Source organism: Mixophyes fleayi, chromosome 2 (genome assembly GCF_038048845.1).
Source record: "Mixophyes fleayi isolate aMixFle1 chromosome 2, aMixFle1.hap1, whole genome shotgun sequence".
Lineage (NCBI taxonomy): Eukaryota > Metazoa > Chordata > Amphibia > Anura > Limnodynastidae > Mixophyes > Mixophyes fleayi.
This window is the reverse complement of record NC_134403.1, coordinates 189,012,423-189,300,780: the sequence shown is the minus strand read 5'-3', so window position 1 is coordinate 189,300,780 and position 288,358 is coordinate 189,012,423. Positions and strand designations below refer to the sequence as shown.

The window sequence follows — 288,358 nt, the reverse complement described above, 5'->3', positions numbered from 1 at the left end:
CTCTTCCTATTTAAGGCACCTGTGCTCTTTGTATCATTGCCTGATCTTGATTCTCACTTCCTGTGAGTCTCTGAAGGTGTTTCCTGTGTCCTGCCCGTGTCTTCAGCTTCCTGCTGGATTACCCTGCATATCTGTTCTGGACAAGCTTCTCAGCTCAACTGCTGTATACATACAGCTATAGACTATTTGCTGTTACTCTACTTATCTGCACCTGGACAAGTCCTTACCTCCTCGCAGTGGTACAACTTGCTATCTGCAGACCACTGACTCTCCCTGCTACCTACCTGCACCTGGACAAGTCTTCCCATCACAGCAGTGGTACAACTTGCTATCCGCAGACCACTGACTCTCCCCGCTACCTACCACTATAGCTGCAAGTCGCTGACTTTCCTACCACTATAGCTGCAAGTCGCTGACTTTCCTACCACTATAGCTGCAAGTCGCTGACTTTCCTACCACTATAGCTGCACGTCGCTGACTTTCCTACCACTATAGCTGCAAGTCGCTGACTTTCCTACCACTTTAGCTGCAAGTCGCTGACTTTCCTACCACTATAGCTGCAAGTCGCTGACTCTTATCTACTCCATTGACATTCCTTCTCCACCAGTTGTTGTATAGAGTTCCAACTATTCACCCTGCTGCCCAGAGGATTGCTGTGCAATCCGCCCCTCTGGTAAGCATTATCATCTGGTGAATCCTGGGTAGAACTCCTAGTGCCCGTGACACCCGTGTTCCTAGCTGTTTACATTCTCTTACTTTTTGGTAATAAACAAGGGATATTTTTTAATGGGAGTAGGTAATGAACCTGGAAAGTTAAGAGCCACAGCATAAGTTAACTAGCCCTACCAGACTGCTCAAAATAATTGCTCATTAATTGTTAGCTTGTGTTCATTACTAAAACAGAAACAAATGTTCTAATGAATACCTAAAATAAAACATTAGCTGTACATATGCTATGGCATGTGGTGTAACTTAGTATAGGGTTTAATTTGTGTGCATGCAGTTCATTTTCACCTCTTGTTTATCAGGTTGTAAAATAATATGGATAGTGGTTGACTTGATTAAATCTACATAAAATAAAAATAATTGATGTTAATTGTCAAAACACTGTAATAAAAAATGACACACAGACATTAAAATCTCTAAACAGGCTTCAGGCAGCCAACACAGATCAAGCAATTACACCATAGCATGATTGCATTAGCAATTTGAACAGAACAGCAATGAATGACTGTACAAGTAATAGTGGTTGAAACATTCAAATATCACAAATGAACTTTAGAATAGGGAATCATTTTTTTAATCAATTTTTAGTTTGAACGCATCCCCAGGCACGCCTCTTATGAGGCGCATCTCTTACTGTTAGTACTGGAGGGCCGGTGTAAAGATACGCAGTGAGGATAATAACGCTATCTTCTCATTTCTGATTGTCTGCATATTGACCCCCAGCTCCTCAAGTGCCAGCATGCCCTGGCAGCCATGGGTATGCTGGTGCTTGAAGTAACTACAAGCACCAGCATGCCCAAACAGTTAAGCGGATCCTGAGTATGCTGAGACCCATAGTGCACCAGGGACAGGGACAAAATTGATTATTACTATGACATTTTTATTATCACCCCACATGCTGCGGGTTTCCCTGCTATAGTGCCACTAGCCCCAAATGCCAAAGCCTAGTGCTGATAACAGTAAAATCCAATGATATTGCTAGAACAAGCCTAAGCAGGCAGCATTAGGGTTGTTTAAGTCGTTTAGGGGGAAGGGGGCCATGCTTGGTTTTTTTTGGGGTTTTTTTTTTTTTACTGTATGGCCGGCGTTATTGCCGGCTTAAACATTTTAATCCTGTCGAACTAATGAAAATGTAGACATTCTGAATGATGACCTCATAACTGTGTAAACATTCTGAATGTCAACAATTTCATTGTCAACATTTCATACCGAACCCAATAATAATACATTTAAACCAGATGGTTTTTTTTAATGATGCATATTCTGTAGCGTGTGACATAGTAGTACAAATAAGACATACATGAACACATTGGACATAACAAGTACATGGGTACAGAGCAGAATAATACATGCATGGCAGCAATTAACAGAACAAATTCCATGACATACATAAACAATTCAGCATCATACACAACCAGGGGCGGGCAGGCAAAGTTCAGCCTGGGAGGCACACAGGCGGCTGCATCACATGACACGCGATGTGGCCGCGTCATGTAGTGTGGTGGTTGGTCTCCTCCCTCTCTCCTCTGTGTGGCCTGCTCTGTGTCACATGGGACGTGCACCACATGACAGGTGCCGTCCCATGTGTGAAGGGGATGAAGACTCCACAGCTCCTAGAGGGAAAAAGGTAAGTTGGGGAGGGGTAGGGTAGTATAGTAATGGTGTGTGTATTATGTGTGTGTGAGGGGCCACTGTGTGCGTGTATTGTGTGTGTGTGTGTGTGTGTGTGAGGGGCCACTGTGTGCATGTATTATGTGTGTGTTATGTGTGTGTGAGGAGCCACTGCATGCGTGTATTATGTGTGTGTGTGTGAGGGGCCACTGCGTGCGTGTATTATGTGTGTGTGTGAGGGGCCACTGTGTGCGTGTATTATGTGTGTGTGAGGGGCCACTGCGTGCGTGTATTATGTGTGTGTGTGTGTGTGTGTGTGTGTGTGAGGGGCGACTGTGTGCGTGTATTATGTGTGTGTGTGAGGGGCCACTGCGTGCGTGTATTATGTGTGTGTGTATGTGTGTGTGTAAGGGGCCACTGCGTGCGTGTATTATGTGTGTGTGAGGAGCCACTGCGTGCGTGTATTATGTGTGTGTGTGTGTGAGGGGCCACTGTGTGTGTGAAGGGGTGCGGGCCCAAACTGATATCTTGCCTAGGGCCCCATGAGGTGTAAATCCGACTCTGGGTACAGTGTTATAATTAAAAAGTAATAGTTCCTCCCTTCCTTCACTCCTTCCTTATGGTGGTTAGTGGGGAGCCCTGTTGTGTGGGGCGATTACCCCCGTTGACCTGACCATAATCTGGCTTTTTCTTTCCTTTCCACACATCAACCAATGTGATACAAACGTTCAAGCACAAATTCAAATATACAAAAGTGACACATGTAATAAAGACTAGTCTAGATATATCTCACTCTCATTTTTTTATGACCTAAATTTTCAGATGTTTCAGCAAATCCACACATGTAGGGGCAAACTGATTTTCCAGGGGCAGTTCTAGGAGCCTTAAAATGAACGTAGCCTTTAAGCTGATGTAGACAGGCAACTAGATGCACTTGCGCATATATAGAAGCTGTGTGGGTCCATTATTTGCTGTTTATGAATGAACCCCACTATAATGGACCAGTAAATAAACTGATCTATTAGTAGTAATGCATCCAACACCAACCTTTTTTAATATCTTTTTTTTTTTTTTTTTACCTGTATGTGTATCCTGATTTTCCTTATCATAGCATTTTATTTAATTTCAGTACAAATAGCACCATTTAGCCACATAAAGATATATCATTCTGGTCTTCAATCAATAAAAGCTGATATATGCAAATATATTGTTTTACACTTAAGAATAAATGCATCCAATTTAAAGTTACACATTTAATTCCACTTTACATATTTAAGTGAGAGACATACTATATTGTTTCCAAATATGTTCACTGGGGGCAGAATTTTTGTGTTGTGCTGAAACGCTTCCTGTGTGTGATATCAGTGTTATTACAGATTAAGAGTAAAATTTAAAATTATTTGTTTGACATGATTGTTTTTATATTTCCTATTTAAATTAAAGGATTTGTTCATTGTGAAATAAATGTTCTGCCTTGCACATTGTTACTATCGAGATCCAGCACTCACCTGAACCTTTGTGATGTGTATGTGACAAGGGGTTAATCAAAAACAACCACCTGGTCTGTTAAAAAAATATTCAAACTCTCCCTGTCTGGCCCACACACTAAGGTTTTTTGTGAAGCACTGACACTCTTACTCAGGAAATTTTCGGTTCTCCCTTTAAACTAATCTACCACAATTTACTTTCATCAGAGTTATTATAAACCAAATGATCTCCCCTGCTTCACCAGTCAGGCACCGTCCCTGCTGTTCCCCTGTGAAGCGTGGACAGCCGCCTGATACCGGGGGCATCCTGCTGCTAATCAACAGGCATGCAGCGTCCCTGGCCGTCCTCATGCCATTGGGCACATGCGCACTGACACTTCCCGTTGCTAGGCAACGGGACACTTCCTTGTCTCGGCGGTCAGCGTGTCTGACCCTCCTCTCCTCTCCTTCTACCGAAGTTTGGCTGCCACTATTTAAACCTGGCTCTAACAAAATCAAGGTGCCAGAGTATCAGGTCTCCTGCTTTCCAGCATTATTGTATGTTGCTGCTCCTGTTTTGGTTCTGACCCGGCTTCCCTGACTTTTCTTCTGGATTATGCCTGTTTGCCTCTGTTGTGACCTCGGCTTGTCGAACAGTCTTCTGGATTTCGCTACTAGTCCTATCCTTGTGACCTCGGCCTGTCTGACTTTTCTGTGAATCTCCCTTTGGTACCGCCTGTTCCTGTTTGGTTTCTGACCCAGACCATCCTGACCACTCTCAATCACTACTCTGATAACTGTCTAGGAGGACCGCGACCTGCAAATCCTGAGCAGCAAAGCCCAAACCTTCTTGGGGGGGTCCCTTGTGAATACCAGGGGTACGTTAGATTTCACAACTCCTGGTTCAATGGCGCAGTTAGTTGTTTCTGAGCATCTGTAGTCCACAGTGCTCCTCAAAGTCTGACATCACCTATGTAGTGTTCTAAAACCAAGCTAAGTCTAACACATGAATTTGTAAGAACACAGAGACATGAATTTATTAAGTGTAATTTAATATGAAAAATAAATCCAAAGTGCTTAAGATGATTACAATTGATAAAATGACATACTAGGATATAATATATTAGTTTCTTGTAAAATAAAAAGGAATAAACAACAGAAATGGTAAACTCATGCATGATCTGTTTTCTGTCTGCTTGGAGAATGGGAATAATGAAATACTTCTCAATATGAAATTGACTCCCAAAAGTGAACAAATCTGTTTGAGTTACAGCCCCCTTCCTGTGATTTCAGACATAGAAAGTCTGTACATGTAAATTAGTATTTATGACCTTTTTCAAACACCTTTCAAGTCAGGGTTTATTTACACCGGCCTAACTTCTTACCAGAATGTCCTACAAAGCTGATATTACTTCCACACAACAAGTCATAAGTTTGCATACCAAACATGATTTCTGTAAGTATGATATTTGAAAAAAATATGAAAATTGCCTGTGTCCTTATTCCCCTTCATTACAACTTATCCCAGCTGCTCTGTCACTCAGTTGAGGTGTCCTGAGATATCACAGAATCGCCAAGAATGTGAGCGGTCTGTTTTGGGATATTATTGATCAATATTACCTTCAGAGAGAGAGATTTCAAGGGCTTTTACTTTTAGGACCCATGCAATAATTTGATATTGGGTACTTGTGGCTGGATCACTTATAAATAACTTATGGTATAAATTTATTTAAAGGGAATAGCACAGGGCGCTTATTTACATAATTGCAAATGTACTTATTTTGATATTGTGTTTCTTGTGAACATAGAGTACTTAGTTATTTATATGGGTTAACCCATCACATAATTGTGGGGAATAAGGCCTACATCATAACTGCAGTGTATACATGTTATATCAAATGAATCCCTTGATAAGTTGAGCTACTAAAGTGTAAAATGTGAAGACAGAAAGTCTGTTGTATACGTATTTGATGGCTCTGCATATTCCAGTGTGAGAAGATAGGAGTGTCATCTGGTGCAGCTTCAAAGAGCCCCTGCTGTGAGATTTATCCTGGCCTGGGATGGAGTTTTGACACCTGAATAGACTTTTAGGAAACGTTCAGCATGGTGTCTGACTCAAAGAGCCCATGTGCTGACTTGGCTATATGTGATTTAGACAAAAATAATTCAGTTTTAAAATATGCCACTTAAAATCAATAAAAGTAGTGATCAACCACATATTCCTTAATAGCATGATGAAGGGCAGCTCATATGTCAAATTAAGAATTCTGCCACGCAGAGAAGTTAAGGAATGTAGTGTAAGCTCTACAAATATACTGTATTTATTCATGGCTGGTACCAAAAGAGGGACAAATTCATAGGGGATTTATTAATAATAATAATAATAATAATAAAATTAAGTCTTTGACGCTCCACAGAAAAGTTAGTTCACATAGTAGAATTGGGTAGTAAATCAGACAACATGCAAATGGTGATTGAAAAAAGTATCGCAGACCACAACCCCCAGGAGTTGTCTTTAAAAAGCTGAGACCAGTTACAACAAAATGTCAGTCTTTTGGAAAAATCAATACACATTGATAAGCTGTCCATCTTCCTAGTCAATTTCCCATGGCACAGATTATGCAACTCATGTATGTGATGCTCTGAATGTAACCTCTGTTGTTTTAAACTGCTTTGCTTGTGTGTTATATCAGTTGTTTATTAATTGTTTTTCTTTATATCTGAATGTCTTGTACGTTTGTATATTAATTCTATAATTTAATGTGTGATGTCCTTGATATTCTAACAAATCCATTAGCCTTTTAAGAAGAATATAGCTCAACCAAGTTAACCCTTTGAATGCCGCTATGTGATTTGTTAATACATTTCATTAACAAGCTTAGTGTGTGCTTGCATTTACATTTGTGCAACAGTCAGGTAGAGTGAACAGTTAACCCTTTGTTTGCTGGTGTGGGCCTTGTTAGCCAGTGGGTGGTTAGAAGCCTTGTGTGCCAGGATGGGACAGTATATTGGGGTCCTATTGCCCGTATTCAATAGGTGGTGGCAAACCTGATGTGTGTGAAGACATGAGTGCTGTTTGGGGGCGATTCAATAGGTCTATAACCTGTGTGATAGGTAGAGAGAGACTGCGGGCTGGAATCGTGTGCAACCTCATAAGCAAACACCCACAGCACGTGGGTGTTTGGTGTATGCTGTGTTGCTGTGTTTACTGTATGCTGTAAGTCACGTCAGCTGGGCGTGTGTTTGTGACAGTGTGTATGTTGGTAAAGGACATATCTTTATATCTGAGACCAGGGGAGGAAATTAGTTTTGTGTTTAAACTTTGCTAGTGGAAATGCATTTTCTCTGAGGTATATAGCTGATGCAATAAGCATTTGTTTAGGAAGTCTTTTGTGTATTTTGTAGTAGGGAAATGACTTGTTTGGGGTTTTTTAACTTTCTTTGGGAATTCTCAAGTGGAGGAAATGGGCATTATGCAACTGTCTGAAGAAAGGACCCATATTAATCTCATGTTAATTAGACCTTTTGATGCGTGAGGGTCCAGCACCTGAAGGTACAGGAAGTTTTAATTAGACTTGCTGTTAGATTTTATCTGTGTCTAAAACAAGATGAAGCAAGTTTTAGGATATCACAGATAAGTGTAAATATTGTTAGCTTTGCAGTGCATGTAAATCCATGTTTTGGTAAACACAGTGCATCCTGGTGCTAAAAATAGCTCAGATCTCAGTGGGCTGGCTTACCATGATAGGCTGTGTCCAAAAACACTGTAAAAAGCCCTGTTTTGTATTGAAAATTGTTCTTCTTGTTTCATCTGACCTGCTCCCTGGTACCGTCAACCAGGGTGAGCAAATAAATATCACTTGCTTTAAAGACCTGCTTGGAAACTTGTCTATCCCTGTGACCTACAGATTAGACCCAACTCTTATCCGTTCCCGGAGGTTCTGAGATTTGGCCCCAACTTTCAGGTACCACCACTCTGCCCGCTCTGGCCAGTGTGATAGGCCAGGGGGGATCCATCCACAGCAATCCTGATTCATAGGAAGAGGTCAGGGGTACCAGCCCAGGTACACCAGTAATGGGGTACACAGCAGCGTCAGTTACCAGGAAGAATCCCGGTACTGGATGCCGGTAAGGAGTCCAGTGGTGACGGCATTTGTAAGCCCCTCCTACTGCAGTTGAAGGGCGCATTTGGGATACAGAAAGGCAACAGAGGCAAAGTAAGTTCAGCTGGTTCCCAGCAACAACAAACAGGGTGGCATAGGCAGTCCTTCCTATCACTGTACTCATCTGCAACTACGTGTCTGGAGCTCTCTATCCACAAGTACCTCATGGGTAGAGCAGAAGCGTTTAGAAACCAAAGGAAAGAAATAAAGTAATTTAATCTCCCCCTACTCAGTTTTAACCCATGCTGGACACAAGAGTTCATCTGAGTCACACCAAGCTAATACTATTAATTAATTCACAAACACATATTTGCAGTTTTATAGGACTACTAATTAGCTTGCATATGACAGTTATCTATAATGTAGGTTTACATATTTACAAAAAATCTTTTCTGTTGAGTGATACATTAGTGAGTACAGTTTTCTTTTCCTTATGCTCTTGCCTGTTGCCATAGCTGTCATTTGAAATGTTCAGGAAAGTATATTTTGTATACATGCAAAACATGCTAACTAGTTATGTGCTCTGTACACCAGCAGCAGGTCAAGACATCAACATGTAAATTATGTAAGTCTCTCTAGCAAAAGGACATATTGGAATGTCAACCACCTGCGCAAGATGATGGGCATACCTGGGAGCTCTTAGGACTATAACAACCAAACAGATTATAGTTATCATTTATTTAGTACATTCTACAATATGATAGCTAGAATCTGATTGGTTGCTATAGGCAACCAATATATATCACACATGATGATAACCTCTACACTGCAGAAATCATTAAAAGGTCCAGAGTTATAGAGAATTTCCCCCATCCTGGATTCAGGGAATTCAGTGGTACCTTCATTTGAAAGAGGGAAGTCCTATCTTTCAATTTTTGTGGCGAGTTATTGAATGGTGATCACATGGGATCACCAGGCAATAATACCCTACACTACAGAAAATATAATCGATGTGGGAGAGTTTTTGCAATGCCCATCTTGCTTTCAAGAAACAATTGGAACCCCTTATTTGAAATAGGATAGACCTCCCCTTTCCAACTATGTGACCCTTTAGTAATACCCTATACCAGCGGTTCCCAAAGTGTGCGCCGCGGCTCCCAGGGGTGCCGCGGCGCTGTCACTGGGGTGCCATGACCAGCCAGAGGAAAAAGAAAAAAAATTATCAATCCGCGCGGCGCCGGGACCCAGCATCCTCCTCTCTTCTGCAGCGCGCCCGACAATCAATGACAAGCTGCGGGAGAGAGGAGGATGCTGGGTCTCGGTGCCGCGCAAATTGGTAAGTTGTTGTTTTTTTTAGTTTGTTTTTTTTTTCCTCTGACTGGCCGCGGAGGAGGGGGCAGCGTGGCGAAGGAGGGGGGGGGCAGAGTGGCGGCAGAGTAAGAGAGGAGCATAGAGAAAGGGGCAGAGTGGCGGCAGAGTGAGAGAGGGTGGCAAAGAGAGAGTGGCAGAGGAAGAGGGCAGAGAGAGGGACAGAGTGAAAGTGGCAGAGAGAGTGGCAAAGTGAGAGGGGGGGCAGAGTGAGAGGGGGCAGAGGGGACAGCGTGAAAGGGCAGAGTGAGAGGAGGCAGCGTGAGAAAGGGCAAGGGGCAGCGTGAGAGGAGGCAGCGTGAGAGAGGGCAGAGGGGCAAAGTGAGAGGAGGCAGCGTCAAAGAGGGCAGAGGGGCAGCGTGAGAGAGGGCAGAGTGGCAACGTGAGAGAGGGCTGAGGGGCAGCATGAGAGGGCAGCGTGAGAAAGGACAGAGGGCAGCGCTGAGAGAGGGCAGAGTGAGAGGGGGCAGAGGGGGGCAGCGTGACTGGATGCAGAGGGGGCAGAGTGTGTGGAGATGAAGGAGGTCACAGTGTGAGTTAGTTGTCAATTATTCTTTGACAGAAATATAATTGAAAAAAATATATAAAAATATTATTTTTTCCTTGGATCTATGTGTATTATTTTTGCATACAACTAAATAAGTATTTCTGTCCTGACTAAATACTTATTACGTTTTTTTGACCCAACTACTTCTAAAACAGGACTGGCAGATAATTATTTTGGAGGGGTGCCTTGAAAAAATTATGGAGAATCTAAGGGTGCCGCGAACTGCAAAAGTTTGGGAACCACTGCCCTATACTGCAGAAATCATCAATAAATCCAGAGATGGGCAGGTTCTAAAGCTCTGAGCTCACCCATCCTGGCTTCAATAAACACAGGTGTATCGTCTTCTGATGTGTTAGGTTGCCTATTTTGAAACCTGGTCTATCCATGTTATTCCTACAAATTTAATGTGTTTCACTCAACATTGAAAATAAAATGAAATCCTTTTTTCTGTTTTGGAAAGGTGGATTATTGCTAAAGCAAGTACCACAAAGTATTTCTTGTTGGTTTTTTGTTTTTGTTCTATTTTTTTTTAGGGGGGGGAGGGGGAAACACACATTTGCTTATACCTGAATTTCAATTAAAATAAAACACTGTTTTGGGGTTTATATTCTTTGCCTTGGCAGCATGTATAAGCACACGAAAAGTATATTCTGAAAATGTAAAGTCTCATGAATAAAGCAAAATATCATTTGTGTGAGTACTGCATAATCAACTGACTGATATTGATGTTAGAATGTGATCAGCCCAAAGAATGCGAAGATAGGCTTAGCACAGGGGTGAGAAAAGCATCAGGGTTAATTTAAACACTAACAACAATAAAAATCTTAAAAGGTGAAAATAGTTTTTATAGCAGCTAAGCCACAATAAACCAAATAAATCACTATTTATCCATCCAGTGAAGCACAATCATGCAACAAAGGTAGTTAAAATAAGAGTTAAAGTTTTTCTTTTATTACATTACAAGATATTAAAACAAATTCCGTTATATAGCTGTTTTAATAAAGATGACAAAGGGGTATTTGACAAGCTATTATCTTAGTTCCCTGGTTTACTAAGACAATGGACTGCTAAAAGGGGCACATTGACAAGGTTTTACGATTCATTTTTTTTAATTGTTATATTATTGTTACATTATTCAACCTTTTGTATTATTTATGCTGTCTTTACAAGTAAGAAAAAAAGAAAATGGCCCCATTGTTTTTAAGAGGGGTGCTTTTCTTTCAAATGATTTTAAAGAAACAAATATCAACTTACTAGCTGAGACATTAGCCCAAGTCTTGGATCTGAACCTCAACCTATCAGAAGCTTGAACCCTAAATTTAACATTAGACAAAACCTAGGTTCAAGTGCTGACCATAAACCTATCTCAAGCTCTAAAACTATCCAAATCCTTATAAAGCTCAGAACTTGACTTCTCTAATCTTAAAAAAGTAAGAAATCTACTGAATAATATTACATTTTTAGTTTACTTTTTTCTCACTCTCTATCTTTTAAGTGGCAGGGTTTATTACTTAAACAAATAATACAAAAGAGAGCACTAGTTAAAGTGTAACATTTAAAATATTATTTTTATAAACAAAATATATATTAAAACCAGTCATATGCACAATCTCATGCACACTTAAAGTAGCACAACAAATCAATAATTGATCTACAATATACACCTGCCTAAAACATTTGCACGGTATTGTATACTTTATTTTCAAGTCCAGCAAGCCCCATAGGAAACAAATAATCATTACTGGTCTTCAAACATATGAATGCAGCAACCCATCCCAGAAACAATTGTTATTAAAGTTCTCCAAACATTTGAAATGGATAGTTCCTATCACGTGCCTCCTCTCATTATTCCAGATATAATGAGCAAAAACGGTGCTTCGCAAATGTACAGAAGAGGTAACCAGTTCAGTCGTTTTTAGGCAACAAAGAGAAGCCAAATAAAAAGCTGATAATCCTTGTTAATATTGTACAAATTGTTCGCTGTATCTTGTAACAATACGGAATATGTCTCCTGGAGGTGATGGATGCTATGGTTCTCAAGAAAACACAGTTGCCAAGCAAATGTAATTTTTGATCAAATGTGTGCTGAGCTGAGAATGCGTAAAGGGATCTGCACACGCTGGTGTCTCTGTCGCGTTTCTCCGCCTATTTGTGGTCGGTTTCATCACAGCTCTTTTAATATGTTACACTTAAACTAGCTCTCTCTTTTGTATTAGTTGTTCAGGTACAGTACCTGTTAAATGTAGAGCAGCAGAGAAGTGAAGCACCCATATAACTCACTAGCGCCTGTAATCTACCTTTTTTTTCTGGGGTTTATTACTTTCCCTTCAACTTGTGATATCCCTATATATTGTTTCTATCCCAGGTACTTTAATTGTACTTATCCCAGGTAGTAAGCCTCTTTGTTGTGGTTATCATTATTTTGTTATGCACAATTCAATTTAAACATTCATATGTATGTTTTGGTGTTTGGTTATGCATATTTATGTGGATTAATAATTAATGAATACTTTGTTAGTGATATGTTTTATCAATGCAACATCCCATAGCATTATTATTGTTTATTCTCAACCATTTTTTCTAGTGCTTGTAATCTGTAAGAGGCAATTGTTTCAGGGACATTATCCCCTCTTTACTTTCTGTGTTTGTGTCATTCATGAATGTTAAAAGATTATAATGTATAGGTATGTATCGCCTGTACTCCAAGTGCCTACAGCTCTGTCCTCCTAGACAAAGCTTTGGGCAATAGTGTACTATTACAAGGGGTTTTGAATAGGGAGGTCGGCACCCCCATGACCGGGTTGGATGCATACTATTTACTACCATGATTAAATTACAAATAACCAATCCACTTTATTAAATTGTTTTAATTAAAATATATACCCTTTCATTGATAGAGGTCCCAAAGTGTAGCCTGAATGGGTGGGTGACACTTTCCTCCAGCCAGGTGAAGGGCTGAATAAATATTCCCTAAATCTTCTTTCATCAATGATCACTTTCAGATTGAAGACCAACCCTTACAACCTAGCACAATAGACCAACAGATAACTGGCTTCTTCCAAGCTGCTGATCCAGAGACCAACAGTGACATGGTAAGATAGCCTTTACAAGCTGTAAATATACTTTTATTTGGCAGTAAGACAATATAATACTACTTCCTTTTAACAAGGGTAACACAGACCTTACTTTTCTACCTAGCGCCCTACTCACTTAGGGATGATACATGGGTCATACTTCTACACATATAACATTTACAGCCCACACCAAATTGGTTATCATTGTATTTCCTCAGTGCAAATATTAAACTTTAATTAATGTGCTACATGAAAAAACAGAGAGTATTTAACCTATGTGTACAATAGAAAACTAATTTGCATCCCTTGCATTGTAACATGGTTTTGTCCAGGAGACTACTTACTCAATTTTTTTACTTAACTTTCCTTAATGAATTAGGCCCATAAATATGTCTTGATATACTGCATTCATAAAGCCATATAAATATTTAAAATGAAAATTATTCAGTACAGATACTGTCTTTTTTTTTTTGTTATTTACATAAAACTTCAAACACTGTATTTACATAAAACTTCAAACACTGAATGCATGATAGCACAACATTTTCCAGATGCTGCCTATCAAGGTTGAAGCAAAATTGACATGAATCAAAAACAAATATAGATCTCAAATACCGTTCTCTGTTAACTAGAAATACATTTGTGTAGCTGAATTATACTAATTTTTACAGATCACAGTTCAGGCTGCAAATTAAAGACTTGATCCATAGGGGGCAAGAGAAGATAGTAGTGCGTGACGAGAGGATAGTCTCAAGTCATTAATATAATTGTAACACATCTGTCAGCTCAGTCAGGAATAATCATGCTCTCCATGTCAATTACAGCACTCGCATAGCTCGTATGTACACATTTCTATTGGGATCTACACCTACCAATGGAAAACAGATCAATATGCTGCTTTTAATGTTTCTATAGATAAAATATAATATGCACATGCCATTAAATAACAATGTAGACTGGGTTACCATAGAGCCAACATTTCACAAATGCAAAACAACATAAGTGTTTGCATGACACAAGGCTGTTGCAGCAAAGGTGTTAACAAGTGCATTAAAATATCTGAGTCTCTCCCCCCAAAAGAAATTAATTAGACTATGTAACATCTATCAATATTGATAGGTAGAGTTTGTAATTACTGCAGTAGAGGTTTTTTTCTTTATTCATAGAAATGATGTCCCACATATTATTATGGAAGGCAGAGCTGTGAAACCTTGAAATGTCTTTTTTTACTGATAATTTTATAAACATTCACTGGGTACTGCCAATTTTACTGACACAGGGCCGGAGTCAATAAGGAGAGCAAAGAAAACAAGGAGTAACTTTGCACCTTGGCAAAACCATGTTGCATTGGAGGGGGAGGAAAATTTAAAATGTGGGGACAGATTGATAGTTTGGGTAGGGCATGTTCTAAATCACCTTTAAATTTCAATGTAAAAATAAAGCTATCAAGTATTTATGTGCTACATGAAAAAGCAGCCAGTTATCTCCTTACATGCAAAATAATAAATTAATTTGCACCCCTTGCATTGTAACATAGTTTATCCAGGATCAAATCTACTCTTTTTTTTGTCTTGCTCTCCTAATGACTCAGGCCCACAATGTTTACATAACATTGATAGTATACAATAAAATGGGTGTAATTTATAAAAAAAAAAAGCATCCCTAAATCTGTTTGTTTTCTTTTAGTGGTGTCATGTGCATATATTTGTGCACCTGTTTGTGATTTTATGGACATGTGCACAAGTTAACAAGCCAATATGTTAATTGTGAAGAGAGCAACTTTTTGCTGCTTATGATTAGAGGAGATGGCTGGAAAAGCAGATCAGGTTACTCCATGGAAAATGCAGATTAGCTGCAGTAATCATTTATGTACAAAAACAGGATTTCATTGTCAGCTGTCCTAATAAATGTCAATGGGTGAGGCGTGCTCATTGGTGGGTGTGTTCCCATTTTACCAGGTCTCCAGAGAGGGTTTTAAGCTGTGGCTAGAGTTTTACACCACCTTGGACTTAATTGGTCTTCAGCCAGTAATTTAAATAGGATGTATGTAACATCTAGAAGTAGTGGTGTAACAATAGGGGATGCAGTGGCTATGGGACCCAAAGGTGAGGGTTGCATGGCTCCCCTGCGGCCCATGTTCTGCATAGAGCAAAGCAAATACTTATTCTGAGTGGTGCATGTGACGGACCGCAAATGCTCTGAAGATGCCCCTCACACTATTGAGAACAGAACAGGAGGCAAGAAAAGCATTGTAGGACCCCTACTCAGATTTTGCTATGGGGCCCTGTGCTGCCCCCTGTCTAGGAGCATATCATAGGAGAAGCACATTAATATGTGTATATATACCAATTTTATACAAAGCCAAAATATAAAGTTGTGACAACAATCTGTATTTTAGGTGAACCCCACCTCCACCACCACCACCCAGATATGAGGGATGACGGATGCCCTGATAATGTAAAAGAAATCTCCTTCTTATGTACAATTGTGTAAAAAAGTAAAGCCTCAGACACAAATAGGATTGTGGTAGTTTCTATTTAAAGACTAAGGCTTCAAAAATTTTGGATCGATTTGTTATCTATAATGATTTTACCAATGACAGAAGCTCCAATTAGCTTGCCCATTCATGTGTACACACTATACATGTTTTAAACGATTCTTACAATTTAGCGTCCAGGCTGTGAAACAAATTTAAATAAGAAGCAGAACCTCAGCTCACAACACCCACAAACAAAGATTCCGGAAAAGGAAATACTTCATCACCATTCATTCTACTGTACAGCTTTGTGTATAGTGTATGTTCGTTAACTCTACTACTACAAATTATTTTAATACAATGGCATCAATAAATAAACAGAAAGCTTGTGGTTTGTTGCTTCTCACTATGGCAAGAACACTGCAAACATTGACCTGGAGGGAAAGAAAAAGAATAGAACTTGTTGGACCAAGGAGTGGTTCCAGAGGAGAGACTTTTTCACATATGCCCCTGCTACAGGAGATACGAGACAACAACCCAGATGACTTCAGGAATTTCCTTCAGATGAATGATCCCACATTCCAGGAGCTGCTCCAGCTTGTCACCCCCCCGCATCCAGCAGGAGGACACCCGTTTAAGAAGACCCATATCTGCAGAGCAGAGACTGATTGCTACCCTAAGATTTTTGTGTTGGTATAGGAGTGTTTTGCTCCGTCTCCTTATCCGGTTGCTATGGCAACCACTGTAATCCCCAGTGGTCTAGGAGGAAATGGGAAGTTGGACAGGATTCCAATGTCCGATTTGTGCTACTGCGTCTGCCCAGACCCCGCATACCGGACGTTTGGCTTTTGCGCCGTTACTTCCAGTCAGTGCCTGCACGGGGACAGTGGCAGTTCAAATAGCTACGTGGCCACCAGAAAATAAGCCCTAAAAGTACCACACTGTGAACTGGAGGACTCTAGATAATATTAGGGAGTCTGTCTATACATATAATGTGCACCTGCATTAATACATAAGTGTAATACTGCATATAAACCTGTATTGCCTGATTGCTGCAATTGTTGCTACTGTTGAATACTGCTGTACTACAAACAGCTGTGAGTACCTTGCATTCTACTGTGTTATCATCTTTAATAAACAGCAACCTGTTTAAGTTACAAAAGCGTTGTGGCTTAACATCCACATTAACACCGCTGAGCACCTTTATCAACATCAAAAGGTATAACAACCATTTTGGCCACAGGAAGAACACTGGCTGATCTCAATTTTCACATAAAAATGTAATTTTTTAAAAAAAACAAAAACACTTTTTTTTAAATTAAAATAGAAACAGAACATATTAACACATTAAAAACAACTCAAACAAAATATATACATGTTATAAGCACTGTATGCCAGCAGACAGTAGAAGTGTAGCATTGAGTGCTGATTTGGGCCTATAGGCTGTCGGGACATGGACCCTATCTCTGCACATCAAAGATGGGTTAAAGATGGAAAAACTCAAAAGAATATTTATGAGAATTGAGGGCAAACTTGCACTTCCACTGTATGGCAGCATGCAGGGGAAGCGCAGATTAAGGCCTATAAGCTGTCGGGATATGGAACATATCTTTGCACATCAGAGATGGGTTGAAGATGGGAAAAGCAAAACGAATATTTAAGTAAATAGGGCACACAGAAAACATGAAAACTTAAAAACAAAACTTTTGTCTCAAGAAACCATCACAGTTGTCACAGCTGTTCACAATAGTAATCTTCACTATATTTCTGTTGGTATGGACCAGCACAGTGCCGTAACGAGGGTGGTGCGGGCGGTGCCGTCGCCCAGGGCGCAAGGCCAAGAGGGCGCAGCAGGGGCCCGCTACCTGCCTCCAAGAGACTTGTAAGTGAAAATCTCTCTCTCTCTCTCTCTCTCTCTCTCTCTCTCTCTCTCTCTCTCTCTATATATATATATATATATATATATATATATATATATATATAACTTTTAACTGCAGACACACCCTGTCAGTTGGCTGCAAGCTGTGGAAAATATGCTTTTAAACCACTTCAAAATATGATACATCTGTTATCGATGATTGTCCCGTCGAGGAGGTTTCCTTCTAAGCCATAGCTGACTGTGAAATATCACCGGCTTCACGTTTTGAGCTTGTCAAGTTCTCTATCTGGTACGCAGAATCGCTTACATGTGGTGATTTCACCTGGGAATTGATTTATTGCACTTATATTTGTGGTCTGTCCTCCACGATTTGCATTTTGGTATTCACCATTATCACTATAGGGAATCTATTGTGGTGATTCCTACAATTCCTATCTGTATATTGTGTGTGGTAATACACTATGTGGCGCCCTGTTCTTCTTTTTTACTTGTTTTAGATTCTCCAGATTCACCGTCTGAATTGGAACCGGCTGCCTTTTGTCAATTGGACTTTGTATATACCTTGTTAATAGTCTATTATTATTGTACAGAATTGGGTTGAGCGCCCCCTGTGTGGTATCTGTATTTTTGTGTGTATATATATATATATATATATATATATATATATGTGTGTGTGTGTATTCCTACTCTACCATTATATTTTAAAAAAAAATGAAATACACAGAGGTATAGGAAAAAAACATGTAATGTTAATATAATACAGAATTGAAGAGATGGACACGTCACATCAGTAAAAAAATGACATTTTAATGAGAATGTTTTTCCACGTGTGTTAACAATGCATGTTGCATACAGGAACACATAAAAAACATATGGAGCATGTAAAACAGATTTATTATTGCTTCTTCATTAAAAGAACACTATTTCCATCTGCTTGACGTTTTGACACCGCACCACGTGGGAGACGTAGAGACAACATTATAAATTCAAATATACACGCACAGAAAGGCACCGCTTTTTGGAGGGACTATCGACAGTCTGTCGGGCAATTGGTCATGAGTACGTAAATACTGCAGGATTGGAATGACGTAGTTCTAGCGATGAACATGATGTTTAGTCCGGTTTAAAAATCAATCGAAACGATACAATGTGCTTTGTAATGATAATCGTTCATCGATGCAGCGCACACACTGATGTGATATCGGGTGAACCAGACGCTTATCGTCTGATTCACCCAACAATTGAATGAAAACCCTGTAGTGTGTACCCAGCCTAATAAACTAATGACTTAACAATGAACTGCCTGTCAAAGGGAAATATTGCTGGTTAAATACACACACAAACACAAAGAAATTGGCTGTAGTCTAAGTAAATTGTTAAAATAATTAAAAAAGTACACATCAAGCAGTTACTAGTGTAAAATAAGTATGTGATGCCTTTATTATCTAAAATTAATTAAAAATCTCTGTAGATTTGCTGTAGATTATCATACTCAAAACAAGAAATTATTTACTGAGATTGCTAAATACAGCATGATAAACAATTGTTGTCTAGGATAGGTCTTGAGAATAATGTCAGATAAAAAAAGCAGTGGTTAAAATTGTATGAGGAACTAAGATAAGTCCCTCCAGGTATCATAGCCTTGGGATAAAGCCGTTTGTACAGATAGTCCCAATCTCACCGCTTGATGTAATGATTTTCTCCAGCAGAACTAAAATTCTCCACAGAGAGATGCTGAGTAGTTCACGTTGTTTATTAGCTGTCAGATTTAGGAGCTCCTTTGAGGTCACGGAGACAAAGTAGGTCTTTAGTAAGTTAAGAGAAATATATCAAGACATTACGCATTTCTCCGTCTATGCTGAATGTTTCATCAGAATAATACATTCCGCGGTATTATGGTTAATTATTTTAACCATTTTGTTAAACTACAGCCAGCACGGCCAATTTATTTATGTGTGTATGCATGTATCCTGTGTGAATGTCTACCAAAATTATCCTACCTTTTAAGTAGACATGAGCACTATTCTACATAGTTGGTAGCTTACCAAGTTAACCTTAGTTCCTGCCCCTCTGAGTGGCACTAGTTTGCTCTTATCTTGCGCTATGATAACCAGGACTGGCAAAAGGAATTTAGGGGCCAGGTACAGCAACTTTTGGGGCACCTCCTCTATAGATAAGTAGGAGAAGGGATGTGTGGCCACATGGTGTTCGGGGCTTGGGCTGTGGCTGCACCTCTTTAGACATGACATATTATGTATTAAAACACTACCCATTATTGCAGCCTTTAGAAGCTGGTACTAGATTCTTGTATCGATCCTGGAATGTTGGGACCTGTTTGGAAAATGTATACATGTATGAAATGTAGAAAGTGAGCAATAAGTGAACACAATACACAACACAGATAACGGCGCCACCCCGCCAGACACATTATGACACTCCCTCCCCAGACACAGTATCACACCCCTAGCCCACTTTAGTTACCTATGCTGTGCGTGTGCTGCTGACATCCATTAAAGTGGAAATGTCCTGTAGAATGTGCAGGGAAGTTCTTAGTCTTTTGAGATTACCTAAATCTCAGCTTGCTGTGGCTGTTGGTCGTGTGATGTCTCACACTGTCTGGGATCTGGGAGCAGCTATCAGCACATGCCACCCGCTTTTAAGAAAGAAAAACATAATTAAAAAAAGAAATGGAAAAAAATAAATTAACTGGTTGCCTCCAGTGGAGGCATGGGCCCTGGTATTTTGTACCCATCCACTGTCCCCAGCCTTTGTAGGTCTGACCTTGCTAGTTAAATTGTTCAGAAAAAAATAGTCCCCTATGGTATTAGATGTGGTTGTGTTATTTCATTATATTATCCAAGCTGTTTTTACTGTTCTTTGTTATCTGTTTACTTGTTTGTCCCATTCCCCCCTCCCCTCCCCTTTCTATTTCCCATTCTCAGCCCTCCCAACTGCTTTCCCTTTGGGAGCTGAAACTGTATGAAAGAAGACCACCTGACATTCCAAAACCTCATGATGAAAACACTCCAGCTTATTACTTACACTTCATGTAGAGTAAACAGACATCGTGTTTATCCAAGAAACTCACATTGCAAGAGATACATAGATCCCCCTTTATGGAACCACCACTTCTCTCCAGAGGAATGGTGATTCTGTTCTCTAACGGGGTATGCAAGATGAATACATAGCTTAAAATAATAATGTTAAGTCTGTGAAATTCTATGGAAACTTTCTTGGAGTGCAAGACACAGTGGTTTTTGCATGCTTGTTTACTATAGAACTGCAGGAAACACATTACACAGAAGATAGATTCATACATCAACTGTAAACACCACAAAATAAGTTCCGATGTAACCTTCCCCCGAATAAACACACAGCAACAGGAACTACATACATCTCACTACTCCCAACATAGATAAATGCAGACACAAGAAAAAAAATCACAATAATATATATAAGTTACCCCAGAAGGGTACAGATAAAGTGTTTGGGATGCCTTACGAAATCTGGGTAACGGTGGTTAAGTCCCAGAGCATGAAGCTGCTCAACTGGAATCACACTAGAAGGTTCAGGATCATATGTTGCCACTGAGGGAACATCAGGGTCCGTAACAGACTCAGGAACAGTCTTTCTAGCAAACTCAGATGGGTATAAAGTCTCCTAGGTGTCAAATTAGTCTGTTTAGGCCCTGGCCTCAATTATTTGGTCAATGTGGCATTGCCACAAGTCTCCTCCCACTTTAGTCATGTATATCACAGGACCAGTTTTGGAAGAGATACTCCCGGCACGGGCAAATGCATGGTTTATAAAGGGGGTTTTCAAATTTTCCCCAAAAACACGAGGTATTTTTGACTGCACACGTGTGTGTGTGTATGTATGTATGTATGTATGTGTGTATATATATATATATATACACACAAACACAGCAGGGCGGTCAGTAACTCCATGTCAGCAATGTTAGAATATACAGCAGCTGCGACGCTGTCGGATAAATGTTGCGGTGCTCTATATCTGGCCCATGTTTAGCATGTCAATGCATGCTTTTAGTGCCATAACTAAACATTTTAGTGTCCTGGGCCAGACAAAGCACTGGCACCCCCCTTCCCCCACACTTGCGGGAACGCACAGCCAGAGGGAACATTCCTACCTGGTGCTGCTGTCAATGCCTTAACCGCAGTTTCTGCTTGGCTGGATCCTGGAGTGTTGGGGCCCCTGTTTGGAAAATAGATCGTTATTATTCACCTTCTGCAATGTCGAGCACTGACTAAACACTAGACCATCCTAATCCCAACCAGGCCTCCTTGTACCCAATCAGCCCCAGAATTTAATTAATAGCATTCACATTTAATGACTGCTTATTTTCCTCCCATATAGCCTCAACATTAAATTAAATAGCACTTGCATTTAATTATTAAGTCAACCTCCCCCTATTCACCCAACATTAGTGTTTACATTTAATAAATAATGCTCCTTACCCCAAACCAGCCCCATTAAATTAAAAGCATTCACATTTAATAAACTGACCGATTTCTCCCCAACCAGTCACAACATTAAATGAATAGGATTCTCATTTATTTAACAGACTTATTTCTGCCCTCATCATCCGCAACATTAAAATAATAGCATTCCCATTTAACAGACATATCCCTCCTCACCAACCCTGACATTAAATTAATAATGTTCACATTTACTAAACCAACCAATTTCACCCCTCACCAGCCCTGGCATTAACAGCATTGCCATTCAATACAAAGGCCTATTTCTCCCACCAGTCCCACAATCAAATTAATGGCTTACAAATTTCCACCATACTTAACAGAGATTATTATTACTAATAAACACATCACCACCATTTTTTAATATAGTCCTTATTTACTTTTTATAGTTATTTACTTATTATATTAATGTAGTATATATGTATGTACTCCAAATATCCCCCCCTTTCTCCAACCCTCTCCCCCATTTCTCTCCAGCTCCCCCCTCTTCCCCCCTGTTCTTTACAGACCCCTATCTCCTCCCCCATTTTTAACAGCCCCCTCTTTCCCCTCTGTTCTTTACAGCCCCCTTCCTCACCCCCCGTTTTTTTTTTTACAGCCCTTTCTCTCACCACCCATTTGTTACGGCCCTCTCTCCCCTACCATCATTTTTACAGTCTCCTCTCCCCCCCCCCTGTTCTTTACAGCTCCCTCTCTCTTCCTTCATTTTATACAGCTTTCTCTTTCTTGCTCCTTTTCTCCGTGCATGCTCCTCTGTGCAATGCATGCTTTTGCCTGTTCATCTGTGAAGGGGCTTTCTAGGCAACCAGAACCCCCACCCCTGCGTGTGCACCTGCCCGGTTGCCATTTGTCTCCTCTGTAATCACATACAAACACTTCTTGACCAATGTCAAAGTTCCGAGTAGGTTTCTGATAAACAGATTGAAATTGTTTGTCATGCATCTTTCGTCTCGCATCTGGTTTTATCCCATTTGTCCCATTTAGCATAAAGAGCACAGCCGGTGGCTGACTGGTAGTGAAGTGCTCAGCTCTATTTTAAATAAAGAGGAAGTTGGCAATTTTGTGATGTAACGGCACATGTACTAGGTGCGTGGACATTATAGCGTTTTTGAAAGTTTGTACGAATCTCTCAGCCAAACCATTGGTGGCTGGACGGTGTACAGCTGACGTGAAATATTTAATGCCAGTTTCCTTCATGAACTTTTGGAATTCTGCGGACACGAATTGTGGCCCATTGTCACTACACACTTGTTCAGACAGACGTCTTGCAAAGATGGTTCTCAGAGCAGCTATATGTATGTTTTAGCATCCATTGCACTGAGTAAAATCGCTTCTTTCCCTGTCTAATGTTGGTATTACAGTATAGTTCCACTCATTCAGTATATATGAGACCTAGTCCTCAGTAGCACTATCAAAAGCAGCTATTGTGCCAATGTATCCTGACATTTTGCTTTTATGCCCCTTTTCTTCTTTCTTAGCCAATGAATGATATATCTCACATGCCCCTTGATGTAACCTGGGTGATTCTGGAAATCTGCAGGGTGGTCCTAACTCTAAACAATGAGAGTTTTTTTATATGAAAAAAATGTTTTTCTTTTTCCATTTGTTCGTGAGAAGGAATATTATATCTGCACTATTGTATCATACCAAGCAGCGATTTTATCAATTGTTTTTTAACACTCTTATATGGTACTTATGACCTGTTTTGTGTATGTGGGTGTATTTATGTCTGACATAAACCTGGTACATATGCTACAGGTGCAGAGCTGGACATATCTTGACTCAGCATATGGATATGAATACACTATTGTTACGGGTTCAAGTCGGCATCAGGCCCAAGGTGTTTAACTGGTAGCACTTGTTTTTTATTGCTCTTGGTTATTACCAAGCCAGTAAAATGTGGACAGCTCTGTCAAACCTAGTTTTAAAAGAGAGAGGTCAAACTGTGTGAATGTTTCAGACATGTTTGGGTAGTGTATTGTTACGGCCTATTGGCCTAATATATTACTTATATATAATTATATCAGTGTGTGACAAGACATGAAGCTAATACATGATTTGTGTTTCCCTGTCATATTCAGGTAAATGTACATGGACAAAGGATGAAGTAGGCAGCTGTACTTTTGAAGAAAACTGTATTTAGAATACAAGTGACTTAATATAAAGGAGATACAGGTAACAACTGCAAAGATATATGTTAAATGTATTTATCAGAACTAGATATATGTGAGATAACAGCATTCTGTACATGCAATCAATCCCTGAAATTATACTGATTCCATAAATTTAATAATATTTTCAGGACCAATATTTTGGTCAGCTTTTCAAGCAGCAATAGGCTTAAATGTATGTTGTGTGAATTTTGCTCTTTAGCAAACTATAAGACATTGCAAGTTAATCTCATCAAGAGTTACTAATGGCAATAGCTGACTAGCTTGTTTGAGACGTTCTTGCCACACCTCATCCTCCTCTTCTTCATTTTGTACATGAATTGAATTGATTGCTTCTGGGATCATCACCATTATCCCAACATGAAAAGAAAATGTCAGTATATTGCTGCCTCTCTCTTTTGGCACTTGGAAGCCGTCATACATCACCAACAATATTCACCTTCAAACTGCCAGATGTATTATCCAGTGCTTTGGAGGGTCAAAACTCAAATTTCCGGCAATGTATGATGGTTTTCAAACTTCAAAACCACTGTGGGTTTAAGTGACAAGCAGAGTATTTGAGAAATATCATGTTTTTAATTGGCTGTTTTTTAACCACTTTAAACTTCTGCAGTTTTTACCTCAAATCGCTATAAAAGTCTGGCTATCTATAATATAAATGCTTAGTGGCGTGTGTTAGTCTGTCTGTGTGTGTGTGTGTGTGTGGAAAAAATAAAACCAAGCTGCAGCGCCACCTGCTGGGCGGAGTTATACACTGACCTACTAAATTCTTTAGTGTGTGTGGAAAAAAAATTCAGAAAGGGCTGAAATTTGGTATACTAAGATGTTTTTAATTTGTTAATTTAATTTGTTAATTGTTAAAAGTGTTTATAAAGATTTAAAATATATATATATATATATATATATATATATATATATATATATATATATATATTTCTTTAATTAGAAGTGACAGTTGGGAGTGGTTGGTGGTTGCCGGGGGTGACAGTGGGGAGTGGTTGGTGGTTGCCGGGGGTGACAGAGTGAGAGGAGTGTGATACTCAGGACCACTGAGAGAGATCCCTGTGTCTGGATAGATGTGGCGATGAAAATGAAGGATGAGGTGATGGAGAAGAATGATGAGGTGGTGACATGTGGACAAAACCACGTTAAAACAGGGCGCTTACGTCGGGAAGTAACGCTCTTCCCCTGAGGAGGCCTGGCCTAGCCCCAAATGCATGACAAGAACCTTTTTAACACCTTAAGTAGCTTGATTTGACTAGAATGCATGAGTATCATGCACGGGTTAACTTGTTTCCATATATTAGTTGATAGGGGTTTGATGAGCTAAAGAGAGTAGAGGAGAGTGTTTTTTTTTAAGTAAGTTGACTCTTGTTCTTGATATCTAAAATGTTCCAGCCGCAAAGATCAGAGTCAAAATCTAGTAACATTATCTTAGCAGCCAAAGTTTTAACTAGATTGCCTACAAAAGCCATTTTGCCACCCACACAGTATCGGGCAGGTTTGGAGCACTTTTTCACAGGCATCATTGACCCGAGTAATCTGGCGATTTTTGCAGTTTGGCCTCTCATAAGTATCTCTATTTTTCTGACGTTTTTTCTGGCAGTTCCCCGACAGTTTGTTAAACCACTGCTGGATACATTTCACGTTTTGTATTCTATTCATGGCTAAAAGTTGGGGCGGTGATTTGTAATGTGGCGCTTTTGAAAACGTACATTTTCCAGTGGTTTTCTATAATTTAGCTCTTTCATATAACTGTGATTTTCAAACTGTCCAGAAAAAAGTTGATTTTCACCGCAGCTGAATGGCAGTATGGTTAGTAGCAAGAATTACTTTTTATGCTCAAGAATTTTCCCTCTTAGAAAAAAAGAAATACAATACTTTGTAAATATCTCCTATTTCATAACAACTGCAATGATAAAAAGGGCAGCTTGTCCAAACAGAAGGTACATTTTTAAAACTTTTTTTGAGATATGATTTTAAGAATTACTGCAGAACTATGTCTATGCATAAAAAAATTGTATTAAAAAGGGGCAATTCCGAAAATAGCAGCTCAGTGACAATGTCTCGCAGTTGCCACCATGATGAAAACAAGTCTGTGCACTGTACTAGTACTTATAGGGAACGGCACTTCAGTATATGTGCATTCAAACATTATTTTGTTTTTTGCGCGATGACACAATTGAGCTATGAGTAAAATTAAGTTTTGTGGTTTTTTTTTCAAACATTATTTATTAATTTATTTATTAATGCATTATTTAAAGGGGATAGATACCCGGAATGTAGGTGAGAGGCTGGGCAGCAATGACGTGAACCAGATGAAAGAGGGTTTCCCAGGATTGGATATGAGGTGATCACATGACGCAATTATTCCATCCTATGCTCTCCGCTGCAGGCAAACCTCCCAATTAATTAAGATAAATATTACGATGTGACCAGTGTATCTGTCCCCTTTAAAGTTAACATGGGTGGATATTGTATATATGTGAAGGCAATCCTCATGTTACATAACAATGTAAAGATTTAAGTCATATTAAGTGAACCGAAACTTACCTCACTTCAGATTTTGTGAAAAGCAGTACTATTTATGAAATATTAATGGAGTTATCAATAAAGCATGATGAGCATAGACATGTAGAAGTCATACTTCTTTACTTTCATGAGTCACATATAAAATGAATCAGATAGAAATGGACAGTATACAGGGAGAAAATGTTCAAATGTTCATGCTTGAATCAATTATTATTATTAGGGATGAGCGCACTCGGATTTATGAAATCCGAGCCCACCCGAACGTTGCGGATCCGAGTCGGATCCGAGACAGATCCGGGTATTGGCGCCAAATTCAAATGTGAAACTGAGGCTCTGACTCATAATCCCGTTGTCGGATCTCGCGATACTCGGATCCTATAAATTCCCCGCTAGTCGCCGCCATCTTCACTCGGGCATTGATCAGGGTAGAGGGAGGGTGTGTTAGGTGGTCCTCTGTCCTGGTAGATCTCGTGCTGTGCTGTTTAGTTCTGTGCTGTGCTGTTTAGTTCTGTGCTGTGCTGTGCTGTGTTCTGCAGTATCAGTCCAGTGGTGCTGTGTGCTGTGCTCTGTCCTTCTGAGGTCAGTGGTGCTGCTGGGTCCTGTGCTGTGTCCTGTTCAGTCCAGTGGTGCTGTGTCCTGTGCTCTGTGCTTCTAAGGGCATAGTTATTTCCCCAATATTCCCCTGTGTTTAAAAAAATAAAAAAAAGTTTTTTTAAAAAATACCAAAAACTACTTTAATTTTTTTTAATTACCACAAAATTTGCACAACCAATCCTGCAGTATAAGTCCATTGGTACTGCAATATTACCAAGTTCACACATTCTGCAGTATCAGTCCAGTGGTGCTGTGTCCTGTCCTGCTGAGTTCCGTAGTGCTGCTGGGTCCTGTGCCGTGTCCTGTTCAGTCCAGTGGTGCTGTGTCCTGTGCTCTGTGCTTCTAAGGGCATAGTTATTTCCCCAATATTCCCCTGTGTTTAAAAAAATAAAAAAAAGTTTTTTAAAAAAATACCAAAAACTACTTTAATTTTTTTTAATTACCACAAAATTTGCACAACCAATCCTGCAGTATAAGCCCATTGGTACTGCAATATTACCAAGTTCACACATTCAGCAGTAAAAGTCCAGTGGTACTGCAATATTACAAAGTTTACACATTCTGCAGTATCAGTCCAGTGGTGCTGTGTCCTGTGCTCTGTCCTGCTGAGTTCCGTAGTGCTGCTGGGTCCTGTGCCGTGTCCTGTTCAGTCCAGTGGTGCTGTGTCCTGTGCTCTGTGCTTCTAAGGGCATAGTTATTTCCCCATTATTCCCAAGTTTTTAAAAAATAAAAAAAAGTAAAAAAAAATAAAAAATTAAAAAAAAAAAAAAATATATAATAATTATAACCAAATTTGCAAAACCAATCCAGCAGTATAAGTCCATTGGTACTGCAATATTACAAAGTTCACACATTCTGCAGTATCAGTCCAGTGGTGCTGTGTCCTGTGCTCTGTCCTGCTGAGTTCCGTAGTGCTGCTGGGTCCTGTGCCGTGTCCTGTTCAGTCCAGTGGTGCTGTGTCCTGTGCTCTGTGCTTCTAAGGGCATAGTTATTTCCCCACTATTCCCAAGTTTTTTAAAAATAAAAAAAAAGTAAAAAAAAAAAAAAATTAAAAAAAAAAAATATATATAATAATTATAACCAAATTTGCAAAACCAATACAGCAGTATAAGTCCATTGGTACTGCAATATTACCAAGTTCACACATTCTGCAGTATCTTGTGCTACATATAATGGAGACCAAAAATTTGGAGGATAAAGTAGGGAAAGATCAAGACCCACTTCCTCCTAATGCTGAAGCTGCTGCCACTAGTCATGACATAGACGATGAAATGCCATCAACGTCGTCTTCCAAGCCCGATGCCCAATCTCGTAGTACCGGGCATGTAAAATCCAAAAAGCCCAAGTTAAGAAAAAGTAGCAAAAAGAGAAACTTAAAATCATCTGAGGAGAAACGTAAAGTTGCCAATATGCCATTTACGACACGGAGTGGCAAGGAACGGCTTAGGCCCTGGCCCGTGTTCATGACTAGTGGTTCAGCTTCACCCACGGATCTTAGCCCTCCTCCTCCCCCCCCCCTACAAAAAATTGAAGAGAGTTATGCTGTCAGCAACAAAACAGCAAACAACTCTGCCTTCTAAAGAGAAATTATCACAAATCCACAAGGCGAGTCCAAGGATGTTGGTGGTTGTCAAGCCTGACCTTCCCATCACTGTACGGGAAGAGGTGGCTCGGGAGGAGGCTATTGATGATGTAGCTGGCGCTGTGGAGGAACTTGATGATGAGGATGGTGATGTGGTTATTGTAAATGAGGCACCAGGGGGGGAAACAGCTGATGTCCATGGGATGAAAAAGCCCATCGTCATGCCTGGTCAGAAGACCAAAAAATGCACCTCTTCGGTCTGGAGTTATTTTTATCCAAATCCAGACAACCAATGTATGGCCATATGTAGCTTATGTAAAGCTCAAATAAGCAGGGGTAAGGATCTTGCCCACCTAGGAACATCCTCCCTTATACGTCACCTGAATAACCTTCATAGTTCAGTGGTTAGTTCAGGAACTGGGGCTAGGACCCTCATCGGTACAGGGACACCTAAATCCCGTGGTGCAGTTGGATACACACCAGCAACACCCTCCTCGTCAACTTCCTCCACAATCTCCATCAGATTCAGTCCTGCAGCCCAAGTCAGCAGCCAGACTGAGTCCTCCTCAATACGGGATTCATCCGAGGAATCCTGCAGCGGTACGCCTACTACTGCCACTGCTGCTGTTGCTGCTGTTAGTCGGTCATCTTCCCAGAGGGGAAGTCGTAAGACCGCTAAGTCTTTCACAAAACAATTGACCGTCCAACAGTCGTTTGCCATGACCACAAAATACGATAGTAGTCACCCTATTGCAAAGCGTATAACTGCGGCTGTAACTGCAATGTTGGTGTTAGACGTGCGCCCGGTGTCCGCCATCAGTGGAGTGGGATTTAGAGGGTTGATGGAGGTATTGTGTCCCCGGTACCAAATCCCGTCGAGATTCCACTTCACTAGGCAGGCGATACCAAAAATGTACAGAGAAGTACGATCAAGTGTCCTCAGTGCTCTTAAAAATGCGGTTGTACCCACTGTCCACTTAACCACGGACATGTGGACAAGTGGTTCTGGGCAAACGAAGGACTATATGACTGTGACAGCCCACTGGGTAGATGCATCCCCTTCCGCAGCAACAGCAACAGCTGCATCAGTAGCAGCATCTACAAAATGGCTGCTCATGCAAAGGCAGGCAACATTGTGTATTACAGGCTTTAATAAGAGGCACAACGCTGACAACATATTAGAGAAAATGAGGGAAATTATCTCCCAGTGGCTTACCCCACTTAGACTCTCATGGGGATTTGTGGTGTCAGACAATGCCAGTAACATTGTGCGGGCATTAAATATGGGCAATTTCCAGCACGTCCCATGTTTTGCCCACACCATTAATTTGGTGGTGCAGCATTACCTCAAGAGTGACAGGGGTGTGCAGGAGATGCTTGCGGTGGCGCGCAAAATTGCTGGACACTTTCGGCATTCAGCCAGTGCCTACCGCAGACTAGAGGCACATCAAAAAAGCATGAACCTGCCCTGCCATCACCTCAAACAAGAGGTTGTGACGCGCTGGAACTCCACCCTCTATATGCTGCAGAGGATGGAGGAGCAGCAAAAGGCCATTCAGGCCTACACAGCCACCTACGACATAGGCAAAGGAGTGGGGAAGCGCCTCAGTCAAGCGCAGTGGAGACTGATTTCCGTGTTGTGCAAGGTTCTGCAGCCATTTGAACTTGCCACACGAGAAGTCAGTTCCGACACTGCCAGCTTGAGTCAGGTCATTCCCCTGCAGAAGCAGCTGGAGAAAGTGAGGGAGGAGCTGGTAAGCCATTGCGATTACACCAAGCATGTAGCTCTTGTGGATGTAGCCCTTCGTACGCTTTGCCAGGATCCGAGGGTGGTCACTCTTTTAAAGTCAGAGGAATACATTCTGGCCACCATGCTCGATCCTCGGTTTAAAGCGTATGTTGTGTCTCTGTTTCCGGCGGACACAAGTCTACAGCGGTGCAAAGACCTGCTGGTCAGGAGATTGTCCTCTGAAGAGGACCGTGACATGCCACCAGCTCCACCCTCATTTTCTTCCACATCTATGGCTGCGAGGAAAAAGCTCAGTTTTCCCAAAAGAGGCACTGGCGGGGATGCTGATAACATCTGGTCCGGACTGAAGGACCTGCCAACCATTGCAGACATGTCTACTCTCGCTGCATTGGATGCTGTCACAATAGAAAAAATTGTGGATGATTACTTTGCTGACACCATCCAAGTAGACATGTCAGACAGTCCATATTGTTACTGGCAGGAAAAAAAGGCAGTTTGGAAGCCCCGGTACAAACTGGCTCTATTTTACCTGAGTTGTCCCCCCTCCAGTGTGTACTCGGAAAGAGTTTTTAGTGCAGCGGGGAACCTGGTCAGTGAGCGGCGAAGGAGGTTGCTTCCTCACAACGTTGAAAAAATGATGTTTATAAAAATGAATAATCAATTCCTCAATGAAGTACAGCACTGCCCTCCAGATACTACAGAGGGACCTGTGGTTGTAGAGTCCAGCGGGGACGAATTGATAATGTGTGATGAGGAGGAAGTACACACTGTAGGGGGAGAGGAATCAGAGGTTGAGGATGAGGACGACATCTTGCCTCAGTAGAGCCTGTTTAGTCTGTACAGGGAGAGATGAATAGCTTTTTTGGTGTGGGGGCCCAAACAAACCAATCATTTCAGCCAAAGTTGTTTGGTAGGCCCTGTCGCTGAAATGATTGGTTTGTTAAAGTGTGCATGTCCTATTTCAACAACATAAGGGTGGGTGTGAGGGCCCAAGGACAATTCCATCTTGGAACTTTTTTTTTTGCATTATATGACCAATCAACAGTCGTTTGCCATGTTCAAAAAGTAAAACCAAATTTTAAAAAATTCAAGAAATTAAACCAAAAGTAAAATGCCGTGTCATAATTTAAAACAAGAGGTATTGACGTGCTCTAAAACTACTGTATTGTTGTTTATATTTTATAAACACTACACTTGAAAGCTTGAGTCTTTCAATAAAAAAGTAACTGTCCATTGCACGAATATTTGCAACAGGGACAATTTTAGGGTTAAGAAAGTCAACTAATAACACTTCGACGCTGTCTGTCTTTATAAACACTACACTTGGAAGTTGGAGGAGGTATTGTGGCCCCGGCACCAAATTTACTACCGGGGCCACTCCACTGTGCAGTCCATATTTAGGTGTATCAGATATTAAACAACGGTGACAGTTGATGCCCAATTTTTTAATTATATTGTGGCCTCGGTACCAAATTGTGTACCGGGGCCACCACACTACGCAGTCCAGATACTTGTTTGGTGGAATTCAGACCAGTTGAGGGTTTTATTATTATATTGTGGGGACCACTCTATCTATACCACACTACAACTCTATACCACTCTATTTCATACTTTAATTCTATTTAATACTTTAATTCTATTTCATACTTTAATTCTATTTAATACTTTAATTCTATTTCATACTTTAATTCTATTTAATACTTTAATTCTATTACTAATTACCATAAAGAGGAACTGCCGCTTCTATTTAATACTTTAATTCTATTAGTAGTTACCATAAAGAGGAACAAAATAAACCAATTTTACCAAAAGTATAATATGACTTAGACTTACAAACACTACACTTGAAAGATGGTGCCTTTAAATGAAAAAGTCAGTCTTCATTGCACGACTATGTGCAACAGGGACAGTTTTTTGGTTTACAAAGTCAACCAATAACACTTGGACCCTGTCTGTCTTTAACATACTTGATGGGATCTCAATGACGAATTGTCTGTACCATGTTTGGAGGAGGTATTGTGGCCCCGGTATCAAATTGGGTACCGGGGCCACCCCACTACGCAGTCCAGATACTTGTTTGGTGGAATTCTGACACGTGGAGGGTTTTTTAATTATATTGTGGCCTCGGTACCAAATTGTGTACCGGGGCCACCACACTACGCAGTCAAGATAGATAGATGCGTATCATAGATAAAGTACATTCAGTGGTGTGGGGCAAATTGAAAAATATTCAAAATGCACTGACATTATCAAAAACAAGAGGTTGTCACACGCTAAAACTCCAACATGTATATGATGGAGAGGATGGAGGAGCAGCCGTATGTGTAGTGTAATGCAGACCTGTTGAAGGTTTTTTATATATTTTATTGTGGTGCCCAGTGCCCACTCCTCTAGGCAGTCCAGGTACATTTATTGGTGCGATTCATAAAAGTTCAGGGTTTTTAATATATTGTGGTGACCCACTCCTCTACGCAGTCCAGGTACATTTATTGGTGCGATTCATAAAAGTTCAGGGTTTTTAATATATTGTGGTGACCCACTCCTCTACGCAGTCCAGGTACATTTATTGGTGCGATTCATAAAAGTTGATGGTTTTCTTATTATATATATTGTGGTGACCCACTCCTCTACGCAGTCCAGGTACATTTATTTGTGCGATTCATAAAAGTTCAGGGTTTTTAATATATTGTGGTGACCCACTCCTCTACGCAGTCCAGGTACATTTATTGGTGCGATTCATAAAAGTTCAGGGTTTTTAATATATTGTGGTGACCCACTCCTCTACGCAGTCCAGGTACATTTATTGGTGCGAATCAAACAAGTTGATGGTTTTCTTATTATATATATTGTGGTGACCCACTCCTCTACGCAGTCCAGGTACATTTATTGGTGCGATTCATAAAAGTTTAGGGTTTTTAATATATTGTGGTGACCCACTCCTCTACGCAGTCCAGGTACATTTATTGGTGCGATTCATAAAAGTTGATGGTTTTCTTATTATATATATTGTGGTGACCCACTCCTCTACGCAGTCCAGGTACATTTATTGGTGCGATTCATAAAAGTTCAGGGTTTTTAATATATTGTGGTGACCCACTCCTCTACGCAGTCCAGGTACATTTATTGGTGCGATTCATAAAAGTTGATGGTTTTCTTATTATATATATTGTGGTGACCCACTCCTCTACGCAGTCCAGGTACATTTATTGGTGCGATTCATAAAAGTTCAGGGTTTTTAATATATTGTGGTGACCCACTCCTCTACGCAGTCCAGGTACATTTATTGGTGCGAATCAAACAAGTTGATGGTTTTCTTATTATATATATTGTGGTGACCCACTCCTCTACGCAGTCCAGGTACATTTATTGGTGCGATTCATAAAAGTTCAGGGTTTTTAATATATTGTGGTGACCCACTCCTCTACGCAGTCCAGGTACATTTATTGGTGCGATTCATAAAAGTTGATGGTTTTCTTATTATATATATTGTGGTGACCCACTCCTCTACGCAGTCCAGGTACATTTATTGGTGCGATTCATAAAAGTTCAGGGTTTTTAATATATATTGTGGTGACCCACTCCTCTACGCAGTCCAGAAAGATACCTTGTTGCAACGTTTTGGACTAATAACTATATTGTGAGGTGTTCAGAATACACTGTAAATTAGTGGAAATGCTTGTTATTGAATGTTATTGAGGTTAATAATAGCCTAGGAGTGAAAATAAGCCCAAAAACTTGATTTTTAAACTTTTTATGTTTTTTTCAAAAAAAATCCGAATCCAAAACCTTAAATCCGAACCGAGACCTTTCGTCAAGTGTTTTGCGAGACAAATCCGAACCCCAAAAATAACGAAAATCCGGATCCAAAACACGAGACCTCAAAAGTCGCCGGTGCACATCCCTAATTATTATTAATCTTTATATGGCGCCACAAGGTTTCCGCGGCGCCGTAAAAATACAAAAAGAAACAGTAAATCTAAACCGTACAGGGCAAGACAGAGCAAAACAAATAGAGCCAAGACTCCAAAAGCTCCAGGCACAGCAAGTACAGTGATAACGGAGAAGAAGAAATGGAATTGAGACAGAAGGAAAGAGGGCCCTGCTCGTAGGAGCTTACATACTACAGGGAGGGGAAACAGACAGCAGGCATGAGAGGAGATAGTGGAGGGAATCAGGTGCAAAAGGAGACAGGGAAGAGGGAGGTGAGGAGAACAAGACTGGAGAAGTTTAGGTGGGTAGCTGGTAGGCTTTGAGGAAGAGATGGGTTTTTAAAGCCCGTTTGAAAGTGCTCAAAGTAGGGGAAAGACGGATGGATTGAAGGAGGTAGTTCCAGTGGAGTGGGGCGGCACGGGAGAAGTCTTGAATTCTGGCGTGGGATGAGGTGATTAGTGTGGAGGAGAGGCGACGGTCATTGGCCAAACACAGGGAACGGGCGGGAGTGTGAATGGAGAGGAGGTTAGAGATATAAGGGGCTGTTGAATGGGAAAGGGCCTTGTAGGTTATGGTGAGGAGTTTGAAGAGGATGAGATCAAAGTTAGTAGAAGATTTAGAAGGAGGGAAAACAATGAGTTCAGTTTTAGCCATGTTGATTTTGAGAAAACGTGAAGACATCCAGTAGGAGATGGTGGAAAGGCAGTAGGAGACATGAGAAAGGTTACGTGGAAAAGTCAGGAGAAGAGATGTAGAGTTGAATGTCATTGGGGTAGAGGTGGTGCTGGAGACCAAAGGAAGAGATGAGATTGCCCAGGGATGTGGTGTACAGTGAAAAAAGAAGAGTGCCAAGAACAGAACCCTGAGGGACTTCAATGGAAAGGGTGGGGGGAGAGGATGAGTCAGGAGTGGAGACAGAGAAGGAGCAGTTGGCAAAGTATGAGGTGAACCAAGTGAGGACAGTGTCAGAGAGACCAAGAGAAAGAAGGGTCTGCAGAAGGAGGGCATGGTCCAAAGTGTCAAAGGCACAGAGAGGTCCAGGAGGATGAGTAGTGACCCCTGGATTTAGCAGAGAGGAGATCATTGGTTACTTTGGCCAGGGTGGTTTCAATGGAGTGAAGGGGACGGAGAGGGTCAAGGAGGGAATTGTCAGAGAGGTGACTGGTGCTTCAGTTGCAGACAATTCGCTCAAGTAGTTTAGAAGCAAAGGGGAGAAGTAAAATGGGGCGGTAGTTAGCGAGTGAGATGTGTTTTAAGATTAGGATCTTGATTTTTTTAGGATGGGAGAGGTAAGGGCATGTTTAAAGGAGATGGGGACGATGACAGTGGAATGAGACAGGTTGAAGAGGAGAACTAAATAGGAGTAAACAGTGGGGAAGAGAGAGCGAAGAAGGTGAGAGGGGATGAGATCTAGGTGACATGTAGGTGGGGGAGCGGAAACAATGAGAGAGTGGACTTCACCACCCGTAGTAGGGCGGAAGGAGCACCAGGGTTGGTTGCTAGAGGAACTTGGAGCGAAGAGGGTGACAGGAGAGGGAAGGGAGGAGGAGATGTCAAGTCTGATGCCCTCAATTTTGGAGGAGAAAAAGGAGGCAAAATCCACAGTAGAGAGGGAGAGTGGGATAGGAGGGGGGGAGGCGTGAGGAGAGAGGTGAATGTGGCAAATAGGTGGCGGGGATTAGAGGACTGAGAAGAAATGAGGCACTTAAAGAAAGATTGGCTAGGGAGAGGGCATAGCTGTAGGAAGAGAGGATAAATTACAAATAAAGGAAGTCAGCCAGAGAGCGAGATTTCCTCAAGAGGCATTCAACAGCTCGAGAGTACTTCTGAAGGAAGCTGGTGAATTTGGAGTGCCTTGGTCCGCCATCAACGGCGGACTGAGGCAGCAGGGGCGACAGCAACCAGGGCAGTGGTGAGGGAGTGGTTATAGAGAGAGGTCACTTGGTCAGGGCATACTAGGGAGTGAAGAGAGGTGAGAAGAGATTCAAGACAAGAAGAGAAAGAGGTAGGATACAGAGCATCAAGATTGCGCCTAGTGAGGGTAGTTTTTGGCTGGGAGGGAGCAGGGGAGGAGGACAAAGTGAAGGAGAGGAGATAGTTGTCAGAAAGTGGGAAGGGAGAGTTAGAGAAGTCCAAGAGAGCACATTAATGAGAGAAAACAAGTTCAAGGGAATGACCAAGATAGTGGGTGGGGGGGGGAAGAGGTCCATTGAAAGAGGAAGAAAGGGTGAGAAGTTTGATGGTGGCAGGGTCAGTGGGGTTGTCAATAGGGATGTTCCCCCATCAATCAATAATGGGGGTTGCATATTTGCAATCATATATGCCATGCTTAGTGGTGTTATTTTATTTTGTACAAGTGATGCACTATAGAGTCATCTCAGCAAACCACAATGTGAATGTAAACAAATATATGGCTCAGAGACAGTTGCAGTTGCTGCCATGCTGATCTATAAAAGTAGGCACAATTGTACATATATAGGGCCTGATTTATGTATTCACATTTGATAAACATATCTATTTCTCTCCAACCAGCTATGACGTTAAATTAATAGTTGTCAGGTTTTCCCAGGTATGACCACGGAGAGGAGATAAGTGGTTATAATGAGTTTATTAATAAACAGAGATGACAAGGTAACTCATGAGACAGTTCAAAGTGCAGATGAGAAACAGGTAACTGCAATAGTAGATTTCAACAGGCAGCATAGAACTACAAGTACCAGGTATAATGGTTAAAGATGCAGGAGTCCAGGACACAGGTAACAGCAAATAGTAGATTTCAACGAAGAAATATGCAGGAGTCCAGGACACAGGTAACAGCAAATAGTGGATTTCAACGAAGAAATATGCAGGAGTCCAGATAGTAGATAGAAGCTGAGCACAGGGAATGCTCCTCAGAATGACCTGATGATCTGGCCCAGACTGTTTGAAGCAGGCAGGTATAAATAGGCCTCATGCAGCTGAAACCACTCCCAGTGATCAAGGAGAATAATCAAGTAGCACAGTGGCCCCTTTGGTGGGCAGTGGTACTACAAGTGGAAAGCATACCAAATCCAATAGAGTCACTGCAGACAGCAGCTGCAGAGTGCAAATCGTGACAGTACCCCCTCCTTAAAGGGCGGATTCCAGACGCCCAAATACTAGAAATGGTCAGAAAAGTCAGAGTCATAGTCCAGAATTGGGCATGTATTTGAGAAGTCTTCATGCAAGGACGGGAAGGGTATAGAAACCACACCACAGGGGAGTTGAGATCCAGGAGAATCTTTCTTCTTCTTCTTCCTCTTCACTTTCTTTTTATGGTTTTTAGAGGGTTGCTGGAAATGGAGTGAAGAAAACGATAATCTCAAAGTGGGAGTAGCTGGAGATAGAACATGTGGCATAGATGAAGCACTGGGAGTGAGAATAGCAGGTGCTGGTGTAAATTCTTTGATCACGGCCTCAGTAAAAAGCTGTAAATCAGACAGAATGGGATCTTGGGTTTCAATTAAGGGCTCTGCCCATTCCAGAGCTTCCCCTGTAAAGTTGGCCAACATGTAAAACACTTGCTTTCGTTGAGTATCAAGGAGGTTGGATACAGAGGGAAAATAGGATATACAGAATTTAATAAGAGCACGAAATTGCTGAATATCCCCATTGAAAGTAGGTGGTTGGAAGACTTGAACAGAAGGTGAATTCGAATTAGCATGAGACTCGGCCAGCTCGGGTTGAACATACATCCCTTGGGACTTGGGTAGGACCCCCTTGGCAGAAGACAATCCATACTGGGCAGATGACTTGGCAGGGCGCCCGGATTGGGCCGCAGACTTGGGAGCAGGCCCGGACTGGGCCGCAGACTTGGGAGCAGGCCCGGACTGGGCCGCAGACTTGGGAGCAGGCCCGGACTGGGCCGCAGGCCTGGCAGGGACATCACTTTGAGAAGCCTGAGGGCAGACAGCACTTTGAGAAGCCTGAGGGCAGACAGCACCAAGTGGCAACTCGGGCTGGACCGCATGGACTGGCAACTCGGGCTGGACCGCATGGACTGGCAACTCGGGCTGGACCGCATGGACTGGCAACTCGGGCTGGACCGCATGGACTGGCAACTCGGGCTGGACCGCATGGACTGGCAACTCGGGCTGGACCGCATGGACTGGCAACTCGGGCTGGACCGCATGGACTGGCAACTCGGGCTGGACCGCATGGACTGGCAACTCTTCTGGAGCAGACTGGAGGGACAGGACCCCCTCTGGAGAAGTCTTTAAGGGCAGCGCTCCCTCTGGAGCAGACGGGAAGGGCAGCGCCCCCTCTGGAGCGGACGGGAAGGGCAGCGCCCCCTCTGGAGCGGACGGGAAGGGCAGCGCCCCCTCTGGAGCGGACGGGAAGGGCAGCGCCCCCTCTGGAGCGGACGGGAAGGGCAGCGCCCCCTCTGGAGCGGACGGGAAGGGCAGCGCCCCCTCTGGAGCGGACTGGAAGGGCAGCGCCCCCTCTGGAGCGGACTGGAAGGGCAGCGCCCCCTCTGGAGCGGACTGGAAGGGCAGCGCCCCCTCTGGAGCGGACTGGAAGGGCAGCGCCCCCTCTGGAGAAGTCTTTAAGGGCAGCGCCCCCTCTGGAGAAGTCTTTAAGGGCAGCGCCCCCTCTGGAGAAGTCTTTAAGGGCAGCGCCCCCTCTGGAGAAGTCTTTAAGGGCAGCGCCCCCTCTGGAGAAGTCTTTAAGGGCAGCGCCCCCTCTGGAGAAGTCTTTAAGGGCAGCGCCCCCTCTGGAGCAGACTTTAAGGGCAACGCCCCCTCTGGAGCAGACTTTAAGGGCAGCGCCCCCTCTGGGTTGAACTGGGGAACCTGGGTTCTCATGGGAGCAGATAACATGTCTGGAATGAAGACAGAAGCTTGTAATTTAGAGCTGGAGATAGAGGTTGAAGATGGTCGGAGTCTACGGAGCGGGCAATCCTGTAAAAAATGTACATCACTGGCACAGTAAAGACACAGTTTGTAGGTCATCCTGCGCCATCGCTCCTCTTCGGGCAGGTGAGGGTGTGGAGCACCTGAAAACCTGGAATTTGTTACAGGAATATTGGGAGGTACTGCTTGCAGAGAGTCAAAGGCAGACAAATTTGGTAATGAAATGTTAGCAGCATAGTTAGACTCCTTACAGCAGGATGTATTAGGGGTGGAAACTGGAAGTTGCTTAAGCACTTGGTTCAGCAAGGAAGATACTTGCGCTATTTGAGTGCGAAGTTGAAGAATGTCCACTTGGAGCAACTGGAACAGGGAATTTTCTGAGGAAATAGCAGCCATGGTCTTAATGTTGAAAACGGAGTAGGTCACTTCCCTGGAAATCCTTTCCAAAAGAGATGAAAGCCGTGCAGCAGCAGGCTTGGTTTTATGGCCAGATCATACTGTCAGGATTTCCCAGGTATGACCACGGAGAGGAGATAAGTGGTTATAATGAGTTTATTAATAAACAGAGATGACAAGGTAACTCATGAGACAGTTCAAAGTGCAGATGAGAAACAGGTAACTGCAATAGTAGATTTCAACAGGCAGCATAGAACTACAAGTACCAGGTATAATGGTTAAAGATGCAGGAGTCCAGGACACAGGTAACAGCAAATAGTGGATTTCAACAGGCAGCGTAGAACTACAAGTACCAGGTATAATGGTTGAAGATGCAGGAGTCCAGGACACAGGTAACAGCAAATAGTGGATTTCAACAGGCAGCGTAGAACTACAAGTACCAGGTATAATGGTTGAAGATGCAGGAGTCCAGGACACAGGTAACAGCAAATAGTAGATTTCAACGAAGAAATATGCAGGAGTCCAGGACACAGGTAACAGCAAATAGTGGATTTCAACAGGCAGCGTAGAACTACAAGTACCAGGTATAATGGTTGAAGATGCAGGAGTCCAGGACACAGGTAACAGCAAATAGTGGATTTCAACAGGCAGCGTAGAACTACAAGTACCAGGTATAATGGTTGAAGATGCAGGAGTCCAGGACACAGGTAACAGCAAATAGTGGATTTCAACAGGCAGCGTAGAACTACAAGTACCAGGTATAATGGTTGAAGATGCAGGAGTCCAGGACACAGGTAACAGCAAATAGTAGATTTCAACGAAGAAATATGCAGGAGTCCAGATAGCAGATAGAAGCTGAGCACAGGGAATGCTCCTCAGAATGACCTGATGATCTGGCCCAGACTGTTTGAAGCAGGCAGGTATAAATAGGCCTCATGCAGCTGAAACCACTCCCAGTGATCAAGGAGAATAATCAAGTAGCACAGTGGCCCCTTTGGTGGGCAGTGGCACTACAAGTGGAAAGCATACCAAATCCAATAGAGTCACTGCAGACAGCAGCTGCAGAGTGCAAATCGTGACAATAGTATTCCCATTTAATAAATAAACCTATTTCCCTTTACATTAAATTAATAGTATTCCCATTTAATAAATAAACCTATTTCCCTGTCGGTGGCTCTTGAGGTTGAAGGTCTGGAATTACTCACACCTGCTATCCACCTCTGGCTCCCACGGGCTCGCCCCAAGTGAGCCTTGACACATTCAATGGCCGCACACTCCCTAGCAGTCTGGGACTCTTCCTCTAGGTGATATGGCTTCTCTATGCATCCCTCTCCGATAATTCCTCTGTTCAACTCTCCTGAATTCCCGCCAGGTTTGCTACCCTCTGCGTTCTCCTTCTGGCACTCCCGAGGTGTTCGCTATCTAAGCGATATATCCCGCTCCTCCCTTTTCCCTCAATTCTCGAACATTCAAACAGGAATAGGGATACCAACTAAATTCTTTTACCAGTACCTACAGATCCGCCACCTCCATACCTCGGTTAAATCGTGTGTCACTGCTTGCCCGCTCACCATGATTGAAGCGCTGTGCCTGCGCAGAGCATCCACACCTGGCTGAATTTCCACTATTTTTCCACTCCGAACTCACTTTCCCCATTGAATCTAATCGGGACCCCCCCCCCCGAATTATCATGGGAATGTGACCTAGGTGATTCTTTGTATGATGACGACTGGACAAAAATATGCAATAATGCCGCCCCTAGCTCAATATGCGTAAAGATCAAAGAAAACTCCTGCACAGGTGGTATTATGTCCTGATCCACCCTCACAAGATGTTGCTTGACTCTTCAGACAGGTTATGGCGTGCATGCTCTGGAGTGGGCACATTTCTTAATATCTGGTGGGACTGCCCGAAGTTAGCCCAGTTCTGGCTAGATATTAAGAACCTGATCTAATCCCCGATCCAAATTGATGTCCCACTTGATCCCAAATTTTTTCTTCTGCCCCTCGGATTTCCTGCTGCGACCCGACATCAAAACAGCTTGTCACATAATCTCAGCTGCTACCTGCTAAATTGCTGCGCACTGAAAGCAAACTGCTCCCCCCACCCTCCTGACTTTCATAAATCGAGCATGGCATGTCCACCGTGTGGAATTTATGACAAGCATTATTAATCACTCCTCGAAATCCTTAAATAAAGTATTGGACCCTTACTTGTCCTTCTTTCAATACCGCTCTCCCTTCCCCTGACATAGTTAGTGCCTACAAAAGCCTAATCCCCCTTCTCTCTTTCCCCCTCTTTGCAGCCCTAGCCATGCCGCCTACTCTACCCCCTCACTTTTTTCCTCTCTCTTCTTTTTTTCTCCTGCACCTATTTCTCTTCCTCTTCTCTCTTGCTTCAAGGTACGGGATGCTAATTACGAGATATTTCAACCTGACACTCAAAAAGGGAAACAGACCTACCATATAAACTTCCTAGAATTCTGGAAAAAGCAGGAAACTTTATTCGTACACCTTTGTGTGTCTAACATTGATTTTGGTCTTCAAGTACCTCTAAGCCCTCAGTTGGTGTGTGAGGATTCCTGGTGGCTGAGTTTCCAGACTTGTTTCTGGATATGCTGGGGATGACTAATTTGGTTCGGCAGAACATTGTGACTCTACCTGGTGTGGTGGTCCATCAAAGGCCATACAGATTCCCTAGGGGGAAACAAGAACAGTAAAATAAAAATAGTGATTTTGCCTTTTTAGCATTTCTGTTGTAGAGGTATTATTATAATACGTGTATAGTGCCTATCCCTAGGGCAGATGGGACTGGAACCTTGTATCCCCCTACTGCTAACTGGCATACATGCCTTTGGCCATGTACACACATTATATTATCTCTCAGCTTTGTTCTTCAACATCAGTTTATGAGCCATGGTAAGCATTTAAAGATATAAAAGCTCCCTATTTCCTCTGCGGAAGTATTCTAGTGCTCAATTGCCCATAGATCAGTGGTCAAAGTGGGGTGGTATGTGCTGGTATGACATATCAGCTCTTCTTCTCCTCATTTCCTTTGTAGCTATTCACATGCTCTACAAGCTTTTGAGCATAAGAGTAAGCTACTGCTGCCTGGTCTGGGAACCCGGTCTTTTGTGTGTTTGCAATAGGTTGGGAGGTGGTTTGGAGCAGTGGTTCGCGGTATTGCTAGAGCTAGGTACTGCTGGAAATATAGGGAGAGCATTAGAAGTACAAGTTAATGTGCTCAACTGTGGGCTCGGGGCAGAGCTCCAAAACGCTGTAGAGTAATCTAACAACACCCTGGTAGTGGATTTTTGAGATCCAGGTCATGGGTAAGTTCAGTCCACACAAAGAACATAATGAGAATAATAACACCAGCACTCTTGGGTCAAACCCAGTAAAAAAAAGTGCATATTTGTCAAACAAAATATAAAACTTCTTACAGCATCACGAAAATTGGATTGCAGTGATTATGGCCCTTTAGGCCTTTCAGTGCAGGGCATGCCATTTTTGCTCACAACAATCCACACATTAGTCTCTTAAAATAGTGTGATTTGAGCTGATGTTGCGACCAGGGTTATTTCCATGTTGGAGCCGGAGACGCTCCCTAATGATAGTTGTTCCTGGGTTATACTACCGGGTTCTGTTAACAGCAGCTCAATGGCCTCTGCTACCTCATCTTTATGCGCCTCAGCTGTCCCCTCTTAATGACTCACCTTGATAATGCAGGACAGACACTGGTCCAGTGTGAAAGGTGTTTACCCAGGATATACCCGGGACCAAAGTGTGGTGTAAAGGGTTGTAACTAGAGATGGGCGGGCTCGGTTCCCCGAGATCCGAACCTGCCCGAACTTTGCCTATCCGAGTAATGAGCCGAGCAGGCTCGGTACTCTCCTGTCTGTTCGGAATCGAAATCGAGGCAAAACTTCATTGTGATGTTGTCGGATCTAGGGGCTCGGTTCTCGCGATATTTGAAATGCATAAATACCCGCCTCTACAGCAATCCATCGCCATTTGACAGAGGGAGAGAGCAGGGTTAGGTCACAGGCAGCATTAGAGCAGGGACAGAGCAATTATTGTATACCTTATTATTTCAATTATTATTGAAATTCTGCTACCAATTTTTCTAGCGATTGTTAGAGTAGGAAGAGAGGATAGAGGAGGCATTCTTTGGAATATTTTGCACTACAAGTGCTTTGGGGTGTCCCATATTCCCCAGTGTGAAACAATAATTTTTCTGTCTGTAAAAAGTCATATCTAGCAGCAGTATCTAAAGAATATTTTGCACTGCAAGTGCTTTGGGGTGTCCCATATTCCCCAGTGTGAAACAATAATTTTTCTGGCTGCAAAAAGTCATATCTAGCAGTACTATCTATTTAATATTTTGCAGTACAAGTGCTTTGGGCTCCTTAAAATGGATTGAAAGCAGTCCACATATGAGCAGGATCAGCAAGCAGGTGCTGGCACCAGTCCTGATGGTAGTGTTCCCAGTACGTCATCTGGTAAAGCCTATGTAAAAGTACATAGTCTTTTTAAATCAGGCCAAAAAACACACACAAAAAAAATTTTGACCGTGTTGAAGCGAAAATGAAGTGTAATTGAGGAGAAGTTAACTGCTTATGAAAAAAAATAAAATATTGCCAGCATGCCATTCTACACACACAGTGGCAAAGAAAGAATGATGCCTTTGCCTTTCTCTATTAGTGCCAGATCAAAAAATGTTACTGAATTTGTTAAGATGTATTGATTTGTATTGCCTCCCTATCTTCTCCCCCTCTTCCCCTCCCTTCCCCTCATCCCCTTTGCTCTTTAAAGTGTGTATTTTTTCCTTTTTTTGTATGTACCCTGTAGTTAAAAGCTTTAATAAAATCTATTATTGAAAAAAAAAACAAACAATGTTACTGAGCCTTTTTCTTGTACGGTCACTCGTGACCAAGCAAGATCAAGTAATTTGCAGTCCAAAAGTGGTGCACAACTACTGCTACGCGTGAAAGCCGAGCTGCAAGAAAACAGTAAGGCAGTAGAGGAAAATATATTTTCAGAATCAGAAATGACACCAATCCCTGAGGAGAGTCCATCCACGAGTGGTATGTGTAATCGTGACCATTCTGATAGTGTACCCATAAAGAAGGGCCCTTTCAGCATTTCTGATGATGTGTGTCTGAACAGCCCGAGTGTAGCCGGTGATACACCAAGTGAGGATGACACTTTAGAATTAGAAGAGGATGAGGGGGAGATTTGGGTAGACAACGAAGGCCTTGATGATGATGCGGTTGATTGTGTAAGTCCTGCACCAGTGGCAGCAGTGTGACACCAGTGGCAGCAGTTCTGGCACGTGAGGTTCTGGCACCAATTTGCACTTTCCAAACACAAGCAGGGATGACGCAGGTGGCAGACCACAACAGTTTGACATCTGGGCTGGTTTGAAAGATTTGACCAAAAAATGTGTGACCTTGCCCATAACTCCAACCAATCCTACTATTAACATGCAAAGGATGGTGGAGGGCCTAGCAGGGATTAAACTGTATTTTTCCTAATTTGCACTAATAAGGTTTGTGTGTAATATACACCCAAAGACGAGTGCTCAATTGCTAATAGTCATTGATGAAGAGGAAGACAAGCAGGCTTGTCTGTAGAATTTTCAGGCAAATTCTACTGTGTTATATAGGTAACACCCAAAGAGAAGAGCTCCATTGCTAATTGTAATTGCTGAAATAGAAATAATAGGGCTGACAGTCTTGGTCTAAATCTGCAGTTACATTTTATTGTACCATAGCTCACTCAGAAACAGGAGAGGTGGCAGGGTTCAGTGGTAATCTTCCTCAAACAATACTAATTCATCCACATTGGAATCCAGCATCATAGAATTATGTGTAGTGTGATGTAATTGCCGATAATGGCCTTTCAAATGGAATTAGTAGTTCATTTTAGGCCAGAGCTGTCACGATTTTTGGGCAATTCTTTTAGAGCAGAGCAAATATCAAAATGTTGTGCGGACTCATCTGCATCACCACTGGGTGTCTTGGAAAAGCAAATTTTTTTACAACAAGCAGTTGCCAGAGAAACTGAAGGAGAAGACGTCCTTACAAGATCTTGATAGCTCTTGGATCCTGGTGAAGCAAATTAAGTATTTAATCTACAATTTAAATATAGTTAGCACATTTACTTTGTTTTATTTCATACGTTAAATTTCAGTAGCTCCTTGTCAAAATGTATTATTAAGGCAATCACTTGACTTAAGCTAACCGTGTCTGCACTCTCTTCACAGGTGACTACTTCGCTGGACTAAAGTACATTCCCCTCAAATTCTAGTCTTCTTGCAGCTGCTGCATTCTCCTACATGCTGTTACAGAAGCCAGAAATTGATCCTAAATTTTTGGGGACACAAACAGTATCTTCTGCATGTCATTTTTTAAAAGTTCTGTAACACCAAGTTGATTGTGTGAGCAAAACAGGAAATGTGATGGAATTCCACCCCGCTGTAATGCTTGAACAATATTGGTGTTGTTATCAGAAATGACATATCCTCAGGAGAGTCCAAGCAGGATTAGCCATGTTTCAATGACATCCCTTAGTTTTTGTAACAGATTGTCAGCTGTATGCCTCTTAGTGAAGCCGCTGATACACAGAGTAGCCTACTTCTGAAAAATGTGACGTACCTGGGTACATGCTGCTGCTGTCCCTGCTGGTGAAGGCGAGTGACCAACCCAGTAAGCTGTCACAGTCATATAATCTTTAGTTTAAACAGTTCCGCTTGTCCACATATCTGTGGTTAAGTGTACAGTGGGTAGAATGCATTTTGTCCCCCAATAATTAAATTTTTAGGAACTTTCCGGTAGAGGAGAGTAATAGCTTTTCTAGTAAAATGGTATAGTGATGACATTCGCTAACAGGGACAGAACACCTCAATTAAATGTCTTAAACCAACTGTATTAATAGTGGACATTGGACGCAGATCTAATAATAGCATAGTACCCAGGGCGCCTGTGATCCGCTTTGCGACTGGGTGATAGGTTTCATATTTGCTTCCTCTTGCAAAGGATTGTTTAACTGTCAATTGTTGCTTCTGGGGATATTGATGATGAAGGTGTTGGGGGTGTAGATTGCAGGTGCTTGGATGTAGATGAGAGAAGGGAGGTAGATGATGCTGGACTGCTTGTTGTTATTTTTTTTAACCTAAGTTTCTGATTTTCCCAAGAGCTTTCCATGAACTCGCTGAAAAATGCCGTAACATGGATGAGGATCCCAGATGGTTAAGGTCCCTACTTCTACTGAGTGTGGCTTTAAAAACGCTACAAATGGCTAGACAACTGTTGCCAGGATTTGTGTAAAAATAATTCCACACTTAAGAGGTAAATTTTTGGTCTTATGCCCAGGCATGACAATGGCCTTTTTCTTATCACTAACAAGAACTGCAGCAATTTTTCTTTGAAAGTGTATGAAAATCATATTGTGACCTAGGAGGTGGTCAAAATTGAATGGAAATGACTGGAAATTAGTGTTAGTGAGGTTAATAATAATTTAGGTACAAAATAAATACCTAAATTAAGTTATTTTAGCCCCCAAAAAATTGATTTTTAAACAAAATTGCAAACCAAAACCAAAACACACAAGGGCGGTTTTGCCAAAACAAAAACACGAAGGTAATCCAGATCCAAAACTAAAACCAAAACACGGGGGTCAGTGACCATCTCTAGTTGTAACACAGGTTGAAACCGTGTCTGACCCAGGATTTTTGTGAGGGAGGGGTATTGTAGTGCCTTGTTTTATCCAGACATAAGCTTGGGAGGCAGCACTTGATATCTCAGAATTGGCCCAAAGTGTGTATGTACCTGTAATCAGCTCCATCACCCTGTACAATTGGAGAACACTTGGTATCTTGGTTTATATGTCAAATATTACAGTGCAGGATATGACTTGCTGGTACAATCACAGGACTGGACAAGTGCTAATTTTGAGCTTTCTTTTAAATGCTGGAAACATAATATCTGACCCAAATTTTTTGTCAGTTAAAGCTTTTAAATTCACCTTCAGAGAGAACTAGGAGCAGAAACAGGTATAGATAGAGAGCAGCAGGGAGGGAGGGAGAGGTATAAGTAAGGGGATGAAAGAAGCGAGGACTAAGGCACAAAAGAAAGCAGGTAGAGAGGGAGAGAGAGGGATACCTAGGATGAAGATAGGGGCACATGGGGAGTCTGGACAGACATAGGCAACACATAAGGGAAAGGAGAAGCAACACTTAGAAGATATACGTGAACAGACACAGGGAAGAAATGAGAGATTTCGGAAAACAAGCTAAATTAATAAAAGTAGACACAGTGGAGAGGTAATTGAACACAGAAGATAAAGAAAACACATGGTGAATAGCTTTGCATCATTTCATATGTTTTATATTATACTTTATAGTGTGGAAAGCATCTAAAATTAATTTATACACCATCAAAATACCTAATCCTTAGGTGTTCAGACCACAGTCTGCTCTCAAATTTCCATATCAGCACTTCTACATTCCCACTTTGACCACTGACACAGAGATTACATCATGGAATCCCTGACACGCTAAATGGTCAAGTGAGTGTGCCAGAGAGAAAGCAATAGCAAGAAAGAGGTAACAGGAACAGGATAGTCAGGACAGAGGAGACAAAGCTCTCAGAACAAGACCTGAAAAACAACGTTCGAGGAGGCAGAAACTGAGTAAGAAACATAATTAGGCTGGTTATTTACCAAGACAACAAGACCAGAACAAAGCTAAATTGCCAGTGACCAAAACAAGGATCACAGAAAATAGAGAATGAAAAAATAAGCAGGGCCGTGGCTGCTCCATCAATTGGATTCCAATAAGACAAGAAGGTAAACCGAGCACTTCCAGAGGTTAGGCCAGGAGCAAGGACCAGTTGGAGGTCATAAAAACATGTTCATTAACAAAAGCAGGAGTTCAGCCTTAGAAGCTTTCTTAGTCTTATGGGTGTCTACAAGTTTATTTGTAGATTAATGAAAAGCATTCCTTAATGAAATGATAAATGTCTCTCCTGTCAATATTATACATGTCAACATTGTAAAAAAGCTGCAAGCAGGTACCAGCTAGTTACTTGTTCCCATGAAGGGCCAGTTATTGATGCAAGCACAGAAAAGAACAATATGTTTCAGGGGTGTACCCCCTTCTTCATGTGTTAGCAAATGGGTAACAGCAGGTATTTAAACGCAAATGTAAAATGTGTGGGATTTAGGGTTATAAGGGATGTGTGTCCCAGCTCATCTCTAAACTGCAGTGTAAAACATAAAGCTGGACAAGACTTTCCTTATGGCACAACATGGTTTGTCCAGCTGCAAAAACTACACCCTTTAGCTGGATCTACCAGAATTGCTAGTTTCTGAACCCTAAATGAGACCCAGTGACATCACAGAATACATCATTACCAAACAAATCACAAAATAATACATGTAGAGTGAATATTTATATATATATATATATATATATATATATATATATATATATATATATAAAACAAAGTTGTATTATATTACATTGGAAGAGTATCACAGTTTCCATTTAAAAACTGTAAGAATTGGTGATTTTAAAAAAGAGATAATTAGATAATTCCAATCCTTTGAAATAGTCTAATACTTTTTCACATATTATTAAAATAGATAATTTTAGGGCCAGCTATTATTGGTTAACACAGAGCACACTCAGAGTTAGTTGTGGGTGTGCTCAGTTTCTGAGATGACTATTAATCTCCTGTTGATATTGTCACTCTTTGTAAACTGTCTTTCAATAACCCCTGTCTGAGCTCATCACTACAAGCAGTTTCTTTGAGATCTGTGATTTTACTGAAACACGCCCATGTGTGAGTCCCCATTAATTTTAATGTGCCTAACTCTCCATTATTTTATCATGCTGGCAGAAAGCAGCGACATGGTAGTGTTAAGAGCTACTCCGTATGCAGGTCAATCTGCAGTGCACATTTTTACAGCCTACTGCAAATGAAGCATCTGCAATCACTTGCAATCACCAGAGAAAGAGTGAGGTTATAAGACTGCCGTCTCATATTCAGACATTAGTGTTATTTTATTTTAAATGTTAATGGAAATTTTCTCTCAAGTAGTAAACCTTCCAAACTATGATTACAACTATTATTACCCACAAATCTGAATTTGCTGAATCTAGAGACCCACTGCATGAGAGTACAATTGCTTGAGAAGGACTATACTGATCTATGAAATGGCAAAAAAATAAGTGTCACTGCCAACACTGTGGAATAGCATTGTGATAATATAAAGTGCCATTCTTATTGTAGCCTCAGCTTGCTATGTTGCCATAACAGCGACACATTACCGTCCTGTAGCTGTGAAGTAGTTGATTAAAATTATAGAGCATATGTATGATAAGATCTGTTATATTGCGCAAGCATATTCTGTAGTGCCTTACAACTGGGTACAACACATGAATAAAACAAGATGGAGTATTACAGACAGAGAGGTAAGCAGGTCCTGCTCGCAAGCTTACAATTCCTTTACAGACTGAACCAGTTGCCTTCTCACAATATATATATATATATATATATATATATATATATATATATATATATATATATATATTTGTATGTATAATGTATTGGTACAATAATCACTTTGCTACTCTAAGTGTAGCTTTATTAATTACATTGCTGCAGCATTCCATTTGCTGTTACACTTCATTAATGCCTTCATTGCAAGACATTTTTTTCCTGCATTACTTAAAAGGAGCTATTTTAGGAGTATTGACATTAAAATGTCATTGTGAACATATTCCTGCATTGAGCCAAGGTCCTTTGTCTGTTTTATGGACTGCTTGTGTCAGCAAGTCACAGGCTTCTGGCTGATAACGGAGAGGATAGATGACACAGTGAAACAATGTAAAAGCCATAGGAAATTATTTTTGTAAGAGGCAGAAAATGCAAACTTTTTAGTTCTAGAAACCACTGCAAAACTTCTAGGGGTAAATGTATCAAGCTGCGAGTTTCCGGCGGGTTTGAAAAGTGGAGATGTTGCCTATAGCAACAAATCAGGTTCTAGCTTTCATTTTATATCATGTGCTAAATAAATGATAGCTAGAATATGATTGGTTGCTATAGACAACATCTCCACTTTTCAAACCTGCCGAAAACTCGCAGCTTGATACATTTACCCTCTAATATTCAGATATGTTATTTTTAGAGGGAATACAGTTATATTATGGAGACATCCAACATTAAAGACACATTGAAGTGCATTATAATGCATCATAATTGTAAGTTATCATATAATAATTATAATGTAATGATGCACATCGGCACAAAAAGTTTCTCTTGTTCAGTCTGGGAAAAGGGCAAAGTACCATACATGGAGAAATAGAGGGACTGGGTATAATATCAAAGGCTTGTAATGCCACAAACGGTCTCAAAATACTAATTGCATCTAGTTCCTCCAAGCGAACCTAGTCCTCTAATTATGTCTGACAAATTATATATATATATATATATATATAATATATAATATATAATAATATATAGTATACTGATTTATAATCTTCAGCAAGTAGAATTGTTACCCTTCTAAAATTGCATTATGAGTTACTGAACGGAAATTTTCAATGCCAAGGTATAGTCATACATGTAACAAAAGTGAGGTCAGCTTGATATAATGTGAAATGGTCAGTATTAACATGGAACTGCTGAGATCATGTCAAATGAAACCATTAAAGAAAACCTATACTCAGGGACAACAAATTCTAAAGACCTCTAGCCACTGCCCTGTAGAAGATATGATTCAGGGACATGAAGATTTATGAGTAAAGAAATGTTAGAATATGTTGTATAATGTAGCAGAAGCCATGTATAATTTAGCATGTAACAATGTTAATATGATCACGGAATCCTTGTTAGACCATGGTATCACTGGCCCAGACTTTGAGACTCAAGAACAGTGACCTTGGTCAGTTTTAAAATTGTCTTTTTTTTGTTTGGTACTTTAAATAACCTTCAACAACCTTTATTCATATTCTTGATCTAGTTGTCAATGCCCAATTTAGGTATAATAAACTCATAACTTCTCTATTGTCAATGTCACTTGTAACTTTATATGAACATATGCATTCATGTTGTGGGAATGAATAGAGTGTGGTGAGCTGGCTCCAAGTTTTTTCCTTCACAGAAGGTGAATTGTGCATGGCAGACGGGCCAGCTCTAGAATGTCTCCCAGCCACTACATACGCCCTCTAATCTCCAGTGTTTGCAGAAGAAACTGTGTGTGTCCACCTGCAATAATTGCATGTGGCTGCAGTATTTGCCAGCTGCAATGTGAGGTGCAGGACAGCGGAGCTGCTGTTGCTTGAGTGCCCCAGGCTTTTGAGAACCTAATAACACTTCTGAATATGATAGATAAATTAATGGTGACAAAAAAAGTGGACATTCAAAACCACATTTACATTATATATGGACCAGAAATAAGTAAAGCTGCCAACACGAGTCACACTTAAATAATATATACTGTGTCAAGAGAGCCATTTCCCAAGACTGTTCAGGCTGAAAAGGGTGTGTGACAGGCTGCAATGTGTAACTCACAACATTAGACGTCTTGTGATTAACGGGTGATTAGATTAGAGCTTGGATGGAAGATAACTATTTCAGTGTGTGCTTTTGTTGGGAGCTGGGCGAATGACGCCTAACTAATGGTCCGGTGACAAGACAGTGTTGCTGTGTTAGTTCCTTTTAGGTTTGCAAGTTTGTTTTGTCTATTATGGTAAAAAAGTTCATTATCTATTAATCTGACAAAGTAAAAGAAGAATAGTGAACCAGCTGTGCTATGTCCTGTCAAATACCTGGGGGTATATTTAATAAACTGCGGGTTTGAAAAAGTGGAGATGTTGCCTATAGCAACTAATCAAATTCTAGCTATAATTTTGTAGAATACACTAAATACATGAAAGCTAGAATCTGACTGTTTACTATAGGCAACATCTTCACTTTTTCGAACCCGTAGTTTAGTAACTATACCCACTGGTGTGTTTATCACAGTATATGTTATGAATATGGTAAATTAACAAAAGAGGGACAAGGGGGATTATAGTACTGAAGGAGAGATGTCTCTCATAAAAACAGATTTGTTATGGATACATGTTTATATTTATTATTGTATTTCAAGATAACTGTTTAGGCCATAGCATTTTGTTCTTTTACACTGGTTTTCTTTTGACCTGGGTGCTGCTTAGAATTCATGAAACATCTACAGTATTATTTACTATTCAGTAAACTGAAAGTTCTGCTTTATTATTTAGATGAGTGTGAGCTGCCATACTGTTTCTAATAAGAAAAAATAAAATGTCATTCACATGCAACAATTTAAAGGTGGCCAATAATGGAACATGGTAGAAAAAATGACAAGTGCTCATTTTTAGCATACATTGGGGCATATTCAATTCCGATCCGATCCGCTGTAACGCGCGTTACCGCGGAAAATGTGCACTACTGCTGGTAATACGGTATCGCAATAACGCGGATTTTCGTACGCAGCCCTGTGGGCTGTGAACGAAAATCCACGTTATTGCGGTACCGCGGATTACATTCGCGGCCGTTCCGGCGCGATCCCGCGAATCGGGATCGGAATTGAATATGCCCCATTGATATTTGACTACATTTTGAGAGCACCCTGCCCTCTTTTTAAAATGTATATAAATGTTGACAGTTTTGAATTAAAAATTTAAATTATAACCTGGCCATGCATAGGCATGTCCTGTTACTCACTTTTGCATTAACCATCAGTACTGTTTCTAATTTGGCCAAACAGATTAGACAGATTCAGCCATTTGGGGATAAGGAAGTGACCAGAGACAACGACAAGCAGCAATGAGGTGCTAGTTAGATTGACGGAGTGACTAGCAGACTTTTTTGGAGCACCAATATTGCAGTGCTATTGGCCCAATTTGCTAATCATTTAGCCTGAAAATAAATATATTAATATATGGGGATTATATGGCTGATTAAAGATATTCGTTGGGGCCCAGAGCAATAATCTTTTTAGCTGATCTCCATGCCCATTTGTAATCCATGAGGTGTAACTTGTAAACATACCTGAAAAGCAGTTTGGCAAGATTCAAGAGTACAGTAAAAGTAAAAAAAAAATGTTATCTCCACTGATGATAGGTTTACTTTTACAATGTATGCTTGTGCAGATATTACCTGTAATGTTCAAGTTTGGGGTAGATTCAGATTGAGCTTGTACTTTACCCACAATTGGTTTCTCTGCAATGCTATAACAGATATACATATGCGCTCAATAACAAACCGCGTGAAACGCCTGCAGCATCGGGGGAACCAAGGAATCCCTCCTTGTAGATATAATCAATATAAATATGTTCCAACTGCGCTCGCAAAGTGATAATAGAACAAAAGGAGTGAATTTAGAACAGTTGTAAATTAATCAGACACATCATAAAAAACGGCTAATCATAGATTAACTAAAGGTGGTGTACCAATGTATACTGTAAATATAGAATGGACTGGACCACAGTGTGAATGATAATAAAAACAATGGTCTTTGACCTAATGAGTCGCACAAAAAACCAAGTCTCTGAAGAACACTTGTAGGGCTTGAGATCACTGTCAATGGAGTAAGAACCGATTAGGGGTCAATCCAGAAGATCAAAATGTGTCCACATTAGCCAGGATAAACCTCAAAAAGAAAAGGAGAAAAAAAGGGGGGGAAGGGGTGGAGAGAAGGCAGGGAGGGGGTATCAGTTGGTGGTATTGCGTACTGTAATTGATTACACAGCAATTAAATGCAGTGGAAATGTGAATTGAGAGACTAAACAAATGGAGCCGAGGTTAGATAGCTAAATAGGTGAAGGACAGTTTAATAGGACCCAAAAATGGCCACAGCGACAAAACAACAAAAAAACATATATAGCAATAAAAATATGTGCTGACTATAATACGACTTGAATAAAGTAGAGTAATGTCCAAGGTGTAAACCACCAAACTCACGCTGTAGATGATAAAAAACGGTGTGAGAGTGTTGCTGGATGAAGGAGAGTCGGGGTCCGTGACCTCCTTCAGAGTGGAACTCCAGAGCAGGCAGGGTGGTTACAGCAATCGGACCTTGTGTGCGGGAATCCGCGGATGCAATGTTTTCCACAGTGGAACACAGAGTCACTTCCTGTCTACGGATACCAGAATGGATCAAAAAGGTGACCCAACGCGTTTCATCTTGAACGGAGACTTCTTCACTAACAGGTGCTGAACTCTTTGGGCCTGAATCATTAAGAAGAGCAAAGCAAATAAAATGGAGTAAGTTTGTTCCTGGACAAACGATATTACAATGCAATAGGTGCAAATTAGTTTATTATTTTACACATAAGTTAAATACTGGCTGTTTTTTCATGTAACAAATAATTGATAACTTTATTGTTACTAGAGATGTTCACTGGCCCCCGTCTTCTGGTTTTGGTTTTGGATCTGGATTAACTTTGTGTTTTTGTTTTTGTTTTGGCAAAACCACCCTCGCGTGATTTGATTTTTTGTTTTTGGATCTGTATTTTTTAGAAAAATTGCTAAAATATGCTGAAATCACATAATGTTGCTCTTTGTTTCTTCCTACATTATTATTAACCTCAATAACACTAATTTCAAGACATTTGCAGTCAATTTTGACTACCTCACAGGTCACAATATTATTGTCATACACTTTCGGACAAAGACTGCAGCAACTTGGCTGGATGCTAAGCGACAGAGCAATGACACAAACACACGGCAGTTCATAGCACATCTAGGAAACATTGCCACACAACTTATGTAGATACAGGAATGGATATTACAACTGGAGTGGCATTAGTTCTGCTTCAGACAGACTGTGACACGGAACATGTGGGCAGCATGGAATCTGTCATGTTGGAATACGCTGCATTGAACAGAGATTTAAAGCACTATATAGACGCAGTTGAGGAGACCGTACTTAAGCTAAAACGGGACGCACCGGATGAAATCCCGGATTTAAGAGAGCTTGTACATGAGAGATACACTGCGCTTCAGAAGAATAATGCAGAGGAGGCCCTGAGGCTGGATGATAAATATGTCCAGTTTAAAGAACAGCTAAAAGACCTGAGAAAACAAATGGGTGTGTCACTGGCCCCTGCAGACTAAACTTTGGAAGATGAAGACGAGGAGATCGCCGTCACCCTGAGCACATGACCGGTACAGTGAAACGGAGAATGGCTCATGAAATCAGTTATGGTTCATTTGATCACTCCACCCATTCTTTGGATAACTGTGGTAATTCTACAGCTAATACAGGGTGACGAGAGCTGCCCCCCTTTCCCCGGGATGAATGCATTTATCAGACCAAGACCAATCCAGGGTGCCCCGGCTGGTTTGAGATGGTGAGCCCAGTGAAAACCAAAGTATGTGGTCACACGTACGAGAGACAGGCAATTGAAAGGATGATTGAAAACAAACTTCAGAAGGGTAAATCCTCTAGGTGTCCAAACATTGGCTGTGATCACTCTGACATGAGTATATCGGATCTTGTTCCAGACAATGCACTAAAAAGAGCCATTGAAATTCACAGCAAAAAGCAAGTTCATCACTGAGCTTCGAATTAGCCCCAATTCCCCAAAAATTATAATATAGTTAGGTACCTTTGACGTAAAGTGCAAATTACAAACACTTCGTGCAATACTGATAAAACAGCAGCAAAGTGGAAGGTAATACATATATACGTCTATTTAGACATCCATACTTACATTATTTCTGCAAGCAATGTTGTTCTTTGATAATAAAAAGGTTGTCTTTATACCGTTCAAAATGTTTTTAAATAATCCTCCACCATTCTTTGTATGTTGATAGTAGTTGATAGTAGGATCAGGTGGAGTTACAGCAGAGGTGTCACTAATTCTGGTCAATTCTTTTATGGTAGACAAGACCAGATGTCAAAATGTTGTGCTGAGTCATCTGAATCCTCAATGTGTGTCTAAGATTTTTGCAAAGCACACAACAGTATATAGCACATGTAGGTAACATTGGCACACAGCGGTAGCTAAAAGGAAAAGTGGTGCAAGATGGAATTGTCTTTGGGCCCTCCCACCCACTTTTATGTTGGATCTTAAAAAGGACATACACACTTTATCAAACCAAGCACTTCAGCAACAAGGAGTGCCACTTTTGTGGCTGATGTGCTTGGTTTGTTTGGGCCCCCACAAAACAAGCTAACAATGGGCTTAAGACACTTAAGGTAACAGTGCTGTTAATGAACTCTACTGTGGCAAGATGTTATCATCCTCAGCCTCATACTCACCCTCATCAGTGTGTACATCATACTCACACATTATTAATTTATCACCACTGGAATCCACTATTAAAGAAGTCTCTGTATTTTGATGTAATTTGCGGGAAAGGCATTCCTCGTGGAAATTGTAGTTCATTCATGAGGAAGTAGTATTTTGATATAATTAATAATGCTCCATCATCCTTTGTATGTTGATAGTAGGATCAGGTGGAGTTACGGCAGTCACATTTTTTGATCAATTCTTTTAGACCAGACCAGATGTCAAAATGTTGTGCTGAGTCATCTGCATCATCCCTGGGTCTCTTGGGAAAGCTAACTTTTTTCCTAGCAGTAGTTGAGTGAGAAATTGAAGAATGAGGCACCGTCCTCTCACGTAACACTTGAGCTGTCATCTTGCTCACCAGGATCTTGAGATTAGTTGGAAACAAAGAGAAGACATAGCTCTTAAACCCAGGATCAAGCACAGTCGCCAAAATGTAGTGATCTGATTTCAAGATTTTGATAACTGATGGATCCTGGCGAAGCTAATAAAGTTCTTTATCTACAAGTCCTACATACTTAGCATAATTGCTTTGTTTAATCTCCTCCTTCAGTTTCTAAGGCTGCTTATCCAAAAGTCTAATTAAGGGAATCACTTGACTCAAGCTAGCAATGTCTGAACTCACATCACAGGTTACTACTTCAAATGGTTTCAGCACCTTACACAACACGGAAAGTATTCGCCACTGCGCTTAAGTAAAATACATCCCCCCTCCTTTCCCATTGTCATGTCTTGTGGAGTAAGCGTTGATGGCTTTTCGTTGTTCCTCCATCCTCAGAAGCATATACAGGGTGGAATTCCACCTTGTCACCAACTCTTGCTTAGTTGGTGGTAGGGTAAATTAAATTGCTCTTGTAGCTGCTGCAATCCTCTACACACTGTTGCCAAATGCCGGAAATGTCCAGATATTTTACGGGCCACAGACAGTATCTCCTGCACGTCCCTGTCATTTTTTTAAAAAAAAGCTTCTGCACCACCAAGTTTACTGTGTGAGCAAAACAGGGAATGTGATGGAATTCACCCAGATGTAATTCTCTCACAATATTGGTGGCGTTATCAGAAATGACATATCCTGAGAAGAGTCCAAGCGGGATAAGCCATGTTGCAATGACATCCCTAAGTTTTTGTAACAGATTGTCCACTGTATGCCTCTTAGTGAAGCCGGTGATAAACAGAGTTGCCTGCCTCTGAAAAATGTGACATTCTTGGGTACATGCTGCTGCTGTTCCTGCTGGTGAAGGCGAATCACCAACCCAGTGGGCTGTCAAAGTCATAAAATCTTTAGTTTGCCCAGTTCCGCTTGTCCACATATCTGTGGTTAAGTGTACAGTGGGTAGAATAACATTTTGTAGCCCAATAACTACATTTTTACGAAACTTCTGGTAGAAGTGAGGAATAGCTTTTCTAGTAAAATGGTTTTGTGATAGAATTTGGTAACAGGAACAGATGACCTCAAATAACTGTCTAATACCAGCTGCATTAATAGTGGATATTGGACACAGCCGCCTAGTCTGGCGCCATCGTATCTTCCCGCTGCCTGGTCTTCTTCCTGTCCCCCGCTACTGGCCTGCCTGTCCCCCGCTACTGGCCTGCCTGCCACATCTCCCGCTGCCTGTCCCTGTTCTCCGATCCCTCCGGACGGCTACAGCGACCTGTCTCTGGACTCTCCCCTTCCCTGGTCTCTGGACTCTCCAACCAGGACTCTCCAACCTGGACTCTCCAACCTGGACTCTCCCGTTTCTCACACCTGGGACCGGCTCTCTGCAGCCCTCCTTTAATCTTATTACTTCAATTTAATTTTATTGTATTGTATTGTATTCTATTTTATCCTATTGTTCTGTATTTTAATATTATTTGCACTGTAATTTTTTTATCTTAATTTATTATTATTATTTTAATTTATTTTATTTTATTTAAATTTTATTTAAATTTTATTCGCTTTTATTTCATTTCATCTCATCTTATTTTCATTTATTTATTTATTTCATTCATGTGCACTTTATTTTAATTTTACTGCACCATATTTTACTGCATTCAAATTTTATATTGCAATTCATATTTCATATTGTCTTTGCCACTGCTTTTGATCTTGCACTGTACAATGCCGCCCCGCTCCTTTCCTATACTTATCCTCTCCCCCAGCCCCTGTTATGAGCATTTTGTCGCTATCCAATAACGATTGTCGAATCTCGATTTGTGTTTCCAACGCACAAATATTTATTCTCAAAAAGTATCATAATATATTCAAGCGAAATAATAATAAGTACAGCCGTTACTTATCGCAGGCGCTCTGGATCCAGTGTACAGTCATTCAGTCCTGAAGTCTGTGGTCTAGGTGACTGGACACTACATGAGAGCTACTGCTTATATGCAAACAGAGATACAGTGAAACAATGCAGGTGGTATAGCTTGCTTCTATTGGTCCAGGCATCAGGAGGGTCCAGGGGGTTACACATCATAGGCTGATTCAATCTAAGGAATCCAAAGGTGGGGGTCTCTCCAGGGGATGAGCTCTGTTCTTCCTGCCAAACTGCTCTGTTCTTCCCGCCACACTCCAATTACAATCAGTCCATTTGCATTTGACAGTTAATATCATAATAAAGGTTTATTCCCTAACATCAATAACTAGAGTATGCAATGTGCGATCTCTTCGCCGAATGTACCGAACAGCTGCTGATGTAAAGGGGATTAATATGATATTAGACATGACACATTTCTTTTAACCTGAACCATATGTATCACTAATATGCATATAACTTATAATATTACACATAAACACTACTATATTTCGACATAAATAACTATGTGTTGCAACTACCATTAATGTGTACTATTTTACAAATGTGTGTGTTGGTGCGAATGTATGTAAAATCGTAAATACTGTTGTCGCCACGTGTTGCGGCTGCGTACGCCCTTTTACGCCGTAGCGTGCCATACGCATCTTTTCAGACAAAGACAACCAAGTTTGCTCAATTTTAATTGAAATGACTTTATCCAATTTACTGACTTCGACACCGCTTTCTCTTGCCCAACTCTCACTACCCCACCTCTCACCCTCCCCCTCGCTCCACCAACCCCGACAATCTCATACTCATCTTCCTGATCCCACCCTCCCTTTCTCATGTGCCCTCTGGAATTCCAGGTCCATCCGTAACAAACTATCCTCCGTCCGTGACCTCTTCATCTCCAACTCTCTAAATCTTCTTGCCATCACTGAAACCTGGCTTACTTCTTCTGACACTGCCTCTCCTGCCGCTCTCTCCTACAGGGGCCTCTCCTTCACTCACTCCACCAGACCGGATGAGCGCTCAGGAGGTGGAGTGGGCCTTCTCCTGTCCCCTAACTGTACTTTTCGGGTAATTCCTACTTTACCTTCCCTCTCCTTCTCCTCCTTCGAAGTTTACTCCATCCGTCTCTTCTCCCCTATCCACCTCCGTGCCTCCGTCATCTACTGTCCCCCGGGCCCCACGTCCCTCTTCCTCGACAACTTTGCTGCCTGGCTCCCCCACTACCTCGCCTCTGACCCTCCCTCCATCATACTTGGCGACTTTAATATCCCTGTTGACAACCATTCTGACCCCGCCACCATTAAACTTCTCGCCCTTTCCTTTTCTCTTGACCTCCTCCCCCACCCACTATCTTGGTCACTCCCTCGACCTTGTCTTTTCTCATCTCTGTGATCTCTCTGACTTCTCCAACTCTCCCTTCCTACTCTCTGACCACCATCTCATCTCCTTCACTCTGTCTTCCTCCCCTACTCACGCCTCGCCTAAAGCCACCCTCACTAGGCGCAACCTTGAAGCTATTGACCCTTCCTCTTTCTCCTCCTCTCTTGAAACTCTCCTATCACCATCCCTGGCCTGTCCTGATTAAGCGTCCTCTCCCTACAACCTCTCCCTCACTACTGCCCTTGATGCTGTTGCCCCGGCCTCCGCCATCCGCCGACACCGCCTTATTCCTCCACCCTGGCACTCCAAACTCACCCGCTTCCTCCAAAGGTGCTCTCACACTGCTGAACGCCTTTGGAGGAAATCTCGTTCCCTGGCTGACTTCCTTCACTTTAAATTCATTCTCTCCTCTTTCTGCTCCTCCCTCTCCCTGGCTAAACAATCCTTCTTTAAGTCCCTCATTTCTTCTCAGTCCTCCAACCCCCCGCCGCCTCTTTGCCACCTTCAACTCCCTCCTCTCTCCCCCTCCCCCTCCTGTCCAGCCCTCCCTCTCCGCTACTGACTTTGCCACCTTTTTCTCTTCCAAAATTGAGGCCATCAGACTGAACACCTCCTCCTCCCCTTCTCCCGCCACCCTCATCGCCTCGCCTCCCTCCAGCAACATACTCTGGTGCTCCTTCTGCCCCACAACAGGGGAAGAAGTTCGCTCCCTTATTCTTTCCTCTCCTCTCTCCACCTGTCCTCTCGATCCCATCCCCTCCCACCTCTTTCGCTCTCTTTCTCCCACTGTCTGCTCTTACCTTGCACACCTCTTCAACTTATCACTCTCCTCTGGTGTAGTCCCCTCCTCTTTTAAACACGCACTTATCCTATCCTTAAAAAACCCAATCTTGACCCCACCTCTCTCGCTAATTATCGCTCTATCTCACTGCTCCCCTATGCCTCCAAATTACTTGAGCGGATTGTCTGCTGCCGCCTCGCCAGACACCTCTCAGACTTTTCCCTCCTTGACCCCCGCCAATCCGGCCACCGTCCTCTTCACTCCACCGAAACTGCCCTGGCCAAGGTTACTAATGACCTCCTATCGGCCAAATCCAAGAGTCACTTCTCCCTACTAATCCTCCTTGACCTCTCCGCAGCCTTTGACACCGTGGACCACACCCTCCTGCTGCAAACTCTTCTCTCTTTCGGCCTCTCTGGATCTGTCCACGCCTGGTTAACCTCATACCTCGCTAACTGCTTCTTCTCTGAATCCACGTCCGGCTCTTCCTCCGACCCCCTACCCTCTCCCTGTAGGAGTCCTGCAGGGCTCTGTTCTCGGCCCTCTACTCTTTTCGCTCTATACTTCCTCCCTTGGTGCTCTCATCTCCTCCTTCGGTCTTCAGTATCACCTTTATGCTGATGACATTCAACTCTACATCTCCTCCCCTGATCTTTCTTCCACCCTCCTCTCTCGGGTATCTCACTGCCTCTCCGCCATCTCCTCCTGGATGTCTGCGCGTTTTCTCAAAATCAATATCTCTAAAACGGAACTCATTGTCTTTCCTCCGTCCAGACTCCCATCCCACCATGACCTCTCTATTGCCGTTAACAACACCAGCATCTCCTCTGTCACCCAACTCCGCTGCCTGGGTGTCACCCTCAACTCCTCTCTCTCTTTCCCCCCCATATTCACTCCCTTGCCAAAGCCTGTCACTTCCAACTACGCAACATCACCAGCATCCGTCCCTTTCTCTCTCAGGATGCTACCAAGACTATCATCCACGCACTCATCATCTCCCGCCTGGATTACTGCAACCTCCTCCACATCGGCCTCCCCCACTCCCATCCCCCCCCCCTCTGCTCTGCACTCAATGCGGCTGCAAGACTCATCTTCTTCTGACGCCGCTCCTCCTCCGCCTCTCCTCTCTGCCTAGCCTTACACTGGCTTCCCTTCCCCTACAGAATCCTTTTTAAACTCCTCACCACCAGTTACATGGCCCTCTGACACTGTACCGCCCCCTACATCTCTAACCTCCTCTCCATTCACACTCCTGCCCGCTCCCTGCGCTCAGCCAATGATCGACGCCTCTCCTCCACTCTTATCACCTCTTCCCACTCCAGAATCCAAGACTTTTCCCGTGCTGCCCCCCTTCACTGGAATGACCTCCCTCATTCCATCCGCCTCTCTCCTACTCTGTGCTCCTTCAAACGTGCGCTGAAAACCCACCTCTTCCTTAAAGCTTACCAATCATCCACATAACCCCTTCATCTCCTCCACTCGCTCTCCCCCTTGCCTCATCTGGCTCCCCCTGTGCCTGTTCTGTTTCCCCTCCCTTAGGATGTAAGCTCACATGAGCAGGGCCCTCTTCCCTCCTGTCTCCCTACCTGTTCTTCTGCTCCGTGTTTACTGCATTAGCCAGCCTGGAGTTTTTGAAGTATTGATATTTTTGTTTATTGTTTTGTACTGTTTTACCCTGTTTAGTCCACTGTACTGTGTACGGCGCTGCGGAAATCTTGTGGCACCTAACAAATAAAGGATAATAATAATAAAACTAGCATAGTCGCCATCTCATCTGTGATATGCTTTGCGACTGGGTGACAGCTTTTATACTTGCTTCCTCTTGCAAAGGATTGTTTAACAGTCAATTGTTTTAAACTACTATTATTCTTCTTCCTGGTCTGCTTCTGGGATGAAGATCCACCCCCAGTTGCAGCAGTGGGACTAATGCTCAAGAATTCTTCTTAGGAATCCAGGATAGTGGATGAGTCACCTAGCCTTAGCAACTTGGATGCAGTACTAACTCCGATCGCTTCTGAGGATATTGATGAGGAAAGTGTTGTGGGTGTAGATTGCAGGTGTTGGGATCTAGCTTACAGAAGGTACCTAGCTGATGCTGGATTGCTTGTTGTTATTTTTTTAGCATAAGTTTCTGATTTTCCAAACAGCTTGCCATGAACTTGCTTCAAATGGCATAACATGGATGAGGTTCCTAGATGGTTAAGGTTCGTGGCTTTTTTAACGCTACAAATGGCTAGACAACTGTTGCCAGGATTTGGGTAGAAATAGTTCCACACATAAGAGGGGAATTTTTTGGTCTTATGCCCAGGCATGACAATGGCCTTCTTCTTATCACTGGCAAGCACTGCTTCCACTGGTGCAGGACTTACACAAACAACATCATCCTCATCAACTTCCTCATTAGCGCCCTCGTCAGCTACACAGATATCTCCCTCATCCTGTTGTAATTTCAAAGTGGCATCCTCAATTTGTGTATCACACTTGGGCTGCTCGTGCACACATCTACAGAAATGCTTAAAGGGGCCTTCTTTATGGGTACACTATCATAAAGGTCAGGCTTACACATAGCACTTGTGGATAGACTCTCCTCAGGAATTTGTGTCATTTCTGAATCTGAACATACATTTTCCTCTAATGCCTTACTGTTTTCTTCCAGCTCAGCTTTTACACGTACAAGGTCTCGCTTGGTTATGACTGACCTTACAAGCAGATGCCTCAGTGACAGTTGCAGAACTAGCACTCACCTGCAGCACTTTCACATGGTGGCCTCCATCTCACCCACACCTCCAGACCTGAAGGCAGACAAGGAGGTGGGGTTGGACTACTTCTCTCCCCACAGTGCACATACACAGTTCTACCAAATGTCCCATCACTCACGTTCACATCTTTTGAAGTACATGCTATTCGCATTTTTAATCCATTCTCCCTACGTGTTGCGGTGATCTATCGTCCCCCTGGAGCACACCAACAATTTATTGAGGATTTCTCTGCATGGCTCCCTCACTTCTTATCTTCAGACATCCCCACCATCATCATGGGTGACTTCAACATCCCCATTGATAACCCACCTTCCAAAGCTGCTTCCAAACTACTCTCTCTAACATCCTCACTTGACCTCTCCCAGTGGATTGAATCATCTACTCATAAGGATGGCCACTGCCTTGATCTTGTTTTCTCTAGACTATGCTCAGTTTCTAATTTTATTAATACACCCTTCCCCCTCTCGGATCATCACCTTATCAGCTACACTCTCACCCCCACTGCTCTAACCTCTCTACTGTCTAACTCAACCAAGCCTCCTCATACTCGTAGAAATCTTAATTCTATTAATCTTCAACAATTTTCCACCTCTCTCCAACACCTTCTCTCCCCTATCTCTACATTCTCATCCCCTGAGATGGCAGTACCTCATTTTCACCTAACCTTAGCAACGGCCCTTGATCAAGTGGCTCCAGCGACACTTCATACTACACGTCGACTTCGATGTCAACCGTGGCACACCAAAGCAACACGAAATCTTCAAAAACTGTCCCGTAAAGCAGAACGTCACTGGCGTAAATCTCGAAGCTCTAATGACTTCTTCACATATACTTCTGTCTACCACTCCTATCGAAATGCTCTGGACACTGCAAAACAAACATACTTTCAATCTCTTATCTATGCTCAGGCTTCTAACCCCAAACGCCTTTTCAATACATTTAATCATCTTCTCAATCCTCCCACCCCGAACCCTCCATCTACTATCAGTGCTCAGGATCTTGCTTCCTACTTCAAGGACAAGATTGACAAGATCAGACTAGAAATGGTATCCTCTTCCTCAACAAGCCATCAGCTCATTTCCTTCCCACTACCCTCTGACACCCTTTCTTCATTTGACCCCACAAATGAAGAGGAAATTTCTACGCTCTTCTTATCTTCCTACTCTACCTCCTGTCCTCTTGATCCTATTCACTCGCAAATTGGTAGATCCCTGTCTTCTGTGCTCATTTCACCTCTAACTCAAATCTGTAATCTCTCACTCTCTACTGGCATCTTTCCATCACTATACAAGCATGCAGTGATTACTCCTATTCTTAAAAAAAAACAAAACTCCGACCCAAACTCTCTCTCAAATTACCGTCCCATCTCTCAGCTCCCTTGCCCCTCCAAGCTTCTAGAGAGACTTGCCTACACTCGCCTCACACGCTTTCTTTCCACAAACAACCTGTTGGATCCTCTTCAGTCTGGCTTTCGTTCTCAACACTCCACAGAGACTGCGCTGACCAAGGTTGTTAATGATCTGATCACTGCTAAGACTGAACGCCATTACTCTCTCCTAATTCTCCTTGATCTCTCGGCTGCATTTGACACCGTTGACCACTCTCTTCTCATACAAACGCTGCAATCCCTAGGTCTTCAAGACACAGTTCTATCCTGGTTCTCATCTTACCTCTCTAATCGCTCTTTCACTGTTAATTTCTCTGGAGCCACCTCTGCTCCGCTTCCCCTATCAGTTGGAGTACCACAAGGCTCGGTGCTAGGTCCTCTGCTGTTCTCTATCTATACCGCTTCTCTTGGAAATCTAATAAGTTCCTTTGGCTTTCAGTATCATCTCTATGCGGATGATACCCAAATCTATCTATCCTCTCCTGATATCTCGACATCTGTGTTGTCCCGTGTAACTGACTGTCTTTCTGCCATTTCATCTTGGATGTCCTCTCGTCAACTCAAACTTAATCTTTCTAAAACAGAGTTAATAATATTCCCACCCGCCAACAAGAGCATACCTGACATTTCCATCTCTGTTGATAACATGACCATAAATCCCACCCCACAAGCTCGCTGCCTAGGTGTAATCCTTGATTCACGCCTATCCTTTGTTCCCCACATTGACTCTATATCTAAATCATGTTACATACATCTAAAGAACATTTCCAGAATCCGCACATATCTCACACAAGACACTGCTAAAACCTTAATTCATGCACTAATCATCTCCCGCATTGACTATTGCAATTTCCTCCTTACTGGTCTTCCCAAAAACAGACTCAACCCCCTAAAATCTATTTTGCATGCTTCGGCAAGACTGATTTTCCTTGCAAATAGCTATTCCTCTGTTGAATCACTCTGTATGTCTCTACACTGGCTGCCTGTCTTCTACCGAATCCAATATAAAATACTTTTACTAACCTACAAGGCCATCAATAAAGCTGCACCAACATACATCTCCTCTCTTGTCTCAAAATATCTCCCAACTCGGCAACTCCGTTCTGCAAAAGATCTGCGTCTCTCATCCACCCTCATTACATCCTCCCATTCCCGGTTACAGGACTTTTTTCGGGCTGCACCCACTCTATGGAACTCTCTCCCTCGCACAATAAGACTCTCCTCTGTTCTACAAACTTTCAAGCGTTCTCTGAAAACCTACCTATTCAGACAAGCTTATAATATTCCTCAACCACCATCTTAACCTCACTACCTTTAGCCTGTTACACAATTTCACACAAGACAACTACCCCCGGACCAACATTGTTGTGTGACAGGATCATTTAGCTTATGAGTCACCCTACCTTTGCAGTCTGGCTGGGCCAAGATGCAAAATGTATACTTAACCTCATGTGTCAATCTCCCATTGTCCCATAGATTGTAAGCTTGCGAGCAGGGCCTTCTCACCTCTTTGTCTGTTTTACCCAGTTTGTTTATTAGTTTATTACGTTTGTCCCCAATTGTAAAGCGCTACGGAATATGTTGGCGCTATATAAATAAATGATGATGATGATGATAGCACTCATAAAGAAACACAAAGGCCTCATTCTTTCCTTGCCACTGCGTGTGCAGAATGGCATGTTGGCAATTTTATTTTTTTCTGCAGATAACTTTGCCTGGATTACAGGTATTATTTTCTTCACCAAGGTAAAAGGTGTTTTTTTACATTTTTGTTTCCCTGACTTAAAAACACTATGTACTTTAACATAGGCTTTAGCAGATGACGTGGAGGGATTACTATCATCATGACTGGTGCCAGCAGCTGCTTGATGCTCCTGGTCTTCTGTGTACTGCTGTGAATCCATTTTGATAACACAGTAAAATGTGACTGCAGATTTTGAAGAACACTGCCAGCCCTATTATTTCTTTTTCAACAATGACAATTAGCAATGGAGCTGTCCTGTTTGTGTGTTAGCTATTTAACACAGTACAATGTGACTGTAGATTTAGAACAAGACTGCCAGCCCTATAATGGAGCTCTCCTGTTTCTGTGTGAGCTATATCTCAGTAGAATGTCACTGGAGACTTTGAAGAACACTGCTACCCCTCCTCTTTCTTTTCTACCTATGACTCTGCCCAACTGCACTAGAGACTGCCAAGAACCATGCTACCCCTTCTGTGTCCCTCTGTGAACTGGCGCTGGATTGCGTGGAGGGCGGTACTTATAGATTCCAAAACTCACGAGATCCGACGACCGTAATGATGATGCTTTGCCTCATTTTCAATTCCGAGAGTGTGCGAAAATACCGAGCCGAGATGACTCTGTACTCGGATCTGCTAAGTTCGGGTGGATTTGGTTCTCGGGGAACCGAGCCTATGCATCTCTAATTTTTACACTGAAATGTAAAGTGCATCTAGGGCATGCTCTACCCCAGTTATAAATTTGTCACCACATTTTAAATTTACCTCCCCCTCCAATGCAACATGGTGTTGCCAAGGTGCAAAGTTACACCATTTTTATGCTTTGCTCTCCTTAATGATTCAGGCCCTTTGCGTTCTATTTTAGTTTATCCATTGCTCTGTGTGTATAGATAAAGCGTTCTTCTAAGCGATCAACAGATCACTATTTATAAGTCCGCTTAAACCATTTTCATCTTCTGGTGAATGCAATGTACCATGGACAAATACACTACCCTGTAGGTTATGATTAATACTATAATATTAAAGAAGTAGATAAAATAATTATTTAGATTACCTTGGTCAACAACTCAATTAAAGTCAGAGAACACCTTTTGATTAATGACTGCTATATTTTTTTTAAAAAAATATCTTGCTGATAATAGAAATCGTGACACTTGAAGGACTATTAATAGGTTATTGTACTGATACAGGTATAGTAGTATAGAAACACGTGTCTCTATAGGACCCCGCGGAGCTGCAGCGGAGGATGATGTGACCACCCCCCTTTGCCAGCCTCGTGCTCAGGGGAGGGGGACTCTAGTGAGATGGCGCGAGGACACTGGGAGGCAGAGCGCGCGGTTACCGGGAAGGCAACAGCAGATAGGAGACTGGTGGACCAGCTGCAGGTAAGAGCGGCAGTGCGGAAGGGCTGCACCTTTACCGCATCATGGAGTAGTGGGGGAAAGCACTGACTGTAGGGGAAGCTTAAGCCCGACTTGTATGACAGCTTGGCTGCCTGTCTGTATCCGCAGAGCACTAGCAGGCTGTATGGAAGGTAAGATCTGTAGAGTAGCGCTCATTGCTGGGGCGCTGCAGTGCATGCTACCCGTAGCGACCCCACACATTGCTTGGCAGCTGAGCCTCTACGCCGGGCAGCGGGGCAGGCTCCCTAGCAGCGCTTGGCTGTAGCTGTGTTTGTATTGTACATGTGCAATGCTGTGTGTGTGTGATGATGCCGAGATTGGATGGAGCTTTATGTAGAAAGTATTGCTCCATTAACCCAGCTGTTGCTGGAGAAGCGTATGGAGCTGTCCGCAGCCAGTAGTGCTGATCTGTACACACTAAATACACTTGACAAATTGGTCACGGCTCTGATCACCTGAAGGGAACCAGTTGGGTATCGTCATTAACAAGAACTAAAATATTCAGTGCATTGCATGGTGTTCATAAGGGGATTGACATCTACAACTGGCCCTTGTTTGTCAGCAGCCTACATTCCTCTAATCACTCATGATCTTGTCACGTGAAAAGGAGATTATAAAAGTATTATCATTTTAATCCTTTCTGTTTTCCGATCTGATGATGCATTTCTATCTGACAAAGTACCTTAGTCCTGATAGATGAATGACTGACTTGCCCTCTAACAAAGTGTCATATTGTGTTCTTTAGTATGATATCTGATGCACGCAGCACCTCAGCCTTTGCAGAAAACGAAATGGTAAATCTAAATCTAAACACGTTACTTTCTATTATTAAGCCTTGCAGATAAACCTTTAAATGATGATCTGCTAGGTGGGCGTGTCCTAATCATAAAAGCAGCTCTAGGCAGCAAATGGTTAATGATACATGAACCAGTATTGGTCTTTTAAATCTTTTATGCAACATCTAATAATCGGCTTTGCTTGCAGGATCTTTGTTTATGTAACACATGCACCATTTTTGTTTATGTAAAGTACTCTTACTCTTGGAATCTGAGGACACAACGGTTCCTTATGCTTGAGTGTCTTTCAGTTGAAAGAAGCTTGCACTAAATTTATGACCGTTTTTATTTCTTAGAGGGTATCTAGTGTGACATTATAATGTCTGAAGAACATACTGCAGAGTGGTTGTGACATAGTAAAAAGAAGAAAACACAGTACAGAAATGTTTGCTATTTCTGCAGCTTAATATATTACTGAACTTATTGATGCACACACTCCTATTCACAGCTGCCAGTGATCTGTCACACGTGCATGAGCTGGTTTATGGGTTGCTATGCACATGTTAATTGTATGCTTTGGTAAATGAAAGCAGTGCTGTTATTAAAAGGGGCATACAATGAAGATTAAAAGTGCTGTTGATGTAACAGTTATGTTTTGATTAGGGGAAATAACTGAGATGTGACTGCAATCAATATTGCTACTCTCATATTACCTGGTCAGTCATTTGAAATCATATATACACAACATACACAATTAGTTTTGATGAATGTAGTATCCATATATATTACAAATGTAATTATAGATTCCACCAACAGTAGAGATATTACTGTGTGTCTTGCAAAATGCAAAAACTACCAAATGAGCTTGGCTAATCTGTCTATGTACTAATGTAAACAGAGCACTCAAGATGCAATCATGGCAATAGAGAATATTTTTTACAGTGTCTAAATTAAGTACAATTTCTTAAGTGTGAAGGTTAAAAAAATATAAAACTAAAATGCATTCATTTGTCATCTGACCCTATAGTAGTGTCTCCGACTTTGCCTAATTTCCATCTATTTCTTTCCTTATATTTGTGAGAACAAGCTTTCTATATTTTGCGATAAATATTTGGGGCTACAATATTTTTATTAAAGTAACCTGAAGATTCATAGAAAAGGGAAGTTTGTTACCTCGTTTTGCCAGCCGTTTTCATGTTTAATACCCAAAGAACAATATTTATCCTACCAGGCCATCAAATGGAAGCCCTATCACAAATAATAAAGAGTATACAATTAAAACCATCCAGTCATGAATTAGTTATGCTCTATATAACCAGTTGCTGTTATTTGCCATTATATTGATATTTGGTAAGTAGCTGTTCTAATGCAGACTAATTTAATAATGTAAATGCTCAGTACCATATGTATAATCGGTGTGCTCTTTGGGCTGAGTTGAGGGAGATCTTTGTTCTTTACCATGCACTGTGTTTTATTGGCTAAAAGTTCTGTGCACGGTCTAGCAAAAGCCAGTGATTTACATGCTCACTGCTCAAGAGATGCTGACTCACCAGGTTCTCTAAGTAAAACATGTCTGAGTAATTGTTCGGGTGGTATCCATTGGTAAGACAATTAAGTTATATCTTCTAATGTCTTTGGAAACGTGGATGAAATGTAAGCATTGGTATGTGAACACAGACAGAATCCAGGGAAAGGTAGACGCAGCTGGAGACTGCAGATATTAAAAACTGCATGCAGAATAAACTGCTGTCTTGTCTCTAGAGGTCTGTGTTATCAAGGAATTGCACTTCTTCCCTGAGAAGTACAGCACGTGAGCTATGGTATAAATATATTGGTCCCTATTCGGTGCACTGTAATACAGTCTTCCTTCACGTGGGATAATTTACTTGAACAAGAGTTAAATCTCTCTTGACAAGTAGTGCTGTAGATCATAACATACTGACCTGAGATCAATGAATAATTCACTCCCCATCCCAGTATTTAAAACGCTGAGCCTGTGCAAGGTCTCCTGGGACTCACTGTTCTACTGGTGCATAGGACTATGTAAACTGGATATATCTAGAAACAAGTTATATTGCTATGTATTGATCTGGCAATCTTTGCTGACTTTATTATTTCTCTGAAGGTCACTAAGAGGTTGACTTGGAACCGGCAAAATATGGATACATTTGGCGTAAATTAAGAAAAGACTTCTCAGATGTGGCTTTGGATAGTTTTCTCTTCTGTTTCAAGTACATCTAAAACACTGTTTACATAATTCAGGTAAGGAGAACCTTTTCTCCACTTGAAAAGTCATAGTTTTCACTTATTTTTTGTTTTGGTGTACGCATGACATTGTTCATCTGACAGTCGAGGGGAGAAAACAAGAGGATGACTAATAACATGTTGGTTGGCGTGCAGGTGGGCTGGGAGCCCAAATTCCAGGTGCCGGTGGTCAGCGGCATTACCAAATCAGACTGTTACTTGTAAGCGACATCTGTGTGCAGGGAGAGCTCTTTTATGCAGTCAGGTCTGGTTATATCATCATCATCAGTTATATTAACCTGTTGCTTTGAGAACTGGGATGCCAGCTTATTGTGTGCCTTCACCAGTGTCAAGTGTTTGTTCATATGTCAGTTTCTTGGTGTTCCAGACCCTTTGCTTAATTATGACTATGTTTAATTTTGACTTAACTGTGACTATGATCCTAAATATTTGCCATTAGCCCTTTGTGCCTTTAACATTGCACCTTTGTCTGTATTGTGTATTAAACCCTGGATTTCTGTTACAAACACAGTTACAGACCTTACTTCATTCATACATTGTCTGTTTGCTGCCCGCCCTGACCATTGCCTGGAGGCTGACCTTGTCTGTTTGCTGGCAGCCCTGACCACTGCCTGGAGGCTGACCTTCTCTGTTTGCTGCCTGCCCTGACCACTGCCTGGAGGCTGACCTTGTCTGTTTGCTGCCTGCCCTGACCACTGCCTGGAGGCTGACCTTGTCTGTTTGCTGCCTGCCCTGACCACTGCCTGGAAGCTGACCTTGTCTGTTTGCTGCCTGCCCTGACCACTGCCTGGAGGCTGACCTTGTCTGTTTGCTGCCTGCCCTGACCACTGCCTGGAGGCTGACCTTGTCTGTTTGCTGCCTGCCCTGACCACTGCCTGGAGGCTGACCTTGTCTGTTTGCTGCCTGCCCTGACCATTGCCTGGAGGCTGACCTTGTCTGTTTGCTGCCTGCCCTGACCACTGCCTGGAGGCTGACCTTGTCTGTTTGCTGCCTGCCCTGACCACTGCCTGGAGGCTGACCTTGTCTGTTTGCTGCCTGCTCTGACCACTGCCTGGAGGCTGACCTTGTCTGTTTGCTGCCCGCCCTGACCACTGCCTGGAGGCTGACGAATTGATACTCTGCAGAAATTGCAGAAAATCGGTACGATTAGGCATCCCCAGCCATGGAACACAGGGGGTTTTGCAGCTACATATGATTCATATAAGTGGCAGCCAACTCGTCCTAATCCTATGGGGCAAAGTCCAAAGAGTAAATGATATCATGTCTCTGTAAGCTTTAGCACAAAGGGAAAAAGACATTTGATAGAAGAAACCAAATGATTACATAAGGGACGGATTACAGGAAAAAGCCACCAGGTACGCTTAGTATTTGCTAAGGCATCACAGCCCCCCAAATAAACTGGGGCGTTAAGGAACATAAGGTAGTATTTTTTAAAGGTAAAGTACCAATTATGAACGTGCTTGAGGAATTGTCTGTTTGCTCTGATATAAGAAGTGCAGTTGCTGTCTTGGAAGATAGTAGGGCAATGGAAAGAAGGATTCCCAAAATTTACAATTAAGGAGTGGTCTGCCATGGTTCTTTGGTTGCAGAAAGAATAAGGAAAATTATACAGCCTCTATCTTGCTGACATCTGGAGGCAAACTGTTCAAATTAGGAGCAATTTGATCCAGCAAATGTCTGAATTTCCCTCAGTGTTGGTTTGTGGGACTCTAGTGGAGGAAGTATGTGTAAGTTGTCCTCAGTTTCCGGCAACATTAGGGACTAACTGTTACAGAGAGGATCTCTGAAAATTCCTGTAATATTTTAAAACCTTTATTTCATGGGCTAAATAATTAAAGTGCATCACATTTACATTAAGACATTTTTATGGACACTGCCTGATTCAAGTACGGATGTGCGCTCGTTTCCGTAGTGTATCGTGCATGATTTTGCACTGCAACATGCTCAGTAACCGTACGGAGTTCATATCCACACGCATCTGTCATTTATGACCCCTTATGACTTGAGAGGCATAAGGGGTCATAAATAAGGGGTCGTAAGCCATGTACAGTAAGGGCGTGTTCACGCAGATGCGGCTCAATTTAATCCCTTGTTTGGTTTATTGATGCAGAGCGTATTTCCACCCCTGTTCAAAACGTGTTGTATCTTATGAAACTTTTGGATTGGAATATGGGCGTAACTATGCAGAAGTTGCATGTTTTTTTTAAAAGTGGTAATTTTGCCCAATTTGCGTTCCAACTTGATTCACACCCTTTTTTCTTTGTCAAACACATGCACTTAACTGAATGCATCTTGTTGATAACAGTGTGTGTTTCCAATGTTGTTGTATAATGTAATACACTTTAATTTAGTCAACAGGTGTTAAAGATACTAATTGTTCTGCCAATTCATACCCAATAACAGATAATAATTGTAATCTATTGGGGAATAATACAAGCATATGTGGATAAATGACTAACCAGTACAGATATATTCTAAAAGTGTGAGTATGGCCCTCTCTACCCTCTCTGTTGTCTGAACCTTGTCTGTCAACCACATGTTTTTGTTCTGTTTTTATGCATGCTTTGTTTCTATGTTTAATTTGTTATACAGACTGTCTAGCGCAGCAGAGATTAGTGCCGGTTTATCATTAAACAATGCTGATGATATTTTTGTCCATGATTGTTTGCCGAGATGTGACTGTGAACCCTACAAACAAAATCATTCCCCCAAGGCTGCTGCGGAGACAGACTCATGCTCTCCTCTTCTTCTTCCTACACAACAGCGCTCCTGCCCCTGTGAGCACAGAGGAGCTAAGGTAGAAAGCCTACTGGGAGTGAGCATTAGCCTGTCTTTACAAATCAGATGGAAAAAATTCTGGACAAATATATGCAACTTACGGGCAATGCACTTATCTGTATGCCAAGTAAATATGCAGATGCAAGAACACAAAAGTACATTGCACCAGTAAGTTGTAAATCGCCAAGCAATGACTATGTGCTTGTATATGTTATAAACCTGGTCCATCTATTGTAGCAGGAACAACACAGCTATAACTGGCTCAATTTTTGCAGCTGGAGTTGGATATCACACAGTGTTCACTACTGCATCACTGAAATTTCAGTATAAACATTTCTTATTGGTAGAAGATAATTTGGCAAAAAAAAACCAACCACATTAATTGCTTTCAGTTTAAAGAATCACTAAACCTAAAATGGAAGTCTCCTTGTAGTTCTAAAAGCATTAAAAATACCGTGTGGTATTTGACACTGGGTTTACATTTACTATGGAGCTGAGTGCAAACTATTATTCTCTGTAATCAGTATTTTCTTTGTAAAGCAGCTAGCTGACTGCAGTATCATTTGATGAGCTTACTGAGAGGAGACAGGACAAAATCTTCCACTCATGTTCACAACATTATCACCAATATCTTCTCCTGAAACATATATATTTAAGAATGTTATTGCTAATCTTTTTATTTTAGGTTTAGTAAAAACTAGTTCCACCATTGTGGGTTTTCTGTTCAGGAGGTTAAATGAACAAAATATGCCAAAATTTCAAATCTAACTGTTTATTCTATCTTTAACAATTAGATACACTCTGTGGCCAAATGTGTCTAACTAGTAAATTTTGTGTGAGTTATTTTCAGTGTGCCAAATGTATGCAGTGCCTAGCATATGCCTGGCTCCCGTCATCGGATCATTGGTAACAATCTTGGTGTGTTGAAGTGACTCGCATACAAAGCTCTTTCTGCTTGTCAGTTTAAAGCCAACGATGCTGGGTATGTGACAGGGACGGAGTATGCAGAGGACTGTATACACCTGCCCCACAAATGATTAAGACTCTTCACAAAATTATATTTGTGACAAAAACTCAAATAGAGATTGTATCTAACCCACAGTTCGATATGGGATCGAGATTATATTTGTAGACTCTTTGGGTATATTTTGCACATCTAGCTTCTCAGAACTCGTGAAAAGTCCAGAAAGATGGATACATCCTTTAATGCTTAACCTTAAATCTAAATGCTCCTAATATCTAACATAATGTTATTTTTACCATTAATCCAGCCAGGTGCTGCAATTGCCTATATAATGCCTCCACTCCCCCCTAATAAAAACTGTCCTCATCTGTCCAAAGAGTATTATTTAAAAAGCCTTCTGGATCACCCAGGTGGACCATGGCAAACAAAATAGTAGTTTATTGCTTAGTATCCTCTTTTGTACATAATAATTATTTCATGTTTTTTCTTATGATGATACCATTTGCCTTATGGTAATACAATTATACATCGCCCAAGGACACTGTGGCTTCCTCGGGGTAATACTCTATATCTTGCTTTTGGAGGCGTTTTTGTTGGACAACTACTCAGGAGAAGAGTAGGAATGAGGTGATATTTCTCCACTTGTACACTTAGGGGTATATTTACTAAACTGCGGGTTTGATGACGTGGAGATGTTGCCGATAGCAACCAATCAGATTCTATTTACCATTTATTAAGTACATTCTACAGAATGATAGAATGACTGGTTGCTACAGGCAACAACTCCACTTTTTCAAACCCGCAGCTTAGTAAATATACCCCAAAGTATTTAGCAATTGTTTTAGCAACCTTTTCAGCCATATAAATGGCAACAATTTCTGAGATGTTAGTGGAACTATTTTGACCAGGACATGATTCAGTTTTTTAAACCTGTAATGCTGAGAGTAATTTCTCATGGTAAATATTAAAAGAAGACTGACTAGTTCAAGGCAATTGCAAAAGAATCCTCAGATCATTTTATGTAATCACTGAAGGCAATCGGACTCAACACTTAAGATGTAAATGAAGGGATTGCTGACATGCACCCCTCCGAAATGTTATGTAACCTTGTCTGCCTTCAGTGATTTAAATAAAAGAATCTAACAATCCATTTCACTTTCTGTGAACCTACATTTCTCCTGTATATAATTGACTTTCTGTTTCATTCCTCCATGGCAGCACATACCAAAAGGTTAATCGTCATACTTTTGCTGAAGGCTAGACAGGAAAAAAGTTTGCACAGGAAGCATATAAGGCCAACTCTTGCTCTCCTTTGGTGTCATCGTTCCTTGTCTAGCTGAAGGCATGCAGTCCCTTTTAACATGGTGCTAGGGCTTTCCCAGAGGCAGTGGAGTCTTTCCAGATTGAGAGGTGACTGGTCCTGACAGAGGTCAGGCACGTGCGTACGGTTATTTCAGGCATTAGCAGACTGTCTCGGGCAAAGTCTGGGATCCCTTTGCGTGCTATTTGGAGAAGGCAAAGGCTAGATTTTGAAATTTCCTGTAATTATTCCTATCTGCTTGGCAGAGGAGAACGAAGCTGGAGCAGCAGCCACCAACATGCCATACTACTCTTCTACAGGAGAGCCCTTAAGCAATTTTTTTCACCAATACGATTGTTTTTCCCCATTCATGGTAAGGCTCATTCATTATTTTCTCTTTTTGATTCTGGTTATAGTTCTGTATCTGATTTTCAGATAGTGGATAAAAAGAAAACAGTTAAAGTTAAAAATAGACCCAGCACAGTCTGTGATAACACACTGCCTGTGGATTATTCACAAGTCATCTGTGTGAATTGTAAACAAAAAGAATGTACAATAGACCCTACTGCCTGAATAATATGAAGAGCTTTTAAAATATGAAATAGACAATGGAATAGACATTTGTTACTGTGATGCCTGTGATCTCCTTGAACTGGCTATATGCAGCTTTCACCCATTTCAGCCCCCTTTTCCATAGAGCATGATAAGCTCACAGATGCTCAGTTGCTCCCAGGACTTAACACGTGGTAGTAGGGGCTTATACCAGTTCTGATGCTGGCACAGATTATATTTGAGACTGATGTAAAGAACAGTGGTGAGGGCTTACCAGCATACACAGGCTCCTACTCCTCCAGGGAGTTGATAGTGGAGCCTGGAGGCAGAACTGGCACAGCTGGGCACAAAAGTCAGGGTAGGTGGCTAACACGGTGGTAGTCTTCAAAGCAACGCTGGAAAACACTACAGCACATACCCCGGCATGATGACACCGGTGGTGTCATCCCAGACACACTCCTCACACCGACTGCTTGAAAACCGGACTTGAAAGGATTCCGATGACTAAAGATGGCTCGATTGACGTCACTTTGAAGCTCCACTGTATTTGTGGTGGTCGAGACGGATGGGATTTCCTTCCCTTACCTTGTTCTCCAGACACGAGTCAGGTTCCCCTCTGTTCGGACATCTGGTGGTCAGGAGATAAATACTTCAATGAAAGGGACAAGAATTGGTCAAACAACTTGGGTTTATTAAGAATACGGTAAGGATAATTTTGGTAAGCCACCGCACCACTGACCCCTTCAGCTCAATGGTAATGACAAAATCGTTTGATCAGCATAGAGCACAATAGCATTTAATATATAATATACACCTGGTGAGTATAAGGCACAATAGCGATAACATCTTCAATATCAATAAATCAATTTTTAGGTAAATCACTTAACATTAACATTCATCTAAAACATTTGGTGCACCAACATTATCCCTGGTAACGTTACCATATTTTACACTCAGTCCTGGGTTAAACTGTGCACAGGAATTTTGTAGTGTTTAAATATCCTGCAGAGGTTTCCAGAAGGGTTAATAATCCCGATTAAGTCTCTGTACTTTCTCTCTAAAAGGTAGATGTTAAACTGTTGGCAGTGTTAAAGATTATAACAAAACACAGGACTGTTGCTCAATTTAGTCACAAGATGCCGCTATTCTCTCATCACTCTTCCCTCTGACGCTGGGGTGTGTGCAGTACACTGCAGGCTAGGATTTTACCTTGAAAAGGTTCTGCAGTTCGTGTAGACTGTGTTGGACGCCCCACTGTGTGTCCCCAGCCATTCTCCAGCCGTGTGTGCTGGCAATGTCACCAGTTCCAGCAGCAGATCAGTCTCTTATGTCAGCTTCCCCTTTCTTGTTGCTATATCACAAACTCCTCCTTCCTGCACATCCTCCTGGATACGTCCTTTCAGTTCAACTGTCAACTGTCATTTCCACTGTGTCTTCCTCAGCCTCTAGTAACCCCTTGTAGCCCTGCATTTTAAAAGCATTTATGCACTTCCTCTGTGCTGTTCAACAGGGTTTTGGGGCACCACATATTCTTGTTGGTGCTAAGTTGGTAATTTAAGGAGGCGACGGCTGTACAATCTACAAGCCTTTGTAAAGCACATTAAAGGGATTTGTGCCAACTTTCAACAGTCATTTGACTCCTCTAAGCAATTGATGAAGTACATGAGACTAAAGATATTGGACAAAGTCACAAAATAGCTGAAGGCTATAAAATGTGCTTAAATACTACCAGCTTGGAATTTTCTTTTCCAGGAATAACAGGAGAAGCATTTGAAAAAAACAGAACCTTGCCAACCATTAAGCATGGGGGTGGATGTTTTATGCTGTGGGGTTGAGTGGCACAGAGAATATTGTCTGGGTGGATAAATATCAACAGATCCTAGAAGTTAATTCCCCAGAGTCAGTAAAGAAACTGAATAAAAAAAAAAAAAAAAAAAAAGGTTTGGATTATTTTTTTTTTTTTGTTTCATCGAGACAATGATCCAAAACACATTAATCGACCATTAATTACTTACAGGAACTAGATATTAAGGCTTGGGAAGATCTCAAACTTGCAGCACATGCAAGAGGACTTCAGAATGTTTCTGAGCTGGATGAGTTCTACAAGGAAGAGTTTCTTGTATAGAAAGATTATTAACTAGCTACAAGTAATGTTTGTAAGCTGTGGTTTCTGTCCGAGGAGATGTTACGAGGTTTTGACTGACTGATAGTGTGGCCAAAATTGTGCACATTTCACATTCAGGACTTGATTTAGAGTTTTACTCAAGTCCATTTCTGTGGAGTAAACATATGCGCTCCTATACTGTGCGTGTGCATCAAATAGGTTCCTTATTTTTGACTTTCGGCTCCTTACACCTGGAGACGTGGATTGGGGAAAGACAAGCGTAAGTTGAGTACAGTAAAAGCATGCTACAATTATATGTACAAATGGAGTTGCAATGTTGGGAGACTTGGACCCATCAGCAGATATGCTTCTTAGGTGGTGTGCACATGATGATGGAGATGACATTGGCAGCACTATCTTTATGCTGCTGCTGGTGTATTGACCCCTTCAGCTGACACTACTTCATTTGTTAGTATTGTCGCGCTATATTATATTGAGCTGTGGTTGTGTATTCACATTTCTTAGTTGCCATTTCGTTTTGGACTACTGCAGGAAAGAAGATTCCCATTGTATTTATAAAGTGCTAAACAACGGATGTGGAAGTGTTTGTATTTCATTACATTTTATATGGAAAATGTGACTATTAACATTTCTATGGGATTTCTGTGATTCCCCTTTTTTCTTTTTTTTCCTGTTTATGCTGTTTCGTTGTCCCTCAGCTCCAAATTTCTAAACCTTATTTACATAAAAAGTAAAGAACATAAAAACAAATTGCTCTGCCCTGATGTAGTAGGGATAGAGGAGTATTAGTTAACTAATAATTGCTCAGCAGGTCCTATGTTACTACTTCACGTGACACAGACAACTTAAATTTGGGGCTAACTGGGTTCTGGATATGTGGGCTCATACTCGCTTAGGACACATGATGCTGCATTTTAATCTGGCCACACACTATTAACCCCTTTGCTGCCGAACCTGTTTTGGTACGTTTTGAGCTGGTCACATTCTAAAATCAATGTCCGTAATTGGTTTGTGCAATACCCTCACAAATTATACCTTGTTTTTTTCAGAAGGCTTTGAGTTTTCAAAATATACCATTTGTCTGCTTCTGCCTCCTGTTACAGCAAATAAAATCTACCCAAAGTATCCAATTTTTTTATATATTTTTCTTCGCCAATTATTACCGAAGGTTTATTGGCTCATTCTCCTCATTGGTGGCTCCTATCACTGCCCTCACTCGAAAAGGAGCAAACCCAGCGGAGTGGTCCGCAGAAGCACTGGCGAGTTTTTCAGCTCTCAACGCTGCATTAATTTCCGCCCCAGTCCTTAGACACCCTGACCCAGGACTTCCGTTTATTGTGGAGGTGGATGCTTCGGATGTCGGTGCTGGTGCCATTCTCTCTCAGAAAGACTCACAGAGTAAAAAGCTACATCCTTGTGCATTTTTCTCGAGAAAATTTCTGCCAGCGGAATGTAATTATGACGTCGGAAACCGTGAACTATTGGCTGTTAAGTTGGCATTGGAGGAATGGCGACATTGGTTGGAAGGGGCTGCACACACCATTACCATCTTCACAGACCATAAGAACCTCCAATATATTCAGACTGCAAAAACTCTGAATCCCAGGCAGGCTCGCTGGGCCCTATTTTTCACCAGATTTAGGTTCATTTCGTCCAGGTGCAAAAAATATTAAGGCTGATTCTTTGTCCCTAAGTTTTTTGGCTCAGCATCCTCAAACTCCTGACTCGCAGTCTATTATTCCTTCCACTTCAATTCATCTCGGATTCACCCAGGATCTGGGAGCCAATATCCAACACTTCCAGAAAATTGCTCCCGTTCAGACACCTCTCAACAAGTTATTTGTCCCGGTTCATCTAAGGCAGGGGTGGGCAAACCAGTCCTCAAGGGCCAACAACAGTTCATGTTTTTAGGATTTCTGTCTGTAGAAACAGCTGGGATAATTACTGACCCAGCCAAATAGATTAACTCAGCTGTGCATGATTAAAGAAATCCTAAAAACATGAACTGTTGATGGCCCTTGAGGACTGGTTTGCCCACCCCTGATCTAAGGAAATCTGTCCTCATAGAGGGTCACAACAACCGCTCTGCTGGTCATCCGGGAATTCGTAGGACTATTGAAATCCTTTCTCTCTGGCTTTGGTGGCCCACCTTATCGGATGATGTGGAGACTTACGTTCGTGCCTGTCCTGAGTGTGCTAGAAACAAATCTGCTAGGAACCGTCCTGCTGGTCTACTACTACCCTTGCCTGCTCCAAGCAGACCTTGGTCCCATCTTTCGATGGATTTTATTGTTGACCTTCCAGTATCTGCAGGCCATAACACCATTTGGGTAGTCGTGGACCGATTCAGTAAGATGGCACATTTTATATCCTTACCCAAACAATCGGGCAAAGTGTTATCGGAGCTTGTGAAAAGGTCCATCGGAGCAGCGGACTCCCGTTCAGCCTTTCTCTCTCTCTGATCCGACGATCAATTTTTATGACTAGTTGCATCAAGTTCTCCAGTGTGTCGGATATCGGATACTGAACTAAGGAATCCTTAATCTGCTCAGTAAGTCCTAAGCGAAATTGGCTTCGCAATGCTGGGTCGTTCCAGGCGCTATCAGTGGACCATCGCCGAAATTCCGCACAGTACTCTTCCGCTGAGCGACGTCCTTGCCTTAGCGTACAGAGATGAGCCTCAGCTGAGGCTACCCTGTCCGGGTCATCGTACAATAACCCCAGAGCTTGAAAAAAGGCATCGACAGACAGTAAGGCTGGACTTGTGGAAGGCAAGGAGAAGGCCCAAGACTGAGGGTCGCCCTGGAGTAATGAGATGATGATCCCTACCCTCTGCTGTTCGGAACCAGAGGAACGTGGTTTCAGACGAAAGTACAACTTGCAGCTCTCTTTGATATTACGGAAGGCTGGCCTGCTTCCAGAGAATCGGTCAGGTAAATTCATCTTAGGCTCCGGTGTGTCACCAGCGGGAACTTGCTGAAGCTGCCGGTCTCTGGAAACCCCTTCCTGGACTGCCAGAAGCTGGGATAAAGTCTGCACCACTTGGGAAACCGCCTGTATCTGGTTGCCCAGAATCTGGGCTGGGGACAGATTTGACTCTTCTCCGTCCATGGCCGTATGATACCAATCTTCCTTGGCCGGTTATAATGTTAGGAACTCCCAAGTCAGTACAGTGAAACTCAGAAACTACTCTGAAGGCCAGGTGTTCGCTGGAGCCCCTAGTGCTGGGGACAGACTGGGCTGCGGGCCGACCGAGGGTCGAGTAACGTATACTGACTTAAAGGAGTTCCCAGAAGTGGAGTGATTGGTGGACTGTAGTATAGGATGAATCCTAGGTCAAAAGGTCACAGGCACAGATACAATATCCAAGGGCAAGCAAAGGGTCAAACTCACAGGCAGAGAAGCAAAATCCGAATTCCAGGCAAAAGGTCAAGGTCAGAAGAGAAGGGTCACAGGTCCAATAACAAGCAGGGGTCAAAACACGGGTAGTCAAATCCAAGGTAGCAGGAACCAAAATGGATAGCACAAGCAGGCAGCAGAACTGAGGACAGAACGCTATAACCGGCAATGAGGCAGCAGACCTCATTGCCTTAAATACCAATACAGACCAATCAGTAGTTGGATACACAGCTGCAGGCTAATACTCATACAGAACAGGGCCAATCAGGGCTTGTCCCTGAAATACACAGATGCAGGCTAATGCCTGTAATATCAGCCCACAGCCTGCCTGTCATGCGCCCGCCTACCGCCGGGACGCAGCGCTATAGTAGAAGCGTCCGGCCGTTGCCTTGGTGACGGCCGGGCAGGAAGAGGAAATGACGTCCCGGTCGTCATGGTAACGGCCGGGACGCCAGGGCGCAGGAAAGCAAGCCGCGGCGGCTGTGAGTACCGCCGCGGCTCGTGACACATTCTACCAACTTAATAGAATCAATCTTCATATACAATGTCAGTGGTAATTAGGATATATTCCTATACAATCATAAAAGCAATATAGTACATGTTTAATCCTTAAACTTGTAGCCCATATTCCATATAATACTCAATGTCCACATGTATAAATATCTTATTCACACTGGCAGTTTGGGTGAAGTTGTCAGGCATGTACGGTCAGCGTTGGTGTCTACAGGGTGATCCCCTCTATCTGATTTCTGAGTCTGCTCTTTCCATCCGTATATTGTACAGGAATAAACAGAAACAGATATGAGAAGTTTGATAATAAATCTTCCTATATTCCCCCCATATCTGGACTTCTTAATGCTTTTTGTAGTGTAGGGGTTATTGTCTGGTAATCACTACCACATGCAAGGTTGCAATTCTATTAGTAAACAATACACTGAGTTGGAATATACTATGCAGGAGGAGAGTAAAAAGGGAAACATGGTAGATGTCAGTTTATTGATATCTGAACTATATAAGACAATAACTATCTTACAATGTAGCACACTCAATTATAAATTTACCATAAAATCAGGTGTCATGTAACACTTCAAATGTCATTTTATGTCCACGAATGTTAAACTGTCTAATAGTAAACGCTGATGTTTCCAGATACTAGAAACATGAAGAATGAGCGCACTAAAACTATCTGTACTTCTTTTTACTTGAAATCAAGGAACCTGTTCAAACTTTGCACTAACAGCCAGAGTAGGTAATGTGTGAATGCACCATGTACATTCTGTTCAGCTCTTCCTTCTTCCCAATTAAAGAATATCCCACAAGTGAATTCTTATAGGTGTAATCCAGTAACATGCTGTGCTCATAGCAGGAGCAGAATAAACCACCCTCTGACAATCGTTCAGCTCTAGAAACTAATGTGCTTAATACTTTTTTATAAGTAGTGTGTTAGAGTCCAGATTTCTCATGTATAAATTACACTGCTACAATTTTGGTTATTGTTGCAGCTTTTGTGTTTTCTTCTGTATGACCAGGTAAAATTGGACGTTTTGTGCAATTTGTATTCACACATGAATAAATATTGCGTGATTATAAAAATGATCTTAATGTGAAGGTAATGCCGCTTCAGTCTATTCTAGTTTCATATCATAATGTAATATGTATTAAAAACACATGTCAAATTGACCAATTGATCATGAATTCCATTTCTGTGTATAGAGATTTCAAAAAAGCTCCACAAAGCGCTAAGGCTGCAACTGAAAAAGATGATGCAAGTTTGCATTAGTTTAGTCCATGTTTGGCTGCCTTATATGGAAATTGGTAAATCTTTCTAATACATAAGTGGCCGGGTCATTACATTTGTTCTGTATGGTGTTGTTGTAAATGATTTAGTGAAGTGTGGTGAAACTTTTGTGATGTGGTGGTTGATAAGATGCATTTATTTCTGGGAGTGGTGTTGTGCTATGTATGGAAAGGCGGCTAATTGCAATATTGTGAGCAGTTTAGTACAGTTGGGGAGTGAGTAATGGAGATGTCATTTTGTTGGCAGCCAGTGTTGTAAAGCTTTTCCTGGCTCGTCTCTATATACACACTGTCTGTTCTTCTAAATCCAAAGTTATTGGAGTGTTTGGCACACATGTACAACTTGTTAGTGGTTTTTCATTATATGTCTTTAGCGCCCCCTCTGCCCCGTTCTGATTGTTGGATTCTTGTTGCCCTTTCCCCTTTATATTTCCTAAACAAATATGGGGACATCAATTTTACTAAAGCAAATCCAATAGATTGTGTGAGGAAAAGTGTGTGGGTATAGATACGTTTCTCAAGAAGCATGAGTTGAGTGGAAAGAATTATTTTTCAGAGTAGGAGTAATGACCACATGCTTGAGTAAATGATGTAAAGATAGCAGTGGAGAGGGAGAGATTACATATGTTAATGCTGCCATGAGCAGAGGAGACATAGAATAAATGATTTATGAGCAAATATAATTGTGTGGGAGGAGGAAGAGGGTACAGTCTTTAAATTTATATAACCTGCCTTTAAACCAAAAAAACTGTGCTGATGAGTACACAGAGCCAAACAGTAAATATTGATAAAAATCCTTAACAAAAATAAAACTGGCTCAAAACTTATTCATAAGGTATTCCGATACAATAAATACACAAATTCATTAAATAATATGTATCAGAATTGTAAGAAATAACTTAAAACAAACATCCTCAAATTCATCTGATATGAGCAGAGGAAGGTCCACTTGTAACACACTTGTGACACAGATGTAATTAGGTCCCTTGTACCTTCAGCAGCCAGTGAGTTTAAGACAACCCTACCAGATATGTAAAGAAATACAAAAAAAACAGTAAGTGCACTCTCCCCAACATCTGTCCAAGGAGGCAGATTAAATCTTACGCAATTTGTTGGGCACCAGGTACCTACAATACTATTTCTTATAAGTGCACTCCTTAATTTATACTCAAATAGAGCTGCTAGCAGTGTTTTTTTTCTTATCGCGGCCTCTTCATCCTTATCCAAAACCTCTCACCAGGTTGGGTTTCCATTGTAGTTATTGAGGCTATTTTATCAGTGGGCCAGTATTGCTCACTTCTGAGTAAATTGTGGAGAATAAGCATTTCATAGACATACCGTGCACAAAGAGGTATTCAAATGTGGTCAATGGTCTACCATGAAGAATTGGTTGGGCTGACTGGTAGAAGAAGTGCCCGAGTTGTAAAAATTAATAAAACAAGTTAGATGGTATAGAATACTTTTTCTGTAGCTCCAAACTGGGGGAAAACACTAGCTTTATCCAAGTTATTAAAAAACCATATAGCACCAGGCAGCCAAGTACCAAATTGTATGAAAGATCAGTTTGAATCAATGTTTATTTATGATTGTCATGTACAGTGCGATCACAAATAAATATACACATTTGCTGTTAGTTGCTATCGTATGGTATACTATTGTGATCACATCTGATTTATCAATGCATGAAATGAAGTGAAGAGAAGATTACTGCTATAAAATTATGACACCACTCTTACAACTTACAGAGGCAAAAATAATTTGAGGAAATTGCTTACATCTGAGAGTTGTATAGGAACATGTGAGTTGTTTCTTGCATGAACACTGTATCCCCCCCTCTGCAAGCTCCCAAGACAATGGCACATTTTATTGTAAAAATGAAAAGAAAGTTTTATTAAAATAAAAAAAAGTTTGGTCATTTCTTTTACATTTGATTTTTTTTTTTTTTTTTTTTTTAAATTCCCAAACAATCCAAACCATATTCTGGAATCAATTAACCCAGGAATGGATAAATATGGTTGACATGGTGACAAAAATGAGTCCTGTCGACTGGCCGCAGTGTGTTTGGATTACATTTGCAATATACATACTGCATAACTACATTGTTGTTCTGAACTAATTGTAATTAAGAGGTGTATTACATGTGTGTCTGGATCTACATGGATGATCTGATAACCCTAATCATCAAATATGATATTTAGCTGTTGTATAAAATTTAAATATATTGCAAGTTTGGATTTCTTTGCCATTAGAAAAAAATGTATAATTTTGAGAAAATAAACCATAGATTACTAATTTTTAAATAACATCAATGGTAGTACCATTGTTAGAATCTGTGGCATAGTTATACTTTTATACCTGTATCGTTTTCAAAATAATGATATAATCCCCCAATCATTTAATTTTAACCACCATAGTACAATATCACAGATTTCAGGGAGTGGTTGACATCTCAGGCAGTGACATTGCATGACTGATTAGCTGTGGCACTCGTCCAATTATATGATGAACACCTCAGAATATATAATGGCAGAAGTGTCACATTCATTATGCAGGTGGACAACACTTTGAGCCTTTTTATTTCCAGGTCATGCTCACTTAAGAGGGGACATTTGTATTAATATATGCAGTTTTCATTCTGCTTTTGACAGCTCTGATGAATGCATTTTATATGATTTGTTACAAATGTGAATTTCCTATATTGAACCCATGTCTTCTATAGAACTTGTTTATGAAATGCCACTCTTAATAATTTCGCACTGCAATGTTTTGTAACGCCCTACAAATAAACATTATTTAATAATTATCATAGGACAGGATAGAAAATGTTTTTTTTCCAAGCACTCAACAAATCTAGGCCAATACACAAATCCTTCTCCACACTAAACATCCAGATGTCATATGGAACATCCCAGTTATATAACTAATTCTCTTGTATTCTAATCTGGTGATAAAAAGCTATTGTATAGTGAGAAGGAAAGCTCCTTTCTATCTTATGGAGCATTATTGGTACATGATATTTTAGTAACAATTGTGCTCTGGCCTGGATACAGTACATTGAACTAAATACATAAAACAAAAAAAACACACAAAAAATTGTGTGTGTATATGTATGTGTATATATATATATATATATATATATATATATATATATATATATATATATATATATATATATATATATATATATATGTGTATATATATATATATTAGATAGAGATATATTAGATAGAGATATATATATTAACCGTTCTCTTAATTGCGATTTAGTATATTTAGCCCTTTATCTTCAATTATAATTCAATATTTTATTGGTAATTTTGTATTCAGCAGAGATCTGTACCTTGGGTTTACTAGTACAGTTAATTCTATTAAGGCCTGTTATCCACTGGCTTTGTGTTTGTGTCAAAAACGCAAGTGCAAACCACATGTGAAAAAGCATATAAATGCTTTACATTTTTGCATGCATCTGATAAGCATTTGATATGCAGTTCACATACACTTAATACGTCTGCATGAGTTTGAGAATATGTCCAGGCAGGGGCGGATTGGAAACTTAAAGTAGCCCTGGGAAAAAAATCTTGAAGTGGTCTCAAGTGGGAAGGACCAAATCAACTGGAGGTGGGGCCAACACAAAAGTAGGTGGCATTTAGAACTACTGGAATTTGGTTGTAGTAACATTAAGGAAAACCTGGATGTGACAACTTAAGACACAGTGGGTTATTTCTAAAGCAGGGAAAAAGCTGCCAGTCCTGTGTTATAAAAATACATGAATCCTTTTACATTATCTGCGACTGGTTTATGTCTCTGTGCTCAAACTTCTTTAGTTGCCTACTAACACATGCTTCCAAAATTCCCTCCATAAAAACATATCCGACTGTTTAATAAGTTTAATTATTATGAAACATGTTGGTAGAATCCTATTTAATCAATTGGGCCAAAGAAGCATGTGTGCACCTCTCTGCACTGTTGCATCTTTCCCTGACATCTGCAGATGCAAACTACCAGTGAAATCTCTCTATATAATATATGAATATGTGCACTGTGTTTCAAAAGATGCATTAAAAATAATCCTTATAATAAATGGCTAATAAATGGCTATCCAGTGCGATCACCAGGCGAAATGCTTGAAGCATCTGCAAGAAAATACTTATTCTGTAAAAATTGTGTATGAGCCCTAAATGTGCCCAGCAATTGGTGGTGGTTTTAATTAATAACAGTGCAGCCGACAATGGCATAAGTGAAGGAAAGAGCTATTCCAAGGCTTTGCTAGTGATATAATAAGTGCAAAGGAGGAATGATTAATGATATTGTCAGTGCAATGGGGGATGGCCATATGTTCAATAAAGTGATCTGAGAATGGGACCAGTGCAAGGTAGAAGGCAGGCAATTGAATCAATGCAAGAACCACAAAAGTATTGCCAGAGCTGGAATTAGGTTCCTTGGGTCCTGGGGCACTTAAGACAGAGCGAATACACAAGCGAAACTGTGTGCACTACTGTTAGTTGTGCGCAGCTCTGCCGTCATGAGCAATACAGTGTGAAGCAGGACATACCTCCCAACTGTCCTTGCAGTCGGACCAAATTCTGACTAAGCGAGACAGTTTGGACAATTCCAGAAAGTCCCATCAGATTCAGGACAGTTGGCAGACTGTCCGCTCTCTCCTACCTTTTGTCACTTTCACCACCTGTGGCTGCTGGTTTCTTTAGATCAGTTGCTGCTTGTCTGGATCCTGGAATGTTGGGGGCCCTATTTGGGGAGAAAAAATTAGTACATGAAATGTAGAAAACGCCAACCAGCACCGGATTTAAATCAGTAGCACCCACATTTAATAGGGATTCCCTCCAGCCCCAACATTAAAATAATAGTACTCACATTTGATAAATAGATCTTTTTTCCTCCAACCAACTTTAGCAGCCTCCCCCCTATCCTACACACACACTTTAGCAGCCTCCCCCCTATCCTACACACACACACTTTAGCAGCTTCACACTTACCTTGTTCCTGCTGCTGCAGACTCCTCTCTGAACACCTGGGACAGCACCCCCCCCCCCCCCCCCACCACTAGAACACGGCCTGGGGGAAGAAAGGCGTCTAAATAATTAAATAAGTATTTTTATTTTATGTTATTTGTTTTAAACCTCCAAAAAGATATTTGGCGGCCTCCTGATGCCACTGGCCTGCCGGGAAAAAGTTACATGGCCAATCCGTCCCTGTGTCCAGCACACAAGTGATACAGTACTTTTCCTATTCATGTCAATGGGGATTTCATGTTTTGCCTTACATGATGAGCCACATTAATGGGAAGCCCACCCACCACCCAAATTCCTCTACCAGCCGTTGCGGGTCAACCAGACTTGTTCTCACTAAAATGGGGAGAACATGATTGGGGTCCCCTACTATAGTGAAAACCAGTCCCAGACAAGACATTGTGGGTTGGTTCCCACTAAAACAAGGGGGCAGGGCCCCCCATGCTACAGTGGAAAACAGCCCGAACAAATGATCAGGCCCCTGCACCAGTACCTCTGGATGGTGGATACCAAGGTTAAAATGTAGTGGCCACTCCTATGGCACTACAAGTGAGCAGACACATGGGCGGAAGTGCATACGGGCACGTGTTGTGCCACAAGTGTGCAGTACAACTGTGGCCCTGAGGAGAAAATTGTAGGCCCTTAGTGTAAAAAAAAAAAAAATCTGTATCCTCTTAATAATATTGATGAGTAGTGCAAAGTTTATAATTAATATTAAAGGGGCAAAGTTCAGCATTATTGATATTAAGGGGACACAGCTCATCAATACAAATACTGCCCTCCCCCCACCTAGAGGATAGGGCCTGATGCTAAGTAACCCGGGCTGTTACAAAAGGAGAGGAATGCATTTATTTCCCCTAGCTAATGTAGGGTATGTTCAGATGTTTTAAATCTTGTTTCACCAAGTGTTTTGCCCTAAACCCATTATGTTTGAGGGTAAATTGCCACACATCGCCAGTGGTATGAGAGTTCACCCTCCACCCTTTAACCATCTTGTGATTTGGGAATGAAAACCGCTGACGTGTGATGTGTGACTATTTGAAAAGCGTCCAATAAAGCGCAGTTTATTAAATTTCCTGCTTATGTATGCAAAGATTTTGGTATGCTGTAGATGCCTTTTAAAATATATGGGTTTTACTATGGATCACTGCTGAGCTATTTGGGAAATCTGGTATGTGGGTTTTGTGTGTGCATGTTTCACCTTTTTTATTTTTCAATTTTTCTCTGATTTTTAAATGTCGCAGTAATACACCTTCAAATATTTTCAATTCCAGATAAATAATCTGAAACCTAGTCCTTAACCCCATATCTGCTAAAAATGTGAAGCTTGAAGCAGTAAAATGAATAATCATTGTTTATTTGTAAGGCACCGCAGAGCTTTGCAGCAGCGGCAGTCAGAGTTTCAAATAACAAGTAAGCTATAAGCTCGTGTACCATAAGAATATTCAATTATGCTTATCTGTATTATGTGTCGATGATCCACTGTCTCTCTTGTGACTTTGCTCCATATACCAGATGAAGATCATATAGACAAGGTATATATAAAAAAGAAAACAATAATAGTGCAATATTGCTTATTTATGAACACCACCTCAGTGCTCAAACACCACTCAAGTGGATTAATACCTTAGATTCCTCTTATATACAGGTAGTCTGTGAGTAAATTGATACCACCAAAAGTTCATGATGAATCCTTCCAGTCTTCCCTGTGACACATATGTATAAAAAAAAACTACGTACCAGGTTTTATACCATCTAGTGCATATCCCCTCCTAATTAGGATCTCTTTACACTGTCAAACGTAACCTTCAATTATGGCGAACTCCATAAACCCCTCATAGTTCATAAAAACAAAATAACAAAGTGGAGTACCCTTTAAAAAAATATTTATTCTAATACAGTCTAAAAATATTGCATGTGCATAAGATAATCTTGGAGCATGAACTTATCTGAGTCCAGGTGATATGTTTGTAGCATACTTGCATCCATTCATGATCTATTCATTTGTAAATCCCTCAACCTCCTTGCCATTATAGAATCTTGACTCGCCTCCTCTGACATTACATCCCCTCAGCCATACCCCCAGACTCTGAAACAGACAAGGTGGTGAAGTAGGCATTCTACTTTCTCCAACTTGCAACTTCCAAATCATACTCTCTGAACCCTCGCACTCATTCTCTTCCTTTGAAGTACACAGTATCCGTCTATTTTATCCTCTCCACCTTCGTGTTGCTTACATTTATTGCCCTCCAGACCCAGTTTCCCAATTTCTTGACAAGTTTATGGCCCAGTTCACTCATTTCCTATCCTTTAACCTAGTCTCATACATCTACCCACTATGATAATCACTCCCTTGCCCTTGTCTTCACCCGCTACTGCTTCATCTCTAGTTCCTCTAACTTAACCTTCGACTCTGCAAAGACAACCTCCTTACCTTCACCTTCACCTTACCTCACCCAAGTCCATATGTACACAGCGACATCTAGGTACTCTTAACCCAATCCACTTCTCATTTTCACTAAAACAACTACTTTCTCCTATGACTGCATTGTCCTGCTTTAATCAGGTTGCCTCTTTCTACAACAAAACACTCACTTCAGGCCCAGACAATGTAGCTCCAGTTATCACATATAGTCTCCATGGCATACCAAACATACCGCTACCTGCAAAAGTGTTCCACTGGAGGAAATCTCCTTCCTATACTGATTTACTCCACTATAAATTCATGCTTTTATTTTACAGCACTGCCCTTTCAATTGCCAAACATTCTTCAAATCTCTAATATCCACTCAGTCTTCTAATTCACTTTTTCCTCTTTTCCACCTTCAACTCGCTTCTCTGCCCACCTGCACATCTTCTCCCTTACTCCCTCACAGCCCATGAATTTGCCACCTACTTTAAAGACAAAATCGACAACATTCGACAACATATTTCCTCATGCCAAATTCCACACACTCTGTCCAAGAAGTCTGTACTCATCTCATTATCTCACCCTACAACTTGTTCACTCGACAAGCTTCTCTTTTCTCTCTTCCCCACTACATGCCCACACCTACCTCCCCAACCTGTCTCTCTACACTAGCACATTTTCATCCTACTTTAAACATGCGCTCATCTCACCAATTCCAAAGAAACCATGTGTCGATCTAGTATCTCTCTCCAACTACCGCCCTATCCCCTATCTCTCTCATCCCCTTCCGCCTCCAAACTTCTTGAGCGATTAGTGTACAATTACTTTTCTCACTTTCTTGATTGTCTACAATCAGGCTTCTGCCCCCAGCATTCCACTGCAGCTGCCCCCACAAAAGTGATCAATGAGCTACTTACTGCAAAGTCTAAGGGTCATTTCTCCATGCTCATTCTCTTGGACCTCACTGCTGTTTTTTCCTGGTTCACTTCCTTCCTATCAAACCGCTACTTTAGTGTTTCTACCTCTGGCACATCCTCCCCTCCACTCCCACTATCTGTTGGGATTCCACAGTGCTCTGTTCTTGGCCCATTACTTTTTTATTGTACACCTCTTCTCTTATGGAACTAATTTGCTCATTTGGCCTCCCAATTCCACCTCTGTGCTGATGACACCCAAATCTAGATCTCTTCCCTTGACCTCCTTTCTGCTATCTCTACATGGATGTCCCAATGCTACCTAAAGCTAAACATGTCCAAAATAGAACTGATCATCTTCCCTCCTGCCAGAGTCGCCATCTCCCTCACTGTCAACAACACCCTAATTTCCTCAGTCTCCCAAGCCCACTGCCTTGGCGCCACAATTGACTCTGCCCTCTGCTTTATACCTCACATCCAGACTCTCTGTCCTGTTAACGCCACCCTAAAAACATAGCCAGAATATGTCCTTTTCTTACCCAACATGCTACCAAACCTCTTATCCATTCTCTCATAATCTCCTGTCCTGACTACTGCAACCTCATGTTATCTGGCGTTCCTGACACCCATGTATCCCCACTTTAATCGATCCTAAATGCTTCTGCAATACTGATTTTCCTTTCCCACTGCTGCGCCACTTTGCAAATCTCTATACTGACTCTTTGTACAAAGTCATTTAACAACAAAAACCCTTCATATATCTCAAATCAAAATACTCTAGATCTAACTGACCTGCGCCTAAACTCATCTCTAATAACCACCTCTCACTCCCGCCTACAAGACTACTCCCGTACTGCTCCCGACTTATGAAATTCCCTACCACGCTCAATCAGGCTTTCTCACAGCCTTCAAATCTTTAGACACTCTCTGAAAACCCATCTCTCTTTTTAGAGCTTACCTTATGCCCAATGATACAATTCACACTAATGTACCCTCAAAACTGTCCCAATATCTACTCTGAGCCACACTGGCTCATCTTGTTTTAGCTGTGAACTATCCAACTAGAATGTAAGTTCTCTAATGAGCAGGGTCCTCCATACCGTTTGTCTTCAAGTCTGCATTTATTTTGTCTACTTTGCATGTCCTGTTTTCCCTACTGTACAGCACTGGCATTTTACAAATTTATAATAATAATAATAATAATAATAATAAGGGGCCTAGGCCACACCTTGAAAAAACAGCCCCAGACTATTATCCTTCCTCCACCAAACCTAAGTTGGCATTATGCATTCAGAAGTGTTCTCCTGGCATCCGCCAAACCCAGATCTGGCATTCAGAATGCAAGATGGTGAAGCATGATTTGTCACTCCAGGAAAGTATTTCCACTGCACCAGTACTTCCACTGGTGGTGTGTTTTACACCACTCTGGTCAATGTTTGGCATTGCGCATGGTGATCTGATGCTTTTGTGTGTATGCTTGGCCATGGAAACACAATTCATCTTAATGAACAGTTTTTGTTCATTAAGAGCTTCCAGTGGCAGGTTAGAACAGATAGCGAGTGCTGCAACCAAGGACAGATGTTTTTTAAATGCTTCTCACTTCAGCACTCGGCGGTCCCGTTCTATGAGCTTGTGTGCCCTACCGCTTTATGACTGAGCTCTTGCTTCTAGACGTTTCCACTTCACAATATCAACACTTACAGTTGACCAAGGCAGCTCTGGTAGTGAAGAAATTTGTTAAAACGACTTGTTTTAATGGTACCATCCTCTGATGGTAATTTGGGGTGTCCACTTACCTTTTGGCCACGTAGTGTATTTTGTAGATTTGTAATGTTCTATTGATCCTTTTGTGCACATGTATTCAGTCAATCTGTATTGTATGTACTGTATAGTATTTTGAGTTTTCAATGCTGTCATGTGATACATAAAATAAAATGTCTACATATGTGAAAATACGTTTTTATGTTCCTGGGATGCTATTGTTTTTTTTTACCAGTTCTCCAGCCTGGGTTTCTGCTACATTTTCAGACACTGATACAGTACATGTAGTGATTTATCTTGAATAACAGATAAAACAAAGGGTTCTGTGGAGACAGATGCTTAAGTGTGGAAGTACAGAATTTGGGAAAAATTCATGACCAACATCTTCTGTCTGAGCTGAGAACACAGTGGAGGTCTATTGTAATTGATGTAAACTTGCTGAATGGCAAGAGAAAGTGTCAATTGACTCATTTCGTAGAAAGGTGGGAGTGATAACATAGTTACAACCACTTTCCCGTCATACACTGATACTCATTGAAAACTACCATGTTTGAATGTTGAAAGCACAATCCAGACTAGGTATGTTATTTACAATTGATTACACCGCAACAAGTCTGTTTCTTCTCACTTCCTTATTTGGGAGAGGGGGGGGGGGGGGGGGGCTTTGAGAAAGTATCAGACTGATAAGACCATCCATGTGTTTAACATTGACATCATCTTTAGCTGTGTTATTTTGGGAATGTTAACAAGTCTTGCTTTGCCATTCTAAAATAGCTTCTCCTAATGCCTTACCCTTATCACAAAAACTGTTTTGGGTTATAAATAAGTGCAACACAAAGGGGCTGTTTAAATTCAGTGTGATAAATGGAATTTTTCAACGACCTGAAAATAGCGCTCCCTTTTTCGACCACAATTCCACTTACCGCATCAAAAGTATACCTCAATTCAGACATCCCACCTGATTGCTGGAATTTGTACAAAAGTTTAGGAAATTTGGTTGTTAATAGTTTTGAGTGCGACATTGAGCAATGAAAGTTTCTGTAGACCTGACTGGGAATAAACCTCAGATATGCTTGAATTTCACTATATAAATAAAATAAAAAATGGGGCACCAGGTCTCCATGTGTAGAAAAAACTAGCCCCAAGCTTGATAGCCTAGGTTGGTCTACATTATAACAGGGGACCATTAACTTGACAGAGAGGAATTGGGACCCCTGGAGTGGCAACTTTGCCAACCCTGTGTCCCAGTATAATGAACTAGGGTGCCTAAGATCCTGCTCCGTTATTATAAAATACTGTTGATTTTTTTTTTTTTTAAATTGACACATGCAAGGCCTGATTCATCAAGGCACGCATAATGAAGGCAATGTGCATTTTTTTTAAAAAAACGCACCTAATTCGGGTATGCACACGTCCCTATTCAACTACAACTGGATCTGAAGAAACATCTCTTGAGAACGGTGTAGGTGCGCTCTGCTTTTACAGCACTTGCCATATTGAGAAAGACACAACACATTGCAGGATACACACAATACATAAGTCCCAGTAGAACACACAGAATAAAAAGTAATTATTGTCACCTGTTACTATAATCATTATTGAAAAGACCTTTAAAAAGAAAGTTATTTTCATCCCCCCCCATGAAATACATTTATCAATATGTTATTAATGTGTGCTGTACATAAAATACATTTTTACATTAGCTCTTGTTTGCAGAAACATGTGCTAGAATGCATACGCAGCCATCATCACGATCACTCGGCACTTGCTCTGTAGCTGGTGTAAATTCTATAACTGAAAAACGTCACTGGCAGTGGAGGGCTATTTTAAGGGATATAAAATGCAGATGGCCCAATGATCTGTCCCAAGGTAGCTCACTATGGGACCAGCTCCCTGGACACTGGTGCGTGCACTCAACCTTGGCATGCCCTTACTGTACATTGTCTATGTGCATAAGCCTCTTCCCTCCCCCGTTCCACCCATAAAATCACAGGCTGTCGGAAGTGTCCCTTGCATTCAAAGATGAATTGTATGTACTTTCGTTCACTGGCGTATAGTCTTTTCTGAGCATGCACAGTGCAATTTTACGCAAAATATGGCATGTATTGGCAGTTACATTCCTTAATGAATCAGGTCTACAAACTTTAATTGAATAAAACACTTACCAATCCTTATTTACCACTTAAAACACAAAATAAGTTCTTTGCTATTTGGCATGGTCCAGTGGGGAAAACAAAACTCCCCTTCGCTGCGAGCCAATCGCAAGTAGCGAGGGTGAAAAACTGCTTATGATTGGCTTGCGAGGAAGGAGCCATGGGAACTTTCAGAATTTTGCATAGTCAAGATGTTTAACGTGCCATCTTTACCACCAATGAATGAATATAGAAAGTGCATGGCAATCCTGGTAGGTAAGTTATTGGTGGAAGGGATGGCTCTTGAGAATGCAGGAGAACATCTGAGCAGCACTACAAAAATAAATTGGGACTCAGTGGCTTTGTACTAATGCGCTGAGACCCCTATTCCGAATGTGTCTATTTTAATTAAATAGACACATATACACGCTATATATACATAGATACATGGTAACGTAGTTTGTGGTGACAACAGTTAATCGAATGTGTGAGAAATTTACACGTGCATTGAATTTAAGAGTTGTTTTGTTTTCTTTCTCGGAGAGCAAAAAAAGGAAGGATTGAATGGTGTAAAGCTTAAAATTTGTGTGAAGCATTATCTCACATATTTGAAAGTAGGTATTTACACATAACTCTGTGTTTTAGAACGTCAGCATGAACTTATTTTGAATCCTATATATCATACAGTTTCTTCCCCAATTCCCACAACTTGTATTACCTGTTTTTATGATATTGTATTTTCCTCCATATTTGCACTGACCAAACCACTTTTTTGTTACTGCTTCTGTTACATAAATAATTGTCTTGATTTCCTTATCTAAGTTGCTCTTCTAAAGACCTGTTCATTGCACAATACATATTAGAGTAATATTTGTGTTCTTTTAAGTCAAACATTGTCCCTTTTTGCCTGATTTTATCTCTATATTTCTTGTTGATCCTGCTGTTTTAATTCATTGGCTTAATTTATGGTAATCTGTTCCTAACTGTGTGTGTGATGATGAGTTAGCATTGACACAGTTTAATTACGTGGCGAATATAGAGGTGCACAATTACTTTCCGCAATTGGGAGCAGGCCCTGCAAATTAAACGTGCACTTCAATGTGCAGAGAGATGGAGAAAAATGTATAAAGTGACAATAAAGTAACACCCCTTTCAACTGAATAAAAGGGTTGGCATTTCTTATTAAATATTGCTCTGTTTAGCCTTGATGTCATTCTTTTGTGTATTAAGCTTTTTCTCTTTATTACATTGCATGGAGTGGAATGACACACTTACTTTGCTGAAGACCTATGATTTTAATTGGACCCGAAAAGTGTGCATGAAAATGCTCTTCTTCACTGACCACCTGTAATAAAACCGATCGCATGACCATGCTCTGTTCAAAATGAAAAAATGATTACAAAATGGGCAGTCAATCCTCAACCAGTCTCGGTGCTAGACAACCTGGGTTGGTTTTCAATATAACAAGGTAACCACAAGCGTGGCTGTCCCTTCATATAGTAAAAACCGTCCACTAAGAGATCAGTGCAGCGCTGGTGCCTCTGTGTGGGGCGCAACAGAAAAAAAAGCTGGGACTCTCTTCCTGGCCCACTTGGACCTTTTTTCTTTTTTATTTATTTGCCAATTGAACCCTGAAAAGTAACCTCCCTGCACATAAGCTTGCAGGCACTTTTGGCAAAAACGTACTGAAACTTTGCTTATGGGGTTTCTCACCAATTCTGGTGTGCAACTCTGGCTAAATTGACAGCACAGCATTTCATAATGCTATGGGTGTATTTAGCAAACAGCGATAGCCATTCTTTTCTTGCTTGATTTTTGGACTATCGCAGGACTTCACTCATTTTATGAAGGGGGTTCAGAAGAAATCGGAGATTTCACCTCAGTTAACCTACTTTTCGTTTGTACAGCGATTTCAGGGATTTATCAAGCAGTGGAAAGCATTGCTTTTCGCTGCAAACTAACGCCATCTCAGGATAGCATTACCTTACTTTCTCTTCGCTTGATCCCCCGACAGGTCAAATCTTATGCGTTTAGCAATGTTTAGTAGTACATACAAATTTCACCTTCTGCATTTGTCAGCAGCATTAGGCTGTCGGTAAATATTAAAAATAGTTTGTGTAGGAGGGAAAGGTCTTCGTCTTCCAGGAGCCCCGGCGTAGTAAATTGCAACAGTACCGCATTATGTATTGCTGTGATTTGCAGCGTTACATAATGAGCTTTACCACTGCATAATAATAAATAGACCCCTATACCTGGGACCCGTAGGTCTAATGGTGATCGGCGAATACGCTGCTGAGGGAGAAAAGTCACTTGTTAGTATGGAGATGGGTGCACAAGCCGGCATATTGTGAGTGAAGGAAAGCAAAACTTGTCATAATGAGAAAGGGAAAAGACTGGCAAAACGTACACAAGCTGGTAAAATGTGTGTGACAGCATTCTTAATGTGAATGATGCGGCAGCGAGCTTGGCGTAATGAGTAAAGAGGGCAAAGGCTGGCACATATCTTTGTAGAGGCTGGTATAATGTGCGTAATTGGAGCTCAGGTTAATAAAAATGTTGTTTTTATTGTTGGAATTATGGTTGATATGTTGCCAGCCAATATATATATATATATATATATATATATATATATATATATATATATATATATATATAACGTTAAAAAATGTTTTGTGAGACTCATAAACTTTCTTACAAAATTCCTGACTCCTATATTTTGGATAAATTTATTCAAGCCTGGAGTAACAAGGAGCCAAGTTGATTATCTGTTTTAGAGATGCACTACCACCAGGAAACATGCCTGAATTACAGTAACAAAGACTGTCAGTGGTGGACAACAGGTGGGCCAGCAGTTCCCAGACCAAACTTAGCCTGTGGCCCCCAGCTCTATGTCCTCCGCTCTGCTTTCTTATAAAATATAGAATGAGACAGAGACCCCCTGTCCTGTTCCCTAAAGCAGGGAATAAGTCAAATTGTCTTCCATCCAATCACAGGATGAGGGAGTGCAGTGCAAGTTCAGTTTGAGTGGCCGTTGGGAAGGTCTGTGTTGCATTGGTGGAGGTCCAGGTGGAATGTGAATATCTGAATGGTATGGGGAAGCATATGGGGAGGTCTGAGTGGTATGTGGGTGGCATGTGAGGAGGACTGAGTGGCATACATGGAGGTATAAGGGGCATGTGGGCGATGCATGGAGGACTGGGTTGCATGTTGGGATGTGTGTAAGTCTATGTGGCATGTGGGGAGGTCTAAATGGTATGTGGGATCTAAAGGTTTGGAGTACATGTGGGGGTCTGAGGACAGTTGGGGAATTTTATGGCAAATGGGGATTTTAGTGCATGTGGGGTCATTTTTGTGGCATGTGGAGGCATTTTGGGTTGAGTGATGGGGGTTCAGGGTCTGTTTGGGCAGTTTTTTAGTTCATGAAATTAAGGGAAATTTGTGAAGGTTTCTTTTGCAGGTGCAAGGGACACATGCTGCTCTTAAAGTATGTCAAGTTACCCATCACTGCTGTAATTGCTTGTTAAATTATAGCTTTATGGGTTTCCCTGTATGTGAAAATTCAGAAGAGAATAGAAATCCATTTGAGAGATTGAGGCTCAGATGCAGATGAGACATGCCTCAAATCTAAATACTTGTGACTGTTATAAGCAATTGTGAGAACACGGGTTGCAGTCTCACTTTGTAATGGAATCAGAGCTCATGGGTGTGGAGCTGTGTCAGGGTGTCAGCAGAGCAGAAATGAGTCATTGATGCAGAATTAAAAGCTCCAGCAAACAGTAATTTAGATCCATACAACAGTCTTTGTTGTCTTTATTATAAGATCATGAATCACACGCATAATTAATTTCTTTGACCTTTTCCACAATAATTTGGTGTCACTGGCAATCTGGCTGGGAGGCATTTGCCGCCTCCCCCTTCCCTGAGCTGGTCCCATAGTGGGCTGCCTTGGGCTGGGTCACTGGGCCACCTGCATTTCTTTTTTTCCTTTAAAATGTTCCTAATAGGCTACTGAGTTAAGTCTTGCCCCCCCCCCTTCCCCAGACTAATATTTGCCAGCCCTGCCCTGCTGGCAGTAGGATCTACAGGGGATCCAATCTAATATGTAGTGTTCACCACACTGATGTCATGAAACAGCAGTTCGTGATACATGACATTAAAGGAACAATGTATAGCGATATATATATATATATATATATATATATATATATATATATATATATATATATATATGTTAAAAACAACATATACTTTATGACCTTTCTGAATGAAGTAAAAGCACAGCCATATCTGAAAAATATGTTGTTCAAAATGTTATCACTAATGTACAGCTAAGCAACTTTTTTTTATCAAGATAAATGGGACACGTGATTTTGTTTATTGGAACTGATTGTTCTATACATATTTTTATTTCCCTCAAATAAAATTTAATCCATAAAGTGACAATTCTTAACAGTTGGAAGTGTATAGGTAGTGATCTTAAAAGGTTACTGTATAATATACATACAATAGCAAGTAGTAGTTAACTAAAATTGCCCACCATGCTGTCTTTTACTCCTCTGCAGCAGGTTGCCTTGTTAGGAGGGAGATGCTTCTTTAACTAAACAAGCAAGCAGTCACTGGCAGCTGGATGGACCTACTTTACAGAAATGCACAGTGTGGATTGTTTGAATCATACAAAGGGGCAGGGCCAATGATGTTACAGCGACTCAGTCTTAGCTTTTTAATGTTCATCAAATCCCATCAGGACACTGTTCTTTAAAAAAAAAAAAAAAGGTGTAGCTTCAGCTATTCTGTAATGGTTTGGGAGGCAATAGTTTGCATTTTAATTGAACTGCAGTGGAATGTCAGGTTAATACTGAACAATGCATTTTGTCTTCATGGTTCATATCTGAATCATTTTATTTTATTGGGTTTAATGGTCTTTAGTTATGTAGCAGAATTCAGATACATAAACTACTGAAAATTCAGGGACAGAGAATCAAAACATTTTACAATAAAGCAAAAAAACACATTATGGTATTTTTTAGACTTGGTGAAGGGAATGAATGAAAGAAGGAAGGAAGGGAGGGAGAGAGGGGAATGGTGCGTGTGTGTGTGTGTGTGTGTGTGTGTGTGTGTGTAGGGGGGAGGAGAAGAGGTTGCCACCTTGGTGCCCAAATATATATATATATATATATATATATATATATATATATATATATATATATATATATATATATATATATATATATATATATATATAATGGTTAACTGGTCCATTCTTTCTGCCAAATGAAGATTGGGGGGGGGATAACTGATGTGGATTCTAAAGGAGATTAGGCAAAGACCTTTGTTCACATCGGGGAGTTAGGTCAGGCTGAGTGGCCTTAGAAAAAGGACTACGGGACCCAAAACATGAGTAAAGGTACATTCTTTGTCCAGCAGGTAACAGGCGAGACCAGGGAGGACAGAAACCTCCCATGGAGCAGAAGGGAAAAAGCTGGTCACCTCAACCAATAGCTATAAACAGAAAGTAGGACTTAAGAGCACAAACGCAGGGAGGGGGGGGTCACGCAGTTTCCAGGACTTGGTAATGAGGCATTTGGCGGCTGCTAAGACGTGGGAAACTAGCTTAGCAGAGTGCTTGTGAGCTTCTTGTAGTGGGTAGCAAAGGTGGAAGGTTCAGAGATGTTTAACAACAGGGCACAGCAAGGTCAAGATTCCAAACTTTACCCCAATATGCTGATATTTTGAGGCAGTTCCACCAAATATGTTGGTACATGCCTTTCTGACTACAGTCCCTCCAACAAAGTTAAATGGTAGAAGCAGGGCCAATGCAAGATTCACAGGCGCCCTAGGCAAAACTTCAGTCTACCGCCCCTGCCCTCCCTTCCAATACTCGCCCCATACTCCTACTCATACTCATGTTCCCATCAAGAAGAGAGTTGAAAGCTTCAAGTCTGATTAAAGGGAATTTAAAATGTTAAAAGTAAATGAATATTCACATTTCCATAGTGCCTACATTTACAGTGCTTAAGAGTCAGAATGCTCGCTATACTTATCATTTACTTCATTTTACAATAATGTATAAATCCCACACTATTGTTGGGATGTAATGCAAGAATATTACATGTGAAGTAGAATCGTAAAATATACCCTAAATGGACATTTATGGGATAGGGGGACTGGGGCACACATGGGCATGGGGACTGGGGCACACATGGGCATGGGGACTGGGGCACACATGAGCATGGGGACAGAGGCACCTGTGGGTGTAATGATGTCATTTTGCATTGCTTTTGATGTAACACATACACATCTCTCCTTACCTTACACTCCAAGTGTCTTTAGCTTCTTAGTTGAGTAAGCTAAACAGAGTTTCCCCATTTTTCACCGTACTTCTACACAGTGCTGCTACCACTGCACCTCCCCGCCGGACTTTTAGCTCTCTAGGTTTGCTTCAGGCTACAGCTGTGAGTGTACCAAGATCGGATATTCATTGGGTGCACTGACTGCACACACAATCGAGCTTCCGCTGGAGTCCCGTTTCTGCAGCTGTCTTCAACACAGCAGAATCCCCCTTGCGTCCTCTGGCTCACAGATCCCTTGGCGAGTCGGTAGAGGCACCCCTGCAGCCACTGATATCTGGATCTCCTGCATTTACTCTGTACTCATGTCACCCTTATGTGGCGCCATTGCTCTTAAGTTCCTCTGTGGGCGGAGAATAGCTAGGCAGCAGTGAAGGGAGGGTGCATTGCTGCGCTGCTGTGTAAGGAGTCACTGAATTACTCATTTGCAGGGTCTTGAAATGTGCAGTGGCAAGCAGCATTGGAGGTCAACTTAATTATGCCTGCGGCTGCCGCTTTCATTAAGTGGGCTAATATTGTCTCATTCATTTAATTTAACATTTATATCTGTGTGGCGCCCCCCCCCCTCCATAGCATGGCACCCTAGGCAGCTGCCTAATGGAAGTGCCGGCCCTGGGTAGAAGAGAACCTAGTTGCAAGTTTGTCAGGGGTGGGGTGCCACCAGTAATACACTTTGTTTGGCTGAGATGGAGCTGGATGCTATGTTTTTTATGATTATCTCCCAAGAGTCTTCATCATGGGAGGAGGGGGGGGGCTCTTTCCCAATTTAATGGTCTTTTAAACATAAGTTACAGTCAGATTATGAAATAAATTGCACCAAATCAGAGGCATTGCCCATTCATATCCCTCATCATGATAAATCAGTTTTTGTCCAAAACTTTAAATTTAATTGGAAAATTAGAAAAACTAATTACCTTTTTAATATTTAAAAAGCTTCCTCTCTCATTTTGCTAAAATAAAACAATATTCATGGGTGGGGAGACAGCATATTATTTCCTGGTTCTGGTAGGTGGTCCCGTTAAAAAATATCTTGGTAAGTATTGTTTTCTATATTCAGATGATCCCTGTACATATACCAAACGAGACCCTACGTCAATTACAGATATTTATCTCTAAATTTGTCTGGTTAGAGAAACTGCATAGACTACAATTCTAAATCCTAACTAGGAGCTCCCAGGCTGCAGATATCAAGAAGTATTACTAAGCCTCCAACTTCTGACATGGTTTGCCTCACATTGAATTCTTTATTGTGCACATTGAAATGAACAAAGCAGTATTCTTGTCTGTTTCTTTAAGACTCCTGAATACAGTAAGACCGAGAAATCCACTTGATTCCTGAATATCTCTACCAAGATTTGCTTATGATCTCATAGATGGTGATCCCTAGATTCACTAGCCCAGAGACCCAACATATTCCAACCAAAGCTGTTTGAATATCTTCAAGTACAGTCTTTTCTCCAAACTTTTTCCAGGGAAAATTTGTTTAGAAATCTCGCTTCTTTTAAGGCAAACTCCCCTATGATGCAAGATATTATCTCCATGTTAAATAGCATGGGTCACCATTGATGAAGCATGAAGTGGATTGGGACAGAACTTAAGCCCCCCCCTACCTTACTAGGATCCATGGGGCAAACTATTCAAAATTTAGTAGCCAAATCTTTTACACACATTGGAAACTCAACAAGATTTTCTTTTCTACCTCCTCCACCTTTGTTGGTGAAGTTGTGGTCAAAGGGGTGACTTTCTTCACATTTGGTGGACCTGTCTAGTCACATATGTGCCTCTAAATCCTTGGATGGCTCTCTTGGGTCTTCCTGTTTTGTGTCCATTAAAAATTCTTATAAACTAGTAGTCAATCTTCCAAGCAGTACACTCCATTCATATAATTAAGAGTATGATTTGGTTCATAGATAGTATGGGAAAAAATTATACCCCTTGTATACCTCCCAAGATTACCCACACTATACCTGTTCCTTCTTTTCTCTGTTTCCCATGGATCTCCAATCTACCCTAGTTCCTTTCACATTATTCTATAAATCATAAATCAAGATAATATAAAAATAATGCATACATTTTACATTGTTTGCAATGTTTGAACTGTTCTTTATTTTGTATGTTACTCTTGATATTATATGCTGGACATGTTATTGTTTGCACTGTATTATAATAAAAAATATAGTTTTAAAAGCATAGAGAAACATATACTCATTTAAAAAAAAAAAGGTTTAATAGACCTCCAAAGAACTTACAGACCCTCATTCTTTGTGCACTCTTGTAGTTTTGATTGGTTGTAGTCCAACAAGTAAGTTTGAAATCAAATGGTCCTTCATCCACATTAAGGAAAAAAACCTACCTCACTGTTATGCTGTGGCAGCACATATTTATATTATATATAGTTGTATACAACACTGGTATGTCTGCACTGACCAATCAAAAAAGCCGCCACTATTCACTTACATACATTCCATCAACATATGATCACAAATTTATACATACAATATTAGTAAATAGAGATGGCGCTAATCATAGAAGATAATATTCAGATCACTGCAATGTCCAGAAATATCAGTAAGCTTTAGTCTAATTGGTGTTTATACTTGCAAAAACATGTACATTGAAGTCCACAAAGCACCATTGAAAAAGATTCCCACTTGAAATGATGGGATTTTATCCTCAAAAAGTTCCTTCAGATGGTTACCATATTGATCTGTTCATGTAAATCATATATAAAGAAAAGAAATATATCTTAGTACAGCTTGTACCAGCAATAATCTTAGCTGAACTGATCGACACCTCTTATTAGCCAGTGGAATATAATACCTAGCATGCAACACCACGTGGTAAATCACCCCTTTCGGGTATACACTTACATAAAGAAAGTGAAAAAATCATATATGGTGTCATATGGTATTCCACTTATATTCATCTGTAATGGGTGTTTTTCCGTTGTCGTTCCAGTATAGAAGAGAAAAATCTCTCATGTGTAAAATCTTACAGATATTTATTAGACAACAGTCTCAAACTGACATAAAACATATAAAATAACATAAAAAACCAGGATCGCTGAATAAGGGTGGACTCTTACCCCACTCAGAAAAAACGGGCATGTAATGGGTGTTAAATGTCCAGTCCCGGACCGCCGGCTCGATACACTACAAATCCCGCTGGTGCTGGGTAGAAGGGAGTTCCCCCTATGAGTTCATCTGGCGTCACCTGTTCCTTGCCGACGTGTTTCAATTTCAATAAATCAAGCTTATGCAGCTCTTAAACCTATTACTGTGATTTTCTGGGGGCTTAATGAATAAACCCAGGTCTTTAGACAGTTAACTCACATCACTGCAGTACCAGATATTTAAATAGCTGTCATCCATAAAACATTTAAAATAATTTTACAAATAATCTACTCCAGCAATAGATATCCAAAAAACAGTCAAAATAATTTTACAAATCCAGATGAATATTAGTGGAATACCATATGACACCATATACGATTTTTTCACTTTCTTTATGTAAGTGTATACCCAAAAGGGGTGATTTACCACGTGGTGTTGCATGCTAGGTATTATATTCCACTGGCTAATAAGAGGTGTCGATCAGTTCAGCTAGATTATTGCTGGTACAAGCTGTACTAAGATATATTTCTTTTCTTTTATATATGATTTACATGAACGGATCAATGTGGTAACCATCTGAAGGAACTCTTTGAGGATAAAATCACATCATTTCAAGTGGGAATCTATTTCAATGGTGCTTTGTGGACTTCAATGTACATGTTTTTGCAAGTATAAACACCAATTAGACTAAAGTTTACTGATTTTTCTGGACATTGCAATGATCTGAATATTATCTTCTCTCATTAGCGCCATCTCTATTTACTAATATTGTATGTATATATTATATATAGATACATCTCTTGCAGTATATAGACTATACTCTGATCTCTATCATTCTTGCTTACATTTTTGGACCTCACCTCCTGGAAGCGTGGTCCAGGGAACAAGCGTGGGGGGCATGATAACGAATTTGCGTCATTGTGCAGTGGTGGGCAGGGCCATGATGGCATGATTCACATCAAGGTCCCATCCAAGAAAGTAGGAGCCAGGAGGGTCGCCTACTCTGTTGCTAGTCTGGGAGGACTCCCGGAAATTGGTAAGTCTCCTGAATATTCCAGGAGAGTAAGCAAGTATTTCCATGGGCATTAGAGGGTTATTTTATTTTTCCACACCACAATACACGTGTGGGGTTGGTTAGGGCCCAAGGCACCAGGTTGGGACCCATTTTATTTTGCCTTCCCCATGGAGGTAGTTATTATCCTGGGTTGTCTTGCACAATTGGACACTGGAGTAGATCATCCAGCTAGAGACTAGGGGCTAATTTTTTATTTTTTATTATGACTGACTCACATGTTTTGTGTTCCAAGCACAATGGCTAGATTTAGAAACTGCATAGTACAACATGATTCGTTATAAAAGGCTCAGACATGCTCGCTTTCAATAGTGATGATCTGTTTCTATGTTTCTTTTGGTCATTGCTAAATGACTACTCGTAGTTTTCTCCTCGACACTTGTCACAATTGTTTAGTAAACTACACTCTGTATAAATGACAAAGAAGAGCAGTAAATGATAGCAGTAACTGCTGCTAATTCAAAACAGGACACCTATGTCTTCAAGGACAGAATTCTATTTAATAAATAACAGTTTAAATGAACAGACAAACAAAGAATATCCATGATCAATAGGCACTGTAATCTTCTGATTTTATAGTGCATTATAATAAGTCATCTTGCCATATTTGTCCTTCACCTACTGAAATGTCCTCCTTATAATCACTGGCATTGAGTTATTTTTATTTTTTTGTTGTTTTTTTTAAAGATTTTCTTCTTGTTTCATTCTGTATTTTCTGAGCATTTATTACCTCTATGGTTGATTTTACATAAGGATTAGCAATCCAGGGCCGTCTTTCCCATCGGGCACAATGGGCAGGTGCCAGGGGGACCTGCAGCCCAGGGGGGCCCGTCGGAGGCAGCAAAAATAAAACCTGAAGAAAAAGAAGAAAATACTTACCTTGCGGTCAGCTGGCGATCCGGCTTCCTCCCTGGTCTCCTCCTCCGTCGTGCTCGCAGTGCATGTCGGGCGTGACATCATCACGCCCGCCCGACATCCATTGCGGAGCACGACGGCGGAGGATACCATGGAGGGAACCGGATCGCCAGCTGACCTCAAGGTAAGTATTTTCTTCTTTTTCTTCAGGTTTTTTTTTTTTTGCTTCTTCCGACAGGCCTCCCTGGGCTGCAGGGCCCATATATATAATATTTTTTTTTTATATATGTATATATAGGGGCCCCGGTGCACTGCTTTGCCCGGGGTCCCAAAATGTTGATAAGATGGCCCTGTAGCAATCCACATAAAGGCAATGAGATATAACACAGCTTAATGAATTCTACACTTACAGATGCATTATTTAGTATGTACATTAATTTTCTAGTATAATGACATGTTCTGCACAACTAATTCTCTGTGTACCAGAGCAGTGAATGGGTTACTAGAGAATACGTTTCAGTGCCGTTGGGAGTAGTAAAGTAAAGTAGAAGGAAATGGTAGGATGAGGGTAAATAATTTTTTTTACTATATCAGATAGGTTCTAATTACATCATGTAACGTATAAGCCATGAATTTTATCATCTTCTTCAAGCGTCACTCTATTTCTAATCAAGAGGAATATATTTCACTCGCTCTCTTGGCAAGCTAGTTTTGGTTCAGCTCAGTAGTTGTTTATCCAGTATCTCATTAGCTAATGGTTAAAATTACATCAGTAGAGTAATGGTTTATATCTTGTGATTAATTCTCATTTTGTCTGCTGCCTTTGAGCAGAAAGGAAGGGACGAAGCAGTGACTATTTGTAGAGCTACAATTAAAAATGTCTGTTCTAACCCCATAATCTTTTTTTTTTTTTTTTTTTTTTTTCTTCTGTGAAGTGCTCTATAATTATTAATAATAAAAATATTATATTTTATCTATAATGTGCCACAAAAGATCTGCAGCGCTATACTCAACATATAATGCAGTTTTATTGTATTGTATTATTTGTAACCAGGGTTGATTTTTAGGAAAGAGGATTTTAATGAGCAATAATACAAAACATTGTATGTTCCATTGATTTAGGATCCCTTCAGGCTCAGGTACACAGTTTATCCAAGAGCCTTTTACACCAGTCATGTCTCACTTGGTTAATACTAAGGATGAGCGGGCTCGGATTCCGCTAATCCGAGCCCACCAGAACAGTGCGGATCCGACGGGATCCGAGCACTGTTCGGGTACTTCCGGCCGCCAAAGGAATCCGAAACGAGGCTATGACATCCAAGTCTCGCGTCGGATCTCGCGATACTCGGATGTCATAAATACTCACCTTGCGGCCGCCATCTTCATTTCGCCTGACATCAGGGAAGAGGGAGGGTGTTGAAGCATAAAGAGGATAGAAAGAAATTGTGTATTGAAAGGCACTCAGCGATCTTCTTATTAAAGATAAAATATCTAATTCTTTATTGATATACTTTAAAATATTAATATGTTCCTCCTAATTGAATAGCGAAATATTTAAGTGACTAAAGTGAATTAAAATAGCAAAATAAATTGCTATGCCCTGCTACTTGATATCAATATATATATATAGAGATGATCAGTGTATAATAATCACTATATCTAGCTACCTAAGATACCACTCCAAATAAAATTGTGTGGTATGTGTACTATAGTAACCTTGATTGAAACCAATGGTCATGTGATTATACTTGACACAGTTACAAAGATAGTGAGCTTATATGTAGATTGACTAAGATCTCCGATAATTATTTCATTATAAAGAGCACTTCATTATCCCATTCATACTTTATAATAACTACATTTTCCAATAATGGGACATCTTGGTATAATGAGTATTCCATATAAATATACCCCATGTGCAATCACATCAATATACATATATGTTTATATAAGCCCACAAAAGATTAAGCATTGGTATATGTTATTACTAGGGTTTAAAAGAAACTCTGGCTAGTAATTAATGATTTATATAGTCTAGCACTCTTTTGTCCCTGTAATCTGCTTAGATAGTTACTATGCTGCTATCAATCAGGCACCTGATGTGTCTGTGATTCTCCTGCTAATATCGGTGATTCCGTTGTGCAGTCATACACACACACACACACTGGTTTCAATCAAGGTTACTATAGTACACATACCACACAATTTTATTTGGAGTGGTATCTTAGGTAGCTAGATATAGTGATTATTATACACTGATCATCTCTATATATATATATTGATATCAAGTAGCAGGGCATAGCAATTTATTTTGCTATTTTAATTCACTTTAGTCACTTAAATATTTCGCTATTCAATTAGGAGGAACATATTAATATTTTAAAGTATATCAATAAAGAATTAGATATTTTATCTTTAATAAGAAGATCGCTGAGTGCCTTTCAATACACAATTTCTTTCTATCCTCTTTATGCTTCAATATTAATCATTTGTGTAGCAGTGCACCATCCAGTAAATTATTTCAACCTTTATATTATGATACTGGAATAGCGATACCTAGTGCAGTGGTACCCTCTTTTTAGCAAGAGGGAGGGTGTGTAGGGTAGTAGTGCTCCTGTGTGATCAGTGCTCTGTCCTTGCTGAGTCCAATGGTGCTTTATGCCTGTGTCCAGTGCTCTGTCCTTGCTGAGTCCAGTAGTGCTTTGGCCAGTGTCTGTCCTGCTGAGTCCAGTGTTGCTTTAGTCCTGTGCTTTGTTGTGCTAAGTCCATACAAATTTTATAATTATTAAAATCTCTTTAAAATTACTAAAAAAAATTATTTTAAAAATTAGACAAAAATTAATAAAACAATAAATATTTAAGCAGTTCTAAAGAATAGGTACTGCAATCTATATTACATTTACTACGTTCATTGTTTAAGCAGTTCCAGAGAATAGGTACTGCAATCTATATTACAAGAGAAAGTGAGGGAGGAGCTGGTAAACCATTGCGATTCCACCAAGCATGTAGCTCTTGTGGATGAAGCCCATCGTACGCTTTGCCAGGATCCGAGAGTGGTCACTCTTTTAAAGTCAGAAGAATACATTCTGGCCACTGTGCTCGATCCTCGGTTTAAAGTGTATGTTGTGTCTCTGTTTCCGGCAGACACAAGTCTACAGAGGTGCAAAGACCTGCTGGTCAGGAAATTGTCCTCTGAAGAGGACCGTGACATGCCAACAGCTCCACCTTCATTTTCTTCACACCTAAGGCTGCGAGGAAAAAGCTCAGTTTTCCTAAAAGACCCACTAGCGGGGATGCAGACAACATCTGGTCCGGACTGAAGGACCTGCCAACCATTGCAGACATGTCTACTGTCGCTGCATTGGATGCTGTCACAATTGAAAAAATGGTGGAGGATTATTTTTCTGACACCATCCAAATAGACATGTCAGACAGTCCATATTGTTACTGGCAGAAAAAAAGGCAGTTTGGAAGCCCCTGTACAAACTGGCTCTATTTTACCTGAGTTGTCCCCCCTCCAGTGTGTACTCGAAAGAGTTTTTAGTGCAGCGGGGAACCTGGTCAGTGAGCAGCGAAGGAGGTTGCTTCCGCAGAACGTTGAAAAAATGATGTTCATAAAAATGAATTATCAATTCCTCAATCAAATACAGCACTGGCCTCCAGATCCTACAGAGGGACCTGTGGTTGTGGAGTCCAGCGGGGACGAATTGATAATGTGTGAGGAGGAGGAAGTACACACTGAAGGGGGAGAGGAATCAGAGGATGAGGATGAGGACGACATCTTGCCTCAGTAGAGCCTGTTTATTTTGTACAGGGAGAGATGAATAGCTTTTTTGGTGTGGGGGCCCAAACAAACCAATCATTTCAGCCACAGTTGTTTGGTAGGCCCTGTCGCTGAAATGATTGGTTTGTTAAAGTGTGCATGTCCTATTTCAACAAGATAAGGGTGGGTGGGAGGGCCCAAGGACAATTCCATCTTGCAAATCTTTTTTTGGCATTATGTGACCGTCCAAAAGTTGTTTGCCATGAGCACAAAGTACGACAGTAGTCATCCTATGGCAAAGCGGATAACTGCGGCCTTAACAGCTATGTTGGTGTTAGACGTGCGTCCGGTGTCCACCATCAGTGGAGTGGGATTTAGACGGTTGATGGCTTACCCCACTTAGACTCTCCTGGGGATTTGTGGTGTCGGACAACGCCAGTAACATTGTGTGGGCATTACATATGGGCAATTTCCTTTGTGGCTCCATTATCCCAATTAAAAGGATTTTTACCTGTTGGTGTAATGATGTTATAAACACTACACTTGAAAGCTTGAGCCTTTAAATTAAAAAGTCACTCTTCATTGCACGAAGATTTGCAACAGGGACAGTTTTTTTGTTCCCAAAGTCAACAAATAACACTTCGACGCTGTCTGTCTTTGACATACTTGATGGGATCTCAATGTTGAATGCTCTGTACCATGGTCGGCGAAAACAAGCGGTAGTGACGCGCTCGAACTACACCCTCAGTCTATATGCTGCAGAGGATGTAGGAGCAGCCATATGTGCAGTGGAATTCAGACCAGTTGGAGGAGGTATTGTGGCCCCGGTACCAAATTGGGTACCGGGGCCACTCCACTACGCAGTCCAGAAAGCTACCTCGGTGCAACGTTTTGGACTAAAAACAATATTGTGAGATGTGAGGTGTTCAGAATAGACTGGAAATTAGTGGAAATGATTGTTATTGAATGTTATTGATGTTAATAATAGCGTAGGAGTGGAAAAAAAACAAAAACTGGATTTTAGTGCTTTTTATGCTTTTTTAAATATAAATCAGAACCCAAAACCCGAAATCAGAACCAAAACCTTTCGTCAGGTGTTTTGGCAAAACAAATCAGAACCCAAAACCTCAAGCTAATCAGAACCCAAAACTCAAAACACTAAAAGTGCCCAGTGCACACCCTTAGTTAATACAACTGTCACAATACCAGGGTTACCAGCTGCTCTTTTACTTCTGATTGTCAGTGAGGTATGATCCTAGTTTTAAGTGAGTTCATGACCAACATTAAAACATACACTTCTGGGTATTTTGATCGGTTATCTTCCCCTGGCACTTTTACTACTGGTTACAAAATATGACCTAGGCAAATATAATTGAATATAACAGTGGTTTATTTCTACACCAAAAGGGCTATAACACTTTTGTGAATGTAATAAATGAATTACATTTCAAATACAACATTACATACAATCAAGGAAAAAACAATACAATATATGGTATTTGCTTAGCAAGTTAATCCCAGGGCAATGCTTTGCCAACAGTCACCTTCTTCCGTCAAGGTAGTAGTCAATATAGTAATAGTCAGTATTGTTCCCTTCTAAGGTCAACATAAAAGTCCCTTTTGACTCTTTATTCAATAAATTTTTATTGAGAAATTTTTGCACAGGTATGGGGTACAGAACAAAAGAAGGGAGTCAAACAATAACATGGGGGAGAGGGGGAGTCCCTCATCAAGGGGAAGGGGATATAGTTGCTCAGTGAGTATTACAACACAACATAATTCACAGTTTAATAATATTCAAAAGAAAAGAGAAGATATTGTCAATACTTTGTATGAAGAGTAGACATGATGTTACCCAGTGCGAAAATATAGACCCTCCTAGGTACAACATGAGAAAAAAAAACAAAAAAACATAGATAAACAATATCCTACCAGCCTTCTCGGGGGGAGTCAGATAATGCTTTAGGCAAATGAGTGGGAGAGGTGTCCTCCAGATGCTCCTGCTCCCTTTGTGACCTACTCATGCCACTTAAACCACTTCATGATGGGTGCCGAAGCGGACGTAGAATAAGGCATTTCGATTGTCTCCATCTCAAAACTATGCTGGACCTTGGAGATGATTCTAGGCACGGTAGGGGGAGCGGCAGCCTTCCAATTCTGAGCTATTGCTGCTCTGGTCGCTATTAGGATGTGACCCAGGAGATATCTGTCATGTCTAGGGACTGAGGTGGGATAAAGATGGAGTAGTGCCATGCCTGGATCCATGTCAATGGGGCCTCTCAAAACAGTGCGAATGAAATCAAAAACTTCTTGGCAAAGAGGCTGTATGATGGGGCATGTCCAAAAGACGTGAAATATATCAGCTGTTTGATTGCATTGATGCCAGCATGATTTTGTCTGGGAGGGCCACATAAAATGGAGCCTGGCCTGGGTGAGGTATAATTTGTTAACCAGTTTAACGTGCATCTCTGTGTGGTTATTAGATATACGGTGCAAAGTAGTATAAATAGTTTCCCACTGCTTTGGGGAAAGGTTAAGGTGGAGGTCCAATTCCCATTTAGCTTGGGATGGGGACTTTGTGGGTACTATGAGGGACTTGAGATACTGATAACAGAAAGTTATTCCTTCCCTGTTAGGGCCTTTTGTCAGTCTGTCAACCACGGGAGTAGGAGGTAGCTATAAAGAGTACATTGTCTTAGAGATCAAACTTATCTAGTGGCGAATTTGAGCATATCATCATCATCATTTATTTATATAGCGCCACTAATTCCGCAGCGCTGTACAGAGAACTCATTAACACCAGTCCCTGCCCCATTGGAGCTTACAGTCTAAATTCCCTAATATAGACACACAATCACACACAGAGAGGGAGAGACTAGGGTCAAGTTTGATAGCAGCCAATTAACCTACCAATATGTTTTGGGAGCATACATAAAAATGTATTTAGTAGGGATATTAAAACGCTCCTGGATAAGGGAAAATAGAAGGAAAAGGTCCTGAGCATAAAGATCTTAATGGGAGGTTAGTCCCCTAGAGCACCAGGTAGTGAGTTTTAGCTCCAGGATAAGTTTAGACAGGGCCTGAAGGGAGATATTACGAGTTGGCAGTGACAGCTCAAAATGTCAGTTCATTAATCTATCCTAAATCAGCAGAGCATCCAAGAGGGAGATAGGGAAGCAAATTTAAGGGTCCACAGCAGGTCCTCAAAGGGAAAGGTCGAGTAGGAGCCCCGTTCCATGTCAACCCACAGCTTTGCATTAAGAGGGAGAGATCAATCTCTAAGGTAAGTTAATATGCAGACCTCTTAGTCCAGGGCTAGATTTAGGAGTACCAACCTCCCCCCCCCCTCCCCTGTTGCTTAGGGAGAGTCATACATTGGTAAGCCAGGACAGGACGCTTTTGTTTCCATACGTATGATCCCATCGGTTTCTAAAAAAGATACATGTAAAGTTTGGGTACAACATATTGGATAGTATGAAAGATATTCATTCATTTCTGGAGAAGCACATCTTAAATGAAGCAATACGACCCAACCAGGAGACCTTGTAGTTGACCCAACTCTTGGCCAATAATGAAAGATGCTGGAGTAACGGGACATAGTTGGCTTCAAATAGGTCAGGGATATTACGGGTAACTTGGATACCCAGATAGGGTAAGGATTTCTGTACCCACACAAAGGAAAACATCTGCTGTAGAGATAAAAGGAGGAGGCAGGAATATTAACAGACAATGCGGATTTAGTAACATTCAGTCTAAAGAAAGAAGTAGCACTGTATCGGCCTAGGGTTAGTTGCAGGGCCACAAACGAGGTTTCCGGGCTGGTAACGAATACAAACTCATAATCTGCAAACAAACACAATTTATGGGAAATTGAGTAGTGATCCCTGGGAAGTCAGGTGCAGATCGTATTGTTTGGGCCAGAGGTTCACCCCTGTCTAGTACCATTGGAGATGGAAAAAGGGGAGGAGCGGAATCCATTACTAAAATTCCTAGTTGTTGCACCCTGGTATAATGCTAATATTGAGTGAAGGATATTACCCTGGAGGCAGAATTTAACTCAGATAGAGCCAGTGGAGCCTGTCAAAGGCTTTTTCCGTGCCAAGGGAGGGCAGGACCAACTCATCTGGGGTGGATTGTACAAAATCAAACACATTCAAGATTCGTCTAGTATTATCGGATGCCTGACGTCCTGGTATGAAGCCTACCTGATCCGGGTGGATAGGGTGAGGAAGGAATGGGTTTAATCGAGTAGCGAGAAGTTTGGCAAATATCTTCAGTTCGGTATTAAGCAAAGCTATAAGTCTATAATTTTTACATTCTGAGGGGTCTTTACCCGGCATTGGGATCGTGATGATCTTAGCTTAAAGCATTTCAGCTGGAAAGCTACCTATATCCATCACGTTGTTATATAGAGAGGTAAGTAGGGAAGCAAGGGTATCCTGGAAGGTGGTATAGAAAGTGTTAGAATATCCATCCAGACTAGGGGCCTTATCTTTTGGGAGACTTATTATGGCTGCTTCCACTTCTTGTTGGGAAAAGGGAAGGTTGAATGATGTCAGACTATCGCTATCCAGGGTGGGGAGATTTAAGTGAGACAGAAAAGCGGAAAATGAGTTGGGAGTGGACTGAGGAATACTGCCGTCATCACCCAGGTTATATAATTTAGTGTAATAATCAGCAAAGAGGTTTGCAATCTCGGCAAGGCTATGAGATTTAGTAACACAGGAATCATGGAGCACTTTAATTCTGTTACGAGCTTGTTTACCCCTGAGCTTACATGCTAACAACCTACTTGCTCTATTTCGTAAAGCATAGAATTTTTGGTGTAACTTGGTTAAAGCAGTGTTCATGCGAGAGAGAAACAGAGTGTTTAGTTGTTTCCTTATGCCGTTCAATTCTTTCAGTAGTGATTTAGAGGGATGTGTCTGATTTTGGGCCTGTAGAGCAGCTAACTAAGATTGCAAGGTTTTTTTTATGGTGAAGATATGTTTTTTTTCATACAGGTGCTGATTTGTATAGCTTTACCCCTGAGAACTGCTTTTTAGTGCACACCATGTGTGGCTAAAGACGTATCTTCTGGATTGTTAGTTTGGATATAAAGGGATAAGGCCTCCGAAAAAGCAATTTTCAGTTCTAGGGAAGAGAGGAGGTAAGAAGGCATTCTCCAGGGCCTAGGGGGAACCCTTGTTCGATGGAGGTTCCAAGACCATTCAGCGGGGGCGTGATCAGACCATATAATTGGTAAGATTTTCACGGAGCTGTTGTGTTGTAATGTCCACTTATCAGTCAAAATCAAATCAATCCTGGAATAGGAATTGTGGACTGCTGAGTGAAAAGTGTATTCCCTAGCACCTGGAGAATTCAACCGCCATATATCGTAAAGGTCGTATTCTATCAGTAGTTTACGAAACGCTAAAGAGGGTCCCCAAGTTACTCTGTGTGGTAGTTGTTGTCGGGTTTGTGATTTATCTAGTTTAGTGTCAAGAGTTAAATTTAAGTCTCCCATTGTGATCAAATGGCCCTGTTGAACTTTGGATACCTCTTCACATAACAATTTTAGAAAGGGGATCTGGCGTGAGTTAGAGGCATATAATGAAACAATAGTCACTTTCCTATCATCCAATAACCCAACAAGGATTAGGTAACGGCTATATTTATCTTCTATTTTTGTAGGGAGAAATTGACACGTACTAAATAAAATTAACACTTTATTTCTCTTGAATAGTCCACTAGTGGAGTAAACTGTGGGGAATCTCGAGTCACAGAACATAGGGGCGGATCGGGAGGAGAAGTGTGTTCCCTGCATTGCTACTACATCTGCTCTACGTTTGTGAAAATTTGTAAGTGCTAACATTCGTTTGTTAGGAGTGTTCAAACGTATGTTTCAAAGAGAAAAATGTAACCATTGTTTAAATATACCGGGGGACATGACTATGAAGGTAATCGGTCAGAGAGAGGTGTATCTCACGAGCAACCATTGGAAGGGGAAGGGGCTGGGAGGGCGGGAGGAGATAAGAAAAAACCAAGAGGGAAAAAACAGAACTAGCCCGAGGAATGGGGCTAGAGCATTTGCCACAGAGGAGAGGAAGTGGCAAAGTAGGTAACATGTGGGGGGTGGTAGAAGGATTGGGCACTGCCCATGTGACTAATTAACATTTAACATAAGATATGCAGTCAAAAAGTAAAGATTTCTTACCTGAGCACATGTAAACATTGAAGCTTCAACAAATAAAAGTAGAACTGTATGAAAGGGAGAAAGTCTCATACGTTACATAGAAATAACAACCAAGCTGTGTTAACAAAGCACAACACGCCAGAACCCGCAAACCCACCTAGAGGCCTATATGTCAACCCCCCTACCTCGCCGCCGAGGAACAAGGGGAGTCAAACCCTCACACCCGCCGCCGCACGGGGGGAGAGAGGAACAGGAAACGCCAAAAAATAGGACCACTTCAGGTGTCGGCATACATATTGCGTACATTGTCAAACCAACAGGTCCTAGAAACGTGGCTTAATGAGGCAGGAGCAGTTCCTTAAATGGAGACAGTGATGACTAGTTCCTTGATACTTAAGACCATTCTAAGCGGAGAGGAAATTGCCTTGCATCTGGACCCGAGGGAGGAGACATCTGCCACTCCACCAGAAGTTTGTCATGTGTTTGATAGAAGCTGGACTTAAACATAGGTGGAGCCTTCTCGATGGACCAGCAGCATGACAGGAAAGGCCCATCGTTAAGGAACATCATGTGCTCACAATGCAGCTGTGATCTGCTGAAAGAATTGTCTTTTATTGATGGTTGTCGCAGAAAGGTCCTGGAACAGTTGAAGATCACCAAGATAATCCGTGTTTTCAGTGCTCCTAACGGCCCGAAGTATAGCTTCCTTGGTGGGAATGAAATGGACATGTAGTAGCATGTATCTGGGCTGGTGGCCTGATGCTGAACGTGGGAGAGGTAGCCGGGGGATACGATCAATTAAGAGATCCTTTTCATCAGCGGAAGGAAGTCCGGGCTCGAGATCATTTCTGGAATACCCCTTATCTTGATGTTATTCCTGTGTGAATGGTCCTCAAGATCTGCCACCTTGTCTTTGAGGAAGGAGACCTCGCTTTGTAAATGGTCCCGAGAGGTAAGTAGGTCATTATGGTAGGCAATCGCTTGCTCCATCTTAGCCTCCAGATGATCTGTTCGGTCTCCCAATTCTAACTTCTGTTTTCAGACTGCCGATCGAAGCTCAAAGTTCATTAAACAGATTTGTTCTGAGGGCAGTCAGCATGTGGTGCAGAGTGCAAACAGTGAGTGGAGGAGCATCCAGCTCCAAGTCAGCACTCATGGCAGGGAGAGATGAAGAGCAACAGCCTCCGAAGCTGAGGTAGATTGAGAGCGATCCTTACCAAAAGAGGGAGACCCCGATTTAGTAGAAGCTTTACGTAGGAAGCGAATCGGAGGGGTAAGAGTATTATGTTTGTTCTTTTTGGGTGGCATGAGCCCGTTAGTAGGTGAGAAAATCAGAGGACCGTTCAGATACTATGACTGTAGAGAGGAAGATGATGGAGAGGCCAACATTAGAAGTCAAGACATAACACATCAGAGTGTAGATGCTCACTGCAAGATATATAACAGGTTTCACCAAAAGTAGTAGCAAATGTCATGTGTGGTATCCTGGTTGGTTGTTGTTATCTTTAGGCCCAGAGAGGTACCAGATCCTGGTTTGCAAGTATTTGAAGGATGCCCTCATGTTAATGGTGACAAGGATGGACCCTTCATAGGTTGTCTCTCAGAGCACTGAATAGGTACCAAGGATGGCTCTTCTGTGAACCTTGTAATATATTTTAACATTTACACACAATATCATAATAACATGGCCAGATGGTATAGGTACAGTATCTTCCAGACAAGAGGGGGATTGCAGAAGGGCTTAACCCTTGTTGATACTGCCCGGTATCACCACTTATCACAACAAGGTTTGCTTTGATATCTCAAATGAATCTATGGCAATATTATTTAGCTATAGGCAATATTATCAGCTAATGCAGCTATTTGTTATTTGCAGCACAATGATAAAAGAAAAGAACTGGAGACAGAGTTTGAAAAGCTAGAGATAACAACTGTGCTTCTACCACATGGGTTTTTTATTCCAACAATAAGAACCTTTGTGCAGTAGATACACACACACACCAGCTAAATAACTACTGTTCTGATATGTGTCCTTATAATAGACATATCATTTGTGCTTTTCAGAAATTGTGTAAGCTTTCATTTTTTTTAAGGTCTATATGAAGCTACAGTCAGTACTTTTTGACACAAGGGGGCCTATTTAGCAACCCTTAAACCATGCACAAACAGCTTTTTACGCAAGGTTTAGGCATTTTCAAATATCTGGACAATTTACTAATATCGGAGATATCGTCTGCATTATGCAAGGTACCGCATAATACCACAGTCCCCATAATTCTCAATGGGGACTGCAGTCTGGGCAAATATATAAAGCTTCGAAAAGTTTAACTTGTTCTTTCTGAGGGAATTCTTACCGCCCTCCACTCTTTCTCTACCCGTCCTCTAGCTAGCTCTGTCATGGCTCCTTTCTCGCCTGTGAAGTGACCTTCCCTGGCTGCATACACTCTGGGGAACAGAGGATCCCTTTGTGTTCTGCATCATTTCAATCCAGCTGTAAGGGGGGGCTACATGTATATATCTATACAAAATGGCAGCACGGTGGCTCAGTGGTTAGCACTTCTGCCTCACAGCACCGGGGTCATGAGTTTAATTCCCGACCATGGCCTTATCTTTGTGGAGTTTGTATGTTCTCCCTGTGTTTGCATGGGTCCCCTCTGGGTGCTCCGGTTTCCTCCCACACTCCAAAAACATACCAGTAGGTTAATTGGCTGCTCTCAAAATTGACGTGTCTGTCTGTCTGTCTGTCTGTGTGTATGTTAGGGAATTTAAACTGTAAGCTCCAATGGGGCAGGAATAATAGTGCAATATGTTTTACATATATCACCAGCCAATAATAAAATGATAAGTCCAGATAAACCCCGTGTATGGATATCTATAATTGACACCCTATTCGTGACACCTCCCTTTCGGGTGTATGCTTACTCAAACACGGTGGAAATCGCGCCCTCAAATATAGAGTGAAAATTCCTTCGCCTCTTCCGATCTCATTAACGGAGTTTCTCACCCAAAAAGAAAGAGAAGGAACAAATCTGGCGTGATACCCTTTTTATTAAAACAATACGGGTAAAACATATGCGAATGGACCCGTACCCTGGGCAGATGAAATGCTCGCATAACAAATGGTAAGTATGTAGTATCAAAGTCCTCTCACCACCGTGAACTCCACCGTTCTCCCCCACTCGGTCGGGTCTCACTCGCCTCTGTTAGTAGTCACGGCGGCCGCGGGCACCGCCGCGACTCTCACCTCCTTCCTGTAGGCGTCCCGGCCGTCGCTATGACGACCGGGACATCACTTCCGGGAATTACCCGACCGTTGCCAAGGCAACGGCCGGATACCAATAACAGTAGCGCCGCGTCCTGACGGCTAGGGACAGCCGGGCGCGTGCGCAAGAATAGGCAAGCCTGTGGGCTAATTAATAGTAATTAGTTAGAGTCCTGTCCATGTGATTGGAGTGCCAGCCTCTGATTGGCTGGTACTGGTATTTAAGGCAGTGAGGTTTGCAGCCTCACTAACGGTTATAGCTTCTGTGCTCCAGTCTGCTGACCTGCTTGTTCCTGTTCCTGTATTCTGATACCGCTACTGATTTCCCGTGTATGACCCTTGGCTTTGAATTGGACTTCGTTTGTGTATCCTGTGACCCTGATCTCTGGCCTGTTTACCGTTTCTGCTATCTGCCTGTGACCCCCGACCTCAGCTTGTTTACCGATACTGTTGTCTGCTGCTGGCCCTTGACCTCTGCGTGGACCTCACTCCGCTTGCCTGGGTTCTCCCCAGCCGGTACACACTTCACGACCCTCTGTCAGTCTGCGGCCCAGTCTGTCCCCACCATCAGGGGCTCCAGTGAACACCTCATTGGCAGAGTAGATTCCGGGTTGTGTTGTGCCGGCTGGAGGGGTTCCTAACAGCCTCCAAATAAAACGGTTTTATTTGGAGGCGAGTGAGACCCGACCGAGTGGGGGAGAACGGTGGAGTTCACGGTGGTGAGAGGACTTTGATACTACATACTTACCATTTGTTATGCAAGCATTTCATCTGCCCAGGGTACGGGTCCATTCGCATATGTTTTTACCCGTATTGTTTTAATAAAGGGTATCACGCCAGATTTGTTCCTTCTCTTTCTTTTTGGGTGAGAAACTCCGTTAATGAGATCGGAAGAGGCGAAGGAATTTTCACTCTATATTTATTTGAGGGCGTGATTTCCACCGTGTTTGAGTAAGCATACACCCGAAAGGGAGGTGTCACGAATAGGGTGTCGATTATAGATATCCATACACAGGGTTTATCTGGACTTATCATTTTATTGTTGGCTGGTGATATATGTAAAACATATTGCACTATTATTCCTGTTTTTTTGGGGTATATCAATACCATATTTTTCAGATTACTGAAGGGATATATATTGTCTGTATCCACTCACAATATTCAGCAGTGCATGTGAAGACTATTCCTTATCTATTGCCTAGAAGATCTTGCCAGATACGTCTATCCTCAAATTGTATCCTATGTACGTAGAGGCAGCGCCATATGTATGTATACAACTGTGTGTTATATATGTTAAAATTTGAAGTACTAGTGGATCTTCAGTGATACATATTTTGGCTGCTAATCAAGTGAAGCGCTACATTGGTAGTTACCTTACATTCCAATGGGGCAGGGACTGATGTGAATGAGTTCTCTGTACAGCGCTGCGGAATCAGTGGCGCTATATAAATAAATGATGATGATTATATGTGCCTAATTAACTTTCATGCTATGTACAGAGGACAAGAGGGTCACCAGTTGCAAATGGAATAAAGATGTTTTACCATCAGCATTATAGGAAGGGTTCTTTACTGTAAAATAGGTTATGCTATGGAATTCCTTACCACACAAGGTGGTGTTTGCATTTTCACTAGCAGAAATAAAAGTTTAATTGAATGCCATCTTGACAGAAATAGTTTGGGAGTCAGACAGGAATCGTCCCATAAGGCTAAATTGGCAACTGTTACAGTGGAGGTTTTGTTTTTCCTTACTCTGGATCAACACAAGTAGAGTTTCTGAAAAGTTAAACTTAATCGACCAGTGTCTTATTTTCAACCTTACTAACTGTAGCTATGTATCAAATACTTACAATCTGCATATCAGATGACCTTGGAACAATAATTATAAGGATGTAAGAAGTCCCCAGTACAATCAAAGGAACTCAATGTGCCAGGTGGAAAAATCCTGGTCACCACGGCAACTAAGAAAACCACCCTGGTGACCAGTGCATCTGTCAGGAACTACTAGAATTATACCCTGTTTACACTGCCTCAAAAACTCGGGGCGAGTCCCGACGACCTGGATCGAGGCTGAATTTGAACAGGTCCCCTGCATCTACCTGGTCGGATGACCCGGGAATTAGACCTAGGTCTTTTGCAGGGTTATAAAAGTCTTATGTCTGATACCTTAACCTCTTTACCTCCTTCATCTTATCATCTATAACCTGAATTAATGACATGAGACCTGAAATAGGGCACAAATAAATGATTTATTCATAAACATGGTGGAGGTGAAATAAGCAGTCAGTCCGACGTGTGCCAGGCAAAACCCAACTGTCCTAGCATATCCTTAGGACTACAAACTGGGGAACAACCAAACCCCTGGGTTCAAGTGGGGGACCAACCAATCACACCCCGGGCGCACATATCTACCTTGGTTGAAAAAGAGGGATAGGCTGCGCTTCCTCCAAATATATGAAGCAGCCAAATGCGAACCTGAGAGTGTGTGGGGGACCCCTAAACTCCCAACAATGTTAGATACGTATAAAAATAGTCAGGTTCTGGGCGCTTGTAAAGGAAAGATATATGAATGGTTGAAAAAGAGGGATAGGCTGCGCTTCCTCCAAATATATGAAGCAGCCAAATGCGAACCTGAGAGTGTGTGGGGGACCCCTAAACTCCCAACAATGTTAGATACGTATAAAAATAGTCAGGTTCTGGGCGCTTGTAAAGGAAAGATATATATATCACATATCTACCTGGACGGGGCACCACGTCCTGAATCTACCGAACCCGCCCCTCCTCTGGGCTATACTGGAAGCAACCACAGGGCAGCCCACAAGGGCGGTGCCTGAAACCGAGACTAATAGCCGATTCACTCGAAGGGAGGCGGGTTCACCATGCCCAATACCGTAATGTGGCCCCAAACCACTGGCCGTCGACTGTACTGCTTTTCCGGCCACGCCCGGATCCCTAGGATCCGCGGCCCGCCACCATACTAAAACCTTCTGATGCTAAAAACACATAAATATCCCTAACAAAAATAACCATGCCTTCGTCGCTCAAATGGACTCCGTCCCCCCTATATAGCGAGGGGCTCTGATAACGAATACTCGGGTGTACAATCCGCCAACCACCCATGGAACGTAAAAACCGTGAAACAACCGAATTAATTTTCCTCCTTACTCCATCAGCAACACGCCCTTCAGGAAACGCACGCCAAGCCATCCTTGGCACAATATCCGACCAGCAAATGACAAGGGAAGGCCAAGATGCTTGCACCCAAGCCAAGTCCTCCTGGATACGCAAAATCAAATCCACCGACTTGCACCCTCCTATGTCATTACCACCCAGATGAATAACTAGGACCTGGGGTACCCCTTGAACGACAACATAACTACTCAGGAGATACCGAAAACCAGACCATCTAAGACCTCTACGACCTATCCACTGCACTACCATTGCCCCCTTAAACAGAGAAGTATCCTTAGCTGCCCTGTGCAATCGAGCCCAGTGAATATAAGAGTGTCCCAGCACCCAGATGCGCAGCGGGGTCCGATGGTCTGTAGGGTGGAGAAAACCAAACATTAGTCATCAGCAACCATACGTGTTCATACATCCAGAAAACGGAACTCAGAGAGCCCCTATGATGCTGAAAATTTGAACTTGACAAAACTACAGAAAGCACAAGAGCTAACAAATGCTCACCACACCAGACACAAACACCCAAGAACACGCCCACACCGACAAAAGAAGGAAAAAAGGTTTTGGGCGGAGGCACAGACGAAGGTGAAACCATAAAACCCAGTGGGAAAAAAATGGAGAAAGCCCTTCGAGCCCGACCTCCAAAGGCCCAAGCAGTCTAAGACCTGTGCCACCACCGCAGGAGATAGATAGGTAAAAGATAGGAAGATTTAGGTAAGGAGAGCAGGACGAACATAACGCTTATATACCTTGGTTTTCCACCTGCCAACACCCTGTATGGCCCGTTCTGATGCCCCAGCCAAAGCCGCAGACGTGGCAGCACCAATTCTGAATAAGTGCCGAACTGGGATCCGTCCAAGCCCAGCTTAGACAATGTACGCTTAAACACTGCCGTAAACTGGTACCGGGTGAGGGGGGTACCATCACCATGCACCAGCCACGGAATTGCAGACACAGGACGAATAACAGCAAATTCATTCATAATAACAACAGGGCAAACTAAGAAACCCACCTTTGGGGCCAATGTAACCCACTGCCCTCTACCTAACTGGTCAGACTTTGATCTCCTGATTTTACAACATACTGAGGAAGGGGAAATAATAACATGCTGCGCCAACATTCCTGACAAAGGACAAGACTTAGAAGAGGCCACTACCTCACTTACTCTAAAAGCTCCAAAATAAAGCATGACAAATGCTGCGCGAAATAAAGCTGTCTCAAATGCATCACGTGCCACTTCCTTAATAGCCCCCAGCAATTCCGTCAACAAAGCCTCACCGATGGGCCGTCTTCCATCCGGAAGCGCAGGGCGCTCCCTCGCCCAACCCTTTAATGCTTTGGCTATAATGAAACTTTTCGTGTAATCGACCTCATTCCTAAGCCTGGTAAAAAAGGATATCCCGGCCAAAGCCCCTGACATTGCCGCTTTGGACTTACCGGACTTGAAACCTGCCCAAATATACGCTAGCATTAGCTGATGCCCTGAGGCCACTGACTTGCGCCCCTGATCCCGGAACGCACACCAGTCATGCCAAGCCGAACGATACTTCTACCTGGTAGCGGGTGCCAATGATGATTCAGCTAGACCCTCTACTCCGGCTTGACAATCTGCCAGATATAAGTGGGACAAGGTGAACCCGACAGGGATGCCTGAGGTGCCAAGGCTCGAAATTTCTCCCATTCCCCCCTAGATAATGAATCTGCCAGCGCATTATCCACCCCAGGAACATGTTGCGCCCTGAAGCTAATGTCATCGACTAAACACCTCCATACTAATCTCCTCAAAAGTGTGATGACCGGCTGAGAGGTGGCCTTCTGCCGGTTGATTACTTACACGACACCCAAATTGTCACACCAGAAAACTATCTGTTTCCCTACTAATCTGGGGGCCCACAATTCAAGGGCGACTATGATCGGGAAGATTTCTAACAGCAACAGGTTAGCAGTCCAGCCGGCCTGCACCCATTCTTCTGGCCACCGCGCAGCGCACCAGTCACCTGCGAAATATGCCCCGAAGCCCACACCCCCTGCCGCATCAGTATGTAGCTCCAGCTCCATACTAGACACAGGAGGGGAAGGCCACAACCTAACCCCGTTAAAATTCCGCAGGAAAAGATCCCAAACTGCCAAATCCGTCCGGATTTCAGCAGATGGCAGTACTCGACAGTGAGGTCCCTTACGCCCTGACGTTGCCCTTTCCAGCTTCCGACAGAACACACGACCCATTGGAATTACCCGACAGGCGAAGTTAAAAAGTCCCAGTATAGACTGAGTCCTTTTCAATGACATCCCTTCAGACCCAAGCGCCACCCCTATAAGCTCCCGCAGTTTCACTACCTTCTCTATTGGAAGCCTACAAAGACCCAAGACCATATCGATCTCGATGCCTAAATACGCTAAACGGGTAGTAGGACCCTCAGTCTTATCATGCGCGACCGGGACACCAAGTGAATGAAAAAGAGCCCTAAGTGAAAACAAAACATCCCCACAGGTGGGTCCCTGGCTTGGGCCCACTACCAGGAAGTCATCCAGATAGTGTGCCACGCCTTGGTGACCGGTTCCGGCACAAACGCACCAGTGTAGAAACGTGCTAAAACACTCGAAGAAGGAGCATGAAACTGCGCACCCCATAGGGAGGCATCTATCCACATAGTAACCATCGCTCAGATGGAAACCCATGAAAGGGAACGAGTCCGGGTGCAATGGAAGAAGCCGAAAAGCCGACTCGATGTCGACCTTCGCCATCAAAGCCCCGGGCCCAAAAGATCTCACCATCTCCAGCGCCTCCTCAAAAGACTGATACACTACCCTGCAAAATTTTTCCGGGATGGCATCATTAACCGATGCACCCTTTGGGAAAGAGAGGTGCTGAATTAGGCGAAACTTCCCCGCAGCCTTTTTAGGAACCACCCCTACCGGAGACACTACCAGGTTCCGATAAGGAGGGTTCGCAAAAGGCCCAACCATCCGCCCAAGCGCCACCTCCTTACGCACCTTCTCCGCCAAGACTTCGGGGAACACCTTCGCAGATTTTAGGTTAACCATCGAGGCGATCCCGACAGACCCTTCAATAGGTAACCAAAAACCATGCCTAAAACCCTCCCGTAAAAATTCCGCAGCCCATCTTATTGGGTAGCGGTCCAGCCAGCGGCCGAGATTGACCACGTTAATTGGCGACGCGGCTTTCCGCAGGTCCGGGAGCCGTTCGACTTCCGTCGCCACCCCCTCCTCGACTCTGCCTGTCACAAGTCTTAGCTGGGTGACCTCCACCGCAGCGGGTGCAGGTGTGTGAGAACCTACACACCGCTCCGCGCAGGCAACCGGACTTGTTAAAAGGGAAACAGCGGCCCCTACCCTCAAAGGGCGTGGCACCCCTGCCGCGCCCCGATGGCCGACGCCAACCTGAACCCTGTGAAGACTCTCCCCCGCCATCTTGGGACACCTGTAACCATACCTCAACATCCTTGAATCCCAACATGAGGCTCGCATGTCCGTCATATTTCTCCCGAAACGCTTCATCATAGGCCAGCCATACCCCGGGGCGTGATGATGCATACATCTCGTGGATCATGTGTAAATATTTCAACATGTCCATCCACTCTGTAGGGCGCGTTTCTAAATAACACGCCGCAAAAAGGTAGGCACCTGTAAGCCAGTTTTTGTATGACCTATAACTCGTCTCCCCAGCGCCACCCCGTGTGAGGGCTTGGGCTACCACTTTTTTCCCCTTATTGGTCATAGCGAACATGTCAATGAGTCGGCCTTTACGAATTCTGTCTCTGACTACCATTCTAACCCCATGCAGTATCCCGGTACTAGCACAGCGCAGCTCCTCATCCCCTGTAAGACGGGAACCTCTTGTCTGCCTTAAACGCCCGTCAGCCGGCCTAGCCCCAGCGCGCGGTACAAAATGCTTGCGCAATTTCTTAATCAGCTTCTTGGAGGAAGACCCAGACATATCTGAACCCGTACTAGAGCTATAACAATCAGACCACACAGATTGCACGTCAGGTACATCAAACAAATCACGCTCACCTGCCAACGCCGAACCAGTCTCAGAACCCTGCGTCCAGCCTTCGTCCCCGGACCATGCCTGGTGACGGCCGACTTGCTCCACTCCAACGAACCGCTCCTCCTCATACCCTCCGGCTTCTGCTGAGAAAGAAATGTTACTACCAGAAGCTTGAGACTGGGAACCACGGGACGCCGCTCTATGCTCTCTGCCATGATCTGAACTCACCCCTTGACCAAGCTCCCAGCCTGAAACTTCCCTATAATTCTCAGCCCCCAGGGACTCACTCACAGGAACACCCCCATCGCGTGACTCGCGCCGCTCGTCCGAGCCGAGCGTGCCTCTCCTATGCCCAGACCAGGACCGTTGCCCTGGGCTCTTACCCATGACCTGAGACCCCGAAGAACCCCGCACCTGACCCCTATGTTCCCCGGAGACTGAGTGACAGGACCCCCCCCTTCCCACCGGGATGCCCATAACACCAGAACCCACAGGGGCCACTGATGTCTCCCCCCGAACCGCACTATTGCCCCTGCTATAAACCCTATGTGCCGCTGAACCTGCTGAGGCACGATCTGCCTCTGCATTCTGCCCCCTTACCGGGCCCAAACTACTTCTGCTACCCCTGATGACTGAACTGGCCCCCACTATGCCCGTTGAGGAGCTATCTGCCGCTGGAACCCGGGATAATTGGAGAGGAGGGGGTCGCCCCCCCTCAGGACCAGGATGCCCGCCCGCCCTAACATGGCCGCCGTGAACCCGCTGCCCGCGGGTCTGCTGAACTCTACCAGCAGCGGGTGGAGGGCCCCCCGCCGCTATACTACCCCCCGAGGACCACCTGTCTCTCCTGGATGCCCTCTGCCCGGGAATAACAAGCCCGCCAGCCACCGGAGGAACCGCCGCATGAGCTGACCTCGACCGGAAGTGACGGCCGTCACTTCCGGTTCTGCGACCCCCGCTAACACCACCATAACCCTCGGCGGATGCCCGGGAAGGAGGAACCCTCAGCCTGCCACTGAATCTCCGTGCAGGTGAGGGAGGGGAACCGCTGGGCCTAGCGGAGGAAGGAATGGGACCAACACCCGCCATTACCACTGGGGGAGGCACCCGGGGAATTGGAAGGGAAAAATGTGCCAAAATGCAACACCACCAAAAACGGGAGGGGGGGGTGGGGGGGTTAGCGGGAGGGGGGGTAAGGGGGGCTGGACGAGAAGGGAGAAAAACGGAGGGGGTTGAATTTAGAAAAGAAAAAGAGAGAACAGAGGGTTGAGAAAATTAGCTGAGAATGACACACACGCTAGTGGGAAAAGCAAGAGAAAAAAGGGGAGTACAAGCAGGAAAAAACAGGAGACAGAGAGGGGGAATCAGATACTTATCAGGATCCACGTCTGCACGCTGCAACTTCCAAACTGCCAAGGACTGAGCAAACTCCGCCCATCCAACTTATAGTCCTAAACCCCTCCCCTATGACACCAGATGGGCGTACCCAAGATTAACTGTTAACACTCCAGAGAATAGTTCAGTTAAAGATACAGCAAAGCTTTTATTATCCTTCGGTCCTATGCAGATCTCAGTTCTTATTCCTGGGTCCGACCCGGGTAGATGCCAGTCTGAATGAATGGTGAGACCTGGGTTTTTCAACCCGGGTTTCACCGAAATCTATTGAAAGTTAAAATCAAAACAAAAACATTATCACAAGAGCCAGTCAAAACTCCTCTTGTGATGTTGCCAGGGAGACCCAGGCAGACCAGAGTTCAGTGTGAACCTGGTCGACCCAGGAATTTGTCAGGGTGAGAGGCTCTGTCACCCAGCAATATCCCAGATTCATATACCTGGGATATTGTCCGGTCGGCAATGTGAACAACGCAGCATTAGTTACCAGCATTTAGTGATTCCAGGCACTATGTAATAACACTCCGAGAGCCACTAGCCTTTATTTACCTAATTATGCCAGTGATATTATTTGTGTGGTTTTCACTATAAAAAATCTACTATATAAAAGCCTAGTGGCGTGTGTCTGTGTGTGGGGGAAAAAAAAAATCAAGCTGCGGCGCCACCTGCTGGGCGAAGTTATACACTGACCTACTAAATTCTTAGTGTGTGTGGAAAAAAACCCTCAAAGGGCTGAAATTTGGTATACCAAGATGTTTTTAATTTGTTAATTTAATTTGTTAATTGTTAAAAGTGTTTATAAAGATTTTGTAAAAATGCCTAGGGCACCATGGACACTAGCACCAGCCCTGCTTGTACCCTTTTCCTGCTCAATGTCCTACACTCTCATTCATTAACAGTCTGTTATATTGCATGATGGTAATTTAATGATCTTGGTATATATTCTCTGCATTTTATAATATGTCACCTTTGTGCTTCCTATGTTTTTATGGTTTTAAACTGAAGTAAGAAATATTTTTTTTTCAAGCTTGCAATACTGTATTGTTTGACCCCTCTCACATCACTAGAGATTACCCTATTGTGTGACTTGCACTGCTTTGCTTCGGTTTAGGTAGCAACAACCTGGTAGCTTATGCTGTTAATACAGAAGAAGCAATTCACAAATATATTGAATCATGACAAAGCTCAATCAGAAGTCAGGTTTTGTTCAGCAGTTAATGTATTGCATGTGGATGCCTGTGTTCCAGATGTCTCTGCCATGCATGAATGCACTTCTGACTAGCTTCATTGTCCCTTCATTTTCTGCTGTTCCCTCACATAGAATTTCTGAACTATGCTGAATTGTGCATGTTTTGCCTCTGGAATGATCAGAGTCCAGTATTGGTTATTGGGGGCCGCATGGTGGCTCAGTGATTAGCACTTCTGCCTTACACGCTGGGGTCATGAGTTCAATTCTTAAACAGGGCCTTATCTGTGTGGAGTTTATGCTCTCCCTGAGTTTACGTGTTTTTGTTTTGGTTTTTTTTTCCTCTGGGTGTTCCGGTTTCCTCCCACACTCCAAAATCATACCAGTAGGTTAATTGGCTGCTGACAGAATTAAACCTAGTCTGTGTGTATGCGTTAGGGAATTTAGACTGTATGCTCCAAATGGGCAGGGACTGATGTGAATGACAAATATTCTCTGTACAGCACTGCGAAATTGGTGGTGCTATATAAATAAATGGTGGTGATGATGATTATGCGTTTCACATTTAGGAGGCTCTCCTCCGGAACATAAGTTTGTTTACTAAAAATTTTGGATTTTTTTGTTCAGAACATGGCACACCTTGGGTAGCCCTAGGCATCCCCTTTTCACAGCGATACAATTTGGAAATTTGGGATATAAAACAGAGTGACCGAGTAAGCCCACCAGGAACACATTTGAATCATTTGTATTGCAAGGAACACATTTGAATCATTTGTATTGTAGCCTGTTTGGCTGGGGGGAAAAAACTTTTGTGATGTATCTTTTCAACCTTTGTGCCAATATACCAATTTGATGAGTACATTTAAAACACATAACATTGAGTATCTATGTTGCTTTGAATCTTTGCATCTTGTACAGATTGTTTTTTGTGACTGCCATTTTCCTGCATTGCTCAGTTTGCTAAGTGGAGCAGTCTTTAAGTGCAATGGTGTCTTGTACCAAAAACATACTCTGCATTCTGCTTTTGTTTCAATAGTTTACCCAACTTTAAGAGCTCTCAAAATTCTGCTCTAATTTCCTTCCTCCAATTGAATTTATCAATTAACATGCCTTTGACAAACTCCAATCACTTCTGATTCTGGTCTAGTTTTAATTATAACTCCATATTAATCAGGAGTAAAGCTGCTTTATGACGATTTCACTAACATGCTTTCCAATTCCTCTCAACAGCACTGACATTTCTATTACTATTAATATTATTATTATATGCTTTCCAGTTCCTAGCAGCACTGACATTTCTAGAAATGTGTTTACATGCACTTGCATTTCATGATGTTTTTGCAATGTTATGCTGTATAGTTTGAGTAGCAGGTTCAGTTTACTATTTCAATTTGATTTTTCATGCATTGTCTGCAGTGGTTTCTTTCCTGATCTGAACCATCATAGGTATGATTATGGAGAGAAACAAGTCCAGAACAGGATACAATACCATTGCAAAGGCATTGAACATCCCTCAGGGTTCAGTGCAGTCCATTGCCACACTACATAGATATGCCTCTACCCCTAAACTTCATTGACTGACAAGAAGGGCACTTATTGTAGAAGCTATTGTGAGATCAACTGTGACCTTATGCAAATTACAGAAGATGGTGGTAATGATAGAATATAACATACATAGTTCAATAATCTTCATGGCATGCCACAGAAAAAGCAATTTATGGGAGAGCAGCAAGGAAGAAATACTGGATGAAAAAGCCCCATATTCTTGTTGCAAATAATTTGTAAAATATCTAGAATATACTGCAGAGATGTGGCAGAAAGTTCTGTCATGTGATCAAACTAAAGTGTAATGTTTTGTCCTGAATTCTAAATGGTAGATCTACAAACCCAGTACTGAGCCCTTTGAGTTCTAGCTGTATATGGACAAAGGATCGGACCCACCACTGCTATAGTTAATTTAAAATATCAAAGTTTCCCCTTGTGGACCGATAAGGAAATCAGCCTGGATTGGTTAAGTGTATAAATGGAGTGCTAGTAAATCCTATAAACAGCTATTTGTGGTATGTGTATGCATGTGCAACAGCCCTTATAAGAGCTAATACCAACAGACTAAATCTGTCCACCGCCTTACTGTCCTGGGTTGAGCCGTTATTCTAGAACTGGTTTTCTCCCAGCAAAACTGATCTACAGGAAGTGGCTAGGAATGATTCAAACAGAACAACCAGCAAAGAAATGCTGCAGTAGCAAATATATTGCACAAGACGTATGAAGATGGAGGAAGTGATTACCATCCTATAATTGTTGACACCACGTTAATATGCATTTGACACTCAGTTTGTGAGTGGCTGGGTTGGTTAAGTAGCATCAGTTGCTGGAAACCAGCAAAACCCCAAAAAGCTTGGAGGAATGGGGGTGGCGTAATAAAGATATGTATTGCACATATCAAATACTGCACACCAGCTAGGAAACTTCATTCCCACCCGTGGAGTGTGGTCGTGGTAGCGTCATGTCATGGAGCAATTTTGCCAGCAGGAATGGGCAATTATTTCTCTAACGCTGTGTTCAAAGTTAATAGTGCCTTAGAAAGACTGTCTGTAATAGCTGACAGAGGTGGTTCAACTAAGTATTGGCCAGGGGGAGATGAATACTTATCAAATGATATTCCAGTTTTGTTTTCTTACTTATTGGTTTACTATTATGTTTCTTACTTGCCGAGAAAATGAATGCAGCATTCCATAGCACATAAATAAAAAGTCCCATTCTAAAAAATAAACTTGCCAGTGTGATGTTCTTCAGCTTCATTTGAAGCTAAATCTCAAGCGTATGCACCACAAATGGGTTCCCGTCTGGTGAATATAAATGCCTTGTGCATGGCAGCCATCAGGGGGGCTAGAGCAGTAAATTTTGTGGGAAGCCTGGTAAATTGGCAGTTAGAGAGGCACATGATTCTGCACTGCTTAACCAATGTGTTCTCCTGTTTTCATTAATTTACTCTGTCCAATGTCTTCTTAGTGCTACTGAGTTCTGTTTGCTGAGCTATATCTGAGATTAACCATTGATTATTCATTTTTCATTTATGTTTGCCCTTCTGTTGGTGCATAACAAGTGTGGGTACATACGATATCATAGGTGTCTATGATAGGATGACTGCAATTCAATGTAACATAAAATATAACAAAAACATGGAACAAAAGGGGAAACAATGTCATGGTGCAGGATTATAGAAATATAGTTAAATTAGAATTTACATTTGATGTATGTTTGTTTGTTTATTATGAGGAGTGTTACTGAAATAATGTATGCAGAGCATCACTTTTCCCCCGTCGTTTGTTCATCTGAACCTGGCTAATGTTTCAACCAAAAGGCATTTCTTCCACTCTGGAGAGTGCTGCTGTGTTCTGGAGTGTAGCTGTCTGTCACTGTCAAAAAAAATAAATCACTTAATTTTTATTTCTTTAAAATAGGCATTAGGGATATGGTCAGGGTTTCATTTAGAGTTTGAAAAGACTTAAACTAGCGCTTTCCCTAAACTAACCCTATGCTTCCATCCATCCCCAATATTTACAAAATTCTCAAGCCCAAAGTGAAACACTGACCCCAATGACTTTATTAAAAGAAAATAAATGATAGGCACATACACTCGTTAAAACACGTTCCTCTGTCATGTATTAAAGAAATTATATGTTTTTTGTTCTGTGCTTCTGTTAATGTTCTGAATACATATTTAGAAGCTGTTATTATTTGATGTTTCTGAACCACTTATCTTGGGTGAGGTAGTGCAGTCTAAATTTTATAGTAAAGTATTTTTTATTACCTATTGGTAAAGCTGTCTACTGACCTGCTCTGGCACTGCTAGACTCTGTTCTCCTGTCTGCGTGCGTCACCAGTTATGATACGATTTGACTGTAAGTGCCCATTTCAGTATCTTCATTATATTTGCACTTTAAATCCCATTTTATTTATATGTAGCGTTGGGTTTCACACTGATCTTTGTCACTGGGGGAAAACCCTCTTTATAAACCCACACATGGAACAGCTGCACCAAGATTGTGGCTGTTACTTCAGCCCTTGCAAGTATCCCGAACTGTACATTTTCATATGTTTGTGGGCGTCCCTTGCTCTACGGTTCTGGTAGGTTTCTGAGCATTTCCCACTAGAAAAGCAGCTACAATACCAGCTCACTTCTCTTGGCCGGGTCTTCCAGCAGTCTGCTCAATGTTGCCAGAAATTCCTTATTGTCATTATTCAGTCATTTTTGCCAAAAACTCTGATGTCTGGTTTCATTCCTGTCTTTGGGGGTATCAGCTGTGCAGGAAGCATCTGTAATAAGGACATGTGGAAATGCTGCTGTTTTATATTTAGTTTTGCTATTGCTACAAAAGTTGCTGCTGCTGCTGTTCATGGATGGACATTATTAGATCTTTCATTCTTGTCTTCGGCTCTCTTAGAGTTCATTCTTCTCACACCAGTGTAGACTGCTAGGTATCTTTTTTGGGCCTCAAGCATTCATAGTTTTCCTTCCTTCTGGAAAACAGGTCCATTCCAGCTGCAAGATTTATAAAACTCAGGTATACTTTTATTCAGCAAGCAGGAGTTGATCACAGCCACAGATTTAAAAATAACAGAGCAAAAAGAAATACCTTTTGTCCTAATACAAACTGTATTACTAAAAACCTGCCCCCAGCCAGTGACACACCATTATTTTTAGACAAACTTGTGTGGCTCAGTCCATGAAGTGTGACTACCTTAATGTAACAGAAGCTTGCCTCCAAGATCAACGGAGACCAACTTTTGTGTACTTCTTGTTTGTGTTCCGTTTTGGCTATTCCTTAGTCTGTAATGAAATCATAGTGTTCTTAAATTTTAAGATAAATCTAGGGGGAACAATTGTGTCCAATATCTTCAATAGTTTTTTTTCAGAATCTAGAATTAGAGTTCCCAAGGTATATGGATCCAGAAATACTTTGTGGTTTGTAACTTTCTGCACTTAGCATGTCAATTGTTACATTTTATGATAGAAATAAATTGAGATACAATACTATATAGCTGTAACAGATCATCATTAACTCCAAAACATTTGTGTAGGTCCACAACTCATGTCTCATAGCTAATGTATTTCAAAATGTGTGTAACTCAACAGAAGACATACATTAAAGGGGCTTACTTAACTCGTCTGTCCTTGTAACATTAAACTGTAAATATGGATTCAAGTTGTGCACATGGCAGTCCATCAACTTTGCACGTAGACTTGCACAAATACACTTACATGTGACTCTAAATGAGACCTGGGTGTAAATGTATTTGTCGTGAACATAGAGAGCTTGCAGTTATTTAAAAGGGATAATTCATAACTGCAGTGTAAATAGGTGATATGAAATGAATCCATTGATAAGTTAAAGTGTAAGATTTGCAGTCAGAGAGTCTGATGTAAATTTATTGGATGGCTTTGCACATCCCAGTGAGAAAAGATAGAAGTGTCATCTGGGGGGGCATTCAAAAGACTCCCGGGGTGAGATCTAGACTATTTGTGACACTTGTATAGACTTTTAGGTACCGCTCAGCATGTGGTCGGGCTCAAAGTGGCCATGTGCTGACATAACCTATATGTAATACTGTATAGACAAAAATAATTCAGTTTTAAAATATGCCACTTAAATAAAAGTAGTGATCAACCACATATTCCTCAATAGCATGATGAAGGGCAGCTCATATGTTAAATTAAGAATTCTGCCCCACAGAGAAATGAATAAAAGGAGTGTAAGCTCTGCGAATGCCCTGTACTTAGGTGTGTTTGATATCAAAAGATGGACAAAGTCATAGGGGATTTATTAATGATAAAATTGGATCGATGTAACTCTTTCCAGAAAAAATATATCACATAGTAGAATTTGTTAGTAAATCAGGCAACATGTAAATGTGGTTTGAAAAAGTGTCCCAGGCCAAAACCCCCAATTAGCATTAAACGCTGCCCCTGTGAAGACCATCCCATTTCATGTTGCATAAAAACCTGTGTTCTGAAGGAACAAACGGTCAGCTTCTTGGGGATCAATCTAATTAAAGGACTGTCCATCTTCTCTGCCTGCCCCAGGCATACAGATTATTATTATATGTAAGTAATGCTCTGTACTTTCATCCCATTTGTTTTTATAACTGGTTGCAATTATTTATTTGTATGTCAAATCTTTATCTAAATGTTTTTATTGTCTGTAAGCATTGTACTTTTTGTACATTAAATCTAAAATTTAATAGTTCTGTCCTTATTGCTCTAAACGAATCCATTGCCTGTTTAGAAGAGACAGATTGCTTGGCTGGATTAATTCTTTAGATACCAGAGTGAGAAGAGTTAACTATTTAGCTACCAGTGCACAGAGTGTGCACAATTGGGTGATTAAGTCATAGGTTTGCTACAGGCCTTATTCGTAGCTGGTGGCAGTTGTTGAGAGGTGTGAAGCCTGTGTTTGTGTTGGGACGGGACCAGCAAAATCTGTAGCCTTAGAGAAAGAGGCGAGTGTGAGATTTGGGGCTGGAATCCTGTGTTCCCTTACAGTAAGCTTCCAAGTCACAAGTGCACAGAGTGCGGTTTGTGACCAATAAAGGGGTTCAGGAGCGGTTTCCTGAGAGAATAGAGGTGATATATTGTATGACTGTTGGAATATATGATAAGATATCTAATCGGGGAGTAGCTAGAGAGGCTTATCCCTGACAGTATTATGCAGCGATTCTAGCAAATCTCCGATATTTGGCAACTTTGCCGGCATAATTTAAAATGGCAAAGGGTTTAAAGGCCAAACGCATGCTTAGTATATCAGAGTAAGGGCAGCGGAAGGATGTACTGCACTGGGGAGGGCAGTGTAGTGTTCCGCTCCTAGACAATGCAGAATATTCCACGGCAGGAAGGAGGAGTGATAATCGGTGTAATGAGTTGTAGTTACATAAAGTGGAGAATTTGTTCCCTTCACTCTTTCTTATACTTAGATTCTCAAATACAGGTGTGAGAAGATAATACAGTTATTACGAAGAGCAACAGTTTAACATTACATCAGTGAATAAGGTTAACATCCAGCAGGCGTCCTGTTAGTAGTAAAAACTATAAAATGTCCGTCCAGCTTAGCTTCCAAAATCCAATTAAGAAAAACAGACCAACTGTTGTGTACTTCCTGTTTGTGTTCCGTTTTGGCTGTTCCTTAGTCTGTAATGAAATCATAGTGTTCTCAAGTTTACGTGGGCTTCAAGCTGTGACTGTGAAAAGCTGTCACGTCTCTCTTTAAATGACCTGGCAACAGCCACTTGTGACCTGACTCCATTTTTTGCCAATGAGGCAAAGCCTAAAATGTGTTGTTTACTGGATGACAAAGCTGTACATGTAATTTCAGATGTATTAATATCCTACACAGCACAGTGTTTTTGGTGATTAAAATATTATGCTATATTACAGCACACATACAGCCAAATAAATATAAAAATGGTTCAAGCTAATGCTAAGGCTCTCTTCTTCTCTACGCATTAATCCCAGAGTAAGATGTCTATTATGTCATGTGTTTTTATTTCCTATATAATGTTCAGCTCTTTTAAGTATTATAATTCCCTGTAAAGTACTCCAGCCCTTCCAACCATCTTTAGACAAGTTCCTTGAGGGGAAAATTCAGAATCTCTGCTTTCCCATCACGGGTGGCTTTGGTTTACAAAACATGAGCTGTACTTTTTTGCACCACAATTGCTCCAGACAGGATGTTGGAATGTGAATGTCTAGCTTGGGTATTTTTTGAAAGCCTGTCGGTGGATGCCATTTCACAAAGAGCGAGTTGGCACCAGAACCCATGTATGCCACTATTAACAGGAGGGCTGGCTAATTTTAGCCCGGGGGGCAAGACTCTACTCAGCAGCCTGGAACACTTTAGGTGGTAGAAAATGCAGCCCATGGTAGCGCACTATGGTCTGGGGGGCTGGAGGCAGATGCCCGCTTGCCCCTGACTATAAAGATCACAAATAAAATTATTATATTCACCATTAAATTAGGGAGCTAACACTTTTTTTTTCTACTAAATATAACCGAGACCCTACACAAGGCTATTTTCAGCAATCCACACTTTATGGAAATTGTGGATTTTCCTGGTGGAGGATGAGTAACTAATCTGTGGACCGGAACACATATCTTGTAAATCCATTGTTTCAGTTCAAAATTAATTCTCCAGTAATGCAATTACTATACATTTTAAATTGTTAAATGTGCATCTACAGCACTGACTCAATTATGGTCAGCAGTCAGGTAGAGTCATTTTGTAAGTAACTACACAAAAAAGTTGGTGGCAGGCTGGGCCATACAAGACTTATATGTGCTTAGCTAACCTAATAAATGAATATAGATTTGTGTTGAAATATTAATTGTACTAATTTCTTTCCTCTTTTTAAATAGATAGATTGATGCTCCACAATTTTTGGTCTGTCCCCCACATTGGTGTTACACGTGGAATATTGGATTTTCTGCATTGTACCAGTTTCTTGGTTGGATGCAAGGAGCAAACTCAGAAATTTGTGAGGAGCAGTCTTGAAAACACTTGAGCAATAATCACAGATCTGTGTGTAAAGTAATCACATATTTGGACCAGTCACCTCCGAGGTCATGCTCAGAAATACATAAAGACTTCAACACTATGCATAAAGTAGTAAAGTAGCAGCTAAACTACTGGATACTTTTTGATTTCACCTGGCAACAAGATCTTTAGCCATATTTTATGAGTTTTACCTTTCCTGAACATCATTCTTTCAGTTGGCTGACCATCTTGGACTATTCTTCTGCACCAGTTTACATCACTTCTGGCTATGGTGAGTACAATTTTTATTGTGATTTGGTCACCATTTTGTTCCACTTAAATATCCTTCATAAGATGGCATTCCTGGTCAGTTACTGTATCTTCTTGCTTCTTACACCCAAAGCACTGTGGCCAAATTTATTGTGTCCAAAATTTCAATGGGTCACAGCTCACCTTTATCAATGACAACATAACTTTGCCTCACGTCACTGGGGCCATGAGCTGTATTCTGACCAGGACATGATCTGTGTGGAGTTTTTATGCTCTCCCTATTTTTGCATGTGTTTTCTCTGGGTGCTTAGGTGTCACATAATGATAGGTTAGGTTTAGAATGTGTGCATGTGCTGTGTGATTGAGAGTTTAGACTGTAAATACTCCAGTGTAGCAGAGACTGATGTGAATGACATTCTCTGTAAAATGAATGAGATTCTTTGTGAAGTGCTGCATGATATGTTGGTGCTATAAAAATAAATATTAATAACCTACCAAACAATTAGTTGCTATTTATATCCACACACTAATAAAGGCGAACACTAATGAAGGTCCACAGCAGGTCCATGTTAAAAACATTGCTTGTAGTAATAATGGAAGCCGCAGACTATCACAGATTTACCATTGGAGCTGTAATCCAAATCTAGGTACACTAACACACAGCAAGCAACTGCCGGTAGTATGTGGTTATTGAGCATGACAGGCTTGATGGCAAAACTGCCAACAGATGATGTGCACCAAGAACTGAGGTGGTTTATTGCTTATGACCATACCGCTTTGTAGAGGATGTTGTAAATGTACGAAGTGTGGGGCCACAGCTTTATCTGAAGAACCTAGTTCATAGGTGTCACGAACGCCTGTCTTAGAGCAATCTGAAACATCTGGCTGTGACTGGCTGTTCACTTAGCAATGAATATACCTTTTCTGCCACCACAAAGGATTTACTATGGAGACCTTACGGTCACCAAAACCACTTATTAATATTACACACTTAAATCACATATACATGTAGCATGAGCCTCACTTGGCATCGTAAATTCACAAAGAATCATGATGACTATGCTAGATTAAATGTATTTAACCTGAAAAATATTTCCAAGACTTAATTACAAAACAGTTAATAACAAGACATACAAAATAAGTTGAACAAATAAGTTTCAGAAATAAAATAGGAAATAAAACCAGAGTCATTAACTTGCTCGTTAGGACTTGGCGTGAGAAGAGTACACTTTGAGAAGGATGGCACACTTCAACCTAGATACTGTAGGTCTCCTCTTTAGAAATGCAGCATATTACTGTTTAAGGCAGAGGATTTTAAACCATTCTCACATGGCTCTCACCCCACCCCCCTTTGGAAATTAACTATCTTAATGTCCTCACACTGCTCATACCCCCACCTTTAGAAATTAACTATCTCAATGTCAAGGCAGATTGATTCCCTTATTGACACAGGACTCTCCAAGTTAGTTATCTATCCCTAAGATATATGTCTGACATCTCAGAGGGCATGATTCTCACCTCTGCTCTGCTTGAGTGGCTGGACTATGTACACAACTCTGGAGCTCTCCAAGATGTTATTTGTCTAGCCTGGTTACTTTCAAAAGATTCTGGACACTTGCATAGGTCACTGGTGTCAGTCAGCAAAGCACACTTTACAAGGTTACATACAATATACACATTGTCATACATGAAAATTCAAGGAAAAATAGTAGTTAGTGATTAGACATAATACATAATCGTCACAATAGGCATGTTTCATGGAGACTTTTATGGTTCTTCATGCGTCCGCGAAAAAGTGAGGTTTTGCCTTCTGTATGTAACACAATCTTCATGGAGGATGGAGAAGATAAGTGACAAAGTTCAGGACAGTTGATGATCATTAAAAGATCCTATGACCAGTACGTGGATGAAGTAGGTAAGGTTTAGTTATCATGCTTTTAAAAGTCTGTCCTTAACTACTATTGTGAGAATCTAAGTGGGTCTACCAATACAGACACTTATCCTCTGGGCCTCAATAAATAGTGCTGTGGAATTGTTACTTATGATGATACTAGAGAAAGTTGGTGGCCTTCTTACAATCTCTGAGACCAACTCAATTGAAACCAACATGTTGGACACATCATGACAGGACAGGTGTGGGTCTAAGCACCCACGATTACTGCTTGGGCTTATAAATTGAAGGAAGTTCTGTATTTTCTGAACTGGGTGCTGGTGTGTGATCTCAAGCATTGTTCAGGGCATTTCCCAGTTTCAAATATGTGGCGTGGCCCCTGCAACCCGCAACCAATACTAGACACTAAACTCTTCACCTTAAATATGAACAAAAGTGTAATATATGCACAACGAAGAAATCGTCTATCCGTGCCAGTGGAACTTAAACAAACAGCTAATCCAAAGTGGTTCTCTATTGCCGTCATCATCATCTGCTATTTGCATCTGCCCTTGATCACCCTCAAATAATACGGCTTGTACATGCGTAAATGCATCTGTGTTCTGGTCTGCTTCAATTTGTATATGTATGTCCACTCATATTGTACTTGGCCTACGTTAGAACTTGCCAATCCCAGCTCTTCAGGCGTAAGCGGGAATCACACAAATCTGCTGATAAGGATACAGCCATTTTTATGGCCATAAAATAGTTCTCACTTGCATCAGCCCCTTTACGTTTACTGCATCAAAATGGTACTATCCATTGGTCCTTACCAGATTCTTGCCTTTGTTTGTGTATGGGTATAAATGGCAACTATTTGGTTTGGTTTCCTTGAGCTCTTAAAGTGCCCACACCATTTCTAACCCTCCCCTGTTTGAACTGTGTCCAACTTTTGCCAAACAGCCTGGGATGGTAAACCCTCAACTGAGTATAATGTGCATGTCAACAAAGATAGCAACTAAATATAACCAGTGATATTAAAACAAGGTAGCCATACAGTGTGAGCAGGATATAGGAATGATGACAACAAAACAAAAGCAGGAATCTAGGAATGATGATTAGCAAGTTATGCAAACAGTGAGCCGAGCAACCAATGCCACATATGTTTTATGTAGGGGATAAACGAGTAAAATCGAGTGGAGAGGTCTGACAGTGTTCAGTCTCATTTACTCAATTTTCCCTAAAATAGAAGCGTAACATGTAATTAAACAGAATAGAAAGATGGGCTTTGTTATGTATCAGTACTTTATTTTACTTCCTTTGTATGATTTCACGTCTCTTGGTGAAAATTTACCCATTATTCAAAGATAATAAATTATTTCTGAAAAGATAAAAATATATTTCCACTTAAATGTGAATTGAAACTATAAAATGCAGTGTCTGTCTGCACATTCATGCACTCTCATTTTCATAACGAGATTGCAAACTTATTCATACCTTCCAACATGCCAGTCCCTGGCAGCAGGACAGGGGGCGTGTCCATGTCATGATGGAAGCGTGACTGCATCACAATGGGGGTGTTGCCACACCCTCAGAGGGCTGCCCAGCGCTAGGCTGCCTATTGGATACCACCCTTCTCACCCAACCTTCCCACCTGCGGGATAAACATGTCCCTGGGCAAGACAGACTCCTAAATTCGGGACTGTCCTGCTGAAATAGGGACACTTGGGTAGGTATGTATTAAAGGGGTTGTACACAATTAAATAGTGACCCCTTATTTCCACACTGCAGGACCTACAGTGTTTTGGTTACCCCAATTTAAGAGGTACATGGTTGGAAGTGTGCCTAACTATCAGAGATTGTACACAGGTGTACATATAATCCCTTTAGGAATCCACTTTCTTTACAATAAGCAAAGATCACCTTCTTTGTGTATTGTGAGGAAATGCACCATGAAATTTACTTCATTGAACGACTCTTGAGTTAAAATGATTTAAAAGGAAGGTTGGTTCTTGAAAATATCTGTCTTTTTTTTGTTGTTGATGTTATTAAAAGGTAAGATAACCCCAGATAAAACTGCCGCAGTTCAATGCCCAGGGTGCCGCACAGAGCATGAGTGAAAGATAATCTTCCTCTCATCCCTATTTTAAACACCATGAAAAAGGATTTGACATGTTATGCCTGCAGCAATAAAGATAGGGAGACAGTAGGAGTGTTGAGAAATGTATGAGATGATTGATAGCCACAGGAATACATAGAGAATAGTACTATCTCTAAAAAGTATGAATAAATAGGTGTAAAAAAGCAAAACTTGAAATCAGCTAAAAGTTTGAAGAGCACCCATCACCTCTACAGGCTGTTTAAAGCTTGTACTTGGTAAAAGAGAATGTCACAGAGATAACAGGTTCCCTTTAATGATCCAGTAACCAGGAGAGTTTCCTGGAGAGTTTGTCTATTAAACATTAGTAGTCTGTACTAAGCACAGAAAGGCAAACATTCGCTGAGACCATTCTATGAACTTATGTATAATGCACTTATTTGGTGCATACCCATTGTGTTATGTGAGGTACAGCACTGGCCCTTGTACATTTGCCTTACCAGGTTGAGCAGTGTACCCAGCCCTAGCAACAGAGACATTTCCCAGCAAAACTGCTGTGAGCCAGTAACAGAGCTGCTTTTCTACTTGTACATAAAAATGCAGAATTCTCAGTTACACACATTTGCAGATGCATGATAAACCACTTCACGGCGCTTCTGTTGTGGTCTAACTCTAACCAATGAGAGTCCCCATTTACTGGGTCATACAATTGTGTGCTTGTTCCATAGCAAAAGTGCTTCTCAAAATGATTGTTTTATATAATGAATTCAGAAATAAATGAAATGAAATGAAAAAATACTATGCTATTCAACAGTCATTCATGTATAAACAATTTCTTACAAACTTGGTGTTTTTTCTAAGCTGAATTACTTATGTTACAATGGAACATTTTAAGGTGAGATTCACCAAAAAAAACACATATTTTTTTACAAATAAAATCCTTTTTTAGGATGTATTGTAGCCAATAGGTCAATTATACAGCTAGAACTCTGCTAAGGGGCATGGGTTTCAGGGGCGCACAGAGCATTTTTAAGGGGGGTTCCCCTCCACCGAAAAAAAAAAAGCGAGAGAACTGCCGCGCATGCGCCGCAGCTCAGTTTAGGCAGCACTGTACTATACAGCAGCCATGGCGCTATCAAAGAAGCGTCCGCGGCGGTGCTGTATACAATACAGCACCGCCGCGGACGCTTCTTTGACAGCGCTGCTGCTGCTGTATAGTACAGTGCCACTATATAGGGCACTTTTTTAGCAGAGGGGAGGGGTTTCTGGGTCTCCCCTGCGTGCGCAACTGCGTTTTTTGGACCAGATGGCGGTGTTTATGGAGGAGTAGAATATTGCACAGGCTGAGTGTGTTCCTTGCTAAATAAGGAGCAGGCGCACCAGTGTGCCTAGTTTTATATAGCAGTGCAACATGCAGTATCCTTTTGTGAAGCAAGATTATTGAAATTATAATGATAGTAGTGTTGAGGGGGCATTTTTTTTTAGAGGCATTCACAAAAGGACTTGAAGTTTCACCAGCTCAGAGCTGATGGTCGTTTAGTCTCATCCTATACTTTTAATAAGACCAATTTGGCGCCTCCATGTTGCACTTCGATGTAGAAACATTTTCAGGTGCACTTCAAGTAATATAATAAAAAGCTTCACACACACACATATTGTCACATGTAATAAACAGTCTCAAATTCCCCTCACTCTCAAGATTAATTTAAACAATAAATAAGGCTAAATTGAGCAGTCTTGTAGTAGAAAAATATAAGCTTGTTTTTATTGAAAGGGGTGTTACTAAATTAGGAGGTTGACCTTTTGAAGTGACTCTTACACCATTGCACAATGCACATCTGGAGACTATTCCACCTCCGCACACCAAGGCACACTTGTAGTTTGCGGAGGAATCTCCTAAGAGAGGAGAGTAGGCGCATTGAAGTGTACTGGGTGGATCTTCCAGGTGCACAGATGAAAACTAAAGTGTTTTGGAGTGCGATCGAGTGCACTTTTTAAATTACCTCCATAGTGTGCATCAGATTGTAAAGCTGCCATGTTATACCAGGTAACAGAAATCATCCACTGCCAAGTGCTGTAGGGAGGTCACTGCTGCACACTTCAACATCTCCTGTAGTCTTGTATAAAGGTAACAATAGCAAATGTTTTTTATATGAATTTATATTGTATTAAATAGACCTTGCAGCAATAAAGCATATCTGTGGAAAACTGTAAACTGCTTAATGTTGTCATGACCTTTACCTCTCCTGCTTTGAACACATTGTTAACAGATTAAGTAGAGATGTTCATTAGGAACATCACTATAACCTTTACATAAAGTGACAGTTATAGACAATCTCAGCTTCTCTAGTCATGAGAGGTGGCCCAGATAATCATGTACTTTAGCTTATAGTCATTATAGTGTCAAATCTTTCATATATTAGAATGCTGATTTTTCTCTGTAATGCTTATACAGCCTCCTGCTCTGCAAGGAGATGCTTTCTGAATGTGGCTGAGCCCCAGCCTCTGGAATATGCCGCAGTGGGACCATCCTGCCAACTCCACGGACCGTGTGAGGGAATCGCCCAACACCGGCCCAGGGAGGCATGGTGACGACCTTCAAGATTGCGGTACTTGGGGCCCAAGGAGTGGGGAAAAGCGCTATTGTGCGCCAGTTCATGTACAACGAGTTCAGCGAGACCTGTGTCCCCACCAAGGGTCGTCGTGTCTTCCTACCAGCTGTTGTAATGAATGGCCATGTCCACGAACTTCAGATCATGGACTTTCCTCCCATATCATCTTTTCCAGTCAACACCCTACAAGTGAGTTTGTTTACATGGGTTGAACACAATTGGACCTGAACTTCTAAATCTGTTTTGTTATAGCTATATTACTGATATTAATAGTACCTTTTATCCAGTATTCAACCAGGGTATTGATTTTAAACGTATTCGATATATTACAGAACTTGTGCAGACAACTTGTGATCACATTCATTTTCCAAACTCTCCTGCCTGTGTGACTGGCGAATACATCAAGTATTATGCCGTTGAAAATCCAGGTTTTACTAGTTAGTTCACCCTAAATCTGTTTCGGTTTTTTGTTAATGAAATGGCAAATGGCATCCTCAAACATCCATTTTCAATGTAGTAATAATTTTATTTAAAACCAACACTATGATCTACTGATTAGTCTGTGCATTCTGTTTCATCTTTGTTGGTATAAAACCCTTGTGGCCACGTCCCCCGAGTGCCGGACGCTGCACAAGTGCGACGGCCATTTTGAAGTGGTCTCCGTCGTCGGGAGGGTAAATAGCCCCAGCGCTAGGTGCTGCGGGTATAAACAAGTATGTAAACTGTTGCGTGCGTGCCCTGCAGTGCTGGCTGTGTAGCACCCAGCGCTGTGGCATGTTAGGGTTTAAACCTCGGCGCTAGGCGCCGGAGAGTGTAAAAATGTAAATAATAAAAGTGGATGGGGAAGTATATGTGTAGGCGCTGCTGGTAAAGAACAGGCGCTCAGCACTGAAGGGGTTAACTCCCGGTGCTATGTGCCAGGAGTGTATCTGTGTACTATAAATGTAATAATGTGGTTTAAATGTAAATCTGTGTATTTTAAATATATATAGGTGTATATGTATAAAATAAATGTAAAGAGTACCCACCCTGTGCTGGGGGGTGGTGGTCCTTTTTACTGACATGATAACTGTCCAATGAGTTATAGAGCTCCAGGTAGGTAGATGTATGATTTTTGGATGTCAACCTGAGAGGACACGACCGAAGATTGTTCCAACGTCTACGGTCCTCAAAATGGGAAAGGAAGTGTCTTTTCAGGGAGATAAAGCCATATCTTTTTTTCGGCCTGGCAGATAGTCTTTGGTGGTGACTTTAACACTATTATTAGGACCAAAGACAGGGAAGGTTCAAGGGCTTCTCTGGGCTATGATTGCATTTTAGTAGTATTCGTTAGTATGATGAGACAAGTGGGTCTGATGGATGTGCATGTTCGCCATTCCCCAGACCTCACGGGTTTCACTTATTATAGAGGTAGCTGGAGGTCTAAGATAGACAGGTTTTTTGTTAAGGAGAGCTCAAAAACTTTGGCTCCAGAGCTAAAGCCAGTAGAGTTCTCCGACCACGTTTATCTCAGTGTAACCTTGAATGCCTCAGAGACTCTTCAGAAAAGCAGGGGCCTATGGCGCCTGAACTCTAAGCTCCTAGAGGAAAAGGAGATAAGACCGTCCTTTAGGGACTTTTTTAAATCCTAAGAGACACTTTTAGAGGCAGGTAGGAGTAGGTCAAAGTGGTTTCTTCCGTGACCAGGTAGCTAGAAACAACTTGCTAAGAGAAAATAGCTATTCAGCCTTGAGAAGGAAACTTGGATTCCTGATCTCTGAGCAGGGAGATGATGGGGAAATCTCCTGAGTGAAGGCTCAGATGAGGGAGGTGCAATATGACCAATTTACTTCCTTGGTTTTGAAGAGGGACTATGGGAAGTACCACTCGCCCGACCCTTACCTGAACTGTAGGAAGTCAGTAGATATGAAAGAGGTGAGAGGTCTATACGATGTTGAGGGTGTTCTCCGGGAGAATAAGGAGAGCATCCTTAGTGTTGTGCAGTCTTTCTACTATGACCTCTTATCTGAGAAATCACTAGACAGAGAGAAGATAGACCAATTTCTGAAGGAAATATCTGGTCTTGAGGATCTGAGCAGTCCGTTTGAGTCTTTGGGCAGCGAGATAACGGTGAAGTCAGAATGGCCATAGACGAGTTGTCTAAAAAGAAGTCTCCAGACCCGGATGGATTCTTTAAGATCTTTGTGGACATTCTGTCTCCTTGCCTCATGGAGGTTTTTAATGAGAGCCTGGAGAGAGGCTTATTACCTCCCTCCATGAGGGTTTCTGCCCTTATTTAGTCCAAAGGAAAGGATCAATCGCGTATTGAGAATTTGCGCCCCATAGCCTTCTCTATACTGACAGAAAGATTTTGGCAAATGTGCGTTTTAATAGACTGATGCAGATTTCCGATCAAATGCTTTCACCCTCACAGCACTGCACTGTGAAGGGCTTTAGTGCTGTCCTAGTGGTCCGGGAGGCCATTGAGTGGTGTCTGGCTGATAAGTATGGAAAGTACCTTTTAGCTCTTGATCAGTCAAAGGCGTTTGACAGGGTGGATCAAGAGTACCTATGGGCTCTACTTCTGAGGTATGGTCTTCCAGTGTGGGTGATGAATTGGCTTCATACTATTTACAAACAGGCTGAGAGCTTACCTCATTTGGGATACCGAAAGGGAACGGGGGCAAAGTAAGCCCAGTCGGTTCCCAGCAACAACAGACAGGGTGGTATAGGCGGTCCATCCTGTCACAACATTATTTTGGACTTTTTTTTTTTTTTTTGTAACTTTCCCAAATCCTATCTAATCAATTAATTAGTGACTGCTTTCTGCGTACCTTTTAGAATGAACTGTTTTTGCCACTATTAGACTTTACATTAACCTTTTGTGTTGTGCGTACTAATAGCAGAATACAGAAAAGGGGGAGCTAAGTAATAGACATATTAGCAAACGGACAAATGCATAGTAGATAGTTCCCTAAATGTGTAATCACATCCCATTATTTTCCTTCCAAATTGAGATGTGTAAATCACTCACAGCTGCAAGCAGTAAGGGCAATATATGTATGCACACACCTCACTCTCCTGTCTGTTCTCAGGTTATCTCTCTGCTTCTGCATCCCCCTGCAATATTTTCTCCAGCTAGCGTGTCTGTGATCCGACTGGTTACATAACATTTGCAGATTCAGGCATGGGGAATCCCGCCACAGGCATGTCACTTCACACTCTTTGAAGCTCCCTCCCCCGGTTTTTCTATCCCTCTGCAACTTCCCACGCTGAGATGCGTATGCTACAAACCCTGAGGCAGAAGGGATGACCCTTTCCCTCATCAGCATCCCTGTTAAGGAGGAGTGCGTGGGATATAGTGACAGGAGGAGTGAGTGAAGAAAAGAATGAAGTAATTCCTACAGCATCTGTAATTCCTCCCGCAGTTAAGAAATGGAGAAATCCGTTATTCCACTGTAGAGTTGACACAGCCATTGCTGTGCTGACAACCTGAAGAGAATCATGTGAGAAGACTCAGGGCATTTTTGTCGGATCATTAGACCATGAGAAATAAGGTCAGCAAAAACTACAGGTTTCAACATACACACCACGACAATTGTAAAGCCTGAATGAACACATTGACTATTTAACAACCTTTTATATTTGTCACTTTACACTAAAAAGAGAGACAGTGTATGTTAACGATGGCGTGGAAAACATTTTAAGGCACATAAATATTCTAAAACAAGGTATTTGGGATCAAGAGTAAAAGTTAATGGACTAGTAGAATATAAATATATGTTGTGCATTAATATGTAGTACAGTCAGTACTCCATGGGGAACTTTGTGGCTAATTGTATCTGCCTCCCCTACTCACTTGTATTCCTATGAATAAGGCTATAGTTCAGAAAATGGCTATATCCACTGTTGGGGAGGAGCTGCGCCGGCAGAACACATTAAGCCCAGTAAGCGAGGCAGGAGAGCATGGCGTGTACCAGGGCGTCCCACCATCATGCCTGTGCCCAAAAAAATGTTTCGGCACAAGTCCCGGCTCTGAACAGAGAAGTGATCAGAATAGGCACCAGGTTATGGGGAAGTGCCGCAACAATAAAGACAAGTAGCAAGTAAAAAGGTGTAAAAAAAATTTTGATTAAGAAGTACACCATCTTCTGTAAACATCTTGTAATATGGATTTTTTAAGTGGGACTTGGATGAAATATGTAAACAGAAATACGTAATGTAATACGGTGTAGATTTGGTTTTCTTTAGATGGAAATTTGACCACAGGATAAACTATGTTTTAAGAACACTTTCAACTGTGAATGTCACTAATTATGTATTTAAATTTTTTGACTTCGTATGCTATCCTATAAACCTGTTAGCTTTTATGTTAATTTAAGCCTTGCCGCTTTATTATCATTTTTTTGTACAGCGCCACCATATTCCACAGTGCTCTCCACAGAATATTGAATCCTTCGCAGAAGTCCCTGCCCATTGGAGCATAAAATCTAAATTCCCTACCACACACATAGGTCCATTATTAGAACTGAAGCCAATTAACCGACCATTCTGTTTTTGGACAGTGGAAATGAGTACGCGGAGGAATCCCATCCTGCATCATTAACATATACTTCAACTACCAGTTACAATTACTCTAAAATTGTTTACATTTTTATAGAAATATTGTTCAACTAAGCATCTATCAAATCTGTTGTAATTACAATAATATTATAGAACAACTTCCTTTTGAATTTGCTGTACAATGTCCGTTTTTTACTTTTTCTATGCTCCATATTCTTATAGGTTCCTATTAGTGTTTGTACACCGGGGGTAAATATATTAAAGTTTGGATTTTGCAAGTCGCCGATATTCGGCAACTTTGCAGGGGAAATTTAGAAAGGCAAAGTCTTTTAAGGCAGGTTTTGCCTATGAAGACATTGCCGTTTTAATTTTCCTCTGCAAAGTCACTGAATATCGTCTACTTGCAAAATCCAAAGTTTAATACATTTAAACCCAGTGCATTATGGTTTATAATTATGTATATCCTGTATATAACATTATTCAGTTCTTCTATGTTTCCTTAATTGGTGTGCTGACGTATGCACGAGACTGCAGTGTAAGATGTAAGTTGATGTGTTGTATGTTACAGGAGTGGGCAGATTCGTGCTGCCGGGGGCTCAGGAGTGCACACGCTTACATCCTCGTCTATGACATTTGTTGCTTTGACAGCTTTGAATATATTAAGACCCTGAGGCAACAGATATTGGAAACAAGGTAAGATATTCCCAAGCAAGGGATGTGTTATCTTTGCATTCAAGCAAGGTTACTAGCTGCCCTTATAATGTAGGGCTATTCTGTTTGTATATGCCACAGAGCAGACTCGTAACAAAACATTAAGGCCGCACAACAATTCAAGCACCTGGTTACTAGAGACACCATGCAAGTGACACATTTATAGCCAGATCAAACACTAAATATTAATAATCAGGTAAAGGTTCCCTATACCACAATGTGGCTTGAAGCTGCATGTGTATGGTTAACATTGGATATATTCTTTTGATTGCTAATGGATTTTTAAGGTTCATCTCTTGCTTATCCTTGTGTCCTCAGAAGGGGGTGAGGATAGAATAGTTGGTTGTCAATCAGATTTTTGGAATGTTCACAGCAGCACAAATTATTTCAGGATACTCGTGTATTTCAATGACCTGTCCACTTGTGTGACAGTATAAAAGAGAGTAGCCTTGCATAGGACATAAGCAATAATATGATGTGAGGCAGGGGATGGATATAAGCAGGAAGCCCCAGACTCAGGGACAGGTATGTGGTGACAACATGACAGTGTATTAGGATCCTGTTAGTGTTGTAGGAAAATTGCTATATCTAACACACTTCTATATGAAACACAGTTAATATATCCAACTTTTGTTTTTATATATAACAACATGTATATTAGTTAGAAGTAGACTTAAAAAAATAAAATAAAACATAGCAGATTCCTTTTATAAGTTTTATTTAATGCATAAAATAGAGAAAAACCTTTCATATAGTTATTGTTAATTGTCAATATGGCATTTGTCAACTTGCCTCGTTGCCTATGGACACTACTGCAGCACTAATCTCTATAATAACTGATGGTGATACCGCGCATTCATCTCGCTTGGCCCTATTGTCTCCCTTGTTGACTCCTCTATCCTCTCTTCGCAAATGTTTCCTCAATGAACCGTTCTATGAGCTGCAGATAGAACTACAAATGACATTCTGCAGGATAACAAATTTTACTTAAACTGCAAGAGTTTTTCTGTGCAATACATTGTAAAAATTGTAAAGACCAACAATATGTAGTTCATTATTAGATTCAGTTTAAACAAACATACATTAGGTACATGTTCAATAGCAATGCCAAAGCCATGGAAATAAATACAGTAGGAATGAAGGGTGTTCAGGTGGCTCATTAGCAATGTCATCATCCAGGGATTGCACTGGAGAGCTATGGTAATTTCATGTTCATGTCTATAATAATCTGTTAATCAGCCTTATACCGCATATGCAATATAAGTACATTATTTTACAATACAGCAGCATGAATTGTAGCTTCCAATGTTGTGTCCATTCCTCAAGTAAAGCTAGACTGTAGCTAGGCAACAAGTGCAAATCGCCAAATACATGGTTGCCTAAGTATTTGCAGTAGAACAGGAAAAGTTCTTGATTCAACTGTACAGAGCTGTAGCTATGCCCCACTTAAAATAATGTGTTTACTTAACGCTTTACCTCAACTTTAAAAAAATATTAATAAGACAATAGCTACAAAAATAGTGCAGAGTTTATGACGTAAGTAGCAGACCATAGCCCCTGTGCAGACTCGAGCCAGGGTTCCTTCCTGGGTTTCTCTTACACACCTCACATGCCCCTCAATACCGTCTCAACAGCATTTTTACTTTCTTATGTTTTTCATTTTACTGAAAGAACACCAGTAAGTCTCCCCTATTGCCCGCATTAGTTGATTCCATGGAAAGTGAGTTTGATGGTTACCAGCAATCCAGAAGCAATCTAGAAAATAGATCCAGTTTATCCATGATTTTAGGGGCTGTCCTGGGGAGGTTGCAGGGAGACCTCCCAGAACTGCTCTTCCACATTGTGCTCATAGTATTCTCTCAGTGTTGTGTACAAGGACCACATAACTGAATAGCAGGTCCTTCCATGATGTTCCCTTTGGTTTCTGACTACACAATCTGTATAAATATATGTCCAGCATTGTAAAGGGAAGTGCCAATGATATCACCCTGTGACAATGTCTTTTTTACTGGCAGGTCTGGATACTTGCATGGATTAACTCATACTTACTGACTTTTTGTAGTTGGCGTTCGGGAGCCTCATGGGGGAGGTGGCCGTGCGGGGGAAGGGGCTCTGAACATCGTGTCATTTTGGACCCACCCCCTGTGACGTAATGATGGAAACGGCGGGGCCAAATGCCGCGATTCCCGCAGAATCGCGGCATTTTGGACCTAATTCTCCCACATCTGCCCACTAGGAAGTGGGCAGATGTGGGAGATTGCCATACTCTCCCGGGAGTCCGTGAGACTCGCCCAAAATGCGGGAGTGTTGGCAAGTATGGAATAACTGAAAAATCGAAATAAACAATCCTTATACTCGCAAACTAGACATTTCAGGGTCAGTTGTGTAATTATATGTAATAGCAACTATAATAAGAATTAATTAATTGAAAGTCATTTTTTTCTAGATTTTTTTTGTGTACTTTTAGCTATAGAAAACATGTAAATTTTAGTATCCTACTGGAAGAAGTATGTTTATTGAATAGATTAATATATTAAAAAGTTATTGATTGCTAACTGAAAAATGTGAAAATGTGTCTGGTTAGTAAAAAAAAATGAGTATGAGTGAATATATTAACAGAGGAGCGGACGATTGGGAGTGACCTATCATGTAGATTTTTTTGAAGCAATTGGGATAGCCTGTTCAAGTGATAGTGAGGTTAAGCAGAATAGTGTTGCACTTGTTGGAGGTGTATTATTTGAGTGGTGTCTTTGTTAAGATAATATATTAAAAAATTCTTGCAATGTTTTGTGAGGAATCAGATGGAAATTGTTGGAAACATTTCAGTAATTAAAGCTTAGCAGACATGGACATGAGTTAGAGTTGCACATAATTGCATTTGCACAATATAAAGATGCACCTGGAGCCAAAATTGAGATACTGCATGTCACGAACAGCACTCACCTGAGTCTGCGTGACGCTTATGTGACACAGGGTTAACCACACAACAACCACTTGGTATGTCTAAAATGATTAAACACTTCCCTATCTATGCCACACACTAGCTTTGCGATACTAATTACCACCACCAAGGTTTTTTCGGATAAGAGCTGACACTCTTATTTAGGAAGCCTTCGGTTCTCCCTAGCATTAATCCAACACAATTTACTTTAATCAGAGTTCACTTAAACCACAAGGTTTGCACAGTTTCAATTAGGTAGCGTCTGGACCAAACTGTCGTGTGAATTCATAAGAACACAGAGACTAGAACTTATTAAGTGTAATTTAATATGGAAGACACATCCACAATGCTTAAGATAAAAAGATAATAAAATGACATACAAATATAGTGCAATTGTTTCTTATAAAATAAAAAGGATAAAACACAGAATTGATACCTCACTTAGAATCAAGTTTGTGGTGCCGGGAGGAGCAGGAAAAAATGGAACCTCCAATTAAACTCCCTCAAAAGAAGAACCAGGAGTTACATTTTCAGTACAGTTTTAAAACCCAGCTACAGGGCCCACAGCCCCCCCCCTTCCTGTGACCTTATTCAGCTTGAATCTGTCATTTACATACAACCCAGTGTCTGCAGTCGGCATGTCTGGGGCCTCCCAAACATGTGTGAGATTTCATTGTCTTGCAAGAGATTTCTTCAAAGGCTTTCCCATTTGCGTCCTGCCATAAATGACATAAGGTGCTACCCTTATCTACCAGCCCCCCTGGGTGGTTTAACATACACAAAACCCCTTGATCTAACAGCTTCTAAGAGAACCATGTCCCACTATTTCTAGGAAGTAATTCACAAACATATATTTGCAGATTTATGCCTAAAAATTAGCTTGCACATGACACCTCCCCGTTCTAGAGGGTAGCAGGGAAATTGTTACCTACAAGACGATTTTCCCTGCTCACCTGACACAAGGCTTTCGTTCTGACGGGATAATCCATCTGCATTACCATGGTGGCTCCCTTTTCGGTGCTGAACAGTGAAAGTGTATTGCTGGAGGGTCAAACTCCACCGGAGCAACTTCCCATTGTCCCCAGCCACCCTGTGCAACCAGCTGAGAGGGTTGTGATCTGTGATTACCGTAAAGTCCCGTCCATACAGGTAGGACTGCAACTTTTGCAAGGCCCACACTATAGCTAAACACTCTTTTTCCACAACTGCGTAGGCCACCTCCCTGGGAAGCAGCTTCCGACTAAGGTATAGGATGGGGTGCTCTTCCCCTTGTTGATTCACTTGGCTGAGTACAGCTCCCAGCCCATAGTTGGAGGCATCCGTTTGCACTGTAAACCTCCGGTCAAAATCAGGAGCCTGCAATACTGGGGATTGGGTAAGTGCACACTTCAATGCGGTGAATGCCTCTTCACAGTCTGGGGTCCAAGTCACCACTTGGGGCAACCTCTTTTTTGTAAGGTCAGTTAGGGGCTTAGCTAAGGAGCTATATTGGGGCACGAATTTTCGGTAATATCCAGCGGTCCCCAAAAAGGACATAACCTGTTTCTTGGGCTTAGGGGTGGGCCATGCAGCAATAGCATCTACCTTAGTTGGCTCAGGACGCAGGGTACCTCCTCCTACTCGGTGCCCCAAGTACTGCACCTCATTCATACCAATCTGACATTTCTCAGGTTTTATTGTTAAACCCGCCCCCGCTATTTTAGCTAGCACACTGCTCAAGTGGATCAAATGTTCTTCCCAGGTCTGGCTAAACACAACAATGTCATCTAGGTAGGCTACCGCATACCTCTTTTGGCCCTCTAGCAGGCTATCAACAAGTCGCTGGAAGGAGGCAGGGGCATTTTTCATCCCAAAGGGCATGACCAGGAGCTCATACAGACCAAACGGGGTAATAAATGCGGACCGCTCCTGAGCCTCAGGTGTCAGAGGGATCTGCCAATAACTCCTACTCAGATCCATAATGGTTATATAGCGAGCATGGGCTAACCGTTCTAGCAATTCATCTATCCTGGGCATGGGATAGGCATCAAACACAGTAGCCTCATTTAACCTTCTATAATCCACACACAACCGGGTTCCACCACATTTTTTGGGGATCAGCACTACTGGTGCAGCCCAGGAGCTGTGGGACTTTCTAATTACCCCTAACTCCAACATTTCTTCAATCTCCCTTTTCATATCTGTCTGCACTTCCAGGGAAACTCGATAAGCTGTCTGTCTGAGGGGAGGCTGATCGCCTGTGTTTACATGATGAACAACTAGATGTGTTTTGTCCTGGCTTCCCTGTAAAATGATTCTGATAGGGCTTCAATGTCACAAACAGCTGATCTATCTGTACTTCTGTCAAGCTCTCACTACGCTGGGTGGTCTCTAATGATCTCCCACTCTTGGCAGAGGCTACTAAGTCTAACAAGGGGTCTGGCTCCTGGTCCTCTTCAGGTAAGCTACATACAGCTAATACAGAGACCCCCCTTTCGTGGTAGGCCTTGATCATGTTCACATGATATACCTTGTGCCTCTTCCGTCCCTCATCCCTGGCTACCACATAATTGACATCATTGATGCATTGAACTATCAAGAAGGGGCCCTCCCAAGCAGCCTGTAACTTATTCTGCCGCATAGGAACCAATACCAGAACTTTCTGACCCACTTCAAAGATACGCTCCCTAGCACTGCGGTCATACCATTGCTTCTGCTTAGTCTGGGCAGCCTTCAGATTACTATGCACCATCCCCATTAGGGATTGCATCCTCTCCCTGAACTGCACCACATAGTGGACCACGGAGGTTTCGGGGGTGATTAATTTCCCTTCCCAATCCTCTTTGATCAGATCTAAGGGACCACGCACCCTGCGCCCATACAGGAGTTCAAAGGGGGAGAAGCCAGTGGATTCCTGCGGCACCTCCCTGTACGCAAACAGGAGGTGCGTCAGAAACCTCTCCCAGTCTCTCCCCTGGGACTCCACAAAGGTTCTGAGCATCTGTTTGAGAGTACCATTAAAACGCTCACACAGGCCATTAGTCTGTGGGTGGTAGGGGCTGGCTATGAGGTGTTCCACGTGCATCTTTTTGCAAAGGCTTTGCATTAAATTAGACATAAACTGTGTGCCCTGATCAGTTAACATTTCCTTGGGGAATCCTATCCTGGAGAAAATGGATATGAGGGCATCGGCCACCTTGTCAGCCCGTATGGAGGAGAGGGCCACCGCTTCAGGGTACCGTGTGGCATAGTCCACCACAGTGAGAATAAATTGTTTTCCAGAGCTGCTGGGAATGGCAAGGGGTCCTTTAATGTCCACAGCTACCCGCTCAAAGGGTTCTGCTATTATTGGCAGGGGCACTAGAGGGGCGTGTCCCACATCACCAGGCTTCCCCACCATCTGACAGGCATGACAAGATCGACAATAATTGGTAATATCTTTGCCCATTTCTGGCCAGTAAAACTTTTGCTTTAAGCGAGACTTAGTTTTCTTTATGCCTAAATGCCCTGCCAGCGGGACCTCATGAGCTACCCTGAGTAACCCTTCCCGATACATAAGGGGTACTACTAGCCGTTTCTCCATCACCCCCGCCTCAGGTACATCTCTGGCTACACTTTCCTTATACAACCTTCCCTGTTCCCAAAACACTCTTTCTTTATCAGACTCAGTGGGAGGACTGCCTGCTAGGCACCTCAGTGTTTCCAGTGTAGTGTCAGTGTGCTGTGCTTGTTGAAAAGCCTGGCTTCTCACTTGCTGCTCGTAGTCTGGTGATAAAGGTAAGGCGTCTGTAACTGCAGGTGCTGGAGGGAGGTGGGTTAGAGGGGGAGTTTCTGGGTCAGAGGGACTTTCTACCTCTCTCTCAGGAGTTAATTGTGAGGACCTATCCTTCTCTGCTTGCCTACGTGTGACCGCTGACACTGAGGAAATAGTTACATCCCCTACCTCCTTGGATACAGACAGTTGACCTAGGTCGGATACAATTGAGCAATCATTTTCCTTCTCACATCCTAGTTTACAGACTTCAGATACAACTGAACAAACATTTTCCCTGTCACATCCTGATACCTGGGAAAAAACATGGTTAAGTTCAGAGTCCACAACATCACTACTAGCAACATAACGAGATAACATCCTGCCTAAATTAGTTCCAAGCAAAACATTTGTAGGAATATTGTCCGATACCCCGACTTCCCTTAGACCTCTTCCAGCACCCCAGTCCAGATAGACCCTGGCCATAGGCACAGCAGGGTGTATTCCTCCCACCCCGCGCACAGCAATAGTTTTCCCTGGAATTAGATCCGATGACCCCACCAACTCTGAACGCACCAGGGTAACATCAGCACCCGTGTCTCTTAACCCCACAGTTACCTTGTCACCGACAGTGACCGTTTGCAGATTGTCATTCCGGCTCACTTGGGATCCCGCAACACACAGGACAGCTGGAGCAGACCGGGGAGGAGGTGGTCCCACAGTGGAGGCTGTAGATGTCTTTCGGTCTGGACAGGCGGCACTGAGGTGCCCTGTCCTGTTGCAAATAAAACAACGGCGGGTATCTCCCTGAACAGGCTTGGCCCCCACCCTCCCAAAAGATGAAGAAACAACAGCAGGTGAAGGTGCTCCTCCGGGCCGCTCCCCTTTCCAGGCAGACTGTCCTGGCACAAAAGTTCCTCTTTTAGCTGCAGGGGCCCGGGTGACAGTGTACTTGTCAGCCGGTCTAGCTGCTTCCGCAGATGATGCAGGGTCCCGATCCACTACCCATTCCTTCACATCAGCTGGGCACAAAGTCAGAAACTGCTCCTGGATCATCAAATCTTGCAGAGCATCAAAGGTGGTGATCTGTAGCCCTCCAACCCACTGTTTGAAGGAAGCACACAGCTGGGCCACCAGTCCTGAATATGTGTCAGAGGCACTGCGTTTTAAATCTCTGAATTTCTGCCTATGCGCCTCTGGGGTGATGTTAAAACGTTGCAACAGGGCACTTTTGATTGCCTTATAATTTCCGTCCATCTCAGGTGGAAGATCTGCAAAGGCCTCTAATGCTTTACCTCGCAAACCAGGGGTTAGATATTGTGCCCACTGATCTTTGGCCAGTCCATACTGTCGGCAAGTCTTTTCAAATCCTCGCAAAAAAGCATCTACATCCCCGTCTTTTTCCAATACAGGGAAATTCTCAGGACGGGGTCTGCTAATACCAGTGTCTTTGGCTTCTGGCTGGCGTTTGAGCTTGGCAAGCTCCAGCTCATATCTCCTATCTGCCTCTCGCTCTGCAGATTCTCTTTCTGCCTGTCGCTCTGCTTGGCGCTCTGCTGCCTCCATAGCAGCGTGGCGCTCTGCTGCCTCCATAGCAGCGTGGCGCTCTGCTGCCTCCATAGCAGCATGGCGCTCTGCTGCCTCCATAGCAGCGTGCCTCTCTGCTGCCTCCATAGCAGCACGCCTCTCTGCTGCCTCCATAGCAGCGTGTCTCTCTCTCTCCTGACGGTCAGCAGCTTCCTTCTCCTGGAACTGCTGTATAAGTTGCATTTTAGTTGTAATGTCCGCTGGGCCCAAATATTTCAGGGCGGTTTGCATATAAACGTCCATAGCAGTGTCCACACATGAACCATTAGAATCATCCGAAATTAACCGTCCCTGGTTTTGAGGAATATCCACAGTCAGGTCTACTCCTGAGTCCTGGCTATGCTCTTCCTCGGACACAACTGTGAGTTGATGTTCATTCCTCTGTACAAGAGCTTCAATCAATTGCTCCTTACTTTTGCCACTGGTGGGAATTCCTGCATCCTCACAATCTGAAATCAGCGCCTCCTTTGTCAAACGTTTATATGCAGCAGCCATTTCCTCAGTTTAATGCCAAATAAAAAAAGATAAGAAAAAAATGAGAAGGGGAGGGAAAGAAACAATTGCTGTATGTCTTATAATGTTTTAAGCATTGAGTTCAGTCTCTGGTGAATTAGTCTGTATTTCCTCTCTCAGGGATCACACAACCCTAATTCACTTAAGTTCTTAAAAAAAATTTAAAAATATATCCCACAAGCTTGCCACCAATTTGTCATGAACAGCACTCACCTGAGTCTGCGTGACGCTTATGTGACACAGGGTTAACCACACAACAACCACTTGGTATGTCTAAAATTATTAAATACTTCCCTATCTATGCCACACACTAGCTTTGCGATAATAATTACCACCACCAAGGTTTTTTCGGATAAGAGCTGACACTCTTATTTAGGAAGCCTTCGGTTCTCCCTAGCATTAATCCAACACAATTTACTTTAATCAGAGTTCACTTAAACCACAAGGTTTGCACAGTTTCAATTAGGTAGCGTCTGGACCAAACTGTCGTGTGAATTCATAAGAACACAGAGACTAGAACTTATTAAGTGTAATTTAATATGGAAGACACATCCACAATGCTTAAGATAAAAAGATAATAAAATGACATACAAATATAGTGCAATTGTTTCTTATAAAATAAAAAGGATAAAACACAGAATTGATACCTCACTTAGAATCAAGTTTGTGGTGCCGGGAGGAGCAGGAAAAAATGGAACCTCCAATTAAACTCCCTCAAAAGAAGAACCAGGAGTTACATTTTCAGTACAGTTTTAAAACCCAGCTACAGGGCCCACAGCCCCCCCCCCCTTCCTGTGACCTTATTCAGCTTGAATCTGTCATTTACATACAACCCAGTGTCTGCAGTCGGCATGTCTGGGGCCTCCCAAACATGTGTGAGATTTCATTGTCTTGCAAGAGATTTCTTCAAAGGCTTTCCCATTTGCGTCCTGCCATAAATGACATAAGGTGCTACCCTTATCTACCAGCCCCCCTGGGTGGTTTAACATACACAAAACCCCTTGATCTAACAGCTTCTAAGAGAACCATGTCCCACTATTTCTAGGAAGTAATTCACAAACATATATTTGCAGATTTATGCCTAAAAATTAGCTTGCACATGACACTGCACATATGCACAATTTTGCATATATTTTTAGGGATGCGTGTATGTTGCGTTTGCAGAACTTTCTTCTTAGATAAGTAAATCAGGGGCCAACGTGCAAGTGCAGTACAGTAAGGGCATGCCCCTTAGAAATGCATACCGACCAATGAGCCTTTCATCAGTAGTTCGCTTCTCGGCCTTTTGGCTAAGATCAAGTGAGTACCTGTCTGAGTAGGGTTTGCCTGTGCCTGAAAGGACCATGGGAAAGCTTGGTCTGGCCAGAAGGCTGGTGGCTTTGAAAGCCTGGGCTAGTGCCCCTGGAGTGGTGACCCAGGGGTGCCATAATCACTTGGGGCGTGGAACCCTCACTTGACATGGCACTTTGCACAAACCCCACTTTCAAGCCACACACCTTTCCTTGCCCCGGCCTTTGGCTAGGCAGGAATAATTTTTAAACATCTCGGCCGAAAGGCTGGGGCCGTTATACACGGCACTATTTATTTTCTCACCTGTTTTGTCACTTCACTTTTTTCTATGTTTTACTCACGGATTCTAGGGTGTGGATAAGGTCCTTATGGGCTCTATACCCCCGAAGATCTAGGGGGGGCTGTGTGGCCATCAGGTTCCGGTCCCCCTGAAAACCCCATCGTTGGCTCACCCTCCCGGGGGTGAGCTAGTTGTCGAGCCCTGGGTGAAGCCTCGGTGGATCCCAGGGCCAAAGGGACCCCCCCTAGCCTCGCAGCGAAGGGGGGTCTGAACACCCTTGCCCCCTAAGGGTCCTTATGGATCCGGGGGTCGGGGACTAGGGCCTTTCTTTTATTGAGGAGGGCCAGTTCTGCATCCCTTGTGCACGTTTTTTAAGTTTTCACTTATTTTTTCGGACACTTGGACACGAGAGCACTGATTGTAGTCTTTCAGACTACCTAGGCTTTCAATAAAAAAAAAAAAAAAAAAAATGAGCCTTTCATCAGTAGTACGGAAATTGATGAAAACACTCTTAATAGAAGGAGTTGTAGAATAACTTACAGGATCCTAAACAGCATGTATTTACTGGGGGGAGAGAGATCATGTCAAACAAATCTTATTGACTTTTTTGACTGGGTGACATAATAGATCAAGGGGGGGGGGGATAGATATAGCTTATCTAGATTTCAGTAAGGCTTTTGACACTGTCCCACATCTCAGACTGTTAAATAACCTCAAATGCTTTTGATTTGATTCTAAAATGGTTGAATGGTTAAGATGTTAGTTGCAGGATAGAAAACAGAGAGTTATAGTAAATGGAGTACATTCACAGGAGGGAAAAGTTATCTGTGGAGTACCCCAAGGATCTGTACTTGGATCAGTGCTTGTTAATATCTATCTTGGTGACATTGCAAATGGTATTGAAGGGAAAGTATAGCTTTTTGCAGATGACACAAAGATATGCAACAGAGTAGACACACCAGAAGGCGCAAAGCAAATGATCGATCTAGGTAGACTAGAGGAATGTTCAAGAGTGTGGCAACTACAACGCAATGAAAAAGGCAAGTCAGATGCTTGGTTGCATAGGGAGAGGAATCGGCGCTGTACGCTCTTTACTGAGGAAATCTCGTGAGAGTGAGACTCACGAGATCTCCTCAGTAAGGAGACTACAGCGCGCCGGGGAAGGATCGCAGTGAAAGTGCTCAGCAGCATTGATCGTGCCGGGGGTGCCCCCGCCCCTGACCGATCAATAATGCTGTTGAGTACTTTCAAGGGCCCCCTGGATGCCTGAGGCCCCTGGGCTGTAGCCCAGTTAGCCCTATGGTTAATCCGGCCCTGCCTACAGCACAAAAGTTACCCGGAAAGACTCAAAGATCTTAATATGTATAGCTTGGAGCAGAGAAGGGAAAGGGGGGACATGATAGAAACTTTCAAATATATCAAGGGTTTTAACAAGGTACAGGAGGGAAACATTCTTCAAAGGAAGAGAAGTATTAGAACACAAGGACATGCACTGAAGCTGGAGGGAAGTAGGTTCTGAGAAAACTTGCGGAAAAACTACTTCACAGAAAGGGTAGTGATTAAGTGGAATAGCTCCTATCAGAGGAAGTAGAGGCTAATTCAGTAGAGCAATTTAAACATGCTTGGGATAGACATAAAGATATCCTTATGAAGGATCAAATATGGTTTCAGGTTACGAGACTAGATGGGCCAAGCGGTTCCTATCTGCCGTCAAATTCTATGTTTCTATCTTATTTCATGTTACACTGATCTGGAAATAAATAAGCTATGTCAAATTTTCACCTACATAAACTGAGAAGTTTTGTGATGATGATGATCATCGAATCTTTGCATCGGACACATCTATATGCTAGATTTGAGGTTGCCTGTATTTTAAAAATGTGTTCAGCTAAAAATACAGACATGAAAATGCACGTGTGCAGACTCCTCTCTGGTTACATGCACATGAGGCATCTTTGTGCTCAACTTTAAATCATGCCCATGTCTTAATAGAGCATGTCAGTTGGCCTCACATAGAGAAATGACTTTGTAGGTTTATTTCAGTAATCGTTGTTTAATGGAGAAATACTCTGCTCAGCTGTAACCTAATTTTTCAAATAGTTTGTGTTTATAATTTATAGTCACTCCCTCACTTGGTTAATGTTTGAGTTATTTTCATTTCCAAATAATTTCTAAATACATTTCAATCTGAATTTTTCAGTTTCACCTCCTTTATTTTATCTCACCCCTTGCTGCAGAGTGATTGGCACAACGGAGACTCCCATCATCATAGTAGGCAACAAGCGTGACTTGCAACGAGGCCGTGTGATCCCACGTTGGAACGTGTCTCATTTGGTGAAGAAGACCTGGAAATGTGGCTACATCGAATGCTCCGCCAAGTATAATTGGCACATACTGCTACTGTTCAGTGAACTGCTTAAGAGTGTAGGCTGTGCAAGATGCAAGCATGTCCATGCCGCGATACGCTTCCAAGGAGCTCTACGCCGCAACCGCTGCTCTGTAATGTGATGGTTCACCATTTACTTTTGTGAAGACACAGAATGAAGTGCTTTTGGTTTCAGTACTACTGGGACTTATTTTGAACAATGATCTGTGAAAGGACCTGCTAGTGACCCCAATTCCAGTGATGGAGATTTTCAACATTCAAAGTATTTTATGTGATATCATAGCATTCCCTTACTTATTTTCCATGGGATTTGGGATATAATGACCTCTTCAGTGGTTACCCAAATATCTCAGTTTTTATCCCTTTAACATCTCAGAATATGGTCAGTAATAACATTATCCCATTAGCGATTACTTTGACATTAGATGAAATGATCTGTGCTTGAACTTCTATTTTGCTAACTTAAATTTGGGGAGTTCACCCAGTTACCACTCTGGGTCCTTGTTGACATTGATGGCGTTGTCTCAAAACAAAGTTGGGACTTTGGGTGATGGAGCCATGTGTAGCTTAATGTTAATCCTCAGGCAGGTAGACCCTCCTATGAGGGTCTCTATAATATCTCTGGCTACCTGTGCTGTTGATCTTACACTTCCATTTCTTCTTACAGGGTACAGTACATATCATGACTGAAGCAGTGCAACACTTGCTAAAGTGACTCCGCAGCTGTCACTGAAATAACATGATGGCTAATCAGATTTGCACTTTGTATTACGCTTGCATTTTATGTTGAATACATGAGCACATTGTTGAGACAACAATTCAGCATTGACAGGTCCACTTTAAGTCTGATAGATTAACCATATTGTTAGTGTCTTGTTTAAGTCTGTCTTTGCCAGAGGGACTAACAGAACATTGCTAAGCAGTGTATTACTGTTCTCTGTGGCAGCCGAGGGCTCTCTTGTGGTGAATGTATTTGTATTGTTTTCCTCCTTCCTTTCAGTCACCTATTAGAAGTATATATAATGATTCCTTTGTATCTGTATAACAAAAATAAAGCCACCTTTCAAAGCCAGGCCTAATACTATACCTGCAATGGCCATGGGGCTGCAGTGAGAATCTTTGTCTTTACGGAGTGGGTTGATCTTTCTGCTCCTATGTTCTCATCTAGCGTATTTGTACATAGCAATTCTACTCCCTCTTATCTCCCACTCTTAAAACTTCAGGTTAAGGCTGATATTTCAAACAATAATCTGCATGGGATAATTGCGCAATGATCTAAAAGTCCAAATAATCAGTCCCACCTCTTCTATTATTCTTAAGTTTTCCATCCACTCTGTACTAATTGCCTTAGTGCCCACCAGTTTATGGTCTTATTACTATGTCCTCATTGTGAATGCTGCTCTGCAGAGCACAAGATTTCCATCAGCCTCCAGCTGCATCAAGTGCAACACATACTTCATCACAGTCGGCAAATTTAAAATCAAAGCACGATTACGTTTAAGATGGCATTTTCAATGAAGAATTTTGATGTTGCACTTGAGTAGTGAAACCTGTTCTAATCTTCACTGTAGATTGTTGTAGTACTGGAGGGGTCAATCAGTTCTGTTATTTAGTCTTATGGCATGATCAGTATGCAGATTGTTATAATTCCAAATAATAATCAATGTTTGCTGTATAAAAAATTTGCATACTTTTGTTATTTTAGGTTTGAGGGATCTCAACTTATAACCACTGTGAGTCTCTGATTGTTCTCTTTCTTTAAAGTGGGGGCCGATCATCATGAGCTAAGAAAATGTAATACTGACATCATATTTTAGGAGAACACTCATTCATATTTTTAGCCTGGCCTCTTGACCACTTTCTTTGCCTGGCCCCTTGCCACCATCTTGGGCGTTTTAAAAGCCTTGCTGGAGGCTTTCAGCTGTGGCTAGACCTTTCTTGGGTTGCTTAGGGGACTGACACTTTCTTGGCTGCCAGTTTCTTGAGCTGCTAATGTTGTTATTATTAGCCACAGACTTAACCAATGTAAATGAAAGGAAATATTGGAGCTGATCTAAAAAAAAAAAAAAACTTTTCTAATTTTTAATGACAATTGTATTCTTTTCTTTATCATGCACCGTAACTTAAAACATGCCCTAAGAATTCTTCTACATTAGTTTGTAAGCCTGGATAAACTTAAGAAAAGTCCAACTTTGGGATCTATCATCATCATTTATTTATATAGCGCAAGCAAATTCCGTAGCGCTTTACAATTGGGGACAAACACATTAATAAACAATACTAGGTAAAACAGACAAAAAGGTGAGAGGGCCCTGCTCACAAGCTTACAATCTACATCAATGAGTCTGATACATGACATTAAATCTATCTTGTTTCCCTGTATTTGAAATGTTTGTCCCCATCTACTTTGGAAACTAAAGCAGTCAGGGCGAGCTTTCAATGAGGTAAAATGATAATTATATAAACTTTAAGAAGGATGAAATTCTGCTAGTGACACATGTGTTTCTAGAATTGCACAAGTGATGGTCTATACACTATGATTAAATATAGATGGCCATATCTATTGATAATCTGAATGTCTTTAAGGGAAGTTTTTCCTTCAAGAAACAGGAGAAAACTGATTAGAGATCCCAGAGGGATGGTTCAAGGGACCAGTGCGGCTGGCATGAAGATGTGGAATTCCCTCCTTCCCACGTGCTGAGCGACAACGTGATTTGCATCATCAGGCAACAGGAGGTGGAATCTTGATGGTCATTATGGTGGGATTCTTGAGAGATGGGGGCCTACTTTCTCGGGTGTCCAGGGGGCTTCCCAAAATTTGCGACTCACCTGGACATTCTGGGATAGTAGGCACGTAGGATTTCAACTGTTCATTGAGAAACATAAAAATATAAGTGTGTGACCAGCTTTATCCTAACATTTTTTCTTACAGTACAATTCAATGGATAGTTTCTACTTCAAATACAAAGCAAACAATACCAATGTCTATTTAACCTGAAACTTTAGCTATTACTTGTCAATTTACTATATAAGTGTTACACAACCATTTTCTTGTCAGTGGTTTTTTTTCTACTAATAAAATAGTGAGACCATGGCACCACACCACTGTTTTATTTTATTGTGAGAAGATACAACCGATATGTGTATCTTACGTAGTAATGTTTTGTTATTGTCTCTTTATAAGGAAAGGCGTGCACGCTGAATATTGCTAATCAAGCAACTCCCTCTGCTGGTTCAACTAGGGAAGACAGCCCAAGTACTCCACTGACTGTTAACCATTATATATCAATACTTATTGTATTATTTAATGTAATCCGTCACAATGCTATTAACTGATAGCTAAGAAGGTGTAATAAGGTGTGCCTCAGGAACAGGTATAATGAGAGTGTGCAACACTCTGATTACTGGTTGTCTTTCACAAACTGAAGATATAGTGCTCTACAAACGAGTGCAACACCCTAAAAATTTAAGAAAGCATCGCATCTAAATGCATTTATAATAAAATAGCATACATTATATATAGTTGCTTACATAGTTTTTTTGTTTTGTTTTTTTTAAACTTTTTATTTGTAACAGCAAGAAAATAATACAAGATAATCTGTTAAACAAGTATAAAACAAAGAGGTAAAGAGAAAGGGGTACCTCCAAAGAATATGCTGTTCGTAAGCTAAAATGCAGACAGTGAGAGGTCAAATACGTATAAAAATACTGTGACCATAGAGATGGGTAGAACGGAATTATGGCAAACCCTGAGATAATAAGTTCTGTTTTGTAATGTATAACTCTTATACATTTTACTTTCATCCCTTTTTTTGTGCCTGACCAAATTCACTTACATTTTATAATATGTTTTTCTTTCTAGTTTAGACAACTAAGCCTCCGCTCAACTCCACTCCGCACCACTTGTCCTGAAGTACTGGTGAGCAATGGTTCTCACCAGTAAGTAGAGGACTCCTGCTCGGAGTATAGGTTTTCAAACTCGGTCAACCTACTTTGGTGAATGTGGGAAAGTGCTTATGGGGTTCAAAGCTTGACAATATAATAAGAAAAATTAAATGCAAAAATAGATCAGATTGCATGGGTACCCTTGCAGTTTGGTAAATTGACCAGATTGCAGAAAGACAAGTTGGCCAAAAGAATTGCCACTTATTTAGCTAGATTATTAGTCGTGCATGATGACCAACAAATAAATATGTAGTACTTATTATTTGTCTAACATGGAATGTAACTAATTTGTATGAATATTAGAAGTATTCTACATTGAACATAAAAAAAATAATCTGTGACTAAGTTTTTCCCCTAACTCAAACAAAACCCTGGGCAGGGAAATGATGCTCAGTAACATATTTCTGTTGAATAAAAGCGGCACTATTTTTGAATAGGTAGTGTACTTGCTAGGGTGCAGAGACCAGTGCTTTTACAAATATTGAAGTAGAGAAAAGCAGTGTTTATGTATTTAATGCACAAGTTTTTATCGTTTGGCTACACAGGTAAAGACTTTTAGCCATAAAAATATTTTCTAAATGTTCAATAATAAATTGAACAATTTATTAAGTTTCAATGGTTTTATACTCTGTTTAGTGTGTTGATCCTTGTGTCCCTCTTGTCTACATTGTCACCTGTTTCACAAAAACAGATTAACCAAAATATTAATAATGGAGGGGTGGATAAAACTGGAAATAGGATATAATGTATGTATTTGCTTCCATCATCATCATCATCATTTATTTATATATAGTGCCAACATATTCCGTAGCGCTTTACAATTGGGGACAAACATAATAAACTAATAAACAAACTGGGTAAAACAGACAAAGAGGTGAGAAGGCCCTGCTCACAAGCTTACAATCTTAGTGGGTGTGGAGTTTAGGCACTTATCAACTTCTTTGATCTCTACTCCCCTCCTCTACTATGCCCCTCCTCTGCTGTGGGTAACTCAGTTTTGACTAACCAAGTGTATGAGAAGGGGGCGCCCCGAAGGGCAGACAATAGAAGCATAAAGATTCACATAACAGATTATTTACAGAGCAAGGGAGGGTGCGCAGTGTCCCCCAATGGTGTAAGAGAGATTGATTTTACGGTGAGTAAAAGTTTTCTTTTCTCTTTCCTGCCATTGGGGGACACTGTGATACAATGGGCACATACCAAAGCTGCCCCTAAGGGAGGGAATGCTCTGGAACGGCTGCGCGCAATACCTTGCAGCCAAAGCTCGCATCTGAGGATGCGAAGGCCTGCAACCTGTAAAACTTAGCAAATGTATGAACAGATGACCATGTGGCCGCCTTGCATAGCGGCTCCGCCGAAGCACCATGGCGCGCCGCCCATGACGCACCAACCGCCCTGGTAGAGTGAGCCCTAAGCGACTTCGGGACAGGGAGAGAAGCTCGGACATAGGCAAGGCTGATGGTGGAGGTGATCCACCGAGCAATAGCCTGTTTGGATGCCGGCCAGCCACGCTTTTGCGCATTGTACAGGACAAAGAGATCCTTGGTTTTGCGCACTGTGGCTGTGCGGTTGACATAGCACCGGAGGGCCGGAACTACGTCTAGCGATAGCAAGTCATTGTCCGCGGTGGAGGGCGGAATGCCGGGACAATGATCTCCTGGTTCAGGTGGAACCTGGAGACAACCTTTGGGACAAAGGAGGGTCTGGTACGAAGGACCGCTCTATCTTCATGAAACACAAGGAAGGGTGAGGTGCAGCAGAGCGCTGCCAACTCAGACACTCTCTGGGCTGAAGAGATAGCTAAGAGAAACACAGTCTTCCAAGTGAGATGGTGTAATTCCGCCTTTTGAAGGGGCTCAAAAGGCGGCTGGCTGAGCGCCTTGAGCACCAGATTGAGGTCCCAGGGCTCTACCGGGTGAGTAAAAGGGGGCTGTGCGTGAAGCACCCCCTGTAGGAAAGTCTGGACCTCGCTGAGAACCGCAATTTTCCACTGGAAATATACAGACAGCGCCGAGACCTGGACCTTAAGGGACCCCAGCAAGAGTCCCTTATCTAGACCTTCCTGCAGGAAGGCCAGTAGCCTAGGTAGGTTAAACCTGGAAGTGTGGGCATCCCGCGACTCGCACCACAGGATGTATGTTTTCCAGACTCTGTGATATATGGCCGAGGAGGATGACTTTCTGGCCTTGATCATAGTGTCAATGACCCGCGGCGAGAAGCCCTTGGCTTTCAGTATTAAGGTTTCAATAACCATGCCATCAAAGCCAGTCGATCCAAATCGTGGCAGAGAAGGGGGCCCTGAACGAGGAGGTCTGGTCGCATTGGCAGGCGAAACGGAGGGCCTATTGACATTTTTAGAATGTCTGAGAACCATGCCCTGCGCGGCCAGTGAGGGGCTACTATGATTGCGGGGACCCGCTCTCTTTTTAGTTTCTTTAGTACCCGCGAGATTGACAGATTAACCAAAATATTAATAATGGAGGGGTGGATAAAACTGTAAATAGGATATAATGTATGTATTTGCTTCTATCAAACTAAGTTGTTAGTTGTATACAACTTTGTTTACTAATACTAGTTATACTATAGAAGTTAAAAAGGCTTTATGTGGAGCAAAATGTAATTAATTTTATTTATGCTTTTTTTTTTTTTTTTTTTTTTTTTTTTTTTTTTTTAAAAAGGGCACTACCAAAGATAGATGTGCTGAATATATGTCAGTAAGTCATTATATTAATGTAGCTGTGCTTTTTTATCCATTCTACAGTTGCCTGCAAATTACATATAATATATTTTTTAAATCTATAATGAACTTGTGGCTTGTAAATAAACTGTAAATATTAATACTTATTTGGTATTGCTACCCACCCTAAATGGCACGGCAGCCATTGTAGGTTAAAAACCTCTGTGTTCTAATCAGGGGAGGGCTGGCATATTTTAGCCCGTGGGTCAAAACTCGACTAGGCAGTCTATTTAAAACATTTTGGGGGTATTCAATTGTTGCTTTTAACGCGCTAAAACAAAAAAAAACGAGCGCTCTAAAAATATTAGCGTTAATACGGTAATATGCGCGTAAATACCGTTAATACGGTAGTTTACTCGCTGAATTTCATCTCGCAGCTCAGGGAGCTGCGAGATGAAATTTAGCGAGTAATTACCGTATTAACGCTAATATTTTTAGAGCGCTCGTTTTTTTTTGTTTTAGCGCGTTAAAAGCAACAATTGAATACCCCCCTTTAAAGGAGAAAAAAATGTAGGTGACCCAGCCCAAGGTAGCCCACTATGGGAGAGGCCTGGGGGAAGTTGCCCCTCTGACCCCCAGCCCAGCCTGCCCCTGGTTCTAATGCTATTAATAGTCTAAACCAGTGGTTCCCAAACTGTGCGCCTAGGCTCCCTGGGGTGCCTTGGAGATCTCACAGGGGAGCCTCAGCCAGGGCCAGTGGTAAGCAAGGTGGGGGACTACTTGGTAATTATTTTGGCTTAGGGGTGCCTTGAAAAAATTCTGGAGACCCTAAGGGTGCCTTGAACTGAAAAGGTTTGGAATCCACTGGTCTAAACTGCTAATTTATCCGCATCCCTATCCAGACTATATGGAGCCCCAGCACGAAGGACCATGGGTAATTAGTCATGGAAGTATTGATCACTTTACTTTTAGGAGATCTGTGATCCCATCTCAAAAAGCCACAAATTGAAGGACAGGTCCACTGTATGGAGCCATGTATTTTATGTAGCCTGGTGGGGACCTGGTGGCATCTAGAATATACCTTTATGAATTCTCCTTAAAATTCAAAACTCTCCCTTATAGTGGATGAAGAATTTCTCACCAGGGGCCTGCGTGGATCCGCCTCCCATTGAAGGTTATATTTCGATATAGAGGTTTGTTTTGAAGATAGCAAAATATTATAAAGTACAGAGATCATGCTCATTGTTATAGGTCTGCGATAGCATAATGACTCAAATGGAGTCAAGTTGTTAGTGGTAATTGGTCTTGTTAAGGAGGTAATGAGTGTTTCAGCTGGATATAGATATAGAGAGATAGAGATTCCCAACCAGAAAGGTGTATTAATGTTGTAGGTCATTTAAAGATATACAAGAACTGTTGTCCAAAACATCCATCATCAGTTTGACAACTTTATTAAGCCAGGGGACAGAGCAGGAGGAGATTTAGGATTGTCCTAAATGGGGGTAAGAGGGGAGAGATGTGAAACAAATTTGAAGTATCATACATAGTGGTCACATATCTGCTATGAGAAATTAATTAATCTGGGTGCAGTAGAGCTGAAGGTGTCCTGTGCTTGGGGGGTGACATCCAAGGAAAGTGGGGAGTGAGACCACTTTACTTGCAGAGGTTTACAGATCTATCCACTTCAAGGCATGCTAAGTTGTGAACTATGGCCCTGCTGGCTAAGGTTGGAGGCCAAGTAGTACAGTTTTATGTCTAGGTAGCCAGGGGCAAATGCAGGATTTCTAAAAAGGGATTTCCAAATGTTTGATTTTGGATCAAAACAAAAACAAACTTGCTGCAATAAAACGGCAACAGACACTTTTTTTGTAGTTAAATTGTTTGACTGTAAATAAGAAGTTTGGTTGAGTCACAGACTGCTAGATGCAGTCTAATAACTGGTGCAGGAGTATCTACTGAGGCGTTTGCTCACTGTTTCCACTTGCCTGTTTTATTCCTGGTTTCTGGAAATTTTACCCTGATCAGTAAATTTGAAACCCAGTAATTCTAAGTTATTTCAATATTTTAAGTAAAATTTTCTTTTAAATGTGGCCACCGCTGGGATTCCGAGACTTTTGTCGGTGCATGGGCGGTGGAGATTTTCCCAAATGTACAGCATGAAAATAACATAAAGAAAAGTGGTACTGTGCAGTGTCAAAATGTACAGCAGAAGAATTGCATAAAATTAAGTGGTAATGTGCAGTGTCTGTATGTACAGCATGAACTTGACATAGATAGAAGCCAGTAGAGGGCTGGCAGACTTTAGCCCGGGGGGTAAGCACACCGCACTGGCCCATAAGTAGCGGCCCATCCTTAAAGGGTGGTTTTTGGTACAATATATATTTATCTATATAAAAAGAGGCTATTTTAGTGTTGTTTAATCCATATATATATTTTTATGCCTGGGAACTTTAGACAGGGTAACCTAAGATGTAGCATGGTTATTTTAGACAAATACACAGGCAGTACTGTGTGCACTACTGTTGGATGCACACAGTTCCGCCTTCACGAACAGTACACGGTGAAGCGGGACATACCTCCCAACTATCCTAAGCGAAACAGTCAGTATTTACATGGAAGTCAGTAATGTCTGAGAAGAAGACATTAGTTAAATTAATGCGGGTGGTGCGATCGTTCAGGGAGGATCGCCCGCCCGCAATTTCAGTTCCGGAAGAATATATAGTGCCGTTACATTGCCACATCGGATATTCAAATTTACGCGGCTCCTAGCAGTGTCGTAACATCAGGACGCTGCCAGTGTAGAGGAGCCGATAAAGAAGACAGAAGCAGGAATCAAGAAGAGAAAATAGGAAAGCTACAGAAAGTGGAGGATAGTGAAAGTATGCTACAGAGAACTGGGGAAGGTGGAGAAGGGGATGCTACAGAGAATGAGGGAGAGATGGGTAAGCTACAGAAAACGGGGGAGAAAGGATGCTACAAATACGGGGGGAGAGAAGAGGATGCTACAGATAATGGGAGGGGGGGTGTGAGAGGGGAATGCTACAAATAACGTGGGTGGGGAGAGAAGGGGATGCTACAGAGATAACATGGGGGAAGAAGGGGATGCTACAGAGGATGGGGGGAGATGGGTGAGCTACAGAAAATGGGAGAAAGGATGCTACAGAAAACGGGGGGGAGAGAAGGGGATGCTACAAGAATCATGGCGGGGAGAGAAGGGGATGCTACAGAAAACATGGGGGGGTGAAGGGGATGCTACAGAAAACATGAGGGGGAGAGAAGGGGATGCTACAGAAAACATGGGGGGGAGAGAAGGGGATGCTACAGAAAACATGAGGGGGAGAGAAGGGGATGCTACAGAAAACATGGGGCGAGAGAAGGGGATGCTACAGAAAACATGGGGGGGGCGAGAAGGGGATGCTACAGAAAACATGAGGGGGAGAGAAGGGGATGCTACAGAAAACATGAGGGGGAGAGAAGGGGATGCTACAGAAAACATGGGGCGAGAGAAGGGGATGCTACAGAAAACATGGGGCGAGAGAAGGGGATGCTACAGAAAACATGAGGGGGAGAGAAGGGGATGCTACAGAAAACATGGGGGGAGAGAAGGGGATGCTACAGAAAACATGGGGGGAGAGAAGGGAATGCTACAGATAACTGGGGGGTGAAGGGGATGCTACAAAAAGGGGGAGGACGCTGGAAAAACTGAGGGAGATGTGGCTGGAGCGAATGGTGGTGGAAAAAGGGGAGGTGGGGAGATCACACTCGGAAATCCTGTATGGTTGACTATGGGGTCTATGTATTAAAATAGTCCGGTGACAAACCTTATGCATGGCTGCAAGTTGCAGTGATGCATAATGAAGCACCGCTGTAGCTCACCATGCCAGGGCTACTGTAGGAGAGTTGAGGAACCATTTATGTTTTTTAGTTTTTGCCCTCTATTTGTCTCGCCTCTGTTGCTTTTTATATGTAGAATTCATTTTACTTCTACTTAATACAGTAACAAATGTAAATAATTATAGAATGGTCTAGATTATCTATATCGTTTACATTACCTTTCTCTATACATTTGCATGTGTTAGTATATTTAATATTACGTCTACAGAACACATTATTAGACAGCAACAGAGGAGAGCTAAGTAGTGGGCAAATACTAAAAAAATAAATGGTTGCTCAACCATTAAGCTGTATATTTGTTAAAAGTTTGTGGGCAAGAGGGTATGTGAGAAAAAATTTGGTTGGAAAGGGAGCATGTGAGAAGAAAGCAGTTTGGCAGGCGAGCATGTTTAGGAAAAGCAGGTGGATGTGAGGGGCAAGAGGGGGTGGTTTAAAGAAAAGCTGGTGGGCAAAAAACTGGCTAGGGCGCTTATGGCAGCGGCAGGCATGGGCTGGCAAAGGTCAGCCCGGGGGGCGAACAGGCGGCCGCATCACGGGACACGCGATGCAGCTGCGTCATTGATGATGCGGCCGCCTCGCCGGTAATATTTAGAAAATATTGTATCTAGGGGGGCGGGGCGGCCTGCCCAAACAACTGTCAGACTGAGCGCCCTGGGCAGCGGTGTATGTGAGATAAGCAGGTGGGCAGGGGGGCATATAAGTAAAGCTGGTATTATTCGGCTAACATGTGACAAGCTCTGATGGGCAAGGGGTGGTATGTGAGAATATCTAGTGGGCAGATGGCCATGTGTGAGAAAAGTTGTTGGGCACCCGAGGACATGTCGGTGTGTAAGAGGTGAGTGATGTCAAGTTTTTGTTTTTTTGTTCTGAAATCTAACATTTGGAGCCTCTCCTCTAGATATCCTGCATTTGCCCCTGAGCAGCAGTGAAGCCTGGACAGCATTTTGCGTCAGACATCAATACATCTGGACTTCAGCCTTGCCCGCCCACCAGCCAGCCAGCCAGGAGGAGGTAAGAGTTATTATTTTTATATTCGAAATGTCAAGTGTGTTAGGGTCTGGGAAGTGACAATTTTTGGTGGAGGACAGGCGGTAAGCCTAAGCTTTGCCTAGTGTGCCGAGCAGCCTTGCACCAGCCGGGACGCTCTATCAATCACCGCTGCAACCCACCAAGTCTGACAGCCTGGTGCTTGCGCACTTTATGTAAATTAATTATAAGCCTCCTAAGGCTGATTGCAACAACTTTGTTGCTTCTTTCGTTATTAGCCCTCATATGTATAAAAGGTAGGGAGGGCTTAGCCTCCCTGATAGTTATAGCATTGTGTGACCCACTAGCTGACCTGCTCCAAGTGTCGTGGATACTCTATCCTTTTCATTCTGATTCCTGTTGTGACCCATGGCTTGTTTCTGAACCCTGTTTGTGCACTGATTACCCTGACCTTTGGCTTTGTTATTGGATATCTTTGATCACTGTTGGCTCTGACCCTTTGGCCTGTCCCTGTTTCTCCTGCTTGTTACTGACCCCAGACTGCTCCTGACCATCCGCTCCTGTTTTTGGCTACCGCCTCCTAGCTACCAGCTGCAGTATTGAATATAAACTTTTACTAGGAGACTAGTATTAGAACTGTACAATTAAAATGTACATAAATGTAAAATGTTACATAAAAAAAGAATGAGGCATAACGTAAGTTGTACATTAATGTGCATTAAATAAATCTGACCATCTAACTAAGATAATATTACTCTGCAAAAATAATATTAATCTCCTCTCACACCCAGTTAAAATAAAAACTATTAAAATTAGTGTTCTAGTTACCCAGGGCTGAACATCAGGCTGCAGATGATAACAAGTCATTTACTTTCTGCATTTTACATATGTTCGAAAAGGCACTAGATTGGAAGCTTTAAAAATAATACATTAGAGACAAAAGTGACAGTGGTCATTTAGTTGAGTCCAATGTACATGAAAACATATGCAGATACTCGTGGAAATGTTCCCTAGGCTGTAGACAATGTGTTATAGTTCATTTAATATACCTACTCACTGGGAGGTTTCATGGTTAGAGAGAGGGGGATTTCTGGGTAACTGGAAACCCTCCCTTAATGCCCCTCTGGAAGCCTCAACCTCCTTTTGTCATTGGTAGTCTAAAATTTGGGAAGCTTATCACATTCCAATTCTTGACACTTGCCTGCACTGATACTTTGCACAATATTTTTGCAGATTTAAAAAATATATATATTTGTTACCATTCATAACATGTGCATCCTGTAGCTGTACATGAATGAATTTATTCTAATGGTGACACCTTTCAGTGTTAGAATTTCTTGGAATCTGCATGGTCAATCGTCTCTACTCTGCTGAAAAGGATATCTGTATCTATTTCTGTCTTTTTTGTATTCCAGATAATTTAAATCAATAAAGAATGTTATAAAATCAAGAATGTTTATTGAAAATAAACATTGTTTTTCTCCATAAAATAAATTGTGATGTGTTCAGGCACTAGGTTTCTTTTACAGCTTAATATGATAAACAGCAATAAACCCAGAATAGTGTATAGCAGAACACATTTCTACATAAAGCATATTGTTATTATACTCTGCTCAATTACAGATTGCTCTACAGTTATCTCCCTCCTGATTTATGCAGGCTGTTCCCAATACTCTCTTCTAAACCATTTGCTTAGCTGTACGCTTAGGTTTTACATTATAACCCAACAAGATGAGACATTCATGTGGGATAACTAATTCTCAAACTGTATTTAGCAGTCAATCTGTTCCCATATTATTAAATTTGCCCTTCTTTCATTTGTTACTATATGCATTATTTGGTAATTATTTCAGTCCTGAATCACTTTAATAATATGTCCCAGATTTCAGGACCAGTGAAACCCAAACAGCATTCTGAAAATTGGAAAGGTCATCCAAAAATTCTACTGTCCATTAGAAAACAGACATGGAACCTAATCAAATAATTAGTGCAGGTAATTATCAGGAGTGGCTCAGGAGGAGTCTGAGTGGTTGCTTTGAGCACTGGTAGAGCAGTATGGATTGCAGATCGTTGGGCCTAGAGGCTATGTGACCCATATTGCTATATAACCGTGCCTTAAAGCCCACTTTCCTTAACCATAACTACATGGCTTATCTGAATGTTCCATCACTTACTGCTCTGAATGCCCCTCTACTTTGTAGCTCAAAGCAGTAAATGCCAACATTTCTGTGTGAGATTGAGGTTCTGGGGAGAATGACCGCAATATCCTGTTGCGAGCTAGAGTATAAATACCTATGTATCTTTTATTTTTATAGCACCAAATTATATTACACAGCAGTGTACATAGAATATGTAATCATTCACATCAGTCCCTGTCCCATTGGAGCTTACATTCTAAATTCCCTACCACACACATACACACACATACTACACACTAGTGGTAATTTTGTTACAAGTCAATTAACCTACCAAAATGTTTTTGAGCTGTGGGAGGAAACCAGAGAACACTGAGGAAACTTGGAAAATCACAAGGAGAAAATACAAACTCCACACAGATGGAATTGGATGACATTTTGAACCCATGACCCCAGTACTGTCAGACAACAATGTTAACCATTTTAGACAATACTCTGAGCAGATTATGGATTGAGAGGTGTGCTCGTGGAGGTCATGGGATAGCATAGGTCATCCTATGCATACCTCTAACTGAGTTTCTCAGTAATGGTATTCCAAACTTTGCTATAAAATAATTAACTTTTTTTTACTTAGTTACTATAATAGTGTCTACTATAGTAAGTACTGCCTGCTGTTTCAGTGCCTCCTGTAGTAGTGTTGCTATAGTAAGTACTGCTTGCTGTAGTAGTGTCTGGTGTAGTACTGCCTGCTTGAGTAGTGTTTGTTGTGGCAGTGCCTCCTGTAGTAGTGTCTTCTACAGCATGCAGTACTTATTATAGTAGTGTCTCTTTTTTCCAAACAGGGTCCCAACATTCCAGGATCTAGATAAGCAGCAACTGAGCTTAAGACACCAGCAGTGTCTTCACAAGTAGTGAAAGCTGTAAGAACAGGTAGGAGAGAGCAGCACCATCTTCCAACTGTCCCGATTCTGGTGGGACAGTCCTGAATTTGCATGACTGTCCCACTCAGTTGGGCATGGCATGGAAACCCCACTCTAGGAATCTTGTGTTTGCCCCTGATATAGCAAGTAGTGATTATCAGGAAAATTATGGGGATTGGGCTTTAATAAGAAAACTGGCATTTGATTTACCTCTATATTTCCTTATAACGTATTAGAAGAATGGGATTTAAATCAACATCTTTAAGAACAGGTATATATCTGTGCCTCTTGTAAATATAAAGGTATTTATCGCCTATCCTGTGAGTAGAGTATCATCCAGAACTCCTGCCAGAGTAGGCTACGTACACATTGGCGTTAAAATTCTGCATTCAAGGTAAGTTTCTAATACGCTAAGCACATGTAAATGGTTGGGAGTATAAAAAACATTGTACCAAATGAGATTATACATATTTGTGCTTTAACTTGCATTTCACTGCAGTGGGTTTTTTAGAATGTTGCTTGTTTCATTAAAGTGCATCTGATGCTTCATCTCCAATATTACTCAAGTTTCGCTTCCTGCCTCTCTTTCATACTCCTTACTACCTCGCCCTCTCCCCTATGTCCCTGAACACACTCAAAAGCTTATCACACATATGCTCAGCGCAATAAAATGTCAGCTTGCGCTATTTTGGAAAAACCCTGAAACCCCTCCTCTTCCATTGTCAACTGCATCTGACAGGTCTACCACATGGAATACATCACAAACATCCTACATCACACTCCTGTCCCCCTGCCTCAGGTCTGGAACCCCTGGACAGAATATCACGGTTCTCCTCCACCCTTGGCGTTCTGATCCTCAGCCTTCTACATAGCTGGTACTCTGTTTGTACCGCACACTCCTACCAACACACCACATAGTGAGTAGTGATTTCCCCACCTTATTTCCCTGTATTTCCCTATCTTCCCTTTCCTCCCCTTTACACTTTCTTATTTTATAGTATTGATGATGCACCTCTTGATGCCTTCCATGTATATGTTTCCAACTCATGCTTCCTCAAGTGAAATTGCCTGTTGTCATGTATGCCTGGCTCAACTAACCAATTTATGTCCAGTTATGCTGTATTTGCTTTTGTAGAATTGAATAAAATGTTTATGCAAAAAAAAAAAAAAGTGTATCTGATGTACATCAAAGCAGTTGGAAAGTTACAGTCATCTCAATGTCAACATCATGAAATGGGATTAAAAAGCGTTTCCACATGATTTTGGCTTAAACAAGATAACTCCTGTTTCGTCACAGACATTTAAAGAAGTGCGGATTGAATGCATCTACAGACACATATTACACACAATGCAGTTTGTATGCATTTTTACAGGCATTTTAACATTACAGATACAGTGTGCACAATAAGTTTCCTAAATCCCATATAGATCCATGGCCCCAACTTTCAACATATCCATATAAAAGACAATACTGTGCCAGTAAGAAGTTGATCATTATGGTTATTTTGCTGGCAGGCATAAGGATTAAAATTAGGCGAAGATGAAACAAGGGACAGCCTGATGCCCTGTAATTCTGTCAGGTCAATATTACCTTTTTCTAAATCCAGGCCTTGTTAACAGAGTAGAAGGAGAAAGCATTGTCTAAGCAGCAGTTTGTTAATAATTGGTATTATGTATTTCTTTCTGAATTGGGGTCCCCCCGACCAAATCTAAGCCTCTTTGTTAGGGTGATTTGAATGCCCAACACCGTTGTCCACAGTGGAACTCCGCAGAGTGTGGCAGGCTTTCCCCCAATACTATTATTTCAATCTGAGTTGCCTCACCTTTCTATGTGTCTTTAGTAAGCTGAGAATTATAGAATGTAACCTCCTTGTTAAGGATGAAAGGACTTTCTAATATGTTCAATGGGGTAGTTCTGACACAGACAAACTATTGTGGGCATTCTATTCTTCTTACTGTTGGAACACAGCTGACACACCCTGCCTATGACTGTCTATCTCGGGGAGTAATGTAACAGTGGCCTAGACCGGGTCCAGGAGGCAATGTTACAGGCCCAGGAGTACTAGTGATAAAATTGGATCAAATTGTATTTTAGAAATGGTGAGATTAATGTTTATATTTCACAGCACTAGTCATTTTTTGTCAGTTATATAAATAAAAAAAATTCCGTCAGCACCGTTATTGGTTTATTTTTTTTATTAAAATGGCATCATTTGTATTAAGTATGATTTACATGCTAAAATACCTGATTTATTATTTCATTTTGAGTTGTATAAAGGGAATATATTTACACAGTGAACCGATTAATATTATATCATTGTATTTTAGTCAAACATTCATAAATGTATTAAAGTCTAAGGTATCTAACGTAGAGCATTTGCACAACATCACACCTAAATCACATCTCTTATTACAGTGAAAATCAAGATTATAGCACAACTTTTAATGACACGCAAATTCAATCTCCAAAGGTGGTGATATATGTTTCTGCATTCTGTTTATAAATAGAAAAATAAAATAAATATATTTTATATATCTGGTTGAATTATAAATGTACAGGGCAAATAAGTAAATGGGAGATTTGTTTAAGGACTGCAAGAAGCACAGTCATACTGATTAAATCTAAAATAAGATGTCATCTTTTAATATGCTTAGAAATCTGAAGACCAAACATTTAAGCATGTTGAGGCATCTCGGACAACATTCTAATGGATCTGATAATATAAACTAGTGGTCTTAAATTGTTCCAACACAGTCGTGATCTAATTGCTCTTCAGTGATTCTGATGGTGACTGGATTGACATAGAGCACACGAGTTACTATGAAATCACGAGCGAGAGCCTGAGCCATTGCACTGGTTTTCAAGAGGAGTTCAAGTCAAAGTGAGTTGTTAGGTTTTTAAATGCAATTCCAAAATACGAGTCAATTCAGGCACTCGCATGAATTAGGGTAATTAACTCAGTAGCAAGCACCCACTTAGGGCGGTAGCGTGATTATAGCAAGATGTATTCACACGTTATAGTTTGCATTTTAGTTTAAATATCAAAATTATTTTACAAGTGCTCTTTAAGTAGAAAACATATATTCACAGTATCCTATATGGAAAAAATAGAGGTTATATGCAATAAAGCTATTTACTTTATTCAACACAAAGCAATAGGAGACTCACATTTCCTAGAGAAAGCACAATTGGGTGGAGATTTACTAAGCCTTCTTAAAAAGATAAGTGGAGCTGTTGCCCATAGCAACCAATTAGATTTTGGCTATCATTTATCTAGTACATTCTAGGAAATGATAGCTAGAATCTGATTGGTTGCTATGGGCAACACCTCCACCTTTCCTTTTAGAAGGTTTAGGTAATCTACCCCTTGGTGGTGGGAAACAGCTTTCAAAAGACACAGGACCAAGCCCCAAAACCAATCGTATTATCTTTGTAGCTGCACCCAACGTGCACATGGTATACATTGGTAAGATGGAAGTCCAGAATTAATTTCTGTTTATTATAGCTTTAAATCAATTAAAGAAATGTAAATAAAGTCAATATTAAAAATTGAACAGAAGCACTGACCCTGGTACTTTGGTGTAAATGCCACTTTTTTTTTTTTTTTTAATAGAAGTGCAACTGCGCCCTCATGTTTCTATTTTGCTGTGCCCATGATGGATTGACCAAGCCAGGGAAGAAGCAATGTGGAGATACTTATGAACATCCTTTATTTATATTTACTGTCTACAGATTCCTGTTATTTGATGGCTGTTATAACAAAATACTTATGGCTATGGTGAGCTTTGTCCTTGATGTACAGATCCTTTGGAATTTTCTGAAATTGAGGATTGGGGTAAAATTGTAATAAAATGCATGTTAATTACTTGTCATGGATCTCAGTAGGTTTTGCAACAACTATAGCACAGAATCGGCCCAAGATTCATTTGATTTTTGACCACTGAAGACTATCTTGCATTGAATATTTAGTAATGTTTTCCGTGTTAAACCCACGTCTCCTCCTCATCTTCCAATTTGCTTGGATTATCTAGATCACAACTTTGCTTCTTCTGTGTATTGGAGGCTTCCAGGGACAGAGATGGTTCTGAAGACCATGTCCCGTCATCAGTATCCAGGTCTCCTGTGCTAACAATTGTGCTCTGTGATGCATTCAGACTCCGGCCTCCAGAAGGTTGTCTAATATTGCTTTGTGTATTTTTAGACTTGCTTTGTGTTTGTTTATAGGAAACTGGGGTAGGGATTTTGGACGGCTTCTTTTCTGGTCTGTTATCTCGCCGAGGGCGAATTTTTGGCCGCAGTTTGAGCTTATATATTGATGGTACTCTTTCTGGCTTTTTCAATGCTCTTTTTGTTTTGGATGTTTGTGGCAACTTTGATTGTACTGGGACATCTTCTGCATTAGAACTTTGGACTGACCCTGAATCCTGGTTATCTTCTGCAGCCTCTAAACTTTTATTTTTGGATTCCATTGCCAGTTCTCTTAACCTCTGAGATGGCAATTGTTTGACTTTGTTACCCTTGCTTTGCATAAAAGACAATTTCTTTTTAGGTATTCTCTGTATTGCTGATGCTGGTTCACATTTTTCTTGTGATTCTGGATGCTGAGTCGGTAAATCTGTTTCTGTGGTATCACCCCCTACAGTTTTTGGAGGTATTTTGGAAATCCAGTTTTCCACATCAACTCTATTGAGTTTGACATGAACCTTAGTAAGTTCTGAGATGACATCATCATAGTTTCCCTGTCCAGACTGCCATTTGGTATTGATGTAAACCCCACTCCTGGGTATTTCTACTTCCCCATCAGGTGTCTTTTGTGAGTTTCTAATCAAGGACAAAGCAGATACTGAGGTTCTTTTCATGTTAAAGTCATGAACAGCAACATCACTTGCTATGCTAGATGTAAAGCCACTACACTTGTTTCCTTGGTTGCTATTTTCATCTGAATCCTCTTCTAACACTTTGATGTTTGATAGGATTTCATCTTCCAGACTCTGATACAACTCCTTCTCTTGATCTGGACCAATTGGCAATGGTGTATATCTATAACCTTCTTCCACATTATCTGACAAAATTGAGGCTTCCAAAGTACTGGCTTGTCTGTGCTGCATAGTGTAGCTACGGTCCTTACCCTTCTCTGATACACCATTTTTGTTAAGCTGTATTGTTGGAGTACTCCTACCAGTTCTTCTATTTTTGTTTTGTTCAATATGAGCAGGGACACTTCTCATTGCTGTGAGTTGATTATGAGAAGTATTGAAATCGTTTCCTACAGATTTGCTTCTATCTCTGTATTGGGATTCACTATGGTAAACACTGCTTGGAGTAGAAGCCCTGTTAAAAATAGACATGGATTTTACATTTAATTCTTGTCTTGTTGGCTGACTAGGTTGCTTTATTGGGGAGGAAGAGCATATGTTAATTTGTTTACTTGGAGAGGAAGAGCGCATGCTCAGTTGTTTAGTTGGAGAGGAAGAGTGTATGCTCACTTGTTTAGTTGGAGAGGAAGAGCGTATGCTCGCTTGTTTAGTTGGAGAGGAAGAGCGTATGCTCGCTTGTTTAGTTGGAGAGGAAGAGCGTGTACTAATTTGCTTACTTGGAGAAGATGAACGTGTGATATTATCTGAAGCTGTTTTAGGTTGGTATTCTGCTAACTTGCTTTGCTGATTTTGGAGCAGATACTTGGAGGGAGTAGGTGGTCGTAGAAAGCGAGAAGGTGTTCTAGGTCGTGATTCCCGTTGAATGTTATCTCTTTCTGTTGTGGTTTGGAGTCTTAAATGAGGATTGTGTATTTGACTCTGGTGGACATCCTTCATCATTGGATCTTTTAAAAAAGGTACTGGACTCTTCCCCACTTGTCTCCCGATGTGGTTCTCATAAAAACCATCTGAAGAATAAGACTTTTCATCTTCACTTACAGTAAGGCGGGATCCTGTAGAAGATGTGGATAAATGAGGCCTATCATGTCCAGGTTGCGTGTACAGCAACTGCTGGCTAGCTTGACAGTCTTCAATGAACAATTGTCTCCGAGATGGAGTAGCTGGTCGTTCATGCCCTCTGTTAATGAAAAGTAACATTGCAGTGAGGCTTAATTAGTCACAGTCTAAGTAAATTGTATATGAATAAATCAAATGTACGTGTACAAAAAGAGAAATGTAAATAATATAAGTCTCTGCAATTAAACAAGATCAATTAAGTGCACATATATTTCAAGGAAACAGTCAGACTGGCTATTAAAGTTACCACAGGATCTACAAGTGAACCTGGTGAATTGATGTTACCATAATAGCCCCAAACCTATTCACAATCACTCGTCTACTGTATGTATTGTGTATATATAATGTACAATTATATTTACAGTATATGTATTGTATATTGTATTTTCAGTGTAAGATTCAATAATAGAAACACTAATACCTAATTCAGGATTTTCTAAAACGTTGGCTCCTAAATCCAGATTTCCTGGCAGCCCTTTTATTATTCACTCCTACATATAATTAAAGTAACCATATCTAAGAAAAGGAATAGTCTGCAAGCAGTGCAGCCAAGATAAAACACCTTGGTCCTTTTATAATCTTGGCAACTCAGATTGTGTATAACTCTGCTGCAGAGTTATACACAAAACGGGAGTGATGTAGACATATCTTAACCAGCGCTCACGGCACATATAGACCTATATGTAAAGCTGCCAATTGGGAAGTTAGAGGAGATGAATTACTCTTTTTACTCTTAAAAATCCTATTGCATAACATACACCTCCTAACAGGTGTAGAAGCGTGATTCTGCATTTGCATAAACACACATTTACTGTACTCAGCCAACAATGGAACGCTCCTTCTCTCCCCCATCTTGTCTCTCCAAGCACAGTCGTAAGTGCCAGATATGCACAAGTCTGTACATGCCCAGAAAGTGGGCCTATGCTTCTATGCAGAGTGATTTTGCACAAGATACACTACACAATCTGGTTTTCAGCCAATAGAGTTGGCCGAAAACCAGTTTGCGTAGTGTATCTTGTACGCGTTTCACTTCATCTCAAATAGCAAACAGACAGCACATGTACTGTCAGTTGTATTTCTTGTTGTACCTTAAGTTTTTTGCCATTTTATATATGTTGGGCATTTCAAGTATCTATGTGTTAGTTATCAGTCTCACACTATGTCCTCCTAGATTCATCCACTTAAATTTCCACTTAGGTGTTTATAAGTTTTCTTATCTTATGTAATTTGCACTGGCTAAAGCCAGTCTTTTTGATAGTTACTTTTATATCCCTTTGTACCACTATGTAGCGAGCACATATCCCTATCATATGCCTGTAGTCTACAGCTTTGTTCTTCTAGAACCTAGGGGCACAAACTAGACCTCAGTGCAGACTACAAAAGGTCTCCTCCAGCAAACTTAGGAAGGATACAAAGAAAAACATTTTTTTTTTTAATTGTCTTATACTAAGCAGCTGCAACTATACATTAACATTTTCTTGCATACTCATAAATGGGTAAATCAACTAAAAGCCTGACCCTGATGAATCAGAATGCACATGTATAAGTGTCTTCTACCTTAATGCAAAAGTCCTCTTGAGATCAGGCTGCCCATGAGGCGCTTTAAACCCTGCAGACTTGTCAGCACTTTCAGGGGAGGCAGATGATGAGGAATGGGTTCTACCACTGTTAGCAGAGTAGGTCTTCCAATCCACTGGAGGCAGTGGACTCTGGGATCTTCTTACTACCAATGTTGTTTGTGTTTTACTAGGATTATCTGGTCTCGGTGTTAAACAAGCCTTGATCTCATGAATCGGATTTACTGGCTTCTGTGGATTACTTGATTTTGAAGCTTGTTTATGAGCTGTAGGAAGAAAAGTCCAAACATTTAAAGGTTACTGAGTTCTTGATACATAACAATACATGTTAACAAACTATACCTTGAAAACAGTGAAAAAAGTCCATAAATAAAAGTATTCCTTATTTATGAGAGTATTAAACAATGTTCCCTAATTTAATTTAGTTTTAGCCTTCAACCTTCTCCGTTATATTTTAGTTGCATAAGCAGAAAAAATACAAGAGCAGCATTGCTGCATTTATCTATTCAGACTGAGGCTACCACATACTTGCCAACTCTCCCTGAATGTCAGGGAGGCTCCCTGAAATAGGGGTGATCTCCCTCACTCCCTGAAGAGTCTGGCATTCTCCCTGATGCTGAGCCAGTACAAGACATGGTTGGCTTCCCCATCTGTGGCATGATGACAGGTATTTAATGCCTATGGAGTTGGCCATTTTCTTGGAGACCAAGATTTAATCAAGGACTGACAGATAAGACAACTTGACTTAAGTAATGGAGACAGAAATGTAAAAGACACTTCAGTCTCTAGAGATTCATTAGCTGCTTTTCTTTAACACATAGTTGCTTACTCTCCCGGAATGTTCGGGAGACTCCCACATTTCTGGGAGACCTCCCGGGAGAGCAAGGCAACCTCCCGGTTCTCACCCTCACAATCGATAAGTGGCGGGGTGGGGCTTAATGATACAAATATCACATCATCATGATGAGATTCATCAAGCCCCGTCCTTGCACGACCACCTCCCCGGAATCTCCCTGAAGCCAACGAGGAAAAGTTGGCAAGTATGGGCTACCAGTGTTCCTTAGTGAATGTATGGGAGCTGGTACTGGTACAAATTCCTACCTCTATGATATTTGCCTTATGATGTACATATGTACCATTTACCTTTTAAATCTTTTTTTTTTTTTTACTTTTTATTGTTTAAGAATCACTTGCTAAGCACAGTTATTTTTTATGTGCGTAAGTTCACCTAAGTGTCTGCCACTTCACAATTACACCCAAGTCTGCACCTAGTTTTGTGGGTTGGTGTACACTACTGGTTGGAGACAGTGAAAATTTCCTCCATTAAGTTAAACATTTGCATTTTTCCACTAAAATACTGCTTTCTTTAGCTTAGTGTATGTTTCAGTAACATTGAGGGACATCAGAACTGTCTGTATTTGATAGTGGTGGGGACTATGTCTAATCCTTCTCATCAGCAAGCATGCAGTTCTTCAATAAACACTAAAACCAGATCTATGACATGCTTAGGGAAAACCTTTGAATTTCTGTTTGCGCCATTTTCTTAGGTATGACATCCTGAAGGATTACTATGGGGTTAAATGGATATTATGCTATAGTTTTGTAAATTCTGCAGAAGATAAGCAAGGAGTCAGAAAGGCCCAAAATTTGCATGATATATATAACTCCTTTAACTATTTGTAGTTTTACATTACCAGATCATTTGTGCAAGGCCAAAGTATTACACTAAACCGATCGGAGAAGAGGCAGTTAATGTCTCCAAGGAAGCCAAGAATAGAATACTGCAGACACTATGTCACAGGAATAAGGGACAAGTGACACAGCACTAAAGAGGTAATGAACCATGCAGAGACCCAATTGTCTCTCATACCTTTCTCAGCAGAATAGAGCCTGCTGCTGGCAGAGTCCCAACTGACAAATGAGTGACAGTCAGCGTGTGCAAATTAAACAGAGCATTTCAGGTGATTGATGCTAGAGAGCATCTAGACGGGTTTGCTCAGACAACCTGTCAGACTCTCACAACCCCCACAAATCAATGACCTCACTCAGGTAATGGAATTTCACAAAGACTCTGATAGGTAATTGCTAAGTTTTTATATGCAACCTAGATTTTTCTAAAAGGATAGTATCACTATAATATGAAAGGTGGGTACTTTAAGTAGCTCTGTCACCTAAATCCAAATTGATCCATATAGACTTATAGCCACATATTTTGACAGCCTATCTCAATAAAATATGAATGTCAAGCTTGAATTTAACACATGATAGGATAATACTGTTTTGACATATGTCAAATGGCTGAATAACTACTACTACCAGTGACCTTGTCTCCTTCTTCTTCTGGCTTTCTAGTAAAGACCCACTTTTATACCGACACTGCTCAGACAAGATATTATTTAAATTTATTTACAAAGTACCCAAATATTTTTGATTAACCTAGTTACCTAGTTGAAAGCTGAATGAACCAGTAAAAGGTGACAGCATCTAAAAAAAATTGACTTTTCAGGATTTGTTTTGAAAGACTCAAATATTTCATAAGATAACAAGATTGTTTTATAGTTAGTCAAGCAAGTAGTTTGCAGTATTCTACTTGACACAAATGTTTTATATATTGGACTGATTTTTAATTGCATGTAAGAGATTTTTGTGTGACATAATAAAGAAGATTCTCAGTTCAGATTTGATGCACTGCACATGTGCAGAGCCGGATTAACAATAGGGCTAAAGGGGCTATAGCCCAGGGGCCTAGGGCAGCTGGGGGGCCGTCGACATTTATCGGGTCTCTGACTGTCACTTGTTCAAGGAAAATGGTAGGCAGCTAACAGCAAATGTTATGCTGTTAACTGCCTGCTGTCACTGTAGGACTTACTGCGTAATTGCTACAGGGAGTGGAACAACAGAAGGAGGTAAGTTCACGGGGGGGGGGGCTCATGGGGGGGCCCTCACAGTATCCTTAGCCCGGGGGCCTCCCTTCCCTTAATCCGGCCCTGCACATGTGCATAATTTGCATCTGTCTTTAGAGTTGCATGTATATTGCATTTGCTGCCCCTTAGCAGAAGCTTATGTGTAGTATAGGTTTAAGTGTCATATAGTAAGGGAATACTTGCCAACTCTCTCAGAGTGTCCGAGACTACCGAAATCTGGGTAGGTCTCCCAGACTCCCAGGAGAGCAGGCAATTCTCCAGCATCCACTTAGTGAAGTGGGCAGGATGGAGCCTTAATGACGCGATTCGTGGGGAATTGCAAATCACGTCATCCTGTTGACATGTCGATTTCAGAGCAGGGGCAGGGCCAAAATACCGCGATTGACCAGGCCCTCCCAACACCGACATCTCTCAGAGCGCCATATATCAAAGTTGGCAAGTATGAGTAAGGGCATGCAGACACAAGCTAAGCATGTTTTTTTGAGATGAGTCTTATTTTAAATTACACAAATGTTGATATGCATTAGATCATTAGATACAAGATGTAAAATTAGCATCTATAAAACCCAGGTGCCAGTTTTGGAGTATATGATGATTATTGTTGCATCTTTGCACTGGGCACATGTATTTGCCCCATTTAAGGTTACATTTGTCTTAAAAAAAAAAAAAAAAAAAATACAGATTCAGAAATATAAGTGTGTAGCCACATCTTTGATTAACTGCAAACATGGTATTTTTATGTTCAGATTTAGATTTGGACATAAATCCAATCTCTGCGCATAAAAAATGTGTTTGCTGTGCTGCACAAGGACCTTTTGTCTAGAGAAGTGAGTTGGGGGTGTGGACGTGGAGGTTTAGTACACCAAGGGCGAGCATATGCAAGTGTGGCACAAACCTTTAGAAATGCGACCTAGTTAGACTTGGATGCCTCTCCAGATATTCCTCTTAGGAGGCATATCTAGTGCAGATACCAAATGCTTTCTATGAACATGGGTACAGATGATGTTGCACGTATCTTTACTGTGTAAAAAAATGATATATAGAAACAGCGTGCCCTCTAACCATTTAAATGAAAGATTGGCACTAGTGCTATAGCCTGGGCTGGTTATCTCTATAAAAGTGGTAACCAACACAAGGCTATACCAGTCTGGGCTGGTAACATTAACAGGGAGACCTGCAGCGTCTGTTCCTCTTGTCAGAATGTGAAACCAGACCCAGGCTGCTCAGCATGGGCTGAAAATACCTAGGAATCAAGGATGGAAAGACTATCTCAGTATCCAAAAGATGAATGAATAAAATGCACCATAAAGTAGGTGCAAAATAAATACAAATTCTCCTACAGCAGCTCTGTACTCAGTAAATGAAAAAACATAATAGTTTTGTAGCAATGATTTCATTCATCTGCATTTTGTAAACTGCATTTCAAAGTATATTCCAAAGTTGAATCATTTCTAAAAAGGTTGGAGATTAGGGAATTCGTTCTCAAAGTCTCTCTTTGGTAGTTACCTCTCTTAGCTCTACTCCTGAGTAGAGGGAACACTTTTACAATCAGAAAAAGGTTGGCTAGTCCAAGCAAGCAATAATAATGGATCACTGTCCCAAAGCTTAAGGGATAACGATGTCTGTAATTGTCTATACGTGTGTCAAAGTTGTGAAGGATGGACAAAGTAAACAACAAGTAATCTGAGTGCTCTCAGCTCTCTGTTATGAGCGAGCTGTCTGTTCAGCTGTGAGTTGAAGACACCTAAACAAAAGAAAGGCAGCCACGTACAGATAAACAAACTACAAACCTGTATGTTCTCTCCACTCCAATCGCACACACATATAGATAACCCACTACCTACTAATCATGATATCAGAGTGGTAATTAGACTAATTTAGAAAGACAGTCACGTATTAGTATACAGCTGGCATAAACTGTGTTTTTTCACCTCCGGATATAATGCTGGCAGCTATAGATCAATCACTGTGTTGTGGTTACAGCATTAGGGTGGTTTTAAATTAATATATTTCATTTCTAAACTGCACTTGCATTTTCTGATTTGAGCTTGTGCTATGATTTCATAATTAAGATAACTAATTTTTTTATATCTTTTATTTTAAATTTAATTTTCCACATCACAAAATTACTGTTGAAATTGGCAAATGGAGGCAATTTCAACAGTAACCTTGGCATCCGTATAATCTCCGGAACCGTAATCATTGCAGCATGCAACATAGAGGCTAAAGTCATCCTGCCTCCTATACAAGCCATTTTCTGGATTTAATTAATATTTATGGGAATATTTACCTGTGCCTCAGTGATGTAGCTAGTTTCTAGTTAATTAATAGGCTGCGTATATGTTTACACCAGTGGGGTCCACCATGGGTGCAAGTTGTGCAGTGCAAATGGGCCCATGAGTCGGAGGGGATTCCAAAGTCAGCCTCTCGACATATGGGTTTGCCATGTATCCACAGTTGTACTGGAATAGGGGGGTGGAGCCATAGTTGTACTGGAATAGAGGGGTGGAGGCCTAGTTGTACTGGAATAGGGGGTGGAGCCCTAGTTGTACTGGAATTGCGGGTGGGGCCCTAGTTGTACCTGAATGGGGGGTGGGGCCCTAGTTGTACTGGAATAGGGGGTGGGGTCCTTGTATTTGGCCCTGCACTCATTGGGGCCAGCCCTGACCCATAGGAGTCAGCCCTCTCATTGGGGAGGGTCGGAAGGTATGTTCCATTACACACTGCCCTTCTAATCCTTCCCTGCTAGTAGTTCTTAGCCTGCTTTGGTTACTAGTGGAGGAGGGGTCAGAGCGCTGCACTACACTACACAGCAGTTCATGCTGCTGCTCCATGATATGGACGGTCTGTGCAGAGCGCTGGTGACATCATTAAGCAAATATCACCAGACAAATGTTTATTCCCACATCGAGCAGTAGAAGTGAGAGCTGCTGTGAAGACCAAAGTCCTCCTCCACTGGACGCCACAGCAGGTAGGAACTTCTGGAGGGGACATCTTGGGAACACATGACAAAGAGAGAATGTTGGGGGATCATATGTGAGATATGTCTTTATTACCCTCCCCTTGTCAAACGAGTTGGGTGGCCAAGCACTACATTTGTACACAGGCCCACTAGAATCATAAAATACCACAGGTATATTGGTTTCACCCCCAAAATGATTGCCTGTATGGCCCATTATGCTCTGCTCTTGTGAGATGTCTCCACAACCAAGAAGTGGTGGGGGGAGGTGTAATCATCTAAAGAGGCTCACTCTGTAAAACTGTAAAGGTCACATCAATGACCAACCTCCAACCACTTTATAACTTGTTTTGTAAGAAAAATACACTTTTAAGTTTTTCTCCCAAAATAGTTTAGCCTCATTGATAGCTTCAATTAATCAAAAGAGATAGGGAACATGGGGACTGGCTTTATAACATCTGGAATTTTTTTTTTGTAAATAAAGATAATTTCATATTAATAATGCATACAATGTGTTTCTATACCCTATCTCCCTTTTATACAGATGTTCTGTGCTAGCTGTTGACACTCATGCGTGTAGTTTTTAAATCAAAGAATATGCCATGACAGTCATCAATATCAGTTAGCATTTACACCTGCCTTGTAGTGGATGCAAATGATACAGCTGAATAAAAGGGCACTTATGAGAAACCCAAGACTTGACTGAGCTGCATCTGTGTCAAAACTCCCATACTGTACATGGCCTACTTTAGTCTGCCCTTCCCTCTTCTGTTCAACTTCTCAAGTGGTAGGCAGTCCTAAGTGTCATTTGGCTCAGACATGAATTGCATGCAATTGTGTAAGGTCCATTTCTGGGCATGCGCAGAGCTATTTCATGCAAGATATGCTGTGCAAATCGACATATATGTACACACATGTGTGAGGATACCGGGTTTATTTAGCCCAATTCTACCCACTTCCCAACTGGCTGGCCACCCAGGGTGCCTTACTAAGCCAGGGAAGCCTACCCAGTATCTTCTACGGTTCCTATAGTCACTCAGGCAAATGCAGTTAGAAAAGTACAACAGTACATTTATTGTAATAAACACAACACTAGAATATTATATACAAACAGTAAATAAATACCAGGTGGATTTACCACATTATCTGTCCCTTACCCAACTAGCTTAAGGAGTTACAGTAACCTGGCTGCCCTCACTTGAAGACCAATGGATCTGCAGTTGTAGTCCACTGGTAGAGAACAGCAGCTTAGAACCAGCCACTCTGCAGCTTCCAGCCCTCAATCCCCAGAATAAACAACAACTGCCCCCTTTGAGTGGTTCCTTATATCCAGGGTCAAGATTTCACAGTGTTTTCCCCTCCCTGGGGAAAACACTGGGTCTCTCCTTCTTAAACATTGGTGAGTACTGGACTAAGGAGTTGGAGAGGAAGTGGAGATGAGCTGTCATTCCACAGTGGCTCCCCTGTGGTTTCCCAGACAGAATGTCTCAGGCAGTCCTGTGGAAGACATTGTACAATATTTGGCTTTCCCCTCCTCCTGAACTAAGATATCACTCAGCACCTCCTGAAATTAAACCTTTACACTAGTTTGTGATGTCACAGGGTCCCCAGCTGTTCCAGGCTTCCTGTAGAGAAAGGAGGGGGAGAATGAATGTAGCTACAGCCCCCTCACCTGTATCCTGGAACATGATCCTTACCCATAACTCACCTGGGGAAAAGGTACAATGTTCTCTTATCCACATGTAATTAGACACTGCAGTTGCACTCTGGTGAGCTGGAGAACATAAACAGGGCTATAAAAAGTAGATGTTGGAAATCTCCACATTTGGTGAGAAACGAGGGACAGGCTGGTTGAAGGGATATCAAGCTTGTTTCATCACAACATGTTCTGTGCCAGTTAGTGACACGCATACATGTAGTGAAAATAAAGACTATGCGTGTAAGTCAGCACTTACATTTGTCCTATAGCTGGTGCAAATGATACGACAAACCCAGAACAAGAATAAGCTGCATCTGCATTGGAAAGCCCTCTGCAAGCCCTTTCTGTACATGGCCTATGTTAGTTTGCCCCTCCCGCCCCTCTCAAGTTGTAGGCAGTTCTAATTGTCATTTGCAAGGTACACTACCTAATGAACGTACGTCCGAGCATGAATCAGGCCCTATATGAGAAGAAAACATGAACATATATTAATAATGGGATTATTCCTAAAGTGTTAGTATGCAGGACTTTGAAGCAACATTTACAACCATGCTTATTGTCTGTGCATCCAGAATGGTGCATCTGGATATTGCAGGGATAGTTCTCCTGAGAGCAGCATGTGAGCGTGCACCCATTTATGTGCTGGGCAGACAAATAAATGAATTTGCACATAAAAGCAATACATTCTTGCATCTGCATATTTGTCCTTTTGTAAAAAGCAGTTAATGAATTTGGAAGCAGAATACTTGTTTTTCAATCAGAAGCAACCAAACATACAGAGAATATTGTCATTTGAATTTACATACAGAGGGATGTGCAGCGGCAGGGATCATGCTTGTCCAGATAATGTTCCAGTGTGTCCCAGCCACCTCCTACTCTGACCATCACATGGTTACGCAGAATCTGGAAGACAGGAATAACCCACGTACTGACAATCATGTAATATGGAAACAAACATTTAATTTCTGCTCATGTGCTTTATTGCTTATCTTTATATATTTGTACTTGTTACGAGCCGCGGCGGTGCCCAGACGCCGCGACTCACTCACCTGCGTCCCGGCCGTCGCTATGACGACCGGAACGTCACTTCCGGCCAGGACCCGGCCATTGCCAGGGCAACGGTCGGACGCCTTCTGTCTGGCGCCGCGTCTCGGCGGTGAGGCTGTGTCGGGCGCGTGCGCATTACCGGCCTGTGGGCTAATTAATTCATTAAGGTATTTAGTCAAGGGACCGTGCATTCTCAGAGCTGGGCTTTGATTGGCTGCTGTCAGTATTTAAGGCAATGAGGCCTGCTGCCTCATTGCCGGTTATAGCTTCTGTGCTCCAGTCTGCTGACCTGCTTGTTCCTGTTCCTGTCTTCTGATACCGCTACTGATTTCCCGTGTATGACCTTTGGCTTTGAATTGGACTTCGCTTGTGTATCCTGTGACCCTGATCTCTGGCCTGTTTACCGTTTCTGCTATCCGCCTGTGACCCCTGACCTCAGCTTGTTTACCGATACTGTTGTCTGCTGCCGGCCCTTGACCTCTGCGTGGACCTCATTCCGCTTGCCTGGGTTCTCCCCAGCCGGTACACACTTCACGACCCTCTGTCAGTCTGCGGCCCAGTCTGTCCCCACCATCAGGGGCTCCAGTGAACACCTGATTGGCAGAGTAGATTCCGGGTTGTGTCGTGCCGGCTGGAGGGGTTTCTAACAGTACTACATTATTAACTCTAGAATGGGCTCAGATAATGACGTGAGTGGATCTTTCAAACATTAGTACAACACTGCCTATACCTCTACATATCTTATTAAACTGCAAATAACAGTAGAATCTATTAACCTACTGAGGTTTTATTTAGATACCTGGAGAGTTGTTTTTTCTATTGTTAACAAATACTATACACACCAGATAGCAAGCAATGGTAGGAGGGGAGACGGTATGGGGAATTCCTACTGATCCCAGGACACGCATGCTGTCACTGCATCCATGGAGTTAGAGTGTGTCTTGTTTTGCGGGGATAAGAAAAAATATGAAGAGTCCTAAAAACCCTCTAACTTTAAAACATACGTTTAAAGTAAAAAAAAAATTTTTTTCCCCCAAAGTACTGCTTTGGTTAGCCTCTGTTCTAGCTTAAATGGATCATAAAAGTGGGGGGACATTGGAACTGTCCTTATTACATGTGGCACTTTTGCATGTATGAAGCTTTTTGCTTTAGTGCAACTAACAAAGCACTTTTTGTAATGAAATGTAACTCAAAAGTGTAAAATGTGCCCCATTAAAAGTATCTCCGCCTGCTCTGACCTGATGCAAAAATCAAGTGTCTTGCTGTGTGCCATTCTCCAAGAAAGTACTGCCCTTAAAGGTAACTCCTCTCCACGTGTTTATCTCATTTTAATAATGCAAAATGAAATCCCCATTTGTACTGCTCTGCAAAACTCACTACATTAGCAATGACCATCCTCCTATCGACTGATGCCAAGTTCTGCCCGTCTCCAAACTCCACAATCCTGTCTACCAATGTCCTTTGGTAGGCCAGCGCAAAGCCAGGCCGTGGATATACAGCTGGTGAAATAAGTATTGAACACATTAACATTTTTCTCAGTAAATATATATTTAATGTGGCTATTGTATTGAAATGTACACCATGTCAGCAACAACCCTTGCAATCCACACATGCAAAGAAATCAAACCATAGATGTCCATAAATTAAGTTTTGTGTAATAATGTGAAATGACACAGGTAAAAAGTATTGAACACACTTCCTGAAATTTATTTAATACTTTGTACAATAGCCTTTGTTGGTAATGACAGCTTCAAGACGCCTCCTGTACGGAGAAACTAGTCGCATGCATTTCTCAGGTGTGATTTTACCCCATTCTTCAATGCAAATAGTCTTCAAATCTTGAAGGTTCCATTGGCTTCTATGAATTCTGATCTTTAGTTCTTTCCATAGATTTTCAATTGGATTCAAGTCAGGTGATTGGCTGGGCCATTCTAGCAGCTTTATTTTCTTTCTCTTAAACTAATTGAGAGTGTCCTTGGCTGTGTGTTTGGGATCATTGTCTTGCTGAAATGTCCTCCCTTGCTTCTTCTTCAGCATCCTGGTAGATCGCAGACGATTTTTATCAAGAATGTCTCGGTACATTTTTCCATTCATACTTCCTTCAATTACATGCAGTAGGCCAGAACTTTGTGCAGAAAAACAGCCCCAAACCATTATGTTCCCACCTCCAAACTTCACTGTTGGTATGGTGTTTTAGGGGTGATGTGCAGTGCCATTTCTCCTCCAAACATAGTGTGTATTATGGCATCCAAATAGTAAGATTTTGCTCTCATCTGACCACACTATATTCTTTCAGTATTTCACAGGCTTGTCCAAATGTTGTGCAGAAAACTTTAAATGAGCTTCAACGTGTTTTTTCTTCAGCAAAGGAGTTGCGTGGTGAGCATGCATACAGGCCATGGCGGTTGAGTACATTACTTATTGTTTTCTTTGAAACAATTGTACTTGCTAATTCCAGGTCTTTCTGAAGCTCTCCACAAGTGGTCCTTGGTTCTTGGACAACTCTTCTGATAATTTTTTTCACCCCTCTGTCAAAAATCTTGCGAGGTGCACCTGGTCGTGGCCGGTTTATGGTGAAATGATGTTCTTTCGGTTTCTGAATTATGGACCCAACAATGCTCATTGGAACATTCAGCAGTTTAGAGATCCTTTTGTAACCAATGCCATCAGTATGTTTTGCAGCAATAAGGTAGCGAAGGTCTTGAGAGAGGTCTTTGCTTTTACCCATCATGAGATGTTTCTTGTGCGACAACTTCATAATGCGACCCCTTTTTATAGGCCATCAGCTGTGGCTGAACCAGCTGGCAGGATTGCTTTCTAATTACTGATAGATTTCAGCTGGTGTCCTGGCTTTCCATGCCTTTTTGCACCTCTCTTTCTTCATGTGTTCAATACTTTTTCCCTGTGTCATTTCACATTATTACACAAAACTTAATTTATGGACATCTATGGTTTGATTTCTTATGTGGATTGCAAGGGTTGTTGCTGACATTTGGTGTAAATTCAATAGCTACATTAAATGGATATTCACTGAGAAAAATGTTGATGTGTTCAATATTTATTCCACCTGCTGTATATCAAAGAAGATTTTGCACTGTGTCTCAACAGTTTGGGGCATTTAAAATGAGGTCTAGAGTGTACAACATACCACAGTCAATGAAAGAGTACATTCCGTAACGAAAATACTGGGTAGATTAATTATAGAAGACATTGGTCCTCCACTCACTTGTATTTTGATATATTAATGTGAATGATTTAGGTTGATAGTACAATTAAGAAATGTTATACCCCATTCATACTGCACCAAAATCCCTGGTTTTTGCAGGGGCGAGCTCAAACGACCCGGGATTTATCGAGGGGTAATTCCCGGGTCGGACCCGGGTTGCCTGCACTATGAATGGTGCAACCCGGGTTTTTTAACCCGGGTTGCACAGAAAACAAGATGATTGGCTGTCTGCCTGTCTCTGGAGGATTTAAAGCAGGAGAATACAAAGAATGTATATGAAAAGAAGGGCAGTTTACAGAAATTTTATTAATGGCTATTACATACATAAATATACCATTGGGTATACATGATTGGAGATATATAGAGAAGGCATACCATCACTATTGTACTTTTTTATATATATATAAATCATGCTAATAGATAGAGTATATTTCCCTTTAAAGGTTACTTGTCCTGATTAAAGTGCAGTGCTGTGTATTTATTTGGGTGTCTGATGTAGCTGATATCCCACATTACAGAGGTACAAAGTCTGGGAAATACTAGTTGTGTGAAAGGAAGCAAAGTTCAGGTTTTTCTGCCAGGATTTAAACACTGGAGCAGCATCCAGTCTTCATTTTTCAGCCAATGAAAACTGCTCTGGTGATGACTCCCACAAATTGCCAGGACACAGACTTGTGCAGTATGAATGGGGTCCACCCGGGAAATTGTCCGAGGTGCAGTATGAATGGTGTTTCTGAGCTGGGACGCTCCGAGCCACGGCGAAAACCTGGCTTGAAAAACCCGGGATATTGCCGGGGCGGCATTATTAAAGAGGTATTACTCCTTTTTTTTGCCTTACTTTCATTAAAGAATCAGGCCCCCTAAGTGTATGTATTTGTGGTAGAAATGTATAGGGACACTAGCTCTAAGTAATACCGCTTTCATACTGCCACCCCGGCAATATCCCGGGTTTTTCAAGCCGGGTTTTTGCTGGGGCTCGGAGCGTCCCAGCTCAGAAACACCATTCATACTGCACCTCGGACCCGGGAATTTCCCGGGTTGACCCCATTCATACTGCACAAGTCTGCGCAATTTGTGGGAGTCATCACCAGAGCAGGTTTCATTGGCTGAAAAATGGTGATGTCATTGAAAGGTGACTGGTTTTTTGACGCATAAAGATGATGCAAAAGTGGGTGGTGATTGTTCGAATCTTCCACGGGCTCCCACCGATGACATCATCCTCCAGAGACAGGCAGACAGCCAATCAGCTTGTTTTCTGTGCAACCCGGGTTGAAAAACCATAGTGCAGGCAACCCGGGTCCGACCCGGGAATTACCGCCTCGATAAATCCCGGGTTGAAGACCCGGGTTTTTAGACCCGGGATTTTTGACTTGTACCATTCATACTGCACCAAGACCCGGGTCGTTTGAGCTCGCTCCGGGAAAAACCCGGGATTTTGGTGCAGTATGAATGGGGTATAAGTTTTGTCCTGGACAAAACCATGTTACAATGCAAGGGGTGCAAGTTAGTTTATTATTTTGCACATCAGTTAAATACTGGCTATGTTTTAATATAGCACACAAATAATTGATAGCTTTATTTCTACACTGAAATTTAAAGTTGATCTAGGACTTACAAAGTTACTCCTTGTTTTTGCTTTACTTTTCTTAAGGAATCAGGCCCAGTATGTTCACATCTACTTACCCTGATAAAAATAAGACTGTTTGACTCTCCCACCTTGTATTTTCCTTCAGATACTTTAACCATACAAAACTGCACAGGACATGTACATCTGCTCACCAAATGCTGCACCTATTCAAATGAAAAGAAGATTATGAACATTTCTGTATCTAAGAGTAATTGATGACAAGGATGGACGTAACATTGGACGCATGGACTGTATTACTATTAGAACTGCTTAGTGCAACTAAAATTTCAAACATGAAACATTTTGTCATTTTAATTACGATTATAAATCTGGATCTTTTGTTTGCAAAATATTTTGCTCTAGTTTTCAGTTCAAGAAACAATAAACAACATAATTGCAAAAACACTATATTGTTGCCAGAGCAATTATAAAAAGCAGCAGTACGGCTGAAATAATAGCTTTTTTTGACCTGGGAACTGTACAAATGGTACAATTCATCTAGCAGAAGTTAGAAAAACCCCACAGAAAACTGCAGAAACAGATGCAGACTTTAAAGACATGGTTCTCATTTGTGAAATCGTTTTACGGTTGATGCTTACGTAAAGGTGCCCGATTTACAATGAATCACTAAAATGTGGTCACTAAATTTATTTAGAAACAAATCTTATTATATGTAATACTTTACATATAGCATACAGAAAAATATATATGTTTGTTGAAACCAAATCAGAGACAGATAACCGAATATGCCTAAAATTATGCATAATAACTTCATGATCAGGTTGTACTGACAGGACTTGTTTTGATTGTAACTAAGACATTTTGAAATCCATAACTATCTTAGAACTGCACCTGGGACCTAAACTAAATGCTAAGAATTAACCATGGTTGTGCTATATATTTATGTATAAGTAAAGATTTATAATCCTGTTCAGTACTTCTGATTACTTATGTTTATTCAGGTATTTGTTTGTATCATTTGTATGTGTCTTTCATCACTTACACTGTTTGTGTCTTTTTTTATTTGCATTAATAAAAAAAACTTTCATTAAAAAAAGGAGCTTGGTTTTTGCGGTAAGCCATGCGCGATTTGCATTTTTAAAAAATAACCACACATTGGAAGCTATTTTGCTCAAACTGCCTATTAATAAATAAATAAAACCCCATCCAATTGAGTGCAGTTTTTAAATCTCGTAAAATTTACGTGCAATTTAAAAACAAGCTTCAAAAAAGTGCCACGCGTGATAAAGATAACCGCCAAGACAGCTCACTCTCATGATTAATTTAAAGGACTACTCACTCTGAAAATTAAAATTTCAAATATGAACCATAGAGGTAAAGTACATTGCTAAGTGTTGCCCAGACTTTCCATTGTAGATCTGTTCAAAAGTAAAATATTATTGCCTACTCCACTACAGACAACTGAAGTTCCTCCCACATTTTTTGGACAGTGCCCTTATGGAATCTCATACAGATCAAAAAGTTTATTGTGCATGTATTTCAGTTACTGAGATATCAACAGTCTTGACGCTTTTTACTCAGCCACTGGAAACAGTGCTCAGCAAATCTGCAAAGCTATCTCTCAAACTCATCCTGCTTAGATAGAAAACCTTGTCCCTCTTAACATTGCCACCTACTACAGAGGAGTAAAGGAAGCAAGGTATACATATAATTGAGTATAAACCCTTCAAGTATTTCAAGTATATTATTCGGCTCAGTAATACATAGCCTTCATCATTTATTACAATTAAATAGTTGCTTTGCTTGCTATTTAGGACATAAATAAGACTGAACTGAGCAGCTTTAGTATGATAATGGAGAAGTTTAAATCAATAAAGGGGGTAGTCCTAATGTGGTAGTAGATTGGACTTTGCCAACTTGGAAAACTAAGCTCAAATTGATTTTGTGCAGCCATCTATAAAGATTAACAAGTGGATATGTGGGAGTACACTGGTGGAATGAATAGCCCTGTTCATCCTGCCAGCTGACTGGTCAGCCCGGGCTTCCTGGTATCTCGAGGTGGGTTAAATAAATCCCCTAGGCAAATAGTGGGTGAAAGTCGCATCCTTTTGTAACTATAAAACACACATCACACAAAATAATAGCAAATAGGCAATAATACCGAAGGGTTCACCACACTGCAAACTACACAATCCTATACCTCACCAGTGTCTTTGTCTCAGACACGTTGGTTTGCAATCCCGGCTACTGATATCATCCCGTGTAATATACCATACTAACATGTTTCTTCATCCATGACATCATCATGGATGGAGAAACATTATGTGTGTGTATAATATATATATATATATATATATATATATATATATATATATATATATTTATATTATATATATATATTATGTGAAATGTTCAGATTAGGCGAGATATATATCTATGTATGTGTGTGTGTATATAATCACTGCATCACTCCATTCACTGTTCACAAAGCATGTGCACATTGTTCGGTGTAGTATGTAGAGTGTAGTATGTCTGACTATCTACTATCAAGTGCATTACAATACAAGGAGTGCCATTGCCACGAAGAGATACTTATGCTGTGACATCATCAGTGTGCAATCTGTTGACTAGGCAGGTCATTCATTGAGTAGCATCATATCCTTGGTTACTACAAGCAGTGATTGTGTACCGGCTACTTGAAGTAAGTGTGTAGTTCTGTTTACTCTTGACCAACACACATCTTCTGAGATACAGACAATATTTCTCTTGCGTATTATATTTCTTTATAGATACTAATGATACGTTTTTGCCAAGATATATATAAATTTATGTGTATAATCATTATAATGTATTTAAATCATACACATATGTTTTAAATGGTTGTAAAATTAATGGCATGTTACAGAAATAATACAGATAGATAAAAAGATGTAGATGGTCCAAAACTGTATATTTTGGAGCAGGCACGGATTTGTAGGGGGGACAGTGCATGTACTTGCACTGTAACTTGGCGTGCATTGTGGATTAATCAATGTTGATAAAATAAGCAGTATATAGGGAGAAAAAATGAAATGTAAAAGTATTAATTTATGTTGAGGGCATGCCAGACATCTTAGTAGGCTGTGGTTAGATGGTTTTACTTTTTGGTCCTTCCTTCAAAACCACAATGTTACATTGGCTGTTCAGGTTATTTTGCTCAATGGAAGCTTTCAGCGGTGTATACGCAGAACCTACAAAATTATAAGCACTTTTCCAAGCAGGTCCAGCACTTTCTTAATGACCCAAAATAATTGTATCAATTAGAAAGTTATAGCATTAATAGTAATATTTTTTTCTGCTTCCTAGTTGTACATTCTGGTAACGTATATTTATTCATAAACAAAAGGTGTTTCAAGGTCTTGCTTAAAGCAACTAAAAACAGTGCACTAAATTTCCTACACTTTTTCCTTCAATTTTTTTTAAAGCTCATCTTAATAAACTGTGCTATACATATATAAATGTAATGAGACAAATATATGTTATTCTTACTTAAAACTAAAATGTAAACTTACCATTTGGTCCAAATTCTTAAAGTCACAAAGTTTTCTTTGACTTTGGGGTTTAGGGACAGGGATTTCCACTGGGGGCAGTTCTAGCTCCTCACGAATCTCCTCCTCTATCTGCTCCTCCATCTGAATAAGCATGGGGGCACTCATGCCAAAGCGAGATGCCCGACGAGCCACTTCTAGCAGGCACAAAATGAAGTTTTTCTCATTCTTGCGTAAAACTAGATCCTCTGTCTCAAACATCAGGACATCTAAATAAGACCAAATAGGTTATGATAAAGGTCAATCAAGATAGACAAAAGTAAACATCACATACAAACAGAAAAAAGACATGTTACTTAAAGTAAAAAGAATTTACCCAAAAAGATTTTTCATAATTGGTATCTTTATAATTGCTATCCTTTCGATGCGTGACAATCATCAATGGCATCATATTGAGTTTCTGTGATAACCAGAGAGTTTGTATCTGTACCATTATTTGCAGTATAGTCAGATTAGAGATTGTGCAACCAATTCATAGGCGCTAGGCACTGTGGAGAAGGACCTTTGAAAGACTTAAAAGCGCAACACAAAATATTACTATAGATGTAACCATTATTTTCTTTATATATTATTCCCTCACTAAATTATCTCCAAGTCATCTGCAGGTTTGCTCTGTAACAGTATTACTCAATAACATTTTAAGATTATGTGAATAAAGTCATATTTAAGGGTTTGCACATAGAGGGCTTAATTTAATACTGAGCACAATTTAGCACCCCCTACGCACACATAAAATGTGTGTTTTAAATGTGTATTTTGAGTTGCACCTATCATAAGATGGTGTGTGTTTTTTACCCTTGCTTTATTAAGTAGACATGTCCCAGTCAACCTGTAAGTGCCTGAATGCTCTGGCATCCATGGGTATGCTGGCACTTGTAGTTCTACAAGTGCCAGTAAAGCCAATCTGGTTTTGCTGGGACTTGCAGCACCACATACTAAATTACTGCTTTTTAACATTTTAGATTATTATCCTAACCCCCACTGCTATCAGCACAGGGCAGGTTTTTCCTGGATGAAAAGCTTTTTTGCGTCTCTATTCCCTTAAGGAATTCCATGCTGGGCTGTACATGCTGGAGCTGAGTCCCGCTATAACAGGACTGCGAGTCTCCCTGTATGACCAGATCTGCCCAGGCTAGTGCAGGTTGTGCCTTGTGCAGGCAGCACCACTAGAGTTGGCTGAGTACAGTAAAGACAACTCATGAAGATCTGCAGAAATAAGCATATACTCCTGTTAGGAAGCATATATTTTGCACCTGCAATCGCTTATGATGATGACTCGGGCATATGCTGTAAATGCGAAGCCAGATGGATTTCAAGATGTGTGTTATGTGCATTATAGGCAAAAATTTGCAATTTTTCTGTGCTCTTTTACTTCCATTTTGTGACCAACTCTTCATGAGCCCCAATGTGCATGGTAAAGAATAATAAAACACTCCTGATTTGCTTTCCACACTAAGTGGTATATTTACTAAACTGCGGGTCTGAAAAGTGGAGATGTTGCCTATAGCAACCAATCAGATACTAGTTATCATTTATTTAGTACATTCTACAAAATGACAGTTAGATCTGATTGGTTGCTATAGGCAACATCCCCACTTTTTCAAACCTGCAGTTTAGTAAATATACCCCTAAGACTTTTTTACAAGGTACAGTGCAAATATCCTGTAAGTGCTGGACAACACTTTTAAATGATGTGTCAGGGGTGGAGAGTCCACATATACAGCACTCCTGTTTAGCGGCAGAGCTAGAAAGGCATACATGATAAAGAAAATGAGTCTACCAGTACAATGTAGTATTGTTTTTACAAAACAAATAAATAAATAATTTCTAGCAATATTGAACATATTCTCAATGTGGCTCAGCTATTTATAAATATTTAATATCCATTCCATCCAATTATGGATTCTATCAAATGTGATATAAAACTATTCTTTATAAATTCTCAGCCAGTGCTTTGTTAGCCGACATTTTTCCAGGGCAGTTCCAAGTTTTATTACTGAAAATGGTTATTTTCTTGGAATTTAGACATGTGGTCCTCCCAAAAAGTAAGTTATAATAAGATCACGTTTCTTTGTGCTTGACACCCATAAGAAAGTATGTTATGGCTTTTATGGACCAAGCAAATGTTGTGTCACATGACGGTCATTCTCCCAACTTGTTATCTACAGAAATGCAGGGGTCCTACATTTGATCATTTCCAGTGCAGTGTTGTAAGCAGGTGATTACTCGTGGCCTCTAGTTGTCATGGGACTGATTCACCTATTGTCTTTAGTATGAAGGTCGTTTTTTGTGAAAGCAATAGTTCTAAGGTGGAAATTGGACATCTCTGTTAAAAGATTAATAACCAATATTGTAAATGATACACAATTAAATGTGTTTAATGTAATGATAAGTGATACAATGTTAATATTATATACTAAAACAATAAAGATAATTATAGAAAGTGCACATGCTGTTGCTTGTGATGATCGGGAATCAGTTCAGGAGCAGCATTGCTGTAGCAGGATACTTGCACTAGTAACCAGGAGAATGACTGCTCCAGTTAAGAATGGAAAAGGAGTATAGTGAACTGCTAGAATACATTATTAGTACAGCATAGGCAAACCAAGGTTTTTTTTTCTAGTGCCTGGAAACCCCCCTCCAAGCTTGGGGCACTGTATAATTGAGGTGGCTGGACCCTACCCCCGCTTCACACGGCTCTGCTTGAAAAGGGAGAGCTGCGTGCACCTAACAGTAGTGCACACTGCATTGCCCATGTATATTATGGGGATAGGAAGAGTTGGAGAGCAGCCAAGCACTGTCTAAAATTATAGCTACGCCCCCATGCATGCTGGTCACGCCCACTGGCAGTGTGATGTGGAAACCCCTCTCTACAAATCCTGCGTTTGCCCCTGTACAGATAGGGTAATCTGTCACTAGGCCTGTGAATGCCAAATGATTGGATGTCTCCCAGGTGCCTGGACTTGGCATATACTTGATATGGGTTGATAGATTGTTAGGGGATACTGGGTGGATCCAGAAGTCATAGTTCTGTACATATATCGGTACCAATGACAAAGTAAGTGGTAGATGAATGGTCTTTAAAAACTGATTTCAGGAAATGAGGCTGTAAACTAAATGAAAATACCTCCAACCTAGTATTCTCAGAACTGTTGCCTGTGCTGCATGCTACTTCTGATAACCAAGCAGAAGCATATAGAGATTATAAGTGGCTGCGATGTTGCTGTAGGAAGGAGGATTTTGGGTTTTTGTTAGTCTAGGACAGTTTTTTTTTTTTATTGAAACCTGAGGTGCGTGACTACAAATCACCCAGTGCAGTGCAATACTCTGCCAGGGGCTTGGTACTTCGAGCCTTTTCAAAAGGGAAGAGCCCAGTGTCTCCCCTTACCCCAGGAGACAGAGGGCCCCAGAGAGCGAAAAAAAAAAAAGGTCTTTAGACCCTCCTTTGCCTAAGCTAGGGAGGATCCCTTTACATCCCCAACCTCCTAAAGGCCCCTTAGGATGCAAGGGTCTTCAAGACCACCTCCGCCGCAAGGCTCGTGTGGTCCCCTTTACCCCGACGTTGGCTGAAGCTTTCCCAAGGGGACTGGCTCTTCAGCTCCCCCAAAAGCAGGGAGTCTCAGATGACTTGGGGAGAGGGTTGCTCTATACCCAAACCCCTACAAAAAGGTAACAAATAAAGACGCATCAATCAAAAAAAGTGTGCTTGGTGCTAAGTGCTGCGTGTTGATATATTAATAAATAAGTGCCTTTTGGCTGGAAATATAAAAATTGTCCTTGCACCCAGCTAAAAGGCTAGGACAAAGGAAAAATGGTGCTGCCTGAAAAGCAAAGGCACATAGTGCAAAGTGCTTTACTCTGTGCACAGGTGCCTTTCTCTCCACCGTGCATTTTTGTGCTTCAGGCAGCTGGCTCTTGGCCAGAGGACCAGGTGAGGGCCCATCGCTTACAGGGGATACCTTTAAGCCCCACTGTGTACATAGACATCTACACCTGATCTTAGCCAAAAGGCCAAGAAGTTAGTCTGGGCCAGTTGCCCTTACAGCAGCACGCTATAGAGGGAATGTTCTGCATCATAATGTGGAGAGCGCAGCAGTGCTCGGAGAGAGCCTGCATAGAAGGCTGGAGGAAATCTCAAACTAACAACTTAGTATGAGGGTAGAAATAGAAGCAATGTGCAATATAGTGTAGACAAGTAACAGAGCTTATGGGAAATGGGGAGTATTGAGGTGTGGTTAGAGACAATAAGGAAATATGTAAAATTAAAAGTGGCAGCAAAAAATCAAATGTATGGTAACAACTACAATTAATGATAAATAAAATAAAATTTATTTTCACATAAAACTGTATTTTCACATACAATGGTCTTAATTGACCTAGCTGCACTTTTCAAATGATTTTATTCAATTGTACACATTTATAAATTTAAAGAAGCGCTCTTTGTTTTTACTAATTTCTAGAATAAATGATGTTGGGAGATAATTAGGATATACTGGGTATAATTGAAACTTAGGTGGATGAAAGTTATTTCTGGGTTGTGAATCTGAAAGGATACAGAGGGCCTGATTCAACGTCCGACGTAAGTTCCATTGCATGTTTTATCTTGCATGAAATCGCTCTGCGCATGCTTGGAAATGAACTCTAGGCCAGTGAGCGCAAGTGCATTCACTCCAAGTTCAAATATAAATGGCTCTCACTGCCTACGACTTGAAGGGTGTGGGGGGCAGGGGAGGGAAGGGTCATATGTACATAGTCAAGGTACAGAAAGAGCGTGCCAAGGGCAAGGGCACTCACATTTGTCCGATTCAAGCTCTGGGCATCTCTGAGGTATCAATTGCACCGGCTACAGGGTAGGTGTAATTGCCGATTGATAGTGATGATGGACGATACATGTATGTCATGTAATAAAAAAAAAAAAATTATAACAAGTACTAAGAGGTCTTAATGTATTTATTTATTTTTTTATTTGTCCATGCCTTCTGATGGGAATCTACATTGTACGTATGCGGCAGTGTGTTCTGTGCATATGGCAAGTACCATACAGCCAGAGCATACTTATACTTGTGTTCAAGTGGAAACGTATCTTGAGATCCTCATATTGAATACTTGAACACGGGTGTACATGCGTGCAATATCTGTCCGATTTAAAAAAAAAACACAAATTGCATTCATATTGCGTTTCTTGATGAATCAGGCTCAGCATGTTTATGACGAATAGGAGAGATAAGAAATGGGGAGGTGTTTCCAGGCTTGGCCAACCTGTGGCTCTCCATGTGCTGTGAAACTACAAGTCCCAGTAGGCCATGCCAGCTATTGGCTGGCTATCTACTGGCAAAACAACACATGAATAGCTGCAGGTTGGCCAGGTATGGTGTATAACGTGGCAAGAGCAGAGTGGCAAGCAGAACCGTTAAAATAAAGGTTGAGTCCGCTTGGCATCCCTTCTCACCACTAACTTCTAAATAGCTTATGTTAAAAATATGTTACTCTATGTGTGCCTTATGTTACAATTATACTGTGCTCAAATGTTGCCAGGTGGGTTCCACAGGTATAAATGTATCCCTACTATTGGTACAGCATGTAGTAATTACATGAAAGCACTGCTACTTTTGGAAGCAACCTGTTTTTGTAACAGAGGCAGGAACTTACATGTTACTTAGCATCTGGACTTAACCAGTAAGAGGGGGGAGGGGGATAACTGGACAACTGTGTGTTAAAGTAAATAATGATAAAGCATACAATTCCTTGTTAAATTACAGATTACACTACATTGTATTTGAATAACAATTTCAGATAGCCAATTTCGCCTCTGTGACCAGAGTTATTCCCTGCTGCTAAACTTTGCTATGTAGTGCTCATGGTGTTGGAGTTATCATCTTTGCAGGAAGGAAATCTGCCTTCATGACTGTGGAGGGGAAAAATTAGCAGATCATGTTCATAAAGTCTTTTCTTATGGGCCCAGTCAAATTTAGTCTTGATTGTTGGCTTAGAGCAGCAGTACCCCTGTCCCACATTGGCTACCCTGCAGAAACATCTGTGGGGTACCATCTTGTACTTTGAGGCAATTCTTATTAGGAATTATGACTCCTGTTGGGCTGGTTGCAGTAAACTGGAATCTTTGAAGTCTCCACAGAAATTGTCACTTGTTGCACCTGCCAAATGTCAGATGATATCAGAATCAGCCTCTACCCTTTGGGTAGAGGTGTGAAAATGTGGCTCGTTGAAGGATCATCACTCCATAGGAAATGGTGAACATGTGCGGTTTACAGTAGGGTTGTTTAGTAGATTATTTTGTGCGTTGACCTCCTGGCTTTGTTTCTTGTATTATTTGTATCCTGTGTGTTCTTCCATTTATATATAAAATAAAGTACACTTGTACTTTTCCAGTTATTTGACTAAGTGATTCCGATCTTGTAGAGGTATCGGGTACCCTCAGCCAGCCCATAATGCTGACTTTGTATCACCAGCTGGCACTGATAGGGCAAACATTTCTCACATAAATATATAAACATCTCTTTAAGACCTGCCCAGAGGGAGTATATCTAAATGTTGTGACAAAGTACATTACTTATGGGTAGATAGATTGTAAGCTTGATTGTCTGTTTTACCCAGTTTGTTTATTACTTTACTGTGTTTGTCCCCAATTGTAAAGCGCTACAGAATATGTTGGCGCTATATAAATTAATAATGATGATGATGATATACATGGCGTAAAAGGAACTAGTAAAGTACTATTTGGGGTTTGTTATAAGTAAAAATTACAAAATTTGTTTTTTTTAACCAAAAGTGTCTGGGGTAAACTCTGAGTGGTTTCCTGGAGTTTTCAGATAAAACAAAACAAACAAATCTGATTCCTCAGTGACACAGTAGAGCATGAAGAAGCCTGTGTGAGCAATAGACCAGTGCAGCAATCTCACCACACTGCTTCCCATACCAGCACAGCCGTATTTATAGGGCACATGAAGCAAAGCTGTATCTCTCCTGTGGGTCTGCAGGCCTTTAGAATCTCTAGTAAGTGGCCTATTGGCCTCCATTTCTCTCCCTGTCACCCATTTTGTCTCCCTCACGTAGAACCGTCTCTAATGGTGCCCTGACCAGACGTACATTTAGTCTGTGTGATTTACCAATAATGTGCTGTGTATTTTCTTTCAATGCTGGGAAAGTAGGATCTACATTCCTAGCAATTAAATGGATTTTTAATGTTAGGTGAGCCAGGTTACATGACTGCGATGAGACAGCAGCAAGTAGAGGAAAAGAAATGGATTCGGCTTGAAGAAGACATGAGAAAAGTACGTGAGACATGGAGAGAGAAAGACCGAGAGGGAGACTTGGAAGGAGACAGAGGGACTGAGGTCAATATTAAAAAAAGCTTTTCTCCCTTAGGACTCTCTCCATGACACTGTCCCCTCTTTTTCTATCACATCCACGGAGATTCTGTTGCCTGGCACCCTTACCTCTCTCATCTGGCACCCTGTACGCCTGGACACTCATTCCAGTCCTCTGGCACTCCCCACTGACATCCATTCCTCTCTTTTGACACGCTCACCTCTATCCTTCACTGTCCCCACTTCCCTGGGAACCTGCTCTTCCTTTTCTATAGTATACTTATTTCATTAAAAATAAACAAACATTCATTTTTTGCATGTGAAAAAAAATAATAACCTGGAATAATAAATATAGACTTGCCATAAAAGTACACAAAAGAAGGAAACCCTAGTTATAATCCATCTAATATTAAAAAGGCAAAGGCACCAATGAAAAATGCAGCCATTCTTATGGGTAATTTTAACTATCCAGATGTATATTGGGACAATGACAATAGTGATTCTAGCACATTTTATTTTAAAAGACAGACACAAATTATCCTTAATTTCAAGAACAAAAAAAAACAACTTTAGCATCCCCACATCACGCATCCCAAAATGCACCCATATGCCCCCTGCTCAAAAAAGTTACCACTGTCCACTCAGACATGTCACTTGTACCAAAATAGCCCCAAATGCCCTCAGACCCCCCCCCCCCACTTGTCACAAAATGCATTCACATGCCCTCAGACCCCACATATCACACAAATATCCTCTCATGCCCATCACATGCCACTCAGACCTCACAACATGTCCCTCACACAATGTTCACCACTTTCAATATTAAATGGAAAGCAAAACGAAATTTTTACAAATATTTTAAATAAATACCGTTGAAATTACATGATGTAGACTATAGCAATCTAATTTCTAGGAACAAAATGCAAATAATGTTGTTAAAAAATAAAGTATTGGAAATGATAAATAAAAAACAAAGTATTTGTATTGTTCAAAATCAAAAGGACTGAAGATGAACTATGGGGATACAAGAAAAGGTAAATATGTAAAAATGAAGCCAGGCCAAGTTTGACAGTTTGTTCATGTACAAAATGTCCTATAGAAACAGGTTAAATATTTTACCTTTCAGTGGTTCCCAAAGTGTGCCCCGCGGCTCCCTGGGGTGCCACGGCGCTGTCACAGGGGTGCCGCGGCTGCCCTTGCAAAACAAGAAGAAGAAAAAAAAAAAGAAGAACTTACCGATCCAGCGCCAGATCCTCCTCCTCACTGTTCTCACTGACAGTGTCAGTGAGGAGCAGCAGCAGGGAGAACATCAGGAAAGACGACAGCAGAAAATGGGGAAAGAAGGTAGGTAAAGGAACGGAGAGTGAAGGGGGACAGAGTGTGAGATGCTGAAGGGGGGGGGGGGGGGCAGAGAGAGATGCTAAAAGGGGGGACAGAGTGAGATTCTGATGGGGGGGGAGACAGAGTGAGATGCTGAAGGGGCGACAGAGAGAGATGCTGAAGGGGGGACAGAGAGAGATGCTGAAGGGGGGGACAGAGTGGGATGCTGAAGGGGGGAACAGAGTGAGAGCTGATGAAGACGGGGACAGAGTGAGAGCTGATGAAGAGGGGGACACAGAGTGTGAGATGGCGAAGGGAGACAAAGTGATATTGTGAAGGGGCGCAGTGAGATGATGAAGGGGCATAATGTGATGGTGAGAGATGCTGAAGGGGGGGACAGAGAGAGATGGTGAAGGGGAGGCATAGTGAGATGCTCAAGGGGGAACAGAGTGAGAGCTGATGAAGAGGGGGACAGTGTGTGAGATGGCAAAGGGGGACACAGGGTGTGAGATGGCGATGAGGGGGATACGGTGTGAGATAGCGAAGAGGGGGACATGGAGTGTGAGATGGCGAAGGGGGACACAGAGTGTGAGATGGTGAAGAGGGGTACACAGAGTGTGAGATGGCGAAGGGGGACACAGAGTGTGAGATGGCGAAGGGGGACACAGAATGTGAGATTGCGAAGGGGGACACAGAATGTGAGATTGCGAAGGGGGACACAGAGAGTGTGAGATAGCGATGGGGACACAGTGATATTGTGAAGGGGCGCAGTGATATGATGAAGGGGCAGAATGTGATGGTGAAGGGGCCTAAATACATCTTACGTTATTTTGACCCAACTACTTAAAAAACGGGACTACCCGATAATTATTATGACTTAGGGGTGCCTTGAAAGAATTATGGTGACCCTAAGGATGCTTCGAACTGAGAAAGTTTGGGAACCACCAATTATATTAAGCCTTAATATAATTGGTTTAAAAATGTTGACAATGAACTGGCCTGTTTTAACTTGATACATATTCACCATTGTCATGGGTTGTAATGTGAAATGGATATTTGTGTATATTATCTGCTCTACCTAAGGCAAATTTCAGCTATTTGTGTTCCTCCTCAAGACCAGAAATTCTAAGATGACTATTTACAATGTGAGACAATTTAACAGTGCCCCCAGCAGCCAAATAATCCTGAAAATAGTATAGTCTTCTTGCCTTTTATAAGCCTTAACAGTTTAATGGAGAGTAATGGTGGCTATGTACTCAGCAATATAGCTAACTTTGTCAGACATTGTCTAGTGTGAAGCAGATCATTTTCCGACAATCAGGTAAGTCTGGTCCACCTGTGTGTGTAGACATCTACCTGCGTTTACACTTTCTTCTTTTCCAATAAAAAAAGGTTCCGCTGACCACACCCTGGCCAATCCTTTTGGTTAAACGGACAGACCTGCCCAATTTGGCCCTCTCCGGCTTAACCTTTTTTATATGGGGAAAAAAAATGTACTAATACAATAACTCTTTGGCAACATTATGCTAAAGTGCGGATTTGCAAAACAGTTTTCTGGGACTTTCCTGAGTGGTTTGTAAACTGTGCAATTTACTAAATGCCAAGCTGCACCAGATCTAACATCGCAATCCTGATTTTTAGATATTACAGGTATAAAAACTGCCCCATTTACTAAGCAGCAGTTTAGCAAACTTCATTCAACCGCATTTTACCAATAAAAAAGACATGTTTAATGCAGGCAATAAAGAAGGAACAATAAATAAATAGAGTTGCAAAAAATTCCATTCTATAAAAGAGCAGCCTTCTCAGTATCAACCCCAAGGTAATACTGTCAATATAGAGTGCAATCACCATCATGCGCTCACAGACCATGACTGTCCTTACATGCTGGCACTGGTAAAACTACAAGTGCCAGCTTGCACATGAGGGCAAGTGCATACTAGCTCTTATAGAGTCGCAAGTGTGCACAACAAGTGTTGGCCCCAAAACATAATGGCTACAGTATTATTAAAATCTATAATAGTGCCCCCCTGTATTATTTCTTAAAGTAATATTGCCACCTTGCTGTAGAAATTAATATTAATTTATGAATTAATAGTAGGGGACCCTATTATTCATTTTACTGGCATCATCATGTAAGAACAGTTATGCCCCACACCCAATGTAAAGAGCAAAACCACAATTTTTTACATCCAGTTTTACAATGCGATTTTGGTCTAAACCATATCTGTTTTAGGGGTTTGCAAACCGCATGCTAAGCCGCAACTTTATAAATCTTCCCCTTAATTCTTTAGGTAGATCTTACACTGCCTCTTGTAATTTGTACACATGAAATTGATTCTTCAGTGTGTAAATAAAATAACTGAGATACTGACCTAACACAGAACATGTATTTGATATAAGACATGCACTGCCTACCTTTAATGACCATCTCTTTCCTGCACCATTGGATGAAGTTGGACACATTATCCCTTGCCAGGAACGTTGCAGGTTGAGCTGATGCATTGAATGTTACCGCAGATTTTGGTAGCCAAAGTTTCTTAACCAGGTCAGGGTATTCGGTAGCAAAGTCACAAGCCACCTCTGTCACATTGTTGGCATGGTAGCAAAGTAAAGATCCAGTCTCCAGGACTTCAATGAAGTTATCTACTGTCACATCCAAATTGTACAAATCCTTTAACCACTCAGCCAAGTCCTCTTTCATGGCATACAGGTACTGTTCGCTGGACTTAAATGGCCGAATGCTGCGTACACTGCCCCCTTGATAAGTTGACATTTTTTGATGATACTAAAGCAAACAGCGTTTGAACAATAGTTGTGTGGTAAAAATGGACTCACATAGAAAAGCCTTCTAGAGACTCCTTCAACGCCATCTTATTCCAATAAGAATAAAGGAAAGCCATTTTGTCTATCCAATCTGAAACATACAAGTAATACATGTGGGTATATGTTCATTGACTAATCTCCACCACTGTAAATAAAGATTAAAGGAAAAGCTGTAGCTATTTTACTAATCAATGATCAGATGTGTAGCTTCATTTTTTATTTATTTGCAATAAACAATGTACTAGACCTGGCTTATACAACTTGTGGCTCTCCAGTTGTTGTGAAACTACAAGCTCCAGCATGCTTTGCCAGCTGACAGCCAGTGGATAGCTGGCATGGTTATGCTGGGACTTGTAGTTTCATAATATCTGGAGAGTCATATGTTATTCAGGCTTGTATCAGACATACAATAAAAAAATACAGAAAATAAAATAGGGTGTGAAGCCCAGTTATAACTTTTATTCTAGGGAGATGTGACTTTTCAGGAGGAGTCTGGAATATTTTTAACTGTTTTACAAAAGTACTCAAAAACATTTAAATTTATATTCACAGGTAATTATTTAGGAAGTAATCATTTTTAAGAAATGACCCACTGGGCATAGAGACCTCAGAACAGCTTTGTTCACAGGGCAACATCAAGTAAATGTAATTTGATGTCATTTGTGTTATTACTTTGTGCTGGTTGTCTATTATTGAGTGAAAAACATGGAGTAGTGGTGTTGGACAGAGTGAGCATGTGGGGCACACACCCATACTTATATCATACCTCACAACTGTCCCGATTTGGGCAGGACATCCCGATTTGGGCAGGACATCCCGATTTGTGGACTGGAAAAGGGGGTTAACAGGAAAATGGGTGGAGTTTGCCAAAATATGTTCATGTGGGGGTGGAGTTTTCCGTGAGTCGGGGGTGTGGCTTATTTTGTACTGCTTTCGAGATTCTAAATGTTGGGAGGTATGCTTATTTGTTTACTATAGACTAAGGCAGCATGCATTGTAAAAAGGGGGCTTGTGTACTTAGACTTTGTCAGGCCAAACCAAAACATTTATAATGGAACCAGCTAAATCTGTTATTAGATATAGCATAGGACGGCATATGGTATGACAAGGCAGTATGATGGTATAGGATATCAATGCAACACATTTTAGTAGCACAGGAAGCAAATGTTCTGACCACTCTATTAGAAATAATCCCTACTCCAGTAGTAGTTGCATCCTTGTATAAACGTGCAAAACATCAGAGATGGGCATATTGGCCCTGAAGCTGAGACTTATGATGGCCCATTAATTTGGCCTTATGGACAAGAAAAATAATATAGAGGAGCAGCAACGGAGTATAGTGGAATAATGGAAATAATTGTGTGTTGTCCTGTGTCCCTTTTGTTCCAACTATGTGTACATACATACGTACGTACGTACATACATAAATAAACATACATTATTACTAGATGGTAAAAGCTAACAAAAGTGGGATTTGTGCATTTTTAGTACATTTTTTGTGTTTATTTAACAAAATTTGTTTAAAAGTCTCAAGAACCAGGATCTCTCATATTGCGTGCACAGATATTAGAAATATACATTTTAAACACAGGAAGACCAACATGCTTTATAAATAAACCTGTAATAAAAGTTAAGAACACACATTTAATGAAGTTTAGTAACTTTTTCGAACTCTTTAAACCCCATTAAACTAATTTTGAAATATGTAGATATTTCTAAATATGAATACATCATGTGTCACTTTTTGCCTTTTTTTTAGCTCTTTACTTTTTAAGTAAAACCAGATTTACTTCTATCTTCATCCTCTTGAGTACAAACCTGATTTCCCTTTGGGCAGCCCACGTCCTAGTATCTTGTCTATTGAGGTCCTATGTCATCTTTTGTTAAGCATGATGACTCTTCCTTCAGCGACGTACAGACAGGGCTCCCCCAAGTAACAAGCAGTGGGACAAAATGCCAATTCTGAAAGTGCTGCTTAATGTTTTGTTTCCTTACCAATAGCTTACACATTTCTCCTTGGTGACAAAAAGCTTGCTACAAACACTCCCTATTAACCCTCAAAGACTCACAAGACTTGTAGTCCTGGCTGGGAACAAACTATTTATCTTAAACAAAAAGGAAGCTTGTAAAGTGCATCCCTCCTTTGCCTGCAGTGTCTCCGAATTTAAATAATGTTACAATCACTTACCTATATTTAGTGGATACATGGATCAGAGGTTGTTTTTTCCAATACAAGACATTATTTCAGATCTCACCAACTATTTTAATAATCTTTGTAAACCCAGGTGAATAAAAGTGACCTAACAGTGTCATCCTATTAAAACATACGTTTCTAGAACAACCCATTCTATAAAATGAATCAGGAATACAAGAGCCGCATGTAAATAAAAAATGATATCTATATTATATACAGCAGGATGTGTTGTTATAGAGCAGGATGTGTTGTTATAGAGCACCCTACTGTTCTAAAAAGTAGTAGTAGTCTGTGTAATGGAAAAGGTGAGTGCCATGTCAGGTTCCACCTGAAAAGCAGAATGACTAGGCACAAACATACTCGTGGGGCTCATCTGGTAACTCCCCCATAAACTTTAACAACAGTCTGAGTCTGACAGTGCATACAAACATTGTATATTATTACTAATAATTGTGTCTGCTAGCACATTCATCTTAAAGGTTATGTAGGCAATACTAACTTTAAATATACCCATGGCTATGTATATAAACATTTGAAAGACAATGAGGTATATTTACTAAAGTAGGGGTTTGAAAAAGTGGAGATATTGCCTATAGCAACCAATCAGATGTCATTTTGTAGATTGTACTAAATAAATAGAATCTGATTGGTTGCTATAGGCAACATCTCCACTTTCTCAAACCCGCTGTTTAGTAAATATATCCCAGTGTGTAGGAAATATGCTTTAACTTTTCATTTATCCCCTTACTGTAAAATGTTGTCTGTTTTTAAAAGCATTCAGGGCTTTACCTATATTGAGACAAGGGGGTATATTTACTAAACTGCGGGTTTGAGAAAGTGGAGATGTTGCCTATTGCAACCAATCATATTCTAGCTGTTATTTTGAAGAATGCACTAAATAAATGAAAGCTAGAATCTGATTGGTTGCTATAGGCAACATCTCCACTTTTCCAAACCCGCAGTTTAGTAAATCTAGCCCAAAGTGTGAAAGCTGTCAAAAAATGGTGTTTGGGAAACAGCACAATGCTGGAAAAATGTTTATAAACTCTGTATTTTCTAGCTGTCATAGACTAAATCAGCAGCACGGTGGTGTAGTGGTTAGCACTTCTGCCTTACATCACTGGGGTCATGAGTTCAATTCCTGACCATGGCTTTATCTGTGTGGAGTTTGTATGTTCTCCCCGTGTTTGCGTGGGTTTCCTCCGGGTGCTCCGGTTTCCTCCCACACTCTAAAAAACATACTGATAGGTTAATTGGCTGCTAACAAATTGGCCCTAATCTGTCTGTGAGTGTGTGTGTTAGGGAATTTAGACTGTAAGCCCCAGTGGGGGAGGGACTGATGTGAGTGAGTCCTCTGTACAGCGCTGCAGAATTAGTGGCGCTATATAAATAAATGATGATGATGATAGTAAGTAACATGTCAACAGACCTATTAATGATCATAGGGACAATATCATATAGGATTTATAGAACACTAGAATAGATATATTTAGTAGTTTATATAATAAATATGTCATGATTTCAGCTGCCAGATTGGCAGCCAGTCAAAATAACATTTAATTCTTTAAATGTTCTGACTTTTGTGTTTTATTTTTACTTTACTAAGCAATATAAAATCAAACTTAAAGAGCAGTAGATATAATTAATTACCAGATATTCTAAGCAATACATAAGTGAACACAGTGAATAGTTTTATTGTTTTCTAACAAATGACAAAGTGAATTACACCAGATGCATCAATGTATCCTACATTCCCACTGGGTATAGTGCAGATGGGTTCATTTGAAATCAATCATTTTGAATGAAATAAAGTGGTTTGCTGAAAATTTTACTTTCTTCAGATGACCAACTTTTTGTAAAAAATGTAGAACCAAGGCTTTTCTATTATGTATTCTCCACTACTCTGGGTTCTTTAACTTCAATTTAATTTAAAAGGCGATCTGTTCTAGATCTATTCTCTCTGAACACCTTGCACCCTCAGGGATTAACAGCCACTACACTCAACAGTTGAATTGACAGCAACTATTTACACCGGTGTCAAGCTGCATTCCTTAATGGTTGGAACAGTTGTGGTCTGAGATAGATCTCTGAAAAAGGACACTCCCCTATAATATACACTCCTCGTGGCACTTTATGACGGAAAACAGAGACATTAAAATTTGTGTTCCAATTTTATTTCTAACACATTTCATTAATTCAATAAATATATCAACAATTTTCCAGGTACACCAAATCTTCACTCTTTAGGGGAATTCAATTGGCAACGTTACTGTAAAAAGTAACACGGTCTGCGCATTATTACCGATACTATGTTAATAGTGCACATAATTACCGTTAATATGGTAATTCAACGTCGGCTTTTTGCTTGCGACTCCCGGACTCCCGGAAGAGTAGGCAACCCTCCCGGATTCTAATTAAATGCAGAAATTCATGGCAATGAATATCTGGGACGGAACTTAATCATGACAGTAAGCCCCGCCCCGATATTCAATGCCGTGAATTTGTGGGGGTGTGGTAATCGTGCCGCAAGGACGTCGCCACACCCCCTACTATCCCTCTCACGTGACCTGTCCTCCCAGAGGACAGAGTCACAAAGTAGTCAACCATGTATTATGTATTTTAGCCAGCAGAGTCATGAAACAGAGGGTATGCTTTTGGAATAGTGATAAATTCAATTCATATGCAGATTGACATGTGGGTTAAGTGAATGGTCTAAATTAACCCTTTGATCTACCTGCTATTCTTGTATTGAAACAATTTAAAAATAGGATAAGAATGCCAGATATTTCTGTTGACCTGATATCAGAAACTCCAGCATAACCAACTAGTTTAAACACAACAACCATTGTATCTGTGTGATTATTTACTCTGCAGCAGTGTCATCAGCAAACTAGAAGCCATGACGATATATATATAACCTTTGGAAAAATACATTGACAAATACATTGGTGAAAGCACATAAAACAAGTAAGGGCATGGTGCCATGTCATTAAGTCTGCCAACTTTTGGGTCCATCATCTGCTATGTACTCACTACTTGTTGTTGCTATACCACTCCCAGTAAGTTCTGACAGCTAATAGTCACATGGGTGGTTTTAAAACAACAAAAGAAGGTTTGTCTGTGGAATGCAGTGTGATAAAACAGAGATTATCTTTAATTGCTTTCTCCTAGGTGACAGTGATATGGACCATCTTTCTTTTAGAGTGTTTGATAATCTATCATTTACCTTTCCTTTGAACATACAACACTTGATCACAATGAGTCATATGATATTTGGGGTGGGGTCTGTATATTAATACAAACCAACCTAATCACAAGTATATACAAGGTGCTTCTTGTATTTCATCTATAAAGTAAATATCTGTTGAGGTGTATTTTGCTAACATGACCCATTTCCAGAGTGTAATAATCAGCTATAGGAAATTGGAGTCAGCACACTAGGACACGCTGGGAAAGTAATGTAAAAAAATATAAAAAAAATTTAATGAATGATCCAATAATTATCCATAAAGAAGACTGCTCCAGTGTGGTCCTAGACTTGGGTTGCCTTGCTTTGAACTCAGTTGTAGTCCCAGTACCAGGGCAGGTGTCTGGGTCCTGTTTACAAAATGTATAGTTGCCTGAAATATGGAAAGCTGAACAATAAGTGAACACAGTACACAACACAGATCACACAGTATTTATAATATAACATTTTTATTACACACAGTTTCTATAAGCTCATAGGGAAGATCTGTGTTTATTGGATGCCAAGCAGGAGAGGACTGATAACGTTTGACCTAGGGGGCAAACACAAGAATGATACCCAGGCTCTTTTACCAGTATGCTGCAACCAGTGGCGGATCTAGTCTTTATGTTTAGGGGGGGGCGATTTTGCATAATCACGCCCCTCCTTTGCTCTGATTGGCTGGCCTGTGTTAACCCCGCCTTCCGCCCGCGATTGGCCCCGCCCCCTCCCGTTGGTGGTCGCCAGCTGGGACCACTCTGATTGGCTGGCCCACATTTAGTTTAGCCCCGCCCCCCACTCGCGCTTAGCCCCGCCCCTCCCATTTTAATCGGCGGCTGGGACCTAGCTTTTTGCTGCTAGGAGGGGCGAATGCCCCGATCGCCCCCCCCCTGGATCCGCCACTGGCTGCAACTTAAAAATGTTAGGAGCCCATGAAATAGTGCATGCTCCGAAGCTGAAGGTACATGACCAAACGCCAGAGAGGGAGGTCAGCCCATGAAGGACATGGCTAGTGAAATAGTGTAGTATATAAACAAAATTATTAAAATCAGAAGATTGTGCCATCCTCAGGTTTAGGTATGTGTCGTTGGACATGGTTGTGCCTTCATTTATCCACTCTGCTTGTGATCGCAGCCACCAGGACTCCATTGTAAACTTCAGCAGAGGATGAGGAAGAAGAAGTAGTAGAGGAGGAAGGTAATTGGTAAAGAGGGAGAAGTGGAGGAAGATGAAGGGGTTGTGGGAGAAGGTGCAGAGCAAGAGGAAAAGTGGATTGTCAGGGGCCTAGAGGTAAAGTGGACGTGACTACAAGAGGTAGAAGATGGTCGGGATATATATTATAAAAGGGGTTAAGGGAGACAGACAGACACACAAAGGGGCAGAAAATAAAAAGGACATACACTCTCAATGCAGAGACCAGGGACTGGTGGCTAACTTTAGCCTGGGGGGCAAGACTCAGCTCAGCAGCCTATTGCATTTTAAAGGGGGAAAAAAGCAGGTTGCCTAGTGACCCAGTCCAAAGTAGCCCACTATGAGACCTGCCCCCCAGCCCAACTAGCCCCTGGCAGAGACACACAAACACAAAAGGGTGGGACAAAGAGAGACAGATGGGGAGACACAGGTATACGTACAAAAACTAGAAACAGATAAACAAAGAGGGGGGAAAAAGAATCCCATGAGCAGCAAAAAAAACTGGCTCAGACAAAGGAAGGGCAGAGACGCTGGTACAATCAGGGGAACTGCAGAGAGGCTGGCACCGGCAAGAGAAGGGCAGAGAAGTGGGCCCAAGCAGGGGAGAGCAGAGTGGCTGGCGCAGACAGAAAGGGCAAGTAGGCTGCCACAGAAAGTGGAAGGGCAGAAAGGCTGGCACACAGGGTAAGGGCAGTGAGGCTGTCGCGCACACACAGGGGAAGGGCCTAGATTGGTGCAGACAGGGGAAGGGCCTAGAGATTGGTGCAGACAGTGGAAAGACAGTGTGGCTGGCACAGGTAGGTAAAGGGCAGAGAACTTGGTGCAGACGACAAGGGCAGAGAGGCTGGTGCAGACAGTAGAACGTCAGAGAGGCTTGTGTAGACAGGGAAGGACCGAGAGGCTGGCGCTGACAGAGGAAGGGCAGAGAGGCTGGCGCAGACAGGGGAAGGGCAGAGAGGCTGGTGCAGACATGGGGAAGGGCAGAGAGGCTGGCGCAGACAGAGGAAGGGCAGAGAGGCTGGCGCAGACAAAGGAAGGGCAGAGAGGCTGGCGCAGACAGGAAACAATGATACCAGAGATAAAAGTGACAGGAAAATACATAGTGACAGGCATGTACACATATTTACCTTATTTGCCTGCAGACTGTCCTAGATGTGCATTGAATTAGCCTGCACTACTCACAAAATCAAAGTGTATACTCCATCCCATGTGCCCAATTTCAGAATTTTTTCTAAAGCCTCTTTAAGTTTCCCAATCTGTCCCAGAATAAGCAATTAGCTTTGATTATTCTATTGCAAGGACCGTAGATTAATCAAAGCTAGTCTCTGATTGATTACTATAGGTTACTATACCTCCTAACTGTCCCGATTTTCAAAGCAATAGGCCATCCCCCCTCTTCTACTCTACAAACATACTTGAATTGTCATGTGCTCCTGCCTCTGGTGCATACTAATCATGGCATTAAATTTTGATGTCCACAAATAAGTCATCAGGATATCTTACCAAAATATTTTATAACTAGAAGCTATTAAGTTGGTGGATATGTTCTACAGGGCCGTAACTAGGTCTGTACTATAGCAGCGACCACACAGTGCACAATGCTGAAGGGGGCACCGTTTATGAATATTTTAAGTTAATTTGGTTAAAATAGAGGGCTAGGTGGGCGGCATTTTTCTTTCTCGCCCCAGGTGCTAAAAATTTAATTTACGGCTTTGATATTCTATACCATAACCACTCATATATTTTATGGCACAAAATTCAGCACTGATTGATAAGGTGTTATGCTATGAAAATTATCACATACTTGTCTAGAACTTCAAAAGAGAAGTTGAAAGCACTGTTGTTATTAGACCTATTGGTTAAACAATTACTAAGGCAAGGTCAATATTTCAGCCTAACAAATTACATGGTTGAAAGGAAGAAAAACCTGTGCAGATCTCCTCTTTGACAGCTTAATCTTTGTCCCGCAGTCATAGAACAGTTGTTTTCTAACAAGATATTTACCTGACATGGACTCTGCATCAGTTTCAAAGCTTTGTTTGAGAAACCGATTAACATTTTGCACATACCAAGTAAAAGTCAATATATGCATTTGGTGTTCATTGATTGACAGGTATTTACACATACAGTAGCTTCTAGTGATCAATAAACCAATGTACATCATTACATTAATTTTCGTATATCTCCTAATCAAAGGAAAAATATATATGAATAATAATCGGGTATGCCCATTATATATCATTGGTCATACATTTAAGGAGAAGTGGTTGATACAACTCACCATATTATGTGGCGAAACAAATCATGTAATTAATGCTGCAATCCCAGTTACTCAATTTTCACCAACTTGTTCGTTCCACTTAGTGGAACCCCTGGAGCTGCATGCTGAACAGTTTCTACTGGTGTGTCTATATTAGGGAATTTAGACTGTAAGCTCCAATGGGGCAGGGACTGATGTGAATGAGTTCTCTGTACAGCGCTGCGGAATTAGTGGCGCTATATAAATAAATGATGATGATGATGATGATGATGATGATACTGGCGTTCCTCCATTTCTGTAGTACATAGTGCTGGCTATAGGGAAGTAACGCGGCACTGGAAGCTGCAAGATTCTTCTTGGTCCTTCCGTTATTCACCGGCAATTTTTTACTATCAGACTAGAAACTTTAGTGGGTTTTAGACTACAGAAACAGAGGAGCCCTGGGAGAACTGTTTCATCATGCATTTCCTGGGGCCCCACTAAGAGGAAGGAACAGGCCACTGAAAATGTAACAAGTAGACAGCATTGCTACATTTAAATACTAAGGATAAATACAAGTAAAGGAGATATTAACTCATTTTAAGGAGCCTTTGGCTTGTGTCAGTGTACCTTTTTATTGTCCTCATCTTTATCAGTTTTGAAGTTAGTGGGGATAGAACAGCCTGTGGCCAATCAGGTCTTCGGAAAGCTCACAGTAGAACAGAGTATTTTATGAGTGTGTGCTGATCCGGTTTAAGGCAGTGTGATTGTGTCACTAACAGCAGGGCAGCATTGTACAACAGGGGCAATGTCATAATATGAAGAGGATTTGATAGTACTGACAAGAGACTCTTATGGAACAGGATTCTATTGATTTTGCAGTCTTATCTACCTCTATATCAAACAAAGTTTGTTCATTATTTATAACTCCCAGCATTGCGATCCATTATTTAATTTGAGCTAAAAATCACTGTACTTTAGCTTTTCTGTAACACATTCCCGGCACCTCCAGCTGTGGTTGCCAGGAGCAGTCACTCAAAGGCCAAATTTAAATCTCTGCCTACTTCAGTCCAGATGGCTCAGTTACAATCAATGAACTAGTAATTAGCTCATTTGTAATTAATTATAATACTCCAAAACCTTGGCCTGCATGTAGCCACCACGTATTGAACTTTAAAGCCTTTGTTCTAGAAATATCATGTTCTTGTAAATACCAGCCAGAGACCAATGTCTCAAGTGTTCCAACAACAGTCACAGCCTGCATAATTTGCTCCTCTATAAATGTCTGTTTTCTTAATGTATAACAAAAGTGATCTGACCATTGCCATATTCACAATAAACAGTTAAAAATAATGGCAGTCTGATTTTAGGATGTCTTTAATCAAAATAGTGATTGTAGACTTTCAGCACCTAGTAATGGCGGAACTACCGACAGTGGCTATAGGTCCCAGACGCTGTCATTTTCATATGCACATTTTATGTATGTGAGGCAAAATCTAAAACTGGCACATGACAACACAAAACATCATTTGCAATACAGGCCAACAATTTTGCAGAAATTATCCTTACTATTCCCGCTAACAACAGACTGTCAGTTCCTTCTTCCATACATGACATGTGAGTGTGTTCTTTCCTTGCATATCTTGGCCAAGGTCAGAATGATGTCACTAGTTGTGTGGTGCACGGGGAGAGGAAATATCGTTTTCCAGTGGTCATTCAATGGAGAAATGCAGCGGTCTCTTTTCAGTTATGTGGCCGTGGGTTTCCCTTAATAAGCAAATCAACATGAAGAGGAACATACCAAAGTGCTGAGAACGAAAGACAGTTTCCAAAATCGGGACAGAAACACCAAATTTAGAATTTCCTGTTCTTGCAGCTTTTATTACCTGCTGCTAATGTGTGCTTGTGTGGATCCTGGAATATTGAGGCCCTGTTCGGAAAAAGACGTACTAGTCACCTCCTAGAAAGCCAAGCAAGTAGTGAACACTCTAGGCCTCCATCCCTTCAACCTGCCCCAACATTTAATCAATAGCCTGACACTAAAATAATAGCAATTTACATTTAATAAATTGGCAAATTTCCCCTCAAATGGCCTCAAAATCAAATTAGTAGCATACCCATTTATTTTAATTTAATCTCCACAAACAAACCAGTCAACACATTACATTATCCCCTCCCAATACACACACCAGTCCCTATACAATATTATACGCACACACAACATTCCACACATATTATTAACCCCACATACACGCACACACACTAACTCATCCACACACACACCAATACCCACATAACAGGACCCTCCCTCAGACACTGGTTACCACATAACATGAACCATATATTTAATTAATTAAAGTTTAACTATCTAAAAGCTCTATGATTCCACTATAAATCTACACCTACCTGGATTTTCTTCCTATGTAAAGCACTAGGGTACTTATCCTCTATTATTACTCATAATGATTACTGGCAACCAAGGCTGATGCAAGAATTTCTCAGCACCCTGAATCTAAAACATCAGCCTACTGCTTCTCTTTCCCCTTCAATTTGAAAATAAATGAACATAACTTCTGTTTTTATATTCAGGAACAAAAGCAGGAGGTTTCTGTGCCATGCTGCAAGACTGGACATGACCATCATGCAAGGGGATTGGCTATTATTTTAGACAGTTGTAAGCTGTTATCCAACCTATTCTCTTCAACTACATGGGCAATGTTGTGTGCACTACTGCTAGGTGCATGCAGATCGCCTTTTACAAGCCGAAATGTGTGAAAACGAACATACCTCTGAACTTTTCCTGCAGTCAGGACCAGTCCTGACAGAGCGGGACAGTCACTACCTGCGGCTGCTCGTGTCTTAAGCTCAGTTGCTGCATGTCTGGATCCTGGAATGTTGGGACCCTGTTTGGAAAAAATATGGAAAGCCTAGTAATGAGGCCTCACGCCTGCCAACCAGTCCTAACGTTAAATCAATAGCACCCACATTTAATAATTAGGCCTCCCTCCCTGTAACCAGCCTCAACTTTAAAGTAATACCATTCAAATGAAATAAATATTCCTCCCCCCCCCCCCCCCGACCTGCCCTGAGATTTATATTAATAGTATTCAAATTAACTTCATTACTTTTAATAAATAGACATATTTCCCCCCAACCATCCCTGTAATTAAATTAATAGATTTATTTTTTAAATGTGAATACGATCCATTTTATTTTGGGGCTGGTTGAGGAGAAATTAATCTATTTATTTAATTTGAATACTATTTCATCCCAAATAGTCTCAACATTTAATAATTAGTATTCACATTTAATAAATCGCTTTCCTTCTCACAAAACTCAGTCCCACATTTAAGTAATAGCCCCTAAAGCTTCCCAGCATTACAATTAGAGTTCCATCACCGCAACTTAAATTAATAGGCAAAAGCTGAGAAAATTTTACTCTTTTAATGTCATACAATTTGAACAGTACTTGAAAAAAATAACTGAAACACCCACAAGGGCATTAAAAATGGCAAGAATACAAAATGCATTTTCTAACATGAAATTGTATATTGTTTTGAGCAGTGAAATGTCACTCCATCATTACACTCCATCCCCATTACAATAAGAGACTATCCTCTCACACCTCCAACCTTCTTCCATACAGATGTCAGCCGGGGAGGATTGGCCATGCAGTCCAGTGAGTCCACCATCTACTCTTCCTCTGGGGGTGGAAATTGTGTGGCTGGGAGGGGCATAGCGCCGCTATCTGTCCTAGAAAAACATCAGGACCACCGGGTAACTACAAGCTGTGCGGTGTCCGCGGCTTTTGAAGGTACTTTATTTCATTTCTGCAACCACCGCAAGCATGGTATTAAATAGAAATGCCAGCTTCATGTCCGTTTGGCAATTCGGTTGCACCCCACCATGTCCTCGTGCCCAAAGCAGCTGCCTATAGCGGCCCAATGGCAGCGCTCCGCCTGCCGGCAACAACTAGATCTTTATAAATATATTTGTCTACACTAAGTCCTTTTTATATTTACACCTATTTACTCTACATTATTTTTCAACACATACATCCTTGCCTATTACTTGTCCTACTTCATCCTTGTCTCTTTCCATCTGCCACTCCAACCCCTCTCTTTCTGCCTCTGGTTCAACTACCTCCACCCTGCCACATACTATACTTCCTATTACCCACTTTCACGGTGGGAGGCTATTATGTCTTTTTTTTTGCTGCTGTCTGCCTCATATTTTGTGTTGGGAGTTGTGGGTCAAACCTTTATGGACTGCCTCCCAAAGTCTATGGGAGGTGTTTGTGGCCTTATGGCTCCCATCCCCCAACCCCTTCCGACGCTTCTAGTTTCAAAGGGGAGCGGAAGATTCATTCCCAAGAGAAAACTTTTGCCAACCGCAGGGGAAAGAGGCCCACCCTATCTTCATGGGAAAGGTGGGCCTTATGGCTCAGTGGGTTGGGGAGTAGAGGCCCCTCTAACTTTCCAGTGAAGAGGGGCCTCACTAATATACATGATGCAATTAGGCGTAGGTTTCCTATGTGTCACAATTCTCTCAGGAAATTTTAGTTATTTGTACTTCTGATTCACATACATTAACAGCATTACCATAGGACTGTTTTATTACTTTTGTTGACCATAATAAGTGTGTTTTTAGGCTGCCTGACAGTTTTTTTGTACTTCAGAAATTTGGGAGCCCTAAAAAAATGATTTCATCAAGTGAAGAGAGTATGTTATATACATTTACTATAACGGTTCAGGAACGTTTGGATATTAGTGTACTAAAACATATCACTAAAATTTCACACGTACACAAATTTTATTAAAAAAATTATGAAAAAAACATAGAAATTATACAAACATAAGAAAAGTGTCATTACTTTACTTGAAAGTTGCTCAAATTTTCTTATATTCAGTGAATTATGCATGAGAAATGTCTAACCTTACCTTTCCCTCACCATATAGTGAAAAAATATATATAAAAAGCTATACTAAGAAAGTATGCATTGAATAAATACTATCATCAAAAAACATTTTTTGTATAAGAAAATATGTCTAATATATTACTCATCAACTAGCAACATACTAAACAGGATCAAAACACAAAAGACAAATAAATTGCTGTAACTAATTATATTGAATTTTACACCTTTTTTAAATAATGATTATTGTTGGTAATTCAGCGTTTAACCTTCTTTCAAGTTTAAGTGTGCACTAATCTTTGTTTATATGAGGAAATCCTCAAGTCAATAGAAGTATTAAAGTTCTGAGAACTGTTAAGTTTGGGTAAAATAACTACTAACATGTAAATCTCTCCCAGAGGCCTCTGGGAATCATACACTCTAACATTGCTGTAGTGTTGTATACTCCTTTGTTCATCTGTTTCTGGAACAAAGCAGCACTGCTAGCCCTTGTCATTCTGCTGCCTGAGCTGGCCAGTGGACTAGTGCCCTTCTCATCACTTAAGAACTACAAAAAATACATTTACAAATACACAGTATTTGCATACAAATATGCTAACTTCAAGTTACCATTCTCTGTTATCATTTTGAGGAAAAGTGACTAAAACAGTTTGACTACTGGGTCCATCACTGGGATTACTGACAGGAAGTCTGCTCACAATCACAACTTTATCACAGATATTTCTGTTCTGCTAAGCTCCTGAAGTGTTTCTATACATGTACGGGATCTATTAACTGGAATGACTAGGACTTAGGGGTTTTTCTGAAATTTGGAGCAAAATATTTTAAATTACCCCTATGTTTCCCACACTGCCCCTTGCACTAACCTCCTCAATAGTGCTAATCCCAGTAACTGTAGGAAGAAATACATGGTGTGCATGTGACATTATCACAGAGTAACAGCAATTATTTGGTTCTACTTTTATACATACTTGCCAACTCTACTGGAATGTCCGGGAGACTCACGCATTTCGCGTGAGTCTCCCAGACTCCCGGGAGAGTGTGGCAATCTCCTTGATCTGCCCACTTCCTAGTGAAGTGGCCCCGCCCCCGCTGTAAAATGACGCGTTCTGCGTCATTACGTCACGGGGCAGGGGCCAAAATGACGCAATTTTTGGCGCCCCGCCCCCTGCACGCCCACTTCCCCCCGGCAGCTCATGGAAGCCCAAACAAAAATGTTAGCAAGTATGCTTTTATAGTCAGTGTTTTCAGAAGTTTCTGGATAGCAGCTTTTTCAGATACAATGTCCCATTAACTTATATATGGGTAGTATGTCTATAAAAGCCAACTTGTATTTTAAGTTTAGAGGTCCTTTAAATGACCAATATCCCCTATATTTGTGGATTCACTTTAATCATTTTTAGAGCTTCAAAAAAAGCAAACAAAAAAAAAAGCAACATTTAATTTATACTTTTGCAACAAGAATTTTTTATCATTATTATTATTATTTTAAATTGCCTCTCTACACTTTGCTGCTGCCTTTTGTTGCCTTATTATAGACACAAGTCTGGGTACCACATGCGTCTGCTGCATTGGCCTAGTAGGAACGTATGGAAGAGCTGACATTTGCTGTATATTTAAAAAAAAGACTAATATACATGAGACACAAGTTCTGTATGTCCCTTAATTATACATCAAGAAGTATGACAACCCAGCCAAGATAAGTCTTGCACCCACTTCCCAGAAGCAGTGACTCTCAGATTGTCCTGGTCAAATCTCCAGTACGTTTCACCTTTGAAAAAGTAGACTGAGCCATTTGGATGGGTCAGCACTGCATTGGTGCTGCGAGGGACACCTTTCCAGTCCTGTAGGCTGCGGGGGTAATACGGCTCCACCATCAGTGATTCTGCATTGATCACGTAGTATTTTTCCCCTTTGAAAACGACCAGATGCCCAAGTGGCTGAAAATATAAAGCTGTGTCAGGATGTCGTGGGAGACCGTTATCACTGCACTTAAGAGGAAAGCCAGCCTCTAGATTAGAACCTTTGTACCTCCAACATTTTCCACCTGCAAAAGAAGTCATAGAAAAGTGTATAAACATGGATCTACTAACCGTCCAACCAGAGCACCTCTACTGTACAAAAATTATATGGGAACTATACAAGGATAAACACAGACATATGCATATCCTACATGTACATGGTCGTGGGTAGTATTTACATAACTTCCCAACGAGTTGGGGGGCCGGGGGCATCTGCCCCCCGAGCTGGTCCCAGAGTGGGCTACCTTGGGCTGGGTCATTTGCATTTTTTTCCCTTTAATATGTTCAATAGAGTTGAGTCCTGCCCCCCGGGCTAAAATTTGCCAGCCCTTCCCTGCTTTCTAACCAAGACATCTTGAAATGTCACCTGCCTTGGATGAAGTCAGCTGATTCCTTCATTATTCATCCTTCCATGCTCTGCCTCTACATTTTGCAACCTCTGGGTTGACAGTGTTTGCTCTTGCCAACACAACATCAGAGTGCATGGGAGGGACCACTCACACAAAGGGGAGGGGGGGGATTCTTTATTTTATATGGCTGTGGAATGAAGCGGAAGGTTATGGGTAGCGCACAGAAGTCATTATCTTGCTGTCTCAAGTACCTTAAATGTTTGTACAGACTGATGCAAACCCAAGTATGACCAATGAGGTGTAGATTTCATAACTACAAGTGAAAACAAGACACAGTACTTTACCATTTGAGATTTTTTGACTTATCCTGACAGCATCCCTAGGAAATCAGCACAAAATAGTCCATGCCCTGGATCACCCCAAACTATGCCCATGCCACCTCCATTTATAATTAGGACACGCCTTTTCCCTGTATACCTCACCTATTTCTGCAATCAATAATAAGAACTGTTGGTTGCTATGTACGAGGAGCAGTTAGATCTAGTTTGTTCTGAAATTTACTATTTGGCATAAGGTAAAACCCATCAAAGTCTACTACATTATCAAGATCTACCATGGTCCAAAACATGGTGAAAAATGAAATTCTTCATTTGCTTATAGCCATATAACTGCAGCAATATACATGTGTGCGCTATACTCATAGGAAGCAACAGGCTACAGAGTGGGGTAAATTAGTGGGGGTGCTCCAATTATGTAAAAAACTTTGAAAATTCTGGAGTTAAGACTATCTCCTATATATTGAACAAAATGCAACTATAAGGAAGACTGACCACAACCAGAAATTTGTTCTGTTATGTAAAGCCCTTATAGTACATTCCAAACAGTGAAATCAATGTATTTTAGAATCCAAAAAGTGACACACCTTTATACTATTGTGTAACCATAGAAGTCATCTTGACATGAATGAAGCAATAGCAGAAAATCGACCTTATTATTTAGCAGCTCAGACAGCAAGCAGTAAGAAGCCTGGCTCCAAGCACACAACAGCTGTGCTAATTTCATACTAGAGGCCCTGGTTATTAATTCCTGGTGAGCGCAACAAAGGCCTCATTTTCTCAGGGCAAGTAGTGTTGCCAATTAGGACTGGTTTCCATGACAGTTTAATGTTTTGCTCACTGGTGTTAGCACCCCATGGTCTGTGTGGCCAAGGTCTTGTATGCTTAAGTCTGTCTGAATAGATTTATATCCCACATATATATATATATATATATATATATATATATATATATATATATATATATATATATATGTGCACATATGCATGCATGTATGTAGGTGTATAATGTATATATATATATATATATATATATATATATATATATATATATATATATATACATATATACATATACATACATACACACGCTCATGTATATACATACATACGCACGCACATATACATACAGAAAATAAATGGGAGGAGAAAGGAGAGAGAAGAGAGAGTGAACGAGACAGAGATAGAGAAAGACAGAGAGTGAGAAAGAGTGAGATAGAGAGCGTGTGAGAGAGAGTGATTATATATATATATATATATATATATATATATATATACACACATACACACACAAATACACTGGCCAGAGTCTTCCTCTTCTGGTCAGTCCTATGCTAAATGTAGATATTGATTTGATTTGAATATTAACATGATCGTTGCTGTGATGTTTAACAGTGTTGAGCCTTAGCTGTACACCTGTACAGTATGTGTGCATGTTCAGGGAAAGAGATGGAATTAGCAACAGATGGTAAAGTGCGATCATAGCACAAACACAAAACTATTTTAAAGGCACACAAATGTCATGGTTTCTGACCTTTGAAGAAGTAGAACTTTCCATCGGAACCTGACACTGTTGCAGCTTCAATAAAGGATGGTAGCTTCTTCCACCGCTGCTGTGTAAGCTGGGGCTCAGAGACGTTCCCATGTGAGGAGATCGTCCAATAGTAGCGACCTTTGAATATGTACAACGTGTGTTTTAAATCTGTGCAAGAATTAAAAAAAAAATGTCATTATATATTTCAAGTGAGTTGGGGCTGAGTATTGTGAACCCAGCTTTGCATATATATTTTAAGAAAGTTTTTGTTCTGTCCAAGGGAGACAGAATAGGAATTTTTTTTACATGATCCAACTACATGCAGGAGCCATCTTTACCGCTCCACCAGTATCTAAAGAAAAAGGAAAATAAAGCCGGGTTCTAGACAGATATTTGATTAGAAAATGTCTGGAGTATAATACAAATCTTTGGACTCCTATTTTTCTGCAAACTGAAATTACTTTTCTAAAGAATTATTTCAGCAGATATTGTAGCGAACACACTACATTATTTCAGCTTCCTTATAGGGGAAATCTGGTCATCCTGAGAATTTGTATCATATCTGTATGAGAATATACAGGGCGCTTACAATCAATCATACACTAGGCTCCACTTTTTACAAAAGCCAATTAACTTACCACTATATTTTTGGAACGTGGGAAGAAACCCAATGAAACACGGAGAGAACATACAAACTCCGTGCAGATAGGGTCCTGGTAGAAATCGCAACCATGACCCCCCAGCGCTGTGATGCAACAATGCTAACCACTGTGCCACCGCACTGCCCAATTCTATTTTGTTTAACACTGCGTATGTAAAGTTACAGCACTTTTTATTTATTGTCACTGATGTTCTTACCCCATGTGATAGCATCAAACATGGACTGACAATAGTTTCTCTTGCGTTCTCCAACTGCATCTCCATTGCTCTCTTCACTCCAGTCTTGAAACGTTGCAAACTCTTTCCCAGGCAGTTGCACAGGTTTGCCACTTGAGGGAGCCCCTGTTTTACAAACAAAACAAGAAAGAGGGATCAGCCCATTATCAAAGATTCCTGTCTCATAACATCAAAATATAACTTTAGGTTTGAATCTCTTTGCTATTCCTAATCATGAAAGATTTCATATACATATAGTAAGTAGAAGGAACAGGTGAATGTGTGAAATTAATTTTTCAGCATACAAACCAGAAAGCACATATGCTATAGGATATAGACACAATTTCCAATATTGAACTAGTCCCAAGCACAAAAAAAAACATTTCAGGTCTGATTCATCAAGGAAAGGAAAGCAAGGAGTAAGTTTGTCCCTAGACAAACCATGTTACAATGCAAGGGGTGCAAATTAGCTTATTACTTTGCACATAAGGAAAATACTGACTGTTTTTCATGTAGCACACAAATACTTTATAGCTTTATTTTTACACTAAAATTTAAAGTTGATCTAGGACATGTCCTATCCCAATTATAAATCTGTCCTCATATTTTAAATTTACCTCCCCATCCAATGCAACATGGTTTTGTCAAGGTGCAAATGTACTCCTTATTTTGCTTTGCTTTCCTGAATGAATCAGGACCCTAAGCATAAATGCAACATATTACCAAACAGTTCATATCAGTAACCTTTGTGATTTATAGCATACTTGCCCAGTGCCCTCTGCCCACTCCCGAATTCGGGGTAGGTCTATTGGACTCCCAGGAGAGCAAGCCATTCTCCCACATCCTGCCCACTTCCTAGTGAAGTGGGCAGGATTGAGGCCTCACCGATTCGTGTCATGTTAAGCCTGTGCTAAAATGATGCATTTGAGTTGTTGCATCGTGGAAGTGGGGCCGAAGTGACGCACTTCACCGTACCCTGCCACCCTGCACCCTCACACCCGCACGGCCGCACCTCCGGAAGATGCCGGAGGGGAACATTTAAAAGTTGGTAAGTATGATTTATAGACTTGGAATAGGTTACAGCTGCCAGCAGAGGGGATGACTGGCATTTACAGTTACTGAGAAAGCAGGCAAGATGGACTATCAGAAAGGTCAGATTTAGCACTAGCCATGGTATGGTAACATAGTTGATGAGGTTGAGAAAAAGACACCAGTCCATCAAGTTCAATCTATTTTGGATTTCCTGCGATCCCTCACTTATATTTGAATTTGATCCAGATGAAGCAACCACCAATCTGTTTCAATCAGGTAAAATCCCTCCTGACCCAATATTTCAGTCCTATTTCTCACTGGATCCACTGCTATCTTTCATTTTTATTATGGTCATGGTCGTATCCCTGGATACCCTTTTCTGCTAAAAATGTGTCTAACCCTTTCTTAAACATATCTTTTGAATCTCCCATCACAACCTTCCCTGGCAGTGAATTCCTTATCTTGACTGCCCTTACTGTAAAGAACCCCTTCCTTTGCTTGTTGTGAAACATCTTCTTTTCTAAACTTAGATAGTGGCTGTGTGTCCTGTGTACAGTTCTTGGGGTAAAAAGTTCCCACAAAAGTTCTTTGTATTGACCCTTAATGTATTTGTACATAGTAATCATATCTCCTCTAAGACGCCTCTTTTCTAAAGTAAACATGCCTAAGCTGGCTAACCTTTCCTCATAACTTAATGACTCCATAACCTTTATCAATTTTGTCAACCTTCTCTGAACTCTTTCTAGTTTCAAAATGTCTTTTTTATAGAGTGGAGAACTGTACTCCTTATTCAAGATGAGGTCTTACCAACGATTTCTATAGTGGCAAAATTACACTGTCTTCCCTTGCATCAATACCCCTTATTATGCATGCCAATACTTTATTGGCCCTTGCAGCTGCTGCTTGACATTGAGCATTATTGCTAAGTCTACTGTCTACGAGCACTCCCAAATCCTTTTCCTTTACAGATTCCCCTAAATTTATCCTATTTAATTTATAGATTGCATGCTTGGTTTTGATCCATAAGTGTAAAAAACTTACATTTATCTATGTTAATCTTCATCTGCCATTTGGCCACCCAATCCTGAAGTTTATTCAAGTCCCTCTGTAGAGAAACTACACCTTGCTCTGATTTTATTATTTTGCAAAGTTTGGTGTCATCTGCAAAAATGGAAACATTGCTATCTAAACCATCACCAAGGTCATTAATAAATATATTAAAAAAGAGTGGCCCCAGCACAGAACCTTGAGGTACTCCACTTAAAGCTTTTAGAAAATGTTCCATTTATCACAACTCTATTCCCAACCAGTTTTCCACCCAAGTACAAATGTTGTTTCCTAGAACCCAGTTCACTTATTTTGTAAACCAACCTCTTGTGTGGTACTGTATCAAACACATTGGCTGAGCTACCATTAGTGCAGCAGGTGTGGTGCACCGGGGCCTATTGATATAATGGGGTCCACTGCACTGGGATCTAGCAAGCTGTGGGCCCCGATTCCCTCCGTCTTACTTCACTGTACCGGGGCCAACAGCTCGTTCCACCTCTAATCAAACGCCTTTGCAAAATCTAAGTAGTTCACATCTACTGTACTACCATTGTTTAAGTTCCCACTAACTTCCTCATAGAAACTAATTAGATTGACATGACCTATCCCACACAAATCCATGCAGATTCCCACTAATCATCATCACCATCATCACCATTTATTTATATAGCGCCACTGATTCCGCAGCACTGTACAGAGAACTCATTCACATCGGTCCCTGCCCCATTGGAGCTTACAGTCTAAATTCCCTAACATACACACAGACACAGACAGACACTAGGGTCAATTTTTGATAGCAGCTAATTAACCTACCAGTATGTTTTTGGAGTGTGGGAGGAAACCGGAGCACCCAGAGAAAACCCACACAAACACGAGGAGAACATACAAACTCCACACAGATAAGGACATGGTCGGGAATTGAACTCATGACCCCAGCGCCATGAGGCAGAAGTGCTAACCACTGAGCCACGGTGCTGCCTTATTGTGCACCAAGGAATCCTGAATATTATCCCTTATTATACAATCATGGCCAAAAGTTTTGAGAATGACACAAATATAAATATTTTCACAAAATCTGCTGCCTCAGTTTTTATGATGGCAATTTGCTTATACTCCAGAATGTCATGAAGAGTGACCAGATGAATTGCAATTAATTTCAAAGTCCCTCTTTTCCATGACAATAAACTTTATCTGAAAAACAACATTTCCACTGTATATCATCCCTGCCACAAAAGGGTCAGCTGACATCAGGTCAGTAATCCTCTCGTTAACACAGGTGAGAGTGTTGATGAGGACAAGGCTGAAGATCACTCGTCATGCCGATTGAGCTAGTATAACAGACTGGAAGCTTTAAAAGGAGGGTGGTGCTTGAAATCATTGTTCTTCCTCTGTTAGCCATGGTTACCAGCAAGGAAACATGTGCAGTCATCATTGCTTTGCACAAAAAAGGCTTCACATGCAAGGATATTGCTGCTAGTAATATTGCACATAAATCAACCATTTATCGGATCATCAAGAACTTCAAGGAGAGAAGTTCAATAGTTGTGAAGAAGGCTTCAGGGCGCCCAAGAACGTCCAGAAAGAGCCAGGACCGGCTCCTAAAGTTGATTCAGCTGCGGGATCCACCAGTGCAGAGCTTGCTCAGGAATGGCAGCAGGCAGGTGTGAATGCATCTGCACGCACAGTGAGGCAAAGACTTTTGGAGGATGGTTTGGTGTCAAGAGGGCCAGCAAAGAAACCACTTCTCTCCAGGAAAAACATCAGGGACAGACTCATATTCTGCAAAAGGTACAGGGATTGGACTGCTGAGGACTGGGGTAAAGTAATTTTCTTTGATGAATCCCCCTTTCAGATTGTTTGGGGCATCTGGAAAAATGGTTGTCCAGAGAAGGAAAGGCGAGCGCTACCATCAGTCCTGTGTCATGCCAACAGTAAAGCATCCTAAGACCATTCATGTGTGGGGTTGCTTCTCAGTCAAGGGAGTGGGCTCACTCACAATTTTACCTAAGAACACAGCCATGAATAAAGAATGGTACCAAAGCATCCTCCAAGAGCAACCTCCTCCAACCATCCAAGAACAGTTTGGTGACGACCAATGCCTTTTCCAGCATGATGGAGCACCATGCCACAAGGCAAAAGTGATAACTAAGTTGCTCAGGGATCTAAACATTGAAATTTTGGGTCCATGGCCTGAAAACAAAAACCCACAAATTCTGACAACATTGATTAGGCAAGAATGGGCAACCATCAGTCAGTATGTGGCCCATAAGTTGAGATGCCAGGGCGAATTACAGAGGTCTTCAAAAAGAAGGGTCAACACTGCAAATATTGACTCTTTGCATAAACTTAATGTAATTATCAATAAACGCTTTTGACACTTATGAAATGCTTGTAATTTTACTTCTGTATACCGTAGCAACATCTGCCAAAAAGGTCTAAAAACACTCAAGCAGTAAACTTTGTGAAAAACAATAATTGTGTCTTTCTCAAAACTTTTGCCCATGACTGTACCTTCTAGTGGTCTCCCCACTATTGATGTCAGACTTACAGTTCTATTATTCCATGGTTGTGATCTCATTCTCTTTTTAAACAACGGCACCACATCTATTCACCAATCCCTTGCTACTGAACCAGATAAAATTGAATCTATGAAAATTAAGAATAGCTGTCTAGCTATTTCTGAGTTTAGCTTCATTAGAACCCTTAGGTGTATGCCATCTGGACCTGGAGCTTTATTTATTTTAATTTTATTTTTCCTTTGTCAGCCAAGTATTAATTAATGGTACGGTTGCATTTCCAACCTGGTTTCCAGTTTCCACATGCTTTTCTAATTTAGGCATATTTATCAACACTACAACAAGAGTGATAAAACATGAATTTCATTCAGAGTACCAATGTCCAGATTTAATTAGCCTCTGGTCACCCTAACCTCACCCACTGACCCACATTATTCATCCATTAATAATTACATTTGCAACTTTCCTTACTGGTATATCCATTTTACATGATAATATTTTTGGCACTTTAGTCTAATATCCCATTGATATAACACACCTGAAGGCTAGGACTACCCACACCCCACATAACTCTCTCAGGGTACTTTACCATAGAGGTTTTGGATGGCCAAGATATCATCAAAGTTCAGTACGTAGTCTTTGCCCAGCTTCTTATAGTATGGAGACATGAGAGCAGTTTTGAAGGGTGAGTGTTGGAGCCCCAGAGTGTGTCCAATTTCATGTGCCAGAACAACAAACAGGTTTCTTCCCTTTCCATTCAAGGACCAGTGTTCAGCATTGTCAAAATGAGCCTCTCCTCTTCTTGGAAAGAAAGCATGTGCCAAGGCACCGCCTATTACAAAAACGTAAAAAACATGAGCAAGGATCCCTTCTAGAGGAAGTACAATCCCTACAATAGATTTTAGCCTATAAGAAGCATACATTTGTAATATTCACAGACCCATTGGTACAACTCACCAAACAAAAGGATTCCCGGGGAGCAGTGTTCTAAGAAGAAGTATGTGAATAAGAGTGCAGTAACAGAGTGGTTTTCCTATACAACACCAAATTTTGAAGATCAGAAGGTTTGGAGTGGCAGTGAGATCTCAATAGCATAGAGGAACCGCAGATTACCAATTGTTCAATTACATTAGTAAAACATTCCATAATTTGAGGTATTTGAAAAAAATGCATTTAAGCCAAGCTAACCAATTTTCTTATGTACATCTATTTTTTTTCCTGCATGACACTATTTCTTATTTTTAATAAATTTATCCTTACCAGTATTAATTCAAAAGTCAAGAGTGTTTGCTATATTGGTGCCCTATACAAGATCCTCCGTGCAGGTTGCAAATTTGTTATATAAGAAATGCACCTGAGAGAAACACAAGGCATAAAAACACATGTATATCAAATAAATGATGGTGTATATAACAAATGAAAATGAGCCATCCGGTGTAGTCACAGTAGTGTGTGGCATTGTCAATAACCACTCAGTGATTGGAATTGCTAGCACATAAGGACACTTCTTACACATACTGGGCCTGATTCAATAAGGAAAGTAAGGCAAAAAAAAGAGTAAGTTTTCTCCTGGACAAAAGAATGTTACAATGCAAGGGGTGAAAATGAGTTTATTATTTTGCACATAAGTTAAATACTGACTGTTTTTCATGTAGCACACAAATACTTAATAGTTTTAATTTTACACTGAAATTTTAAGTTGATCTAGGACATGCCATATCCCACCCATAAATCTTTCCTCACATTTTAAATTGACATCCCCCTCCAATGAAACATGGTTTTGCCACTTTCCTTAATAAATCAGAGTTTATTGTATTTACTTTAATACTGTTGCCTCTCTCTGATATATTTCTCTATTGAGTTCACTGTTCCTCTCCCATTTCCTTTTCTCTCCAGGCTATGTAAGTCTGTCTGAATATGGCATGCAGACCTCATCTAAAAATAAGGAAAGAGCGGACAAAGAGGTCTGTCCCACAGTTTAAGAATTGCTGTCCCTTGCTGCAGTGTTGGACATTACCTAGAGAAAAGCACAATCTTTTACATGGATTCTCATGGTAGCTCACATGCAATATGAATGTGTGCTTCAAATATTGTCATTTAAATATCATTAATTCATGTTTGCCTTTACTCCTCCTAAGCACATGGCTATTCACGTCTATTCAATATAGAAATTATAAATCAAGACATTAAATAAACACAATTATAGTGACAATGCAATTCAGCATTTTTTGGGCCTCAGTAGTCTCTCAAGCTTGTTTTAAAAATATTGTTTTAATTTTTTTATTGCAGCCAGCAGGACAGCAATGTCTGCTTAGTGTCCTTAAAAGATATCACTGTACATTTTTAAAACAAAGTTTTCAAGAAGGAAGCGTTCAGCACCTGGTCCATCAAATGCATGTCTAGCACCATCATTGTGTTCTCCATCAAAGAATGCCAGGCGAATGTCCGCTGAGTCACTTACAGCCTCTGAGAAGGTCAGGGAAGAGACATTACCCCACAGCTGGAACGCTACTTTAACCGCCTTTCTCACTTGATGCTGGGACAGGTACCATGGCCAGTTCACAATCTGGTACGTTAGATGGCGTTTATACCATTTATCTGCAGGACAGGAAACACAAATATTGTAAGCTTGACAAAATATATATATGATCTATACAAACAAACATGTTTAAAATAAAAGTAAAATTTGAAATAGAAAGCATTAGAAGAGATCATTTTGTTGTCAGTGAGTATATGCTTAGGGTATTGGAACATATAATGCAGGCCAGATTTCTGCGACCCAACTAAGTCATAAAGCTCCAGGCTAAATTCCAAGTTGTGTTGTGCAAACATGCAATTAGGTAATTACAATTACGTATTCGGCTTTACAAATGATGGCGGCATAACATTTCTTTGTATAAAGCCATAACATTTAAATTAGCATTTTGTATGATTGAGACTGGATGATCCTACCACTCAGAGCAGATCAGTGCCCACCTAGAGCACAGAGCCTTACGCCTTATGTGTCCTGCTAAAACTATTAGAGGAAACATCCTGCTGATACTGTCCTACAATATATCACTTGATTCAATTATAACAGTTACAAGAGAACAGTAATTTATTACCTGGCACAGCTGAAAAAGTTGAAGTTAACCTCTGTGATTAGAAAGTACAGTATTTCATTATTAAACTGTACAACTTCAGATTGATTTATTCGGTGTAACAATAACACAGTTTTACAGTTTCTAGCGACCAGAAATAGGGTCACAATTCCAATTACCTGCTGGAGATGTAACTTGGCTACAGGTACGCCATTCCTTATCTGGTGGGAATGCCCTTGAATCTACTCGTTTTGGTCAGAGGTTTTCCGGATTTCAGCTAAGACTATTGCGGTTGAGGTCCGTGAGGACCCTGGATTTTGGCTTATACTCCACACCACAATTCTCATTACGCTCTACAAAATGCCTTTATTAGAACACCTAAACAATGCCGCCAAAGCGGTGATTCCAGTTCATTGGAAGTCGTAAAGACCACCTTTAGTTGTAGAATGGTTCCAGACAATAGATTTCTACATGACCATGGAGGATATTACTTTATCAGCCCAAGATAGACATTTAGGGTTTGCAGCCACATGGTTAACCTGGTTAGAATTTAAAGAGGAGGATTTGTACAAATCATTTATTTATAGGCCCTCAGCATCGCCTCCCAGTGTAATAATCCAATAAATAACCCATGTGACCATTCACCTTAATTTCTAGGCGCTTTTATCTGTGTGTCACTAGTTGCCTTACCATATATATCGTGCAGACCATTTACTCCCCCCCCCCCTAAAAAAAACCTCTTACTCTTTCGCTCTACTTGTTCTGTTGTAAACTTTAATAAAGAAAAAAGGACACTGGACACAAGTTCTGTATGGAAAATGATTATTTGTAATTTTGTACAAACATTTGTCCAGGTTTATAAATAAAGACTATATAAAGGAAGAAATAGGGTCACAAAGAAATTCTTAGTATGGACAGGATAACATTCTGTATTGTCGTTCCAGCTTCTCTGACTTATCAATTGACCAGAGGGAACTACAGCCTGCAACATATTACTACAAGAGGTATTACCTCTATTTACTACAGTAGTAACAAAGTTACTGTAGGTTTGTGGCAGATTATACAGTTCCAGAAAGATCATGGGGTATATTTACTGAACTGCAGGTTTGAAAAAGTGGAGATGTTGCCTATAGCAAGCAACCAATCAAATTCTAGTTAACATTTACTTAGTACATTCTACAAAATGACAGCTAGAATCTGATTGGTTGCTATAGGCAACATCTACACTATTTCAAACCAGCAGTTTGGTAAATATACCCCCATGTCTCTTTTTATCAATATTTTTTGAACGGATTATACTACCTTTTCAACTGTTCTACTCTAGTTATCACTGAAAATCATAATCATCATCAAGTACACTAAAATTGACACCTGAATGTGAAACATCTAAAAGGCAGGAATGCAAAACTATGAAAGGGATCTGACAAAAGCTGCTAATTACAAGGACTTACAAAGGATGTGATAAGAAGGCAGAAAGAGGTCATTAATTAAACCACTTAGATAAATGTATGATAAAACAGATTACCCTAGAAAACATCAATAATCAGTATACTAATAGTTAAACACTGCCCTCAGACAGATTCAAATCTGTTTAGTCACTGTATCCTGTAGCTAATACCTGGCCTTGCAATGACATGGTTCACTGACTAACTATAACATTGTGACATTGTCATTATGTGCAGACACCTGCAGTCTGCATTACTCATCAGGTAAACGTCATAACACCATACCATATCCCAGGTCCTCTGACGGATATGTGTGTCATGTCATGTGATTCATGTGAACTGCAATTGATTTATACACTATAACTTATGTCACTAAAATGACACAAAGAAAATATATTGCATAGTTTGCAATTTAACAACTAAATTTTATTTTTCAAAATAATCATTTTTCTAAACCAGTAGCATTACTGCATATTATTATATATTGTATCTCTCTCAATATTGGCACATTTGAAAATAGGTCAATTTGTGCTTCAGAGATGCACCTACTAGAGGGGTGTGGCCACATCATATTGGGCGAGCGGCAGCATCACTCTGATCTTTGGTCTCCTAGCCCTTACAGAAATGTGGATTTCCCCCTCTGATTTTTTTGATTGAAAAAGTAACTTTATTTGTATAAAGTACAAAAAACACAAGCAATACGTTACATTCAAGTGTACACAGTACACCGTTAAACATAATCATGCATACATTTTAGTACAATACAGGGTATAAAATACAAGTTATAACATCCTACACTATACAACAAGTACTGCACTAACCATTCAAACTTTTATGTACACTTGGGTTGTACACTTGGGTTGGCTGGGCAGTGGGGCATCTACCCCTCGGACCAGCCGCATAGTGGGCTACCTTGGGTTGGGTCACCTGCATTTTTTTTCCTTTAAAATGGTCCTGACAATGAGAATGTCAATAACAAGACACACAATAGAAAATGTGTTTGTGTTACTGTAATGTTGACAATGACAGGGGCGCACGCAGGATTGTCAGGGGGGCGGAAACCCCCCCTGACAAAAAAAAAAAACACGCGAGAGCTGCTGCGCATGCGCCCCAGCTCCGTTTCGGCAGCGCTGTCCTATAGAGCAGCCGCGGCACTGTCAAAGAAGCGTCCGCGCAAGTGCTGTATACAATACAGCACCGCCGCGGACGCTTCTTTGACAGCGCCGCGGCTGCTCTATAGGACAGTGCCACTATGGTTAGCGGAGGGGGGTTTCTGGAGACCTAGAACCCCCCCCCCTGCGTGCGCCACTGAATGAGTAATTGGGTGCATTGCAAAGATCCTTGGGTTTACACCAGTGCTCCTGAATGTTCTGTCAAGCGCACATCAAGGTGCCAACACTCTGAGCTTCCTCCGTCCGTAATGTGCTATGGGGCCTGAGTGATGTAATCTCCAGCGGCGCTCTGCGCAGAAGTGTAAATCAGACTTGCCAACTTTCCTGGAATGTCCAGGAGACTCCCACATTTTGCGAGAGTCTCCCGGACTCCCGGGAGAGTGTGGCAATCTCCCGCATCGTGGGCAGAATTAGGTCCAAAACACTGCGATTCACTGGGATTCGACCCCGCCCCCTGCTGTAAAATGACGCGTTTACATCATTACGTCACGGGGGCAGGTCCAAAATTACACAAATTTTGGAGCTCCGCCACCCATAACGCCCACCTTCCCCGGCAGGCTCCCGGAAGCCAAATTTAGAAAGTTGGCAAGTATGGTGTAAATGTCACAAGTCTAATATACTACCACTTTAGTACCAACCCTTTCAGCCAAATAAACTTTTCAATTTTTTCTCTTTTAAAGTGCTTGGTTTACCATAATTTATGATTTAAAGTAGACTTGAGAAAATTGGACACCAGGCCTGTTTATTACATGTAAAAATTGTGGACGTGAAGCTTTTATTACATTAAACGGGCCTTCACATTAAAAGTATAGTAAGAGATCCAAATACCGCTAACTATGAGGCTGTGCAAAATTCAAGTCTTTTTGCATAGTCAAAATGAGTGCTTTGGACACACACTATCATTTGTACACATTAATCACTACAAAATCCTGTGATCCTTTCAACTCTCAAAATTAAATTCTCAGCATTTTTGAGCATTCCCTTCCTAAGCCCCAGGGTGTGGTTTGTTCTATTCAGGTTAGAGCAAAAGGGTGTATGTGATGAAAGCAGGTGATTTCAAGCCAATGTAGGATAGTGAGCTGATGCACAAACCTCAAATGTTTAATTTGGTTTAAGACACATAGCTGTAGCTGGTAAAGCAGACTGTGCAATGAATCGAAATAACATTTATTCCAAGGGAACCAGTTCTCAATCATAATTTCTCTCTTCACTTAAAAGTTTTATCAGCCACACTTGATTATTTGACCCCTGTTTGAATGTTGGAGGCTTGCACTGTATAATATAAGAAAATAATCAACATATATTTAAACAACAGATAAAAGTGCACTGAATCCTGAACAAATACTGAACTTGGCATGTGTCATTTATTTAAAAGAGAAAAAAAGTTTATTTCTAAGTAATTATAACTAAATGCTAATTAAAATAGATGGAGGTAAACATTATTTATTATACTTAAGAGGTGTGGGGAACACTAAAATAGCAGAATAACAATTGTTAATGGTGATGGAAAAAGTGTGTGTTGCTATTTTGACAGCCAACTCAAACAAAACTATACCGCTCAGTCATACAATTAAACTAAGCAAAAGATTGTTTTTGTATATCTCGTCCTATTGAGAAAGCCCTCTGCTTTAGGCATTCAGTTGCAAGTTCTTTCTTGTATTTTACAAAGTAATTTTAATGATGTGTACCTGGAATAACCATTTCCCCATGTAATCACTGTATGAAGGCAAACTGTTTAGGTTGGGTACGAATTTCCTACGCTGAAAACACAGACGCAAATATGACAGACACAAAAATGCCAACAATGAAAATCCTGACAAAGAGGAAATACGTAACGTTATAAATACTGAAAAGGAAGAAATGTCAACAGTCTAAAGACTTACATGTAAGAAATCCCGACACATAAAATACCAATAGTATGATTGCCGACAGTGAAAATGCCGACAGTCACACTGCCAGCATTAAAACGGTAATGCAAGTGGGTCTGGCGGCTATACAGTAAGTATACTGCAAGTAAACAGTGTCAAAATAAATAAATGGAAAAAAACACAGTGCCCCCCCCCCTCCCAGTCATATTAACCGTAATGCCGCCAGCCTGGTGCCCTGGTGCTGGCCAGAGGAAAATTGGGGGGATAAACAGGTGGTTGGCCCCTTCCCCAGGAAGAGCCATCTTCCCTCTAATAGCCACAGATCCCTTCCTCTTTCTATGTGTGGCCACAGAGGTCACATGGGATGCGCACCACATGACAAGTGCCATCCCATGTGTGCTGAGAAGAAAGCACAACTGGAAGGTAAGTGTGTGTGTGTGTGTGATGGCAGGGGGGCATATGGCAATGTAATTTGGGTGTGAAGTATCTGGTGGTTAATTAATGGATGCTATTTTATGTGTGGAGTGATGATGGGGCAATTTAATTTAATAGTGGGGCCTATGAATGTAAGATGGGGTGGCTATTAAGTGAATGTGGGGGTGAGTTTGGAAAGAATAAGTTCTATTTAATACATGTGAAAATGAATTATTTAATGGCAGCGATGGTTGGGGGAAATAGCATTTATGTTTAATAAATATACCTATTAATTTATTGCCAGGGTGGGGTGCAGTCTCTACTGTAATTTGGGTGGGAGGTAGGCTATTAATTTAATGGTGGACTGTGGGTTGGAGATAATTATTTAATGGTGGGTGCTATTCATTTATTTGTGGGGTAATAGTGTGGCCTATTAATTTATGGTGAGGTGGCGGGAACTTTCATTTAATGCTGGGGTGGTTTGGGGCTATTAATTGAATGTGGGGCTGAGTTTGGGGGGAAGGGCTATTTATTAAAATGTGATAATGAACTATTTAATGCCGGGATGGTTGTGAGAAATGGTTTAGTAAACGTAAATGCTTTTTATTTATTTCTGGGGCTTGAAGGGAGGAAAATAGATTTAAATTATTAAATGTGAATACTACTATTATTTTAATGTTGGGGCTGGAGAGAGTCCTAATTATTAGGCGCTATTAATTTAACACCGGAGCTTGTTGGAGTTTTCAAAATTTCATGTACCCATTTTTTCTAAAATAGGGCCCCCAGCATTCCAGGATCCAGACAAGCAGCAACTGATTAAGAGACGCCGGCAGCCACAGGTAGGGTAAGCAACAGGAACAGATAGGAGAGAGCAGAACAGTCTGCCAGCTGTATTTTTCTATACTAGCAGTTCCTCTGCACCATGTTATTAAATAAAAACGAAAATGTTGTATATATGTATATATTGTTACTGGTTTGCTACTGCTAAATTTAGTTGCTCATTTTGTCCTACTCACTATATATTAGTCAAAGTGTACCCATCACTCATGTACAGAGGAGACAGCCATTATGTGGGTGAACCAATAACCATACCTCCCAACTGTCCCAATTTCAGTGGGACAGTCCTGATTTAGGGCTCTGTTTGTCCCACCGGTGGGAATATTGGGGGAGCGTGGTATGTAATGGGCATTTTAGCACTTTACAACCCTCTGGTGGCATAGTCAACTTTGTACTAATCCCGCCTCCTTTTCTGTTGGCCCTGCCTACAGTTGATTTGGTCCCACCCACAAGGCCACTTCTAGACTCTTTTCTAGGGCCACTTTAAGTTCCCAATATGCCCCTGCTTGTGAGAACATACAAGGGATTCCTTATAATGATCAATAACTTTTTGGTGTACACAAGTGCAGGGCAACTATACTCCTGTTTAAGTTTCAGTTATTCAGTAATCTATGTGTGGCTCTAATAATATTGTCATGCCACATTTAATGGACCAGTGAATAGTTATGACCTCCCAAATCAGAGCTCATTCTATATCATTGTTGGTCGTAAGTCTTGAACCCTCAATGACTCCCTTCTGTTAACAGATATTTTACCTGCACAGCAGAATACTTGTGTACTCGTTTGTTTTTTAATGTTAGATTTTTCAACTATGGTAGTTACAGGATTTTGCTGTTGGAATCTGCTTCTACTGTTAATATAAACACGGCGATGGACAGAGATGTCAGACGTTTCTTCTTTTCTAGGCCCTTGGTGACTTTTATTTTGCACTATGTTGTTATGGGAAGAGGCTGTTTATTGTGTGTTAACAAAAATAACCTCCAAATTTCCCTCCTGCAGGAAACTCATGTTTGTGACCAAAGGATATTTCATTGAAAAATACCTATATGGATCGTGACTGCACGTCAATTGACTTCCCTATGTAAGAGTTTCACCAGCATCTATGTAGTCACTTTATTTTCCTATATGCAATGTTTAATATTATTGCTTTAATATTGGTATATTATACAGTCCTCTTCAGTGTTTGAACTGTGATGGTCTGAAAAATGTATTGGGAATGGAAGTGAATGGAATGTTATAGTGTTACAATGAAGACAACAGGAGAAGTGGTGGTATGGCATACCAGCATATACACCCCCACTTCCACCACTGGTCCTTGTTAATTCTCATTAGAAGTATCCAATATGATTATGTCTAAATTTGTAATGTCACCTACGGTCTCATTGCTGATTTTGGGTGACTTTAACCAGGTGTTGAACAATGACCTCGATAGGCTGCCATTCCAGGCCCAGCACAATTAATATCCATTGTTCAGACTGGACTCTCTCACATAATTTACCTAAAACGTGGTGCTAGAAGGATCCAACGGAGGAAGGCTTTTCATGTCACTTATGTGCACAAATCCTTTCAGAATAGAGCTAGGATGTGCATCTGGAGAGCTTCTGTCCAGTATTCAAGTAATGACATATTTAAGTAGAGGGATTTCAGATTACTCCCTTTTAGCGTCTTTATTGTGATGGGATAGATGGACTCTCCTGCTCCTTGGTAAGCTTACACCATCAAACTTCGAATATCTTTCAGTCTGGAGACTGAATAATTATTATTATTCTTGTGTCAAGCCAATTAAAATGATGAAATGGAGTGCAACATAATAAGGACGGTGGCTCAGTGGTTAGCACTTCTGCCTTACAGCACTGTAGTCATGAGTTCAATTCCTGACCATGGCCTTATCTGTGTGGATTTCGTATGTTCTCTCCGTGTTTGCATGGGTTTCCTCCGGGTGCTCCGGTTTCCTCCCACACTCCAAAAACATACTAGTAGGTGTCTGTGTGTGTGTGTGTGTGTGTGTGTATGTATGTTAGGGAATTTAGACTGTAAGCTCCAATGGGGCAGGGACTGATGTGAGTGAGATCTCTGTACAGCGCTGTGGAATTAGTGGTGCTATATAAATAAATGGTGATGATGATGATAATAATTAGGCTGGTTTAAAGCTACATACTGTATAAATAGAGCACTACAACAAATACTCTAATTGTGACTACTGGAATTGTACTAAAATACCCAGAAAGTCTTAGCATCACTGGTTCTCCATAGTGACAACTTGTTGTGACTGTCTGAATCTGGTGTTGCATCTGGATGTAAATAAAAAATTTGGTCCTCGAGTAGTCTCTGGGGAGGAGGTCTTTTAATAGGTTCTGTGTTTCAACATTTGACCATTTCAATCAATTTACTCTTTAGGTCACGGAATAGGGCCTAACCTGCACTGTGTTACACAATGGATTTTACAGGGAATATTTAGATTGTACACTAGTTTGACATACAGATGTGCTGAGGCCTGAAAGGTCGATGCCTATATCTAAACTTCAACATTAAGGGCCCGATTAATCAAATCTGCCAAGTTTGAGCATATTGTACTCAAAATCACTGCGCATGCCCAGAACCGGACCATACGCTAGTAAACGCAGTCATGTCCGCACCGTCTTCATACGCGAAGGACGCCCATTACAGCCTACAATTTTGTGGAGTGAACCAAGTGGGGAAGGGGCGTTTGCCCATAGTCAATGTACAGTAAGGACAAGCCAAACTCAAGCGCTCACATCCACATTCGAATCAAGGTTTGGGCATCTCAAAGTTACTTGTTTTTCTGCCGTATCTCTTGCTCTAGGTACCGGGCTAGTCTAAGTCCTGATCAGTAATGATAACTGACTTGTATGCATGCTTTAATACAGTGGTTCCGAAACTGTGTGCAGGGTGCCGTGGCGATCTCACAGGGGTGCCGCGGCCAGGGCCGGTAGTAAGCAAAGCAGGGGACTACTTGGTAACTATTTTGGCTTAGGGGTGCCTTGAAAAAATTATGGAGATCCTAAGGGTGCCTCGAACTGAAAAAGTTTGGGATCCACTGCTCTAATATGTGTTTGCAAATAGGAGCAACTGTAAAAATGAATTTTATATTCAATAGACATTAAGTATCATAGGTAAAAAATGAAAGAAAAAAAAAATGTCTATATTACAAGGTGACATGAATGAATACTATTTGTGTGCATTCCTTTGCGAATGTACAATCCACATTGGCTTTGGACGTATCCTGCAGTGTCCTGTTTAGTAGAGCAGAGCTGACCTACACCTCATTCATTAGTGCACGTATCTTCACATCTATTTCTTGTTGAATTCAGGAGTATTCAGAGACAATTTACATGCGTTTACGTTGTGCTCAGAATCCGTGTCTCAGGCACTGCCTTTTTAGTTAAGGATAGTTTATATTTATTTATGGGTAACATCGACGCCTGCTGATTCAAATTGTACTGCTGATATTCATAAAATAATTATAGGATTATTGCATACTTGCCAACTCTCCCGGAAAGTCCGGGAGACTCCCGAAATTCGGCTGACATTTCTCCCGCATCCCAGGTTTTACACCATTTTGGAGGGTGGGAGGGGGCGGGGCGAGGCCAATTGCGTCATTTAGGCTCTGCCCCCGCAGCGGTGCCGTGGGGGCGGGGCCAAAATGACACACTTAGCCTCATCCCGCCCCCTCCCGCCCTCCAGTCACGCCCCCTCTCCTGGAAACTTGTTTCCGGGAGTTGGCAAGTATAGATTATTGTGCTGTATTCTGGATTATTTTAAGACTATCCCTTGTCAGTTTTCTCATCTGTAATAAAGTTGTTCAAAAAACACAGAAGTGGGTATTTCCCCCACTAACAAGAAGAGACTATTGATGTACCTGAAGTTTTGTAACAAGAAGTAGAAATTAAAATTGTAATTATTTTCTGGTTTGTCAGAATGGTAGAATTAAACATAACATTCTAAAGTTTGCCTTAGAAACACAGAATATAGACAGCATATAAAGACCAATTGGAATTCCAGTCTGCCCATATTAATCGTTTAGTTGTAGAGCATAATTAAATTATTTCATTTTTTTTTTGTTCCATCCAAGTATTCTAGGAAACTAAGCATTCTATATTAAACATGTCCAGTAACAAACACTAGGACAGGGAAACCTGTAATAACATAGAAGGCTGGAGTCACAGTAACATGGAGAACATATAATTCGGACCCATCTTGTCCTCCTAGGGTAGTGATGCATTGCAGGATATAAAAGCACACTGAGCCATGGGGAGTAGGTGTACAAATAACCCAAGTTCCAATACAATGGTAGTGGTTTTGTAGGCTGTATGCAACATTCACCTACAGGTTGTGCAAACTATGAATAAATAGAAAGAAGCCATTTCAACGTTGTACATATTATAAAAGCCCAGCAAAAGAAGATATACTTTAAAAATGTAAAGTTTGAACCCAGCATGATAGTGCATGAAAAGGACATATGCTTGTCATTTTCTTTACCTATCTAGTAAAACAGATGCTTTTCTGATTAAGAGCATATGTGGAAACATAGATTGAGACTCCCAGTTTAAATTTACCAAGAGATACGTCTGTAACTAATTACAATCTGAAATCATTTAAACATTGACAGTGTCTGAGACAACTGTGTAGGCCCTTATATGCCGGGAAGGGGGGGGGGGGAGGGAGCTGGTGAATTAATTGGTCCTGTGTTATGCTGCTTGCTTGAAAGTGATGTAAACTTGTCTGGTGAGGTCCAGAATTAGGGATTTTCTGTTTCTTATTTTAAATGGTTACAAAACAGCAAAGAAGAAAAAGAAAGGAATTGTTGAAACTGGCTAAAGGTCACCACAGATGGAAACGCAGAGTTTCTCTCTAGTTCATGAAGGTCATTCAAAGCGGACATGCTTCGAGGACAATGACTTCATAGAAAACACATTCATTGTGGCAGTTTCTTCACTTTCTTGAAAAAGATGCTACAACGTTAGAATTTATTGATAATGTCAGTGTAAATTTACAAGAAAAAACTTTGGGAGGCCCAACTCTCCCAAGCAAGGTTCTTGTAGATTATAGTGCAGTGGTTCCCAGACTTTTTCAGTTCGCGGCACCCTTCATCATCATCATTTATTTATATAGCGCCACTTAGAGTCTCCAGAATTTTTTCAAGGCACCTCTCCAAAATAATAACCGAGCAGTTCCGTTTTATAAGTAATCGGGTCAAAATAACGTAACATAAGTATTTAGGTCAGGACAGAAATACTTAGTAAGTTGTTTGCAAAAATAATATACATAAATCCAAGGGAAAAGAATATTTGTATATTATTTTTGTTCAATTATATTTATGTCAAAGAATTATTTACAGCTAACATTAAGAGGAATAAGATCAAACAAAATAAAACAACAATAAAAATCATCACTTTGTGCCCCTTCATCTCGCACTCTGCGTCCTCGTTCATTCTTTTGCCCCCTCCATTGCTGTTTCCTATCACCATTTCCTCTGTTTCTTTACTTGCCATACTTGGCCTTCTTTCTTCTGTCTTCTTACCAATCCGGCGGCGCCTGGTACCTAGCAACCTCCCCTCTCCTGCCGCTCCTCACTGAATATGTCAGGTGCCCGACATTCAGTGAGAAGTGAGGAGGATGCTGGGTCCCAGGCGCTGCCGGATTGGTAAGTTATTTATTTTTTTTCCCTGGCCATGGCACCCCTGTGACAGCGCCACGGCACCCGTGGGAGCCACGGTGCACACTTTGGGAACCGCTGTTATAGTTTATTGCCACATATCTAGTTAAAATATTTAAATTAGCATTAAATCATGTTATTAAGTTTTTAAATATATGAGGTTTTATTAGACATTAGGGGTACGTGATAACGTTAACAACACAATACAACATTAAAACATTAGGTTTATAACTCTTAACATCACATGCAATATAAATTATATTAATGAGCTCCAGTTTACCTTTAACAATGGTACAAAATAAGCTGGATGCTATTCTGATTAAAAAAATAATAATTGTACATTTACTAGAACAATGATTGTATAGAGAAGAGACCTCCTCACAAAGTCACCAGTTCCACTATTCCATGAAGGCAGTGTTTCCCAAACCCAGTCCTCAGGGAGCCCTAACATTGCAGGTTTTCCATATCGTCTTGCTGGAGCACAGACGTATTCATTACTGACTGACACATTGTAATATATGCACTGATGGCACGAATTCACTTATGACCTGGAAAACTGCACTGTTAGGGGCTTCCTGAGGAGTGGGTTTGGTAAACCGTGCCACCAAGGACGCTGCTTTGGTTTGGGATGGGATCGTTGGACGTGCTTTATGCTTTAGCATTTCTTTTTATGGGTTATTTTATCTAATAACCCTTCTCTGTTTAATGTAGCCTACATAGGAGCTTTTATGGTGAATATGCAGATAGGTTTATCATTTGAATTGGTTAATGACCCTTACAATTGTATTGAGATTTAATGTATGCCTGGGTTTTCTACAAATTTGGATTTACCTACTAGTCTAATTCCCTCCCCACTATGTAAACGGATTGTAAAAACAGTTTGAAATAAATGATACCTATAAAATTGAATGTATTTCTACAGTTCTCCTCAAAAGGCAGTCAAATCTTGACTATTACTGCTTATAGCCCCCATGATTATATAACTACAGTTCAATATTATACTCTACATATTTAATGGTCCCTACTTGCCAGAGATCATACCAAGTTTTAAAAATATCTTCTAAGTGTTTGGCATTGATAGAGTCCCTATTTTAATGCACTTTGGCACATAAGATAAGGAACATGCACTCAGCTAACCTGCTTCAGTTTGACTGTGATGCAGCTACTATAATCAATGTCCCACACTAACATCGGCCTATTAAGACTTGGATGGTACTCTAGCAATGGGGTTCTCCCACTACTGGCAACCACCTATTCTTCTGCCTGATCACCTACTGTCAGACTATTATTCTGCCAAGGTGTATTTAGACTGTCTGAATTACACATGTTGGTCCCAATACACATTTCACAAATAGGCTGCTTCTTCCTGCAAGTATATACTTGTACCAGTTAATGATGCAGATCACTAGGCTTCAGGCTACCCCACCCCACTCGTCCTTATTAAAATTTACCACTGTACAGTGCCAGCTTCAACATTTAAGCAACTTCATTCTTTTCATGGTTCACTCTGACCCAAGCATCAGAAGGGCCACAGGGCACTGTTTAGAAATGACCCGTTACATACAACTTCTAAATATAGATATATTGACTTTGTTCCTGTTGGGGAGATCTAAAAAAAAAAATCCTTAAGCTCCTACATGTCATGAATAGCAAAATGCAAATCTCTCACTCATTAATCAAAATAAATCTCATAGCACACAATATAATTAATTATTGATTGTACTTCATTCCAAAGAGAAAATATGTAATCATTTTACAATAATAAAAAAAAGTAGTTTATGAGATATCAGCTTTTCCTTAATTGTCAAAGAAAGCTGAAAATAAGGTCTCACTTACTTTTCATTGTGTAGCGTTTCTTGCGTTTGTTTGTATAATGAGGACTACCAAGAAGCCAATTTGTTTGACTAACATCCTTCATGCCACATCTCGGCAAATGCATCTGAAGTACTGTAGCTTCATTCAGCTCCCCACTGACTGGAAGGTTAGACGACCACTGAAAATCCCTGTAATCACACAACAAGGATGCAATAAGCTAGTTTGTCTAAATGTTTTAAAATGACCAACATGGGGCTGATGAAGAATTGTTGGCAAAGTGAGAGTAAATTACTGTACACAAAGGGCGTATGGAAAAATACCATATTTCCACCTATATGCAGAGCAGTACACATCTTAAGGTGTGTGTGCCTCTGCATCAGCAGTATATGTGACTGGTTTACAAGTCATTACCGTCAGTTTTTCTAAAGAACCACTAAAGATGCTTTAACACGGTATACATAAAAGCTGGATAGTTGCTATGTATTTATTTACTATATGGGCATCTCTTAGAGCCTTTATGTAGTTGGAACTGCAACAATCAGCGTCGGACTGGCCTGCCGGGCAGCCGGTCTAATCACCGGCAGGCCCGTCCTCGTTGAAGCTCCGCCCCCTCTGCTGTTAGGGCGGAGCTTACGGACAGGAGGCTCACATAGAGCAAATCCATGTTTCTGCTGGCGCGCTGAGTAGTGGAGCAGTTTTGGGAGCTTAAGGCGCAGACCCCCTTCCTCTGGCGCTCTGAGTAGAAGGTGAGCACACAGGGGGTTCCTACACTATGCACATATCTAAATGTAACAAAAATAATATGTATTGAGGATACTATGTGTGGCATGATATGAATTGGGGATACTATGTGTGGCGTGATATCAACTGGGGGTACTATGTGTGGCATAATGTGAATTGGGGGCAATACTGTGTGGCATAATATGATCTGGGGGTACTATGTGTAGCATAATATGATCTGGGGGTACTATGGGGGTACTATGTGTAGCATAATATGATCTGGGGGTACTATGTGTAGCATAATATGATCTGGGGGTACTATGTGTAGCATAATATGATCTGGGGGTACTATGTGTAGCATAATATGATCTGGGGGTACTATGTGTAGCATAATATGATCTGGGGGTACTATGGGGGTACTATGTGTAGCATAATATGATCTGGGGGTACTATGTGTAGCATAATATTATCTGGGGGTACTATGTGTAGCATAATATGATCTGAGGGTACTATGTGTAGCATAATATGATCTGGGGGTACTATGTGTAGCATAATATGATCTGGGGGTACTATGGGGGTACTATGTGTAGCATAATATGATCTGGGGGTACTATGTGTAGCATAATATGATCTGGGGGTACTATGTGTAGCATAATATGATCTGGGGGTACTATGTGTAGCATAATATAATCTGAGGGTACTATGTGTGGCGTAATATGGAGTATGTAATGTAATATACCCCACACTATACATTGGGATGGGGGGGGATGCAGACTCTTTCGTTTGTACTGGGCCCCACAATTTCTGATGGCAATTTCTGATGGTAAGCCAAACCTGGTCTAGTGGGACAATCCTGATTTTTGGTGACTGTTCTGCCCAATCTAAGGGGCAGGTCAAGACTGTGTATTCTTTATACACACACTGTATGCTTTATATACTACACTAAGGTGCTAGCTGTCCTTCGTGGACTGACCACTCCCCCTCTAGTGTCAGGTCCCGCCTCTATGATGGCTGACCACACCCCTTCTGGTGGGCCCCTAGTGTTGCAGTCCCCCGGTGGGCCTTTCATGCCCCAGTCCGACACTGGCAACAGTTAAAGTATCATTAAACAAAAAATTGACGCATGACTCTAAAACACAATCAGGCTTATATATCAATAAAGAAAATAAAAAGCTATGTGCATATGATCATCTTTGCTCTTAGCGACAACCTATTTGACCGCCACATACGTTTACTAACCATCCTCAGCACTTATATCCTTTTTGCAACTAATGCAACTTATTACACTCTGACATTTTAAGTGATTATTTTTGAACTGCAGATTAAGTTTATGGCTTCTTGTGAATATGCCTATATGCTATATTTGCAAGATTGTTTATAGCACTTTAATACAAATTAGTTCCCAACACAGAAAAAGTTCCCTAGCACAGATTGCTCTGTTATTCTGTGTTATCAAGATAGCTTTGTTAAAATGCAAAGTACCATCTTCCCAATCCATAACAGACAAATGGAGGCCCTTCCACATCCTTGGTGAGTTTTCTAATGGGATCTGATAGAAGTAAAAAAGCAGAGACTGCTGCTTTAAGTCTGTGACTGTTCAAGGCTGTATGTCAGCCACTTTCTGCCAGCTCAGTTACAGAGATATCTGCCCCTATCATGGCAACTTGCTGCAGAGGAGGAAAACAGAACTTGATGAAAATATTTACTTATGTCTAAAAACTTCATTTATTTAATGCAAATAATTCAGATCTACACATGTATTACTAGGCCTTTACCTTATAAATGTATTGCCCCCCTCCCCCCTGTATGATTGTGTTTGAGTGATGCATTTGTGAATGGAACCACCTCTGGGAAGTGGGAGAACTTAGTGTAGTACTAGATTTAAATATTCAGTATAGTGCCTGGACAAAAACTACTTATTCTTCACTTTTGATTTCTTTCAGTTTAACACTAAACCCTTAAGTTAAGGCTTAAGCTATGTTCTATGAAAGGGTTCTTAGAGTGCCCTACCAACAGACATTGGGGCAAGGTATAGTGCCAGGTACGGAGTGCTCAGATTGAGCCAGTATAATTTCAGAGACTCCAGGACTTTGCGGTCACCAAGTGCCAGCGAGTAAGAGCTACTCTGAAACCCAATGAGTGGCAGTGAGGAATAAGTAATGCTTCTGTGAGTCGCGGTGACAGTTTGGGAGGTGCGGCAAGTTGCTGTCTGTCTGACCTGTTAGAGACCTGAGTGTTAGGAGCGTGGATGTCCATTCTGAGAGGCTCCAAAGAGCGTGTATAGAGACTGTCCACCAGTGACTATAAAATGTAGGAGCTAAAGGGAATAGATACTGTGAAAGAATGTGAAAAAAGGGCCATAGGAATGCCTTTGGTAGCACTGAAGCTATAGAGAGGTACTGAGTGCCAATCACAATCAGCAAGAGTGTCAACTCAAAGTTGCATAAATCACAGATTCAACTGTGATTTATTCAACTAAAACTATACAGCAGAAAAAATATGTAATAAATGTGATTCTTTACTCCATCAGAGAGACTGTCAGGCACCCATTAATTTGTCAACTGTGATTATCCTGAACTGCCTGTGTCTGCTCCATAAATAGCTTTCTTGTTACGACACCTGTCAATGTAACTACATTACTACATAATATTGCAGACTGAGTGCAGCTGAGTATTCCCGTATCTTCCATGAACCAGGGACTGAAAAGCCCTCCTACAATATTTCTTAGAGATGCAGACCTTGAATCAGACACTGCTGCGTGCACTTGAGCTTGGCTTGCCCCTACTGTACATTAACTATGGGCATATGCCCTTTCCCCACCTCAATCCACCCCTGATAACGTAGCCTCTAGTAAGCATCCTTTGCGCTCAAAGATTAATCTAAAGCTGCTGTGTTCTGTGGTGTATGGTCCGGTTCTGGACATGCGCAGAGTAATTGTGCTCATTATACGCAACAAATCGCCAGTTACGTTCCTTAATGTATGAGGCCCCAAACAAATAGAAAATAATCCACAAGTTAACAGGGTCACATTGTTACAAATATAGTTCCCTATAAATAAATCCTAGTTCAGTAAAGGAGATGTAGATAACAGAATACTCCGAGCCAGAAAACTATTTCACTATATCTGCCATCCCTGCCAGTTTTTAGGCCTTTAAGAAGCTGCACCCTTCCCTCGCACACAGCTGGTCAATGAATGCCCCTTTATTGTGCCCGATTAAAAGCAGCTGTTCTCTGTTCTGGGTTCAACTATATGTAAAGCAAATTATCCTGCTAGTAAAATGTACACCTGCTGACTAGTCTGACATTCAATCTGCGCAATACGAAAAGGTTCCAAATTTGTAACTGTTGGACGTCACCGGACATCAAAAGTGGAAGAATTCAAAATACTTACAACCCCCACACACTACATACAGTGTATAGCAAATTTATGTATTTTTAATCTTTATGTGTAAAACACAAATATATGTTGAATCAAAAATATTAGATGAGGGTAGTACAACAACAAAAGTTAGTGGTCAATTAGCTGAAGTAAAAGATGGGAGGCTGGAATAGAAGACACATTTCCTAAACATAGATAAGAGAGTTGTGATAATATATAAATCAAATAAATAGGTTGCGGAGGAGGAAAATACCATTCCCTGTATGTAATGTAATACTAAACTGTAATATTAAGAAAAAATGCAAGTTCCACACAAAGCCAAAAGTAGTACTATTTTCACGTTGATTAAATAAGGCCTGATTCAAATTGAAAAGCAACTTGCATTTTTAGAAAACAACTTGAGCGTATTTCCGACTATATTCAAATCCAAGCAGATCTCAGGATGCATTTCAATTCGAATCCAGGTGTAGGTACGCTCTGCCTAAACGGTACTTGTTGTAGGTTAACAACCAGAAGTATAGTATATGCACAAGCATATGTGCAATATAAGTTCATGGAGCGCATAAATAAAATTTATATTATCAAATAAATGAACAACTCTAAACAGTATAATAAAAACATTTATCTTTTTTTTTTACATTAAATACATAAATCAAAATGTTCTTAATCCATAAATGTACATACAATGGGTTAATTAGGGTCAGTCTAACTTTCATACACGTTCTATGCTAGCTAGTGGTATGCATAATGGTACTTTTAGTCAGTACTTATGCCAGTCCTGTAGCTGGTGCAGGTATAAGTGCATCGGCTGATTCCGCATCGTTGTATGCAATTGCGGTAATTGGTGTAAGGTCTGTTTCTGCGCATGCGTAGAGCTATTTCACGCACAATACGGCACGCAAACGGAGTTACGTCTGAACATGAATCGGGCCCATAATGCCTCATTTTTATTACTACTATTTATTTACATTTTACCAAGCAATTATGATTTTATGCAGTTCTTTGCAAACATTTTTTCAGATGCAGCCCTGCATAATGAAGCTTACAATCTTGTGGATGAGGCAAAGAGGAGCAAATTGACAGCGAAGACCCAAGGATATAAACATTGGATTCAAACCAATACCTCCAGCAAACTTGTCAGTGTTATTATTAAATGGTCAGTGTTCTAAACCAATGACCTACTCTCTCTCCCATCATTTTAAAACTTTATTTAAAATTAGACAGCTTTTTACATGCGGTTGCTACTGGCATTACTAGCATTTGGAGGTCACTATTGGCCTCTCCAACCCAAGTAAAAAAGCAATACAGATACCACATGTCTGAAAGCAAGTAAAACACGCGTGGGAATGGTGTGATTGGAATTAATTGGTTCTTCAGAACCATATGCATGCATTGTACTAGGTTGAAATGGTAGCAGAGCATATGCAACTAAAGCCAATGGGTTTATCCAATCTCTCTCCTTGACTACTGCAACCTCCTCCTATTTAGCATTCTCCTCAGTCATCTATCTTTGGTTAAATCCATTCTTAATGCTGTCGCAAGACTGATCTTTCTCTCTCGCTGCCCCATATCTATCACCTTACACTGGCTCCCTGTGTCCTCCAGTATCCAATTCAAATTACTCACACTTCCCTACAAAGCCCTCAACTACAAAACCTCATCAAACATCTTGAATCTCATATCAAATACTCCCCCTCGCGTGCTCTTAGATTTACCTCTTGCCTCTTGTAACCACATCTCACTACAAGACTTCTCACTCACTTATGGAATTCACTACCACAAACTCTCCCACAGCCTTCAAATCTTTATATGTTTTTTGCAAATCCATCTTTATTAGAGATTACCCTACTCCCACATTTAAACACCCTCACAACTGTCCCAAGCTACACTCATTACACTTGTTTCAGCTGTACCCTTTGCCAATTAGAATGTAAGCTCTTTCATGACAACCCACCCCTTTCATGTCTGCATTTAGATTGTCAACTATGGTTTATGTATATCCTGTTTTCCCCACTATGTTATGCCTTACAAATCAGCGATAAAAATAATACAAGCCTAAATTCCATGTGACTGTTGCTGCAGGTAGGTGGACCAGAGACAATGCTGCCTGCGTGAAGCAATCTGTTTTCATAGCAGCTAGCAAAACATATATAAACAAAGGAGCCCTGTATTGACTTTATAGAATCTATACTTGCTAAACAAAAGCTGCCAGATATGCTTTGATGCCATTCTACAGACAGCTTGAGCCAGCTACCCCAGCACATCAATGAGTGCACTCATTATCTCTGTTGCTCCTCTTGGCTCTTGCTAATCTCCCTCTCAGAACCTTGGCATATATGGTCCTCATAGAAGTATATCAAACTCCTCTCTCTACAGTCGATCTCCCTACAGGATTGGCTGAACTGGAATCCAGTGTAATTATGGATTGGAACTTTTCGTAGGAACTCAAACCGGCACCTGTGGCCAGACACACGAGACTGGAAATCACTAATAAGAACTCAGATAGAAAAACACACGGAAACCACAGACAGATACACGGAACTGGAATTAAGCCATAGAGACTCAGAACCAGCCGTAGCAACAGAACTGACGATACTGTTAAAGCCACCGATACTGCAGAATGGATACTGAATAGTGCAAAGTTCTTACTGAGATAAGCACTCTTGCTGAATGCAGAATATTGCAGGGAGATGAGCAGCTTGGAAGTGCGTACTTGAAGAAAGATGAATTCCAGTCAATACAGAATACTTGAAGGAAGATATGCAGGTAATTGAAAATAGATGTGCACTTTAAACATCACTTTGCAAGTATCCTGCATTTCAGTTGGTAATGCAGGATGTTCACAGAAGACGATCACTTTGTAAACGCAGGGTAATCAGGAACAACTCTCCTTCACCCACTCCACCAGACCTGATGAACGTCCAGGAGGTGAAGTGGGTCTCCTCCTATCCCCTAACTGCACTTTTTGGGTCATTCCCACTTTACCTTCCCTCTCCTTCTCCTCCTTTGAGGTACACTCTATCCGGCTCTTCTCCCCCATCTACCTCCGTGTCTCCGTCATCTACCGCCCCCCGGCCCCACCTCCCTCTTCCTTGACAACTTCTCTGCCTGGCTCCCCCACTATCTTTCCTCCGACCTTCCCTCCATTATACTTGGTGACTTTAACATCCCTATTGAGAACTGTTCTGACCCTGCAACAATCAAACTTCTCGCCCTTTTCTCCTCTCTTGGCCTCACTCAGTGGACCTCCTCCCCCACCCACTGTCTTGGTCACTCCTTCAACCTTGTATTCTCTCATCTCTGCGATCTCTGTGACTTCTCCAACTCTCCCTTCCCACTCTCTGACCACCATCTCCTCTCCTTCGCTCTGTCCTTCTCCCCTGCTCCCACCTTCCCTAAAGCCACCCTCACCAGGCGTAACCTTGATGCCATAGACCCCACCTCTTTCTCCTCCTCTCTTGAAACTCTCCTCTTCACCTCTTCCCTCTCTGGTCTGCCCTGACCAAGCGTCCTCCCTCTACAACCATTCCCTCTCTACTGCCCTGGACGCTGTCAACCCTGCCTCTTCTATCCGCTGCTGACACCTTATTCCCCGAACCTGGTACTCCAAACTCACCCGCTTCCTCCAAAGGTGCTCTCGCACTGCGGAACGCCTCTGGAGGAAATCTCGTTTCCTGGCTGACTTCCTTCACTTTAAATTTATCCTCTCCTCTTTCTGCTCTGCGCTGTCCCTCGCTAAACAATCCTTCTTTAAGTCCCTTATCTCTTCTCAGTCCTCCAATCCCCGCCGCCTCTTTGCTACCCTCAACTCCCTCCTCTCTCCCCCAATCCCCCTGTCCCGCCTTCCCTCTACGCTTCTGACTTCGCCACCTTTATCTCTTTTAAAATTGAGGCCATCAGACGGAACATATCCTCCTCCCACCCCTCTCCCGCCACCCTTATCGCTTCACCGCCCTCCATCAACCAGCTCTGGTGCTCCTTCACCCCTACATCAGGTGAGGAAGTTCGCTCCCTTATTCTTTCCTCTCCACCCTCTACCTGTTCTCTTGATCCCATCCCCTCTCACCTCCTTCGCTCTCTGTCTCCTATTGCCTGCTCTTGCCTCGCACACTTTTTCAACCTACCACTCTCCTCTGGCGTAGTCCCCTCCTCATTCAAACACGCTCTTATCTCTCCTATCCTCAAGAAACCCAATCTTGACCCCACCTCTCTTGTGAATTATCGCCCTAATTCTCTTCTCCCCTATGTCTCCAAATTACTTGAGCGGATTATCTGCAGCCGCCTCACCAGACACCTCTCTGACAACTCCCTCCTCGACCCTCTCCAATCCGGCTATCGCCCCCTCCACTCCACCGAAACGGCCCTGGCCAAAGTTACTAATGATCTCCTATCAGCCAAATCCAAGGGTCACTTCTCCCTACTCATCCTCCTTGACCTCTCTGCGGCCTTTGACACCGTAGACCACCCCCTCCTGCTGCAAACTCTTCTCTCTCTTGGCCTCTCTGGTTCTGTCCATGCCTGGTTCACCTCATACCTTGCTAACCGCTCCTTCTCTATATCCACGTCTGGCTCTTCCGCCACCCCCTCCCCTCTCCCTGTAGGAGTCCCTCAGGGCTCTGTTCGCGGTCCTCTACTCTTCTCACTCTTTACTTCCTCCCTTGGTGCTCTCCTCTCCTCCTTCGGTCTTCAGTATCACCTCTATGCTGATGACATTCAACTCTACATCTCTTCCCCTGATCTTTCCCCCTCCCTCCTCTCTCGTGACTGCCTCTCAGCCATCTCCTCCTGGATGTCCTTGCACTTTCTTAAAATTAACATCTCTAAAACTGAACTCATTGTCGTTCCCCTGTCCAGACTCCCATCCCACCATGACCTCTCTATCGTTGTTACCAACTCCACCATCTCCTCTGTCACCCAACTTCGCTGCCTGGGTGTCACCCTTGACTCCTCTCTCTCTTTTGCCCCCCACATTCAATCCCTCGCCCAAACCTGTCGTTTCCAACTCCACAACATCGCCTGCATCTGTCCCTTCCTCTCTCAAGATACCACCAAAACTATGATCCATGCTCTCATCATCTCCCGCCTCGATTACTGCAACCTCCTCCTTACTGGCCTCCCCCACTCCCACCTGGCCCCCCTCCTCTCTATACTCAATGTGGCCGCAAGACTCATCTTCCTATTATGCCTCCCCTCTCTGCCTTGGCTTACACTGGCTCCCCTTCCCCTACAGAATCCTTTTCAAACTCCTTACCACCACTTACAAGGCTCTCTCCCAGGCTACTGCCCCTTATATCTCTAACCTCCTCTCCATTCACACTCCTGCCCGCTCTCTGCGTTCGGCCAATGACCGCTGCCAATCCTCCACTCAGGACCACTTCCCACTCTAGAATCCAAGATTGCTCCTGTGCGGCTCCCCTTCACTGGAACGACCTCCCTCGCTCCATCCGTCTCTCTTCTAATCTCTGCTCCTTCAAATAAGCACTCAAGACTCACCTGTTCCTCAAAGCCTACCAACCATCGACCTAACCCCCTCATCTTCTTTACTCGTTTTCCCCTCTCTCCTTCCGGCCCCCCTTTTATACCCCATACTTCAACTGCCTCCCCTTATGCCTGTTTGTTTTTCCTCGCTTTAGGATGTAAGCTCATATGAGTAGGGCCCTCTTCCCTCTTGTCTCCACTCCTGTTCTTTTGCTCTGCCTCTACTGCATTAGCCTGCCAGAGTTTCTGAAGTATTGGTATTTTTGTTTATTGTTCTGTACTGTCTCTCCCTGTATAGTCTACTGTTTGTTCTGTGTACGGCGCTGTGGAAATCTTGTGGCGCCTAATAAATAAATGATAATGTCAGGTATTTCACTAGGAATATCACTGACTGGTATTAGCGCAACTAAACTGAGAGGCCCGGAGTATAACGTACCGCCGGTGTTCGCCAGGGATCCCCGCAAGGAGGTTTGGGCTTTGCTGCGTGTGATGCACAGGTCGCGGTTCTCCCAGATAGTTACCAGTGCAGTGAATGGAGAGTAGTCAAACAGGCCGAGTCGAAACCAGAGGAGCGCAGTACAACGGAGAGAAGGCAAATCGTAGTCAGGAACAGTCCAAGGGTCAAAACCAGTGCAGGCAGCGAAGAACAAGGGATGATCCGGAAGAGAAGTCAAACTATAGCCAAGGAGTCAATACACAGGAGTAACACAGGAACAACAAGGCTGGAGCTGGAAGAACCAATACTCTGGCACTAGACATGTGTCAGAGGCTGCTTTAAGTACTCTAAGGTGCCTCCTGATAGGGGTTAGGGAGATTTAGGCGGTTTAGACATGCTGGCTGCAGACAGGTGAGTAGAGATAGAGTTCTGCTGCTAGGCAACAGGACGTGGATTGCGGAGAGAAGGTGTCCATCTCCGGCGCCTGTGGAGAGCGCGGAGACGGCACCTGACAGTATCCTCCCTTTCTTTCTTACGGGTGGTGCAGGAATCCCGCAGAAATCTTGCCAACAGACGTGGAGCATGAATATCCTCTTCATAGACCCAAGATCTCTCCTCTGGGCCGTAGCCCTTCCAATGGATGAGAAATTGGAGTTTTTCTCTAGAGATACGAGATTCCAGAATGCGTTCTACCAGAAATTCTTCACCACGAATGGTCTTGACAGGAGGAGGTGGAGAGGTTTTGCTGGAGAATTCGTTGAGAATGAGTGGTTTAAGCAGAGATATATGGAAGGTATTATAAATCCGAAGGGAAGCTGGTAGATAAAGTCTGTAGGTAACAGGGTTAATCACATGAGAGATGGAAAAGGGTCCAATATAGCGTGGAGCTAATTTCATAGTGGGAACCTTGAATCTAAGGTTGCGAGTAGCTAACCAGACTTTGTCTCCTACCCGAAGTACAGGGAGATTCCTTCTATGCCGATCTGAAAAGTGTTTGTAACGGACATAAGCTTGTAGTAATCTGGAACGTACTTGGTACCAAATTTGAGAAAAATTGTGTACCATATTCTGCGCAGCAGGTACCGAGGAATTAGAAAGATCAGAGAAGGTGGGGAGAATAGGATGTCTCCCGTAGATGGTAAAGAAGGGAGAGTTACCCGTGGACTCGTGTTGGTGGTTATTATGGGTAAACTCTGTCCAGGGTAAAAGTTCACTCCAGGACGACTGTTGATCCGAACAGTAGCACCTCAGAAATGCCTCCAGGTCCTGATTGGTCCGTTCAGTCTGCCCATTAGTTTGCGGGTGGTACCCAGAGGAGAATTTTAGGCTGATCCCAAGCTGTTTGCAAAAAGATCTCCAGAATTGGGAGACAAATTGGACTCCATGATCAGAAATGATGTCACTCGGGCAGCCGTGAAGGCGAAAAATCTCTCGAATGAAAAGGAGAGCCAGCTGGGAGGCAGAAGGTAATCCCTTGAGGGGAATGAAGTGGGCTAATTTCGAAAAGCGGTCCACCACCACCCAGATGGTGTTAAAGCCATGACTGGCAGGAAGGTCTGTAATGAAATTCATGCTGATACTGAGCCATGGAAGGTCCGGAATGGGCAGAGGATGGAGAAGACCGGCAGGGGGTCTCCTAGGGATCTTGTGTCGGGCGCAGACCTCACAAGCATGGATGAATTTCAGGACATCCGAGGGCAATGAGGGCCACCAATAAAGGCGAGATAGAAGAGCAACTGTCTTCTTAACCCCAGCACGACCAGCGAATTTGGCGTTATGAGCCCATCTTAGGAGTTTAATGCATAGATGTTCCTGTACAAAAGAACGACCAGGAGGAGGAGTCTTAGATGAACAATTGGTCAAGGCTAGAATCGTGGAGGGGTTGAGGATGGGTTTAGCAAGCATGGGTGACGAGACATCAGAGGAATCAAAAGATCTGGACAGTGCGTAAACACGCAAATTCTTGGTACCGGGCCGGAAGGTCAATATCAGCTGGAATCTGTTAAAGAATAGCGACCAGCGGGCCTGGCGAGGGTTCAGGCATTGTGCAGACTGTAAGTAGGTGAGATTTTTATGATCCGTAAACACCATGATGGGAAAGCGTGCCCGCTCCAACAGGTAGCGCTATTCCTCTAAGGCAGTCTTGATGGCGAGAAGTTCTTTGTCACCAATCCCATAGTTGGCCTCACTGGTGGAGAACTTTTTGGACAGGAAACCACAAGGAATGGGAAGACCTGCAGAATTCTTTTGAGACAGCACCGCTCCAATCCCAACAGAGGATGCGTCGACCTCCAGGAAGAACGGTTTGTTTTGATCGGGTTGGGATAAGACGGGTGCAAGCATAAAGGACTTCTTAATGACTAGGAAAGCTTGTACTGCCTCTGGTGGCCAGGATTTAGATTGACCACCCATCGGAGTAAGAAGAGTAATGGGAGAGATTAGCGTGGAAAATCCCTTGATGAATTGGCGATAGTAATTCGTAAAACCAATAAAACGCTGGGTAGCTTTGAGACCGGAAGGCTGAGGCCAATTGTGAATAGCTTCCAATTTGCTGGGATCCATCCGAAGGCCAGAACCTGAAACTATATACCCCAGGAAGGGAACTTGAGAGCAATTGAAGAGACACTTCTCTAATTTGCAGAACAAGTGATTAGAATGTAAACGAGAAAGAACTTCTTTGACATGCAGAATGTGAGTAAACAGGTCTTGTGCAAAAATTAGGATGTCATCCAAATATATAACCACCGACTGATAGAGTAAATCTTTGAATATCTCATTAACAAAATCTTGAAAGACGGCTGGGGCGTTAGAGACCAAAAGGCATCACCAGGTATTCATAGTGGCCGTCTATGGTATTAAATGCGGTTTTTCACTTGTCTCCTCTGCGAATTCTGATAAGGTTGTAGGCCCCTCTGAGGTCCAACTTAGTAAAAATTTGTGCCCCTCGAATACGGTCAAAGAGTTCCGAAATTAAAGGAAGGGGGTAACGATTTTTAATCGTGATGGCATTCAGTCTCCTGTAATTAATGCACGGTCTGAGAGAACCGTCCTTCTTCTTTACAAAAAAGAAGCCTGCACCTGCTGGAGAAGATGACTTCCTGATGAATCCCCTCTTGAGATTCTCGGCAACATACTCGGACATAGCTTGTGTCTCGGGTAAAGACAGAGGATATACCCTGCCTCTAGGAATACTTTTTCCAGGGATAAGGTCGATAGGGCAATCCCAAGGCCGATGGGGAGGAAGGAGTTCAGAAGCGGTTTTAGAAAATACATCAGAAAACCCGGAGTAAGCTTCAGGAAGACCAACCAGGGAAGATGTGCAGAGGCAGGCCAGCTTGGATTTCAATGGAGAAGCGGATCTCAGGCACTTCTTGTTGCAGGAGGGACTCCAGCGGATAACATGTGCTCGTTGCCAGTCAAATTGTGGAGCGTGAAGTTTAATCCAGGGTAACCCCAGGATAATAGGGTTAATGGACTGTGGAAGCACAAAAAAACTTATGAACTCATAATGAAGCGTTCCTACTTCCATCTGGAGCGAAGGAGCAGAGAGAAAGATTGAGCCATTGGAGACTCTATTCCCATCAACTGCCATGAGCATCAAATGTTGGGTCAACGGTATTGTATCGAGATGGAGTTCAGTCACTAACTTGGAGGAAATAAAGTTCCCTGCAATCCCCGAGTCCACAAAGGCCCAGGTGGGAAATTGGCCATTGGGGGAAACCAAGCTGACAGGCATCAAAAACTCTGAATCCTTCCGAGAGTAGGGAGAAAGGCACTGAGGTCCTAGGTTGACCTCCCTATTATCACCTAGGAGGTGGCGTTTTCCCGGCCTCTTGGGACAAACGGAGAGGAGATGACCTGGTTCACCACAATATAAACAGAGGCGGTTCCTCATTCGTCTTTCATGTTCCTCTGGAGAGAGACGGGAACGACCGATCTGCATGGGCTCCTCCAAGGGTGGAGTAGAAGGGATAACGTTGAGTGCCAACCAAGGAAAAGGTCGGTGAGTGCGATCCCGTTCGAGAGCCCGTTCCCTGTGGCGAATGTCCACTTTGATACAGAGGGATATGAGGTCATCCAGGTTGGGAGGGAGGTCACGAGAGGCTAAATCATCCTTTATGCGATCATTAAGGCCTTGCCAGTAGGTAGCGATGAGAGCTTCATCATTCCATCGGAGTTCGGCTGCTAGAGTCCTAAATTGTACCGCATAATGTCCTGCCATAAAGGAGCCTTGGCATAACCCTAGGAGACGGGAGGCAGCGGAAGAAACTCTTCCGGGTTCGTCAAATACTTTTCGGAACCTCTCAATGAAGACCACCAAATTTTGAAGCACGGGATCATCCCGTTCCCAAAGCGGAGAAGCCCAGGCTAATGCCTGCCCGGAGAGGAGGGAGATTAAATAAGCCACTTTAGCTCTTTCCGAGGAGAAATTTTCGGGAGCCAATTCAAATTGAATAGAGCACTGGTTAAGCAAACCACAACACTTCAGTGGATCGCCATCATATTTCTCAGGAGAAGGGATGCGGAGACTTCTGGCAGCTGCGGTGCTAGAAGAGATGGTAGGAGCTGAGGCAGTGGAGGATGAAGTGGTCGTGGAAAGAGTAGGTAGCGAGGCTTAAAGAGAGTCCAGACGGGAGACCACTCCCTGAATACATTGCACCGATTGTGCCTCATTGGATTCTTGCCGTTCCACTCTTTGAGTGGGGCAAGGGGGAATGGGAAAAGTCGCACAAGCAGTTAGTTGAGTGATTATACCCTTCTAATATTGTAATCAAATTAAGATACTCCTCAATTTATATTTTAAGGGGTGCATCAAACCTTATTAATATTAAGAAAAAAAGGGAAGAAGAAAGAAGGTCGATGAGACGCACTAAGCACTTCATGGATATAATAATAGTTAACATAACAGTGTTTCAATCTTCTAATTTAGTGCATAAAATAGCACTGGCTCTGAGTGTTATATTAATTCACTCACATCATAGGTATTATTAAATTGATTCCTGGACTACATTTACACTCAACAGAGAATAATTACAATAGTTACTAGAGTGTGGATAATAAGTTATTTATCTGCCTCAATATTATGGGTGGATGTTTAGAGATTCATGAGATGTGACCAGCTTTTAGAATCACAATTTCACTTTTATTATTTTATTGAAGATTTCGCTGCTCTTAGAAATTCATGATAATAAAAGTTAATTTTTAATATATCCAAATCCTAGTTGCCCCAAACTATTATTATATCCATGGAGTGCTTAGTACGTCTCATCGACCTCCTTTCTTCTTCCCTTTGTTCCACTCTTTGACTCAGGTGCAGTAATAAATCGCGGGCCGAAGGTTCGTCCGGTCCGCTCATGGCCAGAGTATTCTTTCACGTATTTCACTAGGAATATTACTGACTGGTATTAGCGCAACTAAACTGAGAGGCGCAGAGTCTAACGTACCACCGGTGTTTGCCAGGGACCCCCGCAAGGAGGTTTGGGCTTTGCTGCGTGTGATGCGCAGGTCGCGGTTCTCCCAGATAGTTACCAGTGCAGTGAATGGAGAGTAGTCAAACAGGCTGAGTCGAAACCAGAGGAGCGCAGTACAACGGAGAGAAGGCAAATCGTAGTCAGGAACAATCCAGGGGTCAAAACCAATGCAGGCAGCTATGGAACAAGGGATGATCCGGAAGAGAAGTCAAACTATAGCAAAGGAGTCAATACACAGGAGTAACACAGGAACAACAATGCTGAAGTTGAAAGAACCAATACTCTGGCACTAGACATGTGTCAGAGGCTGCTTTAAGTACTCTAAGGTGCCTCCTGATTGGGTTAGGGAGATTTAGGCGGTTTAGACATGCTGGCTGCAGACAGATGATTAGAGATAGAGTTCTGCTGCTAGGCAACAGGACGTGGATTGCGGAGAGAAGGTGTCTGTCTCCGACGCCTGTGGAGAGCGCGGAGACGGCACCTGACAGATAATAATAATAACTGGAACCTGCAGCCAGGAACTATTCTCAAGACAGAAGTGTATTGTTCTGGCAATGAACAGATCTCAGCAGCAGGTTTAAATAGGGTGTTCCAAACAACTATTGGCTGCACAGTTCATGTGATCACAGCTGCTGAATCTGGTTGGTCTGGAATGATCACCTGACTGCATCCAAGATGGCCGCACTAATGCAGCAGAACAAACAGTGTGTGTTTGTTTACAAACGGTGATGTGATGGACAGGAATGCTGCAGGCGACGAGGAGGGATATGGTGTTGATAACTGACCACCATTGAAAACCACTAACAAACCAACCAACAGACATGTAAAGGGGGGGGAGTTATCATTGGTTAAATAAAGGACATATATTATTAATATAAACATGGGCATTTTCTCAGTACCACTCACTTATTTATGGTATTTTGTAAGTGTGGAAAACTGTGCAGTACACCTTCTATTATTAAGTATGCTGGTTGTTATCTCATGGTCTGGTTATACTGTGTATGGGCGGAAAGCTGCATAGTACTATTGGTTTTCTTCACAGTGAAAGTGATTGGTATATTTTGTATGGGTGGACAACTTGAAGTACTATTTCTGTATGCTGGAAGTATCGGAACTTTATTGATGAAAAACTTCACAGTACCATGTCGTTCAGCATTCTGGACGTTATTATTAGTATTTGGTTTTACTTTGTTGCATGGACAATTACACTGTACCACATCTGATGATCATTATACTGGAATTAAATAGAGGTGGTAAAAGATTTAGTGCTGGTACAACATGGGTAACTCCTTAGCCTGAATATTAGAATTGTGTTTCCACACCATCCCTTTGTCAAACCTCTCAATTTAAAGGAGGACCTAACCCCTACACTAATTGTCACATTACCTTAATGCTGCTGCAAGCTGTGATGTGCTATAATCCTTTTCTTCTTTAAGGTATCCATATTTCTCAAGAAATACCTAGTAGGAAAAACAAGAGAATAGCATCAGATTTGAAGACATATTGTGCAAATCAAAGCATCGTTTTATAGACACCTGTGTTCAGGGGTGGATTGGGAACTTACAGTGGCCCTGGAAAAAATTCTTGAAGTGGCTTCATGTGGGAAGGACCAAATCAACTGTAGGCAGGGCCAACACAAAAGGAGGCGGGATTAGTATAAAAATGACTATGCCACCAGAGGCTGGTAAAGCACTAGACTGCCCATTACATACCACCCTTCCCCCAACACTCCCGCCCATAGGACAAACATGCCCCCGGAAGGGAAAGAGCCCTAAATCAGGACTGTCCCACTGAAATCGGGACAGTTAAGATATATGATTAAGCAGATCCGAGTGCCCAGTGATTTAATGAAAAAAACATTAATGGGAAAAAAATAAAAAAAATAAAAAGAAATCCGGTGACCTAGGGACGGCCTCATTAGGCCACTGGCCTGCTGGGAAAATTCCTGGTAAGGTCTATGGCCAGTCTGCCTCTGTCCGTGTGGTGTAATCTCAGAATGATAAATCCACTATAAACACACAATCACTTTTGCTTCTTACTTAGAGATTTTATGGTCATTATATTTATATTATTTATAAAGCACTAATATACTGCACAGCCCTGTTATTCTTGTTATATTCTGAACAATATTTAGTGATATTAACAGAATAACTCAATAATTATGAAGTATGGCTACTACGTTAGGATTTACTGGTAATAATTTCTTACCATTTCTCAGGAAATCATGTGCCTTTTATATAGGACACTGGAATTATTGCATCCATTGGATTTATTATAACCCATATTTAAGTCAATATGCAGCCTGGCCTTTTCCCTGAGTGATTATTCTGTCATTAGAGTGGGACACAGCAGTATGCACCAGTACATATAATTTGCTTGTAATATCTCTAGAAACGTTATTCAACTGTTGCCAGCTTTGTAGCAAGGAAAACAAATGGAAGAAAAGTCAAGTAGCCTCCCATAGTCTTTCCAGCTGTTACAGGAATAGTAATAGTTTTGCTACTGTGTAAATGAGAAAAATCTTGAAGCCTTGAAGTGGAGGATTGGCAGAGTACCCACAGAGCTCCTATCCATGCAATCTTGAGGGTTAACATGGAGCAGCTGTGAAAGCGGCCTACTTACTAGTTGTTTTTTTTACCCCCAATACTTCTTAATCTAGAAGGCAGCTTTTATTGTTTTCCTGCTGGGACAGTACTTCTGAAAAGGCTGGCCACCTGCACCCCCACCCCTCCACAGCGATATCTTTAGCCACAGCGGCGGCGAAAGACATCACTTCCTTGTTTAGTGAGCTTGTATATACTATGCGCAAAAGTACACACCATCCAAATATAGAGATATTGCACTCTCCGGCAGCCACAGAACAAGTTAAGATATGCTTAATGCCGCACGAAAAGCTATATATTTCTCTTGCATTATTACTTTGCTAAATTACTCTGAAGCTTAAAGTTGGCATAATTATGTGGAAACAACAATCTCTGCCGGATTTTGTATAAAAATCTGATAAATGAATAGGCCCCGAAGCCTCTGAGCTCTATAATGTAAGCAACTCACTTAACTTCTGTGGGCTCCTTATCAGACTACACAGGGTACACTATTCCCTTTCTAAAGAGACTCGCTGATTAAACATGGCTTTATCTTTGTGAAACTAATCATATGATTATATTTTGGGCATGTGTACATGGATACTTATGTTATGTGTGCTACTTAGACAACATTATCCAAGATAACCTCCGCACTTCAACAGATTAAGGCAATATACAGAGGAATTTCACACATTATCTCGAATGCCAACTACAACAGAAATGGCTACATGTCGCCAACTACTTTCCCGGATATTAGTAGAGACAGAGGGAAATGAGGATTTTCCTGTAAGATGAATTGGGAGCCAAGAAATAGTTCAATGCATTTGTTTTTTTCCATGCAAGAAATAAAACAAAGAACATGGTTTCCTCAACAGGATGCCAGGTCAGACCTATAGGTTTATGGTATGTGTACATTACACTATGGGGCTATCAATTTATACCATACAAATAAATGTCACTCAAAACCAAACAAAACGTAGTCATTAAAAATGGGATATCCACCTATCAAGCAAAATTATTTTTAAATTTTGTAGGGTTGTAAAACTTTTATATGACACCCCTGAGCTCCATTTTGTTCTCAATATTGGTTTTATTTTAAAAAAAATTTAATAAAGTCATTTTTATTGATCTTGAAGACCAAAAAAAAACTAAAAAAGAACAGTCAAAAAAGGAAATCCAAGCCTACATCCCAAAAGACTACTTGTGGTCATGTGAAAAAGGACAAAGTATTTTCCAGACATATAAACAACGTACGTGAATCAAACGAGTGTGCACGTCATATGTGACATTTTTATACTGGTTTTACTTTTAGTTCTGTTAGTAATATTAGCTGTAATTTGAATAGTGGTCAGTAAAAAATATATTCAAGGCTTGGCAACATTGCTCAATTAAAGTTTGTGATGTAGATGTGTGTAGTGACTTCATCTCTCTGCTGTCAAAGTTATTATAATGATGCAGACAGAGTCTTCTGCACTTCATGAAAGACTCAGCTGCCCTCCTTACCCTTTGACCTCCACAGTATAAAAAATCCCTTAATCACCTCTGCAGTAGAAAGAGAAGTGCTCTTATTTCACGCCATCCCATATGACAGCAGACGTTACTATTTTGGACATAGTGCTTTAAGGTTATTCCTACTGTAATACAAAACAAGTAATGCATGCCTCAGCAGTTACTGAGACACTAGTACTGTCATATACACATAGGAGTCTATTGTGCTCACTTTTGCTTCAAATAACCGCATTTTTAAGTATCCTATTAATTTATAACTAGGGGATTGCAGAAGGGTCAACATTAAAAATAGTAGTTCTACGCTCATTGTTTAATTGTTTCAATTAAATTGTGCTCCTATTGCTGATGTTTATTATTATTTTCAGATAGTGATAATTAGGTAATGTCAATTATATTTTATGATTTGTTCCAGTATTTATTGCATAATTTAAACCAATAAAACAATTTCAATTGATAATGGCATATAAAACTGGCACAAGTCCCTATCACATCGTAAAAACACACTAATTAATACAACTAAAGAAATACTATGGCATAGAGCAATAAGGAAATTAAAAATCTTGAATAACAATCTGAGAAATAATTAAATAAATAAAAGCACCTCACATACAAAAACAATAGATTATCAAAATCCAAGTTCATAGTTTCTAATACTTGAATAGCACCACAATGTCCATTTTGTATTGAAACACATTGTCTAAAGCAGTGGTTCCCAAAGTTTTGCAGCTCGCGGCACCCTTAGAGTCTCCAAATTTTTTCAAGGCACCCCTCAAAAATAATTCTTGAGCAGTCCTGTTTTAGAAGTAGTTGGGTCAAAAAATTGTAATAAGTATTTAGGTCACGACAGAAATACTTATTTAGTTGTATGCAAAAATGCCCCTCTGCATCCAGGCACACTGCCCCCCCTGCATCCATACACACTGCCCCCCTGCATCCAGACACTCTGCCCCCAGGCACTCTGCCCCCTCGGCATCCAGGCACACTGCACCCTCTGCATCCAGGCACACTGCCCCCTCTGCATCCAGGCACACTGCCCTTTCTCACATTGCCCCCTCTGCCCTCTGTCACGCTGTCCCCCTCCTCTGCCCTCTGTCCCCCTCCTCTGCCCTCTGTCCCCCTGCTCTGCTCTCTGTCCCCCTCTTCTGCTGTCCTCCTCCTCTGCCCTCTGTCACGCTGTCGCCCTCCTCTGCCTCCTGTTCCCCTCCTCTGCCCTGTCCCCCTCCTCTTCTCTCTGTCCCCCTTCTCTGCTCTCTGTCCCCCTCCTCCTCTGCTCTCTGTCCTCCTCTTCTGCTCTCAGTCCCCCTCCTCTGCCCTCTGTCCCCCTACTCTGCTCTCTATCCCCCTCCTCTGCCCTCTGTCCCCCTCCTCTGCTCTCTGTCCCCCTCCTCTGCCCTCTGTCCCCCTCCTCTGCTCCGTCCCCCTCCTCCTCCTCTGTCCCCCTCCTCTGCCTTCTGTCCCCCTCCTCTGCCCTCTGTTCCCCTTCTCTGCCCTCTGTCCTCCTCCTCTGCCCTCTGTCCCCCTCCTCTGCCCTCTGATTACCAGAGGTGCTGCTATTGTGCCTTTCATGTTGCATTAGGGGTTAACCCATTCTCCAATTATCCCATGCACCTGGGTGTGTTCTCATTTCCCTTATATATACTTGTCACTCCCAGAACACATGGCTGGTTATTGATGTTACACCCTGTGATTATGCTGCATTGGGATCTCAACATACATTCTGCTGACCTGTTTTCATCTGTGAACCTGGTACTTTCCTGTGCATCTTCCTGTACTTGCTGCCTGGAATCTTTCCACACCTCCCGTCTACCTGCAACTGTGTATACCTGGTAATTTCTACAAGACCATTATTGCATCATCTGTTCAGACTCTTCAGCAATAAACTTGTATGTTTTTCACCTTATTCATGGCTCCTTTGCTGTATTTCTACATTGATTTGTGACACAAATATTTGATATTGTTTTCAAGATGTTAGTAACGTCAGGATGATGGTATGATTAAATATTTGCCGATTCAATTCAGTGTCGTCGTGAATCTTGGTACCCTGTGTTGTCCACTGCAATGCAAGCTGTCATTCGCACAGAGAGCAGAGGTATCGTTCCACAATGGTAGGTGTAGGCGTGTCCCAATGCATTTCGTCTGTCTCTGGACTTTATCAAGGGCATGTAGTTTTGTATCTGGATAATCAGTCCTATTTGGTCAACTTACATACCTAATAAATGGACATTGGCTGTCATCAGATTTATTAACTGGCATAAATATTTAGATATCTGCTGGATTATAGTCATTACATTGTAGTGAAATAGTGGAGACCTGTATTAAATGATATACATACATTTTATTCTTTACAACATTGTTCACGTTCCTGTTGTGTACATTATAACAGCTTATACAGTTGACAATACAGGAAACTAATATCTATTTTCACATATTAAATTAACGGAGTATGATTAGACAAAGGTAAATTGTCATTTACAACAGTAAGCAGGATTATCGGATACATAATGTATAATATCATTTGTATGCACCAGTTTTTGGAGTACAAAGGACTATTGTTTATTCACAATTTCCATTATTTATGGCTCATTAGTCAGATGCATGCCACTGTGTTTTATAATCCCTTGTAGGACAATCTATATAGAATAGCATTCTAATTATTTTTATTGACCAAAAAGTAATTGCTGATGGTGAAATTATGTATCTTGCCATTCTTCTTGGCTTAGATTTGGTGGTCTTGATAATTATCGCCCACCTATAAAGGAGGCTCAGCTTCTCGCTACTTGTCGCTCCACCTCCTCCTTGGTAATTGGGGGCCCAGGTCCTTTCCTTTTGACCCTCTGAGCAGAAGTGGGACTGTACCAGGTGTTCTCAGGTGGTCTCCCATCCTGTTACTTACCCGGCTCCACCCTGCTTGGCTTCCAAGATCGAACGTGGTTGGGCATTACCAGGGTGGTATGACCGTAGTGATTGTTTCCCACCTAATAGCACAGATCGGCGGTCTTTTGGATATAGGATCTGAGTTCCTCCTCTACTCCAATATTTATATGGATAAATCAATTTACACATTTAGGCCTCTTGGTATCAAGGTTTTAATGGTGTATATTGTCTTTGTTTCTTCTCTTTTCAATTTCTGAATTAGATTTCCCCCTCGCTAACACGTGGTAACTTTTTTAATGCCAATGAAGTTTAAGCCTGTGCGATCACATCCATGTATCTCTTTAAAATGATGGTTCTCGAAACCTATTTAAATATTACTGCATAGACCAAAGTAAAAGAACCCGGAACTCCGAGATCTTTTTCCTAACCAGTTACATCCTCTGGAGGTGGTGTTACTCTGAATATAATTGAATGCTACGGTGCTCCTGAGGTCTGGTGCCCTTCTAAATACAATATCTAGGCATTAGAACACATATTACCCAGTCATTTTATCGTGTTGGAGCATATGCCAATGCTTATTTAGAAGTCTTGTTATCCTTTTTGCCCATCTGGATTACTTGGATATAAAGTAAGTTTTTCCCATATAACTTTTTGTAGACTTAACTACTTGTTGGTTATCCTGTCTGTCTATCTTTAGATTTTAAGAAAATATTTCTATCCACATTAATTAGTTGTGAAAAGGCTTTGTCAGCCATGTCCTTATCATAATTTTTCTCCAAGAATTGGATTTTCATTTGTTCCCCTTGTTCTATATAATTATCAATGCGTGCGCAATTTTGTTAGATCCGTGTGAACTGGGTGAAGGGTATACTACGCAACCAGACTGGATGATGGTTGCTGTTGGGATAAAATGTAACTATTGACATCTACAGATTTCAGAAGGATATCTGCTGTGGTCCAACTGTTATCATATGCAATAGCAGCCCCCATATGTTTCACTGCAACAAGGAATGAAAATGATTGTGTCAAAAATGCGCTAGTTAATAAATACATCCCTTAATGCTTACAAGGATTTCATACAAATCTTTTATTTTGTAAATAATAAAACCCAGAGACAGAAACAATAAATACATATTTAGCAGGAGCTGTTCTTGACACTCCCATACCCTCCGATCCTAAGCATGTGTTATTGCCCCTACCTCTTCCAGACCTCCCAACACATACTCATAAGCTTCTCCGGCACATAATCAGTGCAGCTACCTGTCAAATAGCTGCCGATTGGAAAAATCCCACCCCCCCCCAACTATCCAAATGGTCTGTGGTCAGGTCTGGCACATCTATCAGATGGAACATATTACCAGTGTGCTTAGGGGCTCCTCCGTGTCCTTCAACAAAGTCTGGTCTCCCTGGGCTTCATATTGTAATCAACCCCTACTTCAATTCTAGATTAACTCGATTCGTTACTGGAACCACCAGATTAAACTACTTTCCCCGGTTAAAAGCGTGAATTCCTTCTCCCTTCCCCCTAATCCTACAAACCTGTTCTCCCCCCTCCCATCTTACCTTGTACCATTCCCTCTTCTCCCTCTTCTTTTTTCTTTTCCCCTTTGTTTGTACAGCTTAAAACAAAATAACATCTTTATGGTACTACATTGTCATGAAGTTGAGTTTACACTGTAAAAGCACCGTGAGAAGGTGTCATATATATATTGTTCAACTTATATGTGCATATGTTATCTCACTAATGTACTTTTCAAGAATTTTGTTATTCAGTAATATTGTTCAAGATAAGATGTTACTAATAAAACGTATTTAATAAATAAATGCCTAAAAGGTATACCTGGAGGGTACACTTTGTTTATACTAAACAAGCTCATGCTGTACTCCTCAGATGAACAGTGTTACCCATACTTGCCAACTCTCCCGGAACATCCGGGAGACTCCCGCGATTCACCCGGAATTGCGGCGTTTAGCCCCGCCCCCACTGTAAAATGACGCGATTTGCGTCATTACGTGATGCGATTTCGGCACCCCGCCCCCTGCACGCCCACGTCCCAGCCGGCATTTCCCGGAAAAAGAAAAACAAATGTTGGCAAGTATGGTGTTACCTGATTTCAAATGGTCTTTTTTGAAACGCACAAAAAGAATCCGTGGATCTCTTCACAGATTAGAATACAAATGATTCAAAGCTGTACACAGGCATTACTTGTATTGGAAGAAATATTAAGATTTTTATACCTATTATGGAGACAATAGTAAAACGTACAAATATAAAATTATACAAAATGCATTTCAACTAGCTATGTAAGTCCTCAGTGCAGTTCATTGGAATACAGGTCCACAGTGAATTTTACAGATGCTGTCACTGTTAGACAGCCTTCAAATAAACTGTGACTGACTGTCATTATAGTTATGCTTCTTTATAATTGCTCAATTTGGTCAAACTGTCCAATCACTATAGCACTTGAGACCAAAAAGCAAGGCATATACCCTATAAAATCTGATTATTATTGGATTCAGTCAGGAAAGGAAGAAAATCAGGTTGAAAAATAGCCCCCAGTATATGGCCACATGGCTCAACCTGAAAGCTCAGACAGCAGTGCAATGCATTGCATTTGATTTGGTGCAGCACCTGAACAAATAAATTAGTGTATGTTGGCTCTAATATGAGCAAAACATCCAAATTACAATGTACGTCCCGGCTTAAAACAGACATGATACAATCATCCAAGAATATCTTACCTGTTTGGCAGTGTGATAAAAAGATGTAAACAGTAGTAAAAGTTTTAACATTGATGTACTAAAACAAATTTATAGTGAACAGTTCACTTTATATATTACATTTTAGATGTGGCCTTTCTATTGCTACGTTTTACAGTCTTATCTTTCCCATGGCAAAGTGTGCATCTGGAGAATGTTACCTATTCCTTGTTTGACCTGCTTGGTAAGTATCCATAAATTCATCAATAGTAAAAATACATAAGTTTGGTTGCAGAGAATGTGTTTCATAAAATAGAAATCTGTATTTGCTAAATAGAAACATCATAATAATAATAATAATAATAATAATAAAAAAAAGTTGTTTGGATTATATGTTGTAATACCATGTTAAACTATTTAGTATTTCTCAGAACCAAGTAAAATATCAACTCAAACAGAGCAGACTAAGCATGCACTTTCTTATTATAAACAGAAAAATATGTTTAGAGGAAAGTATGTTTTAAGTTTTGCATTACTCAGATTCTCAATATCACCTCAAAGCTGTGTTTTTAGTAGTACATTTACTTTCTCTACATTTAAAGAAATTGTCAACTAATGTAACTCTGCTAATGAATTAGTACTAAGGGGTCTATTTATCAAAAGCATTGAAGAGTCAAAATGCTAGAAAAAAGGTTATTTGTTATTTACCAAAAAGGTTAAATTGGGAAAATTCAAAGATTGTGTTACTATTACAATGGTATCCAGTGAAAGCCTGACATATGAATTGCTGTAAATTTGAATTTTTAATGTCAGAAAATTTACTGACAGATTGCAACCCTGTTTTTGTACATTTTATCTGTTCTTGTAACATATAACATCTGTACTTGTACCTATAGTAGAAAGCATGGTGTGCCTAGGAGGTGTATGAATGTTTGTAGTCCGAGGACCATAATGGTGTCCTTATTCACACTAGTCTTATAAAGCAGAATGTATGTTCTATGTAGCATCTGCAATTTGAGCAGTTTCTTCCCAGTGTTATGCTTTTCTGTAGAGACATAAAAAAATTGAAGTCCCAGCTGGCAATGCATAATTCTTAATCTACGCCCAGTTATTCGGGACATGAAAGGCTTCCTGCTGTAGGAACCCTATACAATGAGAGAACACATAAGGACGGAGGAGTATTGTAGCTCAGCATGTTGTCAGTCTGCTCAGCAGAAACATACAAGGAAAGTTTCCCACAAAAGAAAGAAGGAAAAAAAAAAAAAAAAAACAACCAGCCAATTCCATTGTGTAATGATCTTAAAAAAAATTCAGTTGCCTTTAATTAGTATTTAGTTATAATTAAATGTGAAACTCACTTGAAAATGGGGAAAAGAGGGAGAGAAAGAATGACAGTTTATTCTAGCTATCTGCAGTGCTGTTTCCCTTTATTGCAATTACAAACATTTAAACATTTTAGGCAATTCCTTAGACCAGGTAGAATATTTTTGGAAGTGCTCAAAAAAAGGCAAATAATAGAACAGAATAAAGCCTTGTACACACAGCTGATAAGGGTGTTTTCAACGCTCTGTGATACTCAAGAAAAAGGCATATTAAAGCCTTTGGTGAATGGTCTTTCTGTATGCACAGCCACTCACGGTTAACACAGGGCGGCTAGGCTGTTAACAACAGACAACACTACAATCAGTGCCACATCACATCCAGACTGAACATAAATGGTTTAATGATAGTTAATTTTCTAATCATTGAAAGCACCCCTGAAATAATACACCACAAGGGCTGTGTGTGTGTGTGTGTGTGTGTGTGTGTGTGTGTGTTTGTGTGTGTGTGTACGAAGCCTTTCTCAAGTAAATATATCAGGAACAGGAAATTCACTACATTTATAAACAATGATATTTTATAGAGCTCTTCTTGCTGAACAGAAGAAAAGTACAGTTATGTTTTAGATAATCTTTGTTTCGTCTTTAATAAAATTGACGTTTTCAATATGTGCGTCACAATCGCCAAATATCAGCGATTTGACAGAGCCGTTGCTTAATGTACTTACCCTTGGGAATACATCAGTGAGGTCAGTCTAACTGTGGATAAGAGTGAATAAGTTTATGGATTGTAAGCTTGCAATCAGGGCCCTCATACCTCTCTGTATGTCTGTATTACCCAGTATTGTTCATTACTGTGTTTATTCCCAACTGTAAAGTGCTACGGAAATTGCTGACGCTATATAAAAGGTTGATGATGATAATGATGATGAGTTTAAGTCTGATTTGCTACCAGACTGTTTTAGTGCAACTGAGATTTGTCTACTGAGAGAGATTAAGCTGTATATTTACTAAACACTGGGTTTGAAAAAGTGGAGATGTTGCCTATAGCAACCAGATTATAGTTTTCATTCATTTAGTACATTCTACAAAGTGAAAGCTAGAATCTGATTGGTTGCTATAGGCAAATTCTCCACTTTTTCAAACCCACAGTTTAGTAAATATACCCCCAAGTCTCACAGCCTAGGACTCTAACAGGACAGGTAAGTAAATTCAGGATAATGTATTGCAACAGGGAGGGTGAGAGGAGGATGAATTACAGAATGAGGGGGGGGGATGTGTTATCATACAGGTAAGGGAGGGGGATTGCTTCAGGGGAGGGCTCACTTCCTATGTGTTGTGACCACACCCACTCTGGTGACAATATTTGCCACATGCATTTTTAACAATGTTGAGAAGTATGATATAATTGAGGTATGGCATAACTGCAAAGGGGTTTCTTTGTTCCGCTAGTAAATTCAATGTATTTTAAATGTTTTAGCAAGTTACGTTTTATTGAGCTCCATAGACCAACAAAGTTTGTGCTTCCCTGCACTAGAATAATAGAAAAAGCATCCTTGGAAACTGCAATTACCAAAACCTAAAATGTAACATTTCACACTTTGTATGAGGTAACAGACAATGAAACATATATAAAGCTGTAAATTCATAGGCAAACATATATTATCTTGCCATAAGTGGAACCTAAATAAATCATGTTAAATATCACAACACTGCAGCATTGCACACCATTATTCTTGACTGTTTTTCTAGTAAATCAGCTGCAACCTATAACTCATACCCAACTCCCCATGCAGCTGTTATATCTATGATATGTGTGACATGAATTTGGCAGAGCAGGCTGCTATGACTGTGGTCTTCACACTAAATGCATGTAAAAGCTACATTTTTATAAAAAAAAAAAACTTTTTATTTTAACAGACTTATAAAGTATGATGATATTACAGTTTAAGGTAAATAAACAGATTCTGCTTTTCTAATACTACAATATTAAAAATCAGTGGATTACAGAATATAATAGAATAATAAATGAATGTATTGTTTAATTAGGATGTAGGAAGGGAGAACTACAGAATAACAAGTGTAATGTTAAATAGAGTTAATAAAGCAGATTCATGCATTTATCCAATTAGCAGTGACATTCCTCAGAACATCATGGGTCCGCATTTTTATCATTACTATGGTACAAATATACTCTCATTGTCATTCGCACCTCTATGGGGTGTGAGGAAAAATGAGCAGATATTTCAGTAAAAATATACGCCCAAAGTGTCTCTGTAATCCTGCGAGACACAATTCTATACACAATAGAAGAAATCACTGTAAACCGTAAATGTTGACAAACCAGAGATAGTGCTTTGTACTGTGATACAAATGTACACTAGTGTTTTAAACTGCTTTAAGTCACTACCTTCTATTTATAAGTACTATATTGTAATTTGAATACACTAGTATAGCATCTGGGTTCACATCCCATACATTCACGTACTTCCTCTGTCACTCACTGCACCTGTAATACTCAGGTCTTTCTTCCATACCTTGACTGCCGCCTGGCTGAGGATCAGTGTTCAGGGGGTGACTTTGTGCAAAGTAAGGACTATTCACTATGCTGGTGTCTACAATATGGGATTGGAATTGTAGGCTCTGTGCAAAGGTAGGGATCTCTGTAAAAAGGTAGGGATCTCTGTGAAATAGAAGGTGACCATGCGGCTTTATTTGCTCAGTTATAGTCTAAAGCTGCATTTTGCAATGGAGGTAGCCGGATAGATTCAAGGTGTCATGGGGGTCGAAACTAGATATTTGTTAGCCCCATAGAAAAAAATTGTAAGGGCCCCAGTGTACTGCTCAATGGTGAAACACGTGTATATGTGTGTGTGTGTGTGTGTGTGTGTGTGTGTGTGTGTGTGTGTATATATATATATATATATATATATATATATATATATATATGCAACTTTGACAGGAAAGCTGGCCCCCTCAACAATGGGTCACATAGTAGCTGCACCCCCTGCACCATTGGTAGGGATGTCTTGGGGCAATCACTCAGATATTGCATCCAGGCCTCTAACTACACAGCTGCTTGGATATTTCTGTATTTGCAAAAATCATAGATGAGTTTTGTTTTATGTCTAGCCAACAAGTTTGTATGGGGCTACAGACTGACTTCACAATAAAATGACAATCATACTTTTAATCCCACTATCCCTCCCCCTTAAGCAGTGACCAATGCTGGAGGGCTGGCAAAAAATGAAGGTGACCGATTGACCCAGCCCAAGGTAGCCCATTATAGGACTGGCCCAGGGGCAGATGCCCCCTGCCCAGCCTGTCCCTGATCAGACATAAAAGGTATTGTACATATCTTATTTAAGTTAATAAGCAAAGGGGTTCTATCTACACTAACAAGTGAGGTAGGGAAGGAGCAGAAAGAACACTGGCAGGGAGTTCACCTCCAGTAGAGAAATTATGTGGGGAAATTTAATTTTTTTTAAAAAAAATGGTGTTAGAATGACAAGTCTATACAGATGCTAACCTTTGTGAACTGTGGGCAATCTACCTGATGTACTTTTTTAACTGCAACAGTATTTATGACACTGTTTTTTTACTGCACGGAAATTAAAGCCAGTTATTCTGGGCACATTCTCTGCACATACTGCAAATTCCCCATCATCCACAAACTGGAGGAAAAGGGGTATTGTGCATTCATTGATCCAAGCAGATCTAGGGGTAAATGTATCAATATGCGGGTTCTTCAACACCCGCGTGTTCAGCCTCTTCCGCGATTAAATTTCAAGCGGCGCTGCATTGTAAAGGGTTAACTTCCCTTTACAATGCAGCGCCGTTTGAAATTTAATCGCGGAAGAGGCTGTACACGCGGCTGTTGAAGAACCCGCATATTGATACATTTACCCCCTAATGTGGGATTTGTAGTTCAGATCGGCTTTATACAGGATGTTTGTTTTTTTGACAATGTATTATGTCATTGTGTTATATGATACACTTTAGTATGGTATATTTCATTATGGATGATATCACAGTAGCGGAGTAGGTTTATTGAGTACACAATGACAGAGCTCAAATGAGTGAAAACTGTTTTTTGTAGAAGAGTAACACTGCACCTGTATGTTGTTGCTTTTAGACAGGCTACACCATCATGCATGTTTTTATTTTCAACCATAGAACTGATTTTACACAGTATTGAGTATAGTCCAGGTATTCCATCTACTTTGATTGTAAATGTGTGACATACAGCATCACTTTTGAGGTACAAGTATCGCCAGTGGTTGAAGTGGAAATTTAGAAGCAGTGGTATGGAAAGTGTAAGCAAATGAAATTTGTGGGGTTTTCAATCAAATTAGGAAAGGGCAGTATGGCATACCACCGTATACCAGCCCACTTCCACTACTGAGCATCTCCCAATGTACAGCAAGTGACCCTAGTACACTCCCAACCAAGAAATAAAAAAGCCAGTGCATAAAGATGGATACAGCAATTCTCCTAGCATAAGAAAGTAAATAACGAGAAAGACAGAGGAATATTTGTATTTATTCACCAGAAAGTGTTAATTCCCATAATGCCAAACTTCCTTCAGGGTTAAATTCTCTATGAAAAATGGGGATAGATGGCAACTGGACACAACCCTCCTTTGAAGTGGTATCCCAATATCTCTCCTTACCTTTGCAGTGTGTACAGCCTCCTCTGTGGCTGGATCAGTGCCTGAGCACAGAGTCATGACAGCAAGAAGTAGATAGAGGATTCCAGCTCTCATCCTCAGAACGTCTTCCACAACCACTCTGTCCTTTATTCCTGGCTATCTTCTTAATCTATTAATAAAACCATCACATCTCTAGCAGATACTTTTCCAGTCTTCAGAGACGACTTTATACAGCGACAACCTGGATACTCTGATATGTCTGTTAACCAGTGTCACAACAATCTCCACATCAGTCACTCAGTTTCATTATTTTTACATCCATTCCTCTTGCTACCATGAAAGTGTCCTGCTATTATGAAGTTTTAAATCCATTGCTACATTAATCTTGAAAGTGACAAGTTATCTGAACTTTTGTGCCCAGGCATGAGTGGTAACTTCTTCAGCATACTATCAAAAAAGCAAATATCTCAAAATCAGGATGCTGCCGTTATCTGCTCAAGAGGCTTAAGATAGTGAGCAGTCCAGCAGCTGTGAGTCACCCATCCAGTTGTGCATTGTAGTTAAGCTCTCCCTGCTCTGGGATAGAAGCACACATCCTTCACTGATTACAGAGAATCAGGCACCTCCCTAGGCAGGAGGAGTCCATGTAGTAGAAGCATTGCTAATCAACAACAGTCTGGGAACATTCACATGAAGCGAACTTGTTCCTGCAATGCTCATAGAGTGAATCATTTTAAAGATTCTTAACTCTTTTCTTACCAGACCCTCTTGCTATTCATTGCCTAGTTAATCTGTTCTTTTCATCTAGAAAATAATGGTTAAATATTTATTTTAACATTAAATCCAATGAATTATTTCACACATTTAATTTTGCAATTCATAAAGCAGCCTGGTCAAACCTCTGACCCATTCAATCAGGGTGAAATTTTCCTGTTCCCAAACTCTTTTCCTGGGTTAATCTGGGCGCAATAAATTGATGCAAATGCTTCTTTAGAACAATTAACTCAAAAAAGTCAGCGCTAAGTTCTGGAACGAACACATATGACCCTTATGCAATGTGTCAGATTGATATCTGTGCTCACAGTAATACTATAAACCAGGCCTGTCCAACCTGCGGCCCTCCAGATGTTGTGAAACTAGCATGCCCTTCTAGCAATCAACAGGTTGTCTATTGGCAAAGCATGCTGGGGCTTGTAGTTTCACAACATCTGGAGGGCCGCAGGTTGGACAGGCCTGCTATAAACCTATCTAGGTTATCAGTCCTGTCCTATTATTTATCTATTTCATTATGTAGCTGTATATGATTGTTTATATAAGTCACTAACTGATACATGTACAAATTATAAATAGGCATTTAGGCATACTGAATTGTTCGAATGGGGCTACATTGATAATGTCTCTCAAAGTGAGCAGGACTGTGTTTGGTGTTTATGTGAAGAGCAATGAAAATTGTATATTTTGAGAATGAATTCTGTATTGAGAATGCTTTGCTCTGAATTGTCTATTTTTATAAATTGGACACAATCTAAGCAATCCTTAAAAGTAATATATTCATTACTATGAATAATACATTTTCTGTACCAGCTGCTCTTTCATCAAAGATTGAACAGGCTGTAGCTTATTCTAATTTTGGTCTGTCTGCTGGTTGGATAAAGAGCAATGAGTACAACGATCAGATCATGTGTAGATACCATTAGACTGGCCAACTTTCATCATTACCCTTATCTTGCCAGTCCTTACATTGTCTCCATTATCAATTATGCTGTGTATTACTTTTAAAGTATTAACATTGTCTACCACTGTCAGTCTGAAAACACAGACACACCATGCCTTTTAAACCATAGTTGCCTACCCTCCCGCATTTGTCCCACCTGCCTTGCAAAGTGGTTGTGGGCGGGGCCTAGTGACGCAATTCACATCCTAGTCCTGCTCCAGGCTGTATTATCCCACAAATTGTGGCATTTGAGCACAGGGGTGGAGACTAATGACACAATCTGCATGGCCACGCTCAGGGGTGCAGAGAAGGGGTGGGGCGGGTACAAATTACCAGGGCCCATGCCTGCCTTGGGGCCTGGTTCCATGCAGTCATGTAGTTTGAGTGGGGGGGATGCTGTGTCTGGGGGGCTTATGATGTGTCTGGGGGGGTGGCGTAATGTGTCTAAGGGGGTAGCGTGATGTGGCTGGGGGGTGGCGTGTTAAATGTTATGTTTTATTATAATGTATGTATTATATACTGCACGATCTCTGTTGTGTACTGTGTTC

The 288,358-nt window shown here is 41.3% G+C and overlaps 3 protein-coding genes and 1 long non-coding RNA gene across 6 annotated transcripts; 1 reads left to right on the top strand and 3 right to left on the bottom strand.

The window, feature by feature from the left end:
- The first annotated feature begins 68,514 nt into the window (after nucleotides 1–68,514).
- On the top strand, nucleotides 68,515–165,632 carry RASL10B (RAS like family 10 member B). Of its 3 annotated transcripts, XM_075195147.1 has the most exons (6): nucleotides 68,515–68,626; nucleotides 71,546–71,682; nucleotides 139,617–140,026; nucleotides 146,428–146,773; nucleotides 151,695–151,819; nucleotides 164,416–165,632. In XM_075195147.1, exons 4-6 carry the CDS (start codon nucleotides 146,558–146,560, stop codon nucleotides 164,684–164,686), a joined length of 612 nt encoding a protein of 203 aa, XP_075051248.1. In that variant the 5' UTR covers nucleotides 68,515–68,626; nucleotides 71,546–71,682; nucleotides 139,617–140,026; nucleotides 146,428–146,557; the 3' UTR covers nucleotides 164,687–165,632. The 3 variants fall into 3 exon arrangements, with proteins under 3 accessions (XP_075051248.1, XP_075051247.1, XP_075051250.1); XM_075195146.1 differs by lacking the exon at nucleotides 71,546–71,682; XM_075195149.1 differs by lacking the exons at nucleotides 68,515–68,626; nucleotides 71,546–71,682 and adding an exon at nucleotides 68,690–68,775.
- LOC142140271 (uncharacterized) lies at nucleotides 123,661–124,434 on the bottom strand. The gene is made up of 2 exons (XR_012688367.1): nucleotides 124,169–124,434; nucleotides 123,661–123,842 (listed from the first exon to the last, which is right to left on the bottom strand). It is a non-coding gene; the product is annotated as an uncharacterized LOC142140271 (long non-coding RNA).
- A 15,744-nt stretch (nucleotides 165,633–181,376) lies between the features above and the next one.
- Nucleotides 181,377–215,244, bottom strand: GAS2L2 (growth arrest specific 2 like 2). Its single transcript, XM_075195145.1, has 6 exons — nucleotides 214,787–215,244; nucleotides 203,688–203,932; nucleotides 200,232–200,339; nucleotides 195,082–195,178; nucleotides 186,674–186,959; nucleotides 181,377–185,177 (listed from the first exon to the last, which is right to left on the bottom strand). Exons 1-6 carry the CDS (start codon nucleotides 215,142–215,144, stop codon nucleotides 183,107–183,109), a joined length of 3,165 nt encoding a protein of 1,054 aa, XP_075051246.1. The 5' UTR covers nucleotides 215,145–215,244; the 3' UTR covers nucleotides 181,377–183,106.
- Nucleotides 215,245–228,837: 13,593 nt separating this feature from the next.
- MMP28 (matrix metallopeptidase 28) lies at nucleotides 228,838–286,665 on the bottom strand. Its single transcript, XM_075195144.1, has 8 exons — nucleotides 286,118–286,665; nucleotides 271,848–271,921; nucleotides 254,999–255,165; nucleotides 241,049–241,267; nucleotides 239,259–239,501; nucleotides 234,057–234,200; nucleotides 233,199–233,366; nucleotides 228,838–231,006 (listed from the first exon to the last, which is right to left on the bottom strand). The coding sequence occupies exons 1-8, from the start codon at nucleotides 286,208–286,210 to the stop codon at nucleotides 230,633–230,635; spliced, it is 1,482 nt and encodes a 493-aa protein (XP_075051245.1). The 5' UTR covers nucleotides 286,211–286,665; the 3' UTR covers nucleotides 228,838–230,632.
- Nucleotides 286,666–288,358: the final 1,693 nt, after the last annotated feature.

Coding starts and splice junctions, on each gene's coding strand:
- RASL10B (XM_075195146.1), top strand. CDS start 146,558: ATGGTGACGACCTTCAAGATTGCGGTACTTGGGGCCCAAGGAGTGGGG. Junction 146,774..151,694: donor TTCCAGTCAACACCCTACAA/GTGAGTTTGTTT, acceptor TGTATGTTACAG/GAGTGGGCAGATTCGTGCTG. Junction 151,820..164,415: donor CAACAGATATTGGAAACAAG/GTAAGATATTCC, acceptor CCCTTGCTGCAG/AGTGATTGGCACAACGGAGA.
- MMP28 (XM_075195144.1), bottom strand. CDS start 286,210: ATGAGAGCTGGAATCCTCTATCTACTTCTTGCTGTCATGACTCTGTGC. Junction 241,268..254,998: donor GAAACGCTACACAATGAAAA/GTAAGTGAGACC, acceptor CCTGTCCTGCAG/ATAAATGGTATAAACGCCAT. Junction 231,007..233,198: donor AAAGTTCTACTTCTTCAAAG/GTCAGAAACCAT, acceptor CTTCTTTTGCAG/GTGGAAAATGTTGGAGGTAC.
- GAS2L2 (XM_075195145.1), bottom strand. CDS start 215,144: ATGTCAACTTATCAAGGGGGCAGTGTACGCAGCATTCGGCCATTTAAG. Junction 200,340..203,687: donor TTAAGAATTTGGACCAAATG/GTAAGTTTACAT, acceptor TCATTTGAATAG/GTGCAGCATTTGGTGAGCAG. Junction 195,179..200,231: donor ACAGTCTTATTTTTATCAGG/GTAAGTAGATGT, acceptor CCTGTCTTCCAG/ATTCTGCGTAACCATGTGAT.